Genomic DNA, 288,358 nt, shown 5'->3' with positions numbered 1-288,358 from the left:
CTTCTCAGAGAAGCAGCACGTTGGCCTGACGGTATTCTGGCCCTGCACTGTATCAGTTTTGGGGGCATGTGGTGAAATGAGGGTGTTGAGAAGTAGAAAGGGCCAAACCAAATCTTTCTCTCTGCTAGCAACTGCAACATGAAACCAGGAGGGAATATGACTAAAATACAGCAATGTGTCCTTATGTCCCAGGCAATCGCTGATGGAAAACTTAAACTAGAAATTAGGTCATAAAATAAGTTCCATTGCGCTGTTACGCCTCCAGTTTGGCGGACGACCTTGGTGCTAATAATCTGCTGTGTTGTTTCCACCCATTTAGTTTTATGAGTCTCTCAAAAACGCAGTTGCAGATCAGATCTACTATTATGCTCAGACACCAAAACAAACCCTTTTTTACCCCCTCATTTTAAATCCCACAGCTAGGATAACCCGCTCGGCAGCCTCTGACACGAGGAAGTCAACACTTGCAAATGTAGCAGAACAGCTCTTCCAGAAAAACGACGTTGTTATCAAACGCTGTGTGGGCATTTTAATTCCAGAAGAAGAGCCGCTACCCCAAGACTTCTTCCAGAATAACTATTTTGGTAAATTTCCAACTGTAGGCAAGCCCTAAGCTTTTCAGTCACGACTGGAATGAATCATTCCTTGCTTTAGGAGAATGCAACAATCCTGCATATAGAGAGTCTAAATCTTTTTGGCTCAAAAAGCTACACAGTCCAGAGTTGAAATGCGAGAAATTGCTGCAAATGATAGGTAGACTTTTCTTCACTTGAGTGGTTCTCACTTTTGCAAATGGTTTCACTGAAGTTAAGGTAACTGCTCAAAGACTTAAGTGCATCTGAAGCCTGTGAAATGGAGACCAGTGAATTAATTGCATCAGGGAGTGGAATATCTGTGACAGAGGAGGCAGGGAGGGAGGTGAGTTACCTGCTCCTCAGGAGAGAGGCAGATAGCAAACTGAGGTTAGAAAACTGCACAGATGTGCTAAGGAGCAGGCAGCAGAGATTTTGTCCTCTCTCTTCCTCCCACAGCGTCACCTTGACCCAGTATGGCGCATGATCTGGGACATGTGTCTGGGGTGACACCTGGCCTCTGCACACTGCCCATCAGGATGGCCTTGGTCCTCACACAGGAGCTGTGTTTCGGCATCTGACATCTCACCGTGTTTCTCCCTGTAGCGCCCTGTGCAGTGATAATGGCTCGCTCCGCTCCAGCATCACCTCCATGTTGCAGGTGGGACCCCAGGAGCGGAGACGGTGTCCTCAGTGCCTGTGGCTGCTGTGGCAGAGCACGCTCTGTGTTGGTGCAATGCGGTGCACGTTGGTTGGGTCACATTGTTGGGATCTCGGGTGCTTTGAGGAAACAGGGTACAACCACAGTGTGCACCATCAGGCATGTGCCACGTGGCAAGAGCTGTCCCATCACTTTTCAAACTTCAACAGAACAGACGGTGCTCCAGGTCTGCTGGGGCGTCGTTGGGCACTTTACTGTGCTTGTGGAGGGAGAGTGGAATCCCAGCACAGATTATCCTGTCTTCCTTGCCCGGGTTTTCCTCCCCATGGGCACTACTTTGCCTGCTCCAGTGCAAAGCTACTGCAAACTGACGGTGTGGGTGACTGGGAGAGCAGGGGTCCAGTGCAAAATAGAAAACCCAGCTTGCTGGCATGGGCACACTCAAAGAGATTCAGGGTCACATCTTAAAATGCAGTTTGTGGTCTACAGGCAAATCCCAGTAGGAACTGGCATGTGTCTTAGGGATTGCTGGAAGTTTATAGCAGAGGAGGGAACACGACCTCCTTCTCCTAAGCCCCATGCTGACACTGAAGCATCCCCTCACTCCATTCCTTTTTTGTACAGTAGGATTTAGGACACAGACATTACTTTTTTTTTTTTTGCGTTTTAAGAAGTAAAAATCTCTTTGCTAATGTGGGTGCATAACTCGAGGAAAAGAGGCACCAAACTCATTTGGGCACTAGGAAGAAACACCCAGTGCTAGCGCTTCACCAAACACCAGAGAACTGGGTGTCTCCACCTTGTCACACTCCTGCCACCACTCTGCTCTCAGGAGGTCACAACCTGGCTTGTCACTGCTGGCAGATCATGCCCTGGGCTTCTGTAGCTCATCAAAAAATGAGCTACAAAAATTACTACCCTGTGATAATGCTGGCAATTGCTGGAGACGTAATCAGCTTGCAGTATTCGTTCAGCAAAAAGACTTGCTGGCTGCCACGCAATGCGACATCAGTGGTGTCACCTGCACCTGAGCCACCTCAGAAGCTTTGGGAGAGCCAGGGCCCAGATCGGGGACTGTGCCCTGAAACACCCCCATTGAAAGAGAACTCAGAGCGTTCATAGCCTGACTTTCCTTCAGGCTCTAAAAGCTTTGCAATGCCTCACCCAAAGGGTTTGTGCCACAGTGTGCCTGCCCATCCAGGTTCAAACCTGCAGTGGGGCTGAGCTCTCACAGGCAAAGGCTGCCCCAGGTATGGCTCCTCCAGGAGAGGTCCAGCACTGCGCCCCAGGCTGCAGCGGGACAAATGCTGCGCCCTGGGCTGCAGTGATGCAGGACTGGGATGGATGTCTTCACATAGGCGAGGTGGCAACTGAAAACCCCTGCACAAGCGGCTTCTTCACTGAGCTTAGCACGTGGACCACATGGCCCCCCAGCAAGAAAACTCTGGGATATCCACGAGGCAAATGAATTCCCAAGGTGAGCTGTATGATGGGTTAGGGACGTTTCTCAGCTTGGTTTTAACTTCTTCGAGTGCTCCCTCTTCCCGTATTTAGGCTTGAGGACAGCTAAACAAGAGCTCTCCTATGTCTCTTCTCTCTAGTCTTTTCTCTCATTATTATTTCCACTCTGTGCCAGATGGTTTTGATGTTTTTAATCTCTTTGGAAATCTGTCCATGCCCCTTCCTTTCAGCCAGCCTTCTTGAACTCTCTTCTGTTTGCTGCTACATCATTTCCAAAGTATGATGGCCACATATATATGCAGCATCTAAAGGCTGATCACACCATTTATTTACATCATTTACATCATTTACCCAATAACACTTTCGATCTACACTTTAGCATCTCTCCAACTACTTTTTGGACCACCACCGACCAGCCACTTTCATTTCACTTCCCTTGATGATACTGATATATTCTTTCCTCGGACTGACTACAGTCAATTATTTCTTCTATTCTGCATTGCCTCCTGGAGTTTTTACACTCCATTTCGTTTGCCATAATGTTGCCTGGTTATCTTGCTGTGTCAAGACCCTTCTGATGTTTCTTGCAATTCTCTCTAGTTTTGACATGCTGCGGTAATTGTATTTTAAAATATGGCATTTTCCACTATTCTCTTACACTTCATCTACACTATATCAGAACATGATCAGGCCTGGGATGCAAGGGAGGACCTAAAAAGGGGAAGAAACACCTGCCGCACAGAGCCGTGAGCCCCTTTGATAGGAGCTCCCAGGCTTTTTATTTTTAGAAAAAACTAGAAAATGATATTCCATGCGGTAGTGCCTCACGTTATCAGTGCCGAGTTCCTTCTTCCTCGGTGGGTGTGCTTTCACATCACTTCTGATCTAATTGTCAGAGGTTTTGTCTGGGAGCCACTTCTCCTTTTATCTCGTTGCTATAATTAAATTGCTTATCTTTTACAGGGGCTGCTGGTTTAGAGCATCCTGTTTTAGGAAAAAACCATATACCGCACTAAAGGATCCTAAACAGGAGCCTACTCAGTGTAGCTTGTGGGCATCTTTTCATCTGTACAGCTTTGGTCTGTCCCAGTAATGCAGGGCAAACACAGAGGAAACCGTGAGTAGGACTTGTGCGACTCATTTTCACATTCCTCTCAGTCATCCTCTAGAAAGAAGCAGCCTGGTCTTAGAGGATTAAAAAAAAATGGGAGAGGGATGAAAGAAATTTGGAGGAGAGTCTGGGTAAAGGAAAAAGCAAAATTACAGGCAAAACGGCAGAGAGGATGGGGAAACGGTGTTCTGCAATAAATTGCTGAAAAAAATTACAATCCCAACTTAATGTTATTAGGATGTGGGGTATTTTTTGACACACTTCTCACTGAAAACAGCCAAAACATGTTTAGATGGATACCTAAATAAATAAAATCTTCCCATTTTTCCTTAATCTTAGATTGTCTTATTAAGAGCTCAGATTCACAAAGAAGAAAATCCTGTTAAGCTCCATATACACCCTAGCAGTAATGTTTGCTTTTAAAGATCTCTCTCTTTCCTACGCACTCCCAAATCACTTAAGAGGCTTTTATTAAATTTCAGAGTTAGATAGCTTTCCTTTGCAGACAGCCCAGGAGTAGGAAATGCTGGCTAGTTAAGAGCAAGGGAAGGCAGGCAGTATTGAATCAGGAACTAAAATGAAAAGGAAAAAACCATAAGAAAAACATGGTAGAGTTCTCCCTCCTGAACCAGCTGACAATATATTTAAAAATGATACAAGGTCCCTGTTTCATATGACGCTGTTACCAGACAGCAGCACGTGAAAGAGCAGAAGACACCACAAAACCAAATAGCACTGTAGGAAATTAGCTGGCTTTAATCACCCAGCGATTTACGGCGACACAGCCAAGAGGACCGAGCCGTGGGAACGGTCATGCCGCCCCAATGACCTGTATTTACCAAGTGTAGATGGGCAGGTTTTGCTGCCCATATAAGGGGGGCATATAAGCCTCTTATACTAAGGCTATAAGGACTAATCCATGATCATCAGATTTTTTTCTTTCTGGGGGACAAATAGGAAAGGATTCTGTTTTGCTACATTGGGGTAAATCCCCGGTAACTCTATCGCCATTTTTAATTCATGGGTGGGCTCAATTAATTTGTTACATTATTTTCCTCATTAACGGCTTATTAAGGCAGGCTATGAGAGCAAATGGCAGCATATGGATTTCTCACATCGCCTCCCAGACAGCGAGGTTGAAGCGGCGGCCACCGTGCTGCCCGGGCTGCGCTCCAGCCGCATCTAGGGGCTTTGCATAGCATCCTCGTTTCCTTACTGATTCAGACGGAGCGCGGCTGGAAAACAAGTCCCAGAGGAACCCGCTCCAACATACCTCGTGGCGTATGAGGCATTGTGGCGAGGCAGATGATGTAATATCGATAGTCTCTTAGTGAGAGAGGAGGGGAATGTCAGCCAAAGAAATTACGCCTGTGAATAGCAGATGAGGAGGAAATAATGAGAGAATTGGTGGAGTAAATGAAGACATAAAAGCATGCAATACAAAGAAAGAAGCATCTGCTCTGACCCCCATGACCTGCTGTGGTATTAGTGTACAGTTTTAGTAGTGTAATGATCATTAAGGCTCTGATCTCCATTACTAGGGGCATGGAGATTTCTCTCCCTCGTACAAGACTGCATTTCAGTCTGGTATTAATAAAAATTGGTTTCACATATCATTACACTTCCCCGGCTTAATCATCTTTGAGCGTATTGTGTGTTCAAATGTTGCCATTTCGGGCAGAGCAGTGAGCCAGTCATCTTAACAGGTTGTTTTTTCCAGCGTCTCGGTATAATCCCTTTCAGCGTACGCAAGTGCTGTCACCGTGGCCTGTTTTGGCAGATGAGGAGTGAGGCTCAGGGCTTCGACACAACCATGTGACAGTTTGCGTTGATGGGGGTTTTTTCCTCCCTTCAGATGAATAATGCTATTTTTTTAAAGTAGCAAACCTGGGAATGACTGTGTAACATGCAAATGTATCAAGAAAGGCTTGTGAGGATTTTTCCAGCGAAACAAACTTTTGCCCAAAAACCGAGAGGGAAATAAAACTGAAATTGGGCTGCGGAAGCAGGTCGGTTGCGGCAGGGTTGGTTCCCCACCAGCTCAAGGTGATGCTGCCGTGAGGACGGCATCTCCCGGCCCCAGCTGGGCTCAGCTCTGCCGTGGGAAGCCCAAAGCCACGGGAGCTCCGGCGCAGGCAGCAGCTCGCTGGGATTTGAGGCTGCTCAGCTCATGGCTGGGGGGATCCTCAGGAGACGGAGGCAGCTGTTCCTCTGTTCTGCACTGGGGGAAAAAAATAAAGAATAGGAATGGTTTGATCTTTCCAAGCAATTCTTTTTCCCTTTTCTTCCCTCCCTACAGATTTTCTTTTTTGGGGGGAAAATGACTCATTTTTCTGCCGAACCAAACTTTTGCAAATGTCAGGATTTCTTGCGGAATAGAAGTCCTGCGTTTCAAGCAGCTCTCGGCAGAGACGTTTCAAACCAAGGCATCTGTAGCATGTTTAGTTTCCTTAGTTACATGCCATATGCATCCAGGTAGAAAGGGCAAGGGTCTGACACAGCTAATACAGCTTTTTAAGGTGTCTGAGTCCTTCCTTGGCTTTTAGAGAAGCAAGGCTTGTATGTCTACAGCCAGGAAGACAGCAACAAGAGTACATCTGACCTTGCCTCTCCTTCACCCCCCTTATCATATCAGCACGTTTCCAGTTTCTGTTTTCCATTGTTTGGAGAAAAACAGTGTTGCAAGGAAGGGGATGATTTACAGTGTACTTACTTCACTAATTCAGGCTGTACACACAAAGGCTAAGAGCATATGTCCTTTTTCCCAGATATGAACACGGGCTGCCTAACTTCAATTTCCTCACTCTGAACCATCAGTCTGACCTTCTGCTTAAGCTGGGAAGTGCTCCCCCTTCCAGGTCAGCAAAGCCCTGGACAATAGTCCAAATACAATGAGGAGTCTCCTTCCTGAGATATCACCTTTTCTGGAGGTGGTTCTTCTCTGCGTTGCGACGTTTAGGACTAGGTCACTGATGACTGAGTTGCCTTCTCTGGAGAGTGGCTGCACATTCCCCTCAAAACTAGTGGCAGCAGTAATTTATAAACCCATGGGACAAAACCACATCAGTTCTAGCCGGGCTTGGAGCAACGCAGTGATCCTGAACATTTTCTCTGAAGATGCTACCTTGCTCCTAGAGGCCAATTTTTCTAGATGCCTTCCATCTATATGAGAGCAGGTAAAGCCGTGAAGCGTGGACCTAACGATACAAGGATGCTTGCCTGGATCTGCAGAGTCTGAAGGTTTTCAGCAACCTCCTCCTTTTGTGTGGCACGTGCACAAAGTTTCATTTTGGTGCTGTAAATGGATAGACACTGTCTGCAGCGGGTGATGAAGCTTTTGCAATGCCTTTGTCTGCACTTGGCTGTGCACGTTTTGCTCTCTGCTGAAAGGGGCGGATGGGTGGCAGAGCAAAAGGCTGCTTGTTTTGTACTTCTGGTGGTTGTAGTTGGGGTCGGGAGGGGGAAAAACAGGCTTTTCTGAGAGCAGCTCAGCTGGGGAAAGGTGAGGCAAGGCGTATGGCAGAGACCTGGCAGTAGGGGCTGGCAGTGACACCAGGGACCAAGTCCTGTGGAGGATGGAGAGCACGGGTAGCCTCCAGAGTGGATGGAGGTAGGTAGACAGTGACTTCACCTGCAGATGAGAGGCACAGGAGGCTCCTAAAAGTTGCTGGCCTCACAGAGGCCTGCAGGGAAGGACCAGTTGGGCAGGAAGAGGGGATTGATTTCCACCGCTTTTCTTTTTATTTTGCCCTCCCCAAGGCTCTGAGCTTCCCTAGTCTGGGAATTGCCAATTCTCATTTGGATTCCTGCAAAACCCCGCTTTGGAGATCCAGACCCCGCTGCTGGGATGCTTGGTAATTGCTTCAGGGAAGGGGGAAGGAGATGACCCCAAAGCTCACTTCCCTGTCACCCCAGCGAGATTTCTCTCCCTGGTGTCAGGCGGGATGCCGGGTGTCAGTGGGCAGGACCAGGCTGGCTGCCCAGCAGCATGTCCCAGAGCTCAGCCGACCAAGCCATCCTTTCCCCGGATCCTGGGAAGAAGATATCCTCTCTCTGAGCAGAAAGCAGCCCCTCTCCCTGGAGAGGGAATTCCTGCACAAATCCCTGTTTGCAAAGACGTCCTGGCCCTTCCTTGCCCCCGCAGGCTGCAGCCCCTTGGCCACCTCTCTCCTTATGCACAGGGGAGAAAGGGGGTCCACAGATCCCCCCTCCCTTTCTCCACGGGCACAGTCTTGTACCCAAACCCTCAAAAGCCATCCACCAAAACGTCTCTATTTAGGAAAGAGAAACAGCAAGAGGAGTGCTGAAGCTGGGACATGGAGGGTGTCCTTAAAGGACTAAGAGGCTTTATTTGTGTCTGCAGGTACAGACGATCCATCACTAGAAAGAGGGAGACACTGGATGAAACAAATAGTGGAGAAAAACAAAGAGAAATAATTATCTACACAGTATGCCCGTGGAGTGCGTCTTAAAAAGAGTTATTTGGGACAGGCTGTACTGATGCTGCATTATAAAAAGGACTGGATAATTTTATAAGCAATATAATGCTTCTATAGTGTGTGAATGTATCTCATCTCAGGCTTCAGAAAATAAGGTACTCAGCTTACAAAAATAAAATCTCCCACTTGTATCATATGATTATACAACTTGCTGGATCAATTACAGTCCATATTTTTTTAATTTTGTGTTTCCTCAGGCCTTGGGTACCACGCAGCACTGGTGGTTGAATGTGAACTATTAATGGAGCAGTGGTGAGCATCCTAATGGAAAAGATCACATTGCCAAAAAAAAAACCGACAACATTGATTTGTTGTGTGTTCATCGGTTTAGCCCCTTCCCTGACAGAAGTGAGGCGTGCAGTGATCCCACTGCTTGTCCTTCGCCCGTCCATCAGTCCTTCCCCCAGCCTCCCGGCTGCCGCACACGCCTCAGACTGCAGCAGCCACAAGAGCTGCAAGGGGTCACCTCCTCCATGAGGGTTGGTGTTTGGGCTGAAGGGAAAGGCCATTAGCTGGCCACACCGGCCTCCGCTTCTTTCCTGACGGCGACCAAGGACCTCACGGTCGCTGGTGGCATTGGGGGGGCTGCGAAGGAGTGAGGGGTCCTGTGGCAGAGGCAAAGAAAAGATGGGGAAGGGCTGTGACAGGTTTAGGAGACATGAGCAGAAACGGACATTTGGTTGGAGGAGACTTGGAGGTAGCTAAAATTGGGGTATAGAAGCACAAGGGATAAATTGCAGGAAAGAAAGGAAAGATGAACCTCTCAGGTATCCAACCATCCAAAAAACAGATGTATTCTTTCACGAATGTGCCTCTTTTTGCTAGGCTGCAATGATTTCTGAGGTGTTCAGACAACCATGTCCCTTTTCTTCCCATAACCCTGGGGAAGGAGCACATTGCTGCTGCCCTGCTGAAGCTGGCAGCCCCTCTTTTTGGGGGCAGAACTGCAACTACCTTCACTTCAAACCCTAAAAAAAGGAAAGATGAGGAAAAATCCTTAGCGAGAAAGAGAAACCTGGGGAGGACATGACAAACAGCGCACAGCCAGCGTGACAACTTCCTTCAAGCCCCCTGCAAATGGGACTCTGTTGGGGGCATGGCCAAGGACAAGCAAATGGGACCAAAACATCACTGCCCCTGAGCACCGCTGCCCTCCCAGCTCTCTCCCCAGATCCCTGGATCACGATGAAGAGCTGCAAAGTCACCCAAAGTCTTCTTCCTCCGCTCAGCCCAAGCCACCGTAGAGTGCCGGGAGCACGCCTGCAGGGGAGGGAAAGCTGTCTCCTGGGTCTTCAGGACTAATTCGATAGGGATTTTGGTGTTTGATGCGGAGCCATTAATGACTGAAGCTGGCAGTACCACTGGAGCACTGGCAGCTGGGCACGTTTGTTAGTGGTCACAATCACTGCACGAGTGTTGTCATCTGGGTGACTGCAAAGGGCTTTGGCGTGAGTGGCACCATTTGGGTATTTCTGCAAATAAACAGCGAGAGCGCTTACAAAGCTGCTGGAGAGGGATGGGAGGGCAATGGGCGGGAAGAGAAATGCAGGGGTTTTCATCTGTGAAGGGAGACTCATCCAGCCTGTCTCCCTCAAACACCTAAAACCACTTTTTGACTACTTCTGACTGGACTTGCAAATGCAGTTTTCCTCGGTTCTATTAAATTTGGGGATATCTTACTGCCACATCCAAGCAGGACCCAGCCCCCCAGGACTGCTTATTTCCCAAGGTAGCTGGTATTGAGGGCTCCCCGTGAACAGTGGGGCTGGGTAGCACAAATAGAAAAAGAAACACTGCTTGCACAAAAGGTTTTTAATCCAGGAAAGCAAAGAGCACAGCAGAGAAATGTGTTCAGATTATGGTTAGTCTTAAAGGCACATCAGGAGTCTGGTCCGAAGCCCTGTGAAGTCAAAGAGTTTTTCTGTCAAGTACAGCGAGTTTTTTGGATCAGGTTCCAAGTGCAATTTGTCTCCTTTTTTTCCTTCATTGTTGTTGTGCTTTTTTTCTTTTTTCTTTTTTTTTTTTTTTTAAATAATGAGTAAAGCCACATCAACTATAATGGATTGCTTCTCCTCTCTCTGCTTTCAGGAGCCAGGAAGAGAATCATTGAGCCATATTCTCCTGCTCCTCTGCAGAAAGCAAATGGCTATCCTTGGATATCAATCACTGGGGTAAAAGCTAAGAAATGTTACCAAGGAAACGTTGTCAGGCCCATTGGCGGTCTCCTTTGTTTAGTAAGTTTACCCATGAGCAGCATTTTATTGTTTTGAAATCAAAAAATGTTAAAATAAAATAATACAACATCTTCGATGGACTGACCTGCTAGGCACCCTCCCTGGTGTAACCAACACCCAAAGCGTATTGCTCTACTTTGATCCATCAAGTAGTTAATTCATTCACCAGCTTTGGATTCATAATCTAAGCTGGCCTCCTGAATAAATGTAAAGTACATTTATCACTGGGTAAAATGCGTTATTCCTCCAAGCAGGTAAACATTAAAAATACTTGTAATCCAAAGCAAGAAAAATGAAGGACTGCAATGTGTCACATGTTGATCCAGCTGTGAAGCATGAATAACAGCAAAGTGGATGCAAAAGAGACGGAGCTGACTTTGATCAGGGAGATGCTACTTTTACATTGTGTGGGTGCATTTAGTATTCATGAAAGCAGGGGACTAATAGCATCGATTTCAACCAGACCTCGTGAAACAGGTGCTATGCCACACTTCCATCATCCAGCACTTACAACGTCCTCCAGCATCGACCAGCTCCGCCTCTGCTGCCCCAGCCCAGTTTTCCCGATGCCGTGCTACCCACCGCTCAGCACCTCCGGGAGGTGGCAAGTGCCCTCCGCTGCGAGTCACTTCAATGCAAGCTGAGGGCACCCCGAGCCTCGTAGGAGGCATTCATGCTTTGAAAAAAATTTGCTATTTAATTAGGTGGCTGTGCTGTGTGTTTCGTGATACACGCAAATAGAAACTCCGGTGTCACCGTCATCTCCTTCTACAGTCCTAGAGCTGTAGAGCTCAGTCTTCAAGCGTGGAGGGCTAGTGCTATGTGGCAGTGTAGAAATATAGGTAAACGGGGATGCTGCCCAGCTCAGATGAGCTGTAAGAGTGCACACGAAACCCCTCAGATTTCCCACCAGTTCACCTAAAACGATGCCCATTCTGGGGCCCCAGGACCTTTGGAGAGCACCTTTTCCTGAGGCCATGTTCAGCATCCCTGCGTTCCCCCCCAAAAAGGGAGTGGGGGGACATTCAAACGCGTGGGAAAAGCAAGGCCGTGTGCTCATGATGCAGGTGAAGAGAGGACCCCGTTTTATGTGAGCACCACAGCCAGGCCAGCCCTGCTCTCCCACAAACCCAGCCGCAAGGTGCCGGGGGCCCGGGGCTGGCACTGGGTGGGAATGCATCCTCTGGGGCACAGGGGCCCTAAGCAACATTGTGCCAGAGCATCATCTGAAAAGACATCAATAAAACCCATTTTTCTTACCCAGGGGCTTCCCAGCATTATAAACTTTCCCTCAGACAGAAAGGGCACAGTCGATGCTATAATTATTGCAAAATAAAAAGATTAAAATTGACTAAAGCATTCAGGCACCAGCATCAAGTCACGTATCTATCTAGTTTTATCGGCACTTTCCTGGGCAGTGCAGGGGGAGGCAAAGCAGGCAGTTCTGCTCATTAACTGTAACATTCTCTGACTTATATCATTATTTCTGCTTTTTTTTTTTATTTTATCTTTAAGGACAGAGTGTCCTGGACTGCATGATCTCGTGTGAATAACAAAATTGGGGAGGGGAGGACTCTATTATCCTGGAAGGAATAAAGGAAAAAAAAAAGCAAGAAGTAACGATCTCTTCTTCTCCTGCTGACTCAAGATCATACAGCGTGATCAACCCTGCAGCCACAGGCAGGCTGCAGGGAAGGAGTCAATTGGAGGGGATGCTCAGCTAAAGAGTGACACCCCAGCTCCAGAGCAGCCCTCCGAAATCACGCTGCCCTCTGCTAGCCCGGGAGGAGTCGGCAGCTCACGATCCGACTTGAGACTGGAGCGACTGTCACTTTTGGGATGCTGAGCCTGGGCTTTCATTAGACTTCACTCGTGTGCCTCCTGCAGTCTGCCGGAGCCAGCTGGCGTTTTGGGTGCTGCTCAGAGGAGAGAGTTTACATCCATGCTAAATGATGAGGAAACCTGTACAGATAAGGACATGCGTAAATGTCTGTCTGCTCAGGGGCCAGGCTTCGCTTTCTCCTTTCTTATTTTGCTGCCATTTGTTAGTCAAAATCCATCGTGATGCTTCCTGATCTCGATCCAGATGAAGTGACTTTCCCCAAAACCACAGGGGTCTTCATGAGAGCCTGCAGTGAAGAGGAGATACTGAGGGCATTAACTTGAGATGCAGGCTCCGGTCTCCTTTCCACCAAGGACTTCCTCTGCAATGGATGAAAATCAATTCAGTTTTGTTCTTTGCCTCAGCTTCCCATCTGCAGGACGGGGAAGACGGCACCTTTGTGCCTCTGAAGGAAGGCAACTACAGTGCGGATGCCCTCCTAGCCCTTTTCCCAGGGGCGAGAGGTCTTCCCTTCACAGCAGGAGCGTTGTTCTTCCATTAGGGCTTGCATGTTAGGCCGTTGCTCTGGAAGGGCAGCCATTTCCCAGTAACCTGGCCCCTTCCCAGGCATCCCTTTGAAAAGCAGCCACAGCATCAACCTATTGCTCCGTTGAGACTCCCAAAAGTCACAGAGCACTGTCCCTTCACGAAGTTCAAACCGGTCACAGGCAGTGAGGACTTCAGCTCCTTCGGGGAATGATCTCCCTCTCGCAGAGGGACACTGAGTCGCGGAGGCAGGAAGGCAACGTCCCACGGCCGGGCAGGACACCCTTGCCATGGTTTGCTGGGGGATGGACAAGCTGCAGAGGACTGTTCACCTCCACTTTCCTTCTTTCCTCCAGGCTGGATGAAAAAAATTCCTTTAGCTGGAAGAAGAGAGCTAGCGTGCTTCCAGGCTACCATCGCTCTGCTCTGCTTACCCACTTCTCTTTTCCCTTGCACACCCAAGTCCCCTTCTTGCCCCTACGATGGCTGCAGGCAGGGGACAACCACCGCCTGCCAACGACCTGGTGGTGGGTGGTGAGTGATGAACGACTGGTAGCTGAAAGCAGATATACCTCCCGCGAAAGAGGGAACATGGAAGACTGAGTATGGCTAGTACACAAGCAAACACAGCCCCAGCCTGGCTGATAAGTCTACTTTCCTGCCTTTTGCCACTTGTGAGATGCTTGTGCTGATGCCTGAACACCATGAAAGCATGTCAGTGGCTCCCTATTATAAATATGGGGGCTCTCAGAGATGCTAAAGAGCATTCATAGTGATGCTGCTGCATTCAGAACAAATGCTTGTCTGAATTAGTTGAAAATAGTATCATTTATCTCAGCACTGTTCCCCCCTTTGCTGTCCCAACCCCAGTATCATATAAATGAAACATCCTCAAAGCAAGCTTCTTGTTCATTTGTACTGACAGTTGGTAAGAGGAGATAAAACGTGTCTCAAGACGCTTGTCACAGCTAGGTAGTCTCTCCTATTCTCTGTTGCTCTGGGGCCTTACCCTGCCAGGAAACAACTAACCCCTCCGAGCAGCTCTCTCTTGCAGTATTCACAGGTCCAGCTGCACGTGGTTGTGAGAGTTTGCTTTCCTTCAGGGAGAATTGCGGGCAGCGAGCAAAACTGAGATAGAAACACTACAAATATTTTCTTAATCACGTTAAACAATCAGAGGGAAAGGAGCCCATGAAATGCAGCAAGGGTTATAGATCAGGCAGGGACAAACCAGACGGGGAGGAAAATGTGAGGAGTCTGGAGGGTGCGAGATAAAGTATTTCTGGCTCCTGACTCCTGCTGAAATCTCCCTCCTGCTTTAGCCAGCTTGCAGGGCCAACTGCTGGCAAGCCAGCTGTCCTCAGCCCCCGTGGGTGAAGGCAACGGCCCGGGAGAGGCTGTCCCAATAGGAAAGGAAAACACTGAGCAGCGGAGCTGAGCGGGGCTGTGCAGCCCTCCTGCCGCACCTGCACCTGGGGGGACTGCACAACCCCAATAACTGCAGCCGTGGCACGACCAGTGCCCAGCTGAGTAAGGCGCAAACAAGAGAAACTCCTGACTGTTGCCAGCGTAGTATTTAATTCCAGGAATGATTTTGGGCAGCTGTCTGCCAAGGGGCTTAGCAGCCACCGTCGCTCCTGTGGTCCCCTTTTCGTGCCCTGCATGGCAAAGGCGAGGCTGAGTTGTGATTTTTCATTAGCTGATTGCTTTTACAGCCCCTGAACTTTACTCCTCAATACTTGATCATCTGGACTTTTATTTGTTAAAGGAGGCATGACATATAGCCACTTTCCTAATGCATGCTGGGCTGGTTTCACCTGCTCTCGCCCCAGTCCAAAGAGAGGCCACGTAATTATCTACATATATTTCTGCCTTGTTTTTTTCCACGGATCCTGGTCTTTTATGTATGTAAGTGTTCATACGCCACCCAGTGGCTCCCGAGGCGTTGGGTACTGGTCTCACCAGTGACAGTCCCTCCAGGTGCCCAAACCCGCTTTCCCACAGAGCGTCTCCTCGGTAGCAAGGACACACCAGCCTGGGTCGCAGGCACCAACGTCCTTTGAAGCTCTTTCCAGACCTTGATGCGCGTAACCACATCGCTCGCTCGCCACGTTCTTCAGTCTCAGGGTGCTGCATTGCACTGCCAGGTTGGCACAAGCCGATGGGGCACACCATTTCCAGTCACTTGTGTCTGTCACACACATGCGAACGCTTTCTGCCAGCTCGCCTGGGCATGTGGTCACTTTCTTAGTTTTCAGCCAGCTTTTAATCAAGTTAAAATAAAGAAAGAAAACCCCTCAGGCCAAACTTAGGAACGTCCTTTCCCAATCATGTTTAGCCGTGAGTCCTTCAGTCAAGCATAAAAATACTCTGCTATGGCCCCCAGCCCCTTACCGGGTCTCCCTGTCCACACTGCCTCGCACTGCTGCTCCTGGGCTGAGCAGGCACCTACGGGGAGAAGCTGAGGGGAGAAAAAGAAATGCCAATGTACAGCTCTAGCCAGCTCCATTCCCTCTCCCAGTCCACCTCTCCCCGCTTCTCCATCAGAAACCCCCCCTTTCCTCATCTCCAGCCCTCGGAGCTAAGGCCTGGACCGCAAAGAGACTTGGGTGAAACTTCAGTTTTGCCCGAGCTGCCATTCCTGCCTTTCTGTTGGTTTTCCTCCTTCATTATTTTCCTATAAAGCAAAGTCTTACACTCATTACCTACCCCTTCAAGAGCCAACAGCAATTGCAAAGAGCTCTCCAGCACAATTTACATACCGTGCCATCCTGTGCAACAATAAATTTCCCAGCTGACTCTCTGCTTCTTGCATTCACCAGCCCCCGCTAACTTCATGCTTTAAGAGTATGCTCCTTGGTTCGACATGTAGTTATTGGACATTACACATTCATCTCATTCATTTCACCATTCCCTGAGGGCATGTTCTTCACCATTTGTTGCCATAATGCTTGAGGGCAAGAAGTCATTTTTCTTATTTAGCCTCTGCTCTATTATTTCGCCCTGCTGCTTGCTGTCGGATGCCAGAGATGAGATGCCCCTTTGGGCAGCGCAGGCACACCCGACCATATTTGCAAAGCAAACTGTTTTCTTAATCACCCTGAGCGAGGCAGCAGCCGTGGCTGAATTGGGAGGGAAAACCTGACCCTTGTAAAGTGATGCCTAATGATAGGCCAGGCACTGATCCTTACATGCACAGATCCCCTCTTCCAGAGGGAAGGATCCTGGAGGTCTCAGAAAGCCCAAAACATGGACTTTCAATGGAGTCGGTTGCTTAAACTGTGCCGCAGCTGTATCCCACCCTATATGCAGGGCCAGGCAAGAGAGCCCCTTATCTTTAGAAGCGCGGAGGGATCAGGGTTTCAGCCCAGGATAGCTTATTGCTGGTTAGCACAGCTGAGCCGGAGCTCAAACAAGTGCGGGGAACCGGGCAGCAGCTCCTCCCTCAGCTGCTAGGGGTGCCTTGGCCCCATTGAGGTCCTTCAGGGGAGAGAGGGAGGTAACGAGATGGAGAATAACTTTTCTGGCCGCTGGAAGAGAGCACGCGGGCACGGGCAGCTCCCTTCCGGGATGCCCTTTGTCAGAGACCAGACTAGCCAAGCATACTGCTTCGCTTTTATTATCCAAAACAAGGCAACGTCGCTGCTCCATAACACTTGACCAACGGTGACCCCAAGCAGGTTAGACACAGACGAGCGCCTCGTGCTCCGGCGGGGCTTGTGCCGCCTGCGACCGCTTCCATGCTTCCTGAGGCCGGCCTCGTCGTGGGACCGAAACACCAATTCATGGATTTTAGCCTTGCAGCGCCAGCTTCTGTAACCCCGTGTGCCACACCTGAAGTGCAAAGTGGGCAAAAGGACGTCTCCCATCTAGAGAGGAGCATGTGGCAGGGCTTCATGCGAAACCCAGGCCAATTTCAGCCAAAGTCCACCCTTTTGCATAGGTACCGCATTCCCTTCCCAAGCGTTTCTGAATCACCATGTCCGTCTGCAAACACTAAGCATAATAAAAGGACATTGCAGGCTCCATCCAAGCCTGGCTGTAATTAAATATATTGACTGATCAATTGAGCATAGTTATACCTCTCCATCTGGTCTCAGCAGAGGACCACTGACATTTTGTTCATATACACTCATTTTTTCTTCTCTTTCAGAACGAGATTTGCATCATAGCTTTTTAATGAGCTAATAGTTAAAATAGCCCCCTATAATTACGCTAGAATAATCCAGCATTATTTCAGCTTAATTATAGGGGGATATCTTAACTATACATCATTTGCAGTTCTCAGTCACTCTAATGCACAGATGTCTGAAGAAATGACATAAAACACTAGCAAGTTATAAAATATCTAGAGTGGTGCTCATTGCGTCTGTGGAAAATGATCACATCTATTTTCCGTACCTCTGCTATGCAGTCTCCCTGCTCAGATTATTTCCTGCCAACCAAGAGATAATATTGAAAGCAATGGAAATAAAATACTTCACTATCTCATGTCATGCTCTGATATTGTTGACTCTTTCATTTTCATATCTCCTTGATCCTCTCATAAATCTTCACATCAACATACTATAGTTAATTTCTCCAAACCTTTAGCAGCTCTGGAAACAAATCAATTCCTAAACCTACTGCCTTATAGCTGTGGCCAGACTATGGGGCTGCCTTTAACTTTGCTGTGGGTTTTGTTTATCTGCATTAAATGACCCAGAAGAATTGCCCCGGCAGCACACGGCGTTGCTATTCACAGTTAATCTCCTCTCCCCCCTTGGAGACTGCGACATCCCGACAAGGCGGCATTGTTGGAAACATCAGCTCGCCGCTCTGGGTAGACATGTCTCTGCCGCACCACGTGGCTCTTCCGTCTGGGATATCTCCCGCTGTGGGATGCGGGATGCCTGTGAGAAGTTAGGCGAGGGCTTACTGGGAAGTGGCTGTTGTTTGGGGAGGGGTAGCTGTCACCTGTGTCCCCCCACACTCAGCGCCTCACCGTGTATTGCCACCCTCGGGCTCACCTGATGCTGTTATCAGTAGCTCGGCTGCATCCCGTCTGTCCAAGCCCGGGTGCAGGGATCTCAGCCCTCAGGACTCCTTACACCCATCACTCCTCTCGCCTAACTCAGTTATCCCTTCTCATCTTACAAGTCAATTCAATCTGCAAAAAACTCTTAGAGGGCACAAGGAAAATACAGGCAGCTGCCCCAGTCTTCGTGGTCAGCGCTACCAATAGGCAGTAAATATTTCCATCGGCAGCTTGAGAGGATGTGGCAGAGGGTGAATGTGGCAGAGGGATCTGAAAGCAGGCAGCGATGTGGGCAAGAGCTTGCCCTGCAGTCCTTTGGCTGTCCCCGTAGTGGTTGGCCAGCCAGCATTGACCGCGGGGACAGGAAAAGGCAGCAGCTCCTGGGTGCCCAGAGGAGAAGGACCACTGCCTGAGCCCTGGCACTGGCCCCTGGGCTGCGGGGCTGTCTGGGTGTGGAGGTACATCCCTGTCCCCACCAGCAGCTCACTGCAGGCTGCCAGCCCCACTGAGCAAGCTCTTGTGGAGATGAGCCTGCTGCCCCACGTCAGAAAACAGGGGGTTGATGAGGAACCTGCCTGAGGAACCTGCACGGTTGGGTGACAACCCCAGACACTGAGCCAGAAAGACCAAAGAGGTAAAATCCTTCTGGACCTTGGAAGGCCAGGCTGTCTTTCTGCAATGAGAAGGGAAACTTTTGGCCTAAGACCACTATGGGCACTGGTAGCCCTTCCTCCACTCCTTCTGAGTAACCAGCTTACCCTCTGCTTCTCCCACTCCTAGGGTCTTGGACTAGATGCTTACACAGAAGACAACACTTTTTCCACCATTCCCTAAGTAAGGGTAGAATAAAGATGGGATATTGAGATGCAGATAGGGATTTTATGTGTCTTAAAATATTTCCAAACAACGTGGCATATTTGATGCACTTTCAATTTAAAAAAAAAAAGGAATAAGTTAAAATTTTGGAATACTAAATATTTTTCTAGGAGAAAACATAGCATGCGCTACAATTAGAAACCCATGCAAGGAATGCAGGGGGAAATGATATGTGTCCTCAAATATATACTTTCACGTTCCCAGGTTTGTGTACTCCAGAGAAGGAAAGATTCACAGGAACGTTCCCCTAGGTCTGAGGACTGAGGTGAGGGCCATCAGAGACAGGCTGCAACCACATGGGACCATCTGCAAGGCTGCTCTGACTTTGGAGGATGTTACTATGAAATGGCTCCCCATAAGGCAGTGCGGAATAGTTCGCATTATTGAGCAGACTGGGGAGGTGGGCAGCTGCTTCCAGGGGGGTGTTAAGCACAACGGGAGAGCATCAGGAGAGGACTGCTAGCTCCAAGGGGGGTGTGGGCAGAGCTGCATTTCTGTGCAGTCTGTGAACCGAGTACTAAACAGGAGGACCTGGAAGCCATTGTGCAGCAGGAAAACTATGATATAGTTGCCATCACGGAAACACGGTAGGATGACTCGCACAACTGGAGTCCTGCAATGGATGGCTATAAACTCTTCAGAAGGCATAGGCAAGGAAGGAGAAGTGATGGGGTAGCCCTGTACGTTAGGGAGTGTTTTGACTGTCTAGAGCTTAATGATGGTGACTATAGAGTTGAGTGTTTATGGGTAAGAATCAGGACGAAGGCCAACAAGGCAGATATCATGGTGGGAGTCTGTAATAGACCACAAAACCAGGATGAAGAGGCAGACAAAATATTCTATAAGCAGCTGGGAGAGGTCTCACGATCGCTAGCCCTTGTTCTCGTGGGGGGCTTAAACTTACCAGATGCCTGCTGGAAATACAGTACAGCAGAGATGAAACAGTCTAGGAGATTCCTGGAGTGTGTGGAAGATGATAACTTCCTGACACAGCTGGTGAGTGAGCCAACTAGGGAAGGTGTCCCTCTGGACCTGTTGTTATGAACAGAGAAGGACTTGTGGGTGATGGGATGGTTGGAGGCCGTCTTGGGCATAGCGATCACAAAATGATAGAGTTTTCAATTCTCGGAGAAGTAAGGAGGGGGGTTAGCAGAACTGCCACCTTAGACTTCTGGAGGGCGGACTTTGGCCTGTTTATGAGCCTGGTTGACAGAGTGCCTTAGGAGGCAGTCCTGAAGGGCAAAGGAGTCCGGGAAGGCTGGCCATTCTTCAAGAAAGAAATCTTAAAGGTGCAGGAGCAGGCTGTCCCTATCTGCCGAAAGACGAGATGGGGGGAAGAAGACCGGCCTGGCTGAACAGAGAACTTTGGCTGGAACTCAGGAAAAAAGGAGAGTTTATGACCTTTGGAAGAAGGGCAGGCAACTCAGGAGGACTACAAGGATGTCATGAGGTTATGCAGGGAGAAAATTAGAAAGGCCAAAGCCCAGCTAGAGCTTAATCTGGCTACTGCCATAAAAGACAATAAAAAAATGTTTCTATGAATACATTAACCACAAAAGGAGGGCTAAGGAGAATCTCCATCCTTTATTGGATGGGGGGGGGGAACATAGTGACAAAGGATGAGGAAAAGGCTGAGGTACTTAATGTCTTCTTTGCCTCAGTCTTTAATAGTAAGACCAGCTGTTCTCTGGGTACCCAGCCTCCTGAGCTGGAAGACAGAGACGAGGAGCAGAATGAAGCCCCCATAATCCAAGGGGAAATGGTTAGCGACCTGCTACACCACTTAGACACACCCAAGTCTATGGGGCCAGATGGGACCCACCCAAGGGTACTGAGGGAGCTGGCAGAAGTGCTCACCAAGGCACTTTCAATCCTTTACCAGCAGTCCTGGGGAGGTCCCAGTCGACTGGAGGTTAGCAAATGTGACGCTCGTCTAGAAGAAGGGCCGGAAGGAGGATCTGGGGAACTACAGGCCTGTGAGTCTGACCTCGGTGCCAGGGAAGGTTATGGAGCAGATCATCTTGAGTGCCATCATGTGGACAACCAGGTGATCAGGCCCAGTCAGCATGGGTTTATGAAAGGCAGGTCCTGCTTGACCAACCTGATCTCCTTCTATGACAAGGTGACCTGCTTATGGATGAAGGAGAGGCTCTGGATGTTGTCTACCTGGACTTTAGTAAAGCCTTTGACACTGTTTCCCACAGCATTCTCCTGGAGAAACTGGCTGTTCATGGCTTGTACTCTTCGCTGGGTAAAAAACTGGCTGGATGGCCAGACCCAGAGAGTTGTGGTGAATGGAGTTAAATCCAGTTGGTGGTCGGTCACAAGTGGTGTTGCCCAGGGCTCAGTATTGGGGACAGTTCTGTTTAATATCTTTACCAATGATCTGGATGAGGGGATCGAGTGTACCCTCAGTAAGTTTGCAGACGACACCACGTTGGGTGGGAGTGTTGATCTGCTCGAGGGTAGGAAGGCTTGAGAGGGTTGTCAAGCATTGGAACAGGCTGTCCAGGGAAGTGGCTGAGTCACCATCCCTGGAGGTATTTAAAAGACGTGTAGATGTGGTGCTTAGGAACGTGGTTTAATGGTGGACTTGGCAATGCTGGGTTAACGATTGGACTCGATGATCTTAACGGTCTTTTCCAGCCTAAACAATTCTACGATTCTGTGATTCTATGATTCACATCTCTCTTTTAACACCTGTGGATCAACCTAACAGGCAGAGAGATAGCATATAATAAATGTCATAACCTCCCTGGAAAATACCTCACGGCTTTTAAACTAATCCCTTGATACTTTGAGAGGACTGCTGCGTGACATTGATTAAACCTCGGGGGTTGGTCATGCTGAGGTAACACTTAGTGCTTGTAGGATGCTGTTCCCTTGCCAGGCTGGTCTCTGCCTCTGCTCCTCCATGCAATAGGGCCTCCAGAGCCCCTCGAGACTATGATCCTGGTGTTGATCCTCTGAGCTCACACCAGAGATGTCCCTCCTTGAGGCACTAACTCATCTTCCCTTCAAAGCAGTAATGGATGTTACAGAAGCCTTGTCCTTATCCCACCAGTCTTACAACCCCACCAGCATCTGCCTTCCTCTACAGAGGTCCTGGTCTCTGAGGGGTGCCACCTCTCCTTAATTTGTTCTCCCTGTTATTTTGCTGGTAGACCTGCTCACTATTGTGACACCTTTTCAAATGCACTTGGACACTTTCTCTGCTCAGTGGCTGACAAAGTCGAGGACCTTCACTTGGGACCATGCAGAAATATGAGACAAATTTGCTTTACATTTGATTTGGGGCTTTTTGATTATCTGTTTGGTATTTTTACTTTTGATAAAAAAGTTTTTAAAAATTTACTTTTTAATCTCACCAGATAGACAACTGCACTTGAGTGCAGGCGGATGCTTACCAGGAAGATGACGTCTGGCCGAGATGAGCCCAAAGCAATAGAGGTTGTACAGGCAAATGAACAGGTTGACCTACATAACAAGCAAAATACTGTGAGGCACCACAAAAAGGACCAACCATGAATGAGTAGTTTTAGGACAGGGAATGTATGGACTCATCCCACATCTTAGCAGATCCTCTTCCAGTATATGGCAACAGCCTGAAATAAAACACTAGAGGATTCACAGCTGGAATGTGTGTGTGTGCAGGCATGCCTGCAAAAAATCTCAGCTCGCTTTGCATGGCTTGCAGGCATGAACAAGCCCTGGGTCTCTCTGGCCCTGACTGTACTGTGAGATGGAGAGTGGCCTTAAGGGTGGCTTGAGCACACAGAGCACCACGACCTGTGCTCTTACCCTCCCATCACAGCATATCCGACTGGCGAGGAAGGAAGGATTACCCTTTGAGCATCTCACACTCGCCCAAAGTGAGTCCACACTAGCCTTGGGAGAGTCACAAGCAGGACACTGATGGCGGAGGGGGCTGCAGCAGTTGGTCTTGTCCATGCCCCATCCTCACAGAAGCCCTTGACAGGCAGGTGATCCAGTGCTGATGCACTGCACCGAGAGGGTTGGTGTCCCTCTCACCTGTCAGCCCTGAAGCTTGGGCTAAGAAAGGCTCTTTGCATGACTGTGTTTGCAATGTAAGGGTGGGGTTTGGCTAGCCTGAGCTGTCAGCAGAGATATCCCTCTTGCAGACAGTGTCTCCTTTAGATGTACATACCAAAGACATCTATACTCTGGAAACTTCCAGCCTTCCTATGCTTCTCTTCTGATACTGTGTAGCTACAATGCTATATACCCCTACTTTTGTATAATAGGGAAAAGAAGTAGAGGGAATTGGAGTGCTTGTTCATCTTCATCTTGTAAAAATGATAAAGAGCAGTCTCATTAAGTCTCCTGAGTATTAGGAATCACTTCAGTATGCATTTTTTACTTACCCAGGGTTATGGAAATATTGCCAGGGAGCACAGGATGAAGACCTAACAGAAATTGCTGTTTATGACCTAACAAACCCACTAGAATCAATTATATTGAGTTATATCAAGCTGAAAGCTGACCCCATCAGCAACTTTCTATGACCCACTTGTGAAAATGGTAAGGATGAAATTCTCAAGAGTTACACAAGCCTCTAATACCTGGAGGTCTGTTTGCTCTGCCCACTTATTTACATATGCAGGCCTTCCTACTACAGTTCCTCGTTAAACTCCTTCATCTTATATATGAATCCAAAGTATCTTTCTCATCTCCCTTGCTGATGCTGAAAAGGCCTTCATACAGGTGAACTGGAAATGTCTGTCTTTCACTCCAAAAGCCCTCACCTCCTGGAGATGTCTGTAAAACCAGTTAATGCATCGTATCGGGGCAACTGACTCCTGTTCCCAGAGACTGTCTTCTCAGCTAATTGCAGGCACAGAAGGGGCTCCTGAGCGAGGAGAGTGGTTATCAGGGTCCTCTCCAATGTCACAGGAGAGAACAAAGAGGGCATCTCTAGCAGCAGGGAAAAGCTAGGTGTCTTTGCCTCAGGAGTTAGCCAGACCATGCTCCCAGCTGAAGTCCTTCAGCTGGGTCCATTAAACTGCATGCAGTGAGTCTTTAGGTCTGTGTTACATTGCCAAAGTTCATCTAACTCTTAAATAGCGATAAAACAAATCATCAGCACCCCCTAGCCCCCCGTCTAATGGCTGCGCTGGAAGGATTAATGAGTTTGAGAGCTAGATGAGCCAGAATGTTTCCAGACACAGTCACTCACAGATTTTAATGAATTTGACCAGCAACCTCCCTTGGTGCTTTGTTCTTGCATATTCATATGATGGGTTTTATCGGCACAAAGCCTTCTAAAGGTAGAGTTTCCAGGCTGCACACATGAGCATTCCTGGGAAGCAGAGAGTGAAACTGGGCCGTGCAGGTGGTGGAGCTCAAAGTCCGTGTGTGCCCAGCCGCACGGCGAGCACCCGCGGTCTGCTCACCCCCCAACTGGACAGTGATGCTGGGGTGAGGAGCAGCAAGTCCTCCTGCAGGGCTCTTTGAGAAGAAGCCACCAGCTTGGGAAAAAAACAAAACAGACCTGGAAATGGGTGTGCTGAACCGTTCTGGGTAGCTGGGAGTTGCTGTTAACAGCACTGGCTGAGGATGCAGGGGTTTGCTCCTATATCGCTTACCCCATCCCAGCGTGTGAAGTCAGAGTGTTTCAGGGTCATCTCTGGCACATAGGCTCATGCTGGTGAGTACAAGGCTGTAAAAGTTTGAATTATTTAATCCTCTAGGGATCTGTGAGGAAAGAGCTAAAGGCCAGGTTGTGGTACGTGGTACGTCACAGCGAACAAAGAGAGGGAGATTTTGATTGTCTAATGAAGGCTCCCTGATGGACTTTCAGTGGATCTTGTGTTTGTTCATTAATGCCACTTTACTCCACATAACCGGTCCAAATACTAACCCAACAAGGCAAATTACCTCAGCCTGGTAATGCATAATTGTGCTAATTAGATCTTCACTTAATTTAAATCCTTAAGTAAATCCTTAATTTAAGGTGTGCCTTTGAAGGTGCACTGAACAAATAAAAGTACCGAGTCTATTGAAGAGGAGTCAGGCTTCCCTTGTTCAATCAATTGACCTTAGAAGTTCATAATATCCAAAGGCCACGAGTGAGCTCCAGGGCTCCTGCAGGGTTTATGAAGCACTGTGCGCTCTCTGTAGAGCAAGGCGCCGGCTGGGACTGACTGCTGCGACCCCCAAGCCCAGGTGGGACACACAAAATAGGGTCTGCTAGGGAAGAAGGACCAGCCGGCCTTGCGCGGGAGGGAAGGAAAGGATATAAGTCTATTAATTTTCTCAGTGCCGACTGAGAAGTCAGATGTCGTTAAAATGTGTGTTCAGTGTAAAACCCTGGCAAGGCCAGATGCTCACTAAGTGGATACACTTCAGCAAGTGCCTGCGCATTAAAATACAAACTAAAGGGGAAAAAGCTAGTGCAACTGAAGCATTAAACAAACGCTGACAGGACATGCGTGAGCACACACAAATCGCCGTGTTTACAGCACAGGACGCGCAGAGCTCCCATTTGCATCCAGAGACATCTAATTGTTCAGAGGCTGCAAACACACGATCCCTTTCGCCTGCCTAGTCACGGTCTGATCCTGCCTTCCCTCCCTGGGCAAATAGCTACATAAATCGGGGTGAATAGCTACATAAATGGCCAGTTCACCTGGCAGCACATGCCTGCATCTGGGAGTGCAGCAGCTCCCTGTCTGCCACAGCCAGGGGAACATCCAGCTGGTTGTCTGAGCCGTCTGCCCATGCCGCGTCCTGGCTGCAGCCCCTGGACATCCCCAAGAGCTACAGCATCCCCTGAACGCTGCCTATGAAATGCCAGCACTGTTGCTGCCCTGGTGCCTGTGGATGCATTCCTCTAGCTGACACCTCCTGCCCTCCTGCAAACAGGGAGGATAAACCACAAGCAGTTCTTTTAAACCAAATAATTCAGCGTTTACGCTGCAGCTGTCAGACCACAAAACTGCAGCAGATGTTACAGCAGGACTCCAAGTCTGCTGGTCCAAAAAGTAATGCAGTATCTGGTCAGCTCTCACTCCAACCACGCGCAAAAGCAGACACTAACATCTACGTCTCCCGCTAGCTTATGAGGCAGAAACTCCGTCATGATTCTGAGCAAGTCAGCAAGATGGTCCATGAGGTCCCATAATGGTTAACGCTCCCTTACCACAGAGAGCTTTTTAGTAGACTCAGTCCATACAATGTGTCGTTACCCCCTCCGTTTGGATCATCGATCTGAAGAGCATATCGCCTTGGAGATTAGCGAAGAAATTCTGGCTGCAAAGCTGCTGAAAAGGCCACTTTGGTTGATTTTTTTTCATATTGCTTTGTGTTTCTGCTTCACAGAACAGAAGGGCAATAAAAATTAATTTCATGATGTAATAAAATGTTTGCCTCAGAGGTTTCTGGAAGCTGAAGCACTGGTATTTTATTTGCATGCAAAAATTCATTATGGATATAAAAGTGTGAAGATATGGTGTGGTTGTTAAAACTTAGGATATTGCAGGCTTAGAACAACGTAATCAACTAAATGAAATAGTATTTTAAACCAAACCAGGTTATGAACATTATCATTAAAAATGGTAGTAAATAAATGCACTTTTTCCAATCCATAATTTTTTTAATCTTAATGGAGTGGGAGTACAAAAGCGTCATTAACGGGCCCCAAATGCCTCAGGATTTGGTTCCTAATTTGGAAGGTCTGCTTTTCCTGAGGTTACCACATGTTCAGAAATAGTTTTGTGTCATTATAGGTTATCTTTCTTTCCCAAGGTTTTGTTTCCTCTTCTCCCAAATTACTTATGCTCAGTCAGAAAAACCCATCTTGTTCCCTCTCCTGCTGCCTGGCTTTATAACAAGATGGAACAGCAACTCCAGAAATAAGCAAAGTAGCACAGCTGGATGACCCTCCTCTGAGGGTCACAGCACTTAGCCAGAGAACGGAAAGGGAAAATAGAGAGAGTGATTATTTAGTGTTACTCGGTTTTTTCTTCATTTCCCCAGACGCCGCCGTGTTCCCGTGTTTAGGTCGGGTTTGGGCTGTGCAGGGTGAGGCCATGACACAAGTCACTTTGTGTTCTTAGTAAGTTAGAAAGATGCTAACAAAGTGATTTTTCTGAAAGGTTGCTTTCACTGGCAATGGGGGATGCTCGAGTACAAAGCATTAAATTGCTGGCTGACACTACGCGGTATTTACTAAAGAAACTGCAGAAGATAAACAACCCACTGCAAGCGCTCTGAAGTGTGGAGAGCCATCGCCTCGTAGCCTCCCTTGGAGTTTAATCAAATACACACAACTAAGGTTTACATTTGTTATCAGGAGGGCAGTAAAAATGAACTGCAAAGCAAAGATATTGTTTTGCCAGTGGCTGGGTACAGCCCCATTAAGCTGGTGGATGTAAGAGTTGCACTTTGTCTGGGTGGATTGCAGAGGCTGAAACGCTCCCATGTGAGCTGAAATAGCTGAAACTGTGGGAGTCGCTGCTCGAAACACCTGGCACAGCAAAGCTGGGACCCCAGCAGTGCAGGCAGGAGGGTCCCCGTGCTGCCAAAAGCAAGCACCCAGGGTCTCTGTTCAGGTGAAAGGGGAAGCTCCAGGAGCCTGTTTCTGCACCGAGGCAGGGAAAGCGGATGGAAGAGGCGGGAGAAACCTAAGCAGATGCAGAGGATGGTTTGCAGTGCGGTCCCTGGGCACCTTCTGTAAGCAGAGGCCATTCTGCCCATCATCTCCAAGGAAAACCAGTCCCACCAGCCCAGAAGAGGACAGAGATACATGAGAAGGTTTGGAAATGTCACCAAAGCAGTCAGAGAAAGGCAAGGACCCACCAGAGAAGGGTTTACAGAGTCATCATAACCAAGAATTTTTTGGGATGGGGAGGGGATAAAGACGGGGAGCTGTCAGCAAAGAAACACTCTTCCCACCTTCACCCCTACCAGCAGCATTCAGAGTAACGGGGTTTTGTGCACGTTTTGTAAATAATCAGCCCAGGTCCAAAGCAGTGACAACATTTTCTGTTTGACCTTCCCACCAGCCAACCTAAAAACTTGGGGGAGCTCTCAGCCCAAAGTCGAGGTCTAATTTTACCTATATTAACCTTGTTCTTGCATCCTAGACCCATCTGTACAGGGAAGGCTCATCAAGTCTGAAATGCATTAGTATTTTGTAATAAGCATGCTTTTTATACCACGGCTAGTTAAGAGCGTTTTTTAAGCGTGACTGTAAGTAGTGATTTTATAGCAATACCACTTATTTTCCCAGTGTTGGATTTCCTTATTTGCTGAAGACAGCAGCAAGGCCACAGCATGAGTACCAGAAAAGCCGTTTGCAAACTACAGTGAGCCTACAATATGTTGATACCACAGGACCCCGTGTCCTGGAGGACCTCCAGTGACCCATTGGCATCGCTGCATGTTTTGTGAAGGATTAATCAAGTTGGGTTTTTATTTCTTTTTCTAAATCCCCCCACAGAGTCAGGATGGATCCACAGTCTGGTATGACCAGCAATCACCAAAAAACATCCCCACTGTCCTGTTTCACCATGAGCACCCTGTGCAGCCCTTTGTTTTGAGCATTCAGTCCATGAACCTCCATGAACTTTTAGGCTTAGTGTTTTGGAGGGCAGCATAGTTGTCTAGCACTGCTTTTGCCATAGTGTCCAACACTGCATTTTTTGTAGCCAGGCCTCAGTCACATTAATAATCATGGTTCTTTGGGGATAAACATTCCTTTTCTGGGTATCTGGAGGGTGTTTGGGAGACATGTATGGAAAGGCATAAGCCCCTGTTCTGGGACCATTCGGCACTCTACGTCTACGGCACAATTGCCTGAAACTGCTAAGGATTGCACTCGGTGACCCACGCGGTCCTTCCCAGTCCACGTTCTTCACTAATCAAGAGGAATAGAGTCACAGGCGGAATGCAATTACGCAGGGAGGCTCAGTTATGCATAATAAAAACATCCCACCAGAAGGAGCAGTCTGTGAAGCGGCAGCAATACCAAGAGACCAAGTAGTGACAATGCTCAGGGGATATAAATCTACAATGAAGTTTAGAAACAAATAAAGATTAATAACATTTTGGGATGTTGTGTTGGAAGACAGGATATTTTCTCTCTTTCACAGTAACAGGCTCACTCTCTCTCATACGACCTCTCCACACAGAAAATTACCATGTGTAATTGCCCCAGCAAAGTGATACTCTTAATGCAACCACTCTTCAGCTGAGATCACTCCTTCTCTGAAAAAAAGTTTTTGATAAGTAGTCAGGAGTTCAAAGAAGAGCTATGAAACCAGTGAGAAATCCAATAAAACCAGGCCAATTTTGTTACTTCCCAAGCTTAGGTATGGTTGTGACAGTCTATGCATAGCACGTACTGACTCCTGTGGGAAGGTTGGTGAAGTTATATAGGCAGTTGCTAAATGACAAAGACTAAAGAGGAAAAAAGTATGCAATAGACATTACCTAGGAAGGAGACATCATAACTGTCAACTACTCTACAGAGAGTAGAGCTGACCACCACAGTCTATGGAGTAATTTTCCCCCCCAGAGGAATGTGTTGGAAACATCATCATGAAAAACTATTGAATTGACCCTGGAGAAAATACTAATAAACAGATAGTCCTGTAGCAGCAGAAAGATGGACAAAATTACATAAGAAGGTCTTTCCTTTTTATAAACCTGAGAAGCAGGAGTGATGCTAGGTATTTTTGCTTCCATTTGAAAGGCTTGCCTAAGTAAGATTTTTCAAAGGAATTTCTCCTGACAGTGTGCTGAAAATGAAGACTTCTCTTTGATAGCAGCAAAGTGCATAAATGATTCACTGGAGAGAGAGAAAAAAAAACAGAGCCAGGGTGACAAAGACACTGAGCGAATGTCAATGTGAAGAGGCATTTCAGAGAGCTGGTAAACAAGCTTCCATCCCTGGTACATGCCAGCTTGCGGATTAGGACCTCAGGGCCTGACTTTCAAGTGAGGTTTAATCAGGTCTCCATTTCTGCAAGTGCTGATGAGAAACTGTGCCTGCATTATTGCACTACAAATAAGTTTTGAGTGAAATGTCAGTAGCAAGATACCTGAACTTCCAGTCTCTGGGGAGCATCGGAAAGCTGATTAAGTAAAGGTACGAAATTATCATTGAGTAGCTAGAGACTTTGTCTTCTAATTAAACTGGTTCTGGATTCTGGAACAGATGGCAAAGAAACCTGTCTGATTTCAGGGTGGAGTCTGCCATCACCTAAGGGATGTAGTTGATTGTGATGATTGCAGATGACTGGATTTGATAGTCTATGAAGTCACTTCCTGTCCTATGATTGTATGTGCCTAATTCTACTCCCTCTGAAGACAGTTATAAATGGTTCGTTGACTTCTGTGGAGGCATGATGGCATAAGGATGTGAAGTCTCTGGGGAAGATACGGCACCTGCCTCCATGGTCTGTACCTCTTAGGGCACAACGGCAGCACTTCAGAAACACTGGTAGTGACAGAATGGGTAAAATTCAGTGTGTCCACCATTGAGCTTTTTCCATAACTATGCAGAAGTGAGAGCCAGGTGTACGATGGTGGCTCAGTTCAGTGCAGCTACACCACCACCACTCGCTGGAGCGGGTGCTCCTCCTGCCTTTCCCTGGAGTGACAGCAGTGAGAGGCTTCCCATTGCGCAGCTGGGAGCTACATGAAGTCCCTGAGTGTGACTCCTATTGTCTGGGCTCAGCAAGGTATGCTACCAAAGTTTTGTCTGGGCTCTTTTCAAGATGTATGGATGTTTCAGGGGTGCAGCTGAAGAAAGATCCCAGGGGCATGCAAAAGATTAATAACTGGCCTGGACCCAGAAGATAGGAGATACCGGTCATGTCTGCACTTGGGCTTGAAAACACTTTGATGTTTCTTTATTGTCTTCAGGCTTATGCCCATTGCTCTTCGGTTCCACTCACATTCTGGCCATGACCTGATTCTAACTTGGTTGCCACCCCTGATTCGAACAAGCCCTAACAGTACACTATGGTTGGAAGTGAAGGCCTGGCCTCCATCGTTGTACTCTCCCCCTAGCCCTCTACCACTGTGCAAAATGAGTTAAAGATGCTGACAGATCAGATGTCTGTGTGTCAGCTGTAAATGGTTCTGCACAACCAGGGAATCATGGAATCATGCCTTTGGACATGGCTGCAACAACCTGGAAGCATTTCAAGTTCAACCTAACCACTCCATCCCAACTCTGCTGCACTCCCACATTTCTTCTGGAACAGTTATTTGCAAGCCTACAGAGAAGGAGAATAGTCCTCTGCTCTTTTGTTTTGGCTTTTTTTAGCCAGATCCATCTCTGTTCCTGTTCCACACATGGTCCCGCAGGCAGACGAAGGAGCAGACTTCAGGAGGCAATGAGCTCTCATGAACGCCTGGCTAGGAGTAAAGTGGGCAGGAGCTGCTAACACCAGTCCAGCCATTGGAAAAGATACATCAGTTTGTAGCTGTCCCATTTCCCATCACATTCATACTGAAATCTTTTGAACTTTCAGAGAGGGGAAGAGGAGCTAAGCTCACAGCAATTCTCCTTTCATGGGCAGGATACAACTGGCTGGTTTTGGAGGCAATGAATGACGATGATCAATTATCACTCACTTTTTCACTCTATCAGATTAACAAGGGACATGCCTGTCATGTATACACAGCTCAACCCCATGTATACACAGCTTGAGTGGTGTGATTCAGTCCCACACGCCACCTTCCGAAGGGAAGAGACAGAGCTGTGAGTCAGTAGGACATGGCTCCAAGTGTCCTTAATGCAGTGGTGTCAGCCTTATCGAGCAGCGCTGAAATATTTATTAAACACAAACTCAGAAGCAATTGTGCCTTCCTAATTTGGCAATGCTGTCTGAAAAGTTAGAAGGCACATATCAGCTTAATTAAAATGTTTCATTTCAGAAGCTAATGATCCTCATCTGGCTACAAGGAACTCAATGAAGAAAACAGGAAAAAATGAATGAACTATGACATTATAATGAACTGTGGGACATACTAATAAGTGTGAATTTCCTTTTGTGATGCCCAGTTCCCTCTTGTGTATGTACCAGCCAGGAACGACATACCAGATAAAACAGATGATATCTACGCCAAGGAAATCTGGGACCCTTAGCTGGGCTAATGGCCCAGCAAGTGTTAAAGCCCCATTAGGAACTACAATGGACATGAATAATGACTGTAATAAATAATGAAGACTTGGCCCTTAGATAAGATGCATTATAATTCCCATTGTAGTTAAGAGTATTTATAAGCTACAGTCACAAATGACTGGCTTGTGCTAAATGTAGCTTGGAGTAGGCAGACAAAATTTTCTTGGAAGTCTTTGGCCAAATTCAGCAGCGACGTCAGCGATACTTTCAGCAGTACCATTTGTCCCCCATCTGTGGGAGCAGTATGCAATTCAGTGCTTAGAGTATTTGAAGGAAATGGCTACAAATGTGGTCATAAAGTTTTGCTCAGTGTCCCTGCTTTTTGAACACCAGGGTGCCTTGGGGCACCTTGGGAAACCAGGAGGGGAACCAGGAGAGGTCTTGGGGAGGAAGCCTCTCCCAAAATCTGAACGGCCACAGCTTCCTTGAGTGAGGAAGGGTCAGGCAGGAATCAGAGGGCTGATGCTCTTTTCCCTTGGACAGCCTAAATGTAAAGGTGTCTTCCCACCCTCCATGCAGTGCTCCTCCTGCCTGCCCTCCCCAGGGAATATGTGACCACCGCTGGTGTGTGGGAGAAGCCACCCTATGGAGGACTGCTGTGGGCAAAGTTGGGCAGGAGTCACAGGCGTTTACTCCCCCAGATGCTCAAGGGTTTGAGCAGACCAACTCTGGAGTCACACTTAAATCACTGGTCATTCAGTGGCACTTCAGGACTTGTAAATTCAGAATAAACCAGAGCAACTGGTTCCTTAAACCAGCCAGTCAGTGACATCCCATCCTGCAAAGAGAGTGAGTCGGGCAGCGCTGCCAGCCCTTGGAAAGTGCCTAGCTCTTCTGTTTCCATTTGTCAGTGCCCAAAACCACTTGGTGGATTTCATTTTACCTGCTCCCAGGGTTCACTTTTCACCCATGCAAGTGGAAAAACATGTTACTAATATACCAGAAAGCTGGAAACATCAAAAAAAAAAAGGGGGCTGTGGAATTTCTTCCAGCTAGCTGTAGGGGAGTGGGTTTCAACCTGTGGTTTTATTAATCGCAGACCCCTATATGATTTCCAGGAAGGTGCATAAGCCCAGAAGATAGATGTAAGCCAACTGCTAATGGTAGTTCTCTTGGTTAGTTTTAATATACCCCTAGAAGTCCTCCACAGCCCCCCAGGGATCTCTGGCCATGGGCTAAAAATTACTGCTCTACCACCATAGCTATAAGAAAGGAGATGACCTCACTTGAGCGGCCACTTTCACAGCCACTGAAGCCATGGGAAGCTGCTTCAGAGGCACGGGGGGACACAGCAATGATCTGGTTTTCATTAGTAAGGGACAGCAAGGCTGTCCGGTACCCTTGTGCTACGCTGCTGAAGAGCTGGATGCTCGGCTAGTATAAATCAGTGCGTATTGTCAAGAGAATTTGGACCTTACAGTGCATTTTTTTAGCCGTTAAAGGCACTGCTGGTGCTTTCAGTAAGCAGAATGTTTTCACAAAAAATTGGAGGCTTTCAGCAGACAGCACTGCAGTTCCTGCAAGGACTACACCTGTGAAGAAACCCTCTTGGTAAACAGGAAAAAGGAGAAGGCCTTGTTTGATTAGTGGCTGCAACAACATCCATTTCTAGCAAAGCCTAGATGAGGGGCTACTCCATCTCAGGCAACACTTGCGCTGTTGGCACAACCTGTTGTAAACCTGGTACAGAGAACAAAACGTGAACAGAGACCTATTAAAATGTCAAGCTGCAAAACCCACAAGCAACAGGGGGTGTAACTACCTGGAGAAGAAGTGCAAGGCTTTCTTGAAAGCCAGTTTCTTTTCTTTGTACCCCTGTTTTCCTTGCAGTTTCCTTGCGCACTCTATCTACCAAAAATACATGGCCATCACGCTCAGCAGGGGAGACAGAGAAGTGGATGAGTTATAAGCAAAGGTGGACAAAATATGAAGATAAAAAGGAGCAAGAGCTTCTTAAAGCTCAATAATGTTTTTAAATGTCAAAAAAGAGTATGAAGGAAGGCAGGCATATTTCTTACGAGCAACTGTTACAGGGAGAAGAGGCAGCTGAGATGGTATATGAAAGAGTCTGAAGATGACAACGCCTAAAAGAAACAGCGTCATAACATTTCTTCAGGCTCCCAAAGTCATTCAAAAGGTTAAACTGAATTTCTTTCATTAGACATTATACTAAGTGGAATCTCTACAAGTAAAATCACATCACTGTATGACTGACCTTTCTTCTGATAAGGATTTAAAATACGTGTTTTTAATCAGTCAGAAGGCATTATGTTTATGAAAGAAAAATCACCTTTTGAGACAAAATTATTTACATGAGCAATATGGTTTATGGCAGGCCAGAGTCACTAGAAAGTGTACTTTCCACAACTTAAATTCAGCAAAATATACAAGCACAGCTTTTGTTTTCCAGAACAATTCTGTTTTCTAAAGAAAAGAAAAGCAATTAAAATATAATCTATTTATCTTCATATTCTCATTAATGTCTTTGGTTCTTTCCCTAATAAAAGAAGATATACATCAATGATTTATTTCTTCAAAAGAACTCATTTTCCAAGACAAAAGAGTTGTGAGTGTATAAAAGCATCCCCCAAGAAATCCAAACCTGCCAAGCTCTGGTTTATTTTGTATTTCTCTAAGACAAAAAAGTCTGCAGTGAATATTATCAAATTCAGTCTCTGTGAGAACCTGAGCCAGGTTTCAGCTCAGAAGAAATCGTTTTTCCTGTGAGAAGAGTGAGAGAGTCAGTGAAAACAGCATGATAATGGCCTGGTCTCCTAAAGTTTAGGTATCATATTTCCAGTAGGCACCATCATGATGCACTTTATTGAGGGATTCAGTGGACACGTTGGTAACTATGAGAACAAAGCTCAGGGGTTTTATGTGGAAACTTGAGGTGTAGCAACCCTAACATGAAATATACATTAGCCATGAAATCGGGTCATTATACAGCATATCTCTGAAGGCTTTTCATGAAAATTCATGGCCATTTTGGAGTAAGCCTGGATTTCAGAAGGGCAGAGTTGCCATAAGTGAGCAATCCCAGCTGGAAATTCAATGACAGAGAGGCAGAACACTGTCGTGGTTTAACCCCAGCCAGCAACTAAGCCCCACACAGCTGCTCGCTCACTCCCCACCCTGATGGGATGGGGGAGAGAATTGGAGGGGTGAAGGTGAGAAAACTCATGTGTTGAGATAAAGACAGCTTAATAGGTAAAGCAAAAGCCGCGCACACAAGCAAAGCAAAACAAGGGATTCATTCACTGCTTCCCATCGGCAGGCAGGTGTTCAGCCATCTCCAGGGAAGCAGGGCTCCATCACGCGTAACAGTTACTTGGGAAGACAAACGCTATCATTCCGAACGTCCCCCCTTCCTTCCTCTTCCTCCAGCTTTATATGTTGAGCATGACGTCATACGGTATGGAATATCCCTTTGGTCCGTTGGGGTCAGCTGTCCCAGCTGTGTCCCCTCCCAACTTCTTGTGCACGCCCAGCCCACTCGCTGGTGGGGTGGTGTGAGGAGCAGAAAAGGCCTTGACTCTGTGTAAGCAGTGCTTGGCAGTAACAAAAACATCCCTCTGTTATCAGCACTGTTTCCAGCACAAATCCAAAACACAGCCCCGTACTAGCTACTGTGAAGAAAATTAACTCTACCCCAGCCAAAACCAGCACATGCCACGTTTCCTCATGGGCTGGCCTGGCTTCAGGGAGGACAGGGATGGAGAGTGGTCCTTCCCACTGGGGCTGCAGATGACGGGGAGAAGCCCCGGGCAGGGCGGACGGGTGGGCAATGCTTCTCCAGCCGCTGCTCACCTGCCCCTGTCCCACGGGTCCACAGGATGGGCGTAGGACAGGAGGTGGTAGCAGAGAAATGTTTCTGCAATGAACCTGATCATAACGGGCAGCCTGGGGGCTGACCAGACCCCCCGGCACGCCAATAGGCATTTTATAACCATATGAGATGCATAGGGCCTTACTTTTGAAAATTAAACGGCAATAGAGGTCACATCCCTCTTGTTCTCCATCCCTTGACTGCAGGATTTCTCCTCCAGACTAATTTTGCTCAAAGTAAAGCATGGGTGAGACTCAGTTTCAAGCAAGCAGGTACTTTTTCTGTGAGTGCTCTGTACAAATTACTTTGTCAAGAAAATGTTCCAATTCAAGATTGAAACTCTCAATATCTGGTAATGCCAAAATTGTGGCTAATGCACCAGCACCCGCTGAAGATGATGCAACCTTTAAGGGAGCGAGGAAAGCTAAGTTGTTGCTGCTAATAATGCATTTGAATTTCTCAGACCCCTTTCATCTGTCTACAAAAATGCACTCCTGCCCAGGGTAATACAAACAACCTTTGGGTCTAAGAAGTCAGCGAGGGGCCACAGGGAGAATAAAAGACATGCTCGAAATTCAGACCAGTTTGGGTCTGATTTATCTCACCTGACATCACCCATCTACAAGTCAGTCTTTCCCTCTTGGCAATGAAGAGAGACACTTCCAATTACCCCCTCCTAAAAGAGATGAGTGAACCAGCTCTCTGAGAGGTGCCCATCTCTGCTTGGCTGAGAGGAGGCTTAGACATTTATCTCAGATGAAGTGACTGGTGTTTCAGTAGCTACGTTTACATGAGAGGAAACCAGGAGATGGTGGCCTTGGAGGGCTGCCAAGGCTGTGATTTTTAAATGCCTCGTTCAAAACACTCCAGTGAAGAGTATGGGACTTAGAGGTCTTGGAGAAAATAGGCTATAAGCAGTCTCAGCTGGGCTCAGACCTGTGTCATGAAGTAGCTGGGATGGCCACAAGCTGCAAAGAAGTTATGCAAGAAGTCTCTGCCCTCCAAAAGCACACAGCTAAATGAGGAACCAGGGAGATGCGAGCAACCAGCAAATATTCTCTCTACCTCATTTAATAAAGACAGCAAGATTTGCTCTGGGCTGAAATGAAATCAATTTTCTGATGAAAAACAGTGAGAATTAAATTTGTATTAAATATTTCACCAGTGTCTGATTTCTACAGAGATTTTAATTTAGTGTTGCAAAATCTTATGAACAAGTATACTATTGTTTCACATGACGACTAAGGTATTTTGATTCAGAAATGCTGTGATGGTGTTGTACACAGCCCAGTTTCCTGAACCACATGTTCCTGTGCTTCAGTATCAGCAAAGTATCAGTACCAGCCAGAAAACCTCTTTCGTGAGGTGCCGCAGCTGGGTGAGCCCCATGACACCTCCATGGGGACACGATGATCCATCCCAGCAGACACGGTCACACCACAGAGCCAAAGTGGGAATGCGACACATCTAAACTACCTTGCTCACTAGCTAGCACCTCAGATCTGAAGTATTTCAAGTTTTTTCTCAAAAACACAAGCGTTTTCTACTGAAGAGTCTTGCCCACCTCCCCTTCACTTTCTTTGAAAAATGTCATAGGAAAATACCCATTTGCTAGTAAGGTCTAATTTGCACCCAGGGCAGGTCTCAGTCTCATGACAAATGTGAAGATAGGAACTTGGCCCAGTCTTCCACTGGACACAGCTTCCAGAGCACTTTGCACCTCCAGTTTCAATTAATGGGAACTGGGAACGTGCAGCACTAACAGGGCTCAGGTCCCTTTAGGCCGACAAAGGTCTAGTTTAATTGCACGGTTAACTAAGGATGGAGTACTAGCGGAGATGAGGAGAGCTGGAAGTTCATCCATCGCTCTAGGAGAGCTCGATTACACACAAATTCACCCGCAACCACCCGAAAGCAGAGCTCCATGCTGGGCATTTGTAGGCCTATCAGTTTCATCGTCGCTTTGCTATAGCTAAAATGCAGTTTCCATTATGCAGTTATGAGAGGATTATGGGGAAATCACATGGTCAGGTTCTAGGTAAAGTGCTAAAAATACCATCCTGCAACCTCTTCATAGCAGCTTTCACACTGTGGCTAGCAAAAGTCCATAAATAAACTCCTGTGAGGAACTAACATAGGAATTTTCTTTTGGACCACAGCTGGGAGAGTGAACCACTCATGAATTTTATGTCCTTTTTAGTTTTCTTTCTACCAAGAGCTTAAGTTTTTTTTGCCCAGATAGTGAGAGCTGTTCAGCATCAAAACCAGAAATAATTTTTTGAAGAAAAACAGTTTATTTAAAAAAACCCTGGACTAAAGCTACTGTTGAGGTTTAAAAACAATTTGAAGACAGAGGTAAAGATGCCAAAAAAAAAAATCTAATGTTCTCCAAAATGCATCTGTTGCTGGCTCTGGAGTGGCATCATAGAATCATAGAATCCCGGGTTGGAAGGGACCTCAAGGATTGTTTGGTCCAACCTTTCTTGGCAAAAGCACGGTCTAGACAAGATGGCCCAGCACCCTGTCTAGCTGAATCTTAGAAGTGTCCAATGTTGGGGAATCCACCACTCCCTTGGGGAGATTATAAATCATTCACTTGCAAACTAAATAAAAGTGGGCATGAAGTTTTGAAAAGTGAAAGGAAGAAAAAAGAAGTAAGAGTATTTATGTAGTGAGAATATTATCTGTAGCCTGAACTTGGAAAAATCCCCATGTCTCCATTTTAAGATCTGCGACAAGAGTGGTCATTTTCCAGCCTGCATGCACCATTTTTTTAGGCACAGGGATGAGCCCTGAGAACTCTGTGGGGTAGATCAGGGCAGATGGGATGGACCTTTTCTGGTCGATGGTTGGCCTTGCAGGTCATGCAGCTCCCCGGTCCCGCAGGTTTCCTGTGCCAGGGGATGACCGAGGTCATTTCATCTTAGCGCTGAAAAAGCAATCCAATTCCTAAAGCCTCCCAACAGCTACAGCTCACATAATTTTTTGGATCCAGAACACCTCTCAAAGCCCAAACAGAGACTCAGGTACCTTGGAACTTGTCAGGATACCTATCTCAAGGAGCTGGTGATTTTCAAAGGCTCATTGCCTTTGAAAGGTTGTTAACTGCTATTGACAATCAAATGGATTTAAGCACATAGCTGCCATTTGCAATGATTTGCCCAACATATGAAAACTTCGGCCCTGATCTTCTGAGCTGAACTGCCCCAGCAGTGAAAGGAGCTAACTGTACATCCATCCCGGGGGTGCTGGTAAATCTACCCATATTCAAAGGGTATATGGGGGGGTTGAAGAGCAGTTGCCCTTCTGGGGAAGGCACAGCTAAAATCTACGATCATGGGGTAATCAAACCACGCCTCGCTTACCAGGTCTCAGGGCTGTCTCTGGACTATGCAGGTCTCAGGGTTGCTGTCTGGACACAGGAGAAGCTTGATCCAGACAGCAGCGGGAACTGAAACGACATGAGGAGTGGTGCAAGCCCAGAGCTGTGCACGGGCGGGGAGGCACGTGAGGCACATCGCGCCGAGACCACAGCCAAGCAAGCAGGAGCAGCGGACTTGGAGGTAAGCCACAGAGAGCCAGAGAGGTGGTGATGGGTATTTGGGCTCTTGTTTGGGGGTTTATTGTATCTGCATGGGGGAGAGAGAGGTTGGGGTGAAAAGATTAGCTTTGCCAGGGCTGCTGTGGTGGAGGTACAGTGGTGAGCCCAGTCAGAGCTGTGAGGTGAGGCTGGTTAGGGTCAAGATGCTTGGCCGTGCACAGTAGGCTCTCAAACAGCAGGATGAGTGCATGCATGAGTCTGCATGTATGTCCCATGTGCGCAGACATAGTGCTGTTGTCACTCAGCCCACGGCATGACTAGCAGAGCCTTTAAAAAGAAACCACACACGCACAAATATTTTATGTGCATGCCTTATACATAAGGCATGGGCCAAACGACTTGCCCACACGGTTCTGAAATGTACTCTTTTAATCCCTCGGGTGCCAAGGAAATGTTATTGACTTCAAATGATGATAGGGAGAATTGCACAATCCAGTCCATACGTATAAAAACCAGCAGGCTGAGGATAAATGTCTATTTGAAGGAATACAGATGAATCAGTAATGATATTAGAGTGATTAGCCAACTGCTTTAATTGATATGTACAAAACCATATGTGCTTATAAGCTTACAAATGCTAACTCACGCTTATCACCATCTGCACAGAAAAGCCACAGTAAATTTCCTTTTCCTAAATGTAGGTTTGTCATTTTAAAAGAGATGGGCTGGGCAGGGTAGTGAAAGGCTGTGCCGTGAAATGTCCATCACCACTGGCACGTGGGTCTCTCTCAGACCAGATTTGTTTAGTGACTATAATAGGGGTTGGTTGTTGTCCAGGTCAGTGCAAAGACATGACAGAAATTTAATAACCAGCTTTTCAAGCAGAAAAATTAAAGCAAGTTCTTGTGACAAATTATGAGGAAGGCCAGTTGTACGTTGGCTCCCCTTCCTCTGCAGCTTTCTCCTGGCTCCTTCCTAGAGTTGTATATGAACCCACAGGAGAAGGCTAAAGAAGAGCAATCCAGAAGTACCTAAATGACTTACAAGTCCACAGGCAGGTCACTGGTCACCAAAACTTCTGCTGGAAAAGCAATGATGGCAGGAAATGGTCAAGTGGTTTTTTTTCCCCAAGTTACTGTGAGAGCCTTTGGCTGTAGGTAGAAGTCCTTACCACCACAGCCAGGTGGAGTGTGGGATCCCGCTGTATTGCTGCAGAACAGTTCATGACCATGGTCCCTCATCAACTCCAGGCAAAATCAGCTTGCTTTGTTTAAAATCAGTCTGATTCATCAGACCCCACCAGTGACAAAGTGGAGAGGGAGTATGTGATGGGTAAAGGCTTTGATCACATTAGACAATACCAGCTGAAGGAAGGATTGGATGGGAAGGTGCATGTGAAAAGGTGCATGCAGGTGTGATGGTAGCTAAGCGAACTGCAAGAAGTAGCCTAGAATAACAGTCCCATTGCCAGGGCAATGATTTGGCCTGGCTGGAGTGCTCTTGTGTCCGTAAGCCAACTCTGCCAGCTTTGCTGTGGGACCATCATGCCAGGAGAAGAGCAGCAAACAAGTTTAAGAAATGACCTCTTCAATCATCAGCAATATTTGCTAGATGAGTCCCGGGCTGAGGAGAAGCCAAGGTGCATCTCACCTAACTTCAATAGCAGCAGTGCAGGTGTAACCATGTGAGTTTGTTTCCTTCCTAGTTGCTGCAGAGCAGGCTCTTCTAAACTCTAAATCCTGTGCACTGTTTTAGTTTTTACTTTAGGGTGAGGTGAGTCACAGTGGAGACTCCATCAGCTACATCAACCAGATCTCATCTAACTACAGAGGGACCCCAAAGGGAATAGATCTGGTGCATTTAGTGTGTCCCACATGGGATGCTTGCACTACTAGAAGTTATTACGCTCTCCGAAGCAGTTTAAGCAAAAGAAAATCTTTTTGCTGGCTTATCTTCACTGGCCATAGGAGAAACTTGCATGTCTGTTTATAACGGTAAAGAGTTTTATGTGTTAGCAAGGTCTATGTCCTATTTTAAAAGCGGTGGGAGCTTAAAGTTGAGGTGCAAAATTCATTCATGCCGAAGGTGTGTGTTTTCCCATCCCTTGGCAATACAAATATGCTCACAAATACCTCACTCACAGTCAAGGGCAATCAGTCATATTTCTGCTAATGTAGCCACAGCACACAATTGCAGAGTTGGTGCCAGCTCCGTGACTGGCCCTGGGGAGACAGCTGACATCCAACCTGGCATAAAGCTCTCAACGGCATTTGGTCCCTCTGATTCAGCAGAGTGAGTTTTGCATCATGTATTGGTTTTGTCAAGTATCAGGTGCCCTGTAAGGTTATGGGACAAATCCATGAAGATATTTAGGAGCTTAAATTCTGCTTAAAATCAGGAGATAAAGGAAAAAAGTGCTTATACCTCCCTGTGGCCTGACAGCTAAGTCACTTGCTTAAGCAGCACAGCTGAAAGTTTTATCCTGGCTGTATCCACAGAAAGATCCATCAGGCTTTCCTGTGCTGGAGCCTGCCATTTTTGACTTGGGCTTCATGGCAGAAGACTATTAAGAGAGAAAAATTGATAAGGATTCTCCTGACACTTCTGAAACACAGAGGACATGCATGTGTGACAGGGACAGGTGAGTTACTCTCGTTTTAAAAATCCTGACAGCGCTGTGCATTAATAGTGCCATAAATATTGTATCTGTGCTGCAAAGGAAGCTGAGAAGTTGTTATAATTCAGTTGTCACCATTGTGCTGGCACTGTGTTGTGTCTGAGTGACCTGCAGGCTCAGAATAATAACGAGGGTGATTCATCAGACCCCACCAGTGACAAAGTGGAGAGGGAGTATGTGATGGGTAAAGGCTTTGATCACATTAGACAATACCAGCTGAAGGAAGGATTGGATGGGAAGGTACATGTGAAAAGTACGATTTTCAAACAGGTCCCAGTAGTTCTCGAATGACAGGGAATCCCTGGGTGCTGGCAATAAGTGTCAGTCACTGCCAATTTAGCAGGCACGCCTGAAACAACTCACTCCTGAGGAGCTGGCAAACATGGTAGGGGAGCAAATCAGTAAGAAACTGATCCAGCGGCGCCCGAAACGCTCCCATCCCACCTGATGCTTCATGTTATTGCACCTCAGGAACAACAATGGCTGGTCAAGCACAGCCAGTACAGGAGCAAACTCCAGGCCAGGGTCCAGCTTGGGTGTGGGCAAACGATGCCGTGGGCACAGAGACACCAGGTCATGTTCGGTGGGCATCAGCACCCGGTGGACGGGGCCAAAGCAGTACAGCGTCCGTGCTTCCTGAGCCAAATGAGGAAATGCAGAGCAAATGAGTCCCTTGGGAACCAGATGCTCCAGAAAGCCCAGGAAGCCATCTCAGGTCTGAAACTCTCTGGCTGTTTTCTTAAGCTGGGCTATCCCAGTTTCCTCATCTCCCTGTGCCCAGCTGTCTCCAGTTATGGAAACCTGTACTCAGGATTTCATAAGCCCCAGAATAACATAGCAGGAGCAAGTCAGATCCAATTGCTACTTTGAGAAAGAAGCACACTTACAGGTGCCAAAGAGAAGCTAACTTGGCCTCTGTCCCATGAAATCCACATATCAGGGAGCTTGCCCTGAAAATACACCAAATTAAGTCAACTCAAAAAAAAAAAAAAAAAAAAAAGACCTAATACAAAGTAGTTCAGGAAGTACTGGTTTTACTTCAAGGTGTTTCAAGGTATAGGCATACATTAGCACTTTGCTCAGTAGAAGCTTAGGGTCAATGCTAGAGCATGAGAAAATTGAAGTGTATAAATCTAAAGTGTGCTGGCAGTGCTCCAAGACACTGGTATCAAAACCAAAGGAACTTACTGTATTTTCACCCAACCATGGCATTCGGTGTAGAGTTAACACATATGTAAGTCCATGTAGTACACATTAAATGTTCTGATGGATCTGAAAATCAATAGAAAATATAAAGCTAGAATCCAATGGCAATTTTGAAGGCATTTAGCAAAGCTTGTCTGTGATTCCAAAACTGAGTTTTAGAGCAAATATAGCAAAATAGATCAACAATAGAACTGTATGTCAATAGTTGTGCTAGAGCAAAAGAGGACCAGAAAGAACTTGAGAGGTCATCCAAATCACCCTCGTCCCAAGGAAGAGTCAACAATACATTTACCAGCCCCACCAGCCCCTTGTTTAACCTGAATTTAAAAACCTCTGGTAGCTGCAATTTAAGCTGTCTACTCCTTCTCCTATGGACATGGCAAAGACGTGGTTCTCTTTCTCTTTAGAGATATTTTAACAAATGTGAAGGCTATTATCAGTCCCTCATTCTTTACACTCTGCTGACCCAGTTAGTTTAGTCCCTCTGTGGAGCCCATGTTTTTGAGATCTGTCAGTGGTGGTGTTCTCCTCTGCATTCCCTCCAGCTGATTCACATTTTCTTTGAAGTGCAGCATCCAAAACCAAGCTTAGAGCTGCAGCAGAGGCCCTTCCAGTGCTGCCCAGAGCAGGAGGAATATTTCATTTAAGTTGCAGGCTAAACAGCTGTCTATATTCCCCACTGTAACAATTACCTCTTTTTTTTTTTATCATATATATGAGTTGACTCATGTTGAACCTGCAATCCATTGAAAACTCCAGTCTTTTCTGCAGATTTGCTGAAAACCAAGTATTCGCCATTAGATATTTCTGTAGATGGGTATTTCTACCCAAGTGTGCTACCTTGCACTTTTCCTTCCTGAAAGTGACCCTCTTTATTTTCAGACCATGCCTCTCATTTGGGAAGACTGTTTTGAATTTCCAGTCCTTTCTTTCAGCAAGTTAGCAGTTCCTCACAGGTTCATGTCAGCTACACAAGCATACATATTCTAGTCCATCATCCAAGTCATCAGTGAGAACACAGAACAGAGTTATGGCATCATTATAGCATATCCTTATAGCACAGAATAGTAATTAGTATTTTAATATAGGAGAAAATCTAAAGCCATGACCAGTAACATTTACAGGTGGTACAAACAGTGACATACTAAATAATGACAAGTCACCTATACAAAGAGTTCTAGATCATTTTGTAAACTGGATTCATCCGAGAAGCATGATTTTTAATATGCCAAAACGCAAATCACAAGCATCTTTGGAAATGAAGAATGCAGGTCACACCTGTGGGATGAGGAAGTGTGTTTTGGAAAATGTGACACTCAGACTTAACCCACTGAAAAGGGATCTTGAAGCAAAACAGCAGCAGGGCATAACAACAACGCTTGTATAAGTAAGCAGTGAATCATGAAGCAGAAAAAACATCCAAGGAAAGGATCTTTTAAAGAGTCAGAATGTCTCCTACATAAGTATTTCCCAAGTTAAAATTAAATCAACAATTCATTTTTTTAAGAGGCCAGCAATGCACTTTTTTCAGATACTTTCCCACCTGCAAGATGTCATATGATATTATATGCATATCAGCGCCTAAGATCTGCAGTGTCAGCATGATTACTTACTCAATGAAAGGAGTGGAGACGTTTGTGCTGCTGTCGGACATGAGGGCAGAATTCAGAAGGCAGAATTCAAGGCACCAGACGGATGTGTGGGACTAGGAACAAAATGCTGCAGTCCCCAGAGGAGTGTGCAATAATCCATTTCAAACTTTCGAAGTCTTAGGCTGTAGTGCAGAAACTGCACAAACCAGTGGTTTCCATTTCTGAAAGTTTTAAACAAGGAAGTCTTCTTACGTAGTCCAGCTTGCCAGTATATCTGATCACAAATAACGCTTATGAATTAAGGACTAGTATGGCTTTATAACTGCAGAGCTGAGGCTGAGAGCTCTGTTCTGCAATCATTAATATTGCATAGTTGAGTACAGCCCACTGAGATGGAGTCACTTGCCCAGAGACAGGTAAAAACTGAAGAACTGAATGAAGTTTTTCAGTGCCTGATGCAAGAAGACTCGGGGCGATCCTATTGCTGAAGCTTTAACACAGGCTTTATTTGTCCTGCTGCTGGAGCAGCAGGCAAAACCACTAACAGAACATATCTTCTAAGGATTCTTCACAGAGCAGAACTCTTTTTTTAATTCCTTGCTGACAACTTTCCACAAAGAGGACGAAAGATTGCAGGGAAGAGGTGCAATGTCAGACCCCAAACAGCAGCATTCTTGACCAAAAAATGAAAGCGCAGCAGGAGTCTGGTTTCTACCATAGCCTCACAGATAGACAACGTCGGACCCTCACTGGATATGAAGTGCCACCCATCTCATCCCAATCCATTAGTTCCAAGGATGTCTGTCTCAGATACTTCAGAGGGTGGTGTGAGACCCTTCCTATACCGAGGGCCATGATTATGCAGGGTTATACAAGGTTGGACTTGAAAAAAACTCTGTCTATTTTGAAGATAGCAGCACAGAGGAGGCCATCTACCTACAGCCTGCAAACAGTTTCATCCAAGCAGACTTCAGGATCCAGTGCCCTGGAGCACCTTGGAGAATTTCAAAAAGCTGGAAGACGACTTCTTTTTGCTCCTCTGAGGAAGGACTATTGAGCCAGTTTCCCCTACCCAAGGTAGGCAGCTCTGAAATCATCTTTATTTCCACATTTTTAATGTCTAACTGCCTGAACTGGTCCCTTACAGTACAGTACAGCTCTAACTACTTTCTAATGTATTTAAATGTATGCAATAAAAGTGTGGCTACAGTGCAATTAAAGTGCCATTTCTGTTCATTTTAAATGTCAGTGTAATTAAAGTTCATGGATAATAATATTCATAAATCTGTAGAATTTCCTATGGATTTTTTCAGGCTCCCATTTAATATTTCTGGAGATTTCCATATGTGAAAACTTCGGCTTCTGCTGTCACTAGTGCTTGGTTAGTTGTGGCACTTCTCTACTCACTATCTTTGACCTAAGGCTTGCCTAAGCTGAATATTTGTTGCAGGCTGATATGTGGTCTATCATGATAGACTTGTACTTGTTCATCATTTTTTATCAAAAATCACCTGCCATTTTACAGTTCTTTAATCTGCAAACAACTTTATTGAGATAGAGGGATAGTCCATCCCTCTGCACGCTGGAAACAGATGAATATCCTTGAGAAACAGCTGCTGCACCTGCAGTGGTCTCCTGCTTTCACACAGGGCTATGCCAGTGACAGGCATCATACAGCCTGATTTTCGGCGTGCCGTGCTTTTCTGGGGGGGATTCTGGCTGCCTTGTACGCTCCCTCTGCCCCTCGCCATGGCTCCTCTCTGCGAAGCTCTGGGAACTCTTGTCTTCTTGCTTGCTTCCCTGGTGAAAACCAAGAGACTCTTCTCCTCTGGAGATAGCAAAATTTTTTACATGTAGGAATTTTCAGGATTCCCCTGAATCCTAGCCAAGGTACAAGTGGGTCTCTTGGAAAGGGAAAGCCAAAGTTCACATTTGCAGGGCAAAGCCACTGAACCAGTAAGATGTTCTGGTTGGGTTGTAAGGAGATTATCACAGCTTTCTCATGACCATCCTACAACCCACAAGTGAACCTCCCTATCTCTGGTACTGCTGCAGCTTTGGATATATTCTTCATAAAGAAAATCAAAAGCAAGGGTTCTTATAGACTATGCATACCATTGGAGAATAAACCCCCTCAAAAAAAGAGGAAACCACATTAACTCAGCTAATAGCATACATCGGGCAAGTGTAGAGCCACTCCCGTCCCCAGCACCAAGAGAGGTCTTGAAGAAGACAAGCACAGCAGGCTTTCTGTGCGAGCACAAACTTCCCTACACCACCTTAAACAGCTCTTTTAGCTTTGCCCAGCTCCATGTTTGTCCAATATTTTTACTTCTCACATATTTTAACTTCACGTATTTAGTTCTACATACCAAAAAATAACTGACATTGTCCTCATAGTTCTGCTCATCAAACAATTAAGGATGATTAATTAAACCTACCACAATCTCCCACAAAGTATGAAGCGAGCTTCATGCTATTGCAATTATACACTAGTTTATGGGAAGTTATGATGATTCATGTCTAACATAAAACCAGCCGAGCACCTAGCTGACATATGGCTTCTGACTAGGGACACGGTGCTCTTAGATCTGGAACTGTTTCCTAGAGACATTTTTTCCACCATATGCCTTCTCCGTGCTTTGGCAAAGGACCCTCACTCCTTGCCTTTAGATTGTAAGACACGCAGGAAGCTGCTGTGTTAGGCTGACAGCCCTCATCAGCCTCCATCCACCTTTCCTTCTTCTGGTCATTCTCCAGCTACTCAGAGTATGGTGAAAGAGATCCGTATTCCCTCTCCAAATGGCCACTAAAAAGCTTCAATTAACTAAAAGAGTAACCGGGTTCCTCAAAATGAACAGAGCAATGGGAAAGCACTGAAGTCCATGAATACAGAAGCCGCATCGCCCATTTCAGAAAGTAGCTGATATCCTACTGCCTGTGATTTTTTCAGCAATATTCACATTAGTTAATTCACCCCACCAATCATGCAGATCACCTTGCAGCACCATTGTGAAACACTTTTTTCTTTTGAGAAAGTCCAAATCCTCCCAGGGGCCACAAAGAAGGGACACCCAGGTCCCCCCCAGCAAGAGAGTACAATCCAACTGCACAAACCAAAGCTTTTCACAACGGTGCCTTCTGCATATTTTTTTTTTTTTAGATTGTCCCAGGTCTGCTGGGACACTGCCAACACACGTGGCAGTAAAGCAGCAGTATTGGGTCTCACACGTCAGAACCCAAAACCGGTCCCTAGATGGTCTGCTGCAGAAAGTCTGGAAGAAGTGTCTGCTTGGTTTAGTCTCACCCTCCTCAGGAGTGTGGCTGTGAAGTCGCTGCGTGAATATCAATGTGCTTGCAGCAGGCCGATGAGGTTCAGCATCAGTGTACTTCCTCACTGAAAGCACTTGGGAAATGGCTGTCACTGACTTGCAAAAAACAGAGGCAAATGGGATAAAACAAAGAGAATGATGCGGATTGTTTAACTGGACCACAAATCCCTTAATTCTGTTGCTTCCTAGTGCATAAAAGTCCCAGAAATCCAAAATAGCAGCGTGGTTGACATGAAAGTAGTTTCATCACCATGGCAGGATTCGTTTCCCCTAAGTCTGGCTGTCTAAAATTCAGGTGTCTCACTGTTTCTGGCCCCTCTGCAAACAGCAAACAACTAGGTGCTTCAACACGGTTGTGACAGGGGTGAGGATCTTGAGCCTGGTGGTTGGACCCTCTCTGTAGATACCTGCCTCCCTCCACTGACAACCGGATAGCCCCTTTTTGGGTGGCAAAAGTGAATTACGTGGGGTAAACACCACCCAGCTCGAATGCACTGCCAGAGGTTTTCCATGTTGCCCTGACACCATTTCTCAGGCAGGAACATGCCAGAGCCAAAAAACCTTGAGTGGGACCTTCTCCTGTCCATGTGTCAACACTCCCACCGCGATGCCGGTGGGCTATTGCCATGCGAGGGTGATGCCGGGCAGGCAGGTGGCTCCGCTGCCTGCTGTGGGATGATGCCCTGCTCCATCATCCGCTGTCCCCCCAGGATCCCGGTACCTGCTGCAGACCGATCACGTTGCAATAGCATCTCTCTGAGCTGCAGTGTCTGGAAAACACGGCGGAGATCAGAAAACGAATTTAGGAAGCCGGGCCAACACCACAAGGAAGCAAATGCTAGGTTTTATGGACTAAAGAGAAATCCTTCAGGGAGACAGCCTTTTGCATTCATAAATAATGAATACACGTCCTGCTACCAAAGCAGACACCTATGGAACAGCTTATACAGCCTTATAAAAAAAAATATTTTTGTTAGACTGCTTTACCTTATAGTAATACCAAAGGGAAAGGAAACTTGTAGACAGAGAAAACGACTTGAACACATTTTCCCTGAAGTCTGCTAGATCCCAAGAAAATTTTTCTTTCTAATTTAGTAAAGAAAGTCTGAATTCATAAACAGCTCCTTGAACTGAGATTTCTCCTTTGCTGAACTTGCATTCAGCCTCGCTACCTATGTCTCTGATCTTGGCTTAGGATGACGGTTAATTCAGATCTGTCCAAAAAGAGATAGCTCCGTAATTGCTTATGCAAAGAAAACCTTATCTGTTTCAAGCATAAAGTCTGATGGAGGAGAAAACTTACAGTTACAGAGGGCAAAATATATTTTGTCCTTATTTTGGCTGGTTTAAGCTTTGGGGAGCGAAACACCAGGGGGGCTGTTTGTTTGTTTGTTTGTTTTGCTCTGGGAATGCAGCTCTTAAAACAATTAGTCATCTCAGAGAAATTAAACAGAAGGAGCAAATATGACTGTGAAAAAGGTATTATTCATGCCCACATTAAGCAAAACACTCTTTTTCTTCAAAAAAAAAAAAAAAAGGATGTTATTTGATTTGAAAGCTTATTGGGGCTATGAAATGCAAACAGCTCAGGGATTTTCAGCACTCATGTGCCCTTCATGGGCAGGGAAGGACAGTGCACATGCCCGGTCAGGAAAGCTGCCCACTCCATGTGGAAGTAATGCAGCCAGAAAATGGAATATTTGCAGTAGAAAATGGCTCTTTAACAGCGCTGCATTTCAGTGTATTCATCATGAATTACAAGCAGCACACTTGCACAGCTGACAATATTAATATTCTGACCTTAACACTCCCATTAATATTCTAAAGCGACCCAGCCAAAGTGAGTTTATAGCTTAGGTTAACCTTCCCTCTTAAACCCCCAGCCCTCTTACAACACAAAATCAGAGGGCTGCCAACACAGACCAAGGCAGCGATCCCCCAGCCGCAACCAGGCAGGGTGGAAGAAGGAAAGCACGCTGGGATGTCCCCCAGGAAGGACTGTGCCCCTTTCAGGCACTCTTCTTGCATTCTTTGGGATGGAGCCACAGGGCTCTGCAGCAGGACCAGGAGAAGCATGAGCATGCAACACGTGCAACATGGAGAGCTTTGCTGCCTCTGAGCTCCAGGTGCACCCTAAAATGTATCTGTGCCTCGCACACAGCATTTGGTGTGGATTAGTACCAGCTTGGGCTACCAGGAGGTTGGTTGGGCTACCAGGGTCATTGAGGTTGCAAAATCCATCTCTGACATCACATTCATCCAAGCACAAGCCTGGAGTCACTCCCCTGTACACCTTGCGAGTCTGTTCCTTGGACGATGAAGCAGAAGAACACGTCTGGAGATGAGAAAGAGGGAGATGCCTTGGCTGTTTCCAACACATGAGGAGCATGAAGAAGGCACAAGAGCTGGGGGTGGCCAAGTGCCCTCTCCCCTCCCTGTGTACGTACAGAGCCAGTGGCAGAGCCAGGGCCTGGGGGAGTCTGCCAGGGAGGACAGGTCCTCCTGTTCGTCAAACAGGGACCTGTCAGTTCCTGTCCAACTTGGAAAGGACAGGCTTTGGGGCTGACTGAACAGCCTCCCTTTGCCTCTTGTGAAGCCAGCAGAACTCCAATCAAACTCCACCCAAGGAGGACACTAGGCACTGCTGAAAGTCACCATGCACAGATGGAAACCACAAGAAAGGTCACTTTTTTCTTAGATGTTTACATTTTCCGGGGTTATTTAGGGGTACTATTGAAAAAGTACCAGTCAGGAACAAGGAAAAGTGTGACAGAGAGAAACGAGACTCCATTGTGTTAGGGGCTGTACAAATCCAAAGAAGACACAGCCACTATGCTAAGAGCAGGGATTATAAAACATTAATGGCCAACTCTGGATTCCTTGTCAGTGATCTTTTGGTCTGTGGTGGCCCATGAATCCTCATTAAGTGCTGTGTGTGTCACGCAGAGCTCATATTCAAAACGATGCTGCTAAATCACACACAGGCGCTAGCCACTGCTGCAGAAAACACCAGTTGTTCTCCCTCCCCATCATCTGATGCTCCAGGCATGCTTGGGGAAGCCCTGGCCCCTTTTATAAGTTCAATATTACAGAACTTTCCCCTGAAAAGAAATGCCTGGATACTTTTGGTCATTTTTAACTTCAGCAATTCAGCCTCTGTGTTTTTCTTAAAGTCATGTTAAAACATTTACAATTCTTGCTTTGGATGGCAAAAAGAAAATGTCTGTCTTTGAGAAAGGCAACAAGCTCAACCTTTTCCTGCTGCATTTGAAGCTGCCAGGTGAAGAAAGGAAAATTCTTGCCCTGTGAAAAGGGACTCTTCAAGAGACGGCAACTTGCCTAACCAAGTTAGGTTAACCTAACCAGGCAACTGATCCTGGCAATCCTTTGGGAATACTGTTTATGTCTGAGATGCAACAGTACAGAAATATCCAAGATTCTATTAAAGAAAGCAGCTGAGGACAGACAATGCAATGCAACTCATTTTTATAACAGCCCTCTTCACATGCAGCTGTCTCTGGTGTCCAACAGCAGAGCATCACACACTAGTTTGAGGCTGTTGGAGCACTGGCCTTGAAGATGTGGCGTTACATTTTCCTGTAAGCACCCTATGGGGAATGCTGCCTTCTTCCCCATCCATATGGCTGCTGGGGGTAAGCAGCGAGCACGAGCTCGCGCCTTGGACCATGGGGGCAAATTAACACCCGTTGTGATCTGCCATTACTTAGAGGTACGTTCAACAACAGCAGTGGACAATCTGAATGAGCAATGGTCAGTAAAAAATAACAGCTTCAAAACCTGTCCCCTGCTAATGAACGGAAATAAATGTTGTAAGGTGTGATTCAGAGAGCTTAACTGGTCCTGTGGCTTCAGAAAAGGAGTGCTGCGGTCAAAAGGGTTAAAAATTGAGATGCTGTATGGGACTGGGCACAGCTGGAGACCAGAGCCAAGCAGAGGTTGGGCCAATGTCTGGAGATCCAAGGGAACGGCAGTGACTGGAGACACAGCAAGAGGATGGCGGGGCTATTGATGAAAAACAGTTAATTTCTCCAGAAACTAAATATATGGCATGTCCTGTACTACCTGCTGCTGTTTATGATCGAGTGCCAAGTTGGAAAGAAGAGGACTAAGAGCCCAGAAAGTGTGAGGTGGGTCTGGGGTACTGCCGACCCTCAGGGCCCGCGAGGGGAGCCCAGCCCAGGGACAAGCCTGGGAGCTTTGTCCTGCAAAAGAAGCAAACCTACCTGAAAGTCCACTGCACGCAAAGCTCAACCTAGCAACTTCCATGCATCATGTCTGCCCCTGCTAGCAGCGCGTGTTTCACATATGGATAAACACAACTGTGGCTGGTCCTAGAGGGAAGAGTTTTTCTTGTCCCCCGTGGTGATGAGTTTAGAAGCAAAACCGTGAGATTTGAATGCCTTATTTTAGCAAGCGAGACCGGGAGTATGTGACAGCCCACTCCAGGAGCCCCTTTTCCATTCAGCCTGATTTGGTGTCATTTCACCGGTTTGATGTCAATCTGTGCCCCCGCTGCCTTGAGGAGGGCTGTAGTTTGCGTTAGCGAGCGACTAGAGTCAGGTCTTCAGTAGTCACTGGCAAACGTCAGGTCTGGAGGGATAATTTTCATCCTTAATCAAGACTACAGAATAGCAGGCAAGCGGTTACGAGACAGTCTCATCTGGGGTCTAAAGGCACTTGAATTGCAAATGGTGTTTGTTCTGCTCTCCTTCGGCAGCCCTTCCGTGTGCGCACACATCTGCGCCTGGGAGCAGAAGAAGGAACCACATGCTTTATCAAAGATGAGTGAATTCAGTATTCATTTTAAAACATTAAAACTTCAGATAGCTTCCCAGGGGTGGCCTTTATGTGACACAATTACACTGTTACTGAATCTTCCTTTTTTATTCTTGCATGACTTTCACTGGGGAAAATCACGCTGAAAGCAACAGCTATTTTACAATTATAGTCCTGGCTCTGACTGTTTGCCAAGACTTTCCATCAAATGCAGGCTATGTTGAGTAAAAATACTGCGTCGAGGCTGATATACACCAGATAGAGTTTCATTAAACATCTTGGCTTTTATTGCCCTGTTTGACCAAAACTAAATAACATTACCTTTCCTTATCAGAAAATTTAATTTGCATGCAAGCCTGCTTTAATTTTTATTGCTGGTCCTTTTAGGAATCTCTGAGTAAATTTTCAAGCTATTTGTAGGCATAAACACCAGCAGGACCAGCAAGGTGTGCGGCTGCCTCGCGTGCTGCCAGCCTGACGGGAGAAGCAGCAGAGAGAAAGCAGCTCAGCTGCGGTTGAACCCAGGACATCCACATGCATGGATGGAAAGTTGTTAAGGCTTTGGGATAGTTGCAGTGGTCATTTTTTTTCTGCTACCTTTCCTCCTAGTTCTCTTTCTCTTGATTCTAACCCCTGTTTTTCGGTGAAACCCTTCCACGATGTTCCACCCACCTTGTGCACATCACGTCCTACAGGGACAGAAGCGCCACTCCTATATGCCTTATTGTTAATGCATAAGGTCCAGGTCAGACAATAAGGAAAGGGTGTCTTGCCATGGCTACCAGGGCATTTTTAATGGTCACATTTGGATGTGAGAGCCCTGGGGCACTCTTCCAAACCATTTTTCCCATTCCCATGCAGCTGAAAAATAGGCACAAGGCAACCGTGAGGGTGAAGGAGGAGGAGGGGAGGAAGGCTTGGCCTGAGATGTCCTTGTGCCTGGTCTCCTGCTATCACAGCAATGGCACCCCCGTGTCCCTTTCAGAAATGTCACCATCTCCTGACTGCTGCTCCACCTTACCTTACGCAGCTGCACCTAGGGGACCAGCACTGTGTTTTTAAGTTACGGGAAAGTTATGTCAGCCTGAATGAGCAGGTACCACTTCTGCAAATGTCAGCCAGTGAGTGTGGTAGCCTCTTTTGGGCTACAGTGTTGAGGCCTCTTTTGGGCAGCCACAAGAGGGCAATAGGACCAAACCTAGCTTCTCCTGGCCGAGATGTCCCTTTCGGCAGAAAGTAGGTACGCGCAGAGCTCATCCCTGCAAGATGCTGGGCGCCCGGTGAAGGACATGTGCGCAGAGCTGCTGGGAGTCAGGGAGATGCAACCCTGGACCAGGAGCATGAATCTGGTCCTGCAGCCCCCATAAGCCATGAGCAGGTCACAGGCAGAGAGCCCATGCTGATCTGCTCCCCTGGCCCTTTATGGGGCCCAGGGAGGAGGGGACACCACCAGTTCTGGCACACAAAGCTTGGTGGGAACTGCTCACCCCCTTGCTCCATGGGAAGCAATCAGTTTCACCATGGCTTTCAGGAGACAGCATCTTCCAGCTCTGCAACCTACAGCCAGCAGGCATGTGGAATAATAAATGCTGTCAACATATTAAAATAATTATGTCCTTTGCCCGTATTAAATCTGAAGTGGTGTATTCTCACCATAACAAACCCCAGTGGGAACCTGATAAATGTTCCCATTGTGAAAGTACACATTGTAGCGGGGTTCAGCAATTAGCTGCATCAGAATAACGAAGAAACCTGCTATTTGCATAGAACATCACTGTATTTTACTTCTGTGCTTTTCATTTAGCAACCTTCAAACAATTTTTAAAGAGACAAGTAAGAGGCAAGGACAAGAGGGAAAGCTGTGCGTTTACATGCTAAACACAGTGTACCTTCAAAATAGCAGAAAAACCATATGACTGTTGAATCCAGGTCAGCTCTGTGTGAACAATCCTTCTAATAGGCCTCATTACCAAAGGGAAAATTAGTTCTTGCTGTTGGAATTGTTATAAATGAGGGTTGTTAAAAGCTGAGTTTATTACTCTGAAGCTGGACTGTATTTAAAAATGTTATTGAAGATTTTCCAGTCGCCTAATAATTTTATTAGGAACCACTTAAAAGATCAGCTGAAAATGTGGTAATTTCTGCATAATACAAACAAGACTTATTCTTCAGCATGCAAAGCTACTGTGGTTTTATATTTAAGGTTTATGTAAAGCAGCCACGGAGGTTAGAGATGCTGGTGACCTCCACGTGAGAACTGACTTACTAACGGAGCTCAGCCCCACCAATATGCCAACAAGTTTTGAAAAGTCCCCCCCCAAAAGCCTGTGTGGTGAACGTTAACATCCAACAGGTTAAAGCGGACTACCAGACACTGGGGACTGGCAATTCAGCTCCAGACAACTGGCTCAAATCCAGACCTAGTCACCAGTAAATAAAAGTTGTTAGCTCCAAGTGGCCTATCTGCCAGGGCGTGATGGTCTGAGTTTCTCACAGTCACGAGCCCTCACCAGCAGGCTCAGCAGAAGCCGGAGGTTAGGAGCACACCTTGGCTGACCTGGCTTGAGCTCCCCACAGAGCAAATCCTGCTGATGGTCCCAGGTGTTGCGCTGACAGAGAGTGCCCGGCTTCCTAGCTCTGAAGTCAATGCCTGCTGGGCATATTTAATTCAGGTTTTAAAGTCAAATCACAGGGCAAAAGGCATATCGTCACTGCAAGGTTAACTGGACTTGCCCCAGCTCAGAGACATACCTCCTTGCAAAACCCTTTCCTCTGAGGTGGTCTGGGAAGAAGCACAGACTGCAGCTCACACAAGGAGCACAGACCGGAGCTCACACTAGCACAGTATTTTGGCTGCGGTGACTTGGGCGAGGGGATGGAGATGATCATCACACCATGGCTGCTCATTCCCCCAGAAAGCCCCTCCAGAGCCAGGAGAGGTGCAACACAAGTTTTCCCACTCTTCGTGATGTGGGAATTCAGAACAACCTTCTCATTGCAAAAACTGGGAGCCATGGGATGTGCCTTGTACCGTCGAGAGCCACGTCAACATGGGCACAGCACCAGGGTCCCTGCGTAGGGTGGACACAGTCCCACGGACACCAGTCCAGCAGCCGCGGAGGCACTCTGCACCAGTGGCTCGGGTAAACCCGCAGCAGCAACGTATCCTGCTGTAAGGGATACGGCAGGGACAGCTGAGGAGGATTTCATTCCTTTAGTTGGATGAAAGGAGGTCAAGACAGACCACCGACCTCGTCAGCTGATCTCACGGGCGAGACGCCCCATGGCACAGCGCAGAAGACACCGAGCTCCCCCTTCCATCTGCCTCCACGATTTCCTGGAGCAAGGAGTTATGCAAAAGGTTTTGCTCCATTTCCCTCCATGGCTATCATGTCAGCTCGTGGGTAAATTGCCGTGACAATTAGGGAGAATAATGGGAACACATGACATATGTTTCTTTTACTTCAGCGCTGTCTGCTGAAAACTGGAACTAAAAGGTACCAGGCAGCTTCTTCCCTGCCTCTGGAATTTCATAGAGGGTGACTTTAAAGCGTTGAACAAGCAGAAATAATTACACTTGCACAGACTAAATAAAAACAATGAGAGAAAGTGCGTGATTTTCTTTGTAGCAACCCTTGCTTGCAGCGGTTCTGTATGTTTCAGATAAGTAGAGGAGATGCTGCGAAACCTTTTGGAGGCTAATCAAAACCTCTAACACAACAATAAAATCTTCTCACAGCTGGAGCCAGAGAGCAGCATTAATATTTACTAGCCAATGAGTACATTTACATGAAAGACAGGATTCTAAGAGTATCTTCGATATGCAATTAAGGCATACACATGGGCTGGCAGGAAAATGAAACAAATCTTTTTATTATGTCTATGCTAACATCTCTGGTAATGGGCTAATAATTACAAATGTACATGTAAGGTTCTTGCAATAGAGAAGGTTTTGCTGCAAACTTTATTCTCATTTAAGCACATCTCAAAGTCAATTGTGGCTTCTAAATTGTAGGACACAGAGCAACAAAAACCAAAGGTTTAATTTGGGATGAACTACTTCAACACACAGCTTGTCAACTAAGATTTAGTGTGAGAACTATGGATATATTTCACAAACACCCAGGTAACAATAGCACTTGGCTGGTGTTCAAGGCTAGAGAAAAACGGTTTGGAGAGCAAAATACATCCCTTTTAACTAGAAAATATGAGGTTATATTCCTTTAGGTCTACCTTTGCCTTTGGCGGGGTAGCCTTGCCCACTGCTGGGATCTGCAGTGATGATGGCCAAGAGCTGTAAGCGCGTACATCTCGCCCCGTAGGAACAACGAGGCTTGTGAGGTCCACCTGGGTTTGCAACCAGGGCACTGGGGCACACCAGTTACACCTTGCCCTTCACAGGTGGCTTGTTTCCAGTCTTTTACTGGCACATAATGACAACTCTGTGTCAAACCAGAAGAATTAAAAGTCTTTAACACATTAATCAGGTGGTTTAACAAACAGTGGACAAAAGCATTTACGGAGGAGGAGGGAGGCCCCGTACATCTCTCCCTCACAGCTCTCTTCCCATCTTCTGCACCGTTGTAAGGGTTTTCCCAAGGAATGTTACATGTCAACACAGTCGCCTTAGGGAGCCAGTTACATTTGTATTGCATTTTTATCATCTGTTCTAACATATGTTAATGGGCTTGTTTGTACACACAGACCCTACAGATTTATCTGAAGGTCCAAGGTTGCACCAAACCAGGGATATTTTGCACAAGGACACTTCTCCATAAATGTGAAAACCTGGCTTACAGATCTTGTCATTCAACCCATGACAGATCAATCTGTAAACATGTTTCCATACCAAATGGTTTAATTATAACAGTGCAGTAGTGCATGTGGCTTAGGTACAGTATCTTACAGTGAAATGCTCTGGACATTCATTCCCATTTGTGCCAAGAAGCACCTAACTCTAGGGCTGTTCTGCTGAGAGTTGAGTAAGGCTTTGCTGCATTAGGACCTCAGTTTAATCCTGTCATTCTAGGCATGTTGTTTGTCATTATTATGTATTTGTTATTCATTTGAATTTCTGCTGCAGGAGTATCAATAGAATATCCTGTATATCCCAGACCAAAACAGCTGAAAGATGGGAAAAGGAAATATTGTCAGTGTCCAACGAATGAATGATTGCCTACATCATCTTGCCTTGAAATGTTTGAACTATAAAAAAATTGAGCATCAATCTTAACAAAAATTACTGGTTTGTGTCTATCAGTCATCAGTGGTTACTTCTGCATCTTTCAAGGTTCTGTTATGAAGATGTTATCAAAAACATATTGCTAGTGAAAGTCTTGGGCTTTATCCCTCGGAAAGAAGTTATTAAAAGGGAAAAGGGAAAGAAATTTAAACATCCAATTTATTTACCTTTGTTTGATTGTTTCTCTCAGCTGGGCTAATGGAAAGTCACTAGCATCAGTTTCATGTTACTGGAATGAGTTTCACTTTCAGGTTGTCAGAGCTGCCATATTACAGCTGCCAACGCTGCAGGAGGATATTTATTGCTTGAAAAACAACGGTTCCCACTGGATTTGGAAAACAATATAATTGCAGTATTTTATAGGGCATAAGTTTCATAAGTGCCGGAGGTGACTGGCCTCTCCCCCCCACCCCCAGCGTCCGTTCCCTTCTCCCCGCTCCGCTCCCCCCAGGCTAGGTCTGGGACCACTCCAAGCCAGCAACGTTCTCTGCATGACAAGCGTGCTGACGCACTGAAAGGAGAACAGCATTAATTGCCAGCTTAAGCCTAAAACGGCACAAGGGAATTGCTAAGCAAGGCTCGGGGTTGGGTACAACCAGCCTTACCCCTCCGAAGCCGGGAGTGACTCCAAATGTCATCAGACTACCCACAGGCAGAGCACCCTGCTGCAGACCCCAGACTGAACGGGGCACATCAGAAGGCAGCGTCGTGTTGGTTTTCGTCTCCTCAAACTAGAGATGCTAATTTTCATTCAGGGGTAAGAAACAAAGATAAGGCCTTGGAAGAGATTCACAGATTTGGCTGAAGGACAAATAACTGAGCATTCCCATAATGTGCAGAAGAAAGAAAGCAAGACTGAGTCCAGTTTTTATTTTGTCCTATCTTCTTTTGCAGCATCAGTAAACACTCACTGCAAGCCACATTTTCCAGAAAGAAATCACAGAAAAAAAAAAGGTAAGAAATGGAAAAGGATAGCACCATAGAGCTGGTTAGAGATAAGGAAAGCGGCTGTCTAATTTTAGGCAAAGAGACAGAGAGAAAAGTTAAGAAAATTGATACATTTCTTGGGTGAAAAGAAGGAAGGTAAAAAGAGTTCTTCAGAGTGAATAGAAGCCAAGAGTGAATTGCTTCAGAGTGAATAGAAGCCAACCCCCGTGGTGCCAGCCAAGATCTCCTTCCCATCCCTGCACACAGGTTCTCGCGCATGGAAGGCACAAAATGCAGGTGCCAGGATGGTTCAGCACCAACACGTGCTGCAGGTGGGGACCTCAGCAACTGCAGCATGGTAATAGCAATGAAGTCTGTCCCAAAGGGGACACAGAAAATACAAGCAGATACTCAAAAGGAGAGGGCATTTTTGAAAACAATCACAGACGAGGGGCATTTAGAAAAGTTGCCGGGGGAAAGTGTGCAAGCCGTCCCATTCAGAGTTCACGGGATCTAATTTGAGAGGCATGAATGTTTGCAGAAAATAGGTTTTCAGACACAAAATAAAAATCATCAAGACTATATTTTTTAACGAGAGAGAGAGAGGGGTCCTTGGCCCTACATGGAAGCTGCACAAAGCACTCTTAAATGTACCCTAAGGATCCTACTAAAGTACCTACTAATGAAGTAGGTGCTGATTGCCTAAACAGTGCCTATCCAGAAGCCTCTTCTAGAGAAAGTTCAAGGTGCTGGTTTTGCTCCTGCTTGTGGCCAATGTTTACAACCAAAGAGGAGAGACAGCACTACTTAAGCTGATAATCAGCTTTTGCTTCTGACACAGTTTTAAAAGCTAGCTGGGCAGGTAAGAGTGTACAAGAGGTTTGAACGTGCCCAGGGCTGAATTTATGCTGACACTAGACTGGGCTGTCATGCACAGAGCAAAGACATGAGCTGTGCAGCTGCTGCCAATGAGCCCTGGGAGCTGTTTATTTTGTCCCGTGGCTGTTTTTTTATCCAAGCACGCACCAGCTAGGAGCCTCTCCGGTGGAGTGAGCATGCCCAAAGCCACAATTCACAAAGGGTTATCAGTTACTTTCAGAGAAGACCAAAGCAGACATTAGTAGAGGGTCAGAGGACATGTCACACCTTCTCTCACCACTGCTCAGCCAGGTCAATACCCAACCCTTTGTAGATACTGGTGGCGTGGGACACTCCAATCCTGTTTATGTCCTCACTTCTCAGGGTTTGTACCTCTGCAATCCCTGTGACCTTACAGTGAAGTCATTCATATCCAAGTCCCTAAAGGCATAGCTCTTTGAGGTCATATCTGTAGCTAGGTTGCATCAAAAAGGGGGATGGTGAGACCACATTCTCCAAACTGACTCATCAACTCCCCAACACCTTGATGTTCCCAAGATAGAAGAGAAAAAAGTGGTTTATTACCTGCTGTCTGCATTTGTATTTGGTCTCAAGATCAGTGGCCTCACAGCAAAATATAAAAACTTACATTGCAACAGATTGACCTGCTGAGATCTAACAACCGTGACTTTCATAGCTGCTCTGACTGAGTCCAAAATCCTAAGGTCCCTCTTTGCTGGCAAAACATCTGGCTTGCAGAATCTGTTACAGCATGCTGTAGGGATACAACTAATTCATTCCATAGCCACTTCATCGTGCCTAATGCAGCACAAAGATAATAAAACAGTTTCACTCTAAAACACTCGCTCCCAGGTTGGTACAACGGATTAAACTGATTAAATCTGGGCGACATCACCCCATGGGGCAATTCATAATGTCAATGGGACATTAAACGGTAGGACTTGTCCTCTTAGCAGTCAAATCACATACCACCCACAGCCTGTTGGAATGCCCTTCTGTAAAGGTCCATGTCAGGTCATGGTTCCTAATATCATGCCTGTGAGTCACCATAAAGGACCACCTCATTGAACATGAGGCAACACATGTGTACCTATACCTGGTCCCTTGGCCAGTTCACAAAGAAATGCAGAGAGATAACCCACTGTATACACAATGCTGACAACACTAAATATTTCACAAAACCCCCTTTCATTTTCCTGAGAAGATCTGCTTTTGATCAGGTGCTGATGGGGGTTTCCAGATCTTGACTGAACCAGCATTTGCTTCACTTGTGCTCTGGCCATTTGGAGGTGGTTTCCAGGAAGGTCAGTTCCCTCCTGCTGCTGCTCCCTGGGCTGGCAAGCCCGGGACATGCGGCACAGTCCCAGCCCATACCTGGGACTTGTCTCCTGTTAAATCACAGATCTCCCTGCCTGTCCCCACCATCTCTGAGCTGCCTCTGCCACCACTGTCATGTTAGGAAGCCTCTTTGTGCACCTCAGCATCTCTGCAGGGTTTATTGTTATTAGAATTGGCTTAAAGGACGCTTGCAGGCAGCCTTTATTTTGTCAAAGACATATAGTTGTAGCACAGCAATTACAGGACTCTGCAGAGCCTGGGCCCACAGTCCTTGTAGCCCAGAAGCACCTTGTATGGGTTTTTTCCTGAAGCAATGAAGTAAGTTAGTAAAATGCCATTGCCCTTTTATTATTGCTTTTAGATTCTTCACAATTATTCCCATCCGCACATACAACGTTTGCTCACCAAAAGAACAGGTGAGAAGAGCTCTTCTTCCCAACCTACCACATTGAAAGGGTCTCCTCTCCCCCCACCCCTGACCCTGCTCCCCCAGCACAGGAACCGTCAGAGCAGGGCACCTCTGAGCTGCGAAAGACCAAGGGCCAAAGGAAAGCCCATGGCTGAAGGCTCCTCTCTGGAAAGATTTGACTTCTCCAACCTGTTTGCGTTAAAATCTCAAGGGCATTTAAACCACGTGGTCTAAGGAGCCCAGCTGCTGCAGCACTACTCCTGAAAGAGGCAGTCTCCAATATTAATGGGTATAATCCTGCTGGTTTCAGATCTCCTCCTCTCTAACTCTGCACAATCACACGCACGGTGCTGTAGCGCCTATTGCTGTCTCAAGGCCTCCTTTTGAGATGCTCTTCACATAGCCTGCCAAATGTCAGGATGAACAATTAACTCTGGTGATTGACATGAAGGAAGAGAGCTTCGGCAGTCATTAGCAGAGGCCTTCATTACAACAAAACACACTCGTCCATTCTTCTCCCTTCCTAAAACACAGCTTGTGAAGAGAGAAAGAGAGAAAGGAGGAAAGAAAGAAAGAGAGAGAGCGAGAGAGAAAGAAAGAAAGAAAGAAAAAGAGAGCAAACAAGCAAGCTTCTTCTCCCTTCTGTAAACTAAAAGTTCTGTTTTCAATTTTTATGGCTTTTAGCCTGAAGAACTGTACAATTCTTTTTTAAAGAAATATATAAACTGCCGTTTGATAAAAAGAAGAAGTTTGCTCTCTAGTGGCTGAATTTAAATAGCTCAAAAAAACACAGGCTGCTGAAGAAAGGGAGAGTTTTATCCAAAACCTGCTCAGTTCCTAATCTTTGTGCCACTAAATATTTGCTCTTTGCCAATATTTACTATTGAACAACTACCTATGACCGGTGTGATTGTACTGAGGAAAATCAAAGAGCATGGTATTAAGATCTAATCCTGTGGAGTTTCTAGTTAGAAAAGGAATTTACTTCTGTCTCTATATGCTTCCTGTTGTGGGAAGGGGCTCAGGCGGGGTCTGAAGGGTCAACTGGCATGGGAGAGCACGCTGCACAGCCCAGACGTCACTGGCCGTAGAAAGCTCACAGGGAGACCGCTGTGGCAGTGAGCGACTCTTGCTGGCGGCATGTGGCCACATCAGGCCAACCCTCCACTACGGCACTTCCATCCATCACGGTGTTTTTGAGCTGGGACTGGCTTGTGCCACCAGCCAGGGTGTCATGGGATGGGAGAGCGCAGGCTTTCCCCAGGCCAGGAGGAAGACCACAGACGGTGCCCAGGCTCCTGCACCCGTCCCCGACCCCGGGGCACCTTGCAAAGCTGCGCAGTCCATGTCAGGATACAGAACAGACTTCCACATTTCTGCACATTTGCATTTCTGTCCCTGGTCTTTAGCCTCAGGGATTTCAGAGCAAGAAGATCCAGTCTGCTTCCTGCAGCCAGTCCCTGCCCCCCTGTTTCCCATTGCGGAGACCCCCATCGCAACCCCTCAGACCACATGCAGACCCCAGCGTCTGGGATCAGGAATGTGCTTCTGAGAAGTGCTTTTCCCAGGGTAGTCCACTGCCTTCAGGAGAAGAAGGTCAGCGGCAGGTTGTCTGTGTGCCACCGCTATGTCATTTCTCTGCTTACAGCACGTCTGGCGGGAGGAGCCGGGTGCCACAGTGTGATGGGATTAGCCCAGCAACGGCAATGAATCAGACGCTTCCTATTAACAACTAAGAGGGAAAAGGAAAAAACAAAGAAGCAAAACGAAGCTACAGCCTCGGTGAAGGCAAACCCCATCCACTTCTTAATTTTTTTAGTGCTATTATTTCATGGAAAAGCCTGCGAGACCTTATGCTTCGGCAGCCGGATGGAGAAGGGGACGAGACAGATGAAAATGACAGCCAGGTCTCGAAGGCCCACCCGCTTGCAAGGCCCATTCCCAGGCAGAGTAATTGCCAATCAGAAGCAAACTACTTTATAATTAAAGCATTGTATGAGCAAGGGGATGTCTGGGGCTTTTGCTTAATTGCTAGACGTGTCAGGGAGGCACAGAAGCACGGAGAGAGGGGCTCAAGCAACACTTGCTGAAATCAGGGAGGGTTTTGCCATGGAGATAATCCAGGGCAGGAGCAGAGCTAGGGCGGCGCAGAGGCATTAGCGATCCTCCAGCCAAACCCTGCTCTACCTTGGCCCAGGAGAGCATCTACACCACCTCCTCCTTCCACACACCTGGGGCAGGCAGGGGCACAGCCAGGCCCTTAGGGATCTCATTCCCAAAAGAGGAGCCCCACGCATTTTGTCACCGTGGATCATGCAAGTTTGGGCCATGCCCCATTGCTTCTGCTGCTCTTGCTCCTGGCCCGCTGCCCGGCTCACACGCTGCATTGAGGAGCCCTTTGTGGAGCATGATGCCCTGCAAAGTCCTCCACTGGGGAGTCCTTCTCTTTTCTTCCCATCATTCCTTCCCAGAAGACAGGACTAGGTGTTTGGTCATGATGCCGGACTACCTCTCTTAGCTGCCCTGCTCCTCAGGCTCAGGAGACCCTCTTTTGCAGCTTAAAACTAGAAAGAGAGTGCTGTCGTTATCCGATCCGGTCTCCGTAACCTGGTTCATTGGGCCTCCGAGAACCGAGCCCTTCTTGAACAAAGGTATGCCTTTGAGAAATGGCTTTTGTGTGAGAAGAAGAGCAGGGTGATAAGGAAAGCCCATCCCTGAGACCGAGTGCTGTGCATGGGAGAATCTCACCCCACAGAGCAGAAATTCTATTATTGGATACGATTGTTGAATTTTGATCTTGAAACAAATAATGCATACTCATTTACAGAACAAACCCATCCACACCTCAGTCATATTTCATCATTACGGCATTGCAGCATTTTGGAAATTTTTTTTTTTAAGTTTGAGGTTAGTAATACTGTAGATGGAAAATGCAGAACCAGCTTTAGAAACCATTTCTGACCCCTGGGGTCATCAGACCCCTGGAGATGAGGAAGTGACATTAGTTTCTAGGGCTGTCTTTGGCTACAGCATCATTTCCTATTATGAGCTAGTCCAGAATGGCACAACATCAGTGGGAACCAGTCCCAGGTTTTGGGGCTCTTTGCAAATCCCTAACCTCCCCAGTAACCACCATCCTCTTCCAAGTTCCTCCAGCACCAGCTGCCGTGGTGTGCTCTCTGCACACCATCAGCTGGACCACACAGAGCTACTTCAGAGAAAGACGCTATTAATCCGTCCCAGAAGGGACCATCAACCCGTTCCTCTGATACAAGGCGACAATAATATTACTGAGCATGGAGTTAGGTTGATGACGAGACCAAACAAACCAGAGCTATGCCAGTGGGACTGGTAAAACAAGACATTCTCCTTCCTGGGGGTCTTCACTTCAAACAGGCCTGAGGAAAAAGAAAATGTGTATCAGCACTCTCCTGCAAATATCAGAGCCCTTCCAGGATGTGGAAGAACCATATAGCCCCCTTTCTTCCCATTAGTCCTTCCAGGAAGCTAAACCTACTAGCTTGACCATGATATTGGACTACCTTCTCCAGCTGCTCTGCTCCTCATGCGATAGAGTCTAACACCAGAAAGATACCACTGTGACTATCTTTTCTGATCTTTTCCTACATAACCTGGCTCAGTGGACCTCCTGGAAGTGATCAAAGGTCCACCTTTAAGAAAAACACCATGAATGTTAAGTTTCCTGTGAGGGAGAAACCACTTCAACCTTGGTTGAAGTCATTGAAGTCCAATTACTATTACACTCACAATAAGAAAATGCATCTTATTTTTGTCTGGGTTTGCTTTTTTTCAGCTTCCACCCACTGTTTTTTCTGTTCATCTGCTAGAAGGAAGAGCATTCTGCCATCAAATATCTGTCCTCATCCAGGCGATGGTAAGCAGTGACCAGCCCTCTTCTCAGCCTTCTTTCCAATGAGCCAGACAGAGGGAGGCCCTGGAGACTTTCTAATGTGCTGCCACTTCTGTTCCCAGATCTGTGACTTCATGGTAGATGCGTGTTGAACATGTTGTTCATTTGCACCCAGCTGAACAAGCGATCCTCCTATGATCTGACCTTAAACATTCTCTGTTATCATCTGCAGATGTCATCAGCAATGGGTCCTCCTTCCGCAGCACCAATAACATGTTCAGTAGAAACACAGCTTTTGGATAATGTTTTGTATCTGTGCTTATGGATTGATCCCCAGCAGTCACTGAAGACAAATCTAATGCTGTTTAGGCAGATCAGAACCCAGAAAGTAGGTCTTACATACAGGACGGAGGATCTTGTCTGGGAAGCAGTGATCCCAGGAAGGACATGAGACAAAGAAGCAGGTTGAACACCAGGTCCTTGGGATGCCGTGACCTTTGCTGGCCAATCTGATCCCTCTTTAATGAAGAGAAAGGGCAGATCTTGCCTGCCCTGGAGGTAGAAATCTGGCAGGGCTAAGCCTGAAACCCTGCTTCCCAAACATCTTCCCCTCAGGAGCAACCCCTCCTGCCTACAGACCGTAGATCAACCTGTGTGAGGAGGACGTGCCCAGTGAGGTCTCCCCTGGCTTCTGAGGCTGGACATGCTGTTCCAGATGGAAGGTGAAGTCATCCAAGTTGCTGAAATGTCCCTTCTGCACCTTATAGCATGTGGGGAGGCTGGCAGGAATGGCAAACAGATTGGGAGGGAGGGGGGGATGTGTCAGTGCAACGTGATGGGAGTAGAAATTACATTGCACCAAGCTTTGATGTCTCCCCTAATAACCTCTTAGAAACAGTTTTTCTGATTTCCTTTCCGGCACTGTCACGCACCTAGATTAGATTTTGCTTAGGGACAATCTGACCCAGGCTTCATCAAAACCTAAGGCTCTCTGTACAGGACATGCTGGAAGTTTGTTAGTGGAAGTTACACTTCAGCAAAGCTGAATGTTGCATAAAGCGGCTTTTTTTTGACCAGCATTGAATCTGAATGAACTCCTCTTTTGACTCAGCTTTCATTCCCTGGAATCTAAGACCTTACGTCCCTGTTTTTTAAAGGGACTTAGTTCTCATCTCACTGAAAGTGAAATCAGGGCTGATTAATTCTGTTGACTTGGGTGCTGTGCTGTGAACAGGACATGTCTTTTAATGTAGCTCAAACTTCTTTTAAAAGTGTATCTAAGGAATAAAAGTGAATGATGAGGTTGTTCTTATGTATTCTTAGTGTTGCCAGGGAAACCATTTCTTGCCTGTATTTATCCCAATTCATCTCTGTTTTTTCAGGGAGGGGAGGTAAACCTTCCAAAATAAACAGACAATACTCTGAAATTAAGGTACTTATTAATGAGACAGGGTACCCCCAAGATACACAGCATGGGATCTGGTACTTTTCCAGTCGAGGTCACTAGTTGAAATACATCCCAAATTAATAGCTCCTGAAAAAAAAATGATATAACGAATGGACAGTCTGTATTGCTGGTGTTCTGTGTCTCGTCCATCTTGGATGGGGCTGTATCTGGGGAAGAAAAAAGGCATTAATAAGGTATTGTTGTGTGCAGCTGGCCCTTGAAGTCTATTCCCACCTAGAGCTGGGTCTTCCAGACCAGACTTGACACACATCTGGAAAGCATTGCAGGGACTTGACAGTCCTGTGAGTAAGGAGAGGTACTTGTGGTGGGCCCACAGAAGCACTTGTGGTGCTCACAGAGCACCTTGCAACGGATCTGAACCCCATGCAGGACTCACAACACAACTGCCTGCCACGGACTGACATAATGTGGCCAGGATCCTGGTTCCTCAGGAGTGAACTGAATATACCCTTAGAAAAACAACAGAGATGGAAAGACATGTGTGCAGCTGCCATTGGCTTGGTGGGATTGACTGCACTTGAAAAAGGATGCCCATCTCCTTCCCTCTTTCCCTAACCTAGAGCTCAGTTTCTCACTTTTCATATACTCTACAACCTCACCCCATGAGAAGTGGGTAATAGCACTTCTCTATCTCACAGAGGGGTAAATACATAGAAGACTGAGACATGGAAATATCACCTTCTTGAGGACTAAACACATACTCTCGGTGGCATATTGCCCTGTGCACTGTAATTATCCTCCTGCCTTCTGTCCCCAACAGACAACGCATGACTCCCCTTGCACTTTGTAAGTCCCTGGCGGCAAGCAGCTCTCGCGAATGGGAGGCCCCTTTCTGGAGATCTGGAGATCCACCTTGTCCTGGAGAAGGAAAATAGCCCTGGGGCCCTCAGCCAGTGATTTGCACACAAGCTCCGAGCAGACCCCATGGGCTGGTGTCCGACATGCGGCATATCACGATGTACAACGAGAAAGCGCAAGCATGAGGACGAGGATGCTGCCGCACAGTTGCCACAAGTGTTCCCTTTGGGGCCACCATGGCTTAACTCTGGAAGCCAAAACCCACGGTGATGGGGCCAGCAGGAGGGAAAGCAGGGTGGAGAAAAAGGTAACCACGCTTGCCCTCCTCATCTCTGTTCAGGTGTTCATATCTCCCTGACATGTTTTCCATTTTGCTGTCTTAAACATTCCTCATCATGTCAGAGCAAGAGTTTAGTGGGAAAACCCTCATCGAGAAGATTATATGCAAATACATTAAAATCGGAGCATATTGCTAGAGATGTATGTTGTGGATCCCGTGGGTGTGTTTGGCCTGTAGGTTTTCAACTAGAGAGCACTGGTTAGGCTGAAACCCTAACCCTGTGAAAGCCAAGAGTGTTCTTCCAGTGACTCCAGTGGGTTGGGGATGCGGCTCCTCACGTTCGGTGCCTGAGCGTTTCCGCTGACATGTGAAGGAGGTGGCTGGCCTGGCAGGCACTGTGCCTGCCCGTCGGGCTTCGCAGGACCCCGGGACGGGAAACGACGAGGGAGGTGATGAAAGTTTGGGGAGGAACTGGGCCCTCACATGAGCACCCAGAACATCCTGCCATTTCTTCTCCTTTCCTAAAAGCGTGACCCAGTGTGCTTCCAGATCCCTCCTGGGAAGACAGCTGAAGCAGTGTTTTGAAAGACAGGCTCTCAAAATGGTGCAAACTTCTGCAGGGGCCTTTTCTGTTTCTGAGAGGGTTTACTTTGTTTGTCTCAATTGCCAGCAAATTTATTAAGCCAAAAGAAGAGTGGCGACAAAGGATTTAAATTACCAGCTTTTAAACCAACCTAAATGAAAAAGATAAAACAGCTTTAATGGAGACAGGCCGTCCGTCTGCAGATGTCACAGCCTGGGTTAAATTAGGCAGTCTCACCACACCCCTGCATTTGAGATAGCTCTGACAGATAGCTAAGCACATATTTAAACCCAAAACAAAAGCAAACACACGAAGCTGCTCTAAATTCTGGGCAGAGAAGATGCGCCCAGGGTAGAGTTGCCTACGCATTTTCTGGGAGGGTGAGACTCCCTTCCCATGCCCTTGGCTGGTGATGGTTGCCCCTGGGGCATCAGCCCGGGGCTCGGCACAGGGGAATGAGCTGCCAGGGGCAGGGGTGGTGCGGGAATTTCTGGTCCTGGCTTCCTATGAAAGGGAACGTGCAGGGTGCTGCACCCTCTGCATTGCCTTGAGCATGGGGCGTGCGTAAGGGGAAGGAGCAGGGAGGCAACACGTGGAAGCAGACCTATTGGATTCAGATCAGAAAATGTAACAGCCTGTATAGCTGTGCTGGCTCAGGGTGAGAAGAAACATCATGCTTCCCAGCCTGTGGAGCTGTCTGGGGCAAACTGGGGTGGGCACACAGCAACTCCATCAGCAAAGACCTTTTGTCAGCTTATTTTCAAGGAGATCATAATCGATAGCTGCACCACAGACAGCACTTTTGGAGCCCTTGGCTGCACTGCCACCATGCCAGCCTTGCTTAATGCCAGTACTCGACCAGCAGTACTCGGCTCCTGGGTTACGTCTCGGTCTTACACCCTGAGATGTAAGGGGGGAGTGAGGCACGGAGCTCTGCCAGACCTGTGCTGCCACTGCACAGAGCCAGCCCGGGCTGCCTTGGCACCGCCTTGCTGGAGCCCCAGGGAACGCTTCCACGGACGCCCAAGGGCTTAGGGACAGGCTGGGCTCCTGAACCTGGCCCAGCATCAAGCCAGCATCAGGACATACTCAGGGAGAGAGCAGCAGGGCTCCTGGGGTTGAGTGAAGAGCAGCAAAAAGGAGGCAGGAGGAGGGCTGGGGACAGGGCAAAGAGCTGGACCCAGGCACATACCAAGCCTTGCCAGACAGAAGAAAAGCTGAGAATCGTCATGTGGGCAATCCCTCGCGAGGAAGCCTGACAGATCCTGAATTCTCACTGTGTCTTAGGAAAAAACAGGTATGTTTTTGTAAGTAAACATGATGGACTTAACTTTATCATACTTTGTACCTCCTACCTACAACAACCTATACAACACTCAAGGCTCATAGCTATCTGGATCCAAAAAATTGTTCGGAAAGCTACATTTGACCCAGCTATAGCACTGATTTTGGTCCCAGCTGTTTATACTAAGGAATTCTCACACATACAGCATAAGCATTTTGAGTATATAATATTGAACTATTAAAACAGCTTTTTTTTTGTGGTATTTAGAGTAGTTCTTAAATCAAGACCTAGTCTGTCTCTTGACAGTATTATCCCTGCAACTTTCTGCTCTTCGGTCGATGGAAGGATGAAGTATCATTACGGCTTCTTGCCAACATGCAGTATGATGCAGTTAATTAAAGAAACATAATGATCATGTGTGATGCTGAAGATCACCTCTGTGCCTCTGAATGCACACTGGCATTAAATCAGCTGGGTAATGATGGGCTAATTTTGTTTGCCATTTTAAGCTGAGGTTTATACAGTCCATTATAGGAAGGAAATGTCATCTTACGATTTAGCTGAAGGTGATGTCAGACTGTATGGTCTATAATTTAGGCCAGATTTCCAATAATATTTTGATTTGATGACCCTGAAGTATGAACTTGAATGGTCACACTTCTGAGCACCCTTAAGCATAGGGTGCTTAAGTAGCCGGAGATGCCAGAGGAGAAGCTTGCAGCCTCGCTGCCCCTCTGCTGCCCCGTGCACCTCCTCTAGCTGGCAAAACAGCTCTCCGGGGCAGCAGTCTCTGTATTTGCACGGGTAGCGGCTGGGTGCACACGACGGCCTCACCTTGGCAACAACCGAGCAACAGAAGATAGGAAGCCTGAGAATAGGTGTGTCTCCTGCTCATACCCGCGTCTCTGAGGAACAACCATCAGGAAAACTGTGGCTCTGAAATGAGCAAAGGCAGTACAGTAGGGTTAACCCTGGTAAACACACACCTGCAGAGAGACAGGCAACTATCCAGAGCATCAGTGGTTTAACACAAAATGCTGTAAGAAACAAAAAAAAATGTTTGCATTGCTTCGGTACCGCAAATTTAAAGCTCTCTTTGAATAAAAAAAAAACAAAACTCTAGATTTCACATTTCCCAGGTTGTGCATAATATTAGCACACAGCAGAGGCACTAATTATTTTTTAAAGTACAAAGATACATAAACTATGTGCCAGCCACAAAATCTCAGGGGACAGTATGTCACTTGCCCTCAGTCTCCACAGCCTCTGCTTGGAAGCCCATTTTACCAGCAACTGGCCCATGCTGCGAGTCAGGAAGAGCATTTCCAGGCCCACACTCCAGCCCCGTCTTCCTCAGGGAAATACATGCCTTGGGACTTTGCTGGGTCGAGAGCCCAGGTCTCAGCAGGGTTAACGATTTCAGGCTTCAGTTCCCATTTGCCGTTCCCATTTACCTGCCCTGCCAGCCTTGCACATTCCAACTCTCCAGTCTCTCGGGCTGTGAAGCCCGAAGTGTTAGCAAAACTCTGCAGTGACGATGTGCTTGCATAAGGTTGAGGGAGCAGGAAGGATGAAAACCCGGGCAAGCCAGGCCACGACCGGCTGCCGGACGCTGCATTGGAGCAAGAATCACCGAAAATGGGAGTGTTTCCAGAAAGGGCACTGGCCGCATCATTCATTCCTGACACAGTTATGCAGCTGTTACTTAAGCCAGTCCTTGTCATGCCACAGTTCTCTGATAGTATCAGGAACTACAGGGACATTTGTCAAAACAGGATGACATCTAAAGATAGCATTGAACCTAAGGGAAAGGAATTTAAAAGAAAACAAATCACCATGGTTACAGTGTAGGGAGAGAAAAGTGTTCCCTGTGTGTGGAAACCTGACTTGGGTGACCTTTGCTGAGACGGACTCCTGAGACGGCACTAAGCTGCGCAGAGTGAGCAAAAGAAAAACAAGGGAGTCTGAGCAACAAGCAAAGATATTTTAATATGTTCAAGGTTGCACAGCACAGCTGCTGCAAGTCAGACACCCCTGCAGAGCCCAAGGGCTCGGCCCGGTGGGGCTCGGTGACTTGTAGCCGCAGCAGCTGAAGCCCACACGCTGCTGCAGCGCTGGCAGCGAACGTGAACGTGACGAAACCTCCACCGCATGGCCAAGCACCTCTACCAACCCATCCAAACACTCCGGCCAAGCCACAGCTCAGAGCTGCAATCCAGCAATGCGCTGAAGCCAGCATTAGGGTGCCTAGCACTAAACCAAATGCCACACAGTGCAAAGCTTTGATAGATTAGCTCTGGCTACTCACACTTGTTTAAAACCGTTGGTGAGTTAACTTTGTATGACTCTGCTGGGTGCTGGATGAAGCACTGCTTGCCCGTGCCGCTCTGCCTCTCTGCTGCATCACGTCCTCCCACGGGTAGCATAAAGGCAGCATAAAGTCAGCAGCTAATCTGATAGCAGTGTGGTTGTGCACCTGCAATTGCCCAGCGCCTGCGGAATTGCAGCATGCGTTTATAAAAGTGCTCAGTGCTTCCTGTGGCTTGGTGTGAGAAGCTGGCAAAGGCCAGAGCTTGCTTACCTGTGCACTGGCTGATGTATGAGGAAACACTCAGGGGTAAATTGCCACCCCTCCGTGCCACTTGAAGCAGCAGCTGGGGCACCATCTCGACTTCCGTCAAACCCCATGCGTTGGGCGGTCTCTCTGTATGAATCCCGAGCCTTTTGCTACAGCTCCGCGGCAGCTTCTCAGGCAGCCCCTGCCCCTGGCCAGGAGAGGGGGAACAGCAAGAATCGCTCACACCTTTCACAGTCACTCCATTTGCTCCTGCTGCCCCCAGCACCACAGCGCTGCTCTGGTTCATGGCTTCCCTGGCCTTTCAGTGATCCCAGGTCTGACCTGGAGGAGGGTTCCCGCTGTATTGCTCAGCCTGAGAAGAGATGTTACATCTCGCTACGACCCTTTGACCATCGCAGCTGCCACTAGGCAAATAGCCCATGCATAAGGCTTCTGGCACAGATGACACACTAGGCTGTGTTATCAGAGTAGTAAAAACATAATAGAAACATTTGTCTACCCAGGCAAATCCAAAGGAAGTTCTTGTTCTTCTCTTCCCTGCCTCCTGCATGCTTCTATTTCAAACCTCACAAGCACTCAGATACCTAGTTATCCATCTTTCACCACCATGTGGAACGATGAGACCCCAAACAGAAGGATGTTGATGTGGGAACTGCTGGTACTGTATGTTCCTGAAACTCTTCTGAGCAATCTGGCCAAGAAAGTCCTGCTTTGGTGACTTCAAAAAGAAAGTCTGCACAAATCCTCTAGCTCCTGAATTTGTCATTTGATATTTTTGGGTCGTGTGGCCTTCTCTCCCAAGGCACCTTGTGGCAAGCTATGGCTGGATGGAGTTTCCGCCAGTGTTTGCAATACTCTGGAGGGGACAAATTTGCATAAAAGCATCACTTCCATGCTAAACTCAAAACAGTGTCGCATAACCAAACTGTGAGAACTGATGAAAGTTTGTTCTGACAATGTAATCCCAACCGTGTTAGGTAACAGTGAAGGGTGGCATTGCCACAGACACACAGATTTTGCAATCCTCCCTTTTCTAGCTTACTCATGCACTTTAAGTTAAATGCAGCTAAATTGGTCCTTTTATTTTCAGTAAAGTCCATCTTTGTGTTTCTGACTGGTCTCTATCCTTTTCCTAACAAGCAACAGTATGTCCTTAAAGTTTTATTTTTACTGTACACAGGTAACAGACGCAAGCAACGGGATCAACGTACAGCAGCAGTGATAAAATTACTATACAGAATAGCAAGTTTACAATTGCATCTTGCACTCCAACCAGTAGTGTGTTTCTCTGTGGTGTGAAAAAAGATAGTAAAGGTGCTTTAGCCCTCTAAAAAGTTAGAGGGTTAACACTAGCCAGTGCTGTGACTGCTCTGGTGTCCCACATCCTTTCTTCCAAATGCAGAATCAGCATTTCAGCTATGTAGACATTAACCAATTTTTTTTTTTTAAATCAACAGTTCAAAGCATCTGACTAAAATTCCCTTCAGCTTTCACTTCCCACTCTTCTGACATCATCCTTTCAGTATCTCTCCAGCCATCACAGAGTCCAGCCAGAGAGGATGACTGAACAAATGCAGAAGCAGACAATGAACTTTCCCAGAATTTCTTCATCTGTTGCAAATAAGTCAGCCAGTAAAATGCAATAGGAAAGAACAAACTCTTTGCTATGTTTTTAATTTGCTACACACCTTCAAGACATGAGTTAAAACTACAAATGGTTATACTGTATAGCAGAACCAAATGCATGACTGAGGTTACAAACAGATTTTATTGTTTACATGTGGCCACTGTGTAACCTAAAGCACCCGACCATTTATTTCCCCAAACCAGTTATATCAATACATCAGAAGGCACTGGGTATTTTGCAGTTGGTTTTCATTTTTTTTTCAGAACTATGTTCCAATATAGTTTTTAGCACGGAAATTTATCAAAAGTATTTACAGTTGGTTGAAAGTTCAAAGGGGCAAGATAGGAATTCAGATTAACTGGAAATCTAAACAAATTGTAAAGGAAAATGAGGATCAGATTCCAAAAACCTTCTAGTCTACATCGCAAGCCTAACAAATGTTCTTGATTTGTGTTGGTTGTTAAAGAAGTGTAAATTCCATGATAAATTGATGTAGCTCCTGGGATGAATAAAATCAATAATGTAATAACATTGAGTTAATACCAAGCTGACGTTGATTGAGAATGAGTGCATAGAATTTGAGGTCTCCTTCCATGCACAAGGATATATTAGTAAATCAGAGCCAGATTGCCAATTAAACCTTGTTGTTTCAGGGCAGATGAATAAAATAATGTATGATGAAGAGAGTAGGCTGAGAGTAAAGCTATTCAGGTGGAAACTGAGTGTTCAGGGAGTCTATGATTCCTGAATGGAAGCATGTGAAGAAGTCAACAATGCCCTCAGAAGGCTTGCAGAAACTGATTGTTTGTGATACTTTTTCCCATAGTTATTTCTATACAGGCAAAGCCAGTGGGGATAGTTTCAAAGCAAAAGACCTTTACTCCAAGGAATGGGGCCCCGGTTCACAAATTAGTCTTTGCAATTTGTCTCCAATTTAGACGTATATTATTGCATTCCCTTAGCATATGGTGAAACTGGTTGATGAATGGGCCTGCTCCAGCTCCTAGCAGACCTGTTCCCTGGGCATGTTCAGTGTCCTTGCTGCTTATATTCTACCCCTGTCAGGGGTGGAAAGTCAACACCAGGTGAGCTCTAGTCCTCTCTGGATACCCTGCTGAGAGCAACCGAGGGCTAATGGGAGGAATTTTTGGTTTCTAGTATACTAACTTACACTTCAAATTCCAAATAAAGTTTAGATAACTAGGAGTTAATGAGAAAACGAACAGAAAACTCAAAATAAAATGAATGTGTGCAACAGAATAAGCAGGTGAAGCCTCGTTTCTTATGTCTTTCTCTCTGTCCCTCTTTCCCCTTCCCCACTGGGATCCTCTGACATCTGGTAAGACTTCTCTCTCAGCAGAGGTGATATTGGAATTACTCGCTCTCCCAATTTTATGGAAATTTAATGAAACTTTGATATTGCTGAGGCCTCTACACTTAGCTGGAGTTGGGCATCAGGGTAGAAGTCACTGGGAGGGAAGAGGCAGATGCACATACCCAGGGCACGGGCTGTAATCTAGGTTTAAAAAAATGTTCCCTTTATTATGATAAATGAAGTGGATTTGTTTTGAAGCAGGGAAAGGAGAATGACTGCGGAAGCTCAGGGTGCTGCCAGGTCTGAGCAATTGCCCTTTGGAGCAGACATGGGGAGACTGCAGGAGCAGCACGAGGGCAGGAGTGACTTGCCCGCAGGTATGCAGAAGGCCATCACAGAGCCAGACCTTGGGTTTCTCACTTGCAGCCCTCCGCCTTGAGAAAACACAAACAAAAGTCTCTCTTTCCTACGGCTGTGAGGCTTACACATCAGCTGGATGACTCCTCTGATAAAATATTTAGACATCTGTTCAGACAGATTACAACCTCACCGTCTAAAGAAAACCTCTCCCAGGCAAAGACCCCATCGCTGCTGCGATGAGTGATCCCTTCGTGCCTGGGGTTTGCGGCAGCCTCGGACACTCTGTGATGGCTGTGCTCGTATCCACGCTGCATGCACCACTGGTGATGAGGAATTACTTGACCAGTTACCAAACTCTTCAGACTGACTCCTATGCGTGTACACCCTCCCCAGATCTATTGGACAGGAGGATTTCATAGGATGACCACCTGACCTTGCTTCCACCTGATGCCCTGCAAGTTTGGTCACCAGCTTCAGCGGAAAGGGGAGATGAACCCTACATGCTCCCAAGGGTTTCCTGTCAGATACCAGTGTCTTCTAATTGCAATTCACTGCTGCGTATAACTATAGAGGCTGATAAGTAATGAGGGAGGGAAGATGTCAGACAGGAATGGCCTTGAAATAAGTTATTCTAATGATACCGTGTTGGGATCAAGAGAAGCACATTATCCTCAAGTTTGTGTGAATGAACCGGGGCTATTTGGCAGCTCTGTAACTCATTCAGCTTTTTTTCCTCCGAGTAAAACACCAAACTCATTCATTATAGTTGGCTTCAGGGCTCTTGGGAGCTACACTGAAAGCTCTCCATCTTCAGCACGGACAGCTAATCTGGACAAATAATTTCAAACAGTTTAAGAAACAGTTTGACCCCCTAGGTAAAATAACTGAAGGTTAAAGGGACATCTTGGTGTGTATCTGTAGAGAATATAAATTGAGCTGTTTATTCCTTCTCTCTGGAGCCTGTGCAAAGTTCAAATTCAGTTTATAAGCTTATCACCGAAATTCATTTTATAGAGTACCTTAAACATAAACTCCCACTCAGTCCGATCAAAGCTTTTCCAGCATGAAGCAGCTGAGCTACAATCGGTTCCCTTGTTCAATCAGCCAAGTCAATGTTCTTAATCAGTATAAAAACATTAGAAGTCAAATGGTGGTTTTTAATAAAACGGGTTTGATCAGCTTCCAAGGAGATGGCAGAGGTCTATGGAAAGAAACATTCCTGCCTGCTCCTAGAAAATGCATGTGAGCCCTAGTAAAGTGCTGGGCTCCGAGAGGACCCTGTGGCTTGCTGATGACTGACTTCGTTATCCTGGGAGGAGGGCGTACGCCCTCACCCTTCACTCTAATCCACCTCCAGCCTGAACTCTTTGAGTTCCCTACTCCTGAAAACTCATTTATCTCAGCTCCGTCCACTGGATAATAATCAAGCCCCTGGGCTTTGCCAGAGATCAAAGTATGATTGCTCCAGTTGTCTCAAAATCTATTGCTTCTTTAGATGCTGTTGTTGCTTATTCAGAAAAAGCTGCCTTATGCTGAAAGGAAAGTTCACAGCAGCTGCCGATTAAAGACAGGGCAATGTTTAGGAAGTGATGTACGCAGTACAGCATCCGTCTGTCTTTCTGGGCGCTTGCTCAGTTGCTTAAGAGAGAATGGATGTACGCCCAAGAGCACTGCACGGACATGGCTGTCCCCAACAGCTGTTTGTTGGTAGCACCCCTACAACTCTTTTCCAAACACAGGCCCATAGATGACAGCCCCTGGTCAGTGGTCATGCCACACACACCCAGACGTGCCCCACAGATCAGCACATCTGGCTGGAAGCTAAGGTCCTCTTTTGAACTTACAAAGTCGGTTCTTCCAGTAGTAGAGAAGGAGCTCCCTGAAGCCCACACCCCTACAAAGCACAGACAGGGAGAAAAGCCACATCCTGGGCTGTCTGGTCCAGGACACTGATCACCCTGAGCACACCAGGAAATCAGTTATATTGCCCAAGGCTTCAATGTGATTTGGGGTTGTCAAACAACTGGATCTCCGCACATTACAAAATGGAAGAATTAGGACAACACTGTCTTGCAATCAGGTCCCCGATGGGCTCCCAACCTTCCTGATGTTTCTGTGCTACAAATGATCTTATTCCAAAAGTCTCCAAGCACCGACTGCCAGAAACCATTCTACTACTCAAAGAATAGCTCGGGTATGTGCCTCTACATGGCTAAAATAGAGATGGTCAGAAACATTCATGGCAGTAAGAGTAAGGCTGTTATGAAATAAAATTATTCTCTGGAATAGCTCTAGACTTCAAACATTTAGGGCCAGAAAATTAAATTAATGTGAATTAAATTCTGATCCATGCAATTAAGTTACAGCAACAAGACAGCAGGGCCATTTTAGCTTCATGGGCTGGGAAAAAGAAAAAGACCTAACTCATGAAGATGCACTTCTGCATTCATGATGTCCTCTCTTCCCTCTGAAAAAGCTGTCAACACAAGTGGGCAGTAAGACCAACATAACTGAGACTGTTTGAGGAAGACAGCTTACTGACAAGACCTATTCACACATGCAAGTCATCCACAAACATTTCAACTGGGAAAATTAACCAAATTTGGCAGGAGGAGCCTTTTTTGCCCTTAGAACTACGCTTGAAACGAAGCATCACTTGCAGTAGTGACTGCAGTAGTAACATCACTACCCCAAGGATTTTAACCAGTGAAGCCATCATCTCTCTTTAGGATAATTTGGGCAGATACTTGTCTCCCCAGGGAGCCATTGGGAGGCAGGCGGGATGTATCCACACGCTGGTTGGTGAAGGGAGCTGACTGATAGGAAGGAACCTCCAATCAGGAGGTTGGAGTGGGGAGGAAAGAGGCATTTAACAGAAAATTTTCATTTCCATTTATTTATATTTTGATGGCTTATGCATTTGCAGAGATTTGATCATTTTAAAGAACTTCAAATAAAACACAGGAAAAGTAGCTGACCCATCCTACCAGTTTGTTATGCATACTACGAATTGAGGCGAGGAAAATGACTCCCACAAAGCCTGAACAACTGAGCCCTACTCCATTCATAAAATAAGAGCAGGAAGAAGAGAGCAGCTGAAGTTGTCAGTGATTCCACACTTTTGAAAATAGGAGCAGTTCCTTGGGTTCCTAAAGACAGACTTGTGATGAAATTTTTACACCTACTTGTTAGAATCTTTATCTGATGCCCTAGCAATATCCTGTGAGCATTCCCCAGCTTCAGGAACTACATGGATCATGTATTTTTGTCCTGATGTCACTATCACTTTCATAAACGGAGCACAGTCCTGTTTTTTTTCCAAATCTCCAGCAGACCCGGTGGAGTTGAGCAGATGCACATGGAACCACACAAATCTCAAGAACTCTCCCCAGGCTGCTGGCTACCTGCTGATAATCCATCCTCTCTCCAACCATGTCACACAATGTCTGTAAACCTACAGAAGTCTACACACTATGTCGAAGTGCTGCAGCCAGTGCTTTCTTATACAAAGTATTCAATCTAAAGGAAAAGGTAAACAAATTACTAGTTAAAGAAATAGAAATGAAGCACTGTTATCTCTCATTTTTGCCTTGTTAAGTGCCCGCCAAGCTTATCATCCTCCTTGTGCATCCTCCTTTCTTATCACCACACAGTGACAGGCTACTCAGATTTTCCCTCTGCAAGCCTGACCATCTTACCTATATCACCGATCTCACAGCCCAGACCAGGTGTGACCACCCACTTTAGCACCCACACAGCCCATTTCCATCTTGGTGCTTCTGCCCAGCTTCTTCCTGTTTGCTAACAGAAGTATGTTTGTGCTCAGTTATAACTGCCATGCTATTGAATCACTGACAGATACAGGACAGGAGTTGAGTCAGGAGATTTCTAGGAATAGTACATCTTTCTTGTGCTGCTGAACTGTCTCTCTCTGAAATGCTTGTGAATTAGGGATTTGAAGAACCCATTTGTTATTGTATTCACCAAGCAAGATGCATCCTGGTTCTGGGTAGTGAGATCTCCTCATTCAAATTCCTAAAAGTGAAAAATAAATGCCTTGTTCTTGCTGTTCTTTGTAATATAATCAGTTACATATCTGTGTGTGTAAAATATTGTTCACCTGCATTTTTCACCTGTAGTATACAGTGACAGAAAGTGATCATATAGTAGTTGCTGCATTGTCATTGAAGAAGATAACCTGGTTCAGTTCACATAAAGCCTGCTAAGAAGACTTAGAGATGATCATTTTTGACGCACTGTTAACTCTTAGTCATGATATTTATTGCGCTCTGTGTGAGATAATGACACGTTTCATCCTGCACCTTTGATAACAATACGGGGTTTGTCATATATTTCAGAAGGAACAGGATGAGGAGGGTATCATTCTTTCTTCATTTTTGTTTCAGCCAAGTGAGAGGAATCATGTAGGACATCAACTGGAATAGTTCAGCATAAAGCCTTCCCACCTCATGCTGGTCACTAGTTGTTGACATGGTTAACCAGTAACCTAGATATCAGAAGGACATTGAGTGATTTTATATTTGTTTTACTACAGCATTTCTTGCATTTCCTCTAGCAGCCAGTGTTCACCGTTGTCTGAAGCAGGATACCAGTCTTAATCGGTTTGGCCTAGCATAACAACCTCCATCTTCCTATAAATAAGGAGGGTGCCTTTCTTCTTCTGCCTACCAGACTGGATGCAGTGTCTGTGCAAATACTCACCAGACTGCTCCCTCCTTGCAGCCTCCACAACATTAAGTCCATGCTTTCCATAGTTGCAGCACAATGCCAGAGTTTGTCTCCTGTTCCATAACCCCAGGCTTCCGGCAGAGCTGACTAGGCAGTCTTCAGCTGGCAAAGCGAGTGGATCTGGGAAGGCAGAGTAGCAGAAAGGCAAAAAGAAGTCAAGAAGGTGTAGGGGTTGTCTCACTCACCACAGGCACAGTTGCAGGATTGCTGCCTATCCATGCTCTGTCGTCCGTGGGGCTGAGTGGGGTGTCCCTCCCATCCTGCATGAAGAGTGAGTACTGTAATGCATCACAGCCAAAGAAACTTTGCATTTAACATGAACAAAGAGTGACAGTGTCATTTCTAATTGCAGGCTGAAGAATTTGAACACAGCAGCTTTCACGCAAGCCCAAATAATTATGCAAGGAGTGAGCGTCAAAAGACCTCTGATGAAAAAAGGAAAAGGAGGCATAGTCTGAGAATATAAGGCTCAGATCCTAAGAAGAGGATCAAGTTGTGTTTATGTAGCTAGGTAGGTAGTGTGAAACGTGATCCAGATGTTTTTATGAGCCAGATACATATAACTACAAACTGGATAAAGCTGCCAGATTTCTGTGCGGTTCCGTTGTGCTTTAGGGAATTGTCACACCCTTGATGCTGTGCGTGAGAGGAAGAAGGTGACTTCCCCCCCAGGGGAAGTCTAGCTTGTCATGCAACAGCACCCATATTTTCCCAACCAAAGGCTGCACCAGTCACTTTACCAGGAATGGGAGAGCCACACCCATCTGCAGAAAATAGAGGGGATTGCAACAAACATCCCTCAAAAAAATGTGCAGCTCATAATGGCTGCAGGCCACAGCAGGCCATTTTCTATCCTTCAATTAGTGATCTTCCAAATGACTCACCAGTGAGCATTGCATCAAGGGATCTGCAATCTGCAAGGGCCATATCTAAGTAGTCATTGACAGGACTGGTAGCACCACTTTTTTGAAGATTGCCCAACTTCTCTTTATAAGGTCCCATTTTCAGTTTGCTTACAGCTCTGCCAACCCTTTATCAGTTCCAGCTCACATGTTTCAAGCTTAGTGCCTGCCTATAGCTCATTGCCTGTTCGTTAAGTTTAGGGGTTTGGTTGGTTGAGTTTGAGGCAGATATCTTACTTTCTGTTTAACCAGTTCAGCTGTTTCCAAGAGAGATTTGTCAAAAAAACAACAACAAAAAAAGTTGTGGCTTTCTTCCTATAATTTCCCTGAGGCAGAGAACTGAAGTTTGTCAGGCTGATGGTCCTCAGGTCATGAATCTGCCATGAAAGTCCACACCAAATGGACTCCTGGTGGTAATCAGATTGCAAATGAAGAACTTGTCGTGTTTCAGCCCATACAGTAGGTGAAGTTGGTCCTTCCTTACAGCAGTTATTCCCAGCTGCACCAACAGCATGGAAGCACTGTCATCTGCCTACAACTCAGAAAGCCCAGCAACTAAGCTGGCCGAAAAGAGCCTAATGAGAGAAAGCTGAGGAATCTGAGCCAAGTGCTGGAGCCGAAAAGAAGGGCTTCGTCCCTTGGGGTTTCACATGGAGACAGAGCAGGCTGGGGACCAACAGGGACTGGTCAGTCTCAGCCTCTCTAAATTGATCCCTGTTACCGCATGGCACCTACTGCCTATTTGTGCAGCACTACGACAACATCATCATGAACAGCATTTGACCATCTCAGGAAGGGAGTGCTAAACTGAACAGGGCACAGGCATCAGGCATGGGGAAGTAGGCTTGCAGGCAAGAACCTACCATCAGTGTGCAGTTTGTGGTCATCGAGTGATCCACTCATTCCCTGTGAGGGTGAAATCTACTTGGACCAAAACCAAGAGAACGACCTGTGAGCCTGTCATTGCTATCTGCCTCTGTCATCAATTTTCTTCTAGTCCAGAGAAATGAGTCCTGCCAATTCGTACAAACTAATTTAGAAGAGGCTCTAACTGATTTCTGGAGGTTAATATGTTCCGTATGCTCTGGGTAGATACGTGAGAATGATAGGCATGTGGCTGCTTCTTGGACTTGGGAGATTGTTATGCCAGAGAGCCACCATCAATCAATCAATTAGCATTGATTAATTAGAGGGGAGATGAAGGACAGCGAAGATACTGTAATCCTGTTTTCTGAACAATGGATCTGAGCACGTATAAGCGTTCCTGAGCTATGGGCCCTGCAATATAAGGTGTCTGGAGAGGGATCAGAGACTCTGTGTGGCGGGAATAGTGTCCTAGGGGAAAAGGAGCTGTATCTTGGAGGAGGAAGGAAGGCTTTCTGCAGCGAGACCGTGCAACTATGTGAAGGTAACAGTAATAAAAGAGTATGGATGATAGAAGTTAGAGGGCTAAAGCTGGAGAAAGGGAGGGAGTAAAGCAAGGGAGATACACTTGGAGGGGAGACCAGCGAGAGCCTGTCCACTTCCCACTCTCCCCCTTTAAGGACTGGAACAGGACTAGAGAAGCTAGGACTAGCTCTTCCTACCTCCCAGGCCAGTCCCACCTGCTCCATGGCATATCAGAGGGCCCTTGACACAGCCAGGCTGCAATGGGGAAAAAGCAGATACCAGTTCATGAGTCCCCCGTTGGAGTACAGGCTGGTTCCCACAACTGCACAAGGGTGTCATGTGAGGTAGCCCAGACAGCTATTTGCAGCACCAGAGGGCACCAGACAGCAAGGAGCAGGTGTTAACTGGGTCCTTGGGACTACTCAGCTAAGGGGGTTGGAACAGGGGGCTGAGCTGAAAAAGTAGATAGGAAGGGCTATATATCATGAGGGTCAGGGTGGTGATGTCAAGAAGCATACCTTTGTTTTTTCATTTGCTGTTTGTAACCGACTTGGAGTAAATCTCAAGATACATAGCTTCTGGGATTTCTCTCTTTGCCTTGTCAAATCAAGAAAATGAGGCTACAATGTAAACTTAACCTACCTCCGCTACTACTTCTACCTCCTCTGAACTGGGCATGCCCATATCATGCATACCCCAAACGTGGCTTTGCAGAAAGTGTAAAACAGTTTGAAGAAAAGGGAACCACCAGAGCTACTTCACTTTGCAAGTGTGGTGAAACTTGTGCTGTTGGTCTGTATGGTCAGCACTCATTTACAGCCCTAGAAGCAATGAGACACTGGGTAAACCTTTCAGCCCTTGCACTGTCTCTTGCAGCCCCCTCAGCCAAAGATACCATCTGTACCCCCCTGCTGTCTGTCACTGAAGCCATTGGCCTCAGTCATTTTCCTGCCCTCTGTGGCAAGAAGGCCCAGAGGTGCTCCCCACGACACCAATCTCTGCACTGATACGATTGCTTGAATACTGGAAAAACCAGGCTTCCTTTTTCCCTCTGTGTCCTTGTGCTCTGAAATTAGATTTTCTTAAATGTAGGGTAATTAATATGAGTCCTCTCCTCAAAAAAGGCACATCAGTCAGGCTACAGACATAACTCTTCAGCTGCATGACAGAGACAAGTATTACATCTTTTCTCCACAGCTTGCTCAAAACCCAGTCTCGGGGCTGTAATGGACTCTTGAAGAGAAGCAGCTGTGGCCGAAGCAGACTCCCAGCCTGAGAAACACTCAGGGGAAGAGAAAATACCCTACCTGGCATGATGATTTATGGATGTGTTCAGTTCAAGACTTTCAACTGTTCCCCAGCTACACAGCCATCTTCCTCTTTCTCCCCTACAAACTAGATCCTCTAAATCCCCCATTTAGCCTCTTTCCCACTAAACTTTTTAGTCAGGTTGCTTCATTTTTAGCATTGAGTTTTGTCACAGTAACTGCTCAGAGCAATGGAGGCCTCCTTTGCAGAGGTCATCGCAGGGCCTTTCAGCTAAATTAGCTGCTTTAGCTCTCACAGCCCCTCATTTAAACTCATTTTCCTATTGCTCTGCTTGAGTCTCACAGCAAGCTGGGCCACCAAGAGTGAAAGGATGTGGTCTACCAATCACACTGGAGATTAGAAACACCTTGTTTTGGAATGAAAGCTAAGAAAAATATGAGGATGCGGCTGAATAGGAATAAGTATTCAGAAAACCTTGATGTGTCATCTTAATCATCTTCCTATTCATGAACGCACTTGAAACCTCTCACAACGTTATGATAAGGAGTCGCTCACCAGTGTTACAAGAAGACAAAGCGTTCTGTTTTTTTCCGAGCAGCGAGTTACAACACGCAAGTGAACGCTGTGTGCAGAACACTTTTCACCTCCATGTTCCCATCCAGAACTGTATTTACCCTTGATAAATGATGAACTATGTCCTACAGCTGTGCTACATATTCAGACTAACAAGGGCAGGAGTAAGGTCATACCGATTCTAGAGCGCTGTCTATTGAGACAAAGGCACTCATACTGTGTCATGTGCTCTCTATTTCATGCAGCCTAGCCTTAGACTATTTTCCGAATCCCTTGTTTTCCTGGGGACATGGCAACACTGTATGTACACTGCTCTGAAGTTAAAGAGTGTTTTTCCCTTCCTCTACCAAATATTAGCTTGTTCCTTTAAACCCTGCTTAACCTTACTTTGGTTCCTGTTTCTCTGCAGGGCTCATACACCAGCAGGAGAAGTGAAAGCAGCTATTTCTGTTTCTTTCCACTGCTCTGAACAGTGCCTGAATGCTTGAAAGTGAGTTAGGGTCAGAGACATGTCCAAGAGGCTGAGTGAAACTCCAGTTCCAGCTCAAATCAAAAGGGATGCTTGAACTAACCCTCTAGTGCAAAATTTCTAGCCCTCATCTAGTAATTGGAGTTTGCTCTGCTGCCAGCAACGCATGATCAGGCTGCACAGGAGCTGAACACTAAGGTTGGGATTCATCTCACTGAACATTAGCTGTCTAAAAAATTCACATGGTCATCCAGGCCTCCTCAGCACACAACGCAGACAGACAGAAAAAGAAAGGTTCATCCACCCATTTCATACCTATTTTGGGCTGGAACAAATTGTTCCTGGAGGGTACCTCTTTGTCTCCATAGGGAGTAAAGACTGGTGTGGGCTAGATGCCGAGCTATCAGATAACTGGGGTTAGGTGAGAGGCATCGAAACATTCTTGAACAACTATGTTTACCTGGGTCTTTTGCCAGTCTGTGCATTTGTGTCTAGGCTCTCCCAACGCTGTTACTTCCAAGGTACCCAGAGGGCTGTTAGGTGGTGCCTCCAGTGACCCCATGTCTCTGTTGTTTTCTGGCTGTTTTTGTTTTCAGGAAGTTACTTCCCTTCAACCAGGAACACGATTCTAGAAGTCCAAAGATGATGGGCTACATGGAGGAAAAAGAGGGGAAGTTACATCTCCCCCGCTCTTAACGGTGTCCGAAACATGTCCAAAAGATGCCCTTAAATGAGTAGTTCTGTGAGCAGTGTAACTGGTGACTTCTGATTTCTATGGATTTCTGTTTACAGTTAAATTCTCTCATGCTTAATAATGTACAAATGCCATTTACAGCTTCTCCTGCACTTGGAGAGGTCATAATGATCCACTCCTACGTAAAGTGTCTGGTGTCAGCCATGAGTTCTGCCTGGGCCTTTCCTCCAGTGAAGGCATATACAGGGTATGTCTCTTCTAGAGAGCTAGCTACTTTCCCCATTGGAATTGGCCTATGAGTTCAAAGATCTGGGTAGGATGGCAGAAATACATAGCTAGTCTTCCAGCAAATACAGCAAGCCTCTTAAAAACACAAAAAGAACCCATTTATACTGTGAAGAAGTAAACTAAGAATGGAAATACTTTTTCCTCTGCACAACTTTCAATGAAAAGTTTTCTTCACCTCTGCCTTTTTTTCCCTGTTACATCACACCTTTGAAGGCACAGGCCTGGCAGATGGTAGGAAGAGAGCAGTTGTTTTTGTTCCTACTTAGATATAGAGCATCTTAAAGTATGCTAGTAACTGCTGAGTCGTGTGGAGAAGGCTTCCTGATGGAAAATTGTGCCTTTCCAAAAAAAAAAAAACAAAAGAGGTACTTGGAAAGATAAAGGGCAATTCAGTCCTTTGAATGCTCATATCATAAAACTGAATACGAAATAATTACCATAAATGAGGCAACTAGTTCCTACACCTCTGCAACCTGGATGACATCCTTCTGTGTCATCAAAATAAAAGTTACTTGCAGAAAACACATTACTTACTACCTTATCGCAGTCACCTGAGCTTACACATACAAAAGAAGACCGAAGTCTTCTAAATCATCTCTCTCTGCAAAGAAATGGACTACCAAGATTTTAACTCTATTTCCTTCTCCAAAACTACTGGCACTAGGACAGGCATGTGATTTCATCCTTAAACAGGGTGTTCCTTAGGCTCTTTGCCAATTTAATTGGCTTATTCATATCCTTCCCTTCCAGATTACCTCAGGGTGATTTACATGTTGGAGGCCTATAAACACTGATGATTCAGTGCATGAAAACCAAAAACATTGTTCAGTGTCTGACAGGGTCCTCACTGGTTTTTGCCCCCAGATTAATTGTTCTTATTGGAACAACCTAACATATAATCAACCTCTGACATCATCCTAATGTTTTACAGACAAAAGAGCTTCTAAAATACAATGGGACTAATGTAATTTGTTTTTTACTGGTGTTTCCAGGTATTTTGCAGGAGCAAGAAACAGGCGAAGTTTTCAACTGGGAAGATACAGATGCTCCCAGCCCAGCTTCTTCACTCTACTGGCCATTTTGTCTTCTTCTGATTTTCCATGAATAAACCACTCAGACTGAACTCTAAAGAAATGCAAATACAGAGAGAATTTCATTTCCTCTCTTCGCAAAACTTTTCTTATAGTAGTTCAACAGCTACTTAATATGGTGTTATTTAGAACGAGCAGGTGGACTTCCAGTGAATTCAAACAAATGTCCTTCACATGTTGAACCTGAACTCTCTAACTAGGAAATAATTTGCAGGCCAATTAAGGACAACTTTACCTCCACCAAATGCAGAAACAAGCAAAGATTTTTATTAATGAATAAAGAAAAGGCTGAAAGAGGTTCATTTTGCCTTTTTGTTGATTAAAGTCTTGGACTTGCATGTATTTCTTTCTTCTTGTAACATGAACAGTTTTGATAAAATGCACCAGAAAACTTTACAGAACATACTACTTCTGTACATCTTTGGCAACAATTTAATATACTCTTGTCTCAGTACTCTCACAAAAAAGCAGTCACTCTGTCTCCCTTCAGGGGAAGATTACTGCACTCCATATTCAAACAGATTCAGTTTTCTCCTTACGTTGTATGCCCCTGCAGTGTCTTTCCTAAGCAAGTTCCCTGCTTGTAGACCAAACCTATTACTGGCTACACGGCCACTCATGCAAATCCAGCACCCTTCTGGTACATTCCCATTTTGCCTTCCAAAAAAATTCTCCATGCTTAACACCCATCTCCCTAAGACCATTAACCAGCATATTTTAATCCATTTCACAGTAAGATTTCCATAATGTCTTCAAAAGCCACAGGTTGTTTCATAAGGCAATCCTCACCATTCTGGTACTTGTTTTCACAAGGACTTTGGCATATCAGCTGCTAATAAAGTTTGTATTCTTTAATAACAGAGTTTATGCACTTAAATACCTGCCGGAGGATGAATACATCTCCACCATTACAGCCAAAGTATTTCAAAGTCCAGCACTTTTAAATCAGCACAAATGCCTTAAAACTAGTTTCCCTGTTTGCACTGACAGTTGTGGTTACAGGTGTTATGCACTTATAAGCTCTGCTTAGATATTAAAACTTGCACACAAATTCACTCATATTTGCATTCACTGACTGTGTTTATCTACGAAAAATCTGCAATACATTTGTCATGCCCACATTGACTCTATATAACATGTTCATACAGAAGTTCCAAGCAACATCACAGAATTATTACAGTCCACATATGTAAATGCAAGTGAGCCACTGCATGAAGCTTTTAATATAATACAGGAGAGCAAACATGTAATGAAATGGTGGGAAGAATGAGGGGTGAACTCCCTAGAATTAAAGCATATATGTACATAATTTTTATAAATGGCAAGAATGTTTCACTCCTACTGAATACTTTAAAAACATTTATACCACGCACAAACCAGTAAATAAGATTCAGATCTCACAAGAAGTCCATTATAGGATCTGATCATTTAAAGTATTAGAGAGACATTGCCTAACTGAGGGAAATAAACCCAGCCCGCGCTCCAGACTCACTGCAGGGAAGTGGAGAGCTGGCAGCCCCAAGAATTCCTCCTCTTTGATCCACAATGAAAAAGGATAATAAGGGTGTACGTACTCACCCTTGTCTAGTTTTCACTTTCTTCAAGGAAAAGAGTTATGCTGATTCAGGGGTCTGGTCATGGCCCAAGAGAATTTTGTTCTTATACTCCCCACACATCAAATCTCTACTTTTTAAAAAGTTCTCAAGATTTTCTCTCCCTTTCTTTAATTGAATCAATTCTAGTAACAGACGCTGCTTTGTTGCTTGTCACCAAAGTATTTTAAGCATTTTGAATCCTGTCTCGTTTTACACTTGTTTCTAAAGGAGTCAGTTCTGGCCTTGAGCTCTTTGTTTTCTTTCAAAACCTTATTGAATGCGTTGTGCTCCTCTGCATTCACTTCAAGGACACCACATTTTCTTTTGTCATGATAACTCTCACTCTGAAATGTCTCAAACTTACAATCAAATGCAAAAATAAAACTCTCTCTTCCATTTATTCTTCTTAATAGCATCCTGATGGCTGCGCATTTCAGATAACCACTCGAAAGGACATGCTGGGGGTAACAATGCAGAAAATGATGCTGAATCCTTGCTCGTCATAGCTCAGGCAAGAAAAGCCGTTAGTGCATTTTATTTGGGAATGTCCAGGTTACGTCTCTATATTTACAGTTTATGTTGCAACAGGGATTGACAGCTGCAGTAGGTCTGGCCCTCTCATCCACACTGGGCCCACATTGGCAGTGCCTTTTCTAAAATACTAAAGGTAAGCATGTATTGTGCGAGCGTTGGTATTGTATAGAAAACCTGCTCCTGCTTCCACCCAAGTCAACAGGAAAACAAAACAGTCTAGGAGTCAGAGCTTTCCTTTCTTTACTCTTATTTAAATGTCAACCAGTGTTTTATGTGGCTGTTTATTAAATAATAATAATACAATAATGCCCAGAGGCTCCAATTAGGACTGGGAAGTCACTGCAGTGGGATTGTGCAAAGGCGGAGGAAGGGATGGCAGGCTGGGAATTGGACGGCTCCCCAGCAGCGGGGAGCGCAGGCTGGAAGCCGGCTCCTCTCGGCAGGCGGGAAAGGCTGCTCCCAGCACTCCCCACCACCGGCAGCAGCTAAGCCTTTGTTTGCGTGGGAGTTTGATGTTACTTTGGTTTTTGGTTTTTATTCGTTTGGGGTTTTTTAATGTCAAGATATAGAATAACCAGGAAGACATACAAAGAGGTTTTCTTCAAAGTAGCTGAGCCCACAAAGGGAAAAAAAGAGTGTATGTAGATGTATATGCTAATCTTATTAATTAAAACCAGAGTGCTGTGCTGGAGCTGTGCACAGGCTTTATTAGCTAATATTAAAACAAAGGCCTGATTCGCCTTCAACAGAAATTTCACCTTGGCAAAGCTCTGTTCGCTGCAGCGGAGTTACTTCTCGCTTCACACCAATGTGAGCACAGGATCAGGCCAGGAGCCCTCAGGAAGGACTCAAAAGCCGGTAACAAAACAAAAGGACAAACAGGAGGCACATGGGGAGGACAATCCTAAGGCGCGGGATAAGAACAAGCATGTTGCTCTTGGCAGAAAGCAACTGGCAAAAATTAATTGCATAGTCAGTCTCTCGCTCAGTTCTTTTTGTTTTTTTATGAAACAGGATTTGTTTTTATTATAGAGGAATGGGATATATTTCAGCAGAGGAATCCAAGCTGGACAGACTTTATGGCAGAAGTACATTTTACAGGGAGATCTGAATGAAGACAGAGTGGATTTGGTTCACAAGATGGGCGCAGTTGTTTAGACTTAAACAAAAAGGGCAGCATGAATGAAAGCCCTCAGAGGAAAGCGAGAGGAGGGAAGGAAGGAAGCGATTACAGGAAAGCTGGGCTGGGAGCAAAGACACAAATCCCGAATTAAGGCAGCAGCAGAACAATGCCGGGCCCTGACGGTGAGGCCTGAAACCAAAGCGATGAACAACCCAAGAAGGCTCAAGAAGGGGCACAACGGTGGCGAGATGCTGCTGTTCGGTGAGGAAAAAGGGGGAGGAGGGTAGTGAAAACTTTGTCTGCTGGAATGGGGAACAGAGAGACCCTGAACTGATTGGAAAGGAGAAGCCAAAGATTTCCCAGGAGAAACTTCTAGAAAGCTGGTAATTTATATGAGCATCTTCAGGCTAGAGGTGACCTAAGTCTGGGAAGAATTTTGGAAACAAGCTCTGAGGTGGGGAAACGGGTCATTGGAAATATTTAACATGAGAACAAGCACAGCCTAAAACCAGCATTCGTATGGGGGAGAAAAGGGAGCAAATGAGTTTGGAGAACAACAGAATTACCCGTGGTGGTGGAGAAAGGACAGAGAAGGAATTTGCCAGTGGAAGATGGTCGTGTTTTATGAACAGAAAAGGTACGCTAAGTGAGAGGTACTGCATGGGATTGGCAGAGGGGGGCAGAGATGGGGACGTGGAGGGGTGGATCGATCAGAGGTGGAGAAGCGGATTAAGCACTAGGTGTCTGTACAGAGGGTACAGTGCACATACATACCACCTGTGAAACCACGGAGCATCCCGGAGGTCAGCTGCTGAGGGAAGGAGGAGGTTTTTGAGAACAAAATGTAGCCAGATACTATCTGAAAAAAAGAGAAGGATGGAAAAGACAGGTAAGAGAGTGACAGAGAAGTTGCACCCTCAGTAAATTATCTGGGAAAATAAGAGTTTTAGTTCAAGTCCTCAGTTCTTCGTTGTTCTTTGTAGAAAACTGAGTTTAATAAAAGCAAAATTTTCAGCTGGCTTCCACTGAGTTTCCATGCAAAATTTCCAAAGAAGCAACAGATCTGCAATGAAAAGTATGTGCCCATTTCTTCAATGTGCACACCAAACTACAGGGCCAGGTCTTGCGAGTGAACAGAATGGACAGTGTCTCAAACCTCCTTCCAGACTTGAGGAAATTAGTAGGAAATAGTTAATATGTCTCACTTGTCACTGTGTCCTACACTGGTTTGTTCACTAACATACTGGCACAGAAGAAAAGCCTGACTTTCACTACCTCTCAGCCTGACACAGTTGTATAAGCTCGCGGAGGATCCGGGCTCCAGTCCACTGCAACAGTGGAGAGACGTTCACAACTCTAAGCGTGTTTCACTTCAATGGCTCTTAATTCACATGTTCAGTATTACTCGCATGATTAATATTTGGCCTGTAATTTTTTTCACCATTCCAGTTCAATGTATTTTTAGTTGACTTGATTCTACTCTCCAGTTAATATGTAATACCATGCTGCTCCTTTATGCTTATAATCACTTACGAAAAAATAATTGTCCTACAAAGATGTAAGAGAACATTTTGGAGAAAAACGTATAAGAAGTGTAGTTCTCCTTTCTGCTAAAGTGCTATGGCAGTATTTTAAGATCAAGAGCAAAGCAGAGTTTTTAGTTTGGTGCAGTGTTTCTCGAAAATTCAGGCAGGGAACGTTATATGTGAAGTTTAAAAATGTGAATTCTTTACAAAAAGGAAGGAAGATAATAGATAGGCATAATGTAAATGTTTGTGTATTAAAATGTTTGACAGTGCAGGGTAAGAGTGTGCAGGACATGGGGATGTAAAGCATTCTTTCTTTAGGTTGCAGCAACATTTCCAGTACCTCAAGACACTGCCCTCCCTACACCCCATTCCTTTTTTTGGTGAACCTATACAAGGTTGTGATAGACAATGGATGGAAAAGTGCACTGATCCGCACTTTGCTAGTGTTGATGCTTTCCTGAAATTGTTGAGGTAATTGCAGTAGTCAGAGCTGCAAAATTTTACTCACCGCTTCCTAATTATTCTATATCCAGGTCTGTTAGCACAATTCATGCGTATACACCAGCGAGTTTAGTAATTTTCTTTTTATAGCCTCAATGTATTATTCTGAATATAGGTGAACTGACTCAAATAGGTTATTACTGCTTCACCTCCTTGCAAGTAAAAAGTTTAGTTCCACTGTGACTTCTTTGTTGCCACCTTATATTACAAAACGACTGCAAGGACTTCCTGGGTCATTCCCTATAGTCTCGTACCACTGAAAGCAACCACACCATACAATCCCTTTTCTTAAAATATTAAGCCTTATATAAAGACCACCTAAACCTCATGTAAAGATTTGGGGTTGATTTTGTTTATTTTCACCCATAGTACTGCTACTGGAAGAGTGTTCTGGAAACTCATTCCTCTGGCAGTAATAATTCTTCCTCTTATTTCCAGTTTGGGTGAGGTAACTGACAGTTCCTGTATCAACACAGTCTGCGTCACTAAAAGAGATCTTAAAAATCTCCTGAATTTACCTCCTTCTTGCGCTTTTAGAGAAAAATCATAGACTTCAACAGTTATTTGGTTGGGCCAATAACCTTTAACTAACAATCCTTTAACTTCTTGCAATAAGTAAATTTTCCATTTCTATTTTCCCAATCAGCTCAGTCATCTTTTTCTGGACAAGTTCTGGTTTTAATTAATCTTTCCTGAATACGTATGAGTGGAAGTATATACAGCATTTTAGAGGAAATAGGTGTTTTGAATGTCTCTCATATTGGCAAATATACTTCTGTACTTCTGCTGGAAATACCTTAGTACCTTAGGCCTAAGAAACATACTTGTCCTATTGGAGGTCACAGAATGTTGCAGGTTCAGATCATAATTTTTGGTACAGTTTACCAGCATAAGTCAGCACCTAAAGAAGCAGAACTGACCTTCACTGACCTCTGGCTTTCATTCCTGTTCCTATGTATCCCTTCCCTTTTGCCAGAACTGTGTGACTGTGTAGCAAAGCAGATTGAAAAATTTATTCCACTTTTCTTTTGGCTGTTTTTCACACTTTACAATTCCTGCACTAATCCCCATTTTTTCAACTTAACTAATCCTTTTTCACTCGGCACCACACACACACTTTACCGAAGTCCTGACAGATAACCTCCACTGCGTTTTGTCTACAAAATCTGCAGCCACGATGTGTGCCTGATACATCAGTAAGAAACCTTCAGTATGCATGGCCAAATTCAAGTGGAATGACACTGCTTAAAGTGACTTTTGCTCACTCGGGGTGAGATAGAACAAGTCCTAGAAAACAGCTCAGCTAACTGGTGGTCCCATGTTGACGAGCATGACTGGTTAATGAGAAATGAGCCACTGTGTGAAGTGGGAGGAATATGGTTAGACAGCATAAAAGAAAAGGACTGTCATATGGACCCTGCATCAAATGAATAGGATGTCTCAAGGAAAAGGAAGAGGAAGCAGAGTCAAGATGGTATATAAAGAGAATGAGAGGAAAACAGCGAAAAAAAAGAAAACGAAAAACAATGGAGAATGAAGTAACGGCAGAAGGAAGGGGAAGACAAGAGAATGCATAAAGGCTAACATTTGGTCAACTATGACATTTCCATCACAGTCCCAAAGCAAGACACTGAAAGGGTTACTTTCCCACCCCATTCAGAGCTGTACAAAGGTCAAAATGTTGTCCTGCCTCTGGACTTGTCTTTTTAACAGGTGTCATACTTGAAGTGTAGATCCAATAAAATCTAGCACAACACCAGTTATAAATAAGCTCTCCCATTCCCAGTATTAATAAAATTTGTGGGTACTATTTATTTTAAAAATATGCTTGTAATATATAATTTTAAAGGCACCCCATGTAGCACATAATGGGACACTGCAAATTGGTTATATAATAAGTAAGTAGAAGAAAGAACAATATAAACAGTGGTTTGCAGCCTTGACCCTATGGTGTTTCCTGCCACAATGAAAGTAAAAACACATGTTCCCTGACAACCATCAAGCACTTTGTCACTGCTGTTGGACATTTTGCTGCCTTAGGGCTTGTCTACATACAAAGCTTACATTGGTTTAGCTGGGTTTAATTTGCTGCAAAGGGCCGTGTGAATTCTTATTTTGACTTAAATCAGACTTATTTCAATTTAGCTCAACAAATTAAAGGTCAGATAAACCCGAGTAACTTTGTTGATTAGGACAATCATAGTTCCAATCAATTGCTTACAATTGTAGTGCTGCCTGCGCTGGCAAAAGCTTGCTTTCTAGTAGTTTATCTTGATGAAGTTTTGCTTGATTCCTCAGACTGTTTTAATTTACTTAAATTGTGCCTGAATGGTCCTTAGGATCTGGTGTCACCTGAGTTAATGTAACCAAATCTTTTCTGCTGCTGAATGCAGAATATATGTATCCAAAATACTAAGTTCAGTGGGACAAGTATTAAGTTCAGTGGGAAAGTGCTGGTTATTCTAAAAAAAATTTTTTTTTTCAATATTGCACCTAAACATGGGTACTTCTCGGCATACAAATGAAGGCAAAAGGGGCTGTCTCAGTCCTGTGTGGGCACAGGGCATTCCAAACTAAACAAGTGCATCACACACATACCAAAACACATGCAAGGTTTCCTTAGTTCAAAGCCTGCAAGAACAACTTTGCCTTAGTCTTCCTGGGTGAACTGCTTGGTAAGAATACTTAAGACTGTTGCACTAACACAGGGAAACTTATCTGCTTAGGGAAATGTAATGGAAATGAAGAATTAAATGAATGGAAAAACAGCCATCATTATTCCAAAGAAGAGTATTCACAGAAGGAGTTGTACCGGTATAGTAATAGTAGGACAATTACAACACTGTGACAGCGTCAGTACATTTCCTGAGCCTTGTTATGGAGAACCAGAACTTGTCTTAGATTTAGAAAGGCTTGTCAGCATCCTCCTTACCAAGGAAATACTCCAAGTACTTCCTCTACAGAGGAAAAGGTAAGAGCAAAGGAATAATTTTCCTACTTTCTGTAATTCGTTTTAGGCCAAGGCAAGTCAGACAAACCTAAGGAGCATCTCACCTAATTGTTCAACATTCTCATGAGCTATCTGTCACAGAAAGCAAATTATTAATTACTATTTCTATTTTTGTTGAGCAGAGAGGCTCTGCTAGGTCACTCCACCACCTGAAACCTCAGTTACACTAAGAGCAGCACAACTACATTGCCAGCACAGACATCTGATTTGTGTTTAGACTGCCTGGGTGCTGTTATGGCTTAATTAACAATATATGCCACCCATTGAACATGCAAAGAAAAAAATCCCTTCCAAATGATAGTAAGGTTTGTTTTGGGTTTTTTTTAAATATCATTAGAGAAAGGCTAGCTTACATTTCACAAGACAATCAAAAAGCACCTAAGTGTTGAAATTTAATGAGGGCGTATTCCTCATTTTATCTTCCAAAGACAACCTATCTTTATGTTCCTAGTTAAATTAACAGGATTAGATACAGGAAAGCTGAAGGTTACATATATTTTGGGGCCTATCGACTCCTCTTGGCTTTTCCACCGGGGCAAACCGCGACAGTTTATTTCAATTAGGAAGCTGAACAGGAAAGAGCCCTGCTCTTCCCACAAGCAGCTATAGTGCTTTGAGCCTCTTCCCTCACCGCCCTCCTTAAACAAGAAAGCCCTTTACGCAACTGCAAGGAAATCAGTTGGGTTACACCGAGATGCAACTCCCGGCATCGCGGGGCCTTTGCTGGCGAGTCCTTAGCCGTCACCTTCGGGGCCTTTTCTGGCGTGTCCTTAGCTGTCACCTCCACCTGCTTCGTACCTCTGACTCCTGCGTGCTCCCTGCTCTGCCCTCATCATGGAGGCCACTAAACGCACTTTGCCCTTATTTCGCACACACGGACGCCCTGCGGACATACAGGCGCTGTCGGGACCCGCTCGGCGCCTGCGATAACTGGAGGCCCCCAGCCGCAGCCGGCCAGGCCGCGGGGCCTAGCGCAGGCGGCAGGGCTCTCGGCCCCCTTTTGTGTCTCCGAGACCTGACGGCAGCCCCCCCCGCCCCTTCCCCAGGGCAGGGCAGGGCAGGGCAGGGCCGCGCCGCTGCCCAGGGCGCTGAGGGCGCCCAGCAGCCGCCCCCGAGGCTGAGCCCCGCTCCCCGCGGACGCCGCCGCCCCATCCCCACAGCCTCGTCCTTTAACCCGCACCCCACACCGCAGCCTCTGAGGGGGGATTTAAATCAGAACCCGGAAGCCGGGGCGGCCGGCGCGGGGCACGACGGGATTTGTAGTCCCGCCGCGCCAGCAGGCGCCGAGCCGCCGAGCCGCGGGGCCGGGGCAGGGAAACCACGAGTCCCCTGAGCCTCTGCGGCCGCCACCGCCCCAGGAACGCAGGCGCAGTGCGGGGGGCTGGTTTTTGAATCCGCGGCGTTGTTATTGACGCCATATTGCTGGTGTGGGAGTCACAGAGGGAAGCGCCGCCGCCGCCACCGCCCGGGCCCCGCCGCCATCGCTCGTCATCGGCGGCCCCGGACCGGGTAGCCGGGCCCGGCCCTGCGCCCCTCGGCCCACCTCCCGCCTCGCCACCGGCCGCGGGCGGAATTGGCCCGGCCAGGGCAGGGCGGGCGGCGAGAGCGGGGATCCAGCCGGCCGAGCCGGAGCCGCTGGGGGGGCCGGGGCCGCTCCCCAGAGAGAGGCCGACAGGGAGGCGGCGGAGGCCCTGACGCAGCTGCCCCCTCCTTTCCCTGCCGCCCTCCCTTCCCTCCCCCCCAGCCCGCCCCAGACAGCGGGGAAGGCGCCTCTGGGCAGGGCCGGCTGCTGCCGCCACCGTCGTCTCCCCTGCCCCTCGCTCCAAGCCCCCTTCCTCCGCCCCGCCGCCGCCCCGCGCCATGGCTTGCGGCGCCACTTTGAAAAGGACTCTGGATTTCGACCCGCTGCTGAGCCCGGCGTCCCCGAAGCGGAGGCGATGTGCGCCATTGTCAGCCCCGGCCTCGGCCGCCGCCTCCTCGTCCTTCGCCGCCGCCTCCCCGCAGAAATACCTGCGCATGGAGCCCTCGCCCTTCGGAGAGGTGTCGTCCCGGCTCACCACAGGTGAGGGAAGCGGCCCCGCAGTGCCCGGCAGCCCCCCCGGGGCGGCGGCGGCCGGGGGGGTGGGGTGGGTGGGTGTGGGGGTGCGGGGCGGCGGCGGGGGGACCTCGGCGGGGAGGGAGGCGGCGGGTGCGCAGGGCAGGCGGCCGGGGAGGAGGGGAGGGTAGGGTGGGTCTCGCGTCCCCCCTCCAGCCATTTTCTGTCGGGCTGTGTGGCTGGCAGTGGCGGGGGCCGGGGCGATCCCTGCTCGGCTTGGCACCGCCGCGGCGGAGACACAATAGAAATGGCCGTTTGCAGCAGGAGAGGGGGAGGAGGGACGGGGAGGAAGGGGGGGCGGGTTGAGCCGATGCGGGCGGGTGGCCATAGGAAAGGGACTGGAGAAAGGGACCCGAGCGGGGGAAGGGGGGGGCGTTGGTGGGGGAGGCTTGAGCCGGTGCCGAGGGAGGGGGGACGCCGGCTTTCCTCGCGGACGGGCACGGAGGATTTTTTCCGCCACTTCCACGAGTGCCTGGATGTGCCAAGGAGAGCCGCAGGGGCGAGTCAAGCTGCGGAAACGCGGGGGGCGGGGGGTGACCGTGGTGTCTGCGGGGCTGGGGCTCGCTCCCAGTCTGCGCCCGGAGCCCCTCTCGGTGGGGCCCCCATCGATCCCAGCAGCCATGATCGGTGGGTCGAGCGTTGCCCGAGCCGAGGCGGCGGCACCTCCTCCCGTTGCTCAGACATCGAGGGGGGGGGCTGGGAGGGCGGCCTGTCATCAATCACCCGCAAAACGCTAGTGGGAAAAGGCAAAAGCAGATAAAACAAAGGGGTAATTCCGTTTCCAGTCCCTTAATGCGTGCCACCGTCCCGGATGACCCATTCTGTGGCATCCTTAAAGTTTCGTAGGAAAACCGAGCGATGAAAGCGATTGTGTGCAAGGATGAGAGTTGCCTTTAGGGCAGATAAAATGGAATCGGGCGGTCTTTCTCGTCCCGGGGACGTTGGGCGAGAACGAAACCCTTTTACATTCTTAACGTGTGAGAGATGAGTCAACCGGTGGCCCTAAAAGCTCCAGGTCTGCTTGTGTAATTGTTGTCAATTAAAAATCCACCGAGTTCGTTTTACCAGCGAGTAGGGATAGAAGAAAGGATTGAATCTCGGCTGGGCACGCAGGATTGATTGGCCCTTGCTACGGTTAGTCTAGTGGGTAGCTTCCAGTAATGCACTTAAGAACGGTTAAGCTCGCAGCCATGAGTAGCTGTAGCGCTGAGGTATGGATCTGTATCCTTTGTGTGCAGGAAAAAAGCCCTCTGCAGTTGTTGCAGCTGAATTCCTTCTGCTGTTGTGTTCGGTACTCCCTTTTATACAAAAGTTGGCCCCGGATTACTGCTAGTATTACCGAGCAGTAAGTTTGCATGTGTTTTCAAATTGCCATCTCCTCCATGTAGGACAGTGCCTTGTTTCGATATTCTTAGTTCTGAAAACTGTACAGTAGAATATTTTTTTTCACAGGTTTTAATCAAATAAAAAAAAAAACTGCTATGGAGGAAATATATAGACGGCATACAAAGTACTTACACTTGGCATCAGTGCCTTGATATTTTTTTGCACCTCTAGGAAAAGATCTTGAATGAGTCAGCGGTCTGAGATGAGAGTTGTGATGGATGGCACTCCCTGGTACAGTGAGGCATTACATATACTTTGAGGTAGATGTTTAAAATCAGAATTCATTTGATTCTTTTTAGAAGATGTGTTGCTTCATTGCAAGGATTTCTTTTGGCTTGTTTCTTTGGGATTTGAAGAGCTTAGGTTATGAATATTTAATATAAATATTGTCTGGCCAGTAAATGTGTATTGCTGAAAGGAGACAAATCAATAAAATTTTCAGCAGAGATAACCTACAGCAGTATTTGAGGTAATACCTACACTCCTATCTTAATGATTCTGAAGCTCTTAACAACTAAAATGTTACTGAAGTTGAGCAAATACAGGCCTCATCTTCTCTGGAGAAAATCAGAGGTGCAGGTGGTAATCCATGTGAAAAGGTGATTCTGTACTGACAATTCTGTAAGCCATTTGTATAATATAATGAAAAGTGAATGACAATAAATCAAAATGTCTCTTACAGCACTTGAATGCTCTTGAGCAAAACTTGAAGCATTTATGAAGTGTGCACATTAACATAGGTTTTGCTTAAAAGCTCCCTCTATGGTTTCTGTTACAAGAAAAAAAATACTTATCCAGTGCTAGTGCAAACGTGACTGTTAAGCAGCTTGCTTAGTTTTTACTTTCAGTTGAATTTATGGGTATTATGACATTGTGTATAGTTCATTTCGACCATCAGAGAACAAAATAGAGCTTATCATTTTAAAGGGGCCACTTGAAAGATTGTGTGGGATTCATCTCATCTAATTTTGTAAATGTACATCTGACCTAATAATTTGTGGTTTTCTTGGTAGTCAATTGGAAGAAACAGATGGTTTATTCTAGAGCTCTGATTTAGGATGAGGCAAAGTGTGCTGTAGAAATATGTATTACTTTCCATTGACTGTAAAATGAATTTACATGACCATTGCTGATGCAGATGTCTACATTTGGGTCAGATAAATCTTGCTCTGTGTGTGAAAGGAATTCCAGTCTGCTTTTAAAAGTGTTCCCAACTGAGTCACCGTTTTGTTGGGTTTTTATATTGGGAAATTTAGTAACAATAGCCAGAACTCAGCTGACTTCATTTACGGTTTTCTCAGCGTGTCACTGTAATGCTTAGGTTTCCAGCACTTAAAGTGTCTGTCTGAATTTTGTTTAATGAAAATTAATGGTCATACGAAATCAGAGCTCTGGATATAAAACCTGATGCTGATACTTTATTTTAAGTTCATGCTTAAGCATTTTTCTTCTATACAATACTCTGTCCTGGTAGTGTTTAACTTCACCTAATGGAGACTATATCAGCACCAGAACTTCTTACCACATGGTTAATCATTTAAAAAATGAATTATCTGGAAGCAGAATACGGATTGATTGAGGGGGGTGCTGAGAACTAAGAATACAGTGTGGCAGTCATATGAGAAAACAGCTGTCTTTATAGAGTGGTCATAGACAAATAAACGATATGTCTGTTTGAGAGAGGGTAGGCTTATTCAAGATGAAATTTATCTCTCACGAGAGTGTTTTAATATTTTGTGGTTATTTGAACAGCTGTTAGGTCATTTCCAGTTTCTCAATGAATTTGGCAGCCAAACTGTAATTGTGGCTTTACCATCTATACTTTCTGTGGAATTGTGCTTACTGGCTCGAGCATGCTCTGAGTATGTTTGCTAATTTTTGGATACCATTGTTTGCATCAGGAATTGTGTTTTAAAACTGTGTTTACTATAAGCGGTGCAGAACGTATCTGCCTGGCATGAGACAGGTTCAACTGAAAGAGGGGCTCCTCTAAGAAGTTTTCTACTGCTTGAATACTGCAGATGAGTTCTAGCTATAAGTGAGACTGTTCTGTATGAACAGAATAACTGCGCTTGGGTCTGGGTGTTTGTGCGTAATGTGTTTACACGTTAAGTTTCCTCTGAAGTCCTAAGGGTGCTGTCCTGTTTTGAAGCTGTTAAATGAATTCTAGAGGGTGAGCGGAGGAAGCAGTGGCAGTATTTTTTTTTCTGTTCTTTGTTGGATGTTTTAGAACCATTATTTGCAGTTTTACCCTGATGAAAGATTATGTTCAGGGCAGAGGGGGCAGGGAGAAAAAGAAAAAAAAGAATTAAGTACACTCAAATTGTTTTTTAAATTCAAAGGCAGGTCAGTGTTAGAAAGCCTGAATGTCTGGATATTTCTGAAACTGAAGCTACAGTGGGAAATACAGTCCAAAGAAATGGAGGAGGGGAGGAGGGAGAGGTAACCTTGACCTTAGGCTTTTAAATCTCCTAATTCGTGATACATAGTAACTGAGAAGACAAACTGAGATCCATAGCTTTCTTTCATACTCCTCACCCAAAATCAGAGCTTAACTTGCAGCTAGAACTTTGTAGAATCAAAACCAATGTTGTATTTAAAAACAGTTTGTGAAATCGCTTTAAAATCCACAAACTTTTGCATCTGCACGTGCAATTTTTCCTCCATCTGACACATTCATCTGCCTCAGCGCTTCTGCAGCAATTAACTGATGTTGCAAACCAAAAATTGTAGTGGGTGGGGTTATTGAGAACAGTCCTTCAACTCAGGTCACTGGTTGAAATCCAAGCAGAGATAATGTCTAACATTTGACGGAATATGGAAACTATTGAATTTATGCAGTATTTACTAATGAGTATGCATAATTGGTATTTGCTCCTCTAGTGGCAGTTGTATGGCAAATGTCTCTAGTTAAAGATGGCAAATGGAGTTGATTTTAAGAGACTTTCTCTCATGAAGGACTCTTTACAAACAGAAAGTAGATAAATTTGTCTTTAACATACACCTTTTTCACAGAATAATCTGGAAAAAAATGGCTCCAATTAACACAAATTTTCAGAGTTAATGCAAGAAAATGACTTTGACCTGTTTGAATAGGAAGAACTGTTAGTCTTCCCTATAGGCTGTCCTCTTATGACCTTTCAGTTGCCCTCTTGAGCAAACTTCTGTCTGAAACTTGGTCAGACAGTGGCCAAGTACACGTTTGGCTTTTAAATGAACAGCTCTAGTGGCTTTGGAATGTGACATATTGGTAGTGCTGCGTCTCTTTCTGCTTAATTTCTGTTTTGTTAACATTTATACACATGTGTATTTATTGCTAAATTAACTTGGCGATATGCCAAGTTTCTCATTGTGCTCCAGTATTGCAGAAATCATTAGGATTTTAAAAAACAAAACATTCCCACCCCTTAAAAAAAAAAAGAAAAAGCACATAATGCCTGCATCTGGACTTGATAATTTAGTTTGTATAAGAAATTTCTATACAGTTGCCTGTGGTGACTATAAATGTTAAATACCTTTGCTCGTAGATGTCATAAAGTGTTGAAGCAGTTTTTTGTTTCAGTGGCAAGTCTGATAAATGCAATGTGACTTTTTTTTATGTGAAGAGAAAGATCTAATTGCTGTGTCTAATACATTTTGCATTGCCTGAGTTATTTTTCATTCCTCAACCCCTTGATCAGGAGAACTGGGATTTCCTGAAATAACACATTTGCAGAATGAGCTAATGCATATGTGAGCATCTGACTTGTTGTGGGAGAACCAGAAGCTTCGTCAACCTGAGACCTTGAGTAATTGGATCTCGTGAGGTGGCCAGCTCTGTGCCACTGAGTCCATTGCAAGCTGCTTCTGTCCGTTCCGTAGCTATAGACACTGGCTGTGAAGTGTTAGCGTGTACGCGTTATCGGTGTTCTCTCTGGTGCTTAGAGCATGCTCCTCTGAGGTGAGCGTAATTTCCAAAAGTATACATTCTATTACTGAAGTCTTACAGACCGTGCCTAATTAAGAAACATCACTGGAGTAATTGATGTCTATGACCAAGGCAAGAGAGTAAGAGCAGTATCTGGATTATTTTAATTTCTGTCTGTGCCTGTGGATTCCCTGGTTAAGTAGATAGAAAAAGTGAAGAATAATGTTACCCATGGCTCTGCTGCAGTGCTGCCCTTAGGGGAAGCTAACTTCTTTAAATTAATGTTGTGTGTCAGTAGTCTAGTGGGGAGACCAAAACTAGGAGTGTGGTAGCATCAACTAAATGTTGAATAAGGGTGATGCCTAATGGAAATGTTACAAATTTGAACTAGGCCAATGAAGCAGTTTTGCTTTAACAGGAGCTGAAATCCCTGAAGATGTATGCTGTTGACATCAGGATAGCATTTGATTGATTCACTTAGAAGAAATCTCAGACATGGTTCAGGCTTGAATGCGTATGTTGAATGGTGACACTGCAAACTGAAACCTGAGCTTTAGGTTCCATTTCGGGCCAGGAAAACTGCTACTCTGATTTCAGCCTATTGAGTCACCTTCCTACGTGTTTTGCCAAAGTTTCCTTCAGCTAAATGAGAGAAGCCAGGAACTGAGATGAGAGATTGCTAGTTTAAAAATCAAGCCCCCCCAAAAAAGAAGAAAAAAATCCTTCAGGGGAAACAATCAGCACCTTCATAGTTGATAAGCCGTTATTAAAATGGAGAAAATAATTGTTTGCCTTGTTACCTTTTCAGGTTGAACTGCTGTTTCCCTTGTACATAATTTCTAGGTAATTACAGGTCAGGATGAAGTAATTAGATGACAGAACTTTGAAAAAGAATAACTTGCCTTTTTATCATGAATTAAAGGAAGTAAGACGACATCACTCCTTGGAAATGAATATTTGGCTTTGTAATCTATTAGTGTGACATATCATATTTCAAATGTCAAACTTGAATTCTCAATTGCTCCCTTCATGTTTCATCCATTCTTCATTGGGTGTGAAAGCAGCTGAAACGTGAAATTTTGGTTCCCTGAATCATATCTCGAATTCGGAAAGAAGACTGGCATGAATGCTGTCCTTCATCTTAATGCAATATCTCATGAACATTTGTACTCAACTTTATCCTCCTAGTACACAGAGCTCTAGGTAAAAAAAAGAGTGTCTATGCATTTCATTATATTCAGATGTATTTAACTGAATCTCCTATGCTTTTAGTGGTCATGGTGAGACAGTAGCAATCTTTGTTTGTCATTCTTTATCTTAGCCTTGAACCTGAAGGAGGAGAAGGGGGCATAAAATAGTCTTGCGTAGCTGGCCGGGATTCATAGTCATCTTGAATTTGAAATGTCATTTATGAAGTACTAATTCATTTCAGTGTGTTAGCAGTGTGGCTTTTTCTTAGTACTACCCTAGATTCAGCAGGCCTAATTTTCACTTTCAGCACCTCTGCCTGGTGTTTCCTGTTAGCTAGCTCTGTGCCTTCAGAGGTGCCTCTAACCAGTAGGAAACACTGAGCACAGGGGATAAAGTGAAATTAAAAAGAAACTGAGGATGGGCCACAGTGATGTTTGTTTGATCATATTAAATATATTCCTTTTGTCATCTCATAAATGAAATTATTGCCCGACGTACAACATCTGATTTGAACTTCAGCACCTATAAAATAGATGCAAGTCTTTATTTAAAATATCTAATGAGTTCTAATATATATGATTCAAGTTCTCACTTCAGTTTTATAGTCTTAGAGAAGCTCACTTAGATTAGGTTTTCTTTAATGAGTGCACTTTCAGATTCTAAATTTTTACATATAAAATAATTTGTTGTATATGTATATATGTATATAATATGTATAAAATGCATGTTGTTGTTGAAAAAGACAATTTGGGCCTCCACATTGAGGAACACATTAAAAAAAACCTGTCCTATGTTTGACACCAGTTAAATGCATATTTTAATTCAGTTGTCAACTGCAGAGAGAATAGTCAGAGCTAATTGGAAGTAAAGGAAGTTAAGAAACTGAACTTGAAACAGCAGGAAGGTTTTCTGGAATCAAAATTAGGTTGGAGAATGAGATCTGTGAACTCTAAGTTTTGTTTAACTGGGCCAGAGTTTTAAAGGGCTTTACAGTTAGATATCTGCAATGTAGGTGTTGTTCAAAAGTTGTCTGGTTTGCACTGCCTTAATATTTCATGGCTTCTTTCAAGTGCTGAGATGCTATAAAAACTTTTTTGAACAGACTATGTTTGTTCATCAGACATATTTTTGTGGATTTATTAAGCAAAACTGTAAATGCCAGAAGTAACTTGGTGCATTTAAACAACTTTTCTTACTCTCCTAGATTGTTTAAAAAAAAAAAAAGACAAAATAATTCAGTTTGGCATTCAGATTTTCATTTAAAATCAGTCATAAATATTTGCAAGCTTACATTTCACTTCACAGTGAAATAGTTTTGTTTAAAGGCAGAGATTTTATGCTGCTGTTATTTTAATAAAAATGTCTACTTAGTCTCTGTTGCTGCAAAAATGTGCCTGCTTAATTACTAGTCTGATCATTCACACGAGAAGTCATTCAACAGTTCAATGCTACATTAAATTTGTGTTTCTTGACTACTAATGTCCATTTTACAAATGGTGGAGATCGGTAAGTATGAGATGAGTCATTCTCACAGTTGGTTTGCCTGCTAGCAGCACGGTACTGAGTAGAGCTTGTAGTCCAGTTCTCTGTGCTGAGCAACAGTGCCTTAAATCTCCTAAGTTAGACTAAATAGAGGAATACCGTTTACCAAACCAGGTTATGTACATGCTCAACAAGTGTTCAGTCGGGACTTCAGATTTCAGGCTTTTTTCTCTTGGTGGCTGTTTGCAATGTAGACAGTGTATTGTCGTGTTTAAATAGTCCCCTCCTCCATCCCATTTTGCTTAGTTTTATACCTTTACCTGAAGTTACAGTAATGCAAACTGTCAAAGTGGTTTTGTTAGGATGGGATCTCCCAATGTATCTGTCAGTGGCGTTTCTTGAGATTTTTGATCTTCAGAGCAAGATTTGAAGATGGCAGTTTTGAAGTTAAAAAATGTTGCCAAATTAGAAGTAGATGAAATTACTATAGTATCATTGAGACTTCTGTGTCCACAAATCAATATAATTTGGAATAGAATCATGTATCCTTCGTGCACAGATCTTAATTTTCTATCCCAGTTGTTAACTGTTTTCCCAAAGTTAGTACCTGATTTCACTGCCTCCCCTCCCGGTCATCCCCATCCCCCCATGTTGCTTTTGCTTCTTCTATTCTCACTGGTATTCTAACATTTTCTCTGAATTATTCCATTTAATTTGCAGGGGTTGATAGGGCTGGAGGAAACCTGGCTGATGATTGTTGTTTTAACTCTTGGAGTTTTATCCATTGACCAGAGTCTGTTTAGGTTTTTTTTTTTTTTATGATTTTGGTGGTTAATGTGGTTTGAGAATGTTTCTGCAAAAAGATAATATAAAGGAGAGCTGTAGAGAAGATTTTTATCAAAATTTTTATTGTTTTATCAATATTTTTATTGTTACACCCGAAACTTGGCTGATGTTTTTGCAGCTCATACGGAATTTGGAAAGTACGCCCAAGACGAAGTAGTCGTAGTGAAGGATGCATGTGATGTGTTACATTCTTCAGTTAATGTAAATACAGTATGAATGTTTGCAGTCACGTTTCTCATAGTGTAGACATGCTTTAGGACAGATGTTATCTTATGAGCTAATTTGGTTCCCACTCAAAATTATGCAGTATCGCTTTAGCTAGAACAGCACTTGATTCTGAGGAAAAGTCTTGTTTTACCACTATAGTGCTGTTGATTAAAAACGTTGCAGGGTCGTTCTCCGACTGATGCAGTGTGTATGCATGTGACAAATTCTACATGGGATTCTATTTAATTTTGGAAGCCTGACTGCACCTTGGTTTAACCTGATTTATGTATTTCTGTACCACGCTGAGTGTAGTATATATCTTGTCCTACAAAAAAGTATGAATCCTCCAGCCACCCTTGAGTACTTTTTTTCCCACTTTCTCGTAGTTTCCTTCTCTTCATTTCCCTACTGTGCTTCTTTGTTGTGTTTTCTGCATTTGCTTCTTCTTTGAACCAAGTTATTGATCCCCATTTAGGGAGCTGAAAATTGTACAAGTACTGTAGGCACAGGGCTGAAAAGGTGTAAACTGCAAGGCCTTCATCAATGGACAAAATCCAAACAAGAAGCTCCTTTGCTGAAAATGCCGGTATTCCTGTTGACTGGAAACAGTTTCCTCTCTCTTTATGAGTTGGAAGCACCCAAACTGACTTAGGGAATTGAAGAACCACCGCAATAGTTAAACCTCTGAACTAGGAATTGGCAAATGTTTGCTTCTGCTTGGCCTAGCATAGGCTTCAGCCACTGACTGAATAAGCTGGTAGCTGAAGTTACCTGTTTCACATGGTTGCTTGCTAGAAAATGTTAAAATAAGACACCTCAATAGCTTACTGTTTACAAACCTGAAAATTAGTTGAGAGGTTTCCATGGTATTATATTGGCAAAAAGGCCGAACAGAAGTAGGAAGGTACTGAGTGAGTGGAGTCCTTTGCCACTCTGACGTGATCACATTGGTTTGTATCTATCTAAGTTTTGGAAAGCTGTCTTTGCCAAAAGTCTAAAAGTCTCAGTGGAAGCTGATACTGTAGGGACATTTTTTTAAATGCATTTGAGCATTTGAAAGTAAGAATTCTTACAAAGAGGGAGTCTTTGTAAGTCTCTTTCTGTTAAAGTCTCCTGTAAAAAGTAGAAAATGGCTTTTTTTTTTTCTTTAATATTTTACATTGCCAGAGGATAGGCAGTTAGGGCATTGATGTACCTGGGAGTCTTTTGGTACATGGAATTTCAGAGAGAAGGCAGAGAGGATTGATTGTTTTATTGCAAGGATTACTTTTTTCCTTGTAATTCTACAATGGAGATGAGATTATTAAAAGCACTTGCTGTATTTTATTCAGTGCAATCAAATTCTGAACTACATATTGCCGTACTCCTGTAAAAGAGACTATTGATCCATCCATTGTGTTTATTTGGGTGGATCTGAGGCTGTCAAATGCGTTGTGAGAGGCTTTTGTATTTTGTTTGTTGGTTTCTAATTCTTTGAGATTTTAAGCAGTAGTTGCTTTATGCATATTCTGTCTAAATTGGGTTTTCCCCTCCACTTGCTGCCTATATGCTAGTAACTATACAGAGAGGAATGGTATTTCATGTATGTGTTTTATTCTGGAGTCTTTTGTTACCCTTAACTGTATGAATGATAAGCGCTGTCTGGGGGAGAAAGATGATTGCAAATTAAATGTATGAAGGGAAAATGATGAACACCAGTAGTTCTGTAGCCTAATTTTTATACATGTATATTGTATAGTTGATAGTTCCTAAATTTTAACCTTACACTGTTTATTTTTGTTAGCAGTACTCTGGCACCAATACCTGACCTTAACTAACAACATTTTTGCTAGCGTTCTCCTGGTGAAAAGTCTGGAGTTAACCTTTCTTTTAGGTAGTATCATTGTATGTCTTAGGTAAAACATGGTGGGTTTTGCAGGCCATGTTTTAAGAGTCTAGCTCTTATCATCTGTTAATTATCTACAGTGTTTGGTGTTTGAGTGGAAATAAAGTTAATACTGAAATGTGATTATTTTAGGCTTAATTTTCTTACTGTTTTTCTTTTAGAACAAATTCTGTACAACATAAAACAGGAGTACAAACGCATGCAAAAGAGGAGACACTTAGAAAATAGCTTCCAGCAGACAGATCCTTGTTGTTCTACTGATGCACAGCCACATGCATTTCTCCTTACTGGACCAGCTTTGCCAGGTACCCAGAAAATTCTGTGTAGTTCTGCTATGTGTTCTTAGATTCTGTTTGTGTAAATAATTTTCCCTAGTTATCTGGTGATTTATGGCACCTTCTCACCAGTTATCGTTGCTTTTTTTGGCAATACTAGCATTGATCTGGAAGATTGTAGCTTCTCATTTTAAGAATCAGTAAGACACAAAGCTTGCATTGTTTTCAAAAGACCATCCTGCATACCCTGCCACTGATATTGTAATAAGCTTTTGCAAAGCAGCCGTCTTTGCAAAAATACACTGTACTGTAATTTTTACATAAAATAGAAGCTTAAATTTGTAAATGGCAACTGCCATGTAAATGGTATTCATAGTGTTTGTGTAACACAGTTTTTTGATACCCATATGTATTGTCCATTGTGGATGTCTTACTTTTTAGTGTCCAATTTTACTTTAATAGTAATTAGAAGTGTTCAAATGGCAGAGAAAGACTTCTCCAAATGTTCTGTAAAGTTCCTTTAATGTAAAAGATGTGAAGAAAACTGGTTATAAAAATGGTTCTGAACTGCTTGTAAGTGTAAATTGGTATGCCCAAATATTTAATCTTAGGTACTTCATCTGCAGCATCATCACCATTGAAAAAAGAACAGCCCCTGTTTACTCTCAGACAAGTTGGAATGATCTGTGAACGTTTGCTGAAAGAACGTGAAGAGAAAATCCGTGAAGAGTATGAAGAAATTTTGACCACAAAACTTGCAGGTATATTATAGTCCAAAATAATGTGTTAGGATGAGTTTGAAAGCTTAAAACTTTTTCTTATTTTTGTGTTATGCCATTTTTTCTGACCTAATCTGATTAAGGAATGAGATTGCATACAGGACAGAAAAAATGATGTGTAGTCTCTTTGATGGATTTTTGTTTCTTCTGTGCTGCCTTGGATAGAAACTATGACTCCTGGGTATTACTAATCAATGGAAACAGTGGTTTTATTTCAGATAGAACTTTCTCTTGCTATCATGTTTGAATTGATCATTTCCTCTTCATTTTTTTGCCAGAAAGACTTTCTATTCTACTGGCTTAAAAGCTCTTTGTGAAGGACTTTTTTTTTCCTGCTTGGGAACTGACTTCCTTTTTCTGGAATTTGGCAAGACGACAGTACCTAAGATTTCCCTTTCTCTTCCCAGAACTTACCATTACACTGCTGCCAGTAGTATTTGGTATCTGCCTGAGCATCAGTAGTTTAGCTGCATTTCTGATGCTCTGTGTTGAATTGTTGTATTTCACATAATTCGGCTGCTATTTTTGGCGCCTGATGCCAACTTACCTTTTCATAAGGATCATGTTAATGTCAGCATTGTAAATATGACCTTTCTTTAGTTGTTGAAGTTCTCTACTTCTAAGCATCTTGCTAGCATTTGAGCACCTAAATTCTGTTGCATTCAGAGGTAGGTGCCTTCACAGTATGGTTCGGTGTCTAATTTAATAGTTAGTGTGATGATAATGAACATCTGAGTGCACTCGTCGGCAGCAAACCTGCTTTTGAATACCTGTGGCTGTTCTGCTTCCCACCTGAAAACGCATCAGAATTAAAGTTTGCAGATCTCTTCAGGTGTGGGAATAAAACCTTCTACAGGCATGCCTGTGCCGAAAGTCACCAGACTTGTGTCAGGCTTGTGGGTTGCCTGTGACAGTATTGTCTCTGCACCTGAGCCTCTGTTCACGTTCTGTGCTTGCTGATCTGCCGTTGCTGTGTAAGAAATTACTATAGTTCTAAGTCCCCCTTAAATCTACATCTATTTACAACTATAACTAGAGCCCTAAATACTTCTGTTGCTTTGGGCCTAATGTTCCATTTTTGCATTTTTCCTCTTAACCTGCTTCAGCTCTGTAGAGCTTTTTTCTTCTAATTTATGTATGTTAGGAATTGGGTCATTTCTTGCATTCTTTTAAATGCATTTTGGTTAGCAGTGATCATAACAACCATTTGAAGACCAGATACATTTACATTTGTTCCAGACACTTTCTGAGTACAAACTTTTAGTTCTTTACGGCAGGAACCCCTCTGGCACGTTCCTTACATGTGTTCCATCTGTCAGTCCCAAAGGGAACATTTTTGTTTTTGGGAAGGGAGGGGGATGGTTTCTGTTTGGAGGGTTGTGGTTTACAGTGAGATGAGTTAGGTTTGCTTGTTCTTAGAATGGTGGTCACCAAAAGAGCTGTTAGAAAGATCGTGTTACTGCATCCCATATATCAAGCTAATAATAAATTTTCAGCATTATATGGGAATTTAGAAAGAGAGACTGCCAAAAGAATTTAGAAATTCCTTACATAGAAGGCCATTTATGTTTTTCTGCGGACAGAATGATTATATCTTTTTCTAAACTTTGTACAGTAAGGTGATACTCATTCTTAAAAACTAGTGAAGTCAATGGAAATGTAACTGGAAATTCTCTAATAAATCTCAATTGAATAGCTTCTTTCAAGTGACTTAACTGAATGTTTGGATCAGAGATATTTTCCTCATTCCTTTCTGAATCACGGTTTTCTTGTAGGTAGTTAGCCACATACTGCCTTTTTTTTTCCTCTCCCATGTTCTTTGTGAGCAGAGTTGACTTTCATGCAGAGTGAGTGTTTGATAAATGGAGAACTCGGATCACTGTAGTGCCCTGATTTCCCCTCCTGCCTCTGCTACCTGAAACCGCTGTGTTCGCATAAACTTGGGTTTGCAAGATCCTTTGCAGATTTTAAAACCAGAGGGAGGAGTGTAAGGGGCTAAAGGAAACTTTAGCTTGAAAGGTTTTCCAGAATCTGTTTGTGAAAAACAGCTTTTTATACTAAAGGTCAAGTTGTAGAGTATAGTAATCATATTGGTATTTGTGGCATTTAGCCACCTTTTGACTTAAAGTAGATACTTAGAACACATATGATATGGAATGCCATGGTGTAAGTAACTTTACAAGTGTTCACTTAAATTTTCAAACAGTTCACTGTAGGTTGCTCTTACCTTTGGATTGCTTAACTTTCCCAATCTGAATGCCACAAGAAAGGGGATTTTTAGTAACCGTGGATTCTCTAGATTTCCAAAGCCATAATTTTAACAAAGATGATGCTACAAAGCAGCTGTGTATGTTGACTTAAACCTTTAAAGAAGAAAGCTTGCAAGTTGGTTTCTGGCCTTTAATACATACTTTTAGGAAAAGTTCTAGTTGCTGTTATTTTTGGAAATGGTTTCTGGGCAACAGATCCTTCAATCTGCTCTTTGTGTCATTTTGTTGTTTGGCTAAGATCCTCGCATGGCTGCTGAAAAGCCATCAATCAGAACTGCAGTGAAACAGAGGTCCTGCTTGTGGGCAGAGGGGGACTGGCTGCCGTGACCCCGGGCCCCTTCAGTCAGGGATGAATGTCCTTAGATCATTGGGTCAGGTCCGTACTTTGGGCTGCTGCTGCACTACTTGCTGATTACTGATACCCTGTTTACTTCAAAGGTGAAGCTCATCCCTGCAAGAGGATGGGGACTTTAATGGGGCAAACCTGTGGGACTAGGAACCACTACAAATCTAACTGCATTTTTGGTTGAAGATTGCCTTCTTTGACCTTGCCCTTTTCTCAGAACACCCCACATTGCTGCACATGTATTTTTCCACAAGGGAGGAAGGGGAATGGAGAGGAGCGGCATCTGGTAGATATTACTCTCCTTGTTCAATTTCCTAATTCTGAAAGGTGATATCCTGCTGATGAGTGCAATATTAAAACTGAATAAAATATTGCGAATGTATTTGTATGTATGTGTGTATAGAAAGAATAATCTTTCTGGGAAATAACAATGCTTATTTCAAAGCCAAATTAATACGTTCGATATCTAAATTTCATTTTAGATTACACAGTAGCTGTTTTCATGAAGTCCACAGTCAACTATGTGTCTCCTAGTTGTGGCTACTTTTGTGATTGGAATTAGTCAAGTGTTAGTTACTTAGCATTTCATCCTTTTAGTTTATCATTTGCTTTTGATTTTCTGGTGGTCACCAAAAAGAACTTCTAACTCCCTAGCAAGTCCCTTTCCTGTACTTCTGTGTTTCCATTTCATTAAATTAATTTTCTTACATCTGGTAGTGATAGGAGCAGAGAAAAGTTGTTTCCAACCCTAGCACTGACCTTAATGCCATGTTTGCTTAACTACTCTGCCCCCATTATGGATCTGTGAAATGGGCACACTTGATTACTTCAAAATACGGAGTCTGACACTTAGCCAGGTGTCAGGTGTATTGAGGTCTTTGTGTATGTGCAGCATAATTCTCTTTGAGCATATTGCTGTCTTTCCCATTACAGAAGTTTGCAAGGGAAAGTCTTTTAATTAAGGGGACATGTGCTGCATTGCTGTTCTTGAGGATGAAAAGGAAATGGCAGCTATGAACTGTGTTAAAGTCACTTAAAACTACTGTTAGTGGATGCGTGTTATATGATTTATATGTATAAAAAAGTAGCCTTGAATATTTTCCAGCTTGAGTTAAACTTAATATACTCACACTTCTAATGCTTCATGCTTGCAGAACAATACGACGCATTTGTGAAGTTCACGCATGATCAAATCATGCGACGATATGGAGAACAGCCTGCCAGTTGTGAGTATCTATTTCTTCTGGTTCCTATAGCAGCATTAAATTACTGAACGTTCAATAATTTAAGGGGCCATTGTTTGTTGTTAAGCTTCAGCTAGGCCCCAAGTTAAAATACTTTAAATTGGTAATACGGAAGACCGAGGCTGAAAGGAAGATGGGAGATAAAATGCAGCTTTTGTTTAAAACATCTAAAACTATCTCCCATAACATGCTGTTCCTTTATTTTTGAAGCAGGTTTTGATATTGCCTTAACAGGTTTGTGAGAGAGCTGGCATTTAACTCCATCATTAACTCTTGGTTTTTTTTTCTCTTTACAGACGTTTCATGAATCACACTTTCTGCATATGTGGGCTGCCCTATACACCCTGTTTTATTGTTGCAAGCTGTCCCAGTAAAGACTTGCAGCAATGCCATATTTTTTCCCCCTGTGAACACAGGTTATTTCAAGCTTTTGTCAGTGGCAACCACTCTTATGCAGCAACTGGTTTTGGAGTGCTCCCTGATGTCAGTACCACCTGGATGTGGACCTTTGCTACCTGTAATAATACCAGTGGCCTCATTTGCTGTATCATTACAATTTGGCTTCTTATGTTAATAAGTTTGAAAAAGTAAAGGATTAAAGCTGGTGTTCTAGAAGTTGCCCTTCACTGGTTGTGTAAATAAAAATGTAGAATGACACTTCTGACTGAAGTTAGTGTGGTTTTCATAACTGTGCACTACAACAAAGCTGTAATCACAGTTAAGTTAGAATGTAATCCCAGGACAATTTTAAGCAAATAGCCCACAGTACTGCCTGTGAAATAGTGAAGGAGGGCATTTCTGTATTCCATGACTTTTTTGGGGGTTAAGAATGGGTTTATATGATTTCTCATTTTTGTAGTTTTTATTTATTCTATCAGTCTTTAACAAATGTTTATTGCTGCAATTTTTCAGTGTATCATTGTTTTACTGCCCTTGTAGTACTGGAATTTAGTTGGAAGAATAAAACATTTACTTCTAATCTGTTTGTTTTTAATATGCAGGTGGAACTTTTGCTGTGTATGAATAAACTTAAGTCTGAGTGTTTAAATGAAAACTTTATTTACTAGCAATAGTGGGTGGGTCAGAATTTTAGATCAGGAGAAGGAGATGGATGAAAATCTCTGATAATTCTTCAGAGGTGAAGAAATTTTCCTTAGATTGGCTGTATTTTTTCCTGTTGTGGAAGCATGTTTGTTACAGAACTGACAAGAAACTGTTGATTTAACTTGCTGCAGCTGACTCAACAGCTGTGCTTGTCTTCCTTCAGATTTAAATGACACATCAAAGGAAATGTGTTAGTAAGATAGAGCAGGCACTTGCACCACAAGCTGGAACTATGTAGGTATTGAAAGAGCTAAAGATGTGTAATCTTTGTGTTCAGGGTCGAGGCGTTTGTTGTTAGATGCATTCACCCGTTTCCAGACTGCTGTATCAGTGCTGGCTGCTGCTGGCTGTGCAATTCTGAGTCTCAGTGTGGATTACTAACAAGTTACTACATGGCGAGTCCAGATCTGTGTGCTGTGGGGTAGAGGTATTGCTTACCAAACGACTTGGGTTATCTGCTTTGGGGACTTGGAAGTAGTTTCACAGTAATCCTTTGATTATAAACTGTTGTCTTCTCTAACTTACTATCAGCTTCTGGTTAAGTGGAAGTCTGTTGTGTAATAGATTGTTGTGCCATTTCAAATTAACAGAAGAGTTTTAGTTGAAATGTAAGTGAAACTTCAGCTGGTAGATACACGCATTAATTGGCTCATGCTGATGCTTATGATTTCAGAGAAGCCATGTGATGAGCTGTAGTTCTTAGTGATGAGATTATAGCTTCAGAATTAGGCACATTGACACAGTATCAGTGTATTTTCTGCTCACTTTCCTGAAACCTATCTTACCCAAATACTTGGATTCTTTTTACTCTATTTTCAGAATCTCGGAAATGGGAAATCTCTGCTAGACTCCCCTCTCAGGTCTTCTGTTACTGAAGATAAAAACAAAACTACGAAGGGCTGTAATTTCTGTTGTCTGCCTCAGGGTTCTCAGTCCCTCTCCTTTCTGCTCCTCAATTTTTTGACCTCCTTTTATTGTTAACTTGCCCAGGGTAGGAAAACCACTGCCTCTGGGTGGACCACTACCCAAATTCCAGCATCCTGATATATTTCCTCTATCTCCTGTGTTCTAGAAGATCCTTGTTCTGACTTGATAGAAATGTGTATGCCTAACTGATAATTTGAGATAGGAGTAGAATTAAGATACCAGCCATTGTGATCGTCTCTGCGTCTCAGCTTATCTTTTCTTTTGGGATATTAAGAGTTATTATAAATAAAAAGTGATGTCATGTTAGCACCCAGCCACTCCTGTGCTGCTCCAAATTAACGCATAATAAGCAGTCTTCTGGCAGATTAAATATAATGCCACCATGGGTGCTTATGCATCACAGCTGTGGTATGCTTAATTTGTGCCTGTTTTGAAAACGAGGTTGCATTCTTTGAAATTTTTCATTTTTTAACTTGCTGCTTGTTCTGTCTTGGACTTCAAACTGTCTCCTTTTCCTAATCTCAGTGCCAATATCTGATGTGGTGAATTTCACATGAAAGGCTTGTTCTAACAGGTGACTTACTCTTTAGCAGGGAATGGTTGGCTGCTTGATTACTATTGAAAAAAATTAGGAAAATTGGGGTGCTGTGAGGAGCAGGCTGGTGCTTAAAAACAAACCTGCTTTGGAGAGCCTTTTCAAAGGCTTTAGAGTCAAGTAGAAATGAGTAAGATTCAATAACTACTCAATTCTTGGCACTACATTTTGCGGTGGCCACATTTAGAGTATTTTTGCAATTTGTATGTAACTGCAGTCTATCCAAAAGCAAAGCAAGCTGAGGACAGTTAATTGCAACTTAAGAGAGTGAAACCAAAGATCTTGGTTAACCTGTTTTTAAGGTAGTGATGTGTAAATTCTTTTCAAGCAGATCTCAGTTACTGTATACTTATAAAGCAGCATGTACATCCTGACTGTGTGTTGATTTTTGTGTCTAGATGTGAAAGCGTGTAACCATAAGATTATTCAGCATTTTTCAAGGTTGAAAAGGAAGAAGATTCAAGCAATCTTGTGTGCTGATGCTTGAAATCTGCCCGTGTACTCTCGAACAGCAAGACCATTAGCAGATTCCGGTTAGAAACTGTGTTTTGTGAGAGCTCTCTCCATTCCTAAGTGGGGAATTGGGAAGGATTTAGCTCTCTGATTCCACAGTGGGAAGGAAAAAATCGAGGCTGGTAAAGTATTAAAAGTTTATGCTCTTGTTGTGAACCAGTGCTCATGACCTTTGTGTTGGAAGCAATTCTCTGAGATGAAAAATGTGAGGATGAATGTTTGGCTTTTACAGGCACCTGGCTTATTCTTATATTTTACTACTGTTTTAGGCTCCAAGATAAAAATTACCAAGTTTGTGTTTGAAACCAGTAGTGCAGCAGTGTAAAGAGGTGTCAAAGAACAGCATCTGTAACAGTAGAGAAAAATGGTAAGCTATTCAAACAAGAGTTAACTTACATTCAGGTCTGATTTTTGGCAGTAGTTTTGTTGAAAGATGTGGCTATTGAAGAATACAATACATTGTACATCAGTTCGGAGATGAGGCTTTACTTTGCTACAGTTTCAGAGCTAGTACCACAATACCAACATTGGCTTTTTTTTTTTGTCCTGTTTGCTTTCAATGAACGTTGCAGACAGAGAAGGTTTCCTGGGGTATCTGCAGAACATGTTATTACTCTGCAGACAGTTGTAGAAGCTAACATTTTAAAACATTATATATTTGCAGTTGAAATCTCCTGTGTGCGTATTTCAGCTAAGGTATGTGAGGGTGAGTTTCGACTATTTACAACAAAAAGTAGTAAAATAAATTACATGAGAGGAGCCAAATGTAAAATTCATACTATATAGCCAGATAATCTGCAAACAGAAAGCCTGGTGTAACTAGACCCCTAGCACCAGAATGTCATTAATAAGGAAAAGCACAAGGTGCTTTTTTGTAGCTGTAGTGTCCCTGCTGTTACTGATGTTGGTTCAGAATTTAGCGATGTGAAGCTCTTTCCAGGCAGCTAGGACTCTGACTACGAAGTCCAGCCTCTGAAGAAAGGCAAACTAAATGAAATTTATGGCCAGTTTTGTTTAGTTTGTATTTTTAACTGTCCAACCTTCCTACCCACCTTGCTGAAGAAAATGAAATTACACAGTATTTCCTAATTTTAGCCAAGTATCGCCCCTTTATACATCTTACAGTCTGAAGTGCCAAGTACTGAATTAAAGATTTGATCCTGAGAAACCGTATATAGCATAGCAAACGTGACTTTAAACTTAAAAATGTATGTTATTACTTAAAGAGAACAGCCATTAACTATTAATTTTTCTGTTTTAATGTCATGTTGTCTGCACATTTGGGGATTAAAAGCCATACACTGCTGAGGCTTGCTTCTCCTTGTTTCCAAATATTTTACCCTGCAAGGTGTGAAGTTAGATGGTGTGGGCTTACCCTGCACTGGGTGAGGTCAGGGGAGGGGAGGCTGCAGGCAGAGGGCAGCTGCGCAGAGCACTTGGCTCCCTGCCCTCTTGCTGATCAGCGAGAGGTTTGGCTGCTTTGCTGCTCCCTTCCATTTGTCAAGGGTATTTGCAAGATAAATAGGTGAGGTTCAGGACAGAGGAGGGCTGTTCAGCATTCCCCTCCCACTGAAATGTCTCACTTTCCTCTCTGCTGCTTGAAAGCCTGACATACAAAGACCACTAGGATATAGGTGTCCTAGCTTGGTCTCTGGAGTGAAGAACAGTGGAATTTGTTTACCTCTGTGTCTTGGTGGAAGAGAGGAACTTTTGCAACAGCTCCACTGAGATCCTAAAAATTCTTGCTCTGAGTTTTCATCATTACATTTCCCAAGTTGTATGTTTAGGCAGTATAAAGGCCAATGAACTACTCGTCCTCCTCGGCCTCTTAATTTGCCTGGCAACATTTTGAACTGGGCCCTCCCTTAAGTACAGCAGGAAGCGTTACTGTGTCTCTGCAATTAGAGCAATTGGGAAATACATGACTCCTACCCTCTCTGAGGGTATTTAAAACAAGCCTAACCTATCTTATGTACATTCCTGGGTAAACAGCCTGGTAAGTTACAGGTTCTTGTAAGAGGACTTCCCCCTCTCCTAGTGCAGATCTGGTTTATGCAAGTGATTTAATCTTTAGTGCTCTAGGCTAGCATTTTCAGTTGTTTTGAGCAGGCTGAAGCGGCAGTGCAACTAAGTGAGAGCATTTGGATTCTAGTGATGGCTGAACACATGCACCAAGAGCAGCACTTAAAATGCCTCAAATGGAAGGAAAGTGAAGTCTGTAGTCCTTTCACACTCAGCTGAGGGAGGCTGGAAGGTTTTTGGAGATGAATACAATTTTTTACAATAAACTTAAGTAATTGCCATTCAGTTTTTAAATAGGCTGGGAGGGACAAAGTCTAAGCCCTTGAACTGTGCAGCCCTTTCCTAGGTGATAAAACTGACCTGAAGTCTCCACCCATACTGCCAAAATGCATGTGTCCTGGCCCTGGGGCCAGTTTATCAATGTATGGCAGACATGCACGCTGTTCTGGAGGGAAACACAGCTTTTCCCCTTTGGTTTCCAAGGCTTTTTCCATGGTTGGAAAACATGGGACACTGACATCATCATAAACACATTTGCTCCTCAAACAAGTCTGAGGGAAGTTGAAGCTTAATGCAGTAAGATCTGCAGTGTAGCTTTTGAGTGCCAAAGAAAAAGGATTGGGCTGGTAAGGGCATACCCATGTTACTCTGATACCTGGAATCAGGTGTAGGCTTTTAACAACCTCAGCTCCCTTGGGGACCAGAACCTGAGCAATGACTGTGTTTTTTTTTCAGCTTTTTGGCACAGTGATTTATTTGTGGCTTTTGTTACAGTATCAGGCACTGATCTGTGACTGACTCCAGGCAGAGAATAGCAGCTCTTTGGTCTATCCTGACCAAATCAGGAGCAGCTGTGAGCCATTCCAGTCCTGTTCCTACAACAGCACAGAATTGGTAACCTGTACTTAGGTGTAGGCATTGCTCTGTGCTGGTAGAAGCTCAGAGAGTACACCCTGGGCTTGCTTACTGCGCAGGGCCGAGTGGCTGAGGAGGTTCTTTGACTGATGATCTGTCAGATAAGCAGTGCTTTTATTTTCACACAGCTGTTTCCTTTGCTTATGTACAGTACAAATCCAAACAAAGAGAAAAGTTACAGAGCGTACTTCAGGTGGGGATTTTACTACCTTCCTCCAATGTGCATGAGTGCCATGTTCTATGCTGACACAAGTTCCCCTGACAGCAGAAGTCAGCTAGTACTAATCAACTTCACTAGAAAAAGAGAATAATTTAAACAGTTTTTGCTTTTGCTCTTCTCAAAGAGCAAAAATTTGTATAATCTTCAAAATTATTCTGTCCCTTTCTCCTCCTCCTGAAGGAGTTTTCAGGGAGTTTGAAGAACGTGCAGCAGAGGCTGAACATGGAAGCTTATTGTCTCTTCTAGCATACTGGTTTTATTTATTTTTAAATCTGTAGTTCAAGGATCTGGAAGGCATTTTATAATGACGACTCGAATCCTATCAGCTTATAAGCAAGTTAATAATACTGCTTCATCACTTCTGTAGCTTACACAGCCAGTGTTGTCCTTTTGGCTTGCTAGCCTGAATTATATCAGTATAATGTTAAATATCACACATCAAAGAAGATTAAAACTGGCACAATACAGTATTTGGAACATGAGCATTAATAGAGCAGTACATTACACAGGGAGGCTGAGTATGAAAAAAAACCATTGCTATTCAAGTCTACCCAGGCACTCAGAATGTATCTCGCAGCATTCAGTCATCGTTGACTTTGACTCAGTATGCAAAGTTAGCGAGGACTAGTTTAGTAGGAACACAGACATTGCACAACGTTAGAAAGAACAGGTTTATTAAGATGTCGGTGGCACATTAACAGCCTCCCCACGTCAGCCTTGCCACATGGTCGGTTTTCTGCTTGCTAGGCTTTATGAAGCCTAAGAGTTCCAGTTCAGAGACAGCTCGAATAAAACGAGCACTGGACATTTCAGTAAAGGAAACTGAGTACACTTTTTATGACACGTATTGATGGAGACACCGTTCTCTCTAGGAGGGAAGATTTCTAAGTCATGGTAAGCACAGATTACACAAAATGTTGTGTTGCACACTAAAATTGTTGGAAGTAAGGGCAGAGCATGATTTGCCTACAGAAGCACAAATCTATCTAATCAGTATTTCTTTTGCTACATGCATACAATGTGACAACAAAGGAAGAGTTCCTTTCCCCACTACTAAGGGAAGCTTAAAGCCTACAAAGATACTAATTCTGTAGTCTCTCAGCAGAAGAAAGAATTTATACTTTCATGTCCCCTGACAAAAAAAATGGGAAGATAGATAATTACAGAGATTTTTTTTTGAGGTTTCATAAAACAGCATCACCTTTTCTTTACTCGCTATTCACTACAGCTTTCTTGCTGCCTTCCTGACACAAAGCTAATATATCCTTAAGTTAAATAGAGAATTTAGTTTTGTGTTAATTATCAGTGGAGCTTGTAAAAAAAGAAAAGGCCTTATACTAAAGGAAAGCTAGGTGTAGTATTAGAGCATATAAATATTCTTCCTGTAGTTAAGCCTCCTTTCGTACAACTATTCATCTCTTGTCTGTGGCAGCACTACTGTTAGAGCCATGAGTTTTGGTTCTAATGCTCATCCTTCAAATATTTTGCAGACCTCACTGCGAGAAGCAGAATGGGTATTTTGTGGGAACTAAAATCCTCAACTCTAAGGTGCTAGAATTCATGGCTTCTACAGACACACTACTTCTGTAAGCATTTCCTCCGCTAATGCTTCCATCTTCCTCATAATAAACTACTCTCTCTCTCTCTATCTGCTCCCTAGGTCACAGCTATCCAATATCTATTCCCCAGTAATGCTCACCCCTATACAGCAGCTGTACCAACTCAGATGATTTAACCAAGCAGAATAGCTTCCACTTGTTTTGTGGACTGTTGGTTCTGTTTCAGAGCCAAATAGCTCCTATGGACAAAAGCTGCTCTCCTACCTCACCACCCTCAGCCAAACTATTTTAGCTGATCTATTAGTGTGATATTTTCAGTACATTAAGGCTTTTTAAACTAGTCGTGTTATTTTTCTGGAATTAGTTACCAGTGCATGTGAAGCTGTATTTTAAAAATCCTGGTTCATTAATCCTGTAAGCATTTGAATGTCAAACTTGAAAGAAATGAGAAAGGATATTGGATAATATCATCCACCTGGTCTGAGGAAGCTGCATCTGCATTTGGTCCCTCAACTGCCATCACCACAGTTGAGAAAGCCTAGAAAGGGAAAAGCAGCACAGATTTAACACATTTCACAGACAGACAGAGCTGCATATAAAATAATGAGCTCTGAGCTGATGACTATCACTCAGAAGGAATGAGATCTTGGAATGATAACTCCATGAGAACATCAGTTCAGCAGCAATCAAAAGAGCAAGCAAGGTTACATGTTACCATGGCAGGAATATAGAATGAAAGACATCACTTTATGAACTTGTATGCCTGCATTTTAAATCCCAATACAGTTCTGGTCCCTGACCCATCCTCAGAAAAAATACAGAACTGAAAAACATTCTCAAAGCGAGACTGCTTAAACATTCTGGAAAAATGAAGGAGGTAAGTTAAGTTGGCTGTGAAGGAATCTATAAAATTGAGGGACAGCAAGAAGCTGGGTAGGAATCTTCTGTCGACTTTTGTTTCCAATACCCAAACAAGGCAGCAGCAAACAAAACATACTCAGAACAAGTAAAAGGAGCGTTCTCTGCACTCTGCACTGCATGTAGTTAAGCTACAGAATTTCTTGCCAGAGAATGCTGTGGTTGCTAAAAAGTTATATTGCTAATGTAATCCAGGTAGGCTTACGAAATACAGAGGAACCATTCCAGTTTAGGATGCTTTAGAGCTTGTTGTACTTTCTCTGCTTTTGGTCACAGTATGAGACAGGATATCAGGCTAGAAGGACCTTTGCTCCTCCCTAGCACAAGCATTCTCTCCAAGAGCCCCACACTTGCCAAGCAGCAGCACTTGCCTGTTTCCATAAAAAAGTGTCACAGAATACTTAAAAACAAAGGGGGAAAAAAGGTAGCTTTGTGAAGCGTAAAATCTGATCTGTGCCAAGCATAAAATAGAAGCAGAAGCAAAAGATTTTCATCACAGAGTAATAATGCTGGACATCATAAATGATTCACAGCAGTCAGAGGAAGACTCTGGGCTTGTGATTCGAGTTACTGTGTGTTCTTGCACAGGAGGGACTGATGCAATGATGTAAGCTGTCAAAAGGGGCACTAAAGAAAAGCAGACATGCAGCAAAAAGATAAATCAGAATGCTGAAAGCAGGTAAAGGCACTGTTTGCATTGTCACATACCTCTAACCAATCAACGAGATTAATCAACCTGCCACACTCCAAATGAAGCTTATACACTATGCATATGTCAGGGGCTTTATTAGAAATGCTTCCTCCATCACTTTTCAAAGCCTGATTCTGATGAAAAAAAAAAATGAACGCAGTTTTTAATCTTGAACAATTTTAAGGGCTAGATATAACATTATTTCAGGAAATTCACACGGTACGTGTTTTAACCAAATGTTTACTGTTTGTGTGTTTAATGGCAAGTTGATGGTACAAGAAAAAAAAAAAAAAACAAACAAAACCCAAGAAAATAAGAAAACATACCATTAAAAAAAACCCCAACGAAAAACCACCCAGCTGCTTCACACTTGGTGTTCCTTCTACAGTTTTGTACACTTACGCAGTCTCGTCTCTAATGAGTTATTATCTGATCAGGCTTTTCCCCAATTCTTTTGCTAGTTCTATTTACATATCAGAGAGAAATATTCTGTTCTGTGGATTCAGGAAAAGAAACTAGTCATGATTTGCCTCAGACTGTACTATGTAGAAAATAGAAAAGTGTCCCTTCCCCCCCTCCGCCCCCCAAAAGGAAAGAGGAAGTCTTAGTATAGAGCTATCAGATGTACTAAAAAGCAAAATTGCTTCTCTCATCTCAGGGTTTTATCTTTGAAATGTAACAATCATTTCCCTCTGGCTGGAAACTCAGCACCTATAAAGGCAAAAGTCTGATTTCTCACAAACTATTCTATATGTCAGGAAATTCAGGTCATCAGCACTGAACCATTTTCTTGAGAAGTAAAAAAGCCACTTGAGCCCGAAGCAAAAGTCTCTGTAGAGCTGCAGAAATTTACAACTTTTCATATCAGTTCATCTTTTTTTTTCCAGTTTTCAGTTTCATGCACTCTAAGAAGCCAGCTCTCTTAACATGAAAACAACCACTGATCATTCCTTTCAGTTCATAGAAATTTTTGTTAAAATGCTTTTATATGCTCCTAAAATATGCAAGTTACTTTTGGGAAGTCTATAAAGCCCTAGCAAGGATACCTTCATAAATAAATGCTTTTCAAGACGGGAAAGAAGATTGGGCAAAGAATATAACTTTGCTCAAGAATCTCTAGCTTACTTTTCATAGATCTCAATCCCTGCAATTTGTGAGACTCAGATTCAGTTTGGACTCCAGCACTTCTGAGACATTTCACAATTTCCAGAAAGCCTAACCATTTTCAAGTTTATTTATTCTATACAAGGAACACAAGAGCTGCAGACATTAGGTTAATGTCTGTCAGTTCAGTCCAGATGGTCTCCAGATAAATTCAGAGTAACATGACTAAACCCTCAAAATGTTACAATCCAGACATTAATTTACCAGACTATAATTCAGGAGCGTACCGTAATAGTTTCAAATACTACTGTTACTAAACAGCACAGCTGAAGTTACACCTTCTGGCTGATCTAGTGGCTCACCACTGCCCAGAGGGATAACCCTACGCCTTCCTCTTTTCCTATCTGCTACTTCTCCTAACTCTGTGGCTTCCTACACTTTACATTGATTTTCTAATCTTAAGGCCAGAACAGTTATCACAACCAAGAGAGGATGCAACTTCGAGAGCAACTGCACTCTCCTGGTACAGGTTCATCTGTAGAAATTAACATCTAGCTGGATCACACGCAAATGCCAACAATGATCCAGGGAAGATATTACTGATTGGCACTGCAGGGTCTCTGCCAGCACCTGAAAGAATTCAGCCTCACCTGTGATAACTAGGCCAAACCTTTACAGCATAGCAGGAGGGAGCTGCAGCTGCGTGTGGGGAAACCTCAGCTTCCTGAGGTGGCAGCACACGTGTTGTCCCCGAGAGGAAATAACCAGACTGACAAGCAGGAAGCTGCCCTAGAATGAGCAGCCAGTTGTGAAACCACCTGTACAGCACAGAGGTGCTGTTTCAGGAAGAGAAGAGCATGGGAGTGGGAACAATCCAGAACACTGCTGGGGTTTCTCTTGCCTGACCCTGCCCCCAGAGGCTAGACAGAGGACAGACTCATGCCTTGCCCTGCAATCAATGTTACTATCTTTTCTAAGGACCAAATGCTAGTATCCCCTTTCCCTGATACGGGAGCTTAATTGCAACTTGAGGTTTTTTGTTTCATAGCAAACAAAGTATCTTCATGGGTAATAGGGCTTATTCCTTGAGATCAATGTGAAAAATCACCTTTCTTACCCAAGGTCAAAAACAAAACTTGCATGACCATCTAAACCCCAGGAAGATCCAAGATCAGATTTCCTTGTGCTCACACAATACTAAGCAGTGCCTTGATGGTATTCCAAGTTACAACTTGTTGAATTTTCAAGGGATCAATGAAAACAGAATTACACCTTTTTTGTGTGGGGTTTTTTTTTTTTTTTCAGGGTAAGTATGACCTTTGGTTCATGTTTTGCTAAATAAATAAATAAATAACTGGACTGGATTCCTGTAAGAAATACATCACATATTAATCATTTGCTGGTATTCCACTGAAGCAGATCCTTTTCTGTCCAAGCATTCTGGAAGGAATAGCTCTAGAGAACTTTGCTCTGGTCGTGGCCCAGGAAAGTACAAGCCATGCAGAAGTCATGGATACAATTAAGAAAAAATATTTCTTTGACTCACACAGATTAAAATGCTAAGCAAGGTACTCAGCCAATACTGCTGCTGTTAGAAACTATGCCAAACCTTCACAATCTACTCAGAAAACATCAGAAGTACATTAAAGTATGTCAAAGAACAAAGTGCAGGATGACAGAGGTCTTTAAATCCTGTCAACTCATCAAAGAGAATACTTACTAAACACATCAGTAGCTAGATTTCGCTAGCTCTCCTAATCTGTATTTTTACAGGTTTTCTAAAAATATAAATTACTGAGGTTCATATTATGTCTCTTTAATGGTAGCCCACTTGCTAACTACTGTTTTCACAAATAAGCTCTTTAAGTGGTTTTAGAAATAACTCCTGCACACAGCAAAACTGACAACCCTCATTCAAATAGAGGCACGCTGCCAACAAACCCAATACGAATCAAGTCGTAGATTTCAAAGACTGATCTTTATCAAGCATGGTTCCTGATAAGTGTTGGCTTTGACTCAAGTAACATATAATCAGTCAGATACAGCTACAACCAATGTTTTCTTCAAAAATGTAATCACATTTTTAAGGGAAATGTTAGGGCACAAGGATAACTCCAAATGGCATCTATAATCAAGGACAAAATCATTGTATGTTCACTCCTTTTCCAAATCCCACTGTATTAGTTTCTTTCGCTCATCCTGTGAATTTGATTTATGGAAGAAGTGGAAAAGGGGCTGCTTTTCTTCTCTACAAAAGGGCAGGGCTAACTAATAGAATCAATGACAATCTTTTTCTTGGACTCGGAAAAGATAGGCTGTCAATACACCACAGATATTAAAATAAATGTAAAAAGAGAAACAAAGGATTCCTTTAAATATGCTGTATTTAAGCTATTGTTAATGTCATCACTCCACCTGAACAGAGCCTTCACCTTACAGCAACTCTACACAGTGAGGACTAAGCACCAGCCCTGTAAAGAAAGTCTCTGGAAAGAGCCACAGACACTGTATTTTTCCCCATGAACAGTCATCCCGTTCATAATGGAGGACAAAAATGACTTTTCTGCTACATTTACAGGAGAAAGAAAAGATCATGACTAGAACAGGCTCTGGAAAATGGATTCCCCATGAAAAACTCTTTCCATAATTAGTTTATTTCAGCCAGATTCTCTAGCTCTTTGCAAAGTGCCCAGTTGCTTATCAACACTAACTTGCTGGTTCTCTGCAAAACAGCTGAATGTGTGCCAAGCTTCATGAAACAGCAAAACCAAGCCTTACACATCATCCTCATGTGCAGCCTTCAGAAACTACTCCAGCACCACAAACAACTCACTTGCTTCTTACCTTCAGGTAGCAGTATGGGTTATTTAAAGCTGTATGAAGTGCAATCCTTGGGGCAGCATTCAAGTGCCCACGGAGAACACTGGCTGTGTTGAAATACACTATCTCATGCAGAGTCTTGTGGTCTGCAGGAACCAGGTAATTTCTGAAAAAGCAACATGAGGTATGGGGGAAGGAGGGGAGATACAAGCTTTACCTTAAGGGAAACAACAGAAGTCTACTGCAGCCAGAGACTATAAGAATGTATGTTTCCCAACCACTATCGACAAATCTCTGAAAAAATGAGATGAACAGTGCTGAAATCAACTTTTAAGCAGGGAAGTCAGTTATTATCAACTCTGCATCTAATGGATTTAGTGCAGAACTCTAGCTGGGCCACTGACAAATTAAAAAATAAGGTCAGCAGCTAAAATGCTAACACAAGTCATGTACTCTACTCCACAGATCTTGCTTATCTGTCTCAAGGCCTCCTCCTCTGCTCATGTTTGTCTTCATATTTGAAGCTTTTTTCTTGGCACAGTCATACTTCCGTTAGCTTCTCTGCCTCCCCCCACCAAGGCTCTATAATTAACAAGTGCCTTCATCTCTTCCCCCACCCCAAGCCTTTCACATTTTCTGTTACAGAGCTGCCTCCAAAACCCTATCTGCTATGCCTTGCTCACCAAAGCAGTTCCCAAAATGGATAGGATATCACACTTGACATCTATACAGTTTCGTAAGCAGCACAGATCAGCAAAGATTAGGGTAAAAACTCTCGACTTTATTTTGCCACATATACCCAGTCCTCCCTCAACTTTTTTCTGTAGTCAAAATAAGTTGGTCAGTTCATGTGCCAATTACTTCTACTAATCTATGGAAAAGAGATTTTTTTTATTATTGTTATTATTTTTAGAGCTCTCATCAAAGACAGAATAGGAAGGGAAAAAAGTGTGCTTCGTACCGCAGGGACCAAGACACAATTTTGACAAGATTAACATGTTAACATGTTAGCAAAATTTGTTGCAACTTATGGTGCTAACTAATGCACGAATATAAAATGGGAAAGCTCACCTTACAAGACTGTCTATATAGTCAACAACTTCAAAACGAAGCTTTTCAAATTTTGTCAGTTTCTTAGACCGCCTTGATTCCTTCAACTCCAACAAAGTCTTTAAGAAAAAAGTGGTGCATAAAACTACATGGGAGGTAGTTATTCTCTGGAGAACACAATCTATATGTTTAACATGTATAATTAATTTTTGCTGGCATGTCCTCACTGATGATGTTTGAAAGTGTGACCGTGCAGTTATTTTTATTTAGGCCGATGTATTCAGTTCTCAAACTGGTAGGAGTTTGAGAAATTAAAAGAAATATGTGTTAGGCAGAATGTGTAATTTACAAATTAAATAAGAAGAAACCCCCTAATTTGCATTTTAAAATCCTAGTTTATGACAGATATTTTCTATAATTTTCTATGCATCCGGTGAGCCTGACATACATAGTTGGTACTTATTCATTTTTAAGAAGAGTTACTTATACACAACCTTTACTCAGAGCTCCAGCAAGCTGCGAAGAACTAACCATGGACAATTACATCTTAAAAGATTCAGTTAAGGAACTAGTCAGGAAAGCCTATGCAGGTCTGACCTTCTGAAGATGGTAAAGGTCTGTCTTCTTCTGGAGCTCCTTTTGTGACGATACGGACACATCTCGTTCTTGGAAAGCTTCTGCTACTAGAACAAAACTAATGTTTGATATGTGGGGTAAACTTTTCCTGACTACCTATATAAAACCCCTAACCCAAGCAATCTGAGAACTGTTCAGTTACGTGTTCACATAGATCCAAATACAGGCAGGTTGGAGTCTTGCACCTTGTGAAAGATTGTTAAAAAAAGGAGTCTGCTGTGCAGCTTAGCCAACAGTAATTAAGTAACTGAAGCAATTCAGCCCTGAGCAAAGATCCAGCACAAGCCTTGCACATCACTTGAATTCCGCTTATGTCATCCTAGGTCATACTCTCAACATTTTTAAGTTGGACAGATTAGTACTAGATACTACTGATGTTTTAGGAGTGTTCAAAAAGCCACACACTGCATATTTTTTCCTTCTCGTGTAGAAAAAACCACTAAGTAAGAAATGACTTCTCCCTACTTAACCCAGAAACAGCAACCAGAGCAGCAAACCAAAAGTGTGCTAAGGTATTTCATTGTCCAGTTTTATTCTCATCTTAATTTATAATAAAATTTTGTTTTCATAGCCATGTAGTTTGTTGATCAATTGCACCAATAATTAGCAATTTTTAGGTAAAAATAAAGAAGCAAAAACTCCCAAAGCACAATCAATGTCAGGATGAGTGATAATCAAAATCAAAACAAAAGATAGCTAGATTTCTTGCCTTACTTATGAAGATGGTAATAAGATGGAGATTTCACCTACAGATCACAGGTAAAGCTCCAATCAGCAGTGACAATCATGATATATAAAAGCTTTTTGGTGACTTACATAGAATGATTTGGTATTTCCAGTGCTCTGTGGACATTTGTATTTGTGTTGAAGACTTCCAAACAGAGAACTTCCTCTCTCCACTACTACACTGATATATTTTGAGATATTTTTTATCAAATCCTTCAGCTCAAAAGAGACTGAACATATGGATATTTTGTTTCCTCAAGCTTCATGCTTTTATTTTCCCCAGTTCATTAGGCAGTTGGGAAGATGGACTTTGTTGTTGTTCAAAAAAATAAATTTTGGACTATCCTTTCACTCTAAGGGCTCTATGGGAGATTTGGGTACATAACATTTTTGGCAGACTTCTGAAAGCTCCCACTAAAGATCAACACAATCACAGAACCATACAGAAAGAAGTCACCTAACTCAGCAACCTATTCATGTAAAGTTATCTTAACTTCCCCTTCTCACTTTCTCATTATAGCTTAAATCCGCTTTGAAAACAAACTAAGATCATTCATGGATTCACTAGACCTTCTCTGCTTTAAAAATATCTTCAAATCCTAACTGAAAATAAATACAGCCTTTTTTGTGTTATAGTTCTGTATGTCCCTGAATTCCCAGAGTTGTTCTTTTTTATTTATTTCCTCAAGGTAAAAATCCAACTACTTAAAAGCCTTTGCTTCATTTTTTTTTTTCCAAACTAGATGAACCTTTAGGGTTTCCACCATAGTTCAGATTCTTCAGTGCTGGTATTTTCAGTGACATATACAGCTTTTTCAAAGTGATCACTTATTTCCTGTACCACAGTCCTGCTATTACTACATCTATTCAAAAATACATGGTACAGGCAAGAGCCAATTCTTCTAAACAAGCCTCAGTTAACCCTACAGCATTACATGATTACTTTAATTAATATTAGAGTGCATTTGGTGGCTTATTGCCTACTTGTCCAAATGCTGGGTAGCAACCACACTGATAATGATCTTCATTTAATATGCGTAAAACAGACCAGATGATACCCACTTCATCTTCAAAAGGGAATCATAGGGGAGCACTTCTCCATAGTTCAGGGGAAGCAATGAAATTCCTATTCCAGAAGAATGCTGGAATATGTCATATTCCTATTTCAGAAGGAATATGTCAGTTTCTGTTAAGCTGCCTCTGAAAGACGGGAGGCTGCTACTTATTTGCCTTACTAAACTTTCAAATATGTCCCCTACCATGAACAATCAAATATATGGGCCTGACAAGTTACAGCATGTCAGCAGAGTCCTGACAACTGGCGCTGGGTGTCCTAGCTCTTATATGAATTTAACTGAAGGTACTGAAGATGAAAGAACTTTATATACATTTGGATTAAATACCATGTCATAAGGAAGTCTGCTCCTATTTATCTTTCAGTATCTGTTATTTGTTAAATGTCTTATTTAATGATTGCAACATCTAGTAAAATGCTTAAAATATACATATGACAGATTTAGTGAGTAATGTTTGCTGATCTGTCCAATTTCTTATCTTACATCACTCGTCCGTATTATAAAAAGCATGAACTACATACCAACAAAGAATATAAACATTTCTTAATTTTGTGCATGTATTTAAAAAAACAATCCTGAAAAATCTGATGGTTTGATACAATGACAAGATATCACCAGGGAAAATGATACCCATTGGTCAGATTATAAAACAGCTTTAATATAATCTGCAATGGAATGTATGATGGTACACACCCACCTTCTAGTTTCTGAAACTGGGTCAAGAACTCCTTCAACTTCTCTACTGTCTTATCAAACTCCTTTCCAGAAGATGACACAAAAATTTCCACACATTGTTGAAGCATGGTTACCAAATCAGACTTATTCAACATCCTAAAAGATACAATTGTTGGCTGAAGTTGAAACACAGAATGATGAAACAGCTTTCAATGTTCTTAGTTGAAAAAAAGTTTAAAAATAATTTGAAAAAACTCCTTTTAAAAGAGAAAACCTCCAAGATTTCAAGCATTCAGTCTTGCAGTAAAGTCAATTTTTTCCTTGCTGTCATTAACAGAAAGAAACAAATCAAGTTGGATAGATGTCCTTCACATTCTCCTGCAGAACGGACAATGAAAGCTTTTCTGATATTCTACGTAAAACACTTGCTGGATACAGAGTTACATTTTTTGAAACTGTGAGTCAGATTAGAGGAAAAAAAAAAGTATGGTAGGATTCATAACTCATGAAATGGTAAAAAAAAAAATCAGATTAATGGATTTTATGGATGTGTGAATACATACTACTCTCTGTGATTCAGAATGATTCTCAAACAAAACCCGAATTGCTGTTTTCTGTATTTAATTGCTATAAACCTAACCACCACTAGAATCCCAGAATCATTTAGGTTGGAAGGAAACTCTTGAGACCATCTAGCCCAACCTCCAGCCTAGCATTTACTTACTTTTAATTATGTATTAGGGCATTTTGTAAACGTCACCAAGCACTGCTCAGTCTCAGAATCTTAATTTGCAAGATATCGAAGCAAGTCCTTGCAAATATCCATAAATAAAATCCAGAATTACAGTCATTGCATCAAGCCAGTACCATTACACACGCACGTAACTTTTTTTCATGCAGCGGGAGAGGTTCCCATTGCTAAGCACTCTGGTTCTGAACAATCACACATTTGTAATAGCTGCTGTTAGTAGGAGCTCTTCCCAGCCTATTCTTGTGGTTTTGCTTTGTCTTAAACAAAACAAAGGTGCTAATACAAAAATACAAAACAAAGGTGCTAATAGTTTAAGGATTTTAGAAGACACAAAAAACACAGCTACAGAAAAAAGGGAGCATGACAAAAGAATAAAATTATGGTGATCAGCGTGTCAGGCAGTGGGTCTCCGTATCAGCTACCTAAACATTGACTAAGAGAGATTTAAGGAAGAATTTAGAAGAGGCTGGGGAAGCTTTATGGATGCCTGGAGGGGCAATTGCAATTTGAGCTCTAGTTTCTAACTGGCAGTTGATGCTAAATGTTTGTAATGGCTAGAATTTGAAACTTCAGTTTATCCGATTCAGTGTTATGGATTTTTGCAAGTCAGGTATTGCCTTCAGATGCACTTGTTTTGTACAGAAAAGCTTCAGGAGTTAACAACAGAAAGGGTGACCTTGACCACACAAAAGGCTAGAAAACATTTTGAAACTATCTTGTAGAATATAATGGGTAAACAAGGTAGCCTTCTTCCAGGCCACAGAAAAAACTGCAATAATTAAACACCTAAGATGGAGAGAGGATAACCAGATTTGGAGATCTGTGAATGGGAAAGAACAAATTTATTTTAGCAATTTTATTCAAAAAGAAGCTGCAAGTTCTAGAAAAACTTATTTACGACAACAATGGGATTACAGGGCTCAAAGAACAGGCAAGAGGATGGTTATCACATATCATGAAACAGTAAAGGATCCTTTTCAGCCTTTTGGGCTTGAGATTACTGCAAGGTATGCCAGGTATCAGAGAGCAGGGTTAAGATTTTTATTTGGTTAGGAGACAGGCTTAAAGCAGAAAGAAAGATCTCAGATCATCCAAAGTCAGTAAATAAATCTGTCTCCGATTATTCAGAGACGAGTTATGAAAGAGAAGAAAGGAAGCTAGGATGAAGTCCATAGAAACTCCTCCTAAATGCTAAAGTGGGGAATCATCTGAAGAAGTGATAACAGAGATTGGTCAACAACAAAATGACAACAGTCACGGAAGGGCAGGACTGTGATAAGCAGTATGTGACGAATGACATCAGTGATTAGCAGACAAAAACAGAGTACAGTATCTAGACAGAAGACAATAGGTCAGACAGTCCTCAAAGTTTTGCCACCTAAAATCTTGACCAGATGTCCCAGCCGGTTAGCTCCCCATAACCAGCCAAGTGAGACACTCTCCAACATCTCTCTTCTAATTGGATTAATCCAATGTGAACTAAAGCTCGCACACTACCCCTGTCTCCCCATGATATTTTTTTAGATTCTAGACAACTAGCTTAAAGTAGAATAACTATTGGATTGCTGAAGTTAGATCACCTGAAACACCATCTTTGGGGAGAGCATTTTTAGCAGACCGGATAAAAGCCAGTTCAAGGAAAGACTGAAGTAGAGAAACAACCAACCAACCACAAAAGGAACTCAATGCAACAACTGAAAACCCCACATTCAAACATAATTCATGAAGGGCAAAAGAGAGACTTTTTTTACAAATCAAGAAATAAATTGATCAAAAGCTTCTCTATTTTTTTACTTTCTAAATACAAGGAAAAAAGATGGACTCCAGAAGAACACTGAAAAGGAGAATAAGGGATGGGAAAGCATGAACATAAGGATATCAAATAGATGATGTGGCCACTGGGAGGGCAGAGATATTAAGGAACTGTGAATAACTTCCATACTTGAGCAAGGGGGAGAAAAAAGATGATTGTGAATAGAAGGGGAAAGATCACATTTTTTTATTTTCTTTTACAGAAAATTCTATGCAGAAAAAGGAGAGACAAGAGGAAGTAGACGTAAATGGAAAAGGGAGTTAAAGAAAAAGTTAAAAGCTGAAAAAATAATAATCACAGCTAGAATCCCAGGTATTTGAAGGAATCATGTTGAAGGAATTTGTTAGAAAAATGACAGAATTCCTGGATTAAAAAAAAAAGAATAATTTATGAAAGGAATGACCGTGATCACCATATTTCTATCAGAAGCTCCCACAGTGGGAGCCAGGACCAGAGGAAAACCCGGAGGGAGACAAACAGATAAGAATAAAGGGGGAGCAAGCCAGAATCTGATGGCAGCATCAACTTTGACACAGGAGAAGAGGAAGATTAAAGGAAGTGGAAGAAAGCAAATTAAACATCGGAGGAGAAAAAGGAGAGGAAAAAATGGCCGAGAATTATTAGAGATTACAGAACAGACAGTACAGGAAAGCAAAATGACACATTTGTGGGCAAGGGTTGATAGGTGACTAAGTGCTGTCAAGATTCAGGAGAGTCAGAGAAGGATTAAGAAGGAAAGACTATAGAAATGACAAATCAAGCACATAATCCTTTCAAAGGGATGAGAGTAAAGAACATAGTACAGTGGTGGTCCGTAAGAACCACTCAATATGGCAAAGGTACAGTTTGAAGAGTATGTTTCCATGTGTATATGAGCCCAGAAAGTTATCCTCCACCCACCAATGACATGATTTTTCTATTCAATTTTACTGTCAGACACATCAAATCTCACAAGCTCAGAGGCTCTTGAAGAGGCAGTTATGGTAACCGTGTTGCATCAGCTCCTTGTGCGACAGAACCGGTGTATTATCTGAATGAATGCAGCTATCAGGAAACAGCCACTTGCCATGATAAAGCATGTTTAAAAGTCTGTAGCTGCAACATTGCAATTGAAGGGTTTTCTATTAAGAAAATTGGCTTAGATGACTTTTCCATTTTAAACACTGATGGACGACACAAGTGTAGGCTCTCCTAAAGTCCTAAGCTCACGATAACACAAAAAATTAACTCAGTTCCTGTACAAACTGTTAGACAAGGGAGGCAGGGGGAAAGCAGTGAAATAAAAAAATAAGAAAGGCCTCAATTACTCATTTGGAACAGATTCTAATTTTCACAAAAGATTGAAATTTAGGCCAACTAAAACTAATAATTTGGTTGATAATATCTTACACAATCATACTTTAAAAGACAAAACCCAACTGATGTTCTCATTCACACACAGTAATCTTGGTGGTTTCAGCATAATTACTCAGTGCATAAGAGATACTAGAACCTGGTTGAGTTTCATGGAAAACAGTAGAAAACCAAGATGAAACCAGTAGTCAATTATACTTGCAAACAATTCTACAACTAGCTGCGAATAGGTAGTATCCTCAGCTTTAAGTTCCAGAATAACAGATGACTGATATTCTCCATGTGTACAGTGGTATTAAAACAAAATGGGGGGCAAAAAAAAAAATCACCTTGCTAGCTGAAGAGATGACTCATACTCCTCTGTCTCCCACACTCGGTTTTCCAAACATGCACAGTACAGCTCCCTGATCTGTTATGCAAGGTGAAGAAAGGATAAAGCGTTTTACAAACAAAGCAATGAGGAACTCTTACAACAAGCTTTTCAAAGTAATATGTAATTCCTTTGGAGCTTGTTTCCCAGAGATGCAGAATGATTGCAAAAGAAATGAGAGCATTTAGTATCTTACAGAATTAAGCTCCTAGTGTTGCTGGAGTCTGTGTGTTGCTCTGCACCAGATTTCAAACAACTGACATTCAGATGAAGATAACTGCAGAGGACAGAGAGGAACTCCAATCAAATGCCCCAGCTAAAACATCTTTTTATTATCAAATACTGGGACAGTTCATGCTGATTTTTTAGTTAGGGACAGATTCTAATAACAGTGTGGAATACACTGAGAACCAACAGACAAGTGCACATGCACAGAATACATTGCTCTTCTAGTGGAAGAAGAAATTCCTTAGCATGAGGAGGTGGATTTAATGACATTAGAGCAATATGGATATTAAGAGCAATTATCACTGTTCCCGTACTATCATTTTATTCTGTACAGAATGTTGCTAAAACTCAGTTTCTTCATCTGAATTTGACTAGTGAGCTAATAGGTGGTAGAAGAGTACACATTGTCTGCAATGCATACAGATTATCACAGATGTTGGAAAGTTAATGTGTGGATTCTTTTGCTGATCTGTGCATCTGCCTCCTCTTGGAAACTCCTTCCTGTTGACTGACAAGGTATGCATCCATGCCACTAAAGAAACCACATGCTGTTGCCCTCTGCCCATAGCAAGAAAGCATCTGTCTCCATTTTAAGAAGTAGGGGACAAAGGAGCAGAATAGTAAACAAAGAGAAAGAATAAATACTTACTCAGATGTCATACTTTGAAACAAAAAAACCCCATGTTTCACTAAAATGGAGTAACATACTTCACCTGCTTGCCCAAAGGATACTTTGGAAGAGAAGATGTGAAAACATGAAGACATCTCAGAACTGAAACATAATTTTCATGGTAAACATGCAAGTCCTCCAGCAACTTCTGTATTATTTCCTACAGTGACAGAATAGTTGTTTTATAAGTCATTCTGACATACATTTATTTAAAACTCTCATGAAGTACTTAAAATGACTCTGAAGTTTTGACATTGTGGTGTGCTATGATTTAAATTACCAGTCTTAAATTAAGACTAGTATGCAAAAAAGCTGTATTTCAACAGTTCACTGCAATCCCATTGCATATTGTTGATTTTATTTCTTCTTCCATCTCACTGGAGAATTGTTATTGATTAGCATTATTATTTTACCATTTTCAACTATATTTAGCCTTTAGATTTGGTATGTCATCTCGCAAAAATGAGACTATACACTATACCTTTAACAGGCAGTGAGAAATTATATAGCTACTTTTACTCAAATCCTTATTATTTGCATTTTTGTATTATAAATGGATTTAAAAATTTATTGCTTATATTGTGGGTAGCTGCTCTTTTTTTTAGTTAGGTATACATAAAAAGACCAGTTCACAGAAAATAAAGAAATATGCAGTTGCTGCTCCTATGTGCTCTTAATTTTACTTCTGTTTATTCATAGATTGAGAACTGCAGAAAAAAAAATAATCATGTACTAGGAAAAAGAAATTATTAACTGCTACTGCTGAATTTACTGGATGGCATCTCACTATCACTGGCCTCCCATGGAAGGCTGTGTAACACTTCTGGAAAACCACACTCAAAATTTCTGGTAGCTGTACTAAACTACTTTGGGCTCATTACATTTAAGTTTGTGAATCAGAAGATCTTCTCTCACTTATCTTCAGTCAAAGATAAAGAGGAAAAAAACACAGGATTCTCTACTTATTTTATTGCCATTTTGCTCAACTCTGAGCAAACCATTCCAAATGGAAAGACAAAAAATAAAACAAGCCACTGAAGTTCTCTAAAGTTAAACTGAAACAGAGTATCAAAGATTTAAAAAAAAAAACAAAGCAAAACCTTATCTGCAGGCAATATAAGGAAGTAGTGACATATGGAAAGATTAAGTATCATACTGCAAAGACTGAAAGTAACAAAGACACTTAGTGCTGCAGAGAGCTTTCTGATGTTAAAAAAGTTCAAGATGATTAAAAACATTGAAGACATTTCTCCCCATAGACTTTTTATCTATTAAAATTTAAGGGTCACTGAGAGCTTAGAGGAGACACTCACAAGTTTGTATTTTAATTTTAAGCAGGATCATTAAAAAAAAAAAATTATCCCCACCACAAAAAAAGCTGAAAGAAGAAAACAAATTCTTTTTAATGCTGCTACATCAATCTTATTCCCCCAAACCCAGAGCTTTATAGCATCTACATTTCCCTCATCTTGTTTCCCAGCTCAAGACTGATGTAGTTAATATACCTAAATCGCAATGCAGTAGTGCTATGTATTTTGCCAAATAATGGAGTGAAAAGGCATATTCTGTTTTAGAAGAGTTTGAAAACATTATTAGAAGACTATGCAATGTCATTTCCATAAATACAGATTGCCACATTTACATAATTTCAAATGAAATTTGTCGTGAAAATTTTCAGACAGAGTTGTAAGTAATTAGGATGTAAAATTGCTTTTAAAACTGATTATTCTGAAAAGGTGGAATTCTTCCCATAGTTATTAAAAAAAGCGGTAACAACACAGAATATAAATTGCAGCTGACAAAGGACATTGCAGTTTAGGTGCTAAGCTTGAACAGCCAGTTTACCTGGTCCTGAACATGAACAGCAATTTTACGTGAAGTAGTACCATAGTGACTTTGAAAATATTTCCAAAGTTTGGAATGATATTGTAGATTATTATGACATACAGAATAAACAGCACCTCATTAATGCAGCAGTAGCACCTTTTCTCCCCAGGTAGACTACACTGCCAGCGTGGCAATGCAATAAGAGTCCTACCCCTATTGTAGAGATTAGAACAAGTGTCTTCAATTAAAATTTGTCAGAAGCATCATATGCACATAAGCACAAGAATTCCGGCTTCTTTCCCAAACTTACAGGGTGAGGCTTGTGAAATAAGGGGTACATTATTAAACATATAAAGTTTAAAACATGTAAAGTTTAAGTTGATGAGTATTCAACTTTCAAAGTAGCAGCCCATTATACGGTCTTTAAACTTTAAACAAAGAAATAGAGTCTCAGCTGCTCATTCCCACTCCTTCCCTTCTTCTGTTGTTGCAACAGAAGCATTTATGCACCTGCAGAGTGAACTGCATTGGGGAAATCATTCTGCAGAAACAACCCAGCAAAAAAATGCCCGTGCCTTGTCTGTTTTTGGTCAGGTTACTTAAATGGATTGTTTCTCTGACTACATTCATTGCACAGCCACACAAGCAGTTGTGCTGGTACATCTGCTGAGGTGTGCATAAACAGCAAGGGAACAGCAGTAGCTCAAGCTATTTTTGCCACTGAAGATTATGGATCATAAAGTCATGTATAAATCATGTCTCGCCTTGACTACTATAATTGCACTGCATTTGCAAACTTGCCTGCTACCAACCTCTCTTCCAGCCATTACCATTGTTCTTCACACTTAAAAAGTCCTTACAGACCAGGAAGCTCTGCTAGGATAAATTAATTGTTTTATCTCTAGTAGTGTCATTTGCCTGACAGGTTAGCTATACTTGAGATGAAGAGTTAGGGGAAACTTTGCTCTGAACAATGCTTCCACTGGGAGTGGTTCAGCTGGTGAAAATAACCAACAGATCTTTGTTGGTGAATTCCTGAAGGGCTCACAATAGTAGTAGCCTGGCTTTAATCACTTGACAAACCTTCAGATAAACATGTAACATAAATTAAAGTTTTAATCCTAGTGTGAATGTGTGCCTCGGGACCCAGACTGCCCTACTGAGTTCAATCAGAAACTAAACAGAGGGTATGGAGGATTAAGAGCTTATAAAATAACCTCCAAGACTACTTACTCATTCTTCAAACACTTCACTGACTTTCCAAGAAAGTCAGTCTGAGTGAGCATTAGAAAACCAGCCCACAAATAAACCTTGTAGCCTTCTTTTTAAGCAATTATATTTCTAGACATAGCTAAAAGTTGATGTAAGAAAAGTTGTGCAGCTTTGTATAAAGGTATACCTGACAACCCTAAGAGATTTGGAATTTTGACCTGCCGATCCTAATTCTCCATTACTGGACATGAAGCACAGTATGTACTGTATCAAAGACATCATACAGAACTATACACCTTAGTCTTGTATTTTATTATGCTCCACAAACTAATCTATTGCGAAAGTTATTTTTGCTCTCCAAAGACATTCTTAAATTTTTACCTTTAAGAAGTTGTCTGCTGTCAGCAGTGCAATCTGTTTCTGTGATGGTTGACTTTCCACATACCTGATGGCAAGAAAAAACAAGAACATAAAAATTATAATATAAAGTATGATTAAAGATTATAGGGTTAAAAAATTTAAAATGTTTATGCTGCTATAAGGATTTCTTCGGAAAGATTCAAAAAGGGACAGTCAAATCTAGCAAGTTGAAAAGCCACTCCAAAACCCTAGAGATTATGCTCCAAAGTCAGCTTAACAAATTCAAAAGTTATTTATGGTTATTTGTCATAATAGCTTGTTTCTGTATTAAGAACAAGAGAAAAAAAAAAATTCAAGTGATTACACATCACAGAAGCTGTACCCTCTAGATCAGAAGATTAAGGCTTCCTGAAATTAGTTAGAACTGTCCTCCTTTTGATCAATTTACCTTTGCTATAGAAACATACGCACAAGTGATCTACAGTTTTCATGGAGCTACATTTACATTTCCTTTTATCTTTTTTAAAGCTGACTAAATACAAGACTGCCCAAAAATTTATTTCCCCTTTTACCTCCTAAAAGAGGGCAGTCTTCGAATGTTTTCACACTGATCATGTGATAAAGAATTCACTCTCTTCTTAGCGTCTACCAGTTGGCAACACAGTACACTAAGAGGCTGGGAATAGAAGTGCTCCACAATACAGAGCTGAAAAACAAAGCAAGAACCAGTGATGTTAATAAAATTAATCCTCCCTGCTATATCTACCTTTTAATGCTTTCTTATTACTACAGTGCATATACTACAATGGTAGTAATGGTATTCCTTTAAAAAAAAATTCATCACAGTTCATAAATATTCCATAAGTCACTACAGGACACGGATTATTCAGTTTAAACACGGTCAAATAATTACCTTTTTTGCTATATGTGCTATTCATTTTCAGTACCTCATCCTTTCCCCCTCTTACATAATGATAACTATAGCTTGTCAAATATTTTCTATTTACTTAATGTGAATTACTGCATTCTTCAGGTTACATATTCAGCTCCAATGCTCACAAACAACAAAGAGTATATTTAAAGATCTGAAAAGCAACTACTGTACACCAGCAAACTTATCACATGTCCTAATTTCAATTTCTGTTTCACGTACACAAAAATACACTGCTAAGCTCTTACTATGCATATGTACAAGCGAGCTTTATCACCGATTTCAGCTGCACTAAATGTTTGTAGCATCAGGGCCTTGCAGAATAGTAGCATACACTCATCACATCTATTCTTAAAAACGAAACAAAAACCCAATCAAACAGACTACCTCACTAAAAACTTTTAAAACATAAAAGCTGTCAAAGAGGAAAGACACTTTCTGTCAGAAAAGTTAACATCACTCCTAGACATAATGAGATGATGGTGATCTCTAGTATCTATCACTTAGGAAATCTGATCTGAAATTGCTTCATCCTTGAATACTTTTAATGCACAAGGACACAGCCATATGCTGTCAGGGCTAGGACTTGTATTTTCATATCAGGCCAATGGGGAATCATTAAATCCTGGTGACACTCTCAAATAAGAGCAGTTGAAACCCATGAAAGCCTGCGCAGGTCTGTCTACAGGAAGAGGTACTACAGCCAGGATATTTCTCCTGGCCACATATAATCATTGAATCTTAGATATCAAAGAATCTGAGACACTCTAAAGGTATATGACACTAAAAGGGTACACTTTACCAACAGGTTCACACATGGAACCAGGCAAGAAAGAAACAATTTCATAATCCTGCATTAAAACAGATTACAGGGACTACAAATTCTTTGGAAAACTCTTGTTTGCAATCCACAAAAACTCCAAGGAGACTTAGACACAGAAATACATCTAGATACGAAGATCTATATAAGCCAATAAAAATATAATTAGCATGCTCTGCATAGACTATTTTTGGCAACCCTGAAGTCTTCCACTTTGTCTCCTGAGAGGGTAAATGTAACTCCCACATTGCTGCACAGCTGCTTGGAGCACAAGCATCAGCTACTCTGAAGCACAAAGTAAGTGACCCCACAGCTCCCATTTCCCTGAAAAGGTAAGAAGTGTGCATCCAGAAACTACACCAGAAGAGTTCAAGCGGGGAAGAGACACAGCTGTAGCCTACTCACACCATGACAAACCGGAGTACAAGGACCTGGTACAGAGGATCAGAGCTGGAGAGTTCTGCCAGGGGTGTTAGAAGCTACAAGTTAATCTATAGCAAAATACAGGTCTTTCTACCCACCCTTTTTCTAAGGCCTGTACCCTTTTACATGTAACCTTTAAATACAGTTTTTCATGGCAGAGTAAGCCTTCACATGCTTCTTCATACCTGTCCTACAAGTTTTCCCTTAAAACCTCAGCAGTTAAGGTTTTAACTTTAAAACACCCAGCTGTTCACAGATCCAAACTGTTTCCAAAGGACATTTTTTTCATACAATTCAGTGACAGCAAGATTAGGACCTAAGAAATCTTTCAGTGCCTAGTAATTACTCTTTGTTTTCACAACCATAATTTGAGTTCTTGTTACCATTGCCTACCTGAAATCCTTTGATAAAATTCTGGACAGAAAAATCGTGGTACAAGAATATGTTGATGAGAACCTGCAGAACTTTCTCACCCAGTTTAAAGGGAAACTGGGCTGTCAGAAGCAGCTAAGGGAAACAAAAAGGAAAAGTAGCCATAGCAGAAATTCTTTCCTGAATTCAACTCAGCAAAATTTATATATACAATTTGATACAACTCTCATTATGTGTTAGCATTCAACTAAACGAGATACTAAATACACTGCCAACTTCTAAAAACAGTATTTCTATTAAAATATCCATGCAAAGATTGATTTTCAGTTTATTATTTCACCACATTTCTGTAAGTACTTTTTACTAATATGCAACGTTTGAAGTTAGCTTTGCTTAACACTATTTTTGTATTTATTTTTAAAATTACAAACAACAGAACAGAGATTGCTGTAACAACCAGGGATACCGCTACTTTCAGCACATTTTACAGTGATTTTGGAAATCCTGCACAAAGTGGTGTACCAAGAATCACACAGGCACAGTCTTATATGGCTTGACCATTTGGATAACTCTGTTTTTTGACAGGCAGCAAAATTCAGGCTGAGCTGATTTTTTCTATGTTTAAAGCTATCTTTTTCTGCAACAAAGTAAAACTCAAATCAAAGCACTACTTTAATGAAGAGGTGGGAATGTCAAAGTATAATTGCCCAAGTATGCATGCGCAGATGTCAATGCAAATGAAAGATGAAAGCAAATGTGTGAGTGTGTCTCAATGCGACAAGGAAGCTCTCAGTATTAAGCTACTCTGCAGCTATAGTAGAAATAGTATAGTATAGTATAGTATAGTAGAAATATCCAAAATCCACAGGAACAGATTGCATTTCAAAAGCTTCAGACAAACCTACTTTTAAAGGCCACACATGTATACTGTGCTCGAATACACACATTCTCCTCCTATTTAGAAAGGGAATTACCTTGTCAATTACAGTAGACAGGTGCTCCTTACACGAAAGGGACTGGAAAAGCTCTATGCACAGCAGAGAGGAAACAGAGTGAGGAAGTAAGCTGTGGATAATCATTGGAGATGTAGCGATTCCAAAAATCAGTACTAGAGGTAATTCGCGGATATGCTGACTAGGTCATGGGGGAAGGAAGAAAAAAAACATAATAGTTACATTATAGAAAATCATGAAACAAATGCATTATGTTCCTACTACAGCACTGAACTTAGATGCAGAAAGGGATAAATTAAAAGATTTGTTGCCAATAAACCAAAAGAGTTTTGATGTGGAGTAAAATGAAGAAGATAAGAAGCTATTTAAAGCCCTAAAGTAGAAAAGCAAATTAAATTATATTTTGGGATTCAAATTTCAGGAGTGGCATAAAAAGCATCTTTTCAGTTAGAGTATTGTACGGGTCCTATCTTCCCAAAAAGTTATATTCAGACAATTAAATCTTATAATATGAATTTATTTTTTCAAGGAAATAGAGAAAAAAATAAGAAGAGACAGCTAACAGTCTCAAGAAAATTTACAAATTTTACACCATTTAATAAATTTAAAATAAATATGAAACCCCTCTAATGTTCTATGTTCCCATTATACTTAAAAAAAAGAATTCCAACTTCTCCAGATTCAATCTTCCTCTTCAGATAATTTTTTAGTAAATGCTTTGAGAACTGATAAACAGGACTGAACACTGTATTCTTTGTGAACAGCATACAAATTATAGAAAATACAGTGTTTTCAGTATTACTTCATCATTATTTTCCATTTTTTATTAGTTTCAAGTAGATACAAATTCTGCTATCTTAAATATCTTCTAGGTTAAAATTGATAATTTATTCCTTTCCTCTGTTTTCACTACAGCAACTTTTTGACCTTTGTGTTCTAATTGTTATCCCACAATTATTTCATTTCTTTAACTCCTCAAAAGTCATTGCTGGAGATTTAAACATAAAAACAATAAACTTCATATATTACCGTCCACTGTTGATAACCTAAAAGAATATCGGAGAGAAACTGAATCTTGTGATTAACAAATCAGAAGAACCTCTCACATTTACTCACTTCACCCTTATTATTAAACATGTTTAAGATTGAAATGGAGAGAAACATCCCAATTTCTACAATTAAGCCAAAGATCTTTTTCAATGTATTATGCAACTCTGCCAAGTTTCTATTTTACCCATCTTCTACATTACTTCAATCAAGACAATCTTTAGTTATAAGATCATTTGAATCCTTTAAACCTTTTTTCTGAAGGGACATACAATCTATGAAAAAAAGTTTATTTGCAAACAGTAGACTGACAGACCTAAACTGCACTTCATCTACATTCCACATGCTCATAATTAGGTATTTATCCTTGCCACAAAATGCAAAATAAAACACAACACTTAAAAAACAATTAAAACCTCATTTTCCCCTGCCTTACACCCTAATTATTTCCAGATAATTGTGCATTTCTGATTTTACCTCTTGAGATGTTCCCCAGAGAACCCATCTGCCAGATCTGAAGTAGAAAAATATTTTTATTGTGGGTCTCTCAGCAAGTGAAATTGCCTATCCTTGTTTAGAGGTAATGTCAGGTGTGCACGCTGCAGCTGAATTAATTGTACAACTGCAGTCCCAGTTCTGCTGCAACTGTAGTTTCAACCTACGTTCAAAGTTTTACTTTGGGGACTAAGTATAAGATGCTCTTTTTGGAGAACAGCATGGGGTTTTGGTTAGAATGCATGAGATGAAATTAAGGAATACAGGTTAAGGAAGGACAGAAGCACAGGAGCACCCGAAGTAGTCAGCTACTTATTACAGATCTTGGCCAACACTGAGAAATTCTCTGGGTAAGTTTTACATACTCCTATTAGTAAGCCAGTGACCTTTAAGCAGCATTACATCAGTAGTCATACAAAAAATATACTCTGAAAACAATTTTAAAAGTCTACAGAAGAAAGATCTAGGCATCTTAAAAAATTAGCTTCACAATCACAAATTCTATAACAACCAGTACCAATAAATCCTCTTATGTAAAGAATTAAATCAGCCACCCAACAACTCAACCCAGCCCTTAGGCACTCTGGTGCAGAGTTCCAAGTTAACTTTAAGACAATTTATGCCCAAAACCTAGAAAATAGGTTTTTGCTCCATCACTGCTGCAAAGAAGCAGCATCAATATTTCATTCCAACTCTCCACTGGCCTCATTGTTACACTTCAAAACAGCTGCAAATAGAAAATGGGTAAAGGAGTGGAAGAACCAAACTTCAGGTCACGTTACCTGCTGATGACTATGAAGTCTTGAAGTACTTTTGTGATGAAACTTTCCATGTCTTTGAATATAACTACAACTGGAGGAGATTGCCAGTGTCTAGAAGAGGAAGTTCTCTTTTTGCTTGGAGTTTTAGAATCCATTTTCTTTAAAGCCATTTGTTACGCATTAATAAACAGAAGACAGGAAAAGAAAGATTGAATCTCATCTACAATATTATAATGCTCCAAAGTGACATGACTGACTTTTTGCTAGGTGTATTTATCATTAGCATCTAGAATTGCAATTTTTCTTCCTTCTGATTGGCACAGCAGGAAGTACAAAGAATAAACAAATTTTAAAAACGCACATTCCAACAAAGACAAGAATAGCTCTGTGGGACAGAACTGGTGAAATTCTGTTGAGATTAAGGGAGAAGATTTGAGTTGTGTACATGGACATTGCCCATTTCCTATATCTTTACCCAGTAATAAAAAGAGCATGTACTCATTAAACTTTTATTTAACACACTGCTATGATGAAGTCATCATAAAATCAGTTCTAACTTTTATTCATGACAGAAACAAAATTTAAAACTTCATAGCTTTATTAAATACAAAAATACAGAAACATTTGAAAGTTATTTTCTCACTGCTTGTCAATGTAGTATGGACTGCAGATGACATAATGACATTATAGAATCATAGAATCATTACGGTTGGAAAAGACCTCTATGATCACCGAGTCCAACCGTCAACCCAACACCACCATGCCCACTACACCATGTCCCTAAGCACCACATCTACACGTCTTTTAAATACTTCCAGGGATGGTGACTCCACCACTTCCCTGGGCAGCCTGTTCCAATGCTTGACCACTCTTTCAGTAGAGAAATTTTTCTTAATGTCCAATCTAAACCTCCCTTGGCGCAACTTGAGGCCATTTCCTCTCGTCCTATCGCTAGTTACTTGGCAGAAGAGACCAACACCCACCTCGCTACAACCTCCTTTCAGGTAGTTGTAGAGAGCGATGAGGTCTCCCCTCAGCCTCCTCTTCTCCAGACTAAACAGTCCCAGTTCCCTCAGCCGCTCCTCATAAGACTTGTGCTCCAGGCCCTTCACCAGCTTTGTTGCCCTTCTCTGGACACGCTCCAGCACCTCCATGTCCTTCTTGTAGTGAGGGGCCCAAAACTGAACACAGTATTCAAGGCGTGGCCTCACCAGTGCCGAGTACAGGGGCACGATCACCTCCCTGCTCCTGCTGGCCACACTATTTCTGATACAGGCCAGGATGCTATTGGCCTTCTTGGCCACCTGGGCACACTGCCGGCTCAAGTTCAGCCGGCTGTCAACCAGCACCCCCAGGTCCTTTTCCTCTAGGCAGCTTTCCAGCCACTCTTCCCGAAGCCTGTAGCGTTGCATGGAGCTGCTGTGAGCCAAGGGCAGGACCTGGCACTTGGCCTCGTTGAACCTCATACAGTTGGCCTCAGCCCATCGATCCAGCCTGTCCAGGTACCTCTGCAGAGCCTTCCTACCCTCCAGCAGATCAACACTCCCGCCCAACTTGGTGTCATCTGCAACCTTACTGAGAGAGCACTTAATCCCCTCATCCAGATCATTGATAAAGATATTGAACACCACTGGCCCCAAAACTGAGCCCTGGGGAACACTGCTTGTGGCTGGCCGCCAATTGGATTTAACTCCATTCACCACAACTGTCTGGGCTTGGCCGTCCAGCCAGTTTTAGCCCCAATGCGGTGCCTTTCCCCTGGATGGCTGTTCTTTCTTAAAGTTTTGTTTTAATAAACAAAACATCTCAGCACTCCTGGGAGAAAAGCATCTGGCATGAAGTTGATACTGCATTTTAAGCTTCTAGTTCCCCATTAATCATATGATAAAATAGTCCTTTTTGCTTGTTTTTCAGAATTCTGACATTTATACCTCATCAGAAACTACATTTGTTATATATGTTACAGATTTATATTTAAATCACCTCAATCTCAGTTATTTCTTAGTATTAAATGAAAAGCCAACCTTTGGCATTTTTTCATTACAGCATAGAAATCTGAGTTATTCAATTTCTTTTTTAAAAGCATCTAAAGGTCAGGCATTTTTATAAACTGGTGACACAAAAAAGAAAAAAAAAAACATACCTTTGTTACACTCTCATACCAGTTGATAAGAGAAGTCATTGAACAACGTATTCTTTTCTGGGAAGCCTGCACACAGTCCTCGTCTTCCAATGAGTCCACTTCTACATAGCAGTTCATCAGCTGCCCCATCAGCTTCTGCATCAGATTTTTTATGCCTTCACAACACATTTTTAGGCACACAGTAAAGACATTTGGTTATTCGGTAACAGTTCTCCAACTCATACTCTAAAAAATTACCCCAAGTCATCACTTATTATTTTTCACTTTTCTAATTATTCTCCTTCTCTCTTCAGAATGCACACCTCATGCTCCAGAAAGCTTGAACGTATTCACAATGCATGTTGTTAATGCAATAAAAAATATCGTATTAATTTGCCTAGATAGCAACAATTCAGGTTAAGATGTTGGCCCTGCACCTTTCCTGAACTCCAGCCACATGCTATTAGAGTGACCTAAAAATAAATAAGGCAGCCAATCCACAGCATTTAAAAGCATTTAAAAAGCATTTAAAAAGTGGAATGCATACATACACTGTCTGATTAAACAAGAGGAAAGCCAACCTTCAATATCAACATGCAATATACTAAGCAGCATGCTCTTGACGTTTATGCTACAACTAAGTAGTATTTCAATCTTCATTGTTTTAAACAGGATACCTCTTAAAATACAGTAGGCATTACTGCTATATTAACATGGGATTGAGCAAATCTTTAGAAAGTCTTCAAGATACCTCCATCCCATTATTCTCACATCTGGGGGCAGAAGCTAGAATTTCTAGTTAATTGACAGCTTATTCAGATGAAGAAGCACAGCTATTGCAGTATTTACCTGGGCAATCTTTGGCTTCCAGCAAGGCTATATAAGGAGTAATGTTATTCTGAAGGACTTCTGAGAGACTTCTAAAAGTCAAGTCATGATCTGTAACATTTACACCTAGAAGAAAGACAAATTTTTAAGGGCATTTTTCCTGTGATTTCTGACCAGAATGATTGAATAATAAACTAAAGAGCAGACAAAAATGAGAAGATACCCTCAAATATTCAAGGAAGAAATGAAAAGCATCACATCATCTATGAGGAAAGATGAAAAACTAGCACAAGAGTAGACATACATGATAACACTAGCTGATTAAAAGGAACAGGGAACCATTGCAAAGACCCCTCATATAGGTTGGAGGTTTTTTTAAAGAAAGATTTCTCAAGGGTGCAAACCTGCAAGGAGTAGGATTGGTTTTCTAACTTCCCTGCTCCTCATACCCTCAGAAGCCATCCACAGTCATCTAAGGCCTGCAGACAAGAAGATGAAATTCACCTTCGCTAGAAGAGCAGCAGTGCATACACCTGAGACCTCACATGGCTTATGTAATGAGGAAAATTACTACTAGTTAGTATGAACTACAGTCTGAATTTACTATGAACTACTCAGTATTTACTGCCTTTTTAACATCCTTAGTCAACCAAAAAAAGAACAAGCCCCTCCAGAAGGCAATTCAAAGCTTCTTCCACAGAAATATTCAGAGCAGGAACTTCTCGCTTTCTATTTCCTACAAAAGTAGACTACCTTCCAGGCTTCGTTAGTGCTCACAAGGTAAATTTGAAGCACAGGCCTGATTTCAGATTCCTTAAAATGATGCACTGAAAACGCAATCAGGTTGCCTTGAGCCAAGTTTAGGATTACAGTTACAATCCTTTGAAAGAAAGGAGGGAGGGGAAAGAAAAAAAAGAAAAAAAAAAAAAGAAAGACTTCAGAACTTCACTAACTTGAGTAATAAGATCTTCAGCTACTTTCTTCACCCTCTGCTCCTTTTCCAAGATAATGACACTGCTTTCCTACACATAAAGATGCACTGCAAGAACATACATCAGAAATACAGAAGCTGTGTAATTCCATGGTTAGTCATAGAAACCACCAACCATGTTGGTGGCAGAAACAGGGACAGAATTAAAGCATCTCCAGTGCATCAGGAAAAAAAACCCAAATCACTACCAGCTGCCTAAGACAGACCTTTAGGGAAGGTGTTACCTTACTGCACTATTATGCATGCAGACAAAGGAGAAGGGGGTCTTATCTTGCTTCCTGCTCCCAGCCCAATCTCTTCTGTTAACATTTCTGAAGCTGATATTGCTCACAGCAATTGCTGGAAGTCAGCACTATATTTTTCTGTGTCAGTTTTAAGCAGATGTACATAACAACACATATCTTTAAAAAATTACCTAAGACAAGAGCTGCAGTAGGGATTTCTCTGGACTTCATCCGACAAGTCCATTCTGTTGTCTTTTCTTCGAACTCAGAATGAGACCGCCTCAAAAAACTTACTAGGTTATCAAACAACTGCTTATTCAAGTCTTCCTGTATTTGCTGTAAACAAACAGAGATATTTTATTTATAAAAACGTGGAAACATCAGAATATCTTCCTTTTCCTACCCCTTTCCTGCATAGTTTTTAATCCTTAAAACTCCAGGGTAAAATCTTAAGTAACACTAAGTTTTCCTGTGAACTATAAACATGCTAATTTACTCACTATGTGGCAAACACAGACATTTCCCATCTTGGAACTTCTGGTCAAATGCCTTAACAATAACTTGGAAAGCAAGTAAGCTTAACTGTGTTGTCACACCACAGGCTTTAAAGAAGAAGAAAATAAAAGACATACTGACAAAGTGTAAGTGACATAGGAGGAACAAAACAATATAATTAGTTTCTGGAAGAATGTGCATGAAAATTCCTATTATTTCCTCTTGGCTTACAAAACACCCTAAACATTTTTCTGAGAAATCTATATGAAAGCAAACATTCAGCTCCTCCAAATCTAATTCAGGATGAAAGGAAAAAAAAAAAATAAAGGAAAGCATTAAGTAAGTTTTATAGGAAAAAATACTAAACCACATGACTGCCACATTTGCTGCACTGTCTTTTATCCTTCAGGATGATTTTCATACAAGACTATGTACATGCAGGAATATATGGAAAGGTGAGAGAAAGCAGGGGGACATAAAACTTTTAAAGGCAGATATATAGTGGCAGAATTTTGTATTTCTTTTAATATATGTGCTTTGAAAATCTGCCTCTAATCCAAGATATGCCTTCTGCTAAACAGACAAAAAAACCTGTACTCTGAAGTTCAGGATATCAATATATACTCTAGAACATAGATGTCATAAACAAGATTAAACCCCTGCCCCCAATAAAATTATCATCAAGATTTATTAGCAACAAGAAGTGAAACACACAGCAGTGAATTGATTTTAAATGAAGTGGCAAAGGCCGTCTCTAGCAGCATTGATGTGGCAGCCATCAAAGAGTTAAGGTCACATCACATCTCCATGCACATGATGCCTGCTCAGAAACCGAGCTCCATTTCCATTATGCAGAAGAGTTCCTGTTGCTCTCCTGAACAACTAATAAAACTGTACACAAAGTAGTCTTACTGTTTTTCACCGTCTACTTATTAAAAAATATTCTTCTGGCCTTTCTGATGTTGATTGTGCACCTCTGAGCTCCCACCTGATAAATTCTATGGCAACTCAGAAGAAACTATAACATGGCATTTTAAAAAGAAGAGTTTACGCCATCAGCTTTACAACAGCATTGTAACAGCTCCTGTATTACCAAACATCCCGTGACAATCCTCCAAGCTTCTGCTTCAGAATCCATCAGACCTTGAGCTTCTTCTGATCATTATCGTACATGTTTTCACTAAGCTGTCCTAACAAGAACTTAAATCCTTACTTTGCATGGTTACAGTATATATTATTTCTTCTAACACACACTTGTGAAGATGGAATTCAGTCTCCCATAGCACTACACATTTACTTAGCTTTCTTAAAATCCATCAGTCTTTTCTTGCCAAAACAACTTTGTTACTGGCACTATTTTGGTAGTGTTCCAGAAAGAACACTAGGCTGCTCTGCATCTCAAATGACCAACTCATTTACTTGCATGATACTGCTTAGTCTGGAAAAGTCATGAACTGGAAGTTCAATCCCTGCTACGACACCACGTTTGGTCATGATTATCTGTTGTGTGGTCTGAAAACCATTATCTGCACATTAGAGCTAAAATTACCATATTACAGCCCTGCACTTAGGCTTTTTGTTTCTAACCTGGACCCTGATAACTGGAATTCCTCACCTTACAGGAAGGGAATGTTTCTGAAAGCCCTTGATGAGATGTATCATAATAACAACATTTGCAAGGCCACTGCTGACAGCAGGGGTCAAAACTGGGATACCTTGCAACACTGAAACAAAAAAGGTCCAAAATTCACCTTCCAAAAATGAAGGACAGTTCCTGCAGTACTTTTGCCAGCTTTTCATGTTGTGAGAAGCCTGAAAGGATGTCATCATCAGATGACAGGTGGTACTGCCACAATCATAGCACAGTTTATGATGGACATACAAAGTCCAAGAGCGCTCCACAACAAAGTACTTGGAGGTCAAATCCTCTTCACTCTTCAACACCTCGAGTAGATACCAGAGAACTGGGAAAAGACCAGCACAAGCACATGGCCTGCCAACAAATCGTCAGGTAACAGTACCCTGGCAAAAACTCTGGAGAACATCCTGCCAGGCTCCCTTAGCACACTACCAGAACCCCTAGAATAAAAGTCCAAACCAGCAAGCCACTTCCCAGGTATTCTGCCATGGATCAGGTTTACTACACCAGGGTTTGAAAGTATGTAAGAAATAAAATCCTGACTGGATAAAGCCCACACCTACCTGGTCTGATCTCAGATGATGCGGCTTTGAGCAGGAGTTCGGACTAGAGACTTTCTAAGGTCCCTTCCAACCTGAATTATCACACAGTTTTATATGTAAGAACAATTATCACCTCCAAATTTGCCAACAGTGGGATAAAAGAATGGTCATTCAAAACTCAGTAGAAAAAGTATCAGAGATACCCCAGAAGCTGGATAAAGAAAATTCTATGTATAGCAGCAAAAGTAACTGCAGGCAATCTGCCCTTGGGCAAATCGACTCTAAGGCAAGGCCCATATCAATTTGTCAATGTAGCACGAACTGTCTTCCATCAGGAGGAGGAAGAACAGAAGAAAGTATTTGGCAAACTCCTAGTGATGTAGTAGGTACAGTATCTACTATTCCATACTGCTTGTTTCTGTAATTCTACTGTTCGCCTCTGCAATTCTAAACAATGAAGACTTGTTGCTTAGAAGTTAGGTAACTAGCAGGTGTTGTGTTTGCAGGTGTGTAGAATTGTAACTGGTCTAAATTGTGTAACCTGGAAGCACTGTTAGACTCTAGTGAAGAATAACCTTGGAAACTATAAACAAACGTGGTCCAAGCATGGCTCAGGGACAAATTGCGACCCTATAAGGTAAAGAGGAAATACGTTCATGAAGAGTTCACTACCCTACCGACCACCAGAGACCACCCGAGACCCCCAAGAAGACCCTAAAGGCTTTAGTGCGCATGTGTTTAAGATGATGTAATATTATAATTAGTTCTCGGAAATGTAATGAATATGTAAAAAAGAAATTTAAAATATGTATGAGAAGCATGAATATAAACAGAAAGGTGACTAGACCAGGTGTGCTTGATTTGTGGCAAGTCCACCGAGCACCCAGGCCTGAATAAAACAATCTCTCTCCTGAGCGTGTGGAATTGGTTACTTGCACACCAGGCATGAATCCGCTTTTCGGACAACACTAGCAGCTGCAAAGAAAACAAGGGTAGGAGATCTAGAACAGGAAAGAATGATGATTTTGCAGATGGCAATGGCTCTGTGCTTTTGAGTGGTTAAGGGAGGCTTTTGCTACGATGGGCTGTGCCTGCTGCTCTGGAAGAAATCCTTGCAGAGCACTAGGAAAAAAAACCCCAACACTTCTTCAACCTGAAAATCCTGCAGCCACTGTTGGCTATGTAGAAGCATTGTCTCAAAAGCCTTGGCAACACTGTGCCAAAGAAAGAAAATCCAAGAAAAGGTCTTCCAGAAGTAGCTACAGAATGCCATCTTCCCTACAGTCCAATGTGTAGCTGACAAGGCAGTTTCTGGTGCAGCTGCCAACATTACTGCCAATGCTGGTAGCTAACCTGTCAAGCTGAAGCAGTTGGCAGGAAGATACCAAATATACCTCCACAAACTTCTATGTGTTCTCTATAATCAGCACTGCGATGTAGCGCACTGCTTTGCTCAGCCTGGCTAGTTATGGTTTGAAAAGGACTAGTTAAAGTGAGCTGGATCATGGAATAGTAGGAACAGAATTAGAGGAATTTATGAGTTTAGCCCAAGGGTCCAGAGTGTAAGCTACATCCAGCTGGCTTCTACTGTACATCCCAAAACAAATTTTGGAAAAAAAATTCTCATAACGTCTAGAGCCCAGCAGCAGGCAGAGGAATATGGAATACTTGCCCAGAATCCTTGACACTGAATAGAGGAAGAAATCCTTGCTGTACGGAAGCAATTATTCATACTATAATACAAGCCAGCTGGCTATGGGGACACAACAACAGCATGCCATCTAACACACAACAATTAGGAGGCCTCAGTTCAATATGAAATTAACTCCCATCCCCACCAGACAACCCCACTGACACTGCCCATACTAATTCAATAGACTGGGCTTGCAGCTGTGTCGTTCAGTATGTGACATCAATGCAGTTGTATTCACATAAATCCACTGTGAATCCTGGGCTGCTATGGACTCTGTAACACTGAGGTCAAGAGCAGCCTAAAATCCTCAGGGGGCTGGCAAGCATGTAACTGAATTTAAGGCAGAAAACAGCAGTATGCCAGGAATTAATAAAAAGGACAATTAATAAGAAGAGAAGCTTAGAAGCAGCAGCTTGAAGCATCAAAAGCATGTAGTCGTGTAGTTAGAAGTAATGTGTAATTGATGGATTTATTATTACTATTTTATATTCTGGACAGGGATTTCAGTCTCAGTCAATATTTCTGGCCCTTTTATTGCTTTAACTAATTGCCCTTTTAAACATGTAAAAAAAGACAATCTCCAGAAACAAAGAAGCAAGCTGCGTTGTTATAAATGCAAAACACTGCTTCAGTATTAGGTGCAAGACTCACCTCTGTTTCCGATTTGATCTGATTCCATAAAGACTGACAAGTAACAAACCGCAGCTCAGTATCCTCTGAATCATTGTTTCTTTCTCCGAAATCATTAGCTAGAAAGACAGAAAGCAAAGGCAAGCGCAAATAAGATTATTAAAACAAAACTTTTTTTGTTGGGAAGAAAACGAAGCATCTGACTGAAACAAGAACATCTTAATATACATATATATCTGAGGGAGATTACTTTTCTCTTAACAAATTAATTAACTGCTGGTATCTGATAGAATAAGCGAGGGAACAAAGCAGAATCTATTACCCAGGTATGCAGGCAAAAGGTAAAGAACTGGCTTCCATCTCAAGTCCCAGATGAGCTAAAGGCTAAATCAGAGCAAACAGCCTTTATTATTAAAATAAAATAAAATTTGTTAAAAATCTTCCCTTGCTTCTGAAAGTTTTGTTTCACCTATTAAATATTCAATCCTCCTTCGCTATTACAGTCAGATATGAACCATAACGGCTTGCAAGAATAGATACATGAAAATCCTTTCTGTTCCCCAGGGAAGATACAGCTAACACCAATTTCCTGAAAATAATGAGGTATACTGGGAAAGGACTGTCAGGTTACATGAAATACAGATTTTTTTTTTTTTTTTTTTTTTAAAATACATTTAACCAACACAACCATGCCAGCAAAACTTTTAAGCGCAAACCAGGCCTGCATTTCTGGCTCACCTCTAAATTGCCTCTCACTTCTATACATGCTCTTTATTAAAAAGAAAAGGAGAATCAGATCCTTTTTGGTAAAACAGTGCCTTGGCACATTTTCTGAATACATCTGGCTTCCCAGGTGCTGCTCTGCCTCACAGATGTGAGTATAGAAACTCCACCAGCTTCCAGCCAAGAACGAAAGACAGAACTGGGAGTAAAATGGGAGACTGAACAGAAACTAGTACAAGCGAGCGAGATTTTTCTCATTGTTTTTCCTCCCACATTCACACAGTCTACCTTTCCCTTAAAAAAAAGAAAAAAAAAGAGAAAAAAAGCACAGGTTTGGAACCATCCTTCTACTCCCAGCATATACTTAGCAGGCCTGGTGTAGCTTTAATGCTTCACTAAAACCACCTGGAAGAACACAAAGACTGAAGGTTAAGTAAACAGCCTGTTAACTGTCGCTACAAGGTGACATTAAGCATAACAATTGATTTTTTCTAAACATATGCATATAAAAAATTTAATTTGCTAGCCATTAATGTCCATTTGGTGGCCATTCAATGGAGCATCAGCAGTGGTCTGATCTCTAGAAAAGAACCAGTTGATGAGCACATTCAATCTCCCAAAGCATTAAAAACACCCAACACAGCTCTGTAAATGATGAACAAGAGGCATCCCTCATCCTCCATTTTCATCATCTCCCCTAAACTAACACCTCATTTGTACCCCTAAGAAAAATCACTTAAAATACATAACCCACTCTGATTACACAGGACTTAGGCTTTTAAAGAAAATCTAGCCACCACATTATCGGTAATATACCAAGGTATAATATTCGTTTTATACTACCAAAACTCAAACTATAGGTGCAAATGTGCACAGAAGGCCTTTTGTGGGGTGCAACAGTATTATCAACTATCCACTTGACAGGTTTGGGCTTCCAAACTGGACAGATGCACATCAAAGTTCTGTTTATTTAGAACACCGTTCTAACCAACTGCTGTGAGCAGCCAAACTAGCTCGCCTCTGCCTCTCCTTTAGGGGTAGTTCAGTCAAATTTATTTTTCTGTCTCAAAGCATTTGCTAACTAGAACAACATGTTTAGTAAGATTTATCCAAGCATTACTAGTCTTGCAAAAACAAAAACATAATATCCAGTAAGGGCTAAAATTTCAATGTGGTTTAAGTGCATAGGTCTTGCTTGTTGGTTTATTTATCTTGCAATGACTTGGAATGACAGACTGGATTCTATTTCCCTGCCTCTCATTCCCTGAGCTACAGATGTGCCAACTCTCACGGAAAAAATAATTTGGGATTAATTTTAAAGCAGGTGTTAACGGTAAGTCCCTCTAGTAATGAATGAGCCTGTGGTGTTTTCCACAAAAATCTGGCCTTATTACTTTCCCCTCCACTTTTTTTATATATATAAAATTGTCACACCTTTTGACAGCTCTGGTGCTGCCCAAAAAAGTTTAACCTGGGAATAAGAATAGTAGGTTTCCAAACTAAGTCTCAAACAGCAACTATTTAAGCAGCATTATTTGTGGCTCCAATAAAAGTCAGTCCTGTTCAGTCTTGCTCAAATGATAAGAGACCCGTATACACAGCATATAGGCTGGAGAAAAGAAAATATATATAACAAACACTAGTGGATAGAAGCCACGGAATCTTCACAAATGGCTTTTCTTTCTTCTTTTCCTTAAGAAACTTAGGCAAGCTACTGAGAACATGATGAGACTTATGAATGGGATATCATTTCTGACTCCCATAGCTTAAAAGTGGCTCATTCAGACTCTTCAGATAAATAGTTTGTCAGTCAGTAAACAATTCATGGTAGCATGGAAAGGACTTCTCCTGTAAAAAAAAAATTTGCAAAGACAAAGATAGCTATATGATCTTGATTGCTGGAGATGAAAAAAACATTTACACTAGCCATCAATCTCCTGGGGTTCCTCTGAAGAAATGAGTTTTCAGCAGTATCAACATCAAGGAGCAACAGAAACCCTCACGCAGCTATGACAGAATTCAATCAGATGCGGTGAACCTTCCAGGATTAACCCAAGCACAGCAACATATATCAAACTGCACTAACCTGTTTTCTCAGACACCCTTCTCTTCTTGGGACTTGGTTTAAAAACAAAGCAGCCCTAGAGAATAGCAAAAAAATAGAAACTTCAACATGAGCATCAATCTGACTGGCTCCTGAGGCCGCTTTATTCTCCTTTAATTTCAGTGCTCCATTAAACCAACAATTTGAACTGAATTGTCAGCATCTTAAGGACATCAATTTGCATGTTGTCCCTTTATATTCCTGTTTCAAGCCGGAAAACTAGTGGGTGCAATATCCCAGCATATTTGGGAGGAATTTTTTCACCTTTCCATTATGTTCTTCAATTCAACCATCAACTATAACAGCAGCAGATTCTTTAAACTTCTCATAACCTCCAACAGGTTTAGAATTAAGAGGAAATGATTCCCTGAGGACACATCAGTGGAGTTTTCTCAGTACAGTTTCAGTTAAAAACAAAACAAAAGAAAAAAAAGCAAGAGGCTGGGATGCATAGAAAAGGTGACCCATAGTAATGCAATGAGTATTAAGTCACTTACACAAGCCAATGACACGCTCTAGCTACAGAGGACAAGTGCATCCCAACTCAAAGAAGTAAAGATGGTTAGAAGCAGAACGACAAATGGTTTGGAAAAGGGCCAGATAAATAAAAACCCTGGCTCCAAGGAAGTCCTCCAGACAGAAGTCATCTCCCAGTTAGATCAGTTTCATCACAAAGGAGGAGGAAATAAACCACAAGTATTAAGCTTTGAATTCTGGAAGATTTTTTTTTTCCCTCTAGAAAATCTGAAATTTCTTCTCTAATCCTCTCAAATAAAAAATCACCTCTTTTGAAGCGTTACAACAATTTCCTATGTATCAGAAATCTTATGCATTCCGCAACTCTCACGGTGAGGTTCTTGTACTACAGCAAGGGGGAAGGAAACACACAAGGGTTCAAGATAGATAAACAGGCTGATTCAATCCTATATTTCTCAGTGGAGATGCTTACATAAGCAAAGATTACTGCACTCAACCAAGGATAGTTCAGCCACTAGCGTAAGAAGGATCTAGTGAAAATAAAACTCCAGAGGTATGTTCAATTTTGATCACAGGCACTAGTCTGTTGGGTGACTTTGGACATTCCTTCTGATACAAATACGAAATTGCAGTAAAACACTGATAACAATATGGGCCTTCTCTGAAAAACAGCTTTATGAATTGGAGATGCTTTCAGATACTTTCCGTTTTACCACGTGTATTAGCAACCATCTAAAACCAGCTGGACAAAAGTTGCAGTTATTCTACAGATACTAAACACTCTGGAACAACTCCACTACAAAAAGCTATAGTACAGCTTTATTTATGGTGCAGTATGCACAACATGTCAGAACAGTAATTCACAAGAGCACAACTGGAATTGGCCAAAATAACTATACATCATATATATAAAAAAGAAGAAACAATGTATGCTTAAGTCAAATGAAACATAAATATTATTTAATGCTTTACAAGCATTGGATTTCCCTACACCACTGAATGTAGCAAAGACCAGAATATAAAATGGCAAAGAAGTATTACATATACGACACGGGAGGCAAGGGGGGACACACCTTTCACTACCTAACTACTTAAAGGCAACAGCCATTTTTGAAAGGGAAATCCACTTGGTTTGGATTAAGTTTTAACTTTGTTTGGAAGTACTTTCCTTTACCCCTGAAAGTAATAACCTGCACAGTGACTTCCACACCGAAGGATCCTGCTGCACATCACAATTCAGTGAAAAAGAATATAAGGGACAGGAGTCTTCTGGTGATAAAATGCATGCTATACACTGCTGTGAACCACTGCTATTGTTCACTATATGATCAAGCAAGACAGGACAGAAGTTAAACGTTCCAATACAACATTTTAAGTCTTGCTACACATTAACACTCTGGTGAATGCACTGTCCCTACTGCTAACCCTGACTACAGCCCAGATACAAGCTTTCAGCTCAGAAATATCAAGGCGATAATAGATATTTAACATTACGTGCGAGTGACAGCATTTTATTTTTATTTCTCCATCAAATTAGTTTTGGGGGAAGACACAATGAACGTTTCAAAATGGCAGCAAGTGATGCCAACAGACTTCAGCTGGAAGTGACAAAACCTACAGCTACAACACTACTGATCAGTTCTAGGTGAGGTTTACTTCAAGTACGAGCGTTTTTCGTGTACCAACAGGACAGAGGAGCAAGGCAGGAGAGCTGACTGTGGTGAGGAGAAAAAGTGCCTTGGGTAAAGCGGGACCGAGTGGGCGTCAGGGCACGGACGAAGAGCCACCAAGACTTGACACAGCAAGGGAAGGGAACAGCCAGCGGAATAGGGCAACTGGGAGCCTGGGCACAGGGGATGAGGGGAACGGCCAGGGATGCAGATCGGAAGAGGAGCAGGCGCAGGAGGCGGCAGGGCAATTCTGCGGGTCAGTCCCTTCAGCACCCGCACAGCCGCGCTCTTCTCCTCACGCGGCCCGGCAGCGACCGCTCCGAGGGGGCCGCTCAGCTCGGACGAAACCCCCGTCCCGCCGAGGCGGGGGAGCAGCCAGCGCTTTGCGCACGCCGGCCCCGCCCGCCCGGCCGCCCGGCCGCCGCGGTACGAGGCCCTGAGCCGCCCCGCCGCCTCAGCAGGGCGGGAGCGAAACGCGGCGGCCGTCCCCCCCGCCCCGGAGCAGCGGTTGGAGGGCAGCCCCCACCCCCCCCTCACCTTGGAGACGGAGCACGTGCTCATGTCGCCCCTCTCGCGCCCCAGGCCCGGGCAGTACCGGACACGCCGCCCCGCCGCCGACGGAGCCGCAGGGGGAGGGGCCGCGCAGGCCGGCGCCGGCCCGCGACGCACGCGCACTCCGGGAACACCGCCCGGCTCCCTGCTCCTCCGTGAAAAGCTCCGGCCGGACGCGCTCCCCTCGCCGCTCTCCCCCCTCCCCTACACAATGGGACAGCCCTCTGCCTCTGCGCACCTCCTCCGCGCAAAGGGGAACGGGGACCAATGGGCTCTTCCTCCCCCTCCCACCCCTGTCCTGAGAATGGTACGACCCAGCCTGCCCCTGGGCGGGCGGAAAGGCGAGGTGGGGGGAAAGGGGCGGCAGCGGCCTTCCGCCTGGCGCCGCCGCCATGGCAGCCTGTTCCTTTCGGAGGAGCATCGCTTCCCAGGTACGCCGCTCCCTCCCGCAGCTTGCCCGGAGGAGGAGCGCGCCATAACCGAGACTTCCCATTTGCGCCCTCACCCAGCCCCCCCTCCCCTCTCCGAGCGTCTTGCAGTGGGTCCGACCCGTTGCCAAGAGGCCCGGCATGGGCTTCCCTGCCCCGCCCCTCTCTGGCGGCTGGGCGCGTGGGGCGCGGGGCGGGGGGGCGCGCTCGAGAGTCTCCCGCGGGCCCGCCCCCTCCCCTGCGCGCGGGCGGCAGGTGAGGGGTGCCCCTCCTCCGCCCGGCCGTTGGCGGGAGATCTGAGGGGAGCGCGGTCCCCGCGGGGCCCTTACAGCCCCTCACGCCGCCTGCCCCGCTCCTTTAACGTTTCTGGGGTTTGCATTGCGTGTTTCATTGTATTGCTTGTAATAGTTAAGAAGTGTTTTCTTTTTTTATGTGGGTTGAAATTTGCTTTCAAGTATAAATGGTGCATCCCCCACGGGTGTTTAAACAGGGAGCGGTACTTCTCCTGGATCTTTTTTGCTTACGCCGCTTTGTTCTTTATTTCGAATTTAGCTTTCAAAGGTTTTGGATCTGCCACCAGAAAATTTAATAAAGTCCATATCTGCAGTCCCTGTCTCCAAAAAACGGTAGTGTTTACATTTTGTTATGTCATGTTATGTTTTATTATTTTCTGTTATCCTTATTATTGCAAGAGCTTAACAGGATTTTAGGGAAAGAGAAATACAGCAAAACCAAACCTAAGCTAATATACCAATGCAATTATAAGAAAATACCTAAATCTAATTAAATTGCTGGTTTTTTCCCAAGCAAGCTCAAAACAAATATAATTGCTTAAAAAGCTGTACAAATTATAGACAGTGGTTGAATGGCAGACGTTTCAGCATTAATGATCTGAATGTGAAACGGCTTAGAACCAATGTGAAGTTATAATGGATTTTTTTTCAGTCTCCTGCTCAAGAGTTGTAATGATGTTAGCAAGTAAATCACATTTATTCATGAGCATAATTTTTTTTTATTCTGAAATGGTGTTTTCACCATATCTATTTTCTAATTGTATTAGAGCAAAGGTAATATTTGGCCTTCTATTGCAGCTTTCTAAACATAGTGAACTTTCAGGTATGTGTGACTGGGTTATGCTTGGCAATTAGTCTTGTCATATGCAGTGAGCTTGGATCTGCCAAATCTACCCATCGTCTCAACAGGTTTTTTTTCCTGATTTTCATGTGTTCTTTTTTTCAGGCATGTTGCTGATTTCCAGCTTTCCATTGCTTCTGTAACAGAGGACAGTTCTCGTGATTGCTTAGCACAAGACCTTAATCTTCAAGCTCAGAAGCTAGCTGAAAGGGTAAGCTAATGCATTAATCATATATTTATGCAATAACAAACTTACAGACTAGAGGTATAACAGGCATCATAAGGTAAATAGTATTCTTTGTCCAAGCATCTGTTTGGGCCAGAGTAGTTTAATGACTGCACCTAGTGTAATTGTACACAGACTCTTCACAGGGAAGTGGAGATGCAGTTTTAGTTAAGGTTCTTGTGAAATTATTGTTTTTAAATAGTTTGGGAGTAAATAATATTTGTGAAGTTAGGAGGGTATCTAAAGGGTATGCCATGGTCTGTACTGCTGCCCAAAACTTGAGGAAGAAACTGAGTATGCAGTGGCTTGGAAAACCAAAGACTGCAAAATCCAGCACTAGAATGGCAATGGATGAATTTAGCCTGTGGGACAAACAGGCCAGACTTTCAAATCCCTAACTGCTTGAAATTGAGGTTTCTTAGAACAGCAATTTTTTCAGATGCGTTGGTCTGGAAAATGGCAGTAGCTGAGGTGTTGAGACTAACTACAGCATAAAAAAGAAGCAGCATGCAAAACAAGGTCTACCAAAGTGACAAACCTTGAAGGAAGGGAAGGAAGTAAAAGTTTGGAGAAGTTGGCATGCATAAAGTTGAACAAAAGTGGGATCAGAAAGGTGATGCTGAGATTTGAGGGATCATCTGAGCTGAAAAAAATCATTTACAATCTAAAAATATGTGCTGATGCCAATGCAGAGAAGTATAAACTATGAAATTGCAAAGAGGAGCTAGATCGAATAATGAAAGTGCAAACGATTCTTCATCTGCATCAGAAAAAGCAAGCTTGGAAGGAATTAGTTGGGTTCCTATATGATCAGGAGTTAAAAAGGACAAATAAAAACAGTTGTAACACTATCGAGAAGCTAAACTTTTTCTCCATGTCATTCTTCACTACTGAGATGTTGAAGAGATCCATATCTTGGACCCATTCTTGCAATAGATGAATATTCTGACTCAGGTGAAAGAAGAACTGATGGTGTACAGATGTACAACCAAAAGTTCTAAAATAACTTAAAGGTGATCTAGAACCATAAAATAATTCAGGCTGGAAAGGACCTCAGGAAGTTATTTGTTCCCATCTCCTCCTCAGTGGAGGTTGTTGAGGGTTTTTGGGTGAGGTTGCTGAGGACTTTTAAAATTCTATCAGGTTTTGAAAGCCTCCTAGAATTTGACAGCCTCCCTGGGCGATCTGTTCCAATGACTGTAACATCATGGTAACAATTTTTTTCCTTGTGTCTAGTCTGTCACTTTGAAAACAGCTGCTGTTCCCAGGGTTTAGAAAGCTGCAAATTGTCTCTCTCCTTTATTGTTTGTGGCTCCTTAAATAAACCTGGGACACTTAGCCCTACATCTTTACATGGAACAGCAGTTGTAACGGTAAAGAACAGATCATCAATATAAGCCCCAAAACTGAATAGACCATGCTGGTTAGACAAAGGAAAAAAAAATTCCATTCGTCTCTTAGGAATGGTTTTTGTTGGTAGTGGATAAAGGAGATGCATTTATTATAATTTAGACTGGTCATGTCATCCACAAAGAAGGTAAGCAGTGTAGAAATTAGCAAAATATGACCACATATCAAAAACTAGCAGAGAGACAGAAAAATGTAGGCAGTTATCAGTTTTTGTCATGGTAAACAGTTGATGGAGTGCCTCGAGGTTCAACAGTATGTTATTAGTCACTTCCGAGGAAATAGGTTGCAATACTTGAAATACAGATATTTAGGTTAGGCAGAAGAGATGGAAATTTTTCTTGTTGACTAAACCAGCCTAAATAATAAGGCAATGTGATACTAAATGAAACATAATGTGCTCTGATGGGCTGAAAATTGTCTGTCAGAAAGGTCAGAATTGTCTTGTTTCCATGAGCTTTTGATTTCATCTGGCTGGTTCATTCTTGTTTCATCTTTGGACTGTTAGTTCCTTGTGGAGGGGACATTGTGTTGTGGGGTTTTTATGCCCCTGTACAGCATGGTGGCATTCCGGTCAAGCCTTAGGCACGGGGAGATCTGGTTACTAAAGAACCACAGGGAACCTGGAGGAGAGGTTGTTAAAGCAATGGAGAGGCCAGATGAGCACTCATGTTAAAGAGAGAGAAAAAACACTGAGATTATGTAGAAAACATTTAGTAGAACAAATGGTATGGAGAAAGTCCAGTGGGAATTTCTGTTTTCTCTCTGCCCCGTAAGTAAAAAGGACCTTTCGTAAAAATGAAAAGGTAGGAATTCAGAGTCAATACAAGAAATACTTTTTCATATAGCTTGTGAATAAACATTGGTATTTGTTGTTATTGGAGCTTGCGAAGGTTAAAGAACTTCAAGGATAATCATGATATCATCTCCTGGTTAAGTTAGTGTGTAAGCTGGAGACCTAGCATGGAAGTAGAATTTCTTCTTCATGCTGATGAGCTTTAGTAGGAATGTATAGCTTGCCTCTCTCAAAGATATTAACCAAGTGATAAAGTGATTGTGTCGTCTTTTGTAGGCTTTCCATCCCTCTTTTTTTTTTTTTTTTTAGACAATTTCTTGGCTATGAAAGACAGCTAGTTTAATAAGAAACTCTCAAACCTGACAGGTTGAGATCCAAAGCTCTCAGCCTGTGAAGAGACCACAATTTGTGTAAAGAGGAGGTTGGCATTAGGGATTGGGTGCCCAAATACTCCTTATGGGTTCAGAATTTTCAAAACATGTGCCATATGGAAATTGTAAATGAATTTTTTAATAAATTGGCTTTTAACATCTTTATTTTGTATCAATGGATACTGCAGAACATTGTCATTAAAGTCAGAAACTTCAAGAAACAGCACTCCAAAACTTCTGTCTCAGGTTTTCTTTAAGACATTGATCTTGATTTTTTTTTTTTTTTTTTTTTAAAAGTGCTGTCAGGTACTGTGTAAGCTGTCAAATGTATCTCAGCTTTTGTGTGTACAAGGAGATCAACTACTGCTCCCAATCAAAATAAAACACAGACTACACATGCAGGGACTGAAGTAAAACATATGTGTGACATTTCAGGCTGAGTTACATTCAGAGCTATTAAGCATGAATTGAAAATAATACAATCATCCCTTTTCCAACAGGATTGATTAAATGATCCATTTGTGATTGCTTCAAACCAATAAATAACATTTAATGTTTATAGTGGATTAAATTAATATTTATAGTGGATTGAATTACAATTTTCCAATTTACCTGTTTTCATGTAGAGTTTCTGTTTTGTTTTGTTCTTTTAGCTAAAATGTGATGCTGTAGTGAGTGAAATCAGCACTGGTCCAGGAACAGTGAACTTTACAATAAACAGGGAATTATTAGCAAAGGTGAGTACTATATTTCAGGTGCATTAAGGTAAAAATAAATTCCTCAATATAAAACTATAGAATACTTACTGTTGTCTTAGAAAGGTATTTTCTATGTAAAGCTGTGTTTTCTAAGTTCTCCTTGAGGATTCCTGTTGCTGATTTGTTATTGTCCTGGTTTCGGCTGGGATAGGGTTAAATTTCTTCCTAGTGCTGTGTTTTGGATTTAGTATGAAGAGAATGTTGATAGCACACTGATGTTTTCAGTTGTTGCTAAGTGCCCTCCTAGTCCAAGGACAGCTCCCGAGCCTACTGACTGAGCTAGGTACACAAGGTGGGAGGGAACATAATCAGGACAGCCAGCCCAGCTGGCTAATGGGGTATTCCATACCATATGACGTCATGCTCAGTATGTGAATGGTGGGCATGATCCAGGAAGTACTGATCGCTACTTGGTTATTGGTCAGCGTGGGTGGTGAGCAATTGCATTGTGCATCACTCATTTTGTATATTTTATCATTATCATTATTATTTTCCCTTTTTTCCCTGTTCTATTAAACTGTCTTTATCTCAACGCACGAGTTTTTCTCACTCTTACCCTTCCGATTCTCTCCCCGTCCCGCTGGGGGTGGGAGGAGTGAGTGAGCGGCTGCGTGGTATTAGGCTGCCTGCCAGGTTAAACCACGACAGTTATGTAGGCCTTGTTATGTAGAATTTGGAATGAGGCTCACAGAAGTTTATCCTTACGAGAAAACAATGTATCTACCATTAACTGTTAATCATAACTCCTCTTTTTCCTCTCTTTTTCTGCTTTAAAAGGCAGGCTTGGTATCTGCTTTGAGTTTCTACAGTATATGACTCAAAAGTTTTGATCTTGCATGTAAAGATTCTTGTTTAAAATAGAAAAGGATAGTGAAAAGATACCTGAAATAAAAACATTTGATAGCACATCTCTCATTACATACTTTGCTAAAAAAAAAAAAAAAAAAGCCCAGTGCCTCTAAGTCCAACACCTGACTGAAATTGAACCCCTGTTTGTTAAACCAGCAGCTTAATGAAAGGAAGATACCGCCCAGGCTGTAAGAGTAGTGTCTCAGTTGTACTCTGCCTGAATTATTTGCAAGAGCTTCATAAAGATAAGTGGATGGCTGGTACTGTTAGACTGGGGACTGAATGAAAGCTTTGCTAAGCCAGTTCAACTAACTTGTGGAGCAAGCTACATTGTGTTGTTGTTCATGACCTTAACCTAGGCTTAGCAACTCTTGTGGAAAATGATGTTGTGGTCTTAGAAAATTAACCACATCTGAATTAGGGGCAAGAAATCAGGTCTCACCTAGTACTGGTGAAGCCCTCTTCCTATCAGGACTTCCACTGAGTCACTTAGGCTTGTAGTCCTCTTTTCCTGAATGGTAAGACCTTTTCTTCTTGCGAATTGCTAATGCTTAGGCATGCCTATCAATCAGTTGCTTTACCCCTTTAATTTTTCATTAGCTATTTGTAATCAATCCATCTTGATATGAACATAGCAGCTGACTATTCACTGAAAGAGTAGTTTCAGTGGTAAATTTTATTCATGGACAGAATTTCACAAGGTACTTCATCTATAGGGATTCTAGTCAGTTTAATGATTGAAGCAAAACTATGTGTGTGGCCTAGTAGAGTTTTGCTGGAAAAAATGTGGAATTAGGACATGTAATTTTGCATTATGTCACTGAGGAGAGGGGAGGAGATAAAACCTAGCTGTGACTTTCACTGATACAGAGAATTGGTCTACAGGTAAATTTGATTATTTCTATGTAAGCTTACCTTCTTAGGTGTCGTAATAAGAACAGAATTAAAGGTTTTTCTACAGGCGCCGTTCTTCTGGTTTTTTTTTTTTGTTTGTTGTTTTTTTTTTTTTTTTTTTAATTTATTCATTTATTCCATATCTATTGCGGAAGAATTTTAAGGTGATTTTTGGAGGAGAGAAAAAGAAAAGCTTCCACTGAATGGAATGAGATATCCACTTTAGTTCACATTGTTAAAGGCCTCTATTATCTTCAGGAAGTTTGTCCAACACGTACAGCTTCACATATTAGGTTTTGTAGTGTGTTGGCATCTGTGTGACAAACTGAAGTATGTAGGGTATGTACAGGGACTTACCTTGCTGTATGCATGCATTACTGATAATACAGTCAGCATAGGATTCCTCCTCCCACAAGCTGTGTTCAAGCTGTTGAGGAAATATTTTAAGGCATTTTACACAGTCCCCATACTTTAAAAGTAGACACACTTTTGTAGGGACCGTTCACAGTGTGCTTACAGACTTGCAGGTGGGGAAAGAAGGGGTGATTGGACACATGAGGATTGAATAGTTGGATATCTTTGGCAGTAGAAAGGAGTAGGAGTAGAAAGCAGGCTGGCTTTTGGTGCCTAGAAAAACCTGGCAGTTTTAGTAGAATGTGAATGTATTCTTTTTTCCTCTTCCTGTTACAGAGTTAAGTGACTTGGTAGTTCTGAGGAGGCTTAAATTCTTGCAAAAGTCTCCTGTTCTTCTGCTTCCCCATTGTATATACATGCTTTCTTCCAGTGGGAAAGGAAAAGAATATTAGGCAGATGCTATTCCTAAAAAGCATTAATGAAGAAATACAGTGGACAGTGATACAAAGTAACTGGAAAAAGGTAGAAACGTTAATCTGCCTCATGTTCTAGGACGAACAATGAAAGCAGTTTAAATTTATACTACCAAAATTAGAAATAGCTAAGCCTCTTTTGTCTGTGTCACTTAAATCACTGGTTGATGTTTAAATATGCTGTTAGAGTTATGAATGATCAAACGTTCCATGAGCTGTTGTTGCAGTCTACCTGCAGTGAACTGTAGTTGTTTTGTCTCTTAAATTGGCTTTAGTGATAATCACGAAGGCTAGAACTCCCATACTTCTGTGTGAGATTTCCTGAAGCGAAGAAATGTGTTCATGTGCTATTCAGGTGACCTGCATATGCGCAGTAATGCTCATGCAGTCAGAGCTCATGGGATTTCTTGCAGGCCCTCAGTCACAAGGAGTGTGTGGGAGGTTCCAAAGGGTTGGACCTACGTGATCTGGCTGTGCTGTGCACAGCGGGTGTCCCCTGTAGTCACACCATGACAAAAACCTTGGTTATAGGACAGGACTCCTAGGAATTTCAGAGAAGTGGCCAAACACCTCAAAGTGTGCCTAGATAAGATGTATTCGTGGGAAGAGGGCACTTTTGAGGAAGCCCAGAGGTATGGTATGTAGCTTTTTTTATTAATTGAAAAAGAAAAAAAAAAAGCCTGTTGAGAACATTTGGCTGCACAATGAGCTAAATTCTCTAGTCAAGTTTACTGCTCATAAGCTCTCCTACCTTGTCATCCAATTCTATGGTCTAGTTCTACAAGGTACTCTTTTTATTTTAAAATGTGTTACCTGAATTAGGAGAGGTGAGGGTCCTGGTTAGAGCCCTGTTTACGTGAGAACTCTCATTTTACATGAGGACACTGTTGTACCCATTCTTGGACTTGTTTTCCTTTCCTGCCCACCAATTACTCACTTGCCCTTTCATGTTATGTAGCTAAAAAATGTTAAAAACTAGGCTTTCCACTTCCTTTTAATTTTCTACCAAAATCAGCCTTGATTTTCACCAAAATCTCTGCCTATCATTTCTCTATCTTTTTAATTGATCAGATGCAGCTTTCAAAAGTCAGTGGCATTTTCTTCTGCATATGAGATCTTGTTTGCTTGGCAGGCCAGCCACCTAATTGCTAATGTGAATAAAGGCTGTGGGATCAGACTCGTGTGATTAGCAAACAGTTTTCCTGATTATGCTTTCTGTTGTTGAAACATATTTTCCTTTTCTTTTTTTTTTTTTTAATCGTCCTTGTGGTTTAGACTGTGTTGCAGCAGGTGTTGAAAGATGGCTCAGAGTATGGAGTAAAAAGTGAACTTTTCTCTACAGTGCCTAGACAAAAGGCAGTGATTGAGTTCAGGTAAGCACGTGTGACGAGTTCTTTGAGAAAATTGCCTTGTCTGCTGATTGATATTTTGCTGATTGATATTCATAGCTGTAATGTATGATGCCTGTGAAGTTAAACCATATTTACAGTATTATATTCAGCTGTATTTGATACTCCGATATATTTGCCAAGTAGAATATAAGTTATATTTAGGGAATTGAGGCTTTTTTCCCAGAATATATTTTTGGTATTTAAAGAGTTCATGCCTCACACTGCCCTCCACTAAGAATATTCAGTTTTTGAGTCAGCTTCTTTTATTTTGTTATCAAGAAACATGATCTGAATTTTCAGCCACTAACCCATTTCTTTTTTCACCTTAATACCTTCCTCCCTGACTTGCTAAAGCAGCCAGGCATTTGTCTTGCAAAGTCTTCTCAATTGTTGGCCCCAAAATTTCTGTCCAGTGCAATTTTGTTTACAGTCACCTGCTCACAGAATGAAAAGTGGCTGACTCAGATTTCTTTAGGTATAAATATTTTTGTTCACTTATACTCCCTCTGTAGGCTTCCATAGTCATGGAAAGTAAGCACTTGGGTTTAATTTGGAGGGTGAATTTTCATAGCTGAACTTCCATTTTATTATCAGGGGCAAACAATTGTGGGTACAGGGGTTTTTCTGGGGGGACCATTGTTGGTAGAAGATGATGTGATTTTAGTTACTGATTCTTGTACACAAGGTCCCCTGTCCTGGTATCAGATTTCTCTCTAATAAAGGTATGAGGAGAATGATCCATATGTCCAAAACAGGTAAAAAATGAGAAGGTAGTGTAAGTCCTTTGTCACTAGTATAGTTGGGTTTTGGGGGGTTCTTTGTTGTGGGGTTGTTTGTGGTTTCTTTTTCCCTCTAACATTGGCTGTTAACTGATATTAGAGGGAAAGCTGGTTGGATAGGAAAATTTGCTGTCTAGAACAGAAGCTAATCCGGGAATTTTAAGGGAAAATTGAAAATGGTGGTTTTATTTCAGTTCTTTGCTGTATGCATGAGTTGAATTCTTTTGACTTGGTGATCTGGCAGTCTTGTACATTGAACAAACATTATTTGTGAAAATTTGTTACAGCTCCCCTAATATTGCCAAAAAGTTTCACATAGGACATTTGCGTTCCACAATAGTAGGTAAGTATGCATTTAACTGTGCCTAAAAGGGCTTCTTTGTCTTCCTGCTTGAAGGAAAACACAGCTAACACTTGACAGGAAACACAGCTAACCTTTCACTCTTCTAGTGGAGTGGCCGTGTCAGGCTCAACTTGCTAATTAAAAACCTTTTGCTCATGATGCAGTGAAGAAAAGAGCGTGGTGTGTTGCTGGCAGATTTATTAAGTCACACGTAATATAGTTTTATGACTGTGAACATTAAATGAAGTAGTTTGAAATTGTTCTACAAAGACACCCAGGGCAGTTTTCATTGAGGTGTTATGAGAGTTCTTTGAATTTGAAATTTAAATTTGCACTGGACTGCAGAGCAGTCAGATAGTTATGTCTTGGTGGCTGACTTGCAAAAAGCTTGCTTTTATATGTTAATTACTTTATGCCAGTATTACTAACACAGTTGCTGTAATTTGTAATGGAATAATTAATAAGTTTATTGTGCAGTGCTCTAATGGCATATGGAAAACATTATTTCTCCCTCCTTTCCCTCTCTCACGATAAAAAATAGTAGGTTATTAGCAGAAGATTCCTACAGCATCTGTGCAGCTAATAATGTATTAGGTTTTGATTATATTTAATGTATCATGTATAATTATTAATTACATAAAGTTAATAATTCTGCCTTTTCATGGAGTGATAGTTGAGTGAAATTACATATTTTGGGCTCTTTATGTTCCATTTCTGGACCCTTTGCTATAGAAAAAAAACACTTTCAAAAATAGTTCTGTAGATCAATGCTTGTCCAACAGTAAGAGTATAAATTGACTACAGAGAATGGAATTGAAAGTAACTGCAAGGTATAATATGGTGTTATAATAGAAGAAGAGAGAAAGCTTTCTGCATCCTTTTACATTAGTATTGTAATTAAAAGTTACCCTTGAAGCACAGGAAAATAGAGGAAGGGATGCAGGTATTTATTCTTTGTAGTTCTATGGTTGTAGCTAAGCTCAGGAGAAAGATGAAGGGTTTTTGTTGTAATAACAGTTAAAACCAAGACGTGATACAGTAAGGTTGGAGCATATCGGACACATAGTGTGTTAAGTGCAGAGCTCAGTACTGCTCCAGCAGTTTATAGAAATTCAGGACTTCATGTTCTCTATTTAACGTCACAGTTAACAGCAGTTTGTGAATTTTGAGTACTTGCTTAACATCCTGGTATGAGGTTGCCTGACTGTAACAGTTATTATGTATACTGCCACATATTTGTGAGAATACAAGAAGACTTTAAACAGTGTTTTTCATGTTCATATATTTTGCAGCATCTGCATGCACATACACATGTGTATGTTTTTATCACTGTTGTATGAGACACTTTATGGCACCTTTCAAATGCACGGCCTTTCTTTCCCTGCTCAGAATACTATTGCTTTTAGTTGTGAGGTATTTTAGCAAATTCTGTGGAGTAGTTCATCTGATTGCTTTTCCTCTTCATTTTGAATACAGATCATACAAAAACAGAAAACTGTTTTGTTGGGATGAGAGACTACCTACCGATAATAATACCAATTTTGTTTCCTTACCAGGCAATTTTATAGCAAATCTCAAAGTTGCTCTGGGACATGAAGTAACAAGACTAAATTACCTTGGTGACTGGGGCATGCAGTTTGGTATGTTTTAATATTTGTTTCTCCTGTTCCCTTTTCTGCTGTATAATGTGGTCTAGGTTTCCAGCTTCAGTTTTTGCAGGCCCATTGGATTCACTCTGAGCTCATAAAGAGTAATACCGTGTTGCCATGCATGTAATGTGTAGTTAATCTCCTTAAAATACAAACAAAACAATCCGGACTGATTCATCAGCAGTGTGACCTATGCTACTGTACAAGAAATAACAGGAGGAAATTTACGTAACAGTCCCTCTGTCACTCAGTAGCTCCTCTCTCAGATTATGTAATTTGGGGTTTATTTTTAAAGGGCAGTATAAATATTTTCTGAGTGTGCTAGTTACACCTTTGGAGCTCTCATAGCTGAACAGACTTCTGTTGCTGCCTCCAGATAAAATGGGTACATATTACCGTAGCTGTTGCATGTCTACTGTGATACTGTCTTCCTTATTCAGATTTTGCATGTGTAACAGTTGTAGAAGAGTAAGCTTGCTAACTTACCTATGCCACACCTTTACACACAACAATAGAATAATTGTAACAAAATGTATATTTTATATTTGATTGTCTTGGTGTGTATTGTGGTGTTTTCTGTATCTGTTTTTTTGTTCCCTCTGGAAACTAGCTCATTGTTCATAGATCATAATTAACTTCCACAGCAACTGCATTTTGGCAGGTTGAGGCCCAGAAAGTTTGTATCTTTAAAGATGTACCAACACTTCTCCCAAAATATTCCGTTTCCCTTTAAAATGTAGCAAAAGAGAGGTGGGTAGGTAGAGAACATGCAAGTGAATAGGCCCTAGAAGACTATGAATCTTGCATGCATGTGCGTTTGCATGCACACACATAAACACTCCCACCTCTTCTGAAGTGGCCATCAGATAAGTGAGGACTGAAAAATCCTCTCATGTGCAGCCTAGCATGGCTTGATATTTATTCCCTGCCCAGAGATCGTTTATGTCCGATTGCTGGATCTGTAAATATCCCTCTTATATGGCAATTGACCCATCCATAGGATTCACAACTTTTTTGATTTCTGTTTTTAATTTTGCATTTTAAATTGATCCATATTCTCCTCTTCTTTTCTAATTTCCCCCCAAATGCTGTTTTTGACATATTTTTAGGCATTTAAAAAAAGGCAGTCATTGCCCACTTCCTCGTTCCTGAAAGCTGGTACGCCTGTGAAAACTGTAAAACTCCCCCACATCTTTTGCAGTAGGTTCTGAAAACAGTGTCCATATATTTATTTTTAAATGGCAAACACAAAGTGCAATGCCTATTAAGCGGTCACTTTTGCTCATTCCAGCACTTATGGTGCCCCCTCCAATTTTGCTGGTACAGCTGTTTATGGGGACATCAATGAATCAATTTTGTGAACAGAGCTGGGTTAAAAACTTCTACTCCATTTATGTATTCAGATTCAGCAATGTAGATAACATAACTAAAATATATTCAGTTCTACCCATTCTCCTTCTAGAGTAAATTTCTGGGTTTTAGACAGTTGAGTAAAACATTCTTATGACTGTGAGAGCAGTAATAGAATATTTTTTTCCTTTGTTAAATTATTTCCTCCGCAGCTCATCTTTCCTGATCCTGTTTCTGATCAAACAGTAGTTTATAGCAGAGCTTTGCTTCACTTAGGATTTGTTTCATAGGAATTGAATACAGAATGAGTTCACCTAAAATTCAGTAACTTTCATCATTGCGTATTTCATTCATTTTTGCCCCTTAGGCATAATTTTATCACTATGCTATTGTATAATGAATGTGGCAATGGCAATTAAGCAATGAAATGCAATGTAATTAAAGGGCTTCTCAACTGACCTCATTCACTCTGTCTTTGAAGATACTAAATTGTACTCCTAAGTCTGAGTATCAGGAATTTTATGTATTTTAATACAAAGTTTCCTGAGGGTATAAAGATCACAATGCCTGTTATTTACATGTATACCTGTTGTCCAGTGCACAACTGCTAGAATCATGCTTTTGACTTAGTAGTTCCAACTGTTTCTTTCAAAATGGGTGCTCCCGTCTTTATTTGGGCTGGCTCAGCTTAAATATATGACAGGTTTTATAACAAATAATATAGTCATGCTTCACAAAATTATAGCATAAGAATATTATTATAATGGTCCTTTCCCAGAAGCAGTGCTATAATTAATGATCTGTCAGCATTTCCATTACAACTGCTATTGTCAGAGGCTTTAAAATGTAATAATTGAAAACATATTTTGCTGAAACATGGCAGAGAAGTCCTCAACCTCTAGGCAGTTTTGGGGCAGTTTTCTTAAGGTAACAAAGCTTATGCAGTCACACTGTTTTGTCCATCTGTCTTCCTGTCACTCTGCTTCTAATAAATTTTAAACCCATTGGCCAACTTCAGCCAGATCTGACAAAGAAAAATGTCTCCAAGAGAACAAATTTCTTCTGGTATTGTGACAGTTGGCGGCCGAGTAGGGATAGAAATACAATGTGATGCCCTCTGCGAGAGAAAGTTAACTTCTGTGTTTAGCCTGCCGGCTAACCAGTCAGCACATCTAAGTCAGAATCGGTCTCGACACATGCTGCATCTGGCCAATATGAGCGAGTATAACAAGGGCTGGGCATAGTTTGGGGAAGACAGAAACGTGTGGAAGGATGTGTTTGGGTTGGATGAGAACTGGCAGTCTTGCTGGGGCTTGGAGTGTGAAGCCAGCATTGAAAAGTGGAATATGTAGGTACACTGGTATCTAAGAGAGATCATTAGGAAATCAAGCTCTGATTGCTCATAGAACACGCTGTCCTTGAAGAAAATCCCTTTCAACAGGATTACACTCATTTTATTTCCTAAATCCTAACTTGTTTTTCTTACCTAAATCTGCCACAGCTTCTATCTCACTCAGTGTTTCCAAGAGGAAAGTTCTTGAGACAGCGCTATTTGTTTACTTGCGGAGGGCTTTTCAAAGGGATACCTGCATACCTATTGCTTAGATGCTGCCTTCACATCAGTCCTGGTCCTTCTCAGCTCAGAGGACTGAGATGGCCTTAAAAGCAGCCTCAGAAAATCTAAGAGGCTTCAGAGTTAATACTGCTAGATTACTGAATAAGTTAATGGGCTCTTTTGATTTAGACAGTAAGACTGGGATTTGGATCTTGCCCTTTCAGATGGCTTTCGGAAAAGTGCAGAAGCCAAGTCGGATACGTGAAAAAAGCTGCATATTCTCAGCATGCGGCAAAAAGTTCTCTTGAAAATATTGCGTGAGTGGTATGTGGAATACCATATTGTGTCCCAGTTTCTATTGTCCTTGAAATCATAATATTGTTAAGGGAGGAAGCAAAACAAGGAGTTTTGAGCACGTTCTGTTGCTGGACAGTTTCCATTGTGTGGCTTCTCATTTACAGCTGGTTGCTGTGTAAAAGATAATTTTCTCTACAAGTCCAGAAACAGAAATTCCATTTATAAGGCATTGAAAAATCAACATAGTGTTTCTTACTAGTTTCTAGCTATTATAGTTTTGGGTTTTTTTCATGCAGCGGAATAATAGGTTATGCTTTTGATTTGTTTTTGTAGCATACACCATTATATTGTTTAAAAATGTGAGGTATTTCTTTTATTACATACAATGTTAAGACTAGACTTGCTTATGAAAACAACTTAATCAACAAAACAATATACTCTGGGCTGTTGTCTAACTCTGTATTTAATTGTTATTCAAGGCTTATTGGGTGTTGGTTTCCAATGCTTTGGCAACAAAGACAAGCTAAAATCCAGTCCTTTACAACACCTTTTTGAGGTAAGTTCACAGAAGACCATCTAGGGACTTCAGAGGACAGTCCATTTAACTTAGCTGTCAATTTTGTACAGAATGGTATGTCTGTCGGGTCATGATAAGAATCCTGTTGGATTTAAACTCCCTTGCTTGAAGGACCAGTGCTAGCCTGGGCCACGGCAGCAGAGACAGTTTTCACTAGGCAAAGGCAGCAGAAAGATGTTTCATTAGGCTGAAAAATACGCCCATAAGGGAGGTAATTATATGGATACTTGCATTGATTGCTGCTACCACCACAGCCAGCTTGACTGATATCAACTATCTTAACTGGGCATAGGTGACCACTAAGCTCACTGTGGTAACTGCAGTGGAAATGGTGTCTCGCATCCAATGCTGTAGTATGTTGGTTACTAACATTGTGAGAAGAAGTGGCATGTATAGTGTAAAAATCCTCTTGTTGCTATTATTTTTAGAGTAAGTAATATTTAATTTACATTGCTCAATACATGATTCACTGTGGTTGAGGAAAAGGATCTTTAAAGTGTTTTGTATCTAATATGGAGCCTTAGCATATATAGGTAAGGAGGAGTGGCCGTCACTTTCCAGAACACTGTTCTGGCTCTGCAGAATGTTCTTCTTTCTTCCATGAGTGTGAAAGAGCCAGGAGCATTAGAAGGTGCAGTTTCTGCTGACAGGCATTCAGGAAATGCCTTTCAGTGGTAGGGAAGGCTGTTTCATTGCAGGAGAGTGCCCTCTCGGTTGCCCACCAGCATGGTGCAAATGCTATAGATTGCATTTCAGTGTGTCAGAGACAAAACTGACTCAGTGGGCTGTCCAGGTTAGCAATAAAGATTGAGATAGTTTAACAAGCCTTGTTGGTTTACTCCATTCAAATATGCCTAATATCATCTGAGTTAGTATTTATTTCTTCCTCTTTACCAGTTCCTATGTCACTTCTTGTTTCATACAGTGCAATGAGTAAAAAACGTTTCATCAATCTTTTGATACTTGTAAGTGATCTGTGGTTGACAACTGTGCTGGGTGTAACACGTATATGACACGTGAGAGAATGTGACTTATATACTTACCCACACAAATCCAACAACCATGAGGATAGGTGGACAAAATTTTCTGAATGGCTAATGTTCAAGCCCTCATCCTTTAAAAGAAAGATCTTTCGTGTTAATGGGGCTTTGTCAGGGTTCTTGTGTGGCACTGTCAAGTGTTCTCTTATTACAAAGCTGAACTGTGCTTCACCCTCTGAGCTGGATATGGGAACTATTGCTACTGCCGGTGTTCGGACAGTATATCACAGGATAACTGTTTCGCATAAATCTGTTTACTGGCAAAGGAACGAACTGTGTTTGAATACTTGGATACTCTACAGCTGAATACATATTAGGCAGATTGTTTATGTGGCAGAGTAGCTCCTTCTGAGTTTGCCAGCTTCTTTGACATAGATAAATTTTGTTCGCTTGTTCCCTCATCCCTGAGGCCTGCTCAATAAAATTGATAGATTCTCAACATGGAGGTGTTTAAGAGCTGTCGGACTGATTTAAAGAGACAACAAGAAGTAGTCATATTCTTGTCGTTGTGCCTTGCTACACATTATTTAATTTTTATTTATAACTTCAGTCCATTCTTAGGATTTAAATTTTGAATACTTGAATTTTGCACTAAAGCTTTAAAATACCATCTATTGCAATAGTATGTAGGCTTTATGACCTTAAAAAAATTACCTTCAAGTGTAGAGAACAGTATTCAGTCAAGCTGCAAAAGGTTCTAAAAAAGTAGTTGTTTGAGACCAAATTATTTTCTCAAATATTCCCAATTTTTAACTGTTTCTTCAGCTGTATTCGTGGTTTATATCAAAAACTGAGATGTGTTTCAAAGTGGTGTTTTTTTCTGCTGTTGTGTGAAACTAATCTTTCCTATAGTTCGTTTAAAAAGAAAATTTCCATAGCACAATTTCTATATAAATAAACGTATAGACAAACGTACCTTTCCAAACCTCTTTGCACCCTCCATTTTGGTCAAGAATCAGATGCAAATATGCCTTTTGCATTATTTTTACTTTATAACATCAAAGATTGGGGGTGGGGTAGGCGGCATTAGAATGTGTGAAGCTACTGATGGGGGAGGGGGAACATTGTTCTTGGAAAGGGTTGAATTTTCCCTCTACTTTAAATTTCTTTTTTGTGGCAGAACTAAGCAAACATTAATCTTTGAGGCTTGTCAGCAGTACTGCCTGTTAAAATCTCTAAAAATCTTGGGACATAAAAGGAAGGGGAAAAGTTCAAGAGTTTGGCTGTGGAAGTTTTTTTTTTTTTTTTGGTAGACGGCACCCATTCAAGCAAGGTATTGTTGACAAACTCCTTGTCTGAACATTGCAGGAGTAAGGTTTTTATAATTACTCATTTTTTATCAAGATCACAATGATTTGGGAATTAAAACTCCCTTACAAAGACTTAAAAGTTAAACAGTGTTGAACTATTTGGGTCTAAATACTTAGTATAACCACTAGTTAATTTAATTATTTTTACGTAGTACTTTAACTTTTTAGAAACTTTTCCATGGGCTTTCAAAATGCTATAAGTGGAAAACAAGGAATCATTGTCTGGGCAAATATTTGGCCTTTAGATATAAAGCAATATGTTATCATAGAATATTTCAAGTTGGAAGGACCCATAAGGATCATCGAGTCTAGCTCCCTGCTCCTTGCAGGACTACCTAAAACTAAACCATATGACTAAGAGCGTTGTCCAGACCCTCCTTGAACTCTGACAGGCTTGGTGCCGTGACGACTTCGCTGGGGAGCCTGTTCCAGGGACCGACCACCCTCTCAGTGAAGAACCTTTTCGTAATGTCCGACCTGAACTTCCCCTAATGCAGCTTCATTCCGTTGCCTCGTGTCCTGTCACTGGTCACCAGAGAGAGGAGATCAGCACCTCCAACTCCGCTGCCCACCTTGAGGAAGTTGTAGACTGCGATGAGGTCACCCCTCAGCCTTCTCTTCTCCAAGCTGGAGAGCCAAATTTGTTGTACATAGATAAAGTTGGCTAATAAAAGAGTATGTAATGCTTTTAGCAAACTGACAGTGCATATGTGTCTGTCTAGTCACGTGTTGACATTCATATGCTTGACTTCAGTCACAGAGAGACAGCATGTATTAGTATGAGTGCATAGTACTGTAAGTAAGTGGCTTTTGGATCAGAACTGGGTTGTTTTTTTTTTTTTTTGAGCTTGTAAAACATCGAGTCTTATCAACTTTGTGGTCCCCTGAGGAAAAGCCTCGGGTTTAAAAGTCTGTGATGGTTTCCTTTTCATGTATAAACTAGTTCTTCTGTATTCTGCTGCTGCAGTTTGTTTCAGTGTTGTGAAGAGGACGATAGTGACAGCAGTAGGGAACTATGGCCTTAGTCTTGTTTCAAGATAAGCTGCAGATTTTCCTATTGGAGTTTGGACTACTCATTCATCCTTTAAATAGGAAATGTATTCCATTAACATGGCTTTAAAATTTTGACGTTACAAATGTCATCTTTAAATGTATTTGTATTCTTGTAGAACTTTGCTCTGCTTATTTTTATTGGAGGAGAGGATTATACTACTTCAACATTTTCAGTGCCATTATATTTTAGGTGTATGTGCAGATTAACAAAGCAGCAGAAGATGAAAACACAAAAAAACTGGCTAAGGATTTCTTTAGAAAACTGGAGGAACATGATGAGCAGACATTGTCACTTTGGAAACAATTTAGAGACTTCAGTATTGAGGAATACATCCGAATTTATAAGGTACAAATAATTCACTGCTTTTTCTGCGTTGTTGTTAAAATGGTCTCTCTTTATCTGTTGCTCCATCAATCTAATTGACAATGCACAGCACCTTTTCATCCAAGAGACTGCCAAGCAGTGATCTGACTTAGGAAGAGGTTGCTGTACTGTTGTCAATTCATTGCCTTTCCAGTAAACTTCACAGTATTGGGGGAAGATGTTTCTAAATATGCCAGGTTATGCCCCATTCTGTTTGGAAAAAGCACGGCAGTTGATTTAACATCCAAACAGACCGTCACTTTAGTTGCTGACAGCCTAGATGCATTTTGTTTAATGGAGTCCACGTAATTGACCCTTTGACTAATTCTCAGAAGCCCTTAAGCTAGGAGTATGGTGCTAGGCAACAAAGCAAATCAGTGTTAGATAAATACTCTTCAGTTTTGTTTTATCTTAGAAGTCGGCAACAGCCCACTAAATTTAACTATTTCCATGTAATAAATTTTATTAGGAGATAACTCTGTTTTCACACTGCTGATCTAATATTATAATGCAGAGCTGTGTATGTTGCATATTAAATTGAGTGTAAGTAATTATAGCAGCAGGAGTTTACAACAGTAATCAGTGCATAAGTTACGTGCAGGTTGAGTTGAGCTAATACACAGCCATCTGTTGCATACTGTAATCTCGAGAATGGAGCCGGCGTCCACTGTTTCATGGGAGATGTTTGTGCCACTGACCACAAAATGAATCTTATGAATTTGGGAAACAGGAGTGAGATACACCTGCTGTCACTGAATCCAGTCTCTTGGTACTAATACTATGTAATCTTACTCAAGAGTCCATCTGAAAACCAGCTAGTGTTTTTTTTCCCACGTTCTTCTAATGAAATTCTGGAACGGGTGCCCAGTTTTGATGGGCTTAGACATTTTTTTCTAACTTGCAGTTCCAAAGAATTTGTGACTCATTTTATACCACTTCCTCCTTCTAGTATTATTCTTTACTTAAAATTGCATTTTTCCATCTCCTTCCTCTTGATGTATTTGTAGAAATTGGTCATGTCTTCTCTCATCCTTGATCACAAAGTTAAAAGAGAAGTGGCCTTGCCCCTTCCTCAGTAATCCAGATAACCTGGCTGTTTTGATTTCTTCCCTGAAACTTATCACTGGATTCGTGCTAAGTACTCCAAGTTAAGATCTCCTAAGTGAGACGCAGCCTTGATAAATTCTAGTGGAAAGCTGACCTGTTAGGGTGAGTGGGTATTGGGCTGTGTATGCAGCTGCAGCATGATGGTTGCTCATCATTGATCACATGATGACTGGTACAGCTAGATCTTTCTCTCCTGATTCCTTTTCGAACTAGTAAGTATCGAGCTGATGGACTGACAGCTTTGTTGCCCTCAGTTAAAAACCTTGTCTTTTGTACTATTACATTTTATCCGGTTTCGACAGTCATCCTATCTCCCCTAGGTGTACCCTCAGCATTCCTGGTAATGCTGATTTCTGTGCACTCAGCAGTGTTTGTGGGTGTTTTTCTATTTCTTGTAGCATCCTTTTAAAATAGGATTGGTTTCAAGTCCAAGTAACTTCTCTGCAGTCCACTGGTTTTGCCTCCAGCACAGCAAGTTAGAGATCTACCTCAAATTTTTTGTACTAACTGCTCTCTCCAGTTTACTCCTAATTTCTCGTGAACATTATACCCAACGCTGTTATTAAACTCAGGGAGATTCAGAAATCAATTAAATCAAAATCCAAACTTCCTTTCCTTTTCACAATGAAGTGACATTTCCTGGAATAAAATTAATCTTTGCACTCTATTTGACCTGTGACACAGACCTATCATCTGACTTAATTTGAAGAAATGATTAGCCTCTATCTAACAATGTTTCCCTTCTTTGATATTCTTGGAACTTTTCAGCGTCTAGGAGTGCACTTTGATGAATATTCTGGAGAATCATTTTACCAAGAGAAATCCCAGGAAGTTCTAAAGATGTTGGAGGATAAAGGACTCCTTCAGAAAACAATGTATGAACTTATTATTCAATCTATTGGTGTAGTTTACTTAACAACTCAATTGCATTTCAAATGAAATATGATGAGTGAGGTGTGTACGTCATCTAAAGGGAAGAGTTTTCTTTAGATGGTTTTGGTAGTTGTTCTTGTAGAAGGCTAACAGGATTTGTGCAAACACAGCTAAAAATTAAGTTTGCCTTAATTTTGCACAGAAGCCTGGCCCTGACAAATTAGGTACAATGACAGTGTTCAACTCCTAATGGCCTTTTAGGCTGTTAATTAGTTTGGTAGCTGCATGTGCCATTTAACGAGCAGAGTTAGATGAGATCCTTGCCTTGATGTGCTGCCTGGCTGAACTGGGACAGAAGCTGTAGTCATGGAGTGCACCAGCGTGTGGGCAGATGGCTCCTTGGCATCAGCAGTGATGACAACAAAGTTAGAGGAACGGTCTTCAAAAAGACTTACGGGATACGGTCATTCAAAGAAAAGAATGAGATTGTCTAGAGCGAGCGGGTTTCTATGGCAAAAGGCCTTCATTTTAATTCTGACCTCTGTCTCACCTGAACTTTACCTGTATTTTGGATCTGGCTTGCAGTTACTTCAGTATTTTCTCTCAACTTATAGACAAGGGACAGGAATTGTGGATCTTTCAGAAAAGAAAGACCTCTCATCATTTTCCACCGTCATGCGTAGTGATGGGACATCGCTTTATATAACAAGGCAAGTAAGCTCATCTATGTTTCTTGCTGTTTGTTTTGCCAATAAACTTTTGTACATGATTACATTTGTAACTGATAGTACAAGTTTTGAAGCTTTTTCTTTCTGGGATGGAACACCTTGACGAATGAGTAATTGTAACTGGAACTAGCAGTGTAACTATGATGGGATGAAAATGGCTCAGGAAAAGCAACTGCTTTTAAATACTTTTCTTAAGCAGTCTGTAGTAAATCTCCTCTTTCCATAAATCATAATATTTTCTCCAGCTACTGACTTCAAAAACAAAGCTGGGATCTCTTCACCTAATAAACACTTGCCAAATAGCGAAGGTTTTAGAAAGACCTTTGCTTAAAATATTTATTGGCAGTGTGATGCTGAAAAAAAGGGCTTGTTCAACCATGTCTTCATTGACTCAGTGGACCACCAGCACTGTACCATCAATTTTATCACTGTTTTCCTGCCGCCTTATCAGTATCCTAAAATTTCTCTTGGGTATTTTAATGTGGAAGCCTCAACAGTTTCTTTGTGCCAGTAATGTAAATAAATCAGATGTCTAGCCCTCAGGGTAAACTGTGTACAGCTTTTCAGGACAAGGGTATTAGAGAGATGCTGCAGTCAATCCTGCACATTAGGGAACTGCTGAATCCTGTAGCCGGGTAGAGGCAAGGCTGCCACTGCTCCATGCCCACAGGTCCCACCAGTAGTGAGGCTGAGCAGCTGTTCCCGTAGGCACACAAACGCACACGCATATATACACACAGCCAGCCAAACAGGGCAACACAGACAAAACCACTCGGCACTCAGCACAAATGGCTTCATTTTGTTCCCCTCTGACTGATTAGAGTGAAGGTCTAATAGTGTGAAGCAATATACATGTATATATGTGTGTATATATATACACAAATGTATGTATGCGATATATATTACCTACCTAAGTAGTATACATATGTATTGTATGTATAGAGTATGTATACACAATGTGGCTCTCTCCAGTAGCTGAGCTTCAACACTCAGTCTGCCCATTAGCTGGCCCCTGGATCCCCAGGTCTCCCCACTTGCTGGCACCTGGGCATGCGAGCCCCCAAGGCCCATAGCCCCACTCCAGTTGCTGGAACAGACACAGCGGATCCCTCTGGTAACTGGGCTTAGACATGCGGTCCATCCAGCAGCTGGCCCTGGATCCTCACTCTCCCCTGTTGCCTCCTACGTAGAGACACGCATGTACACAGGCGAGTCTCTCAGTTAACCCCCAGGCCCCATGGTCTCCAACAGTTGGCCTAGACCCCCTGATACAGACAGTACAGACTCCTCTGGGTGCCTCATCTTTGAAGACACACATGTACCTGGGTCGCAGGGCACTTCACCTACTTGCTGGCTAGTTCAGCTTGATATTTGCTGTCAATCACATGTGGACGTGTGTGCCCTCACTCCAGTTGTTGGCAGCAGAGACACCTTGGTCAGCAATCCATGGTTGCTATCATTTAATTTCACTTACCTCCAGTCGCTTCAGTTGCTGGCACCACAGGTATATGGCCTATGTGACCTGTAGTCCCCAACTCCAGTTGCTGTGACCGCCAAACACACATGCACACAGAAGAGAAGTTTGAAATGGAGTTTAATAAGAAGACAGGACGGACTGTGCTGATCAGGTGCAGGGCACAACCGGACAAACATACTAACCAGCAATCGGTTTACAAGCCTCCTGCCCTATTTCCCTCTCTTTTCCCATCTTTGGTTTCTCCCCTAAGCATCCCATAATAAGTCCTGTGCAATTGCAAAATGGTTTTTCTTTGCATCCCATGTCCCTTAGGCAGTAATCTCCCTCAGTCAGGAGGTGGTCCAGAGTGGGTTTCAGACTGGAACATGGGGCTGATGGCTCTCCTGTGACAGCCCTGGGAAGGGCTTGAGCAAGTTGTTTCTCTGTACTACTTGTGTGTGCGAACATGAGCTTTTTATCATGTAACCCAACGCTGAGCACTGGGTTAGTTTTCCAGGAGAGGGTTGTTTCTCTCAAGTCTCCTGGTTGATTGATTGTCCCAGTAGGCAGAGACCAGACTTACTCTGTGCATAAGAACTGTTTCCTCAGTAATTTTCATAACTGGTGGTTTAAAAAAACATTTCAAACACGTCATGAACAAAGTATACATGTCCTCTTTTTTGTGTAAGGCATACATGGATCCCTCTAATCTGGCAGTCCTCTTCCCTCCATAAGAGTAGATTATTTTCCCAAAAGGCAAATAATGAGGTATGTATGAGTGAAAGTCCAAATAGTTTCTCATTATCTCTTTCAGAGATCTTGCTGCTGCTATAGACCGAATGAATAAGTATAGCTGGGATACTATGATTTATGTGGTAAGTAATTCTAGATTCACCAAACGCTTTTGAGCCTGACTCTCGCAAATAATCCAGGGGGCCTCTTGCTCCCAATATGACTTTGGCACGTGGTATTTTTGGCAGTAAAATAGATGCCCTTACTGCCCAGCAACTGTGCCTCAATATGGCAGTGTTTCTTGGTTCTGTTTCAGTTCATGACCTACTGAACAGTTGAAAAATCAGCTCTGGAGTTATTCTCTGTTTTAAAAATTCATTGCAATTTGTTTAAAGGAACTTTTACTCAATTGACATTGTATTTTCTATATAAATGTTGTAATTAATATTTAAACAAGTCAGAAAAAGCTGTTAATGTTATAAGGAGTTGTAAAATGTTAATTTAGAAATTTAGAAATTAATGTTCTAAAATGAATCTAAGTCTACTCTAAAGTTCTGATATCTTATCTGAAATGTAAATTTTTATGGCTTTGAACAGTGCCTCCGTTTCATTATGTAGAAATCGCACATAAATTACTGCTTAATCAATCTGGAGCAGTTGTAGACAGGGAATATTTTTGTGTTTCTTGGTTTGATTATTTTGCTCTTTAACAATTCCAGCAGTATCAGTAATGAATAGCAGGATTATCTCCTCATTTGTGTGAGACTTTTTTTGCTTTAGTATTACCAAGGACATACTACGTGATGCTTTTAATTTTTTTTTCCCCCAGATTTAGAAAAAAAAAAACATTTTTAAAACCATGTTCTATTATGTGAAGTCAATTAATGACCCGTGGAAAAAAACTGCAGGTTTTTTGTGCTGGCATGTTCTTTGTGATGTGTTTGGTAATGCTGATAAATCTTCTCCGGTGCAACTCTTTCAAAAGCCAGTATAATGATTTAGGGGAAGGAGAGAGATCAGTAAGCGTAAAATTAAATACCCAGATAGTTTAAAGTGCTACTTTTAGTTAAGTCACATTCCTCCTTTTATTTTCAGTCTTCAGGAAGTTTCCACTAACTTGTCATTCCCACAGGTGGTCATAGAACAGGGTTTTTTTGTTGTGTTTTTTGGGGGGAGGTTACCTCTACTGAATGGAACTTGTGTGGAGAGTAGATTCACTGGCATCGAAGACCATTGTGGCTGTGAAAGTGCAGTGCATTAGGAGTTAAGGAAGCTTCCTGCCTAGTTCATGAGGCTAGGTAATTATTTGTATTTTTTATACCATGAGGTAGTAGGGACCAAGGGAGAAAAAACAATTAGAAAAAAAGAAAGTAACTGGGTGGGTATTTTGCACAAATTAGGATGGGGGCTGAATGTTAAGCTAATGGAGTGAGCAAGTACAGAAGCAATAGTCTTGAGCTGACTGCCTGCTTATAGCTGAACTCCAGTGACTGTTCACTTCCTTGCCTGGGCCTCTGTGACCTACTCCTAGTCCAAACAGATAGGCAGCAAAACTAGACTGTGGCATGATCGACATGACCATTATAATCGATGTCTCATTCAAGTTGGAAATGACAGATTAGCCTGTCTAGTCCTGTTCTCTCAACCTTGCTAAGGTTGCATAGTTTTTTGGATAACATGGTTAGTATTTCTATCATTTCTGACTTTCTGAGGGCTGAGAAAGTGGGTCATAAAATGAGAGGGCAATAACATGAACTGTTAAGAGAGTTTGTGGGACAGAGAGCCTGACGAGGGAACTGCCAGCCTTGCTGAGTTTTGCTGTTGTTTTGTGGCAGTGCTTTGTAGTGGGTTAGGACTTTACTCAGTGTTACCAGAGGCGGGAGGACTTAATGGGTTTAAGTGAGAACACCAATGATTTTAGTCTTTAATTATTAAATACAAATGTATTTCATAATCCTGATCTTGTTACAAGAAAATTATTTAGAGGCTCTTGAGTCTTATTTTGTAAGATCATCCTGTTTTCATGAGATCAACTTGATTAAAAGAACATTGAATTGGTTTATTAGTTGTAATGCTGTAAATCAGTGCATCCACCAATTTATATTTTAAAAAATCCTACTTATTTCATGAAAATGCAGTGTTATGAGCAAAATATTCAAAACATTTAAAAATGTGTGACATATATTATTAAAGAGGTGCTAAGATTCCGTTGAATGTTGCATTCAAAACAGGAGACGAAAACACTTTTATATATGAAGAATTAAATATAATCCACATTGTCAGACTGCAAACTTCTCCCTTAAAGCTAACCACTTAGACTACATTTGGACATGTATAATTTTGGGGCCTGTAAGGGAAAAAATCTGCCATTCTTCATAATATGAATCTTCTTTTTGAGCATTTGTGTTATTTTTGCCATGCTATGAAGCTATGAAAAAAAAAGTAATTTTATGAAATGGTAGTGTCTGCAGGTTCATCTTTTTTAACCTAGCTATACATCCATGTTTTCAGTATTACTTTTAGGCAGGGCTGAAGTTGCGTGGTACTCCCTAGTATTTATTTCCATCCTTAACAAATTTGGTTTTCATGCAATATCAATTGTGTGGATTGTTCAAGCATAATAAACACTCATTGTTATGCTTCTTGCAGTATCATACAGCATCCAAAAACACAGGAGTTGATGCTTAGTTTTCAGGTGGCCAGCTAAAACCTGGAATTCAGCTTCTACTGCCTGATAGGTATTCTTATCTTGGCCTCCCTTTTCATGTTCTTATTTCCATGGGAGTTTAAAGGATTATTAAAAAAAGCTATTAGATTATTATTAGATTATTTTCTGTTAATAATTTTAAATATTCTTCTGTATGCTATTTCTATATACATTGGTCAAGACAAGTAATTACAAATTTAAGAGGACTTTTAGTTTAGTTTTAGCTGAAAATTCTGCTCTGCAAAGAGTCATGAAGAAGCAATTAAGTTGAGAAGAATTGGAGTCTTTTGTCAGTGAGTATTGTCATGATTTGTCACAATATTTACTCACAAAAGACTGCAGTCCTTCAAAGAGGCTTTTAAATGCTGTGATTATGGTCCAGGTGGTGAGGGATCTGCTGTTGTGCACACAAACCAAAACCAGTTTCTGTCATAGAATGTGTAATCTCTTGTAAAACAGGAGAACAGAGATGACTTCAGACCTAGAGGGAAGCAGAGGAAACAGCGAGGCACTATCAGCCAGTACAGTGAGCTGGCCTTAATCTAAACTTTATAAAGTTTATTGTGAGATCTTTTAGTGAGAGAGATCTGGCTTTGTTACATGTATAGAGTGCTTCTCTCATACCCTTGTTTGAAATGATGACCACCACTGTCCATTTATCAGTCTTGCTTGTGAATCAGCACAGAGAGAGGTGATGCATAGGAGTGGAGCAGGTTATGAGGAACTGTGAAAGAGGAGGCAGGTGCTTGAGGCTTGATACAATGGTAGAGTTGGGAAAAAACGCTGATAAGCGCTTCACTCACTACTCACTCCCTGTCTTGGAACACCAAACAAATAAGGAAATAGTGGTTATTTGGCTTTATCATTGCAGTGTTTTTTAAGGAGGGATAAAGGAGTCTTTGACTGATGTAGTCAAAGCAACTAGGTAGGAAAGTGAACTCCATAGCAACAGCTGTAGCTAGAAACACAAATGAAGATCATTGTTAGACATAAAGAAACTTCCATCAGAAACTGTCTTAAGTCATAGGAGAGAGTAATTGGAAGTGAAAGAGAGCACAAGATGCATCATTAATATGAAAATGTGATCATGCATACTTTTTTTTTTCAATTATGCACCTGACATGTGAAGCTCCACAAATCATGCTGTTTCTAAGCCAAAGGAACCTTAAAGTTTGGTGATGTAAAACATGGGAATATAACAAGAGCAGCAAGGTTCTGAAGTGAAAATGGAGGCATTTTTTTTGATGGGTGGCTCACAGATTATGTGAAACTAAAGAACATCAAGGTTTCATTTCAGTTCATGGCTTTGCCTTCATGACCTAGGAATAATAATTTTTGAAAAGGTAGATTGCTTTTTCTGACAAGATGCAAAATCCCATGGCCATAGATTCCAGCTCTTACATTTTTCAAGTCTTGCCTGTCTTCATAGGTCTTAATTCTGCTTGCAGTGACTTACTGGCACAGTATCTGTGGTATTGTGTGTTTGTGTGTTAAAAGCTAATCCTTATCAAACTTGGAGTGTTTTCTAAGATGCACCAATTCTATTTCTTAGACAGATAAAAGTCAAAGTAATCACTTTCAACATTTGTTCCAAATACTGAAGCTCATGGGTTATGACTGGGCAGAAAGGTATGTATTTATGAATCTTAATTGTATACCTTTTTTTTCTTTTTTTTTTTTAAGAACGGGTAACATGTACATTGGAATTTCAGTGGGGTGCTCTTTTGAAGAGAATCTCCTGACTGTGTCCACTTGTCACAACACTGAAGCACATCATGTAGGGATTTTGGATGAAACTAAGCTACAAGATGTACTGCTGATGTGCAACTAATGGACTCCAGAGTGCAAGCAGACATTTGGCCTGTAGGACCCAACTAATGCTAGTCCAATAAGGAGGAAAAAATAAGAAAACAAAACCCTCAGAATTGTGCGCAATGTGGGCCTCAGGTCCTCGGCACCAACCTTTTCACTCTATACGTCCGGTCCTGCTGGTCTGCATTATTTGCGAAGGGAGGCATCGCCATGTGTTCAGGATGTGAAAAACAGCCCTGTGTCTCATTTAACAGGTCTTTCATAACTGCTTGATGTAAAAATGGGAAAAAGGGAAACAGTCTTTCAGAGACTTTATGGCATAGCTTCTGGGATATTGTGTGATCACATATTAAATGATTACTTCTTGAAGTATGATATTCTAGCAGAATCTGAGTTTGAATCATACTTTAGGCTTGAAATATCTATTGTAGGGAAATGTATCCCTGCTGTTATTCATTGTAATTACCAATCTTGTTAGCAATCTGAGCAAAGGTCAGTAATGGATCTGCAGACTAAATCATATTCCTCTCTGACAGACTGCATGTCTTCTGTGGTTAAATATAGGATTTTAGCCTTCAGGAATATTAGTCTGCCTCCTTTCACAGTGCTTAAAGTTGCACTAAAATTACCTTAGGTTATAGATCCAGAATAATGCTTGGGATTATTGTGAGCAGAAGCAATGAATGTTTTATTATTAGCAACGATTAATTACACTTTTAGTTTAATGTGGCCACAATAGAATTATTATGACTCCCTTTCTAATGTTACTAACAGATCTGTGTTGCCACAGTAATTTGATCTGTCTACATCCTGTCTCTCCTCAATTTATTGCGTTGAGTCCTCTGTACTAAAGCTAGTAGCAAGAGAGGTTCTCAAGAGCACACAAATGACCAGGTTATCATAATTCTGATCATAATTTTCCCATTATATAATAAGTATGGAGCTTTGGTTGCTGAAATGAGAGTTACTGATTATATCACCAAGCTTCCCACGTTGCAGTGCTATTTATTCAGCTGTTATTGCTGGTTCCTGGTAAGAATCCAGCTCTGAACAAACACTGCAAACATTTCTCTTGATTAAAATGTAATTTTAGGTCCTGCTGCTTTTCAACACAGGTGCCAGCATGTGTCTTTTGGTCTAGTTCAAGGGATGAAGACTCGGAGAGGAGAAGTAATTTTCCTGGAAGATGTTTTAAATGAAGTTCGCTCAAGGATGTTACAAAACATGGCTTCCGCAAAAAGTTAGCTATTGCAGGTCTTATTAATTTCTTTTGGTGTTCTGTGTTGATCACATCTTTTCTACCCCTCACTTTTCCATGCATCAGACTAATCGCACCTGATCTGTGCACTTCTTGTATCTCTCATAATATAAACAATGTTAAAATTATCCTTTGCAACTCTGTGAACTTCCCTAAATTACAGATTTGCAAATTTTAACATTCAGTGAAATGATTTCATCATGCTTTTGCACTGGGAAGGAAGTACTTGCCTTTGGGGGAAAACAGTTGCTTTTTTCTGGAGGGACAAATTAGTCAATAGTGGGGTTGGGGCTGGAGTTCAGGGAACTCTGTGAACTTCCCTAAATTACAGATTTGCAAATTTTAACATTCAGTGAAATGATTTCATCATGCTTTTGCACTGGGAAGGAAGTACTTGCCTTTGGGGGAAAACAGTTGCTTTTTTCTGGAGGGACAAATTAGTCAATAGTGGGGTTGGGGCTGGAGTTCAGGGAACAGTCAGATTTCATCCAAAGGATTTGTAGTTCTTACAGTTTTCTCTGGCAAGATTGACTGTAGCTTGTCTGGAACTACTGCCTTGTCATCCTCCCAGCCTCGTGGCTGTTTCCGGAGTCTCCAGGAGGTCACTGCTCTGCAGCAGAATCTGCTGAAGGGGATGTTTGCCTGCACCTCGAGCTGTGGCTCTAGAACCGTTTCCTCTTGACGCAGTAAAGATTCAAGCAGTTCCCAGTGAAATGCTGCCCCCTCTTGTGCTTTCTGGAGTTAGGTGCTGAATTGAATCAAGGAACTGATCAGGTTAAGTAGCGTGTATCTTCCTTGCTCTGCCTCCTCAGCTTTCTTAATCCAGATAATTTTGCTTGTAGAGTGGTCAAGGAGAAGGGGGGCAGGCAGAATGACAGAAGGGTGACCCTCAATTCAAACCAGTTTTACTGCAGAGAGGAATGGAGCTTAGAGCCTCAGTTTAAAGGTCAGTATCACAGCTGAGTGCAAAGCAAACTTATTTTTATGCTGGACTGAACTGACACGGCAGAGGTACAGACCCATGTTCCATTGCACAAGCAGTAGGCAGAAGAACAGCCAAAAGAAGTAATGTGTTCAGATGGCACTGCAGCATTCCCTTGAGCTTATCCGTTAGATCCTAAATCCTACCTGTACTTGTAGAAATTTTTCCCCTTATGTTTGAATTCCTGCCTTGCTTCCCCTTTCTTAAATTAGAAATCTTAAATCCCTGACTCATAGCAATGTCTTCAATGTTTGAAAAGTGTTTGGATATGCAGTGGAAGATATTACAAACTTGTATTTGTCATCAAAATGCCTCACTGTCATTGAAGAGGTTTGAGGAACTGGGCATCTAACAGCCAATGCTAGCTTTAAAAATCATGCCTGTGTGGAGCTGGAGGTGTTAGTTAAATACCTTTGTATACACTCTTTCTTCGCTATTAACTGTACACAGTTGTTCTGCTATTTAAGTTTCCATTATTGGCATCTTTTTTTCTTTCTACTCATCTCAATGAATCCTGCAGTCCACGTAAATCCTCTCTATAATGCCAATTATTTCCTTTGCTGCTTTACTTTCTCTTAGATATCTTTGTCTGTGTCTCATTAAGCATCTAAACAAAAGCCTGGATTCTGAGACAGTTGTTCTGTTTTGAAACAAATCTCAGTTATGAAATGTAATAATGTAGTCTAAACATATTTGTCTTTGTGAATTAATAGTCAGTTTGAGACTTCTCAGGGCTGTGAACTATCCCCACACTTTTCAAGCTTAATCCTTTTTGAATTTTGTAAATAGCAAAGGTATGAGTAGTGTGAACTACTCAAAGTTGCCTCAGTTGGCTTTGCTGACCTGGCACGAAGAAGTAGCAAAGCAAAAGTCAGAAATCTAAGTGTACTAAAACTGTACTGCAAAACTGTTTCAGCTTAAGTGGTGCCTTAAGAGAACAGATGAATTCTCCATATCCTGCTGTTTGTGGGAAATCAGCTGGGACAGGAAATAGTAGCTGAACTCTGCAAATTTAATGGATTACATATACCACAATAAAAACATGCACTTGGCCCTTGTGAAAATGGAACAGATTTGCCTTGTAAAAGACTATGATAAGAATCCTCCTTTCTCTCCAGTAGAGACAAACAGGAAGAGGAGCGCACTGTGATCTGAGTTTAAAAATAGAAAGCGTTATGTATGTCAAAAGCATCACCTTTTTACTAGGCAAGGTTGTGGGTCCAAACAGAAGTAATTGATTTCCCAGAAGATCCAGCATCTGAAGGGCTGTTATGTAGGCAAGTTTACTGTACTTCTGATGAACTGGAGCACCAGCGTGGCCCTGTGAGACAGGGAATGAAACAGGCCCTTTGGTGAATTTCTGTACACAGCAGCATGCTGCTTATCTGCTGAAGAATATCACTTGAGTTGTGAAGAAGCTGGAAATAGCTTTGCAGACATGTCTCTGCAGCGGTTGTGAGGACATGCTCTCTTAGACTGTTCCAGATTAATTAGGTTTTGTAATGATAGACTTCAGTCTATTTTGTTAGAGGAGCTTTGGAGAGGTTCTTGTCATGTCTACCCATGGAGAAGAACAAATTGTGCCTGACTAATCTAGTGGCCGTCTGTGATGGAGTGACTGCATCAGTGGACAAGGGAAGAGCTATGGATGTCATCTACCTGGACTTCTGTAAGGCCTTTGATACTGTCCCCCACAACATTCTTACCTATAAATTGGAGAGATACAGACTTAATGGATGAACTTCTAGATGCATAAGGAATTGGCTGGATGGCCATGTCCAAAGAGTTATATGTCAGTGGCTCAATGTCCAAAGTGGAAACCAGTAACAAGTGGTGTCCCTCAAGGGTCCCATATTGGGACCAATACTATTTAATAACTTCATCAATGACATAGACAGTGGGATTGAGTGCACCCTCAGCAAGTTTGCAGATGACACCAAGCTGAGTGGTGCAGCTGACTGAGGGACGGGATGCCATCCAGAGGGACTGACTTGAGGAGTGGGCCATTGCAAACCTCATGAAGTTCAATAAGGCCAAGTGCAGGGTCCTGCACCTGGGTCAGGGCAATCACCAGTATCAATAGAGGCTGGGAGATGAAGGGATTGAGAGCAGCCCTCCAGAGAGGGACTTGGGGGTTCTGGTGGATGAAAAATTGGACATGAGCTGGCCATATGCGCTTGCAGCCCTGAAAGCCAATTGTATCCTGGGCTGCATAAAAAGAAGCGTGGCCGGCAGGTCGAGGGAGGTGATTCTGCCCCTCTACTCTGCTCTGGTGAGACCTCACCTGGAGTGCTGCATCCAGCTCTGGAGTCCCCAGTACAAGCAAGACATGGACCTGTTGGAGAGGGTCCAGAGGAGGACCACAAAAATGATCAGAAGGCTGGAACACCTCTCCCATGAAGAAAGGCTGAGAGAGTTGGGGTTATTCAGTCTGGAGAAGAAGGCTCTGGGGAGATGTTGTTATTGTGGCCTTTCACTATATACAGGGAGCTTATAAGAAAGGCAGAGAAAGACTTTTTTACCAGGGCCTGTAGTGACAGGACAAGGGACAACAGTTTTAAATGGAAAGAGATTAGGTTTAGATTGGAAGGAAGAAGTTTTTTACGGTAAGGGTGGTGAGACACTGGAACGGGTTGTTCAGAGAAGTTGTGGGTGCCCCATCCCTGGAAGCGTTCAAGGTCAGGTTGGATGGGGCTTTGAACAACATGATCTAGTGGAAGATGTCCCTGCCCACAGCAGGGAGGTTGGACTGGATGATCTTTAAAGGTCCCTTCCAACCCAAACCATTCTATGATTCTCTCAGTTCAGATTCTCTGAGTGTAGTCAGCTTAGATATCTACAGCGGATGGTGTGAATACTCCCTAAATGTACATCTGAATGCTCCATTAGCCATTGGAACAATTTTTCTTTGACTATTTTTGCCTCCATATCACTTGGAGTTTTTTATCAGTTTTTAAGCAAAATCTGAATTGCCCTGTCATTCTCTTGCTGATCTTAGAGATTGGCTGTGTGAATTGTAAAGAGGAATTCAGTGTAGTCTATCTAGCTTGTTGTAATGAACCCTTCTGACCTTAAAATCTGCGTTATGCATACTAGGGGAAGTGGGAGAAAGCCCATCTGAAACAGCTATATCTCAACTTTTAAGAAAGATTTATATCCTGACAATTTCCATATTGCTAGTTCACAGTTTTAGAAGATGCTGTTTTATTGGCATCCCCAAATCTGAGCAAGGGAGTCGTTATGCTACTACGGACTTACCATTTCTTTTTCTCTGTTTCTCTTCAGCAACCAAAGAGATAGAAGACCCTATGGAGACAGCAGAGAAAGTTGGTCTTGCGGCACTAATAATTCAGGTGAGTCTGAGCTGCCTCCCAAGGTGTTTGCATCTTCTGTGAAAAGTTAAAAATTGAGATGGAGAGCCATATTTAGGTGACAATTTATTGTTCCAGGACTTCCGGGGCCTTCTGTCATCTGATTATCAGTTTAGCTGGGATCGAGCTCTTCAAAGTCGTGGAGATACAGGCGTGTTCTTGCAGTACACCCATGCCAGACTCCATAGGTAAAAGGAGCGTTTGTATGCAGAAGTACAGTTTGACATCTATTTTAACCTTATTAACTTATTGCTTTGTTAAGTAGTAGTGTTAACTGCTTCCCTAAATATGACACGTTCACTTTTTCAGCAGAGGTGTGAGTTTACTATAGGAATCACCGAGACTTCCCAGAAGAGCAAGCCAATTAAAATGAAATTTCTACCTCATTTTCACAGGGCTGAGCTAACTGTTAGTGTCTGGTTAGTGTCAGTGATGAAGAACAGTGGCCCTAGGATTAAGAAAACTGATGTAAAAAACAAAATGCCTGTACTTGTAAAATATACCAAATCACAGAACTTAGATGTTTCTGTCTACCACTGTAGCTAGTGGGTTTTTTTAACATTCTGTTATTTCCCGCTGTTGGTAACCAAGGTTAAAAGCCCTTCCTGTTGACTCAGGAAGGTCAAACACCTGACATGTTTAATTATTTTTTAAAAGAATTTCGGAAGAGTCCAGTTTGAACAGTTTTATCAATTATAATGATCTCTCAGAGCATTTTTAATGCAGACATTGATATGTATTTTCATAACAGCATGTAAGATACCTTCCTGGATCAGGCCAAAGGTCCGTACCAACCTGGTATCCTGGTAATAGGAGATGGTATTCATGGAGAACGTGCAAGCCTGATCCCTTTTCTGTAGTCTATTCCCCTGTACACCCTTATCATCTAGGTATTGATGGTACTAGGGTACCATTGCTATGGTATTTACTACCTCCCTAGTCCTTTTAGCATCAGCTTCTGGACCTGTTGTCCATGCGTATCTTTAATCCTGTTGATACTGAGTGGCTAGCACAAATTTTAACTTTTTTATCTTGGGTTGAAGTCAGCTAGTCTGTCTCAGTGTTTCATTCAGCTTGAGTAGAAGGTGCCTACCCTTTTTTCTTAAAAATACAAATTAGTGTTTTTCTTGTTCAGCTTTGCTAACAAGCGGTTTTCATCCAACATTTGTTTTTCATTCTTACATTTTAGTTTAGAACAGATGCGTGGGAATGAGCAGCTAACCAACGTTAATGTGGCGTGCTTGCAAGAGCCAGATGCCATCTCTGTTCTTCAGCATCTTCTCAGGTTTGTCTAGTTTTCTTAAAATAAACTTCTGGATTTGCTGCCAGCCTGTTGAGCAGGCACAGACTGCACAAGCATAAGAAAAAAATGGCTATTTCACGCAATGGCTTGTCTGCTGGGTCATACTGATTGCAACAGTAGCCCTCACTTGAAATCTTCTTGGACTTTAGAAGCCGTATGAGGGAAAAAGCAATATTTGGAACATACTCTGTGTACATGAGCCTCTTAATTATTTCTTGTCTTCACAAAAATATGCTAAGCTCTATATAAATATTAGCTGCAAATTGTCTTGGTCCCTTTGTTATGTTTTTGTCATTGTTGTGGTTTAACCCCAGCCAGCAAATAAACCCCACGCAGCCGCTCGCTCACCCCCCCCCTCCGGTGGGATGGGGGAGAGAATCGGGAGGGCACAAGTAGGAAAGCTCCTGGGTTGAGATAAAAACAGTTTAATAATTGAAGTAAAAAACGAAGTGGAACAGTAATAATAACAATGAGAACAACAACAATACAGAATACACAAAGCAGGCGATGCACAATGCAACTGCTCACTGACCGCGTGTCACGAACGGGGGCCGAGGCCCCCCACACACCTGGTTTTTATACTGAGCATGATGTCACATGGTATAGAGCACCCCATTGGCCAGCTGGGTCCACCACCCCGGCTGTGCTCCCCCCTCCTGGTGCAAGCACCACCCAGCAACAGCCAAAGCATCAATGGGCCATCATCTCCTTTCACACTAAACCCAAAACACAGCACACCCCCCAAGCTACTGGGAAGAAAGTTAACCCTGTCCCAGCCGGAACCCGGACAGTCATGTGGGAAAGGGGAGAGGAAGTGCTCCTGGATGAGGTGAAATGGAGTATGTGCATGCACATTCAGTAGCTCAGCATCCTTCAGCGCTACTAAACATGCACAACTAATACCTGTTAATAGCAGTAATGTTCATCATTAATGCAGTCTTAAACTTGAGCAGTTTCTGTTTTCATTATTTCATAGGTGTGTAATTAAAATACGGAGACGAGGGAGTTGTCCATGTTGCACAGCCTGTGATGGAGTTGGAAGTAATTGAGACTTTCAGAATTCCTAGAGAAAGGTTCTATATACCCTGTTGCACACTGCACAGTGCCAGAGAGTTAACTCCTTTGGCCACTCTAAGGCCTTTTTGAGGGCATCTGTTTAAAATTAGGACTTCCAAAAGTCATGCCAGGTGCTCCTTTCAGCCTGCAACTGTAGGTTGCAGAGTCCTACTGTTAACTGTAATTGCCTCAAGAGGTCTGCCTGCAGTTTATCACATGCTGCACGCTCTCCTGAGCAACAGAAGGACCAGCCAGCCCTCTAAATAAGACCAGTAGTGTCTTATTTATCCAGTGTAATTGTATTTCACAGAAAACTCATGGGTCGTTTCTTGGTTTTTATCAGATTAGCATATAGCTGCCTGTCTTATGTGTGAAAACTGACAGGGTTAATGTATTTCAGGTTGATTTGCAGGGATCACTGCATCCCAGATGTGTCCATTTTCAAACAGAGGTTGTTGCTCCACTGCAGGGCTCTTGTTTTTATAGAGCTTCTTGTTCTATAAGGTCTGCTTATTGCAAAAGGCCTTTGAGTCTGGCCAGGCACCATATGGAATCTGTATGAAACATCTCCTGGGGCCTTTACTTCCAGCAGAAAGCAGTATTTAGGTTACCCATTAGACCAAGCACTGGCACTCATTGGCTAACAAACTCACGTTTAAATATCCCATGATTTCAGGAGTAACAGTCCTCTGTGTGGGTTGCCATGAGTAGATTCTTCTTGAAAAGTTTCCATGATAAACTCTCCTAAGTTCTCAGAAGCCCACTTCCTGTTTGAAAAGCTACCAAACATTTGCCCTTAAACTTAGCTGACCAGTTCTGAATACCATTAACTTTGCAGACTAATGCATAGTAGACTGAAGGTAGCATGTATATCCCTGCAAAGGTGGACTTATTTAACTGATAAAATAATCTAACAAGTTGTCTAACAAGGCCAATACTGAAATGGCAGCTTCATGAAGCAACAAAGTTGGTATCAAAAGAGGGCCCCTTGATTTGATTGATAACAACTTTGTTGCTTCATGAAGCTTTATTAATGGCTGTTTGATGGTGCTTGTTAAGTTAATAGTAAGTTTTCTATACCTATGTTGCTGTCTCTGAGGGGCCAACAGCTGCTGCTATCTAAGCTGTCCCCGAGACAATGCAGAGGTTCCCCCGATTCTGTCTCTCTCACATCTGTTGCACAGTGGTACAAAGGCAGCGACCTTCCCTGTTTGAACAGTGGCCACCTGGGGCATGCTGGCTGAGAGGAGCTGCTGCTGAATGCTCGTGTAAGAGATGTTTCTGCAGCTTACCCGCCGAGGGAATGGGGAGCACTCCCTCCATGGTGCTATAGCTCTTACGTGACCACTGAGCCCTCACTATCAGAGCTCACTCCCCAGTTCTCCTGCAGCTTGCCTTTAAAGGAGGAAGATCCCAGGGAAGTTGGGCTTGGGCACGCTGGCAGGGGTGGGTCTGGGAGCTGAGCAAAGACCGGGAAGTCCACTCCCCACTTTGAATTTGAAATCTATTCAGCCCCACAGGTCTTGGTAACTTCTTGCAGGCTGTGAAAAAGAGGATGTGCACAAGCAGACAGCAGAACACATGAAGAAAAAACATGGCTCTCCATGACTTTTTGCCTGTATTATTCAGTTTAATACTGTCTTACATAAGTCAATTTTATTCCAAGATTATGTAAACCCACTTTGTTTTTGTCTTTTCTAATGTTACAAGATGCCCTTTAGCTACTTAAAATTCTAAGCTGCATTTACTAAAGGCAACATCCTCTAAGGGACTATTTTGACTGCCTTGGTTATTCAATACATGTTTTTTGCTCCTAGGAACTTACAATTAGCGTTGAAATGTAAAACCAGACATAATGTTCCAGGAGCAAATATAGCTCTTGTGTTCTCTTTGCTATAGCCTGCCTCTCTGAGCTCTGCCATCTACAGTGTTTGCATAATGAGGAGCAGAAGCAATCTCCTTCAATAATAAGTGAATGAGGAAGAAATAATCGTGTACTAATTATGTGGCTTAGGTCTGGTTCAGAAGATTATTTTTGTTAATTCTGCAGTTGTGTGTTTGTTCTGACTCAGACATAAGGCTCTTCAGATTTGCTTGAGTACACCTTCCTACCTCTTTAACACTAAACAATCCTTTTCTTCATAGGTATGATGAGGTCCTATATAGATCTTCTCAGGATCTGCAACCCAAGCACATTGTCAGCTACCTCCTCACACTTAGGTAAGGTGATTGTTGATACTGGCGTCCGTCTCCAGTAAGGACAGGTTTTCCTGAGCTGGCTCAGCAGCCCTCACATCTGCACTGCTTTGAAGAGTAAAAATAGTGGGAAGATGTAAATTTGTGGGACAGTTTCTTTGGAGCAGGAAAGGTATAAAGTAGGATAGCAAATAATGTAATAAATAGTAGAAATGGAGGAACAAAGGAGCCAGGAGCCTCCTCAGAAACTGATTGCTTTCAAGAAAAAAGAATTATTTGGTTGTAACCCAGTGTCTGAACCCCAAATCATGCTGGACTAATCATACCTTAAAGAGCAGATTTAAGCTGATAATATGCTCTCAAATCTCAACATTTCAGCTAGGAAATTTTGTCCAAACCCCTTTTAACCATTGATCTCAGCCTATGTGTTGAGATGGACAAAGCATATTATTACTGTAAGTCATACTGTGTATGTGACCTCCATAGGGACCTGTCTGATTTAACAGCGCAGTGAAACACCGGAGTAGAGTTGTAGAGCCTGTGTATGGGGAAGGCTTTAAGTTAAGGAAAATTGTATAAGGAATCATGCACCTTGGGAATGACGGGGCAGGCTCTCAAGCATCTTTCCAGACCAGTTTGTAGTTTTTTTGGTGGGGGGAGTGAAGAGATTGTTTTGGGGTTATCTTACGAGCATTAAGTTGTTGATGGCATGCCCTGACAACATGCAGGCTACAGAAAACCATGCCCTCCCTCAGCCAGGTGAAAGAGGCTGTTGGAAATAAGTCTCTGGCATGCTGCAGTTGTGGCTCTTCCAGTTCTGCTGCGTTCTGTAGCCCATAGCACTGCTCTTGTCAAGAGACCTGCTCATTCTCACCATTCTCACTGTGTTTTCCATTTCAGCCATCTTGCAGCTGTGGCTCATAAAACTCTTCCTGTGAAAGGCAGTGCCCCTGAACTAGCCCAGGTATGGCACAGCGTTGTTAGGTGGCTGGAGCCTGTGTAGGGCATCCCAGAGGGATGAGCCATTAAGGGCTTTGCCAGCCCAGCTGTCTAACCGCTTGGGTGAACACGCACCGGCAGGCTAACAGGCAGGCTGTCCCGTGGGCGGCACCGCTTTCAGAAGGCAGGGGTTGCTGTTCATGGCTCTGCCTTCTGGAAAGGGCTGCTCTGCCTGATCTTCCCAAAAAAGAATGCTCCCTAAGGACAACTTCTCCAGACCCAGTCAAACCCCTTTCCTTCTCATCACCTTTCCTTCTGAACTTTTTGAAAGTAAACATTTGAGCATTAACTTGCTGGTTAATTTCTGATGGTTTTCTTTAGTGGTTATGTAGGAAGACAGAGAATTAGGAGATAACTGAATCAGTCTCCTTCCTCTTGCCACCTACATATCCCAAGTTGTCTGTATTGCCTTTCTAGCTAAAGCATGGAGGCTGATAACTGTTAATGTGCAGTTCCAAATAGATGCAAATTATTTTCTACTGATCTCCCAGGCAATGTTTGACCCCTTAACTGTTCAGTAAATTATATACTAATTACACTGCCTTTCTTACTTTCTCTTTCATCTATTTCAAAAGCAATTACTTATCTGATTTTGGTAAGAAATCACATTTAAGTGTTGAGCTGTATGGTCAGGAAAAAAAAAAATCAGTGGAATTGATGGAGCTGCACTTTGAATTTGAGCTTAGATGCTGTAGGTATTTGTGCCTTTGAAGATGGACTAAGACAGTCCAAGCTACAAGGAAAATTTCAGTTCCTTACCCTGTAAAAAAAATACTTCTAAATATCTTACACTGTGACAGCTTTCAAGAACTATTTTTTTGGAGCAAGGTTGATAGAGCCCTTCCCAAACAGCCAGCTGTGTAACAGCTAAGACATTGACAAAGAAGAGTGAAATTTTCAAAGCAGCCCATAGTTGCTTGACAGCCTCTGACCCAGGCACAGCAAGAGGAGGGATTCCAGCAGTATCCTCAGGCTGTAACAGCCTGTGGTGCATGAAAGACGATTGTCGCTTCTTACTCATTGCTAGCTCTTCTGCAGGCATCTCCTCTGCTTGCTCTGCCCTGAGGCTACTAGACTGGGCTGGACATCCCTTTCCAGCTCCTTTTGTTGACAAAAGTGTCCCTCTGACACTGCAATGGGCTGTCAACAGCTGGTGTGAATTCTGCCAGCATTGGTGTGTTATTCAGTACTCAGATTATGTGTATGTCCGAATTCCAGCGCCCTGCATGGGGACAGAGGATGCGCACAGTGCTCTCACCTCTGACGGGCTGCTCCTAGCTGCTGTCCTGAGAACTACGCCCTGTTCTGTAGCAATACCGTAAGCTGACGGCTGTTCTTGTTTTCCAGGCAAGGCTCTGTCTCTTTCAAGCTGCACGCTCGGTTCTAGCCAACGGAATGAAACTTCTTGGCATTACACCTGTAACTCAAATGTAATGAGGCTGTATGCAATGTAAAGTCACATCTCTTAGTAAAAGGATTTTTATCAAGATAATATAAATGCTCTCCTGTGTGTTACTGCTAATGCAGTCTGGAAACTCTCTCTCTGCTCTTGGAGGTTTGTACACTCCATCATCCCAGCTGCAGAAGAGCATGCACGGCGCAGCCATCTGGGGGAGGCCAGGGTTGTCACAATCGCTTTCTCCCAGGCACTGGTAGCAGTAGTGTACTTGAGACGCTAGTCTACCTGGTATTTCCCCTAACAGAGAACTGCTCTGTATTTGCCATGTAAATATAACATCCTTTTGGTAGAGGATGTTAACTGCGCTACCCTCAGCAATCAAAGTTCTCCCCTTCTGCGGTTGCCATTGTGTACTCAGGCCTAACAGTACAACAGCTACAGGTACTCTGTAACAAACAAACGGAGTTACTCTGACCATGCTGGAGAATTTTTATCCTGCATGTTGTACTGCACTCCCCCTTTGGTAACGTTAGCCAAAACCAACTGCCAACTCTGTCACAGCCTCTTCCTCACGCATTCCGCTGTCACGCCGACACGATGACCAGGGAGAAGAGGGTTTGCTGCCCAGCTGCTGGAACAGGGACTGCAGTGCTTCCTCAGCACCTACACGCAGTCAGAGGCGGGAAGTGCTGCTTGGCACCCCTGAGCCATCACACTGCTGAAGAGAGGTAGAGCATCATTATGTCAGGTAGTGCAGGTGAAATGCCTGACACTACCCACCACCACCAAAGCTTTGACTCGCCAGAGCAGCACTTTGGTGGCACACTGTTCTAGATGCACAGAACACATGGCTTAACATGCCCGCGTTCAAGTAAAACCCAGCTGGTTAACCACGTCTGAGGGAATCTAACCAGGATATAAACTTGGTCACATTTTTGACTCCACTTTGAAGGTAAACGAGTTGCCTAAATGCACCAAAGTCAATGCAGAGTTGCAGTTTCTGGAAGGGTTGAACTGAGTGAGGCCTCAGAAAACAAGGTAGGAGGTTGAAATTATACAGTTGGCACTCATAAATTAAATCAAAGCCTAACACGCATTACAGGAACTCTTTTCAAGCATCACTCTGTATGCATAAAAAGGTTTAGAGAAGAAATGTACAGATAAAAATCTTCTAGTCTTTGAGTTGACTCATTCATACTTAAGCCAGAGATACAAGAACACATAGAAACCTTCCCCTATACAACTGGGGTTTGCCAAAACATGTAGAATGGAATAGAAGATCCTTCTACCAGCTACAGCAGGTATAAAAAACATTTGAAAAGTGAAAGAAAATCTGCAACTTAAGAGAAACACCAGTCTCATTCTGGCTTTTTAAACCAAATAGTAAGTGCTACTTCACTTCTAGGTAAGTGACACTTGAAGCATGGTTATTCCCGGTGCAGTTGTGTCATCTCATATGTGCCACCTAAAAGAGAAACTTTTCCTGTCATTAATCAAACCGCAATTGCCAACTAGTTTAAGAGAAAATGCTGGCAGTAATTGCTCTTTTTAATAGATTTTTATGAAGCTTTTGGGCACTTCTGCCCTCAAAGGGCAAGACAGTTTATCAAATACACAAAGAACCAATTTCCCTCCATTATATACATTATATACAATTGAGTGTTCAGTTCCTTCATTCTGCTTTCCTTGCAAATGGGACTCTTCATTGTTCGACGTGAATGAAGAATACTTTCAATAAAACACCCATCCAGCTCCTCGGCTGTTATGTAGCCTCAGCGTCAGCCACTGGAAACTTCACACATAACACAGAACTAACTTCTGCTTTTAGTCTATCCCACTTAAACTGTTTCATGACTAGCTTAAGGCTAATTGTAAAAAAAAAATGCAGTTTTCTTTAAAGTCCATTTTTATGGACAACGTCACACAGTAGCAAGTCTCTCTTTTGAGCTCTTGGTCTCTGATGGCTGGATTTTTGTGGTGTCTTGTCGAGGTAATCCGTAGAGGTAAATAGAAATACACACCAGGAGAGCACCCAGGGAGAAGGTAATAGCTAAAAGGAGACAAAATAGTTTATTTAAACACTTCTGTATAAGAAGAAACCTTCAGAAGACTAAGCTATATAAGTTATGATGATATCTGAATGACAGTATTAAAGTTACTCAAAACTAAACGGTACACCAAGCTGTTAATAAATCACAGAATCTAGATTCATCCTCTGTCACTGAGAACTCTTGAGTGTTTACAATCCCCACACCACTTCAGTTAGTCTCATATCAGCAACTACGTGGTGATGGTCAGAAAAGCAAGTGTGAAACATCTCCTGCAGTTCCAGATGCCATCCGACAGGCTTCTGTCACAATAAACTTAACGATAAAGACACAGTGGATGTTATAAAAGTAGCCTGTGATAACACACTTTGTTTGCCTTTCCACACCTAGATAGGATTGAGAAACACTATTAAGAGGCTTTCACAGAAAGATCACCAGTCCAGGTTTGATTTCTGTCAACTGTCAAGAAAGAGTCCTGCCCAAGTGAGTTTTTAAAACTAGTTGTGTTTTTCATCGCTTGGTTTAAGGTGCTCTTTTTCAGCCAGACATTGATGATTTTCTCCTCATGCAAACTTTCCTTAAGTTTTGTCTCACTAATACCACATCAGAAAGCTAGTTTTTCCACCATGACACCATACCATTTTTGGATTATGGGAAGAAAGTAAAAAAATACCCAAAACCAACCAGTGACTGAGCAGGAGCTACTGGATACAGTATTGGATACAGACTCAATCAGGGAGAAAATCCTTTGTAGCTGCGGGAAAGCCCAAAGCAATCTGCTATTTCCACTCAAAAACATTCACCCCATCAGTTGCGACCCCAGCAGCTGTTTGACTCGCTCTTGTGTGGTGTTGGCCACAGCAAATAGGGAATGTAAAAGTTAACGCAGTAGCAGGCATAACTTAACAGGGATGTGGCAAAGCCCTTGCAGAAATAGCTGAGGAATTAGTTTGGCACTGGCTGTACTAAAAACAAGCAGCGATGATAACTTATCAACAGCAGTCTCGGGTAAACAGCTGTATCGCACACTGAACTGCATCAGAAAGCGATTCATGAATAAAGCTGTATAAACTCGTAAGCTGTTTAAATCGGAAAGAACCTTTCCATTTGAGGTTGTAGGATGCCTCTGAAAGAACAAATCATGAACGCCTTTGAACGCACGGGATCATCATGCGGGATCATCGCATCAGGGGCGATACATTAGTGCACAGGAGTCCTGGAGAAGACTAAGTTAAAACCAGAAGAATTCAAAGGAGGCACAAATGATGGCTGTGGTATGAACTGCGTACAGCCTGCTAGCAGCCTGCTAGCCAGGAAGGAAGCATGCACGTACAGTCAAATTAAAGGCAAAAAGGCACTTACTTATCTGGAGGCCAAAGAGGATGACTGATGCCACAGTAGAAAGAACAATGGCTGCCGCTGCAGAAAAGCCTTTCATAATGTTATCTGTGTACTTAACGACGACCGAAGTGTAGAGGCCACCTACGCTGGCAAGAACTGGAAAGCAGATAACATGTTTCTATTAGCAAAGGTGCAGTAGGTCACTCTTGAAATGATGCATTTTACTCCACTGGTGTACTCCTTTGGGCTACGTCATCCTAATGGGTGATTTAATGCAACATTCAACAAAATGGGATGTCTACGGCATCTAGTAGATCAGATACGACTCATTTAAAGATGATTTACTCACTACTCAGACATTTAGACTGCTGTTTCAGCACAACTTTAAATTGAACAAGTGAATCATTTCCAAGATAACAATACTTTTGAATAAATCCCTCAAAACACAGTAAACAACAGTGGGTCAGGCTGAATTTGTAGCTTGGTGCAATCAGTTACATCATAGTTAAAAAAGCAAAACAATGTAACAAGATCCTAAAACCACAAGATACTTACAGATGACAAACCAGACGTAGTATGTATAGCCATAGAAAAACCCTTTCTCAAGAACTTGGGCTCCGTCTGACATGTACACACCAAATAAAGTCACCACAATCCCAGATAAGTACATCTGAATATTCCTCACCCACAAGGAAGTATCTGAACTCTTTAAGACCTTCTCAAAATAAACTCCTAAAAAAAAAAAAGTTTCAGTAAGATGAATGAAGTTTCATCCTTAATGATTCATAGTTCATAGTGTTCTAAAGCCAGACAAGACCACGGGAATCATCTTGTCCTACAGACTTGTTTCTTAGAAGTTCCCAATGCAGAAGGCCCAAAAACACATCCTGCTAACGTGCGTCTTCCAGCACAGGATCATTTTAATGGTATATGACATCAAAAATAGATTCTATTTCTCTTTACAGTTGTTTTAACAATGAACCTCATCAACAATTGAAACTACTCCTCATTTCTGTTTGGTTTGCCAGGCTTCTGATTCCAACCGTTTCTTCTATACAATTCTACACCAGAAAAAAGGCATTTCACCTTGGCATCCGGTATTTTATCCCCAGGCCAGTATTCATGTATTTCAGTATGATGGAGTAACGATTTTTCCTCCACCAAGATATTTAGCAGTACAAAATAATTAAAAAGAAAAAAAAAGAAGGAGTGGGTGGGACTATATTACCTCAGTACTGAGACTAAAAATTCCTCAGAAGCCTTGTGCTTGCAGAGTACTTGGCAGAGTGGCGGCGTTCTGAAACCACAGCTTCAGGGGATTACAAGAGCAAATCAAAACCAATGCTAATTGAAACTACAGATTGGTTTTTGAGGAAATGGAATTAATTTTAATCTAAAGGTCTTGCTCACAATGCCATGCTGATGAGCATTATTTTTATGCTCTGCATTACTGAAATTCCCCAAATACTTTTTCATTATTCTACTTGGGAGGTGTATGTCATACTAAAAGGCCGACATTTGACAAGGCCATCACTAGCTGCCTTTTTAACCATTGCTCCCACACCAGGACTCTGCTAATTTCTGGAATTTCCTCTGCATTTCAAAACATAGACAGCAGTTTGCAGGACTCGGATCTTCTCAGGCACTTCCATGACCTTCTGGTGTGAGTCCTACTGACTAAAAGTTTATTGCTGATTAATGTCACCCAGGATCCTTCATATGATATGAGAAAAGCATATATGGAACTGACAAAGACAGCACAAAGAAAAGACCTGTGGGTTAGAAGCCCTAGGCACACACTCGTCCTAAAATCCCTGAGTTAGCTTCCAGGAAGGTCTTGCTACTCTTTTATTAACGAAAAATGCAATTTATATTTTAATACAGTATAGTGAATATTTATGGTGAATAAATTAGAGAACAGATTTATATTTCAGAGGTTCAAATAATAAAAAACCCCAAGGAAATATTATATTCTCTCATATGAACATACATTTTTAAAGTTTAAACAATATCAACAAAAGACTAGTATTGTTAATGACTGCAGTGCTTAAATGAACCCACAGTAATCTATCTCGAGATTTCTGCCTGCTGAGAAGACCCGCAGAGCACAACCAGATGTAATGAATGTACCAGAAATTTGGCTCGAGTATGAACTGTACTTGTAAATTTTATAAACTAAGAAAACAGTAAGCAAACCAATGAAATGATGCTTTCAGATTTCTGAAAATGCATAAAAATCACTCCACTAGGCAAGATGAAGGAAAGAATGGGTGCTGTTTAGGAGAAACTACTCTTCAGTATTGTTTCACGTTACAAAGGATCTGCCATTATGTATTTGTCCAATGCTTTTATAGGCATTGTTGGGCCCTCAGATACTTGGAAATTACCACAGGATCAGCAGTTTGAAGAAAAAACTTCTTTTCCATCTCTGAGGGACAAACACACATAACTTTTTTGACTTTGCTGGAATAATATAAAACACTTAATGTGGTCAGCCCAGAAACTGAAAGTTTAATGCCAAAATAACTTCTTCATGTGGGTGGGGGAAGGAAGAAGAGGAAAGGAGTTTGAACAGGATTTATGTTTTCAACATGTAAAGCCCCAAGGGCACAAGGAGCTCCATGGATTAAATACTACATCCTCCCAGCTGCCTCAAAGCTACAGCTGTCAGTGAGGAAACACCCAAGCTGCAATCCTTTTGCAGGAGAAGAATGTCGTATGTGTCTAAATCCTCTAGAGCTGCCCACATCAGCCCTTTCGATGGTCTGAATTTGCAGACCTTTAGAAGCACAGCTGTCTACCCGCGTTACCAGAGAAAGCTGGAAAGCTTTAGGAGACTCTGAAGGCTTCGCTGTGAATGCTGTATTTTGTCTCATGGCTTGGGAACATCTATTGAAATGAGTAAATTTATAATCTTCCAGGAAGAGCTGAACAAGCTCTACACAGTCTTATTTAGTATTTCTGCTTCAAAGTGCCCATATCACCAAAAAGACACCAAACAAGAATGACACCCTCCTCCTTTCCTCCCATGCCAACCAAAATGTTCTCCACGAGTAACAAGCATGTATGCACAGCACAAGATTATTCTTGCAGGATTGTATGGTACTAGAGGTGGGTGATAATACCTCGTTTTCTTACAGAGGGAGGGGCAAGAATCCAGTTTACAGCCAGGGAAATATGCCCCTGTGAGCCAAATTTCAAATTAAGCAGTAATTTGCACTTCCTTATTTCTCAGCACCAGCTCAGTTGTTCTCAAGTTCTGGTCTCCTTCTGCAGAAGCCAGAGAAAAACTACTCTGAGGGGAAACGCTGGTTGTAGAATAAAACCAAACCAAACCAAAAATCCTTCATGCACTTAATCTAGGCTTCCTGCTGCTCATCTTCCTCTCTGCCTTACTCATGCTCCCTCTGCATCTTAGTTAGATTTACCACCCACAGGACTACGGCAATGTGTATTTCAGGGCTGAGCTAGCACAAGAACTGAGTGAGGAGCTCAGTTCCCCGTATAAAAAAAATGCAAGTATTTCATGTGATCACCATAAGGGAGCTATTCACTGTAAAGCCAACTTTATAAAATTGATATACTTTAATTAATTGTGCTGAGTGAGTCATTATGGATGTTCCCTACAGTATTATTCTAAGCCTTTGAAAGACACTTCCACTTGCAAACCAGCCTTCTAAGTTGCATCACGTAAAACCAATAGTATGTGCGCCTAGTCATTTTCTTGGACAACTAGAGTAATCTTGTCATGAATCTGTCATAATTACTGCAAGGAGAAGGTAATTATGAGCAGAGAGGATAAAGTCCTTTTTTGTCTTCTAATCAATGAAGACAGTTAACTAATGTAGAATGTTCTGTTTTAAACATCATGTTTTTTCTCCAGTCCTTTTGATGTGACCTCTGTATGGAAATAATACTATACCTGCAAATCCTGAGCACAATACAGCAACAGCAATTGCTCCAAACCCTAGCCATGGATTCTGCTCCACCTGCAACATCAACCGTTATTTGAAAAAGGGTGCAACACTTCAGTAATTTACAATAATCAATTCCAGAGCTACTTTGTTAAGTACAGCAAAGTTATTAGCATTTCATTACAGTATAAAATGTACTTGCTTAGCTAGAGCTGTCCTTCAGATTAGCTCGGTGTAGCTGTGTGGTGTTTCACCTTCCGTGTGTACTCTCACCAACCCTTGCAGTGCAGAGGCACCGTCTACTTGGCTGTGGCCAGTCTTCCCAGCCGCATGACCTGCCTTTCCCACTGATGCCGCTGACCAGCAGCTAAGGCCTCCCCTAGAACAGGATTAGGTCAGCGGCTCTGAAGGGTGTGTTTAAATGACATACCCACACCCACACGGCATTGGAGTTTCACTCCTAACTCTGCCAAGTGCTTCGATTCCAAGTTCTCTGCTCCAACAATTACAATGATACCAGGGCCAACTGCTGGAAAAAATATATTACTCAGACACTCCTGTGATGTTGCATTAGAATGATTATGACGACTGTGGTAATTTATACTAATTGTAGCAAAGAGTTGCCTTTCCAACAAGTGAGACTGGAGCAATACCACAAGCCTGCCTGAACTGGTATAAATAAAAGTGAAAGTGAATGGTCAAACTAGTGTTTGTGTTGTAGATGAAGTGGCTGGCAATAGGAAATGGGTACTGCTATGTGGAATGTAAGAGACCTCACCTTAATCCCAGCTGCTGTGAAGTGAAATACAAAGCATAAGGCAGTTTATTCTTCGTTGTGAAGTGGCAAAATGTAAACTCTTACCTGTACTTTCGTGGCCTGAGCAGGCTTCCACTGAACAAGGGTAACACCACCACACAGCATGAAGACAGAGAACCACTGCAACTTACTAAGGGTACGGTTTAGCATTAGGACTGTACATAAAGCTGTACAAGGGATCTTCAGCTGGTATGTCACCTAAAGAAGATGAGAATATAGCATAGAGGATGTAGTTTTATAAACTCCTCCAAAAGAAAATAAAATAGAGAATTCAACTACAGAATACAAACAAAATTTTATATTCATTGATTTCCTACAGATCCTTGGGTTTTTGTACCATCGCCAGTTACAACAAAGTGAATTTGAAGTGCCTCTAGCAGTGAGTGGGTTAGCTCAGAAAACCAGAGCACCGCAACAGAGTGTATGCTCTGAATATAACAAAGCATCATTTGGCTTTTAACATTGAGGCTAAAGAGGGTACTGTGTGCTAGGCAGACAGATACCTAGCATGCACGCCTCATGAAACAGTAGAGAGGAATGTATTTACAGATCAGTTACCGACAAAAACGTGTATTACCTGGTAGACGGCCGCATCCAAGTTGCTAAGAGCCACAAACGCCATATTGTTTTGGAGAGCATACACCAAAGATGGAACACTTAATTTTAGCAATTCTGTAGGACTTCCGAATACATTTTCTTTTAAAGATGTTATTAACCTTGCCAGGCTTCCAGTTTCTCTGCAAAATAAAATATTAATATAACTGAGGGCTCTCTTAAACTGATATTTGAAAACAGAAGTCAAATCAACAAATCCTTTGGGAAGGCTGAAAATTTGTTCTCAACAATCAGTTGTACCTTCTACTCATTAAAGAAAAATTAACTGGGAAAAACACTGAGGTTATCAACAAGTAGAAACCCCTGAAGGTGAAGACAACATTCTGGAATTAGGAGGTTAGATGCATTAATGTGTGATAAAGTAAACAACAACCCTAAACACTGTAAACAGTGGAATAAGTCACTAAGTATACAGGCAGTGGGACAGAAGGCTGTTGTTCGTCCTCCCCCTTTTTTTGGGGGGTATTAATATTTGTGTATGATGTCAAATGCCCATGATTTTCCAGATCCCCTTTAAACTGGGCCTCACAGTGCAGCCAAAAAAGACTGTACCCTTGCACATTACTGAGCTGGAAACACCTCTCATTCCTCAGCCAGTCCTGGGTTCCTCTTCTTGCCTGTGCTGCGGGAGACACTGCACCAGCACCAGCACACTTGTGAAGAGGTCTGGCAGGGCGTGGCGGCTCCCTGTCACCTTGCATCTTCACACGTCTCCTTCATGTCATTACAGTGTGCAAAAGAGCAGCCAACAGGGGAAGAACCTGTTGCTTCTTGCTGCTGTTCCCTTTTGCGGCTTGCTCCTCAGCTTATTAAAGCTGACTTCTGCATTGCTAGTTCTGCCTTATCATTTGCACATCAATCTGACATTTCTTGTTTACTTGCCGCTGCTACTCAAGTCCTCCAGTTCCCTTCCCAGCTCTCCCCAAGTCCCATGTTTCCCCTTTCCATTCTTCTCTTGCTTGGCCACTGACAAATACCAACATCCAAAATCACTCCTGTCCCCTCCCACAGGCCTCCCAACTTGCAACCTGTATTGCTCTTGAATTTAACACTCCTTTTGCTTCCGTTACACATGCATATGAACAAATGGCTCACATCCTCCTCAGTGCTCCAGGAGCCCAATTCCCCACATTTCACCCACATCCCAACTTCTTTCTTTTTCACAAATGTACGTCATTTATCTGCCCCAAACTCTTATTAGCAATTACCAAAATTAGCAACCTCTCTATGCCCCGGGCTCCTTCATTAACCACCTTGTTCCTTCATATTTTCCATTCCTGATCAACCCCTGACTCTGTGCTCCAGGTTCTTAAACTTTTCCTCTCCAAAGATTTATGGACTCTATCCTCTCATGATCCTTCTGTCCAAGTTTCTCTCCTCCTTTGCCTTCCTCCCTGCCTGGCACCAAACATATACCTCCTTTTCTCCTTTTTTTTTTTTTTGTAGCGAGAGCAGTCTTTATACAGGCAGCTACAAGGGATTCTTTTTGTCATTTTCCCATAACAGAGGGCACACAAAAAAAAAAACAGTCGGGGCAGTACAGTTACCACAGCTGAGTATGGTTTCCCACACTCTTGTTGTACAAGCAAGGTTGCGAAGCTCTTTCCTAACTTAAGGGGATACTTTGGTTGGGACAGACTTGGTGACACCGAGCACGTCACATAGGTGTCTTTGCAAGATGTGTCTGGCCACAAGGGACAGCCATTGACATGAAAATCTACAAACAAGTAGCACTTAAAGCAAAGTTTACAATACAAGGAAGGAGAAGAGTTCATGCTACAGCTCACCATGGTTAATGGCACTAGATACAAAACTGCATAAAACGTTATGAGTGATTGACATTACAGGCAAAATTGTTGGCTTACTTATTCCTCAATGTATTTATTATATTGCCCAGCATTGGGAGATAAGATGTACAAGAAAACCTCGAGTTCCTGGTAATACCCAAGTACAGCTGGACTTAAGTGCTTCTATCTCAAATGTCTAACTGCAAATAAAATATAATTAGCACAGATACAGTTCTACTCTGTGAGAATACATACCACAGAGTAATGGCTTCTTCTATTTGTCCACACTAAGGTGGGCTGTCGAACGAGAAAACAATATTTAAACTATACCTGCTTCTCTTCCAGACCACGCTCGGTGAATTAGCTGATCACACGTTTAAAGTCAAATCACAGCAGTAATAGTAGTTTCTGTCTACTTTGACTACTAGCATAGCATTTCAGCAATGAAGCATAACAGATGTCCAGTAAGTCCATTTTCACTTTAGTTTTTGAGAACAAGAAGATGAACTATCTAATAGTTCATCTTTGCAGTGGGTGTGCTTTCTGAAGCATGCACTTATCAAGAATCTCTGACTGTAAGTTGAATTCAGTACAAAGATCATGTGGAGACAGATTTAAATCTACACAAAAAAGAATTTAAAACAAGCCTCTGTGTAGAGCTGATAATGCAAAATAAGGTGCCCAAAGATGTACACTGCAAAATCAAATAAGAAAATAAAAACTGATCTAGCTTGAATTCAGCGTTCTTGATGTTGATCTAGATTCAACTTAAAGAACATATTCTGTTTTTTCACAAGTCTAAATAGGTGAGAGATACTAATAACAATCAGTTCTGCAACAGAAACATGCATTTGTTAGAAAAGCTAAAGTTAAAACTAGAGTTTGCAAATCAGCTCTACTTTTCTTCATCCATTGCTAAGTAATTATGTACCATCTAAAAGTGCAGACAACGTAATTACCAGATGGTGAATTGGACTTTAAATAAATATGAGAAGTTGAGAGTACAGTTGAGTAAACAATTAACACAGCTTAAACTATCATAAACTTCTCTTTTGAAAGACAATCTTTTTGCAGGCATCCATTCAATGTGCCTTCCAGGAGAAACTTTAAAAGTAAACACAGTGAAGGCATAGTGTAAGAACGCGTAAGAAAACAAACTCTGCAGCCGGAACAACACGAGAATCATACTCCAGTATCCTGTATATTGCAGTAATCAATGCTGGCTGTTTCAGAAAGAAAAAGGTACCCACCCAAATGTATCCTGCTGTATAGAAAAAACAGATTGTATTCTATCTTTTAACTGGTTATTAAACTACAAAGGCACCTTGCCTTGGGTGAGACAAATTGGTTAGGACTTTAAAACTGGAGGAAGCTGTAAAGGAGACACCGAAGGAAACTATGCTGGAATTTATGCTGTTCAGCATATTCATAAGTGATCTAAAATGGAAGATTACTAGGAAATTGGCAAATTTTGCTGATTATACTTGTTTACATGTGATATCCAAAAGGAAACTTTCAATAGTTGCTGAAAGGGCCTCTCACTACACCGAGCAGAATTCACCAGATCTTTTGCCATCTGAGAAACAGCTCAGTTACCTGGACAGCAAAGGAAGGCATCCGGACCCACCAGCAAGCGAGACATGCTACCAAAAAGAGGTGAGCGCGGCCTGATGAATAGTGCCTGCTGGTGCCCCTCTCCCTCTCAACTATGGAGGAAAAAACCCCACTAGCTGACCAGATCAGAATAGATATGATAACCTTCAAACAGCTCAATGAATCAGATTCATCCCATTTTAATTGGCAAATAAAGCTCAGTTGTCAATAAATGAGAAAGGATCATAGGAAAAAGATGTGAGTAGCTCTCTGACAGCGCCAGCTCAAGGCTCAGCTGTGATCAGAGAAACGAGCAGAACGTTACGAATCCTTAGGAAAGGAACCGAGACCAAGACACCCTCTGCCTAATGCCACAGTATGTTCACATATCGAATGCTGCGTGCAGCTCTGGATCCTGTTTCAAAAGGGATGTAACAATACTGGAAATGCTGTGGAGATGGGTACTAGGATGATCAAGGAAAAATTAGACTAGGACTCCCAGCTTAGAAAATAAATGAATGATGAAAACATAATACAGATCTGTAGAGATATGAAAATAAAAACGAAGGGGGAAAGATTATTCATGATGTCTGTCAACACAAGACGACAGAATTCAGTGAAACTGCTAGATAAAGTGTTATTAAAAAGTACTTTTTCATATACCGTGTAATTATATTGCAGAAGTAATTTCACAGATACAGTAGGGACTAACAGTTCAAAAAGAAACTGGACAATCTCACAGAGGGCAGGATCGTTAGGCGCTACAGCCACAGTGTGCACACAGCATCCAGGCTGGGAAATCCATAACCTTCTGCCACCAGCTAAGAAAAGTTCAGCCCGTGCTTGCCCTATTGCGTATACTTCTGTTCTAAGCATCCTCTGCTGACTACTGTCGAAGGGAGGATGATGGATTTTTGGCCGTGCAGGGCTGTTTCAAAAACATAATAGACTTCTGAGTTAAAAGTAATTGCCTTTTTAATTATTTCAAGCAAAAAGACCATTCGTACATTTAATGAACACAATATTACCGACCCTTAACAAAAGGCAGATTGCTTACCCTGCTGAACTAGGCCTCTCTGGTATACTATAAACAGCCTGGGTCCCACAAGAACAGAGTTGAGAAATTATACACACAGGTGAGGCTACCAAATGCCACTCACAGGTCCCTCACTATTGAGGAACGTGGGCTGCTGCAGTCTCCAGAAAGCAGGCTGGATCAGGATCCACAACACTGGCCACAACACTGTGAGAACCACAGCGCAACCACTCGTCGGCAGAGACACTTCTGCCAACATTTTGTGCTGGCAGAGTGAGAAGCCCAGGGTGCATAAAAAGAAAAATAGAAGTTCGCCATTGGTCACACTTGCCTTTTCTAACGCATTATATTTAATGAAAGGTTAAACAAAAGGCAGTTTGCCACAGCTGCCTTACCAAATTCAAATATTGTCTCATTTCTAAAGCAAGTAAAATGCCATTTTGACGTTAAGTAGAAAAGATCTGATAAAAATCTGAAGTACGCCATGTGACTTCATGATCCTCTAGCACAAAACAGCCAGCCTTCTGATGTACCAAAAGCCACAAAGAGATAGGCAGAGACCCTAAAAGAATGAATTCTACCGCAACAGCAAGAACTGGGCTTTGGAAAAGTCCAAAAGATAAAGACTCTTCCAAAGAAGGATGTAGCACAGGGAAGCTGAGAGGAAAGAGAGCAGACTAATGGCCTCCCTACTTCAGATGCTCACATGTGGACTAAAGTTCTTAGCGGCAGCCTGGGATTAGAAACACTAATATTTTCTGACCAGTCTTTCAGCATTGATTCCCCAGGTTAATAGACACAGCAAAATGTCTGTCTGTAACATTGTTTGGGAAAATTTATGAGTAGGAACATTACAATTTCATATAACTCAGCAGATGATGGCTCACCGTCCAGCTTTCATCTACACTAGTATTTTAAAGACCCAAAACACTGCAGATAATCCATGCTGACATTTTGAACCTATTCCAAAGTATACAAAAATAGAAAATATGCAGAAAGGACACACCTGAATACTGTGCTGTTTACAAAGCAGTTTCTGTTGAGGAGAACTCACAAGCTCTAACCCACCCTAAAATGACTCTTCCACAGCATGACTATCCAGCCACATTCTCAAATGTATCTGTACTTTGGTATCTGAGAATCTGAGGTTAGAAGCAAGGATTCGTTTTCAAAATACTGATTAGCATTCCCATACTTACTTAGCCAAGATGCCCACACTCAAGAACAACTTGATAACTTCAGTGATGCACACAGCCGTTGTTGAAAAGTAGAGTTCTGTCTCCACTGTCCTTGTGTACCGCAATGCGACCGTGTATGTTGCAGCAACCAGGGTCATCACTGTGAGGCAGTACAACTTGAACAGTAAGCTGACATTTTCTGAAAGAAAACAAAGATGATAACTCAGCATACCCTTCATTTTAATTTAAGAACTGAAGCAGGATGTTCTCCAGCTGGAGGACTGTATCGAAGACTACTGTGGCAGCATACAATAATTACAATGTTGTGAAACACTTCCTATAAAAAGTTTAACTTAAATTTTAAAGTCTCTTCTCAAAGAAGCTTGTATAGAAACTTCAGGTGTTTGAAAACAAGATGTCCTCTTGCCCTCATAATCATCCTTCATTCTAGAAAAATTAATCATAGGCTAATATTTATCTAATAGTAATCAAAAAACCCTTCTGTGCTTTCCTGCTCTTTAGCTGACAGTAAGTGCTCACTCTGAAACGGCAGCTGATGCTCTCCACGTAGTATACTGAAGTCTGACACAAAGAGCGTTGGCAGACTAGTAAAAGCAAAGAGAGAGGAAAAGTTCAGTATCAGCAAAGAAGGGAACCAATTTAGCAAATCTTAATAAATAAGGCAGCATTTCCTTCAGCCTTATTTTCCACCTAAGTTAGTAAAAGAAGAGAGTTTTGCTCAGAATGGTGATGGGACTTCACAGAAAGGGCTTTCTTGAAAAATTACACACTGTAGAAAACACTACAGGTTTATGGCTACTCAAGTAAATTAAACCGTACAAGGACTACGTATCATCTGTGTTATCCCCTCTATCTTAGCCACTGGTATAGTCCTACAACAGTAGCAATTCTTGCAACAGTTTTGCCCTGCAACTACTATCCTGCATAATTTGGGAGTCAGCCTCTTCCAGCTCTACTGGCGAAAGGCAGTTTTTCATACAGCCGCCCTCCTCTAAGGCCTGAGAGTTTCATCGGGTGGACGTGGCCAGGCCGCGCCAGTTCATTCCCATGTTAGAGAATGGCTGAGACTGCATCCATACCAGTTAAAGAGAACAGCGCACGACTCTAAACAGGACTTCTCTGCATGAAGGCTTGACCTACAACGTGAGACATCAGCAAATGTGTGGTGTCTACAAAACCATTCTTCAAACTGGTAAATTATTCTTTGTTATGTACAGCATCTGACAGGTGGATGTTGGTCATTCAGCAGCATCTTTCGGGCCATTATCTGTCATGGTCTGAACATCCTCAAGAACTGTACTTCAATTGGTATAAGTTTATGTTCCGCTGCTGATTAGGGAACGAGCTAACAGATCAGCTCCGGGCAGGTTTGTAATAACTTTGTTCATTTAATATGGGAATGAATTGCTGAATCCAGTGCAACTGATGTTTTGGTTCATTTTTCTTTCAAGCCAGTGATGTCTTCTATTGCATAACATTTCTGCAAGGTACAGTTAATACCTCCTGCTGCTGCAATCATTTAAATTAGCTACTTCCTTATAGATAAAAATCTTACCCACGTCAGTAACCACTTTTAAAAGGTAGAGCAAATTAGTTTTTGGACTAACAATCTTAGAAGAGACTTACAAGCTGTAAACCATTTTTAAATTAAGTTTGGATTGCGGGGAGGGGCGGTGGGAATCCAAGGGCATAACAACCAGGAAATAAAATTAACCCAGTCCAGTTTTACAAAAATGTATTTTCTAATGATATTTTAGCGCTGACAGAAGTGATATTAACAATGTGTTTTTACACATTAGGATTTTAAGCCTATGCACTACTGAACTAAAACTAAATTTAATCCTTGCCTATATTAACTACTCTTTAAAAAATAAATAAATGCCCCAATTTGGAAATGGTTTGCAAACTTGGGTAAACCAAATGCAGCAGGACATAATGAATCTAGTAACTGTACTAGATAGTTCTAGCGTTATGTAAAAAGCTATCTGTAGTCAGTTTTCATCCTGAATGTTTCTCCAGCCTGGCTCACACGTCTGCATCAGTACCAGTGCAGCACTGGGGGCAGAAGGAAAGCATATCTTCTGCTGGTAAGTCTGAACTTATATCAGCTTAAAAAAAAAAAACCAAAAAAGACCTGAAAGAAACTGTTGGTTTTTTCCCAGAGTTTCTCTCACTGGCTTCATTAAATCCCACTTGAATGAAACCATTTCCAGCAAAAGGGACCAGACAGGCCAAAAGCCTGAGGATATAAATGCAGGCCTCCCACACACCTCCACAGCTCATCCAACCACTCCGCCAGGGCTCTTTTAACCGGCAGCCCAAGGCCAAGCCTGGCACCTGAGGTACAGCGGGGCAGCCTGCCGGAGGCAGCTGGGGCGGCGGGCACCTCGGACCCAGCCTTACGCAGGCTGCGGGAGACCCTCCCGCTCCCGGCCCTTCTCCTCCCCACCAAGCCCGCTGCGAAGAGCTGAGGAGCCCCGCGCAAGGCCCTCTACGGGGGAAGCTGGCGGAGGGACAGGCGTTGCCTTCCTGAAGGGTTTAAGCCCACCTGGCTCGCCCGAGGGCTCTGGCTTCGGGACGGCCGGGGCTCTGCCATCGTTGCCCACGCTCCAACAGAAACCCAGGCTCCGGCGGTGTTTTTAGGGACACCCGCGGCACCCGCAGGGTGAGTGGGTGCCGAGGAGCAGGGGGGTGCCCGTGCGCACTGACGACCTGGGCCTCCCGGCCTCAGGCTCTGCCCCACAAGCGTTGCGCCGCGTTCAAACGCTGCCAGAGCGGGAACCGGCGACAGAGCCGCCATCGCCCCGGAGACGGCTGCGGGTGGTCCTAAAGGCGGAGGCGGCACCGGTGGCCCAGCGAGCCCCGGACCGGGAGCACCCACCGCCCCGAGGGGCGGCAGCGGCCGCCCGCTGTCCTGCCGGGCGGCACCTCCCACACGCTGTAGAGGCGGCGGTCCCGCCGCCGGCCGCGGGCCAGGCCGGTCACAGGCGGCGGGAAGGCGAGGCGGGGGGGGAGAGCCCCTCCCCGGCGCGGCCCCTCACAGCCCCTTCCCCCTGCGCCCGCGGTGGTGGCGCCCGGCGCCGCAGCCCCCGGCGGGGAGGACGGTTCCACTCCCTGGGGGGCGGGGGAGGCAGGGGGGAGCTGCCGGGTCGCGCTTCGCCTCGGGGGAGGTGCGATTGGCCCCCTTCTCCGGCCGTACCTCCCTCCGAGAGCCACGGCACCCCTCCAACTAATCCGCGCCGCGCCGCCGCCCTCACCTTTCGGAGGCGACATCGTGCCCGCAGAAGGCGCCAAGACCGCCGGGCCGGAGCCGTCCGCCGTGCCCCGCCGCTCCTCCCATTACACCATAGAGTGCGGCGCGGTCGCCTAGAGCGCCCCGCCTCCCTCGTTTCACCATAGAGTCGGAGGTCCGTCTCGCCGAGCTATTCCCTCTCCCCCCGCGGGAGGCGGAGGGTCGCGGCGGGGCCCGGAGCCGGGCTGCTGCCTGGCGACCCGCGCGGTGCCGGCCTGCCCTGCCCGTCAGTCGGAGCGGCTGGGTCACCTCCTGCCCGCGAGGGGTCCGGGCGGCCGCGCGGGAGAAGCCCCGAGCAGGGGCTGGGCGCGGAGGGGCGGGCGGGGGGTTAGGCAGCACTGGGATGAGGCGGCAGCTTTGCTGTCGCGACACGAGCAGTACTTTCTTCTGACGCGTGCTTACGGAATACATACGCTTCTGCTTACGTCGTAACCCTTATCGGCTGATTTGTCTCTCTGCTGCAGGTGCGCAAGGGAGAGTACTTGGAGAGACGCGGGCCGAGTCGCACCTGGGAGCTCTGCGGCGAGTGGGAACGGCCCCCGCGCCACGGGGGGACCGTCACCCCCGCTGCCCGCCCAGAACGGCCCCGGCCAGCACAGGCGGCGCGGCGCGGTGCGAGCAGAGGCCGTGTGAAATGCCTCGCTTCGGAGGCTTTCGGGATTTGAAAACGGAGCGGTACGTTACCCTGTGCCGCAACAGGGAGTCATAAAACCGCCCGGTGACTCTACGGACGGCAGCGGTGCGTGCCAGTTGCTGAGTAAAGCTTAAGGAATTCAAGTCAAACACATTGCAGCCTGCATCTCTGCTGCTGCCTGTGCACCTGTCCTGTGCTCCCCGAACGGCAGCATCTACAAAGGAAAAAGCCCCAAACCCAGCTGTAAATGCGAAGGATGTCAGCTGCTACCATGAGCTACCCTTGGAATAGCCTGAAAGCCTGTCGATGGCGAGCGTTGCGCTGTGTTACCTCGCCACCAGGCTGGCTCTGTGCTGCCTGCTCTTGCCATCATGAGCACCCTCACCAGCGCGCCAGCAGAACAGAAGAACCAGATCCCAATAAAGAAAAACTCCAGCCCAAATGGGCATCAGCTGAACGTTGTCTCCCCTTTCACATGAATAAAGCCATTTTGAAAAGTAACCTCTCCTTTTTTTCTGAACTATTTTGTTGGTAGTAAACACCCAGGAATCTCATACACGTATGGCTCATTGCCAGTAGTAAGCTCTTACATACCGACATGTTTCTGCTGTGCCAAAACTGAGATAATTACAATTGCATTCCCCAGTATTTTAGAATAATACAGTAGCTTCTCCAAATGAAAAAGAAAAGAGTAAGTGGGATAAAAGGGATTTTCACTTACCAGTTTTCTTTTAAATAAATGTGTTTATGTATTCTTAAAATACCAGTGGGTTGGTTAAAAGTAATAACTTTAACATAAAAGATTCAAAGCAAATGACGATAAAAATACATGGAGATCAACATAACAAAAAGTATTCAATGAGACAGCAACTGGGTATTTTCTCTGGATAAAAAAAAAGCTGCAGCCGGTAATAGCATTCATGTTTTTATTAATCTAAAAATCAGTGCCAGCTCATCATTGAAAAACATGGAGGAGCAGCACATGTAGCTGCTACTGATTAATTTCATTTCACAAAAGAGAAAACCACCTAGTGGAAACCATTTAGTTAAGTTTTTTCTGTGCTCCCCTCCTGCTCCTTTTTTTTTAATAATGCCTTGCGGATTTGTCCCAGCTGTATAACTTTAAAAAGTGAAGCCAGATACCTTGGAGACAGTTAAACAAAAAGAGAATGCTATCCTGCACAATGCCACTGGAAAATGAGCCAGCAGCTTGAATCTTCGAGCTTCATTGTCACAAGCTTGTGTAACAATGACCCACGCTGCACCTGACCAAAAAAGAGACTTGGAAACCTTCGTACACCCTATGGCAATCACGGTTGCACACCTGGACTTTTTGCCAATAATAATTTGTGGAGATCTTTGTTGTTGTGAAAAGTATCTGTCTTTTAAAGTACCCCTGCTTCCATTTGAGAAGATGTTTCATCTTAAAGCTCAAACAAAAATACTAGCTGCAGTTGCGTTGATCAGACCTGGCACATATTTCACTGCCACAATGAAATAAAGCTAAAAACCTTTTCCTGTTGTGCTTCAGTTTTTCAAACAAGTGAAACAGAAGTTTCAAAAAGGTGGCCCGAAGTCAAGTTCCTACGGTTTCCAATGTGCTCACCAGCACGCTGTTTAGCCAGTGAATACAGAAATTACCGGAGACCTAAAAGGCTGCCAGAGCCATCCAAGCTGGATTCCCTCCTCTCGACCTCCCTGCCTTGGCCTACACTTGTAACGCCTATTACCCTGCAAAGGCACTTGGGGTAACGACAGCACAGACGGACAGGCCCAAGGACCGAGACTGACCACATTTTGCTGGTTTTACCTTCCTGATGATTCTGCTCTAAGGGTGGAGCTGTGACATCTGGGTGACTCTCTTGGGATCCGTTTTGTTTCACACCAATGGGAATTATGCCTCCGTAGGAGCTGCAGCAGTGGCCCTGTATCTCATAAAAGCTGTTTGTCTTACATTATCCTGTTCACGTACCAAAGACATGGCTCTTAAGGACAGTGTTTCAGCAGGCAATCGTTGTATTAAAGCCTCAAGAAAATCCCAGAACACACACTACACGTTTAAATGTTAGTTTAAGTTAAAGTCTTTGGGAACATCTTGATCTTAAATGGCTGTTTAAAATCTGGGTGTTTCAGGCTTATCATTTCTATCACCTAATGCCAGTCAGCAGCCCCAACAGATAAGGTAAATGAAATAAATCAACTGCTCCTGGAATCAACAGACACAGTAAAATCTTTTGTATTTTAATTCAGATACATGCAGGGTTTTTTTTATATACACTCAAGATATATCTTTAGGTTTCTCATCTTCACTTAGGTTTCATCTACTGCTCTTGTTAAGTCTACTTTGACCATATGAGTAGAATGAGATGATCCTCCTCGGAGACCTTCCAAGAAAATCTGTGGCTTGGGTACATTGCTTGAGTTGTCACGCTTAGTCTGGGTGCTAACATCTTTTGGCAAGTACACTTGGGTGGAGTTCTCTCTTCTCATATGACTGAGATCAGTCTGCATGGCATGAGTTAATTTGCGACGCAAATTGGCCTAAAGACACAAGAAAAATCAGATTAAGCAAAATTTTGTTTGAACATTTTAGCACTAGCGTATACTTAGGTGTGTTTGTGTATTTTACATTGATGGGCTTCACAAACCTGGAACATGGCCCACTTCACCCTACTGTCAATACACAGTTGCAACTGTGATTTGATAACTCCTGAACTAACAGGATGTGTGAACAGCACTGTATGTAGCCCACACAATTTTAAATTGGCCTCTTACTGCTTTCATGTTTTCCTTTGGTCACCGTGCTTCAAATTTTGTTAAATGCTGGAGCCTTTGTTTTGTTGGAATAAAATGTTGTTTTCACGTTAAGCTCTTCCAGCGCTTCAAATTAATTTCAATCAGTCTGAAAGCACACTGAATGGGATGGCAGGCAGATAAATTCTTTGGGCATCTGAAACCTAAAACAAGCTTGAGGATCCCAAATATTGTGGAAACCAAGCCTTTGTCTGGTTTCAAACCAAATGTGACAAGGTTTAGGTGTTGGTGTTACAAAGTAATGGATAAAAGGGAAAAAATGCCTTCTTTCAAGACATTGCTTATTAACCCCTTGGCAAGGGGCAAAAGGTAAGGTAATTTATGATTAAAGCTCTGTTTAATCACAGAAACTGCTGTAGATACAACAAAACCGCTTCTCACAAAGTGTTAATATTACAAAGTCAGCACTTGAAACAACAAAATGTTCCTTATTCCAGTGAGCCTTCTATGTCAGCAATGATGTAAAACACTGTAAATCATATGACGTAATGTTGTCATCAAAATATACAAAATCCAGTCTCATGTGGTGGGATCCAGACCCTACATGTAAGTGAGAATGTCCCTGGAGCCCAGGCCAGTCAGCGGAGACTGGAGTCAGTGGAAGCTGGAGAGTGATTAAGTGGGCCAAATTCAGTGTGAATGAGCCAAAATTTTCTCCAGACTCCACTAGCTAGGTCTCTCTCAACTGGAACGGAAGTCGAAGAACCTATATGTAGACACATTTTGATATCTTAATTTACAACTGAATCTTATGCATAGTGTCATCAAGGAAAATACAGAAAAGAACAATAAGGAATGTACAGAAGAGATGGCATGGAAAGAAAGACAATATTTTAGTCTTCTGAGGGTTTTAATGGCAATTAAAACAGGAGCAGGCATGAGATCCTGTTTCTCTGTTCAGTGGATCGCTCTTGAAAACTGAATGTATGCTATTGTAAGGAACTATGCTTGCACAGAGAAACAAATATGAGCTGCAAATTTTACATCAAACAGGTGTTCTAACAAACTCATATTTTAACACTTCCTATCACTGCAAGTTTTCTGGCTAAGTATGAACAACAGAGAAAAAACCCAAGGCATCTGAGCTCAATCTCTAAGAAAACCCACAAATATGTCCGATGCTTCCCTAAAAGTATCAAATTCACAGATGCATTGGGAAGCTATTTCTGTTATTTTAGCACTTTGATTCTAAATGCTGTATCACCTCCATATTACAAATTCAGCATAGTCATTGTAGACAAAACACTTTTGCATGCATCTGGGATTTTTTGTTTCAACTCAGCATCACTAATCTCCCATATGGACAGCTGAGGCTAAAACACCCTTAGTACTTTAAAGTACTTTCTCTAAATATTTCAAACTAATGAGCTACAGATTTGCTTGTGAACGGTCTTCATGCTCAGCTATTGGAAAACATCCACCTTTGCTTATGCTGAAGATAAACCACTGACCACATCTTACATTTATTTATGTAGTTTTGTCCATTACAGAAGCATAGGAGGCTTTTAGTTAGGCCTCTTGTAAACCTAATTGGCTTCTTTATATACCTGAGTAACAACTATTACTTAGAATCCTTTATAAGCCAGTTAACACTGGCAAGACTTCTCAGTCCAAAATTCTGGTTTCCTTTTGTAATGTTGGGGTTTTCATGGCAAAAAGAACAACAGGAAGGAAATAATAGGCTGCACAGCAGACCACAGGCCTCCATAGTGCATCTGTTCACAGAAAAAAAAAAAATCAACCCTGCAGTATTCTGTGTCCAGTTGATATTGGTAACCGCAATATTCCCTGTACTCACAAGTTCATTGTGACTGAATTGTGAAAATCAGGTGCTATACCTTGACAACTGCTGGCAAACCATAGAAGGAAGCTTTTTAAATATATACTGTTACTTTAAAAGTTTTTATGTATGTGGCTAACCTTCTGTGGACAGGCTGTGATATCCAATCCATCAGAAAATCATCATGATAGCATAACAAACATTTCCTCTGGATTATATATACAACACAAAACCTACTTGCTCTGTTTCTTACCTCTCCGGATTGGTCCTACATGAAAAAGGGAATTTTTTTTTTTTTTTTAAAAAAAAAGCAGAATCGGTTTTAGCAAACATGAAGAATCAGGATAAAATGAAAAATATTTCATTATGCAAAAAAAAAAAAAAAGAAAAAAAAAAGAAAAAAAAAGGCCTCATGCTTTGCTACCTTTCAAGGATGGATAAGTTAGCTCAAAGAAAGCTTCTGCAGCGTCAAACACATCCAAAGGTATTCCTAACCATTCTGTCTGCCAGTTACCACATTTTTCCTCTTCTTACTTGATGGTAATAAATATTAATATAAGTTGCTCAACTTGCAATAAAGTTTTGCCTGACCCAAATCTTTCTGCAACGTTTTGTTTACAAAGAAAGTATATAGCAATATCTTCAAACTGTTAAATTTGAATGTGGAGAAATAACTTAAAAATTCAATGCTAATCAACAAACTCTTACTACTTAAAGAACGCAAATGAAAAATTTGGAATAAATGGACATGCCAGTGGAAGCACTGCTCAAAAAATTGGGGAAAAACATGGAAAAAGTGGGAGAATAAGAAAGTCTAGAAATACAGAAAGAAAATACCTGGAAAAAAATATTGAGCCAGTTGTAACGGAATAATCTTTGAATAATGTTAAATTTATGTTGCAAGGAACAAAAGTTTACAATAATTTATTCTGTACTTTGTTATCCAACAATGAAAATCTGGTAATAACAATACAAACCAATTTTATAGCTTTTCTTCTCAGTTCCCATTCATTCCATTCATAGGACGTCACAATAGTTGGAGGCAAGATATGAGTATCAGTTTGAGTACTACTGTCACATTTTGTGGTTGGTTTCATCAAACATTTGTCTGCATTTCTGGCCTGGATGAAAAAAAACCCAAAACCAAGCAAGGCATTAACGAGAATGCAGACGTCTAAGAGAAACAGCATGTGGATATGCTACTTTTTAAAAGCAAATAAAAACCTGCAAACCACAAGTGGATAATGATTTTTACATTAAAAATATTTTTGTTCCCCCTGCCCCTGCTAAAAAAGAAGAAACCATTAAGTATTCGATGGATTTAATTTCTGACAGAAAACCCTTTAGGCAGAGGCCACAGCTGAATTTCAGACTCCCACATCCCAGGTGAGTGCTTTAATCATTGGATTTTGATAAAAGGGGTTACCACTACCACCACCAGTATTTTATGATGCAGGCACCTCAGTTTATCTTTATGAATGGACTAAAAATCACAAATCATAATTAGGAGAAATGCTTACATCTCTGCCAGAGCTGGGATATAAAACATATCTTTCTCACCAAGGGCCAGTTCAAGACTACATACTTTGCATTGCTAGGGACCTAGAATTCGCAATGTATCACGGAGAATGTCTATGAATCCAAATCAAGTCTTTGGATTTCACAAGGTAGCACTGTTGTGTTCATTATTAATGAGTCCCCTTTCATTTTGTAATATATGTCCCCAGATATCACTACACCCTCATCCAGCACATACTGATGAACTGCTGAGCTAAAGCTCCAGTTAATATGGTATCTGGCTTATCTTCTATTGCATTTATTTACTGTCCCTTTAAGCTACTTTTGCAAAAATGAGGAAAAGAAACATCAGACACAGGATCTTCCTAGGCTAAGGACAAACAGCTTTTATCGCTGCCACAATCCTTTGGCTCTACGTATTCTCCTATGAAGAGATAAGGTGAGAACAACATTAAGGGAAAACTTTTCTTATCAACACCCTGAAGACCTGGAAAAGATGGACCTTCAGACATTCTGTATGATAGGCAGATGATTATACTTCTTTTCTAAAGATGGGTATCATCTGTTGTCTTTATGTTCTAGAAAGGACAGACCAACTAGAGACCCAACAGCTGTTCAGCAAGAGGCATGGGCAATGTGTACCTGTGCGTACGGAGCAAGGTATTCAAACTGATGACAAAGTTCGAGCAGTTGAATTAGCTCTGCATGTTCTTTTGCTTTTTCTACATTCAGTTGAATGAACTTATCTGGATCTTGAGCAAAGATGTATGCAGCTTCTTTGGAACTGAAAACATAACATCTCTCCCTGTGCTTCAAAATTCCAATAGCAGGATTTCCTAAAAAAACCCAAAACAAACCCCACAAAATAAAATAGCAAACAGTATGCTATCCAATACAAAAGACATTTGTAATCAAGATTCTGTGCTTCCCTCAAGTCAGTTTCACTTCCTTTTTTTCTGAAATCAGAATAAATTGTTAAATAAATACTTAAATAATGTAAGATTTTAAAATATAGAAGTCTATTTTGTTAAGTCAGTACAACTGCTTTTGATCACTTCGCATACAGCATGCCTTAGTGCATGTCTGTCAGAAAAACAACAAATAACACACCTATAGCAAAGGCATAAAAAACATTGCCCACACCCCAAATGTTTCCCCTATAATCTCCAGCAAATATTTGATTGCAGTCCATTTATACCAAAGGGCATAACACTGAAATTAACTGAAGAAGCAGATGAAGCAGCTGACAAGCTGGACAATAAATTAACAGAGAAAATGTCAATAAAGGCCAAATAACTTATATAGGAAAACACAAATTGAGCTCAAGGACAGTGGCAGGCTCTGCTTCAGCTGTCATTGCCCATGAGAGACCTGGAATCATCATAGATAGTGCCTTGAAAATACTAAATGGCACTACTCGGTGGCAAGCAAAAAAGCAAAAAGAATGTCAGGAATTATTAGGATGCAAACAGACGGGGTGAAAAAACCAACATTATAACAATCTATATGCTATATTTGTAATACTACATTTTGTTCCAATACAACAGAGTAAGAAAAAGTAAAATGAAGGGAGTTGCGAGTGACCAAAGGCTTGGAATACATTTCAGAGAAGCAGGGGTTAAAGAAAGAGGCCTCTTCAGCATTAAAAAGAAGCAACTGAAGAGAAATAATATGATACGGGGTTATAAAACCATGAATTGCGTGCAATATAAAATTACTACTTGCTAATTTTCCTAACAGAAAAACTATCAGGTCTTTGATGAAATTATCAAGCCAGAGCTTAAAACCATCTCAAAAAGAGGTACCTTTTCAATAGTATATATAACTATAATTGTGGGACTCTTTGACAATAAGAGTATCCCATGGCAAACTCTAAACGGATTCAAAAAGCAATTAGATAAATGAAAAACCTCTATCAAGGATTATTCAACAGAAAGGTACAGGCACAACATTTATCTGAGGAAATCCCGTAACCACTGACTGCTAGAACAGGGAAGGATATAATTAAGGAAGGATCATTCCTACTTGATTCCTCATAATCTTCAAGTGTTCGTGACTGACCACATCCAGAAATCGGATACAGGGCTAGAGAGACCTTCAGTCCAACCCAGGACAGCTGTTCTCATACGCAATACTACATAAGTGTAACTAATTTAGATTGCCCTTAAATTATCTATTTTTTAATACTGCTAGAAACCTCCTGTAGGTTTAAAAAAGTTCTATATGGATAAGTTCTATAACGGACAGGGAGACAGAAAACATGAACTGATGAGGTAGCTGAAATAAGGCTTTCTTTCAAGACAAATGACCCTAGAAGATAAAAAAGAAATCCTATGGTTAGTTGACTTAATCAACTGCACTTTTGCATTCTTTTCAGAGAAGATTTTTGGGACTTTATATCCACTGTTTAAAAATACATATGATGTAGGCATGAATGGGTCTGTTTGCAACAGACAGATACACAAAATAGAAGGAATGACCATTTTCCTATGCCTGTATTAAAACACATTAACAACAATAAACAAACCTGCATTCAGGTGCAGTGTAGGTTACACAGACGCACATATAGCAGGAGGAAACATTTATCCATCCCATCTTGTTTCTGCCTCTGCTTGCTTGTGCCTACTTTCTCTTGAAGCCCTCCTACCTTCTATTTAGGGCAGTTTATTTGTGTATTTTTAAAAGAATTATACTTTAACAGGAGAAATAATTTATCTGGGGTGAAAATTACAAAAATGAAAACACAGTACTCCAGCTTTGGCATACGAAGATGCATTCAGAACATGTCTTTACATTTTCACTAGTACTTGTGTACATATAAAGTATGGAAAAGACCTAACTACAAAGCATACCTGGGAGGGTGAGGCCTTTCACACCAATTGCATGTGCACAGAAACCATGGTACTGGATTAGCAACTGGTCAAAATTATCAGTGGTCTCTGGAAAAAGCCATTCTTGGTTCTTGAAATCAGAAACATTCACTCTGGTTCCTAAGAAAAGGTTTAACAAAGGAAGGATTTCACTAACAAAACGTCAGATATTTAAAATATAATCATGTTACAGGATAACCAGATTACTGCGGTCTTCACAGGGTGACCTGCAGTGTCAAGATCCCAAAAGCCAAACTTTAGCCCTCCCTTAAGAGAGATCCTACTGAAAACTCAGTCCTGCAGGAGCCTTCTTTAGTAGCATTAGTTTTCTTTGGAAACAGGGGATGACAGGTAATATCTTATTCTTCTATTTCGTCTTCACCCACTCACGCACTACAAAACCCCTGGAGTACAACTTGGTTACTAGGGATACCATCTTACAAACAAATACTTCTGGTAACCAAAGCTCCGTTGCATTAGCTTTTTTATTCCCCCTTCCATTTCAGAAGTTCTGAAAGGTATAAAAAGACATAAACAAACTTAAGAAATGTCAAAAAAATGTAGAAATATTATTCTCTGATCATTCTGCCATTTTTGTAAGGTATGTTTGTATCTAGTAGCTATATATTAATTTTATATATAAAAATAAAAGCCCAAACTACAGTACACGAAAAAAAAATTCACACAGTACAAGTCTCATTTTAATTTACTGTGCAAATTCTGATTATTAAAAAATCAATGTGTAGCACCTTCTATAAATAAAATTCAAACCACAAAATCTTGGAAAATGAAGGAAAAAAGAAACCTAATAATTTTCAGTACCCATGGTTTCTCTTATCCTTTCCTCATCACTTTTCACAGTCACTCCTTCCAGAAGAGACGTTAGCACTTCCTCAGGAAAAAGCTGTGATTGGATTTCTGAGAACTGTTGGAGACTGTTAGTCATATTTGTGAGGAAGCTTAGCAGTAGTATCTCATCCTGAAAGCCGGTCCAAAGGTTAGAAAGTGCAACAAAGAGCGGCTAGAAAATAAAGAAAAATTATCTGAAATCCAGATTTGTTTTATGTCTGCAGCATAACCCAAGTGCTGTGCACAACAATCCCTGCTATCAGAAACTTGATTTCTTTAGAAAAATGATATCAAGGAGTCATAGTGTAATTACAGGAATTGCTATCTGAAAGGACTTTAAGAGAATCACACTCTGATGTGCTGTTATCTGTCATCATTGTGTTCTTACTATTTCTGCAAGGAACAGGAGAATATTTACACAAACCAGGAAAATATTACTGTAAATCTACAAATACTGAGAAATTACTCAAGACACTTACAGTAAAATACCATTTAATTCTTTCTCCTCCTCTTTGTACCTTGCTTTTCTTTTACCTGAGATCATATATTTTAGTTTAGTTGCCCCTTCAAAAATCACAGATGCTGTTATAATAGAAAGAAAATAATGTAGCCTTTTTCTTAACACAAACTATGCAAAAATACACTGGTAAAGTATTTTGCAATACTTCAGTAATTTTTTATAATTAAGAAGAAATAGGTTTTCCATTCAAAATACTTACAAAAACTTCTTTGGTATCTATGGAAACCCTATTCTGCACTGTGTTTTTCAACTGCTCCATTGTTGTTGCAAACTGCACATTCATCTTTTCAACTTCTTGAGCACTTGTAATTGCATCAGACTGGAAGGAGAATTTACTTGAGGTAAGAAGTATGACAGTCAAAAATCAGGTATTTAGTAACAAGTATTTACTTGGATCTCTTCATTCAAATGTTTTCAGACAGCTGTTTTCAAGAACGAAATGCAGCCTAACTTTCCACAAAATACATTTTTCCTTAAGTGTTCAGGTATAAAACCAGATGCTTCTCTCAAACATATACTAGTAATTTTTATAGAAAACCTCTACATTTTTATAATGAAGAGAACTGAAAAAAATTTAGAAGATAAATATTTTTCCAAGCTTTATGATACACAGGAAAAACTAATAAAACCCTGCAGTTTCTCAAAAGACAAATGAAAAAGTCTTCATAAACAAAACAAGTTTTGAGAATTTAAGTTGTATTCTACAAAGACTTCTGATGACTCCATATGTGTTGGGGATGTCTACACACTAAAATTGACGTGATTTATGGATTGAACAAAGAGATTTTTTCCCTCATGCCTTTTGGGGCAGATTGACTATCAATATGCAAACAAGAAAAAAGTCCTACTTTTTTAGTCCTTTGTTAATGAAATTAAACCAAAAAAGGAAACCTCCAGAAATGAAATGGAAGCACAGTCACACTGCAGCAAAAAATCAATTAATTTTGTGTTTTACCTGACAGTAGCCAAACCCAGCAAGTTAGGTAAAAAGTTCAGCATGACAGATGATGTAGGTTATCATAGATTGAGATCAATTTTATTTCATTTATTTCTGAATCATTTTTCTTATATTTCTGTCCTGTACAAATAGGTAACTGGAATACATTCCATCTGCAATAAAAACCCACGGGATATACCATGATGGTATCTCACCAGAAGGATGCAAAGGAAGGCCTCATATTGTCTCACATTGAACAGTGCTTCTTTTAATTTAAAAGAACTAAGCTGTGTATATCTGTGTTGGTCTTCCTGCATGGATTCCAAGAGAGCAGCGTACCGGTGGGCTAGCGTATGGCAAGTATTAAGACCTTCATCGACAGTCCGTGTAGCTGACGGAATGGCTTCATTCAGAATGGCTGGCACTGATTATATAGAATAAATATGAGATACATATAAAAAGAATTATTTAAATCATTAGCGAAAGATTACAGTGCAGTAGTTGAGCAAAGTAGACTTCCAATAAAATTTCTAAATTTTGTCCTTATATTCATGCATTTCCAAATGTTTGCATACTAGATTCAACCACCGTATCTTACCAGGCAAGTGGTTTCACATAGTCAGAATTACATGTGCGGAAATGTCACAGTCATGTCAAGGACTGCGAGAAAACTTGCTTTATAGTAGATGCAGTTCAGTTGATACTACTGACATGGATTTCCTGAGAGACTTTAGGCAATCTGCACAATTTTCAACTCTCAGTTTCCTCTAAAACGGGGCTGCAGACCTTTCTTACAGAGAAGTCTCCACACTGAACTACAATACTACATGCATATTCACAAAAACATTTCCACTGACGAGGATTCAAAATGCAAAAGATTTTTAAGAATATGTTAAGAATCTGAAGAGGTTACTCTGAATTATGAGAATACAGATAATGCCCCAGCAACTTTTATCAATTCTCATTACACACATGCAACAGAAAATTATAATTGGATTGACAGTGTCCTTTCCAGATTTTAATGAAGTGCTTTTAAAGGCAAACATTATATATTTCATTCACTTAATGGCAAGGCATCAGGGAAAAGTTATCATGAAGTAATTAGTGCATGAAGTTAATAGGGCTCCTTCTTAGCTAAAAAGTAGTAGCCTACATGGAAACCTATAATTAAATACCTAATATGTACTTCTCCTTCAGGTTTACAGACCCTGAGTCAAAGCTGTTTATCTAGAGAGATGGGATATTATTGGAGCCGCTCCAGTGAAGAAGACCAGGAAGAATTAATTGGGAATACACAGCCCAAATGCAGTTGTCTACTTACAGTCATCAATGCTGCTTCCTCCTTTCCTGCATTCCTTGTTGTACAACCGAATTCCTGTGACTAGCGTGGCAAGATTTTTCAGCTGTTGCTCTTTGTTCTTCTTACTGAGTGAGGCGAAAGTAATCATCTCTGTCTGGGGGAATACACTCTGCAGGGCAGCTAGAAGCATTTCAAAGGGTGAGAAAACCCTCAATATGAGGTAACAGAAAAGAAAATCATTAAACAAGGAAAAATATCCTCTCCTGAACAACTGCAAAAAGTAGGAAATCCATGGCAAATTTAGACTTCAAGGCTGAGCAGTGACGGTTTGGGTAGTAAGCATTCATCACGGTTTACCACATCTGTATCTAAAGATCAGCAAAGAGAAGGTGAAATTTTATTTTTCAATAAGAAAAGCCGAATTTCACAGCTGGGAGTTTACTGACCTGTTACCTCCCTGACAACCTCAATATCTGTTGGGGATCCCAGGCCAGAGCTCAGCAGCACGTAGCTAACGATCTTTCGATACACACTCTCCATTTCTTCTTGCACACGAGGACGACTATCTGTGATATCTCTGACCACAGGAGCCAGCCTTTCCTCCAGAACACGGTGCTGCTCGCTGAGTAATTCAGCTAGGAGAGAAGGATTGTTAAAAAGTGCTATCTAAATTATTTGGAATTTGGGTTATACAGAGGGTGCAATTCATTTCCACAATCAGAGCACCAACGTAAGGTTTCTGAAGCACAGATAAGGGGAAGAGATGTTCAAGGTAGCATACCGTTATAATTAACAACAGTGGAGTTAAACATTAACATAATTAGCATGATTAACATCAGTCAGTAGAGTCCAGAGAACTATTCAGGCCAAATTAAGCAGCAAGTCTCTGGCTCTCTGGATTCTTCTGACTGCAGTAGGACCTAACACACACACACATATTTCATAGACACCTGAAGTTAGGCACCCAAATCTGAACACTATTCAGGATCTCAGAATCTTACTGGACCTCTTGAGCTTACTGAGCTTACTGAGTCCAGAAGACTTCGGAGCAGCTTTCTAGTTTTGCTAATTTTTGGTTTTAATCCATGCTAACAAGAAAACATTTTCATGACCTCCCCACACAGAAATGTTAATTTTTTGTCTACTCTTGTTCTGTGTCTTCTGTGTCCCAGCCAGCCCTCACTGTCCCACTGAGATCTGAGGCTACAGTTACAGCAGAGACATTCTACCCATCTCATTTTTCTTCCACGTTCCCATTCTCAGACCATATGAAGTTACCACTGATGAGACCAAAACATACTTGTAACTGATTGTTCAAGATGATTGCTCATCTCAATTAGGGATATTGATAAAACATCAAGTTCTCTTTCAGATACGTGACTGCAGTTCTGGGTACTGGTTCTCTTTCAGATACACAGGTGCAGCACAAGTTTTTCTTGATGAAGGCAGCTAGCCACTGCACCTGAAAGCATAATTGCTCTCAAGCGATCTAATACATTACATTCAGTAAATCTCTCAGACAGGATGAGATGAGTGTACTCTCAAACGTAATGTACATTTTTACCCTACTATATTGTCCTGGTTTTGGCTGGGATGGAGTTAATTTTCTTCCTAGTGCTGTGTTTTGGATTTAGGGTTAGAAGAACGTTGATAACATACTGATGTTTTTAGCTGTTGCTAAGTAGTCCATAGTCAAGGACTTTTCAGCTTCCCATGCTCTGCCAGGTGCACAAGAATCTGGGAGGGAGCATAGCCAGGACAGCTAACCCAACTGGCCAATGGGGTATTCCATACCATGTGACGTCATGCTCAGTATATAAATGGGAGGCGTGGTCCAGGAAGTAGCGATCACTGCTTAGGTATCAGTTGGCGGGTGGTAAGCAATTGCATTGTGCATCACTCATTTTGTATATTCTACCATTATTATTATTATTATTATTATTATTATTATTATTACTACTACTACTACTACTACTACTACTACTACTATTATTTTCCTTTCCTTTTCTGTTTTATTAAACTATCTTTATCTCAATCCACAAATTTTACTTTTTTTTTTTGATTCTCTCCCCCATCCCACTGGGGGAGGGAGGGGGAGTGAGCGAGCAGCTGTGTGGTGTTTGGCTGCCTGCTGGGTTAAATCACAACATATATTTGTACTGAAACACCATACTCCTATATAGTACATTTCTCCAGGGATTTTTATTTTGCTTCACTGCCAGCAGTCATTTAACAGGAATCATTATTAGCCCTACAGAGAGAGATATTAAATCCTAAACTCAGAATCAACTATGAAAACATCTATATTGAAATTACCTCTGTTTGCATAGTTCATATCAAAGTAAACTTGCATCTTAATTGTGCTCACGGATGGGTTTGTTGTGTCAAGCAGCCTGGTAACACAGAGCTAAGAAGAGAGACAGAGAAGTGAGTTTTTCTCACAGGGGAAACGGTCTGAACTGACAGTGACTATGCTACAGGTTTCACAACAGTAGTAGAGCCCCCTCCCTACCATTCTCTGAACGCTATTAAGTATAAGGCATTTATTAATATGAGGGAACACATAATCCAGCCTTTAGCTACAGAATCATGAGAATAAAGTAGCATTAAAAATTTGGAAGTGTTCATATCAAAATAAAATTACATTTTACTTACAGGAACAGATAGCAAATAATGCCAGCCTTAGCTAAGTAGTAACTGTCAACATCATGTCAGAATTACCTGGATAAGATTTTGCACATCTGTTTTTGTGAGGAGTTGATCCACATTAAAGTCATTTCGTGGATCTAAAACAGCAGCTTTCACCTAGAGATGGCCAAAAGAAAGCTATTAATTTATATCTCAACATATACTTTTTGCAACTAACCTTTTATTTTCTGAAAAATCTCAGATGCAGTCAATATTTCTTTACTATTCTTTTTTTCCATTCAATCTTTGATAATGAAACAAAGTTACTTCATTTCACATGTTGCCAGTTTCAATCTCGGTTCTCAGACATAAGTGAAAAAAAATCTATTTGTGATGCAAACTTTGTAGAGAAATATTTAAATAGAGCTCCTTTAAAAACTTACTGGAAAAATATTTTTCTAAGTAAAATTTTATAAAAATCCATCATGGTTGTTTATAGACTTCTCGGTTGGTGTTGCATCCATCAGTATAAATGTTTACCATTTGGATAAAAAATTCAGTGTCCTGCACACAGGGAAATATGTGCATGTTTGTAACTGGTGTGCATGCTGGGTATCTTGCCAGCCATATGCGAAAGGTTTTTACCCATTAAAATTTTCATGCTTAATTGATTAATACTGCTTTTGAGCCCAATGTATTTTTTAAAGCCATAGTGTCACCTTCAGGAAAAAAAATGGCAGACTAACAGTACTGCTGTGAACCATTTACATTCGTACGCAAGTTTATCAAGAGCTGATTCTGTTCTTAAACCATCAATAAAGAAAGTACCTAGCTCCATCTTTCTGCACACAGATTTGCAGATGCATTCAGCCTATATTCTGCAGCGGTGCTCTGTCTCGTAAGAGGACATGCCAAAGCGTATAACGTTTTTTAGATACTTATAGTTGTTTACCAAGGACAACACTGAGATAGATTGATTCAGCTTCGTTTTTAGTTTAAGTGGGATCCAGGCCCACTCCTTCAAATATTCAGCCCATTTATACTCCCTGGCCCTGCCTAAACAGAGAAACAAACAAAAGAATCCGTCACAACAGACGGAAGAGGTAAACGTCAAAGAATAAATATAGCTGCTGCAATAAACATTCACCTATGCGTTATGCCTTTTTGTTCATTTATGAAAGAGTGGGAAGAAATGTTATTAAAACTTGGGAACACTTCTCATTTTCACTTCAGAAAGGAAAAAATGGCTTACCTGCCTGCAGGAGAAAACTAAGGGAGAACTCTCATTTGGAGTTCAAAGAGTTCCAAGGGCTCAGTACCTCTGGCCTTTTCAGGGCCTTATACTCACATAGATAGCAATTCAGAGGAATGAAATATTTTTTCAGGTTTTTAGGCCCCTGTGCTGAGTATCACTGAACGCCCCTTTAAAACTTCCCAATGCGGGCTATCAGAAACCGAGATGTTTCAAAGCTCAAGTCACCCCAAAAGCCTCGGCTGTCGCCATCCCAGCCTGGGCAGGCTGCTGTGGAGCTGCCATTTGAAGTTTGTCAACTTTTAAGACCAAAGGAATGATTTATGTCCTCACTTCACGCCATTCAGTCCGAGCAGTGTCAGTCAGCGACTTCGGGGGAGCTATTCATTGTATGTAAAATTAAGCCTCCACCTCACGAAAGCCTTAAAACCGGTTTGAACTGCCAAGCTACCGGGCATCCAGGTTTGAAACTTCTGATCTATATGCTATTGATACATATATATCTTAATATTTTACGGATCACAACAGAATTCGAACGTGATTAGAAAAACACCCAGATGAAATAATAATAAAAAAGACCACCCTAAACATCTCATTTGCGCTTACCATGAACGCCACCAAGGTTTCAGACACAGTTTGTCCCCGGACGGCGCATTCTTGTCCGATTTCGCGAATTATTTTCTTAATGACGCTTTCGGTCTGCTCACAAGACATACTGGACAAACACACACGTTAACGGGATTAACGTTTATTTAAGACCTCGGGTGCGCCTTTCAACATTTCCCCTCAAGCGGCCGAGGGTCCCCCCGCCCCATACCGCCGGCCGGGGGCCGCCCGCCGCCCATCAGCCCCTCGGCCCCGCCGTTCCCACCCGTCGCCGCTTGTCTGGGCACCCCCTACCACCGCCCCGGGCGCCCCCAAAACGTCCCACTCTCACCTGCCCCCCCCTCCTCGGCCCGGCCCGGCCGGCAGCACAGGGCGAGAGCGGCCCGCAGCCCGGCGCCAGCCGCCGGCCGTTGCCATGGGGACGCGGCGCGGCCCGGCCCCGGCCGCTGCCGCCGCGGGGGCCTCCGGGGAGAGGCGCGGGGTGCAGGTGCGGAGGTGTGTGTGTACGTGTGCAGGTACGGATCTGCGTACGCAAATCGAGCACTTAGATACCACTCAGAGATGCACGTAGAGAAACACATGTTTATACAGAATATATATGCGTGTGTACATGCAAAACGTATATACATACATGCCTGCATATATACCAAACATATGTATATAGACGCATAGGAATATATGTATATGTGTACATAAACATCTATGTGTGCATACAAACCATGTCTGGTTGTCTCTGGCTATATGTAGGTATGCATAAATGTACATACATATGTATGTATAAACACGCATACATACCATACATAGGTATATGTATCTAAATATATACTCATATATACAATATATATGTCTATGAATAGGCAAAATGTGCATATGGATGTATATGTATATGCAAAACATATATATGGGGATATGTAAGTATATATATATACACATAAACATGTATGCATATATACAAAACAAAGAAGTATATGTATATATACACATACATATATATGTGTGCATATATATGCATATGCAAAACATACACAGATATCTTCCAAAGGAGCTTATGAGGGTAGGAGGAGGCAGGAAGAGCAGCAGGCACAGCTTTATGATTTATTTCTTTGTATATTCTCTGTTTTATTGACAGCTCCTCGGGCTCAAGCTGCCGGCGGTGGCGGGGCAGCCTGGCGGAGGCTGTGCCGCAGACAGAGAGGCTCTCCTGGGCGCGGAGGGGCCGGCAGGACAGCTCCTCCACGGTGGGTACCTCGGCAACCAGCCATTCCATCGGCGCCAGGGCACAGGCGTAGGTCGGCATCACGCCCTGCATTGGCTGCCGCCACACGGCCTGCTAGCACCAGACATCATCCGGGTCTTCCGAGACCTGGTCGTTGTCCAGGTCGCTGTAGACCACCTTCCTCCATGGTGGTCCACTTCCCCTGGTAGATCCTCCTTGGAGGGATACTTCTCCTTCACGCCCCGGAGCAGCAGCCTCCGGAGGCTGCGTGCGGGAGCCCCCCTCCTGATCTCCCTGTTGATGGGACGGTCCCTCCTGAGGGTCCCCAGCTGCTGCACTTCCCGGCCCTCCAGAGACAGGCCGCTGGCCCCCATGTCCCAGCACCGGAGCAGCCAGGCGGCGAGCCGCTCGCCCGGCTGGCGGGTGAAATCTTTCCGCACCCCTCACACCTCGCCAGGGAAGAGGTGGCAGGCGGTTGCCACCTCCCGCCCGCCTTCTGTCGCTCCCTGGGGCACTCCGCTCCCTCCTCCTCCTCCCTCACCACAGGGGTGGACCTCTGCTTTTGCTGCTTCTCCTCGGAGGTAGCTGACAACCTGCTCTCTGCAGTAGCCAACAGCCAAGTCTCTGCTTCAGCCATGTCCGTTCGCATGTGCTTGGACGCAGAGGCCGGCTTGCCCCTGTGAAGCTGCTGGAGGAAGGCCCGGTAGGCGTAGGCCAGGCCCCAGCACAGCGCCAGGAGCTGCTGTCTCTTCTCGGTGTAGACGAGACAACCGGTCTTCAGGTGCTCCGCCACCTCGGCAGGCCTGAACTCCCACGCTGTCGGGGGTGAAAACCTCCACAGGCACCTGCCCAAGCCCTCCCACACCCCTTCCCACCCAGGAATTGGCTGCTCCGGGGCGCATCCCTCAGCCTTACCCCCCGCCAGGGGGTCCCCGAAGGCAGCGCGAAGGCCCAAACCGGGACCGCTGGGCTGGGGGTCCAAAGTGGTGGCAGCAGGTGGTGGACAGCGGGGGGTCGCGGGGACGCTGTCGTTACCCTCACCAGCAGTGGCCACCTTCAAAACCAGGCTGACAGCACACAGCAGTATGAGCGTTCCTATTGCACAAGGATGCTTGAGAAGCCAGGGGTCCATTGCAGCGCGGCCAGGAAGACCTGTCCCCGGGGAGAAGAGGAGGAAGGTGTGATTGACGATTGCCTCCACAAGATGGTCCCCAGAAAGGTGGGACAGCAGCACTGCAGAGGCCAAATGCCAGGCTCAAGGCCACTTTTATCTTAAGTCCCCCTGGGCAAAACACAGCAACACAGCAAACAGCAAAGGCTGAAAGCAGACGTTAGCAATCTCTGCCAAGTAACTGCCACACAGCTATAAATTCCGTCTAACACGCTCCAATCAAATCCGTCGTTATCTCAACCCCCTCCTCAAGCCCCACATTGGGCGCCAAAAAGGATGGTGGTGGGTTGACCCCAGCCACCAGCAAAGCACCCACACAGCTGCTTGCTCACTCCTAACCCCTGCAGTGGGGCTGGGGAGAAGACAGGAAGAGCAAAAGCGAGAAAACTTGTGAGTTAAGATATAGACAGTTTAAAAAGTAAAGAGAGAAAAAAACCCAAGAAATTCAAAGGCAATCACTCACCAGCTTCCACAAGCAGATGGATGCCCAGTCTCTGAGCAATGGCCACCTTGGAAGACAAAACCCCCAAAGCCAAAGCCCTGCCTCTTCTTCCTCTACCTTAGCTTTTGTAGCTGAGTATGATGTTATATGGCATGGAATATCTCTTGGGCCAGTTCGGGCTAGCTGTCCCAGCTCTGTCCCCTCCCAGCTTCTTGCCTGCCCCCAGCCTAGTTGCTGCGGGGGCAGAGTGGGAAAAAGAAAACCTTGAGGCTGTGCAAGCAGATAGCCAAAACACCCGTGTGTTACCAACACTGTTTTAGCCACAAATCCAAAGCACAGCATCCCAGGGGTTGCTGTGAAGAAAGTTAACTCCATCCCAGCTGGACCTGGTACAGATAAACACATATACACCTATAAATGCATACAATACATAGATATATGCACCTGTATATGTATATACAAAACATGTGTGTGGTACACAGTGAGTGCTGGAGGCAGAGGTGGCACAGATGAGGCAACTTCCCTCTGCAACACGAACGAGAGAGCCAAGCTTGCTTTCAGGTCTCATGCTTGCTGCTGGAGGTGGCAGCTCCCCCAGGCTTAGCAGGGTTACAGCCCACAAGCAGCAGCCCAGTGAGCCCAAAGTTCATCCTCAGCTCTTGCAAACACCAGTGAGCACGCCGTTGGATGATAGCAATGCCTTGCTGTAACTAGTTCAGTTAGTCAATACTCAATTAATTCAAGCTTTTCCATGTCAGACAGAGGAAAGAGTAATAGCATGTTAATTAAATTTAAAAGCCATGTCCCGAAAAGGCAATCAAGTAAGCTCAAAAGGCACAGGGAATGCAGGGATAAGAGCTGACAAGCTACATCAGTTTTCAACTGATTTAATTTCTTCCCTTTGGTTTAAAGTGTCAGACAGAAAGTACTCAGCTGAGAATCTCAATGAGATCGAGATTGTAATTTTTTTCCTCTGTGAGCTCAGACAAGTCACTCTTATCAGTAAAATTAAGATGATACTGTTAATGTTAATCTTAATCAACATTAATCTTCAAAGTGTTATCATCCTGTGTATAGCCCTCACCCAGAACTGGGTTAAAAGACCAGTTAATAAGAAACCAGAATGATGAAGCTAGTGAGTGGGTGTTTGATTGGAGGAGATCAAGATGTATATGTTTTAATTTAAGAACACTATGGTGATAGATAGTTTAGTTTGTTGTGGATTCTATATTGCTTGCTTCTGTAATTTTAAACAATGAAGATTTGTTGCTTAGAAGTTAGATAACTAACAGGTGTGTGTTTGTAATTGTGTGGAGTAGTAATTAATTATAAGCTGTGTGTTTTAGAGGTAGTGATAATTAATTTTAGCTATGGAAACTATAAACAAACGTGGTCCAAGCATGGCTCAGGGACAAATTGCGACCCTATAAGGTAAAGAGGAAATAAGTTCATGAAGAGTTCACTACCCTGCCGACCACCAGAGACCACCCGAGACCCCCAAGAAGACCCTAAAGGCTTTAGTGCGCATGTGTTTAAGATGATGTAATATTATAATTAGTTCTCGGAAATGTAATGAATATGTAACAAGGAAATTTAAAATATGTATGAGAAGCATGGATATAAACAGAAAGGTGACTAGACCAGGTGTGCTTGATTTGTGGCAAGTCCACCGAGCACCCAGGCCTGAATAAAACAATATCTCTCCTGAGCGTGTGGAATTGGTTACTTGCACGCCGGGCACGAATCCGCTTTTCGGACAACAATACTATGCTACTTGGCAAGTAGCTGCAGGATTACATCCACGTTCTCAGTGTGAGTACAAAGGTACAGTGCAATGAGCCCCAGCATCACCCGTGGGAAACGCTTTGGGAAGGTCTGTGGAACAGGCATCAAAATAATCCTGCAAAGGCCATCGCGAAGTCTTAGGTTTCATTCTAGAAGCACAGCTAATGGGGCTTCTTAACAGGTCTTCTGCACTCCCATTTAAAAAAATCAATACCCTTAAGCTCAGTAATTCTAGCAAGACATTTATCAAGAGAACAAAAATCTACAGGATGCTTTTTTCACAAATTGCAGGATAAGAAGCTTTCAGGGCCCTTCCCAGAGTAGAAGCCTGTTGCTGTTAGTGAGCTTAGGGTCACAGAGATTCCCCTCTGCGCTTCCCGATAAATCATACAAAAAGCAGCTCTTTTGTAGTTGCAGGTGGGGAGGAGCGAGGGGAGAAGCAGCATATAGTTCTGGGGATTAAAAGAAAAAAGAGAAGGTGCCACTACCAGGTTTCTCTCTACAAAAGCAAATTTCAAAAGTCAGTGAATAAAACTTGGTGCTCAAAGCAGTGACGGTGATGCTTTCTCCTGAAAAGATTATCAGCTAAAAGTGGACAGTTTTACAGAGTTTAACCAAACACTATCTGCAGTAGAGAATCTGCAGTTTTGCAGCTGCAGAAAGCCAGTTCCCACCCCATAACGGTCAGAAGCTATGGCTAACATTCACAGGCTTATATTCACAAATACTTTCAGGGAGAGCAGGAAGTCATAGGTAGGATTTGTCCAGGATTTTAGTACGTATGCAGAGCCTGTATAATTGTGCAGTTTTGGCTTGACAATTTAGAGACTTTTTAAAGACAATGTAAAGACTATTTCAATAAATTCACTTTTCTTCTGGTACCTGTAGCTGTGTCTACATCTGCAAGTAGCACAATCTCTGCAGAGCAAAGCAGTTGGTGCTGAGGACCGGACGGCCACACCACACGTGCTTCAGTGGTTGTTACTTCAGACTAGCTTTAGTCTGGTCCCAGTGACTGGTGGTATGTTTGTGACTGGAGTGCATTAGGGGCACTCCCAGAGCATGTCTTAAAGTTTAATTTCACCCGAAAGGTTCACATGCTTAAAGCCCGCTCTACTATGCAAACCAAAGCACAGCAGGTGAGGACTATCAAGAGATTCTCTCCATAAACACACGCTTGATCCTAAATTAAAAAACCCACACACCCTAACACCCCCCCCATCTGGGTTATCAATATTCACAGTCATGTTAGTTTGCTTGACTATTTCCTGGAGGAATAATGAGATATAAAACCATCTTACTTCAACTGAAATAATTGACATTCTTTGATAAACCCAATTTTGCTGTTGTCAGTAGGACACCTGCAAGCCAAAGAGCACTTGATTCAGAAGACAAAACATTGGGAATAAACACGAGTGACTATATCACAGTGTTACTGCTTTCCTTTTGCAAAAGTTTACTTTTATGGAACTTCCAAAAAGCCACCAGTGCTAGCTCACACCCATAAATCCCGGTAGGATACGTCCAACTGCCTATACACTTTCAGGCTGCAGGCTGGAAGGAAAGAACAATATATTTGCAGCTTAGCTTATTGAGAATTTAAATTCTTTTATTGTTTTAAGCATTTCAGTAATATTAACCTGTATTTCAGCTAGTATTAGAATTGAAAAGTTAAAAACTGCCAGCAGCATTCTTACAACAGAAAGAAAGAAAGAAAGAAGGAAGGAAGGAAGAAAGGAAGGAAGGAAGGAAGGAAGGAAAAAGTGAAGAAAGAAAGAGAAGGACAACTGATTATATAGTTTCCAAAGAAAACCGTGGTTTCAGGGAGAGTTTGCAGACTATACTAGACCACAAAAATGAATTTAACTTGTTGGTAAGCTACTGAAGACTTTTGGTTGCAGAACACTGTTTCATGATCAAAGCAGTTGGATTTCTCCCCTTGAATTAGTATGAACTTTAAGTTTTAAACAGAGTTCCTGGAAATGGAGGCCCGGTTTCTCCAGTGTTCTTGTAACTAGAATTACAGGCCCTTCCCACCCCATCCCCCCCCCCCGCCAAAACCCCCAGCGCAGCGGCTCGGGGGCCGCGTCACGGCGGCACGAGGGACAGGCCAACGCTGCCCCCTAGCGGTGCCTGGCCGCCACTGACTGGCAGGCGTACGCAGCGGAAAGATCCTGGGCTCTGCGGTACGAGGATTTCATGTATTAGCTTGAAGAGTCATTAGAAACAACATAGTAGTTTTTAAATTGCTGAAAAGGTTGACACCTTGGGGCTTTCTTCAAGGGAAAGCATATCACTTATTTGATGAGTCTGCTGTCACATTTAGGAAGTCACCTCTTTCTCCAGCTACATCCAGAAGAGAGGATTTGCTCAATAGGTTGCTCAAGCCTGAGCACATCCCCTCATTTTGCCAGTGTGGGGACAAAGTCGCAGCTGGGTGCTCTTACACCACAGAGCTGAAGGGGAAACAACCTAGAACCAGCGACGTGACTCAGCAGGCGAATTCAGGGCACAGCCTGAGCACTTGGCTGTCACATTAGGCGAACAGAGAGCTCGCACCCCAGAAGACACGACTGCCAGGACAGCAAAAAGCATTGCTGTATGAAGTTTCACCCACTGCCCAGTGGAGAGGCTAGGCTGAGGAAGAGTCTGTCTGAGCTCCACTAACACAGTCACATTCACCAAGGGGTTCTGCAATGACTAATTCTCCAGTCATTCTCACTCATCGCTCATCTGAAAGAGACACTAATCAAGTTGACCTGCCAGCTCAGTTAGCCCCTCTCTGTACTCAGGCCTCCTCTGACCGGGTGGTCTGCTAGTGAGCGAGCACCAGCCCTCTGGCCTGAAGGTCTCCTGCGGTCATAAACAATGCAAGGCACCAGTTAAAACTCTTTGAAGATGATACACATAAGTGCAGGGATTTACAGCTGACAATGCAAGATCCAGGCAGAAGTTGAGTTGCTGTCCCTTTCTTTATCTCTAAAGATAAAACATAAGCCGTGTGATGCAGGTTTTTGTTTGCTACATTTCAGAGTCCTGAAACTACCTTGCACCTTGATGCAGAAATTAATATACACTTGACTACACTTGGTTCTTCCAAAGGAGCAGTGCAAGGAAAGCCTGTATTCACACAAGAATGAAAAGCCTGTCTCTTTTAAGAGGGAAATATGCTCAATCTATCTGGCTTTTATTATTTCCAAAGAGCCATGCAGAAGTCTCACCGTCAGAAATCTACATCGTGTGGGCAGACTTGTCATGACACCTTCGTCAGTTTGTCTGTTTGTCAGTTCACAATAAAACTGAGTTTCGAAGCTGAGAATGTTTTGGTGCAAGAATTTTTATTCTTTCTTCCTCCTCAAGCCTGCACATCAGCAACTGGAGGCCTCTGTGCTTGTGCTGCCTTGCTTGGAGCACCACGTGGTGCTGGCCGACAGTGCTGACCAGCTCAGCTTTAAGGACACATTCGCACAAGAGCGTGCAGCGCTATTTGAAGTTTGCAGACTCTCCTGGAAACCTGTGTAAGTGGTAGCTATATATCCATTTCAGGCTCATTGAAGCGCAGTGCAGACTAATGGTTCACAGGTAAGGGAATCCCAGATGACATCTATAGCAATTATTTAAGGTATCGTTAAGGGTTTGAGCCTCCCTTTAAGAATATGGTAAAGGAATGTTACACTGCTTTCTGTTTTCTTCTCCCAGCTCCATCATTTTTCTGCAGTAAAGAAGGAATGTCTGGGTATGTTAGTGCTGTGTCTCCCCCTAATTCCCACTGTATCAGACTTTCATTACAATATGAGGGTACCTATCAGGGAGCTTAGACTTACTCATTGTACAGGCAACTCAGATCAGGGAAGCTGACAGTTGTCCCCAGGATGAAAGTGTCGCCAAGGGAGCAAGATTTTGCTGGACAAAGAAGTTAAATTTGGCTTTTAACTTAGAAATCGAAAAATTCGTTCACAGATAACACAGCACAAAAGGTTTACCCTTCATTTGAGCATTTCTGGAAAAAAAACCAGAAGCATAGAAACCCAGTTAATAAATGCACTATTGTTAGCCTGGATCCCTCAGCAAGCACAATGGATGCACTGTACTTGCCAGGTTACAGAAGAGGGTGCGGAGCAAAATTATTTGTCCTTCAAACCTTGAGAACTCTGGCATTCACTGTGCAGAGGGAGCGGAGAGATTCCAGACATACCATCATCGAGCGCCTCAACTGGAAACTCCTGCAAAAGATGCATTATTCAGCTGTATTCAGATTAATCACTACCTAGGGCTCCTAAATAATATTAACATTAACATTAACATTTCGGTCAAAGGCATTAATGAAAATAACACAGATCAAGAGCTTTTTCCGTTAATCATCCCTCTAAAAAATCCACTGAAAATTAGACCTAGGACTTATCACATACTACTTGATATAGATCAAGTAGCTGCCGTATATTCCTGCTGAGTTATGTTTCAAAAAAGCTGCAGTTTGGCCAGAAGCACACACTGCTATTTCATGGGTTAGCTAGATATTAACTAGTCCTTATGTCTGTAGAGATGATAATAATTCAGAAACGTTAATATTCTTTTTACGGGAGACCACCGTCTTGTGCAATGCTAAGATGAGTCATTGCAACAGCCCCAAATCCCACCAGTATGCAAAAGCGAAAAAAAAAAAAAGCGATGCAGTAATTTTCCCACGAGCTGAACAAGTGTAAGAAACAACTGCTGGGCAGTACTCCACACTGATGGGATCCATCAGGAGATCCAGGACTGGGGACTTTCTTCTCAGTTCAGGCTATAGGAACTTCTTCCAAAGTTGTGGAAACACAACTATCTAGTAAACAGATGAAGGAGAGAATCTTATAGGAAATATGCTGCTGTGGCTCTGACTCCATTAGGTAATAGAAATGAAAACAATATTGAGATAGAAAATACCCCGAGGAGGTAGGAAACCAATTTGTGAAATTAGAAGTACAGAAAACATGTGACGTAGAAGTAACCATTTAACCACAAAAATAAAATGAAAAGGACTGAAAAGGAATTAGAGATGGTCATTAAGTCCATCTTGCTGAAACAAGAGCAGGAGTCCTGTTCCTTGGCATGCACAAATATTTGAGAAGGACAGTTGGTTTCACTTTGAATCAAAAAGACATATCTTGTAAGAAATTTTGACAGTCCTTTGCTAGGACAGTTTACCGTGCTGACTCTCTCTGACCTCCCATTCAGCTCCTTCCCACAACAAGGAGACAACTGAAGTGAAACTGGAGTTTTCTCCAAGTCTTTATCAAAGATTCCAGTGTACGACCACAGCACAGAGCTCAGGAGGGTTTTGAGAAGAGCATACCTATCCTTTATGGTTCTGGGGCAGTTAGGAATGGGTACGCTGGCAGATCATTTTGATCACAGTAAGTCTTAATGGCAGATTAAAAGAGTTTTAAATATTAATAGATGTAGAAGACAAGTGCTCTCATGCGCTGCAGCAAGACATTGCTTTACTGAGAAATATAATGTGAAGCAACAGCTTCCAAAAAGCCCTCGTTCTGGGCAGCTCTTTCAGTTGGTCATTTGCAATATCTAGGACTACTTGGAAAAAGCAAAACCAAAATCCCTACATTCGGATTGGGTTCTTGCTGCCAAAGCTGTTCCAGTTGCTTCCTCTGGCATTTCCTCAGTAACAGCTCCATGTGGAGATATAAGGATGCAAAAGTCATGACCATCAGCTATGAGCATGCCTGCACCCTTGAAGTGTCAGAGATAGTCGTCATTTCAAGAGAGTCACCAGACAACGCCACAACCCCTTTGTCCTGAAGCAGACCACACTTCTACACAACCACCCTGGTTTTTTGTCAACATTAAGCCTCATTTTAATCAGACTTTCTTCTAGAGATATCTGTAGTGGTGCCTAGGAAGAAGATTATTAATAAGTTACACACATCTTGACATGCACATATGGATACCTGCACATGAGGGAGGTAGCATGCTAACAGCTGTCTTGGTCTGAAGCATCAACCAAGAAGAGTGGAGAGCTGTAAGAAATATCTTTAAGCCCAGAGCAGCCTAACTGACATCTCTCAGAGTTCCTAGTAGGTATTTAAATGTCTTTTAACTAGATAACTGGTTATAGTTGGCTGCATTAGAAACAAAGACTTCATACACCTGCCTTCGACCTCTATTGACTGCAGCCTTCCTTATATCTTTGCAGAACTCACTCACCGGTGGGGAAATCACCTGTCCTGATTTCCATTCCTGTTTTTGCTTTTCAGTCTCTAGGTCTTACCCTGTAGCCCAAATCTTCAATCCAAGCCCAAGCAACAATGAACTCCTCTGTCCACCCAGACATGGACCAAGAGAAGGTGTGGCCAGTATTTGGCCTCTCAGGAGAAGTGCCCTTGCTGTCTTGTAACCTAGGGGGAGGTCAGGAGGGAAGTGAATCTCTCATTTTCATTCCTGCTGGAGCCAAGCAATCCTTTCAAGGTTGAACTGCGTAGAGTTTATTCACTTTTCAGAATTCTTAGCTTTTGCAAGTCTTGTGACTCCTGAAACGGCTACTTGCATCCCACTCTGAGAGTGGTGTAAGGACTTTCACCTACCTAGATGAGCATCCCACACCAGTGTTGCAAATTGTAGGCATTCTGCACGTGAGAGAAAAGGTATTATAGATAATCCACTAAAATCTGTGAAGATCTGAGTTTGATTTTTTCCTCTACTATAGAATATTTGGCTCTGCTTTAGAAGACAATTTAGATTTGTTGTCAGGTGGTCTTTTGAGCTAAAACAAACACTCTTAAACACAATATTTATGTAAAAAAAAAAGCCTCACAATAGTTTCTGTTAAAACCTGATTTTCTTTGACTAACTGAACCCCCGTGTTGTTCCATTTGAAAACTGAACAGGATTATCTCACTGAAACAAATTTTGAGCCAGCTACCCATAAAACATAATGCTCTCTGTTCAACCCAGTTTCTTTATACTGTTCTTCGTGGTTAATTCTAACTTAATATATGTGCAACTTCATGCTATTTCAATCTTAAGCCCCCCAATAATGGACAAAGGATACTTGTTCTTAGAAATAGTTAAGCTGGGTCATCTGGGTTATCATCTGGGTATGATCAGCTATGTAGGACAGACAAGGAAGTTCTTTTGCTTTTCTTCTGTGGTTTTAGTTAGTTTTATGTCTGGCTTTGTTCATCTTTTTGAACTTCATTTAATTCTGTCCACTTGTGTGTCACCATATTGCGGATTTTTAAGCAGTGGTGATCTTGAAATGCTGCTCCTAGCTCAATTTCATGTAGTTTCTCTATTCTTAAGTGAGTATAGTTCCTTTAGTCTCTCAATTATCAATTTAGTCTGATTGCAAAATTCTTGTTTTATAGTGTTTGAAGGACTGAATCATTTGTGTTAATAAAAGACACGTCACATTAGCTGTCTTTAAGCTTGCACACACCAGGCTGAGAACTTCCAGAGATTTTACCTGCAGCTTCACTGGAAGCTATAACCTGAAGACAATTTAGGACTTAAACATAACTGTGAAACTTCAGGTTTCACAACCTCTTTTCAAAGTTCAATTAGGGATAGAATTAATTTAAAATATAAGTGGCCTCTAGGCTGAGGTTTAAAAGACAACACACGGTAAGTACCGACACGAGCGTATTTCACAAAGACAGAATTCAGGATTGAGCTTTGACCCACGTTATCAAAGCAGTAACTTACAGATCTATGAAAATGGACACTTTGAGCAAAGCAAGGATTTTCATGCCAGTTCCAAGCCTGGTGGCTGCACGTGATGCAATTCTTTACTCCAGAATACCTTCAACCCCTCCAGCCAGCTCTACCGCTCTACAAAAGGACATCCCCTTTTACTTCACACTGAAGAATATCCTCTTCCTCTTAGAGTAAGAGTTTTTGAAGGAAGTCCACACTGGCATTAAAGCTTATTTCTAAGCTTTGGGGATGACCCTGAATACACAAACTGCTCTCAAAAGTACCTGTGAAACTCTGAAAGGATGTTTTGCTGAAAGACCACTAGTCATTTCTTTGACCTCTTGCTTACGCTGGAGGCTTCACAGCATTCTAGATAATGGACATCTAAACGGGTAAATAAATACAGAATATCAAAAGAAAGTGTATAAGTTTACAGCCTGCTAAGATCTGTATCCTCTCTCTATAAGACGTCTTCTAGAAGTGCCTGAAAAACACCCACAATGTAAAACTTCCCCAAAAGCTTGAGTTAATAACTACATATCGGTGGGTATATCTGGCAGTAAACCTGTTTATGTCCCAATCAAGTAGAACCTGCCCAAGCCACACCTTAAAATATGAGCAGTAGATCAAACATTTACACGATACCAGACTGGAATGTTATTGTACTCAGGGCAGGCATGAAATAGCCTCTTGCTTTGTTCCTGCATTGCATCCTTACTTCTAATGAAGACGGATATTCCTAGCACCCACATCCGTGGTTATCTGGGGGGTGAGGCAGTCATTGGACTACTTCCCTACCCCGCTAACTCAGAGCAGTCTTGCAATGAGCTGCAGAAGGGGCTTCTGACCAGCATGTGAAGGAAAAAGCTGTTTCCATGCCCTGTGGAAGACTTGGGGCTAACTAAAGGCCGGCAGCTAAAGGAAAGATGTTTCCCTCTTATCTGTACTGACAGTAGCAGAGCGAACATTTTCACCATTTGGAGCCAAGAAGAGAAGAAGAAAATACAACAGGTAAGAAAAATGGGCTATGCATACAGCGGGGGTGTGTGTGTGAGGGTGAAATAAATATGAGAGAGAACTGTATATGCATATTGTAATTCCTCAAAGATGCTAGTTTGCCAGCTTTCACACATTTCTGTGCTGGTTCTGGTTTCCTTGACTCTGACTCTAACAGATTAGTCAAAACCATTGAAATATTTGAAAAAAAAAGTTGTGGTGCCTCCCCTCTGCATACATACTGTGTGTGCACATACAGTGACACCGTGTGACACTTCCAGGGGGAGGGAGAAAGAAACTGCTGTGAAATATTCTTCAAGAAGTTCCTGCCTCCAGCATACATTCAAGAAGGTGGCTCTTAAACCGTTGTCAATCCTTTTGACAGTCTCAGCAGACTCACCACTTCTCTGGTCCACACACATCAGATTCATTAAGATAGCTTGTAAGGAAAGGGGAAAGGTGAAGAGTTTTGGAGCCTCAGTAAAAAGTCACACTGATACCAGCTGACATCCAGCTTTTCCAGCACATTATGGTTAGTATCATGCCTGCAAGACTTTTTACAGGAAGAACAATTCCAACTTTTACAAGATAATTCACTAAAAGGTGCTGTAAGAGCATGAGTGCCAGGAGTTGTGGAAGGAGATCTGCAGCAGCGCTGGGAGCCTTGCTCACAGTGACAAATTCGCACAGCATGTTTGAACTCAGACACTCCTTAATGCCATAAATTGGATTTACCAAAACACTTCATGTCCAAGAGGAAAGGGGCCTGACAGGAACACATTGAGAACCAAGAAAAAGCCACCATCTAACACCAGCTGCCATTCTCCCTGTGGGGTCGTAATGGTTCTTGCTGTTCCCTTGGGCTTTAGACAATAACGTGCCTCTCAGGTTTTCCAGTCTGCTTCCTGTGCCAGCATTTGGGTGAGAACAGATCAGTAAATTGCAGAAGCACAGATCTTTCTGTCCTAAGAAAGGCTGCCAGGCAATTAAATAAGTATACTCATTGTATGCTCAGGATTACAGTATCCAAAAGCCATTTTTTTTAACTAGAGGAAAAGAAACATATGCAGTTTTAGTATTCTCAAAGGAAAAATAATTTTAGCAAAGAAAAAAAAAAAGGAAGCAGCAGGGACTTTAGAATCTTACAGGGCTTATAGAGTTGAACCTATATTATTCACTTCCAAATGAGCTCGGTTCTTTCAAGCATTCTTTCAACACCATGAATGTCCTCTTCCACTGCTAGACTTTCAAGATCCACTCCAAGTCACTCAACATATTGCTGCTTAGATAGAACCAAGCACAGGAACAGATGAAGCTAAGGCTTTCAGGCTTCTACAGTATTAGAAGCTTTTTATTCAGGAGGATCTTTGAACAGTGAATGTTCCAACATCTTAACCTTGGGTTTAAAGCTACAAAGACTGGGGGCACGTACTGAAACAGCTCTGCTGGTGTGCGTACAGAATCCCAGGTTATTTTCCTTCTGAATGGAGTAAAAGAAAATTTTGCTGTCTTTTTGGCAGCTTCCCAAGAATCCTCTGTCGAGATCATAGTGGTCCTGCGTCATCCTATGAAAGGAATGCAACTCCTCATTGTCCTCGGTGAAAGCCCTGCAGAGGATGGTCTCTACAGAGCTCAGTTCAGAATTGGCAAGCCTGCAAGAGCATGTGTCAGCTTGCACAGCACAGACACAGATCAAGGTCTCAGTCACATGGGTGCATCTCTAATTGACCAGTAATAATGTCAGTGAATTACAGTTCATGTCCCATGTGCCGCAGACTGGGTGGCTGGTGGTTTCTGTAACATTGCAAGGTTTCCAGCAAAGCCAGCCAGCAACTCTCCAGTACCCTGCCAATACAGCCCCTTTTGGCAGCAGAATTAAAAGCATAAGAACTTTTCCTTGGCAGGAAAGTTAGTAATTCCAAGTTTTCACTTACAAAGCTCAGCTTACTGAACTGAACTGAGAATTACAGCCTTATCCGAGTCACGCTTTGAAACAGTTTCTTTCACACAGTTTGTGAAATGGCACGGGAAGTTTCTGCTCTTGACTACAGCAATCAGTTTCATCTAACGTGGTTTGTAACAGAAGAAAGGATCAGTCCAGTTTGTGAGGGAGATCAGATTTCTCTCATTAACAATTAGAGTATTCCAAACCATTTAGGAGTCTTTATCCAGGAGAGGTCAGCAAGTCTTGTATAGAGCACTATCTGTTTAATGAACAAGAGATCAATATTATTGAATGTATATATATTCTTCAATGTTACCCAGTTTCCATTCTCAACTATCCATAGACAAATTACTATTTATATTTAATTAGTCCCTAAATAGAATGGGTAACTAATATAAGCTGGTTACAAGAATAACGGTTTATCAGCTGTTTTCTGATATTGATTAAACACATTAAGAAATGGGAGATGCAACTATTTTTTATTTCCTTAAACTGCCTCCTCTTCCTCATCACAGTGATGGCGTCTGTTGTCTTTGCTTTCTGGTTCTTCTTCATTAGCACAAGGATGTAATGTTTGGGTTAAATATATTTACAGATGAAAGTCAGAAGTCAAACACATTTACAGTTTGTTTTATTTTCTGTTGTGGAATTCAAGAGTTGCCCTGTAAAGAAACACACCTTAGGTAGTTAACTTTAAACCTAGACTCGTTCAAGTTATTACTCACAAGTGATCACTAATGTGACTTTTAGCTTCTAGTGGAGAAACAAGTTTTGTAAAAAAAAAAAAACAAAACACCACAAAACAAAACAGAGTCAATCTCAGAGGTGGAAGAGTTTAGGAAAAGCTTAACACAAACATTACAGCAGCAGCCAGCTCCTCCTCTGCATTCCCCACATGACAGATGATAATGCATTAAACATGCCAGCAAGCATTTACCTTGTTCTCTGTTGAATCAAGAGCAAAGGTCCTGTTTTATAACAAAAGATCTACATATATCTGTGTTGCCTAGACTCTCAATTCTCCCTTTTTAAAGGGGAATCAGGTCCCTGATCCAGTTCACAGCATCACAGCAAACAGTTGGGCCAGAATAAAAGAAGAGGGTGGGGAGAATAATTCTTTAATCCAATTTTACTATGGGACACTTCATTCTGTGAAAAATATGGCCTTACTTGAAGGTAATGCTAATGTCTGTTTAACTAAGTGAAGGTACGTTTATTACCTGAGTCAGAAGGCGAAGGGGCGCAGTCTGTTTTCAACATGTAGCTCCAAGTCCAGAGTAACTTTCCAATTTTAATGAGGAAACCCTCCTTTTGTACAAATGGGGAGAGTCTGTACTAAGGGTTACCTCCAAAGGATTCTATCTTTAATGCTGCCTGGTAGCCCTGCAGTACCTTGAGGAACACTGACACTTGAGCTTCAGTGCTGACCCAGCTGGCGTTGAGACACTAGCCTTGCCAACGCTGGAAATATTTCAAGCCTGGTTTAGTGCTTTGACACACCTGAGACACATGCACCCTGGCTCTTTTGGGTTAGTGAGTTTGCAGGCCTCAGATATTTTCTGACACTTTCCTGTTGTGTTTGCCAGCAACTCTTCATAAAGGTCCTCTTCATAAGTGCCATAAGTTACACTTGCCTTTTTCTAGGACTGCCCATCTTCAGATGACTTGCATGTATGTTCAACCATGGCAGCTCCTGTATAACTTGGCAAGAGCCTCCACAAGTTTCTGCTATGGATTTTTCATACTTTTTCTGCTGAAGTACCAGGTGAGGTGTATAAATGATTCATTTCTAACTCATTATCTTGCACCCATGTGTGCTACTATAAAGACTGTAAAGCAACCTCAGCCATAAAGTGCCTTAAATACTGTGAGCTGGTGCCCAGAAGAAAAAGTGCTCCTTTTTTTATCTAGCTAAACAAGAATTGAGAGAACATTGGCTTTGAGAGTGCAGTTACTCAAAATCTTCTGTGTTGGTTCTACTTAACAACAAACTAGAAGAAGCATTATGATTTCCATTTGCAGTACCTTGTCAGTGTTGTACCTTCCTCTTCCTCACAGTCAGAGGGCTCTTTTCTTGTGTATTACATTTCATGGGCAAATTTGATTTAAAACAAAATTGGTTTCACTCACATTCTCATAACTATGCACTCATAAGCAAGAATATGAGGTGGTCTGCCCAGGCTTCACTGCAGTGACACAGAGGACAAAGGAACACACCTATCATGTCCTCACCGTATCTCCTGGGTTAGAAGTCAGGTTAAAGCGAATGGGGCGCGAGCACAGCAGTAATGCATTTACTCGCACCCCCATTACTTAGAATAGAATCATAGAATCATAGAATCATTAAGGTTGGAAAAAATCTCTAAGATCATCGAGTCCAACCGTCAACCCAACACCACCATACCCACTACACCATGTCCCTAAGCGCCTCATCTACACGTCTTTTAAATAATTCCAGGGATGGTGACTCAACCACTTCCCTGGGCAGCATGTTCTAAGGCCTGACCACTCTTTCAGTAAAGAAATTTCTCCTAATGTCCAGTCTAAACCTCCCTTGGTGCAACTTGAGGCCATTCTTGCACCATCTAAGAAGACTTCTGTTTGAATTCATGTTTTATGAAAACCTGTTGAACACCCCTCAATTAAGCTTTGAATCTAGAAAATATGGTTAGGGAGACCTTCTAGCTAGCTTGCTTACTTTAGTTAACAAGTGCTGGCATCTTGATTCTTCCATCCTTGCAGCCAGTGAAAATCACAAGCCAGAAAGAGCAAGTATTTGGCGGTCAGAAGAAAGATGTTAGACCGTAGAGGAAGGGTTTGGGACTTTCAAGAGACACTTTCCAAGGCTATTTAAAGCTATGTCTGTAAACAGCAGCTTATGTAGATCATTTATCAAGTCAGGCTGGGAACATAAGAGAATGTGTATCCTACTGAACAGTATTTTGAGAGTTGACTCCCCAGTCATTTTCTCATGACAGTCAGCTCTAAAGGTTTAACGCAATTAAATGTTCTAGTCCAGGTAACGTTTCTAAGAATTAATCTCCTCTTATTACAATGATCTTTATTTTAAAAGTCTCCAAATTTCATTCCTATATACAAAGGAGGTGTTTATAATACAACAGTATATAGAAAACCAGTTTCCTCAAAATATAGGAAAGGGTACATTCAAGTAGAGATTATTATTGCCATTAGAAATGTCCTTCGTAACTGAGAAATGAGATGCAACACCTGAAAAGTCACGAAATGTGAATGGTGAGGTTGTTCAGCTAGAAGCAGGAGAGCAGAAAACAGGTTTTATGGATGAGATGGAACCATCTAGTTAGTTGACCCAGAAATAAGCATTTCTTGCAGACAGACAGATTTAGTATTTTAAAGGGAACGTCACAGAAGGGCTTCAGGTGCTCACTAGAATAGCTAAGTGTCTCAGCATCAGATTCCTACTGATATAATGAAATTATAAGATTCTTCACGGTGAAGTTTGAGGCTGAAGGCCCAGGTCACTGACTTTTAAATCCTGAAAATCAGAACTGGGTATAAATCAGAATTATAAACCTCGTACTAAAGAGGGACTATCAGAATCATATCAAAGATGGTTAACACCTTAGGTAGAGAGTCAAAGTAGCTTAGATGCTAGCCTCAGAGTTAAACTACCCTTTTCCAAAACATAATGCTTGCAGTACTTGGCAGGTAAGGAAAAAAAAACCCACAACAATCAGGAATCATTGTGGGATGCCATAAGCAGCACAGGGAAGGGGCTGCACCTTTTGTGGCTAGCAGCAGTAGTACCCTGAGCCCTGCAATTAATCTGGCATCAGCAGTGTAAATTCCCGAGAAGCTGCGAGAGAAGGCAGAATAGAGTGGAGCTCGATTTCGGCCAGCAATATTCCATTTATGGTGTAGCTTAGTTTTCAAATAAGCAAACTGAAAGTGCTTGTGCCTTTTGGAAAGTTTATTAGAGGAAGGAAGAATGTAATCTTATGAGGAAAAAAAAAATGGAAAAATACGGTGCTCAGCACCTTGATGGGTAGGATTTTTCTCTAGTCACTCAAGTTTTAGGACAAGTATAACAGAGGACTGAAGCTGTATATTGGAAAAGTCCAAGTATGCAAAAGAAAGGCAAGATCCAGTAATAAGAATGAGACAGCCATACTCTTAGAAGAAGCCAAAACAAAGTGCTAGAGACTGTTTTAATAAAGAACAAGACAAACTGTTGATGATCAGCTAGAAGAAGAGCCCAGATTTGGGCAGGCCATGTCACAGTTGGGGTACAGCAGCTTTATTTATCTTTCTACTTGGAGTTAGTTTACTAGCTATTGTTAGTCAAGCTGTTTACCTAACTCTTGGTTTGCTCACTGGCCCAAAGAAATGTGACGTGTTAACTGCTAGTCCCAGTAAACTGCAATGGAGGAGGCACAGGTTTCCTCACTCCCCAGGATGTTTGTATCATTGTTTTTGGCCCATTCCTTCTTCTAGGATTTGTCTTTCCCTCTGGTCACTGCCAACCCAGTGACATCCCCAGGCAAAATCCTCTCCTAGATATCCCCAAAACACCCATGTACTGTACCTACTAGCCAATATTAATCCCAGTTGTTCCAGCGTCTGCATGTCCCACCAGTCACTTGATGCATTTTGCGATTAGTCACTCGTATTCCTTTACTCAATCTGTATTTTAACTAGCAGCAATTGTAATGCTGAACTGTTGTTAATTAAGCCCAGCAAAGGAAATCACATCAGTAACTTAAATCGCAATTACTCGGTTTATATCCGTGTGGGTACACTACATCCATGCATAGACAGAGTGTGTTTGTTCTGCCGCCTATTGCCCATGAGGTGCTGCGGTTCCTTAATTGCCTCACACAGACAGCGTGCGCTCACACTCCAAATGCTATCAGCATCATTAGTTCCTTTCACACTTCATTTCTCCATGCCAGGCATTCAGAGACTTCACAATCTGCATATCCTCCTTTTAAGACATCACAGATCTCTTCTGCAGACCTTTGAGGGACTAACGAGCAAGATGTCTCTAGTTTATTAATTAGCTGCTTATCAACTGTACTTCACAGCTCCCTACTAGTTCAGCTGCTCAGCTACAGTAATTAGACAACCCACTTTTCAGTCTTCTATAGCATTGCCTTAGACAGAAAGTTTCACTGTTCCTGAGACTATGGTACTTTCTGGCAATTTTAGACATCTCCTGAATGACTAATAGAGAAATCCTGCTTTCTGTATTATTCATTGCAGCATTACAGCTCCCCATTCTAGGTTTTGTCTCATGCACTCCGCCATCAATATGTGCCATCACCGGCACCCTAGCATCCAGATGTTATCTGAAAGCTTCTTTATTTGCATCATTCAGACAAACAGTCAAAAAGCATGTATTCACGCTCAGAGCCTCTCTGATTCAGAGTGCAAGTAAAGTGGGTAGTGTTACTTTTCATGCTGCAATCCTTCTCAAACAGGAACAAAATCAAGCCAACAAACATATGCTTTCTCTGCTTCATGCAATGAAAGGCTTGTATGTCTGAACTCCTGATTTTTATTAGCTACCAATAGCTCATGTACTCACAGATTTCATTAAGTATCTGACATGCAGAAACTTACAGAATACGAAAAATGGCCTTTTTTTTCAGCTTGCCAGTCAACCATACTTAATATTGTGCAGTGAGTACAACTAGAAGGGGAAAAAAAATCTCTTAGATCAGGCTTAGTTAGACACTTTACATTCTAAAGTATTTCCTTGAAGTAGTGTCCATGGCAAACAGCTCTCCAGGTCCCATAGCGATTCTACTGCTTCCTATCTTGTCTATCCAATTATACTGCAGAGATATTCATTTAGGCCAAACTGTGGCTCCGTTCATCTCTATGCAACCAAGCGCACAGACTTAAGAGGACATTCTGTTTCTAAGCAGAGCCAACACAACTTCACCTTGACATTTGAAAGCAGTAAACCAAAATGTTTTTCCTTTCCCAAAAGGCAAGGAGAAGCAACGCCAGTGTCTGACAGACTGTTATATGCTGTATATGCTGTGCATACACTGGTGAGTAAGTCCACCCCAGAGTGTGGCTGCAGTATATATACGTATAGACACAGCTGACCAGATCTTAAGCCCCTGCCGCCTGTCTCCAAAGACATCCCCAAGCCTGTAGGTCAGGAGGGGCCTGGGATGTGCACTCATGGGGCCCTTGGTCTTGTCTGGATGACTGAGGTACCCAGGACTAAGGTCCACCACAGAGAACACTTACGCCTGTAGACAAGCACAGTCTGTATCAGTCACTGCCACTGTATCCCACATAAAAAGTGGGCTAACCCTGTGAGACAGGGTGACTTCTTTTTTTCTGAAACAAATGCTAACAGTAAGGCATTGCAGAAGTATATGATGATTATATTATATCCTTCCCAGTAGAGAAGAACAAAAAAATCTACTTATCTACCACTGTAAGAGAACTTGAACTGTTTGTTCAAGGGGAGTTGAAGCACTTCATCATCATCTTGGTTTTCTGACATGCAAGATGCAGAATTGTCCCTCATGTTGCCTCATGCACAGACACACACATGCAAACAGCACGTCTGGTAGCTGGTCCAGGCTTACGACCTTACCAGCAGCCCACCCTCAGACCTCACAGCCTCTCCAGTCACTGGCTTTGACCACCTGGTCCCTCAAGTAGCCAAATCTCAGATGCTCCGGTCTGTCCAGTATCTTAGATTTACAGCCACTCCGTCACTTGGCTCCCACGCCTCTTACCCTATTTGTCAGCTAGCCTGTCTTCATATTTGCTAGCGATTACACACTGACATACATACTCATATAATATACACTCCAGTCTCTCCAATTGCTGGCACCCTGAGCCCACAGCCCCTGTCACCTGTGGTCCAACTCCAGCTGCCAGCAGGTAGACCTCCATGCGTACACATGCACCCAGGAAAAGTTAGAAATGGAGTTCAATGAGAAGATAGGACGGACTGCACTGATCAGGTGCAGGGCATGGTCAGCTATGACCAGCCCCTGTTTACATGTAACCAGCCCCTTTTATCCCCTTATCCCTCTCTTTTCCCACTCTTTTTCTTCCCCATACCACCTTGATCCCCACCTTTGGTTCTTTCCCTAAACGTCCCATAATAAGCCTTTGTACAATCCCTGTACAATCCCAAGATGCTCTTCCCTGCATCCCATAAGGAGTCCCAGGCTGTATCCACCCTCAGGCTGTATCCACCCTCAGTTTGCAAGGTGCTCCAGAAAGCCTCTCATGCTGACTCACGGTGATGGGTCTCACTCCCAGTCCATGGGGATGATGCCCCGGGAGGCGCTGGATTGGAGGCTTGTTCCTCTGACTGGGTTGTTGGGGTTCCCCCAGCTGCCGCTGTGCCTCTGGGCTCCATGGTGTGTGCTGAGGTGAGCCTTTATCAGCTAACCCAACAGATACCGTTCATCAGCTTTAGGTATTTCATGATGCAGCTGCTAGTACTTTAGTTCCAGTAATTTACTCATGTAGTTTCAAAAGACTTTTATGCTTAATGCACATGTAAATGTTTTCTTTAAAAAATGGTTTGTAGAGCTTACGGAGTATTTCAGACTGCTGAAGAACTTTTAAGATATAAACATAAGTTTTATTTTGGGCTCTGTGCAGTTTATTAATTTGATTAGGCGACTGTGAACATGAAGTTTGCATTCTTTTCATCGGGAGTTTAAAAGGGGAAATGAACAGGGAGCACCAGCTCTCCACAGAAAGAACTTGCACAACTCAGTGAGGTAAGGTTTTACAGGCATTTATGTCAGAAATAGTGCCAGAGCATGCCAAATATCTGTTCAAAGTGTTTTATATGAACTAAATTGTTCCACAAGAAACCAGTGACTTCACTTGTCTTCACTTCTTAGTTTGGTAGAGTGATGGATATCTGTGAGATTATTCTGCTTTTTTGTTTTCTGGGGTTGTTTTTGAGCATGGGGAAAAGAAGGCTGCACAGATTGCTCCCTTAAAAATTCCCTTAAACAAGATGCCTTCGGAGAGTTTCCTTCACCATATTATACTTTCTATCACCTACAGTAAAGATCAGCTCCTTTACATTCCTCAGCTCACACTCAAGATGCTATACAGAGCTTTCAGATTAACAAGTAACAAATGAGACAGACACAAAGCTTTAGTGAATGTTTAGCCTGGAGAAGAGGAGGCTGAGGGGAGACCTCATCGTGCTCTACAACTACCTGAAAGGAGGTTGTAGCGAGGTGGGTGTTGGTCTCTTCTCCCAAGTAACAAGCGATAGGACGAGAGGAAATGGCCTCAAGTTGCACCAGGGGAGGTTTAGATTGGACATTAGGAAAAGTTTCTTTACTGAAGGAGTGGTCAGGCCTTGGAACAGGCTGCCCAGGGAAGTGGTGGAGTCACCATCCCTGGAAGTATTAAAAAGATGTGTAGACAAGGCGCTTACGGACATGGTGTAGTGGGCATGGTGGTGTTGGGTTGACGGTTGGACTCGACGATCTTAGAGGTCTTTTCCAACCTTAATGATTCTATGATTCTATGTTAAGCGGATGCTGTGAGAAGTCTTATTATACAGTGAAGACAAATCAGACATTTAGGCAGGCTGAATCTCAGACCCAATCAATGTATTGAGACTGGCCTAAAGCCACACAAGGCTACAAGCATGTGTGAATAGATAAAACTTGAGTCCTCCCACAGGAAAGTTATTTTGCATGCCTGCTGGCACACACTTTTTGCCCAAAAGCTGTCTCTCAAGCCAGGTAAGTTTCCGGATCATGTAACCACTCACTTGCAAGTACTCTACGTAGACATACACACTGTTACATAGAATAACCACCCTGTAAATCTCAGAACCCAAGTTGCATGTGTTCAAAGCTTGTGTGTCTTACTCCACACCCGAGTATTCAGGGGCTGAGCCAACAGCCCTCACAGTCCAAGCGCTGATGCTTAACGGAGCAACAGATTTTCTGATCAGATTTTCAGATTTTTTCCTTCTCAGGAAGGACTCAGTGGGAAGGTCCTCAAGTGCTACATGTTCCAACCTCTGCCCTAGCATTTGTAAAACAAAAATTAATGCATAATTTCTAAGCATGGCTCATCACTTCATTATTTAATATAGTGATGGTTATTTTTCCTCTGTATCATTCTAACCACACTCATATAATTCAGTGAACAGAGATGAATTTATTTTCCAGCATCACCTATTTGTAGTTCTGTTTACCCGTGGCTGTGAATCTCACACTTCTAATATGAGTTCTCTTATATTCCTTGTCACTGTCCTCTGCTTCTTCTGGGGTGTCCTTCTGCTCAAATGCTTTTCTGAATGGCAGAATAAAATCCGCTTGTCCAGGGGACAGGTTAGGAAATGTGGCATCAATATACTTTTGAAAAGCTTGTCTTGTTGCTTGTATTTCAGTTTCCAGGCTGTCCTTCCAATCTGTCATCTTTTCCAGTTTTTGCGTGAGAGTCTCTACCTGTTCTTCTGCTGCTTTCAGCGTAACGAGCACTTTTTCCAGCTCATCAAGATGTAGGGTCTCTGCTTCTTTGAGCTGTTTTTCAGTCTCAATCTGATTCTCTTTTTGTGTAATATCCAGGGCAATATTAATCTCATGACGTTTTTCTTTGTTTAATTGCTCTATACTCTTATGATATAGTTCCTCAGCTAACATACTTTCTTCTTTGAGTTGCTCTAAGTGCTCTCTATTTAAAAAAGAAAAAGATGAAAAGAAAAGATTTGTAGGGAACACCAGTTATTAAAGATTATTTTAAAAACAATTTAAGTCTATTCAGGTTGTTGTAAAACCTCTCTTATTCAACTATAAATATACATGAAATCAGAACTTGATGTAGGACCTCTGAAACAAAATAGGGTAAAAGAAGGCTACTGATGATGCAGAGAAAGGCACCTGCAGAAGATTGTATTTCTGCATGTGTCACATCCAGTGATAATTTAATGATGCTTGCTTCCAAATGAAAAATATAAAGGATTACTATTTAATTCTTCATTCAGGTCTCTCTTTGAGCTAGCACTTAAGTACACACTGATTTTCAAACAGACTTTGAACAATTCTGCCCTCAAGTAAAAATGCTGTCTTGAACTGAAATCTAAGAACTGATTTATAGAATAGATTCATCTGTAATTTTGTTTAAGTGGTACTAAGAACATCTTTGTGCTAGCATGTCAGTAATAAAACATATAATTTGTATTATGTAGTCAAAACATTATGGGTGCTATTCACCAGAGTTGGCTTAGGGACACGTAAACAATGGTGCATCAGGCATCATGGATCAAAACTTAAGTGCGATTCTGTTCAGAAAAAAAAAAAGCACCTTACAAAGGAACACACCCGAACTGATCTTTTCATTGTGAGAGTATAGTGTTATTTTATGGTTTGTGCTGTCAAAAAATGAAATGTATTCTACTCTTAAGGGAGAGGGGGGTCTTATTATTTTGACATCAAAGCTGTGTAATTCACAATGCTTAATCTATACGGGTAGAATCTCATGCGCCCTGCAGATCTCCATATGAACACATCTTTTTCAGTTTTGCGTAGATGTCATGAATGGCACAATAGGCCCCTGAGATCTTTATTTCTGATGAGTCTAAATCAGCCATAAAAAGCAAAACTTTGGTTGGCTTTGGCTTTTGGTTGGCTTTGAGATACTTGCTTTTAGGAACAAAATATGTTTTATTTCTACATGGGGCATCAGTGAGAGAGAGTGAGCCTGCAACTCTTGCTGGTCACTTGACATTTCCAAATACGTTTTTTTCTAAAAGGTCTATTGATCTTTTCCTAAAAGACCCGCATCTGAGCAATGCTGATGCAATTCCGGTCATTTTCTTCAGCACAGCATGTTTGCCAGCCAAGTCAGGGGAAACACTAAGAGCACCTGTGCTGCCTGGCTGCTTCCTTCAGGGCTGCCTCCCTCTCCTGTTTTCTGGCTTCGGCCACCGCTTGCATCTTCTCCCGGGCACACTCCGTGAGGGCGCACTGAAGTCTGTGAGCCATGCGCTGCTCTGCAGCTTCAGACTCTCTCTTCCATTCATCCTCCATGTACTGCTGCATTGCTGCCTTTGCCTTCTTCACCTCTTCCTTAAGCAAAGTTAAAAGTAAATATAAGTACTGACAACAGCTTATTGCTTAGTTGTCTTTAAACAATCCCCAGCAAAGCCAAGCAGAACAGACTTCAGGAAAATATTACGGGGCAATTACAGTGACTTATTGTAGCATAATTCCACATCATCCATGTTTTCTACATAAGGCACAAAAAGTTCCCTGATGTATTTTCTTCACAAGCTCACATAGCCGGTGGCATGGTTTTAGAGTGAGATGGAGAAGAAGCCTGGTCCATGGTATGCTTGTCAGCAAGATATTGCTCGGGCTGATACATAAAGGTATGACAACACTAATCTTAGGTTGTCTGGATGGACATACATACATCTGGAATCTCAGACAAGTCAATATATACCAATATACCTCTGTTGCCATTATAGGCCATGCCACACCTAAGCATCCAGTAAAGCAATCCACTTAACTCACTGCCCTGTCATCGACGCTGCTTTGCCACCATTCACAGCTCTTTCCAAGACCCCTGACAAGTGCATCCTCTGTGTAAGTGGTAAGACACTATTGGGAAAGCTCTGGTTGCTTAGATCTTGGTGGGTTTTCTAATACAGGATGAGCAGAGTTACATGAGGTCTGCCATAAATCTCTTGCTCACCCATCTACAAGCTCTGTATTCTGTGTATTTTTATGGATACTGTTTTTTTGTCTACTGCTGGCAAGTGGAGTGACAAATAATAGGACCTGCCTACAAGAAGCCTAACTAAAACCATTTGACCATTAGTGGTGGTGGAACAGCCACATCAGCATTGCTGCAAAAAGCCATTCGTGAGGCTATCAGCTGAAAGCAGTTGTCTTTAACCTATCCTACACATAAAAACCCACTTCAATCACTCATTCAGTGATATGTTTTGTTGGCTGCCACTGTTTGCTTAGACAGATGCTGAGTAAATTTTCTGCCGCCACCTCTCCAAGCTAGCTGCTAGTGAGCAGTTAGCTCACTGTTAACACACCTCTTAAAATGAACTGCAAGAAACACAAACCATCAAATCTAAACCATGTTGCAATTGCTTTAGTCATATCTGCCTCTTCTTTTGTTTCAGCTGTAGAATTCTGTATCTGCGCCCTAGTCCTTAGTCGCTGGAGCCAATGTTATCAGGACAAATGGTACATGTTCAAATCCTGAGCACTCAGGTCTACGAGAATATATAACAGGCTTATGACAAGTAATTGAATGGTTAAACACAAGGAACTGAGCTTCTGCCACTATTGTCAGCAGATGCTATGACTGCAAAAGACAGAGCTCCCTTGGAAAACAGCTCCATAAAATGGAATGGACTCTGCCAGAAACTTACGACCACTGTAAACCTCCCTGCTTTTCCTCTTGAGATGCCAAGCACATTGCTTTGACTGCCTGCAGTATAAACAGATAGCTATTTAGAAACTTGTATAAAATAAAATTCCAAAGCAAAACACTCCAGCAATTCTCTGTGCGCCCTTCATCCGACGGTGGGAGGCTGCAAGACTAAGGATGACAGGTGTTAGACGGCCTGCGTAATGCCTGACTGAGGAGCGCTCGGATGCTCTAGTGGTAAAAAGCCCCGTGAAGCAGTGCAGAAAGCAGAAGGCTCAGATCCAGAAGGCAGTTGCCTTCCTTTCTTTTTGTATATCTCTGAGTCTTTTCTCAGATATCCAAACAACCATATAAAGCATGTGCTAAGCATATATAGAAATACAAAACTACAGTTGGTGTGCTTCATTTAGCAATATGCTGGCAGTTTTCCTTCTCCTCCACCCCACTTAGAGTCCAGGTTCAGCAAACCAGTTAAACCTTTCTAGCTTTGATGGACATGAAACTTCAGGACAGCTTTTGGCCGTATTTAACTGCCCTTAAGAAACGCACCTAATCAGGTCCAGTGGCTGGCTGAATCAAGACCTGACAAGGAACTTTCAACAAAGTCCACAAACTTCATTCAATTAAAAAAATGTGAAACATGCTGAAAGTGAATTAAAAATCCAGCTAGCTCAAGCTCATATCTCATCTAGCACAAAGACAAAGCCAGTCATCTTTCAGGCCAAGTCCTTCTCCTGGCACTAGAGTTCAAATCTCAGATGAATGAAGGTCCTGGTTATGGCAAGCATTAAAAAAATCTTTTTTTTTTACATGACATTCTTGGTTGTCAAACACATGGTTCTGTCATGCTGGCTATTTCCACGGTAATAAAAGCAAACCAGTTCATACCCTTAATTCCTTTCCAAGTTTTTGTTTAAGGTCTTGTACAAACGCACTGTGGTTAGCGGCTGCCTCTTTGAGAGCTTTATCCACTGCATCTTCCTTGTCCATTTCAGCCTTTAAAACAAGTTATTACTTAAGTATAGCTGCTCACATTCTATTAACATCCTATTAAGATGAAGCAGAGTTTACATAATCAATAGTTCTGTATTTTCTATTTAAGAACTCAGAGCAAGTTAAATTTAAAACCAGAGGGCAAAATACATTTTGGCCCATTTGGCAATTCTATTGCTGTGATTCCTGTTAAAATGTGGCCACACAATAGCATTGAGCTGCGACAGTTGTAACCACTATACATATATATAACATAAAGGGCAGTTTCAGAATCTTGCATAGCACTATGGGGAACAGCTTTAACAACGGGTAACTTCTATATGCTTTAGAAGCCATTTTCAGAACAGATGTAAAATTTGTTATTAATTCAAAGTATGCTTTGTTGTGATCAGCAACTGGAGAAATACGTGCACACAGAAATCTGTGAATAAAGGAGGAGCTGAAATTAATGCTCTATAGCAGTGACCTCAAAGTTCTTTATTAACTCTCTTTATGCTATAGCAATTATTCCAAAGAATAATCATCATTTAAATGACAGGAACATAATTTAATTTACCTGAGACCAAAGTTCAGCTTTCATTTTTTCAATGTGCTCTCGTATCTCCACCTCCTTCTTTTCATGTTGTTCTTGTTGAATGTGTGCTCCAATCTCTGCACAATCAACACAAGGAGATCACGCACAGCAAATGACCAGAGTGCAGAAACCCGTGCCTCTCTCCCGACCCCTTTGCTTGGTTCCGCAGCTGAATTAAAAATCAAAAGGCTAAAACCCACCCACCCTCATTTCACATATAGGAAAACACAATTATTATTGCTTGTGCAGTTCCATAAATGTAATAGGAAGGTGCTGAATCCAACTCGCACCTTCTAGGCAAGGCTGCACACCAGGAGAGCATCACGGGTGCCCCTCCTGACTCCTTGTCCTGACGGCCATCCACATGGCACAAGCAATAGGTCAGTCCTCAGCTTTCTTGGGAATGATTCACCTGTTTCTGTCTGTGGCAGAGCCTCGCAGCAGCTCGGGGGATGGCTGTGCTCCCCTTAGATGCTACAGGTGAGACGGTGCCCTCTTTGGCTCCGTGTGCCCTCAGAGTCCTCCAAGGCTTTTAGCGAGGTCTCTTGCCCGGAGATGCCCTCATATCCCTTCATGCCACTCTTGGGGCACACAATAAATATTCTCAGGGGGATATGGCAGAATATTTCAGGTGTTCGGAACAGAGCATGCAGATACAAGGCAACCCCTCTGTCTCTAGGGCTGCTGTGTCTGTCCGGGGCCCAAGCAGCCCCAGTGCTGCAGGAGCCCAGCTAATCCCTTCTAAGAAAGGGGGAGCGAAGCAGCATGCGGGGGAGCCACACTGCTTCACAGGGCCTAGGCCAGGGGTGCTCCCGTTAGCAACATGGATGGGGTCCAAGTAAGATGTTAGCATCACCATCTCCTCCTGTGGACATGCTGTGAAAGCAAACAGGTAGCCCTGCTAACTCATTTGAAAGACTGGTCTTCAGCACCAAGGATTGCCCAGAAGAGAAAGAAGCCACTGCAGGAGGAGGTAGATAAAGATGCCTTTCTGCAACCCAAAACTTCCCCCTCCAAAAGTGGGATTTCAGATCCTCCCCCTCTGCCTTTCCTACTCAGTGCCAAGCCAGGGCATTGCTTTGGATCCCATTCTCTGTGCTTGACAGGGCCAGAGTCACATTTTCCTGGGTTGTTGTAAAGGAAAATGACAAAGGAATAGGGCCACAGGAGATCTAGTTTTCACACAGCCACTGGAGGATTAAGTCTCCCTCTTTCACTCCAGTCTTCTTCCCCACTCCACATGGGTGGGCAGAGTCCTATCGTGGAGCTAACACGAAGTACAAGGAAAACAGCAGCAGGATGGGACAAAGGGGTCAACTGATTTAAATCGGCAAAATAGAAGTCCAACAGTGCATAAATCTTAGCAACTGTGCTCTGACCGCATAGCTTTTCGCCAGTCCATTATATTAAGTAGTAAAGAGAAAATAATTTAAAACAAGACTGCCTTTGGCCTTCTGGACGTGTTTTACACTGTGTGTGTTGACGCAGGGCTGAAGCCTTGTGTTCCGAGACATGGACAGCACTCACCCTGCTGCCGGAGCTCCCAGTACACTGATAATCTCTTGATATTGTTTAAACTAAAAACCAAGCACACTCCTCTTCACAACGCGCATTAATTAAAATGCACAACATGATTTCTACAAAACTTTACACTGCTGATCAGAAACCTCTATGACAATTAGGCGTAGCATATAAAGATACTTCAGATTCTTGCTAGATCCTCAAACATATTAATGCTACCATATGCTTTCCTTCATCGTTGAGGTTATGGTATGCCAGAAAAAAATCAAACCTCAAGAGGCTCTACAGAGCCTCAATCTAAGGTCAGCAGCCAGAATCGGATATAAGAAGGTAGGATTCGGGATAAAACATCCCAGCTGTGTCCTGTTGAAGGATGAGGGGATGATCTTTTCAAATATTAAGTCAAGCATAGTTCTTCCCTTCTCTTTTTCCTTGGGCTTTAGAAAACATTCGCTAACGGTCTTACCCTAATTCTCTTTTGCACTTCATTATGCCCAAATCTGAATGCCTTCAGGCACCACAGGACGGCTGACCCTGTTCCCCCTCTGAATATGCAGGATTTATTAATATTCAGAAGGTAAGTGCAGTTCTTTCTTACCAAGATGTGAATGCCTTCATGACTGTCAAGAACAGATGGATACAACAGCTCTCGGAGTTTTCCTAAATCTCAGATTGCGAGGAAAGGATTTCAGAAACAAACTTACCCAGTATATCACGATGAGTGTAATACCGTGTTCTGAAAGGCTTATACTCCCGAATCTGATCAAAAGTAGCATTGGAAGGTGGTGGTGGTATTATTTTTGAACATACAGCACAACAAACAAAGGAGTCCAGATCAGGACTTCTAATCATTGTGGTATTCTAGTATTTCTCTGTAATGCAGTTACTAAAAAGTCAAAACTCTATTCCCGATAGATCTCTTGCTTGCAGGCATAAACGCTTATTGTTGCTACAGAAAACATGCAAGCCGATGAAGAGAGAAAAATCATTGACCATTACTTTTTACCAAGTTAGCCACAACGTTTGCCTTCAGCTCAGGATTCACACATGCTGACAACTCAGTAACATGCTGTAGGCAGATGACGAGGAAGGGTTGTATGAAGTGACCCCTTCCAGCCTTAATGCAGCTCCCTACATAGCAACTGTCACTAGGCAGGGCTGGCTTTGCTCACAAAGAACTAACTTTCCCTGGTAATAGTTAAGCAGCGTCACAGCAGGCTTTGGCTTTTTAACGCTTTTTTTTTGTGGTGAATGTCAACAATTCCTATTGAAACCCTGTAGTCTAAGGAGATTTTAGGAGCAGTACAATAGCTACTGTTTCAGATATTTGAATCATAGCATTTTGTTGCTCTTGGTAAAGATGTGAAAGCCAGCACAGACAATAAGGAACTGGCAAAAACCTGAAAGAGCCTGGGAAATAATTTTGACTCACAGTTCCTGTCAAGCCAGCTATCATCCATTGTAGATAATTATTACTATATTGAAGATGAAATTGAGAAAAGCAGAACAAAAGAAATTCTGTTGGTGCTGTTTGCTTATCCTCCAGATGCTTAAGGGGAGCAGTGCTTTCAGAGTCGAACAAACAAACTTTGTTACTGATGTAGTTTTGTTTGGGTGGGGTTTTTTCCCTTTAATCTCTGTACACACTTGGTTTTTATGATATAAATCAGGTACTTAAAACAGCAAATGCCAGTATTGATAATATAACACCCATTAATTTACTACATTCTTCTCTGTATTTGCACTGCTTTATCTCCTTTTTATATATAACACTTGTAGCATTAAGAGTTACCTGTACAGCAGCTGCCACAAATAAGTATGGAGAAGCTCCTTAATAATAAGGACAAGTCTAAATACTCACTCTTCCTTCAGCCTGGGCAGTTCTACGTTAACCTGGTTAACAGGACTTTACTCCATCCAACAGATAAGAGACCCCATCTCAGACAGCTGTTCTATGAAGCGCCATTGGCACGCGCATCGCCTAGACCCTGCCCAGGGCAGTCCCACACCTTTCTCTTTCACCCCCGCCTCCTCCTTTTCCCTCAGTAACTTCCAGATCCATATTCACTTCACAAAGCATAATTCAAAATTTTGAAAACCCAAATCCTGCATTATTCCCAAATAGGTGAAAATGAGAGACTGGGCTTTCTCACTTCGAGTCATCTGCAGATAGAAGGATCAAAGCGTGTATTTTAAAAGCCTGCACAAAAACAGGTTGAAATGCTTACTGTAGCACTGTTTTTGGAATAATTTAGTTAAATTCATGCAAACATAAAAGACTCATGCATTTTAATGAACTGAAGAGAGCTAAAATCCTGTGTGACCCTTTTTAAAAGAACAGATTAATTCTAAAGATCCATCACATCCTACCAAACAAAACATATTCTACAGGATATGCACAGCATGTAATAGTTCTGAATATTTGATCGATTCACCTGGAAATTCCTTCACCAATCAAAAGGCAAGTAGTTTCCTCACCTGCAAGCTTTTGATTTGCCCAAGACCTTGCTGTTGTAGGCTCACATAGGGGAATATGCTTTTAAAGGCTGTAAAAATGCTTTTTTTTTAGAGCTTCATCAAAGGCAGAGCTCATTTCCCTTCCCAAGAAGGAGGTAGCCAAACCAAGGCCCAGCTGAATTTAAGATACAGGTAACTACAAAACATGGATAGGAGGAAAACCACAGGCTCAAAATGAAGGCTTTAGAGGGAGGTACAGAGGAATCCCATAGAGCAACTGCTGTCCCTCGAGGCAGTCAGTCACCTTTTTTATCTTCAGTAACAAAATCTTTCGATAACAAAATCCAAAGCAATTCTGAGTGGCAAAGCAGATGTCCCTGCACGTTCTTTCTTCTTTGGCCTGACAGAAGCCACCTTGGCCAGAAGAGGGTTAACAAAGAGGTGTCTCAGCCTCTTGGGAGCCCTTGATAGGGCTGTAAATATGAGGAACTGAATGTTAAAATGCAACCAGAACATTAATAAGGGTCTGTGGTGGAAAAAGGGCATGGCCTGGTATGTGCCCTCCCACCACATGTTCTGGAGTTTGGTTAATGGGATACTGTCTAGGAAATGTCAGGCACACAGAAGTAGCTGGAGGAGCTCACAGGAGAAGGCCTCAGTGCTGGAACAGGGAAGTACCCACCTGTGTGGTTTGCTCAAGGGAAAGGCTCACAGGGGACCACCTCATGTGCTGAGGAAACGCCACAACGCCCACCTGCCCTCCAGCCACGCTCACAGCGGCACCAACCTGCCATAGTGCCGAGGGTAGCCTCCAACCCACACGCAGGGCTGTTCGGCAAGACTGGGCCTATTCAGGTCGATACGTTCTTTTCTCTGTCTGTAAGAACCTGTTGATTTTAGACTTTCCGTTCCTTATTTTGAGTTCAGTAACCTAAGAGGGCTTATGAGAAAGATGGGGACAAACCTTTTAGCAGGGCCTGTTGCAACAGGGCAAGGGGGAATGGTTTTAAACTAAAAGAGGGTTGATTTAGACTAGATAGAAGGAAGAAATTTTTTACAATGAGGGTGGTGAGACACTGGCACAGGTTGCCCAGAGAGGTGGTAGATGCCCCATCCCTGGAAACATTCAAGGTCAGGTTGGAGGGGGCTCTGAGCAACCTGATCTAGTTGTAGATGTCCCTGTCCACGGCAGGGGGGTTGGACTAGATGACCTTTACAGGTCCCTTCCAACCCAAACTATTCTATGATTCTATGATTAAAGCTGCTGGTACCTTGTGGTAATAAATTAATGTTATATAATGTACTTTGCAACACAGGGAATTTAATTTTTGAATGGAGCTTAAATAAACTAGTCCTGCTGACAGGTCAAGAACACCCCACAAGCTCTGGCTAACCTGGAGTTACACATACTGATTGGCAAGCTGATACTGCTATGTTCACTAATCTGCTGTCTGATGCCAAACAGGAGAGGTAATGGCTGAGTTCTTCTTGCCTTTCTCTTGGCAGAAGCACTCGTTTCACTTTTTCTCCTCTACCTAGCTAGTGATTTTTTTTTCATTTGTAAGGAAGAGTATATTAGTGTCCAAGAATAATTTTGGCCAGTATTTTACAAATTCCTTTATTAAATAAAACCCTTCAATGACTGTTCTATCAGATCTTTCTTGCCTTAAAATTATTTTACTTGCACCACTGCTAATTATCAACTTTCAACAGATCAAGAGATCAGCTTTTTCTTTTCACACACAATACATTATACCTTCTGTTTAAAAAATAAAAGACAAACCCCTGTTTTCACTTAATCAAAGCAAAGAGAGAAGTGAGCTGAACTATCATGTAAATTTCTAAGGGATTTACCAGTCTTGACTGCACGTCCGAGTTAACTGCATGACTTCTGACATACTGTGGAGATCGCAGACAACAATTCTTAAAATCACTTTGATGTTCACATGTATCTTAATTGCAATTTATTTGTACAGGCACAGCATTTTATAAAGGAACTTGGATTAAGTAGCAAGAGAGACATTTATCCATTATTTCAATGGACAGAGAAAAAAAATAGTAGTTGCCTTGAGAAGTTCTGTGACTGATTTGCTGATTTCCTTCCTTATGTTGTCAGTCCCACTTGGAAGTTTTCCTCCTCATATACCTGGACCCCTCACTGTCGATTGCTTCATAAAGGTCCTTTTTATTCTCTACTGTTGCATGCAAATAGCCAAGGTAGGCCACACAGAGGGTCATTGCTATGAGTCCAAATGCCATCACAGGTTTGTTCTGACCAAAAAAAAAAAATTAGTACATTTTTAGTCAAAACCCTTTTCATTCATCACAAATGTTACATTCTTCAATCTTAGCTTAGAAAGCGAACAGTAAACTATAGTGACATCTGCAAAAATCATCATTGCCTTCTTGTAGACTGATCCAAATAACTTTAATAAGCAGCAAGAAGGGAGACCTGATTTTCTGATAGCAAAAGGAATTCCCTATGAAAAAGACGACTCTCATCTCATTGCCCAGTGCTCTCTTGCTGGTAGCAAATGCTGCTTGAGCATGAATTAACAGGCCAAAACCAATTACTAAAGGTAACTATTACAATCTTCTAACAGAATTCATCTGGATATACTACTGGGACAATGTACCCTGCTCCTGCCAAGCAACCTTGATTATATTCCTCTAAAACAGATGTATTATCATTACAACATCTACTTTTATTTTATGCACAAAATTTCATCCAGTCTTGCTGGGTTCTGCTAGTGTAAATAAAACCCGAGTATCATCAACTTAATTATAAAAGCAAGAAAAAGAAAAATCCAAAATACCGAAAAGCTACCCAAAATCCCCTCCTTTCATATCAAAAAGCTTGCATTTTATGATTTGTTCCCTTTTAAATATTGAAGAGGACTCCTATTACTTAACCTGTCAAACTACATGGGTAATATGCCTGTAAACAGTCTTTCTGAAAGCAACTTGGCTAGGTACAAAAGAATTGGACAATATAATAGTGAAATAAAAGCTGGAATAAACAATGTAATGTTCTGGGCTCTTAACAATCAGAGTGGAATAAAAGTAAAAATATTTTTAGTTACATTACTGACTGGTTTGCATAACAAGAGATGGTTATATAATGCACACAGAATTGCAATGATTATTTTAAAGCAACCGTGTCTCTCCAAGCATATTTAGCTTCTCTCAGAATGAGCCTCTTACAGGTTTAATGAAAAGCTCTGGGTTCACAGCTCGAAAGAGCATAGTTGTTTGAACACTCCTCAGTCCTGGTTTTCTCTCTTTGGGTGTTTCATTTTCATTTGGAGGTTTGGTAGAAGACATTTTAATGAATGTTGAATACTTCCTAAAAACAGAATGAAAAATAGATGTCATTTTTATAAAAAAACTAAAAGAACTACATTCACTGAAGATGAGTTCAGACTCAGCTTGTCTTCTTACAGCATGAATTTTTGTTTGTCTATATGTTAAATAATTGCCTGTGGTGTTACGTAACATGGCCAGCTTAAGCACATTGATTTTCAATCTTGTCAATTTTGTGCATCCTAAAACTAACTTTTGGAGATGCACATCTTTGTACAGCAAACATAAGTCTCCTGATAATGGGCTTGGGGTTTTTTACTTGCTTTTGGCTGATGCTTTAGCTACCTGCGGACTGAGCTGCAGTCTTCAGGCTAAAAAGAAAGTATCAGGGCACTTTTTTTTTTTTTTTTTAAGTAACGTTATGTGTGACAGAACAGCCTGCACCCTGTTATAGTTGGTCACTCTATCCACCCACCCCCGCGGCCCTAAGTCTTAAGTCTCATTTTCACATACAAGCAGCAGGTCACCTGCAAGATGCCACCTGAGCAAAAGTGAACAAGACACGCCCTCGGTTAATTCCGCTTACTGGGGGGCAGAGGAGACATGGTGCTAAGGACACCCCTGCCCCCTAGTTTACACGAGTGGAGCACAGCTGGGGGCTCCGGGGCAGTATTCACAAACCCAACCCAGCAATCGCCCCGGGCCTCCTCCCGCAAGGCCTCACACACAGCAGGGAGGTCAGGGCAGCGTGGAGGTCGACTAAAGGCGACCACACGGGCACAAGGCGCTGCCAGTCACAGGGGCGCAACCGCCCAGCAGCTCAGCCTGACTCCCCCGTACGGCCCCCGAGCAGCACAAACCGCGAACGCGGTGAAGGAAAGGGCAGAAACCTCCCCCCCTGGGCGGTGAGGGGGCTCCTGGCGCCAGTACCGGCTTTAGGCCGGGACGAAGGGGGCAGTTTCCCGGAGGAAAAGCGCGGCGGAGACGCCCGGGACATAATGAGCAAGGCCAGGCCGCCGCCACTGCTGCTGCTGTGCTCCAAGGGCGACTCAGGAGGCGGCGGGTGACGGTTAACGCCTCGCGGCCAGCGGACGCCGTCCCGCGCGCCCTCTCACCCCCCTCCCCCGCCGCTACTCACCCCGCGCCGCCAACGGGGCCTCCCCTCGGGGGGGGCGGGGCGGGGCCTGCGCTTGCGCCCCCTCCTGAGCGGAGGCCGGCGGCGCGGGCAGGAGGAGCGGGAGAGCGGCCGGGCCCCGCCCCGCCCCGCCCATCCCCTCAGGCGGCCGGCGGAGCCGGTGGGGTGGGAGGTACGTGGCCGGGGTTGTGGGTCTTCTTCCGCAAGGGCAGCTCCAGATACTAAGCGAGAAGTGGGGGAAGAAGCTGGCTCGGTCGGAAGAGGCGCAGTTCACGGCAGAGCCGCTTCTCAGCGCCCGGGCAGGCGCCATTCCCCGCGACCCCCCGGCCGGGGAGCAGGCTTTGGCTGGCGGGCGTAACGGCCAGTTACTGGTAACTGTAAAGTCCCCAAGAGCTGTACAAGATTCGCCCAGTTGGTGCAAATCAGGCTAGCAGCAATTATATTTTAAATGTGGGAAACGGAAAAAGACAAGCGGTGACATTCCCCCGCCTGTTGATCCCAAGTGCCGGGATCGGGAAGGGGTGTTCCATGCGGAGATGCATCTCTGGAAGTGCGGTTGTTTGAGCAGAAAAATGTGCTGCGATTTAAGGATGCGATTTCTGGTATTTAGATCTGAACTCAAGATTTCAGGCATCTGGAAACTCTTGGTTACGTAAGTGTCACTTTGCGGCAGTGTTTTGTTTTCTATTATTTGTAAACAGTAAAATTAATAAAATTACCTGGAGTCCAGACGAAACGAAGCCCATGCGATCGCATCTGCCAGCTCGTGCCTCCCTCTCTGTCTCTGCTGACTTCGATGCCGTTGAGCAGTTTCAGCCACGTTAGAAAGGAGGGTAGAAACTGCAAACTTTGGAAAAACAAAAACCAATTAGGGAGAGACCCGGATTAGTGCTCCCCTAGGTAACAGGCGGGCAGAACTGAGATGTAATGGGTAATATTACAGAGATTTAGCTGCAGCCAGCTGGTGGATTAGTACATACGTAGGTCTGGACTCGCCAACCCCAGGTCATGCTTTTCTGCATCTGGAGGGTGTGTGACAGGACTTTGGTGGAGCGTCTGGCTATTGCAGCCATGGAAGCAGAGGGGGACAAACATAAATGTAGAGGTATTCAGGCTCTCAGAACCACTTGCTCCATATTTTCTTTTGCAGTAATCAAACTGCTTTTTTTTTTTTGAAAGATGGCAGAGCAATAGGATATTGCAGGTTAACTTGTCCCTTCCAAATCCAGACGGAGTATCTAAAGAATTTCTTTGCTGTGTGTAAATATCATGAGGTGAGAAAAATAGTAGGGAAATAAGTTTTGGTGTCAAGAGAGGATTGAGTGGTATGTCTGGGTTTTGTGTCAACATTTAATTCACAACATACCATCTGCTAATCTGTAGCTATTGTTTTGGCAGCATATGCCACACAACTGATTTTGTTTGGAAACCACTGAGTAGAAAGTAAGTCACTTCTGAGTGAAGGTTCCTGTGCTCATTTTGATGTTTGTGTAATGGAAAGAAGCCAATACAAGGTTTTTGCATGAGCCTTGGTTTTTGGGAAGGTAACTTGGTTTTCTTGGGGGAAGGGGGAGTTTTTACAGTACTGTAAGAGACTTCTGCATACAGCTGGTGAGTAATTAACACATTGTATATGGGAATGCAAAACATTTACCTCACCACACTGAGAAGTGCACTCGCTTATCAGCACGTGCACTTCTTCCCAGCAGTTACTGTCATTAACTGACCCCATCCACGCAGATAAAACTTCTGACCCAAACTCAGCTAGGGTCATAATATTTTGCAGGTCGTGGTAGGATGGGTTTATGCCAGAACACATTTGCCTGATAATGGTGGCAAGGATTGTTAGACTGCTGCCAGTTCTCTAGTACTTCCCATCTTTCTTACAAAGGACAGGTAAGTCCCAGTCATCATTGACGGGGGAAGAAGTCGTACACGGCACAAAGAGCACCATCAGCTAGAGAGAAAATATTCACTATATGAAGAGTTGTGGGATAAGGCTTTATGCGTAGGAAGAGATGAAGCAGAGAGGGACTTAGAAACAAGATGGGGTTTTGACGTGAGTGTTGGTACTCAGTGTATGTTGAGCTGGTGCTGACTAACCAGATTAACTCTGCAGTGAAGAAAAACTTGGACTGCTTACTGCTCCTAGTTTTGCTTTACGACTGTGGGAAAGTGTCGTATTTTATCTTTAATGTGAATATTACGTTGCTATCATCTGACCCAACAGGATGTTGAAATGCTCAATCCATCAAGCCTTATAAAGTTGTCTGGCATGTTTTTATAGAAGAGACTCTATAAAGGGTAGAACTGTAAACATCTGTGGTATTTCTTAGTCACCCATCCTCTTAATATCTGAGTATCTCTCCTGAAAAGTAACCACACAAAAAAACCTTCCTTTTCCAAACTGAAGGCCGTTACTGAGATTTATTTTCCCTTCAAATGAATTCCTTTGGGATTCTGCATTTGGTATTGTGCTGTATGCCATGGCCATTCAGAACTTAATAGCAGTTTCTGCTTTTCTTGAGACTCGCATCCCCTTATTGTTTGAGCTGCAGAAGAGCCTCTGTAGGGAACAGAGCAAATCTGATGCTGTGTCCCGCAGACGTCACAGGATGCGATAGGCAGCCTAACGCAGTCCAGGGAGCAGCAGCGTGCCTCCGCGTCTTTGCCGATTCACCTCACAGCTTCTGCTTATTTCAAGTACCACACAGGAACAAAGCTTCATGTTGTCTTCAAAATAAAGATAGGATGCCTCAAGCTACCGATAAACTTACCCCTGCTTTAGAGATATACAGTTACAGAGCTGTTGGGGACACAAAAAATTGTTTTTGCATCAACATTGGGACTTCAGCACTGGTATGACTTGTAGTGAGAGGGGCAACTTCCATCACGTGTTTGCTAGGGTATTCATACATGAATGTCTAGTGTGTATTTGCATTCCTGTTTTGTCTGATTTTTACAATGTTTTGTACACTGTGAGTTTCACGATATTTTAATTGGAGTTGACAGTTGGGACTTTTTTTATCCTGAACAAGTCTGGAGGAGAATGGAAAGCAAAAATTAGGAATTACAAGTACTTCCTCCACCTTACTCGCAGCTAATGGCGAGGGGAACAATTATTCCACTGAGGCATGTGAAACAGTATTGCTGTATTAAGGACATAAATGCAGAAGAAGAAACAAACAGATCTCCAGTTAGACAGAGGTGGCATTGAGAGCTTTCTGTGTGGTTGTTGCTCAGCTCATGTCGGTCTCAAGGGCTCTTATGCTGCTTTTCAGCTGCTGTCGCTCATTTGTATCGTTCCCATTGAAAGAAAGCAGCGTTTTCAGACAGAAGCATGCAGTGGTTGGGACCCTACCACTGACAATCCAAAACCGTTTTAAGGCAATATGCATTTTAAAAACAAAAATCTGTTGGAGTGAATCTTCTGTGTTTCATAACATTATGTGTATGTCTTCTATAACACTTGTTAGCCCGCTGTGTCTCTTGAGAGACAGAAACAAATCACCCAACCGTGCCTTCCAGCAAAGATTAAAGCAATTGTTATTCTTCACATACTGATCAAGCTTATAAATATTTTTAACTGACTTCAATATGCAAGGGAAAAGGTGCTTTGTTTGGTTCTACTTTCATTAACGAGTGGGCAAATTGTTTCTGACTGGGAACAGAATAATATCAAAACCCAAAGCATTCCCTCTGGAAAGAAAAAGCTAGCTTCTACTGAAAAGGAAGAGCAGAGAAACAAGTGCAGCACTGAATTTGCTCACTACAACAGTACACAGCCCAGTACCTTAGAGTGGGGTTTAAAGACAAAATTGAGCTAATCTAAGACTGCACCTCTAAAACAGAGGGGGCACGGAAAGACCTGTTTTCACTTACGGTTGCTGTGACCTTCCTTGCATGAGGACTCAGAAGTGCTCAGCCTTGGAGTACGCTGATTTTGCTCCCTGGTCCAGCTGAAAACTAACATTGCCAGAAAAGAAAAAAGAAGAACAAAGTTTATTTTTCAGTTGGATGGGTGAGGCAGTCTGATGTAAGCAGGGCAATGCATTTGGAAGTGGGGGCACGGACCAGGACTATCCTCTGCCTGCAACACCGGGGTTCCCAATCAGCTTAAGCTGTGATACGTTAATATCCTTCAGCTAGTGCCCTCTCTGATTTAGGCACCCTTCAGATCTCAGGCAGGGAACACAGCTCCTAGGAAGACTCCGGAGGGTGAGGAATTTCACAGGTTTAACAGAGTAAACTTTGTAGTAAGGGACTCTGACACGCTGGAACTCTTCCGTTTTTCTGCACTTTACAGTTGTCTTTTAATATATAAATACTGTATATTTTAATATATAAATACATACCGAAATACAGTAGAGTGGCAGTGCATAACATTTATATACTAGATACAGTGGGGTTATAATTGTGGGTGTCATAAAGATGCTTAAACAGCTTTGACATTTAAGTGATGGGATTGTAACTACGCAGTTCCAATTACTAACAAATGGACTGTTGGGGCTTTTTTCAGTTTTCTTTTTTGTAACTGTAGGACAGTTACAATTGCTCAGATGCCTTTAATGCCATAATAAAGTTTAGATTTAAAGGTAAATTTTAGCTTTCTCAATACTGCAGGTAATTACAATATCCCTACAGTGATTTTGGCCCTTGAATTACTGATGTGAACTGAAGCTTATTCGGCTGGCCGTGGCTTTTGGGGGGCATTCAGCAGCAGTACCAGGAGGAAGGCGCTCGCCTGGCAGGCAGCTCCCTCCAGGCAGCTGGGAGGCTCTGCGTTACCTGCAGTCCAGCTCCAAGCTCTGGCACCTTCAGTCACCCTCCGGAGGCATCAGCTTCTCTGGGGACAGTACCAAGGTCCTGGATTCAGGCACATGTGTTAGGCTATGGGATAGCCTCCTCTCCATAAAACTACTGAACATTTGCATATAATTCCCAGATAAAAGCCACATTAAGTTTAGGCTAAATAAATTATACTGTGAAGAATTCATTTAACAAACATGGAGTTCAGGCTTTCCACTTTTTTTGTAATGTTACTCAGCAGTATAGCCAGAACCCAGGTAAAAATGACCATCAAAACATTGATGCTTGGTATGATGCATTAGACAGGACATAAACACTTATTCCATTGCTTAGTCATTAAAAATAAAGTTATGGGCTTTCTCATGGGGAGTGGCTGAGCTGCCTAGTCCAACGTGAGAATTGATTAGCATGTACAGTAACGAAAATACATTTTAATAACAAAAAACTGACTTCAGTTACTTGGGAAAACCACTGTAATTTAAAATTTTAATAGAAACACCTGTCTGAACATTTGTGTATTGTTCAGAGTAACGTGTGCCTAAAAGAATATTTGTCTTTAGCAGACAATTCACTTGCCCAAGAGAAGCCGAAATACAAATCTGATATAAAATGTCAAAGAGCACGCAGGGTGGGAGTTAAGGCTCTTAGGTCAGTTATATGATTTCAGAAGGTTACTGTAATTCCATACAGAGATTTCAAGTTTCTCACATGGACAAAGTTCTTCTGAAAAAAATTCATGAGCCATACTACGAAGGGATGCTAAGAGTCAAGAAGTCTTTCATGAAGGCCTTTCTCGCTATTTTGATGTTGCAGTAAAGTTAATATTGGGGAGAGAGCGTAAGCTGGATGAGACGAAAGTTAGTAATGAAGCAGCACCTGGAATGGGGAGCTAGCCGGATCCTCTGAGTCACTCCTGTAGGAACGGTGTATGAAAGGCAGGCTCTTTGCAGAGAGTCTTCTGCGCGGTTCATGCAAGATTGACGTGGTCAAATGACTTCTTGGCTTGCAATTGCACAGGCTACGCGTGTCTCATAGACTGCTGCTGATCAGTGCCTGCTGCCTTGGATGCCCCAGTGTGCGTCTTCAGGTTGCGCCGTTGCTAATGTGAAAGCACAAAGTGTGCAGCATTAAAGCCAATGTCGATGAGGGCTCAAAAGACGCAGATAAAGTCTGCGGCTTCGAACAAGTGCCGTAGTTTCCTCATATCTTTCTGATGATAGGAGACACATCATAGTTCTCGTTTGAACAGTGTGCCAGGAGAGGGGATCAGGTTTCAGTTTAATTTATATTACCTAGGAGACAAGCAGTTTCCATTTTCAAGGCTTAAAGCAGTAACTCCCTTTCTCGGAAATGAATCGTTGATTGTTAATGCCACTAGAAAGCTGGGGTCCAGCTGCAATCATTCATTGAGATGCAGGTAAGTTAGACTTCCTTGTTATAAAATACAGTTTTACCAAATCAAACAGGCTTGATAATAGCCTCGTGGAAGTGTCCCATCAGCCAGCATAAAACACAGATATAATCTTCTTTTCATTGCACTGTTGCAGTACTATAACTTCTAAAGAGTTACAAACTGTAGTGTAGCCATTGACCATCACTTGTTCAAGTGGAAATCTTTTGACTTTGTCAAACAATTTTTTTTTATGAGTTGACTAAAGCGTTAGAACAGTCAAACGTTACTGTTGTAACACGCGTTACAACAGTAGCATGAATGAAACAGTAATACTTATTTATGTTGAAGATCATTTGCTGCAGAGGGAGGTTTTTTTACAGCAGGAGAGCATGGGAGAGATGGGTTATCTGTTTGGCATGAAGGTGATGAGAAGTGCAGTAGTAGTTGTGTGGGCGAAATATAGACATCACGACTTCAAAAAAAATTAAGTCATTTTGGCTACTTGTGAGTTTAATTTTTTTTAATTACACAGTTTACCAAAGTAACAAAGAAAACCGTGAACTGTGTCTGCCCTCTCTCAAAACCCATTCATTGCTGTGGAGGAGAGACCACAGCAATTAGCAGCTGGCAAAGCATCACTCTCAGCAGCTGGGTTATTAAGTGGTGTTTGCGGTTTCCCTAAATACAAAATGAGACGGGATTTTGCCACCACTGGGTATAAAAAAGAATGCCAAGCATGCTTAAGGTTACGAAGCCTACTGAAGATGAGTTTGTAAGTGATATTTCCAGAGAAGTCAATGTTGGGCAGCTAAGGTCCTGAAGCCCAGAGAGGAAGGAGATTTGTCCCAAGCACTCAGGAAGCCAATATGAAAGTCAGGTGTAAAAGCCAAACCGACCAACTCTGTTCTGCTGAATGACCACATAAGCCCTCTTCCATCTAGTCTTTCTTCCTGTAGCTGGTGGTGAATAAATACCTAGGCTGATGTTTTTACACACCATTTGTATATTTTAAGCACTATTTAATTTTTTGTGGAATTCTACTTTTAGTATCACTTACCACAGTACCCAGAGGTTTATCTCCTAATGTACAAAAGGGCATATTTCTTGCTCTGAGGAGTTAAGAGTTAACAATAGACGTGAAGTAGTGAGAGGTTAGAATCAGTAAGCTAAGGAAGATGAAAGCAAGGGACTGGGCTATGAGAAACTATGTCTCTTTTCTTAGCTCTGCCTCTGATGTGCTGGGTGATGCTGGATAAACCACATCACGTCTCTGGTGGACATCTCCTGCTCCACAGCACGTGTTTTCTCTGTCTAGATTGTTGATGTTTTGAGGAGAGGACTCCGTTTCTTATTACGTGTTAATGAAGAGTTTATACTGATGAAGTTCAATCTAAAGTGTCTATAGATTACTTTTTGACAATCTGTGAGAGAAGAACAAGCTATTGCCGGTATGTTTATATCTGCCATTCAGGGGCCTCCACTTCCACTGGAAGCATCTGAAGGATGAAGTAGGTGGGAAACCTTTGGTTCACGTCAGCTTGAGAACCACAGACTCTGCTGCACTAGCAGCGGTCGTGGCAGAAGTGAACAACCTGGTCTAGTGGAAGGTATCCTTGACCATGGCAGGGGGGTTGGAACTAGATGTTCTTTAAGGTCCTTTCCAACCCAAACCATTCTATGATGAACTTGGCCAGCATGCAGATCAGGAGGGCTGTGTTTGCTCATGGGTTGTCAAGCCTTACCTAGCTTGTTTCTGAAGAGCCTTAAAAAGCAATGAGTATCAATATGATGTTAATGTTACAGCTTTACTTATTTGATGATAAGAGACAGGTTGTCTGAACAAGGAAAGGTTAATTTTTATGACCTCCCTGTTTTCTCTTGTTGGCTTTTTCATAAAGACCTAGAAATCACCTTACATTGGCACTCTCACCGCTGAACAAGAAACAAAAGCATTGCAAGGTTAGTGACTTGTAGCAATAGTTTTTTAGCTCCTGTCACAGATATGCAACAGTTTGAATAGCTGGTGCACGCGCAGCTTGGTAGGGTGAGTTGTACTGGACCTTGGTGTTCCCAGGAGGTTTCCTGCTCCCTCTTCTTGTGTAGCGGAGCAGATGGAATAGATGCACCATGCTGGGGTAGGGCGGGGGGGCTAGTGGAGCTTCCATCAATTTAAGAGCAGGCTGAACAAACATCTGTCAGGAACAGTATATGCACAACGAAGCCTTTTTAGGGCCAGAGAATGAAACAAATCAGTGTTTGTCATTCTGTGGAACTTACACCTCTGGTAGTCAGTAAGGAAGCAGTGGGCAGTCCATGAAACAAGCACAAAGACTCAGCAACCATAAAATGGATGTGCACTTTCTTATATCAGCAAACAAAGAAAATAAGGGGGAAATGCAGTTACTAAATGAACATCTGAAGTTAAGCTTGATTATTTGTTTGGTCGTTTATGGAAACCATTGTGCCAACGCTTTTTTTTTCTTTTCCTTACAACACTGCCATGATGTTGGAAAAAAAAAAGCACTGGAGAGTGCTTTTTTTAAAAAAAATGGAGAGGATGAACTCTCAAGATTGTTACCGACTCTGCTTTTTTATGATGCTATATCCTCCTCTGTGATTCTCTATTTTTGCTCTCTGCTTTATTATCTTTGCCACTATTTATGGTTCTTTTTCTTCCTGTCTAAAAAAAAAAAAGGGTAAGTTGTAGGTGCAGCAAAACACTCCCATTAACAATGTTTGTATCAGAAAAAGAAAGTGTTTTTCCATTTCTCAGTCTGTGAGGATAATTCAGCTTGCTTGTACAGAATTCATAGATCCACTGTTCCCAGACTTGCGTTCTTTCTGTTATTTCTCACTGTTCCATCTCCATTTCCCGTAATACTGCACCTTCTTCCTGTAATTTGCCAGCTCTCTGAGCTGCCTGCCCTGTTTGTGCCCCTAACACTTTGGAGCTTTCCCCACTTCCTCTCTACTTAGTCAGTTTGTTCTTGCATTTTCTTACTTTTTTTCCCCCATTTTCCTCTGCACAAAGATACCTTTTCTGCTTTTAAAGTAATTAAATTAGCAGAGCTGATTGAAATCTAGGTGAACTAGTTCTCTGAGCAGCTATGCTTTTCAATGGATGCATTACTCAATGCACATTAACCAGCCTTCTGTAGACCTCATTGAATGACAGAAATGATTATTTGATAAATATATTCAACACAATAGCATTATTCAAACACTTTACTCAATAAATTACATTCAGCACACTCAGAAGTTAATGGTGCATTCATGTTGCTCTGTTAGCTCAGCAGAGCATGTGTGCAGCCTTAAGGGGGTGGATCCTAGCCACTGGTATGTCTGAGGGAAACAGGGGGTGCAAAGGGTCTTCTGGTCACTTGTGTCATAGTGAACAGGACAAGGTGTGTGTGTGTTGGTGGGGGAGGGTGTTTAAGTCACATCTAGGGAATAAATGATGTATGTGAGGGGGAAGAGAGATTACCTGCTCCATTTCCTGGCTGGTAGTAGAAGAAGACCAGGCACCAGTTTTCATGCTCATCCCTGGTACTTCAGCTGGAAATGAGTAAAACAAATCAACGAATCTCTAATTTTCAGCTTTTGTCCAAGTTGGGGTGTGTATATGTATGGAGCAGGGGGTTAAAGTAAATCTAACCTCAAATTCTTGCTCTTCACTTCTTGCTCCTTTCAACTTTTTCTTGAGCACTTGGAGCAAATAATCTTTCTTTTACTGTTTAAGACTCTCTAGTGCCTCCTTTGTATTTTCCAATAGAGGCTAAATCTTTTTGTGGTCTTTATTTCCACAGTGCCAAATAGATCCCTCTTTGACCCTTTTGTTGTTTCTTTAAACCTTTGAGTCATTTCATTTTTAGCCTCAAGGCTGGACATTACCTTGATGCAAGTTGATGTCATCTACATTTTCCACAATCTACTGCATTTCTTTAGCCAGTTCCCTTCTTGAATCCCTTTGATTCATTCTGCACAAAATGAACCTCCTCCGAATGCTAAGGTTGAAATCTCCCTTGGCTACAAGGATTTGGATCACATGTTTTCCTCTCTTGTCCTTACATTAGTCAGAATAAAATTTTGCTGAAGCGTCATGCCCTGACACTACTCTTGGCATCTGCTTCCACACGTACTGCCACTTCTAGAAGTGTTACAAAACCTCATACCACTATCATCTTTTCCCTACTGCTCAGTTGTGTGCTTACTTGGAGATTTCTCTTTTTTTGTTGTGTGAATTCCCACCTTTCTCTGAATTTCATACAGCCCATGTAATGTCTTTGTCTTCTCTAGCCTCAGCTAACTTAACCTCTCATCAGTCTGTGCCTGTGCTGTTCCATTAAGTCAATTATCTCTTGTTCACCTGTTGAGTAACCCCTTATCTTTGAAGTCCATTTTATTTTTTCCATTCCATATGTTCTTTGCAATTCTTCAGTGAATTAATTGTATTTTCAAAGGATACAAAAGCATCAGTTAACATCCACAATCTTCTATAGCAACAGTGGTGCAAAAAGCAAACATCACCTTTTAAAGGCACATTGGCAGCTCCTTTGAACAGAGGACCTGTGCTGGTTATAACCCAAACAATATGTACTGGCTTTGCGCGGCAAGGTTTTGGTAGCGGGGGGGCTACAGGGGTGGCTTCTGTGAGAAGCTGCTAGAAACTTCCCCTATGTCCTATAGAGCCAGTTCCAGACAGCTCCAAGAGGGACCCGCCGCTGAGCCCATCAGTGACAGTGGTAGCACCTCTAGGATAACATATTTAAGAAGGGGAAAAAAAAAAAAGCCTGCGCGCGGCAGCCAGAAGAGAGGAGTGAGAATATGTGAGAGAAACATCTCTGCAAATACCAAGGTCAGTGAAGGAGGGGAGGAGGTGCTCCAGGCGCCTGAGCAGAGGTTCCCCTGCAGCCCCTGGTGAAGACCATGGTGAGGCAGGCTATCCCCTGCAGCCCATGGAGGTCCACGGTGGAGCAGATATCCATCTGCAGCCCATGGAGGACCCACACCGGAGCAGATGGATGCCCGAAGGAGGCTGTGACCCCATGGGAAGCCCGCGCTGGAGCAGGCTCCTGGCAGGACCTGTTGGACCTGTGGAAAGACAGGAGCCCACGCTGGAGCAGGTTTGCTGGCAGGACTTGTGACCCCATAGGGGACCCACGCTGGAGCAGCCTGTTCCTGAAGGACTGCACCCCATGGAAGGGACCCATGCTAGAGCAGTTAGTGAAGAACTGCGGTCCTGTGGGAAGGACTCATGTTCGAGAAGTTTGTGGAGGACTGTCTCCTGTGGGAGGGACCCCATGCTGGAGCAGGGGAAGAGTGTGAGGAGGAAGGAGCAGCAGAGGCAACGTGTGATGAACTGACCACAACCCCCATTCCCCATCCCCCTGCGCTGCTCGGGGGGAGGAGGTAGAGAAATCAGGAGTGAATTGAGCCTGGGAAGAAAGGAGGGATGGGAGGAAGATGTTTTAAGACTTCATTTTTATTTCTCATTATTCTACTCTGATTTGATTGGTAATAAATGAAATTAATTTTTCCCCAAGTCGAGTCTGTTTTGCCCATGATGGTAATCTCCCTGTCCTTATCTCAGCCCATGAGCCTTTCGTTATATTTTTCTTTCCCTTGTCCAGCTGAGGAGGGGAGTGATATAGCGGCTTTGGTGGGCACCTGGCAGGCTCAACCCACCACACAATACCACAAACAGGCTCTGTGGCCCTTTAGGCTTGGGGATGAAGGTTGTCCCATATAAGCATTTATCAACATCAAGTGGAGGCTGCAAGTGGAAAAATATAACCAAAGCTCTGCAGACTTCTGGCTGCAGAAGCACCGCTGGCCTGCAGTCCTTTAATAAATTTCAATTTCTCTCATCAACAGAGCACATAGACCAGGAGCCATCTTTAGTCCTGTGAAATTCCTGCTGCCTCACTGCCAGACTTCTAGGTACCAGAATGTGTTGCTGTCTTTCAAAATAGCTTTGCAGGAATTTCATCCATCCAATCTTCTGGCTGGCTAGAATTTGCCCATTGCTCAGGATCTGCTGGAGATTTTAGTCAAATCCTTGATCCCCATTTTCTTTGAGCAGGACTTTCTTTTCCCCTTCACATGCTTCTCCTCAACATGGGATTAGCAAAAGCAGGTGTAAAGTTGTTCTTTTCTAATCCCTCTTGCTGCTCAGGTAAGGAAGTAGCAGCTCAGCTTTGGGAAAAGGGACCTCGAGGTAAATTTCTCAATCTGTATTTAGGTATCTCCATGGCCTGATTTCCACCAGTGCCGGTTCCCGCTGATATTTGTGCCTTGCTAGTGAGCCAGCATATCTTTCATTTCTGTCCCGACTTGTTCAGCTGGAGGCTCAGAACTGGTGTAACTCCAGTCACGGATTGGTAGGTGACATCAGGCTTTTAACATTAGAAAGGGATAGTGCAGTTCTTACAGCCATTAGCAAAAGTCCACTCACAGCTGTACTCGTTTTCCATGGAATAACAAAATTCAGTCTGCCCTTCCATAGTGCTTGTGCACATCTTAAAATCCTAGGAAAGTCCTTTCGAGGTTTTCCTTCAAATCTACTAAAACAAGATGTGTTCATATATGTTAATATTCACGCTCGCTCATGTGAATGTTTTGTTTCCTTGCCTGTGCTTTATTACATAGCAGTATGTTCATGCTTTGCTATTCAGCTCCTTCGAGACCAGTGTATTGACTGTGTATTACTTATCTAGAAAGCATTAAAGCCCTAGTGCTGATGTCTTCAAGAACTTGGTTTAAACTTCTGTTTGGGCTCTAACTGCAGACATGGAGGACAGAAATAGCTCTCTAATGACAAAGTCACCACCCTGCCAAACGTGTTTAAAAGCCTGTAAGCATATGTCTGATAGGATATAAGCCAACTGATATTCCCCTGTTATTCTGTTTTACCTGCAGCATAAAGGAGTAGCTTGTAACCATTCTTCGTGAGAACATCTTTTTTCAACATCCTTCCCAGTATAAATCAGCAATATACTAATTTCTGCAGCTGTCCCTAAGCTCCTCAAGTAAGTCACCAGCTCACCAAATGGTAGCAATGCAGGAATACCCAAATAGGCAAGTAAACTTGTTTTCCAGTAGAAGTGTGGCCATAGACAGAGGTCATAATGGGCTGCAGAATCAAAGGACAGCAAAAGAAGTACTGAGCTTTCCGTCTCTGTTGAGCTTTGTGATGCTGTGGCCTGATTACTACTTGTACTCAAACTTGCCAGTTGATGAACTCGCTCATACATCAGTACTCACTGCAGCTACGGCAGTGGCAGCGGGATTTGCATGGGCCACCGCAGCCACAGAGGGGTACATTTTCTCTCCTGCTAGGCAGAGCTTGCAGGAGCAGTAGATGGGATGAGGACATTGAAAGATAGAATACACAGATCGGGAAACTTCTCAGATTTCCCTCCTCATGTCTCTCAGCCATTCTGTGTCCTGGGAATACATCTCCTTTTTGCTCTTACAAAACAAAGGAGCTTGGTATTTTCAAAGATCCACTCAGACCTCGGAGGTGGGGCCAGGTGGGAATTGTGACTGTAAACTCTTGGTGGTTATCTCAAGTCTTCTTTTGACTTTGAGGAGAGTCTGGCTGCCAATGGCTCCTTAGGCAGCTCTTCCAAAGGAAGCGTTCCAGAGTTAGGACAGA

At 42.6% G+C, this 288,358-nt stretch overlaps 7 protein-coding genes and 2 long non-coding RNA genes across 27 annotated transcripts; 3 read left to right on the top strand and 6 right to left on the bottom strand.

Moving 5' to 3' along the window:
* Positions 1 to 80,152: 80,152 nt before the first annotated feature.
* Positions 80,153 to 92,102, bottom strand: LOC142080293 (uncharacterized). 2 transcript variants are annotated; one of them, XR_012672948.1, is made up of 4 exons: positions 91,344 to 92,102; positions 85,705 to 85,894; positions 80,616 to 80,762; positions 80,153 to 80,400 (listed from the first exon to the last, which is right to left on the bottom strand). It is a non-coding gene; the product is annotated as an uncharacterized LOC142080293 (long non-coding RNA). The 2 variants fall into 2 exon arrangements; XR_012672947.1 differs by lacking the exon at positions 85,705 to 85,894.
* Positions 92,103 to 96,985: 4,883 nt separating this feature from the next.
* On the top strand, positions 96,986 to 114,501 carry AKIRIN2 (akirin 2). 5 transcript variants are annotated; one of them, XR_012672945.1, is made up of 5 exons: positions 96,986 to 97,671; positions 108,770 to 108,913; positions 109,510 to 109,644; positions 112,371 to 112,564; positions 113,433 to 113,504. XR_012672945.1 is itself a non-coding variant. In XM_075145459.1 (5 exons), exons 1-5 carry the CDS (start codon positions 97,470 to 97,472, stop codon positions 113,827 to 113,829), a joined length of 564 nt encoding a protein of 187 aa, XP_075001560.1. In that variant the 5' UTR covers positions 97,014 to 97,469; the 3' UTR covers positions 113,830 to 114,501. The 5 variants fall into 5 exon arrangements, 3 of the variants coding, with proteins under 3 accessions (XP_075001560.1, XP_075001558.1, XP_075001559.1); XR_012672944.1 differs by having other exon boundaries at positions 97,007 to 97,671; positions 109,495 to 109,644; XM_075145459.1 differs by lacking the exon at positions 112,371 to 112,564 and adding an exon at positions 113,819 to 114,501 and having other exon boundaries at positions 97,014 to 97,671.
* Positions 114,502 to 120,475: 5,974 nt separating this feature from the next.
* ORC3 (origin recognition complex subunit 3) lies at positions 120,476 to 160,224 on the bottom strand. Of its 7 annotated transcripts, none has more exons than XM_075145440.1 (20): positions 160,135 to 160,224; positions 157,433 to 157,487; positions 154,645 to 154,742; positions 149,816 to 149,960; positions 148,431 to 148,535; positions 147,603 to 147,757; positions 145,481 to 145,617; positions 143,178 to 143,337; positions 142,225 to 142,338; positions 140,230 to 140,363; positions 139,679 to 139,742; positions 136,302 to 136,418; positions 135,320 to 135,399; positions 131,096 to 131,229; positions 128,558 to 128,643; positions 127,982 to 128,079; positions 126,935 to 127,076; positions 123,004 to 123,120; positions 121,836 to 121,915; positions 120,476 to 120,618 (listed from the first exon to the last, which is right to left on the bottom strand). In XM_075145440.1, the coding sequence occupies exons 1-20, from the start codon at positions 160,156 to 160,158 to the stop codon at positions 120,513 to 120,515; spliced, it is 2,151 nt and encodes a 716-aa protein (XP_075001541.1). In that variant the 5' UTR covers positions 160,159 to 160,224; the 3' UTR covers positions 120,476 to 120,512. The 7 variants fall into 7 exon arrangements, with proteins under 7 accessions (XP_075001541.1, XP_075001542.1, XP_075001545.1 ...); XM_075145441.1 differs by having other exon boundaries at positions 128,558 to 128,640; XM_075145444.1 differs by lacking the exons at positions 157,433 to 157,487; positions 160,135 to 160,224 and adding exons at positions 148,814 to 148,888; positions 151,871 to 152,083 and having other exon boundaries at positions 154,645 to 154,735.
* LOC142080292 (uncharacterized) lies at positions 126,979 to 136,935 on the top strand. The gene is made up of 2 exons (XR_012672946.1): positions 126,979 to 127,069; positions 133,840 to 136,935. It is a non-coding gene; the product is annotated as an uncharacterized LOC142080292 (long non-coding RNA).
* RARS2 (arginyl-tRNA synthetase 2, mitochondrial) lies at positions 160,157 to 201,624 on the top strand. Of its 5 annotated transcripts, none has more exons than XM_075145448.1 (20): positions 160,157 to 160,456; positions 161,130 to 161,203; positions 161,817 to 161,922; positions 165,165 to 165,248; positions 169,115 to 169,212; positions 170,297 to 170,352; positions 171,909 to 171,992; positions 175,683 to 175,759; positions 179,374 to 179,529; positions 181,423 to 181,529; positions 182,142 to 182,237; positions 184,526 to 184,586; positions 188,703 to 188,779; positions 190,078 to 190,202; positions 194,488 to 194,555; positions 194,652 to 194,761; positions 195,763 to 195,858; positions 199,078 to 199,152; positions 200,029 to 200,092; positions 201,475 to 201,623. In XM_075145448.1, exons 1-20 carry the CDS (start codon positions 160,157 to 160,159, stop codon positions 201,559 to 201,561), a joined length of 2,001 nt encoding a protein of 666 aa, XP_075001549.1. In that variant the 3' UTR covers positions 201,562 to 201,623. The 5 variants fall into 5 exon arrangements, with proteins under 5 accessions (XP_075001549.1, XP_075001550.1, XP_075001552.1 ...); XM_075145452.1 differs by having other exon boundaries at positions 160,410 to 160,580; XM_075145449.1 differs by lacking the exon at positions 171,909 to 171,992 and having other exon boundaries at positions 201,475 to 201,624.
* Positions 201,625 to 203,069: 1,445 nt separating this feature from the next.
* On the bottom strand, positions 203,070 to 220,316 carry SLC35A1 (solute carrier family 35 member A1). Of its 3 annotated transcripts, none has more exons than XM_075145454.1 (8): positions 219,134 to 220,315; positions 215,877 to 216,054; positions 210,224 to 210,383; positions 209,692 to 209,844; positions 208,838 to 208,904; positions 205,471 to 205,647; positions 204,937 to 205,071; positions 203,070 to 203,576 (listed from the first exon to the last, which is right to left on the bottom strand). In XM_075145454.1, the coding sequence occupies exons 1-8, from the start codon at positions 219,147 to 219,149 to the stop codon at positions 203,446 to 203,448; spliced, it is 1,017 nt and encodes a 338-aa protein (XP_075001555.1). In that variant the 5' UTR covers positions 219,150 to 220,315; the 3' UTR covers positions 203,070 to 203,445. The 3 variants fall into 3 exon arrangements, with proteins under 3 accessions (XP_075001555.1, XP_075001556.1, XP_075001557.1); XM_075145455.1 differs by lacking the exon at positions 219,134 to 220,315 and adding an exon at positions 218,425 to 218,565; XM_075145456.1 differs by lacking the exon at positions 205,471 to 205,647 and having other exon boundaries at positions 219,134 to 220,316.
* Positions 220,317 to 222,022: 1,706 nt separating this feature from the next.
* Positions 222,023 to 236,984, bottom strand: CFAP206 (cilia and flagella associated protein 206). Its single transcript, XM_075148048.1, has 12 exons — positions 236,877 to 236,984; positions 235,112 to 235,195; positions 234,707 to 234,797; positions 232,837 to 233,025; positions 232,412 to 232,570; positions 231,306 to 231,514; positions 230,353 to 230,472; positions 229,607 to 229,805; positions 228,767 to 228,904; positions 226,557 to 226,750; positions 225,374 to 225,517; positions 222,023 to 222,343 (listed from the first exon to the last, which is right to left on the bottom strand). The coding sequence occupies exons 1-12, from the start codon at positions 236,982 to 236,984 to the stop codon at positions 222,113 to 222,115; spliced, it is 1,866 nt and encodes a 621-aa protein (XP_075004149.1). The 3' UTR covers positions 222,023 to 222,112.
* A 24,162-nt stretch (positions 236,985 to 261,146) lies between these two features.
* On the bottom strand, positions 261,147 to 266,253 carry C3H6orf163 (chromosome 3 C6orf163 homolog). Its single transcript, XM_075148047.1, has 4 exons — positions 266,066 to 266,253; positions 265,405 to 265,512; positions 262,990 to 263,192; positions 261,147 to 261,798 (listed from the first exon to the last, which is right to left on the bottom strand). The coding sequence occupies exons 1-4, from the start codon at positions 266,087 to 266,089 to the stop codon at positions 261,300 to 261,302; spliced, it is 834 nt and encodes a 277-aa protein (XP_075004148.1). The 5' UTR covers positions 266,090 to 266,253; the 3' UTR covers positions 261,147 to 261,299.
* Positions 266,254 to 271,995: 5,742 nt separating this feature from the next.
* On the bottom strand, positions 271,996 to 274,566 carry SMIM8 (small integral membrane protein 8). 2 transcript variants are annotated; one of them, XM_075148045.1, is made up of 3 exons: positions 274,503 to 274,566; positions 273,266 to 273,407; positions 271,996 to 272,332 (listed from the first exon to the last, which is right to left on the bottom strand). In XM_075148045.1, the coding sequence occupies exons 2-3, from the start codon at positions 273,383 to 273,385 to the stop codon at positions 272,174 to 272,176; spliced, it is 279 nt and encodes a 92-aa protein (XP_075004146.1). In that variant the 5' UTR covers positions 273,386 to 273,407; positions 274,503 to 274,566; the 3' UTR covers positions 271,996 to 272,173. The 2 variants fall into 2 exon arrangements, with proteins under 2 accessions (XP_075004146.1, XP_075004147.1); XM_075148046.1 differs by lacking the exon at positions 274,503 to 274,566 and adding an exon at positions 274,295 to 274,490.
* Positions 274,567 to 288,358: the final 13,792 nt, after the last annotated feature.

Source organism: Calonectris borealis, chromosome 3 (assembly GCF_964195595.1).
Source record: "Calonectris borealis chromosome 3, bCalBor7.hap1.2, whole genome shotgun sequence".
NCBI lineage: Eukaryota > Metazoa > Chordata > Aves > Procellariiformes > Procellariidae > Calonectris > Calonectris borealis.
This window is presented reverse-complemented; position numbering and strand designations above follow the sequence as displayed.

Coding starts and splice junctions, on each gene's coding strand:
- AKIRIN2 (XM_075145457.1), top strand. CDS start 97,470: ATGGCTTGCGGCGCCACTTTGAAAAGGACTCTGGATTTCGACCCGCTG. Junction 97,672..108,769: donor GTCGTCCCGGCTCACCACAG/GTGAGGGAAGCG, acceptor TTTTTCTTTTAG/AACAAATTCTGTACAACATA. Junction 108,914..109,494: donor TACTGGACCAGCTTTGCCAG/GTACCCAGAAAA, acceptor ATTTAATCTTAG/GTACTTCATCTGCAGCATCA.
- RARS2 (XM_075145448.1), top strand. CDS start 160,157: ATGTCGCCCCTCTCGCGCCCCAGGCCCGGGCAGTACCGGACACGCCGC. Junction 188,780..190,077: donor GGTTATGACTGGGCAGAAAG/GTATGTATTTAT, acceptor TTTTCAACACAG/GTGCCAGCATGTGTCTTTTG. Junction 200,093..201,474: donor GTGCCCCTGAACTAGCCCAG/GTATGGCACAGC, acceptor CTTGTTTTCCAG/GCAAGGCTCTGTCTCTTTCA.
- ORC3 (XM_075145440.1), bottom strand. CDS start 160,158: ATGAGCACGTGCTCCGTCTCCAAG. Junction 135,400..136,301: donor AGTATCCTTTGGGCAAGCAG/GTGAAGTATGTT, acceptor CTTGCATAACAG/ATCAGGGAGCTGTACTGTGC. Junction 127,077..127,981: donor TATATAGACAGTCTTGTAAG/GTGAGCTTTCCC, acceptor TTGCTTTTTCAG/AAATTACCTGGTTCCTGCAG.
- SLC35A1 (XM_075145454.1), bottom strand. Junction 210,384..215,876: donor AGTGTGGGCATCTTGGCTAA/GTAAGTATGGGA, acceptor TTTATTTTGCAG/AGAAACTGGAAGCCTGGCAA. Junction 205,072..205,470: donor CTACGTCTGGTTTGTCATCT/GTAAGTATCTTG, acceptor TCTGCTTTCCAG/TTCTTGCCAGCGTAGGTGGC.
- CFAP206 (XM_075148048.1), bottom strand. CDS start 236,984: ATGTCTTGTGAGCAGACCGAAAGCGTCATTAAGAAAATAATTCGCGAA. Junction 233,026..234,706: donor TATGAACTATGCAAACAGAG/GTAATTTCAATA, acceptor CTTCTCTCCTAG/CTGAATTACTCAGCGAGCAG. Junction 231,515..232,411: donor AGGAAGCAGCATTGATGACT/GTAAGTAGACAA, acceptor CTATATAATCAG/TGCCAGCCATTCTGAATGAA.
- C3H6orf163 (XM_075148047.1), bottom strand. CDS start 266,089: ATGAAAGCTGAACTTTGGTCTCAG. Junction 263,193..265,404: donor AACTTGGAAAGGAATTAAGG/GTATGAACTGGT, acceptor ACTTTGCTTAAG/GAAGAGGTGAAGAAGGCAAA. Junction 261,799..262,989: donor GAAGCAGCCAGGCAGCACAG/GTGCTCTTAGTG, acceptor TTTTTTAAATAG/AGAGCACTTAGAGCAACTCA.
- SMIM8 (XM_075148045.1), bottom strand. CDS start 273,385: ATGTCTTCTACCAAACCTCCAAATGAAAATGAAACACCCAAAGAGAGA. Junction 272,333..273,265: donor CAGAGCTTTTCATTAAACCT/GTAAGAGGCTCA, acceptor TTTTTTGGTCAG/AACAAACCTGTGATGGCATT.